Below are 288,358 nucleotides of genomic sequence, written 5' to 3'. Positions count from 1 at the left end.
AATGCAACAGTAAGGAACACGGCAGCAAATTTGCTCACGACTGGGTTTCACAAAGAGCAATGTGATATGCAACAATAAAAATTATCCGTGACATCAGGACTATGTTTGCATATCTGTTGTGCTGCTGCAAGTAAGAATTTAATTGTTCTGTTTTGGGACGTATGGCAATAAAACACTCTTGACTTGACTCTTGACTCTTGAATGCCTTTATTCTCTTCTCCAAAATGCTGCCTTGATTGATTTTAAACTATCTGGGGGAGCAAATGGACTTCTCAAACAGGAAACATCATCCCCTCCTCAGCAGCACTACCTTAATACAGTCCTAGAAAATCAGCCTGGATTTTTGTGCTTAAGTCCCTGGAATGGAAGTCGGACCATAATCGGCAGGGCAGGTCAAAAGACAAACAGCAAGAGGAACTCAGTGGGCTCAGTAGCATTTGTGGAGGCAAAGGGATGGTGGCCATTTTGGCTCAGGACCCTTCATCAGGACTGATAGCCAGTATAAAGAAGGGTGTGTCAGGGGCTGGTAGGTGGGAGGTGGAACCCGGTTGCATGGAGGGCAATTGGCAAAAAGGAAGCAGGGGAGGGAGAGGGAGAGGGAGGATTTTTGAGACAGAGGCTGGTATGTAATATGGAAGCAGACTGGGGAAGGTTGGTGAGAAGATGGAACCAGAAGGAGGAAAGGATTGCAATGAGGGATTATGGATTTGGACAAGACTAAAGAAACCCAAATGGGAACATGGATGGGTGATGGGCAAACAAAATCAGCTGGGGAAGGGTAAAGAGTCGAGATAACAGATGGGGCAATGGAAAAGGAGAACAAAGTTAGAGAGAACCTAAGTGAAACCATTAAAGTGGAGAACCATTTAAGTGGGCCATTGAATAAACCTTTGAACCTAAGAACCATTCAAGTGCGCAATGAACACAGGGAGTATGGATTACATAATATTGGAAAATTGAATTTCATAGCGTAGGGTTGTAGGCTATCCAAGTGGAATATGAGGGATTGTTCTTCTAATTTGCATTTGGCCTCACCAAGGCAGTGGAGAAAGTCAAGGACAGCCAAGTCAGTGTGGGAATGAGAAGGGAAGTTGAATGATATGCAACCAAAAGCTCAAGTTGTGGACAAAGTGCAGAAGTTCGTCCAACAGTTTGTTCTTTGCTCCAGATTCCAACAGCTACAGTCTTTTGTGCCCCTTTAGGGCTAGAGTAATAGTAATTGGTCCACAGCTGACATTCAGAGCTGTGTCATTGCACTTAGGATGTTATCTACACCCTCCATCCCTGAACTGAAGACAGCAAGCAAAATAATTGTCTGGTAGAAACTATTCATAAATGGGCACAGAGCAAGATAAAGATTAGCTTTACAGCATGGAAACAGGCCCTTCGGCCCATCTTACCCACAACGGCCAACATGTCCCAGCTACACTAGTCCCACCTGCCTGCATTTGGACCATATTCCTTCAAAACTGTGCTATCCATGTACCTGTCTAACCGTTTCTTAAACATTGGGATAGTCCCAGCCTCAACTACCTCTGCTGGCAGCTCATTCCATACACCCACCCCCCTTTGTGTGAAAAAGATAACAATTTGATTGTGATGATAAGGCTAGTCAAACAGCCTCCAAAATTCTGGCATCCTGTCCAAGCTCATACATACTGAATAACTATTTGGACAATGGAATGGAAATGGTAACAAGACTTAGGGGTAATGTTCCATGGAACAATAATGCAGTTGGTCAGGAAGCGGAGAAAAATTGACAAAACAACTCATATTATGCTCTGAACAAAGCATATTATCCTTGACTAAATCCAGCAATGAAATAAATCTGCAACTACGTCATCTAACATATTTTAAAATCCTTTAAAAATCATTCTGTTTCTTTATTTGTACACATGAAAGTGATAGTTCTTTTAGAAGAGAAAGCTAATAATTTCCTGACTGACAATATAAACCTCAAAAACAACCACTACCCAAAGGGTAAAGTCAGTGATTTGCAAGGAATCAACAATCTATCACGTCTTCTCTCACTAATTAGATTCTAATTCACTTAACTCTACGATAGTCAATAATTCAGTTATATATGTGTCCACCAATACATTAAGTATCTTACCGAACAGTATGAACATTAAATTCACCAATTTATGGTTTAGTTTAGTTTAGAGATACAGTGCAGAAACAGGCCCTTTGGCCCACTGCGCTGACCAGCGATCTCCGCACATTAACACTATCCTACACATACTAGGGACAATTACCCATACGTCAAGCCTATTAACCTACATACTTGTACGTCTTTGGAGAGTGAGAGGAAACCGAAGATCTCGGAGAAAACCCACGCGGTCACATACAAACTCCGTACAGACAACACCCGTAGTCGGGGTCGAACAAGGGTCTCTGGTGCTGCAAGTGCTGTAAGGCAGCAACTCTACCGCTGCCCCACCGTATCTAACCAACCACCTACTTCTTCCACCCCCTTTTAGTTTTCCCTCTCTCTTCCCTACGTCCCACCTGGACATGCACATATTTCTCCTCTCCCCCTCCCCTTCCACCTACATTCTTTCCTCTGGCTTCACAATTCACAACTCTGTAATCCTTATCTTTTCACCTCTGGATTTTATCCAACCATGTGCCTATCAAAAATGCCTCCTCATCTGCATCTAACTTATCACTTGCCAGGCTTTGTCCTGCCCCCATCTCTTTTCCATCTTTCTTCCCCTTCGGTATGAAGAAGGGTCCCGACACGAAACGTCACCTAACTATGTTTTCCAGAAATGCTGCCTGACCCGCTGTATTACTCCAGCACTTTTTGTCCTTTTTTTGTAAACCAGCATCTGCAGTTCCTTGTATACGTCTCAGTGAGGTTCAAAGAAAGTAAATGTTGCCACAGCACTCCATATGTATCCTCTGCTGCATTTTCAGCCCCAGGGGCATCATTTTCACTGTAAAGTGCAGTGAAATCGAATCTGGAATCACTGCACAACTGGTTTTAAATCAGCAGATTTTAACATGATGCTGCAGAATCTGAATAATGTGGGGCAAAAAAACACACACAATGATATAAGCTGTTGCTTTGACATGATATGAAAAGCAAGCAGGGAAGTGATTTTTATAAAGATTTAACATCAATTAAGTGGAGTTTCTGACAATTTTCAGCATCAGATTAATCCCTTGAGGTTTTTTGCCCCCTAATAAGCTGCAGCTTGTGTGTAATGCTGTGTAAAATACTTCTTCCTCGCTGTTAGGGCATGATACATTCCACACTGTACAATGCTTCTTATGTACAGCCCCAGCCATACCCTTTCTTATGTATAACATAAATTAAACTGTGTGCTATTTTGGTCTAACACATGCCAACCAGCATGTTATCATTTTGCTTGATTTACTCAGGCCTGCATATAATATTGTCTTTTGTACAATATTCTCCAATTTAGACACATAAAGCCAGAGTAACTCAGCGGGTCAGACAGCATCTCAGGAGAAAACAAATTGGTGAAGTTTTGGGTCGAGACCCTTCTCAGACTCCAACTTATTTTTCCCCTAAAGTTTTCGTAAAAGGTGTGTTCCTCTTATCTGTAAACCCAGGACAGAAACTATTATCAACCTTTCAGTTATGAAAAAATATGTGATGGTGGGTGTTGGAGATTCATCGGCAGTGTTAGGAAAATAGAATGATAAGGAACAATAAATTGTTCTAAGCTTAATAAACGAAACAGTGATTAACACAGAGAGCAACCATGTTTAACATTACAACTCACAATCAAATCAAATGGTTGGAATGCATTCATAAGATAGATGTTGAACAGCTCCTCTACTCTCCCTTTCAAATAGTAACTGGAATCTATCAACAGTGAAAGGATTCTTGGTATAAGAAAAGTCAAATTCTTTTGAAAAGTTGTCAAAGAATATTTGAAAATTCCCAAACATATTAACTGTAGGGATAGAAACATAGAAACATAGAAAATAGGTGCAGGAGTAGGCCATTCGGCCCTTCGAGCCTGCACCGCCATTCAATATGATCATGGCTGATCATCCAGCTCAGTAACCTATACCTGCCTTCTCTCCACACCCCCTGATCCCTTTAGCCACAAGGGCCACATCTAACTCCCTCTTAAATATAGCCAATGAACTGGCCTCAACTACCTTCTGTGGCAGAGAATTCCACAGACTCACCACTCTCTGTGTGAAGAAATGTTTTCTCATTTCGGTCCTAAAAGACTTCCCCCTTATCCTTAAGCTGTGACCCCTGGTTCTGGACTCCAACATCGGGAACAATCTTCCCGCATCTAGCCTCTCCAATCCCTTAAGAATTTTATATGTTTCTATAAGATCCCCCCTCAGTCTTCTAAATTCCAGTGAGTACAAGCCTAGTCTATCCAGTCTTTCTTCATATGAAAGTACCGCCATCCCAAGATATGGGACAACACCTCATGGGGGGTGATTTTAGATTATCTTAGTTTAGTTTTGTTTAATTTAGTTTTGTTTATTGTCACGTGTACTGAGGTACAGTGAAAAGCTTGCAGTTGTGTGCTCACTCACCAATCAGCGGAAAGACAACATGTGATTATAACCGAGCCACCCACCGTGTACGGATATAAAGGGAGTAATGTTCAGGGCAAGATAAAGTCCTGTAATGTCCGATTAAAGATAGTCCGAGTGTCTCCAATGAGGTAGATAGTAGTGCAGGACCGCGCTCTCGTTGTTAGTAGGATGGAGATTAGATTTTGATGCCAATAAATTCTTACACTACAAGTATATTCCTACACTGCACTGCTTTGTGTTACACCAGGCTGGCCAGTGGAAGATCTAAGTCTAGACCTTTGGGCAGAGAATGTACACTGTGCACATACATTAAATTCCTTCTTTGCTCTCGGAAGAATTCAAACTTCTCTGATCTCTCTGCACAATTGATCCCTGATCCCGGGAACATGTCCTTGTTACCCTCTCCGAACTGTTGGCGTCCTTTCACGTTGGTACTGCACAGCAACATGCATAAAACTCCAGCCAAGGTTTTATTAGTCATTCTTAAAAGTTTGACGTGAGGTCCTTTTTTCTGTATTCAATGTTTGATGCTTTCAATGCCAAGAAACTTTGGTTCTTTACTGATGGAAGAAATTAAAACACTACACGATTGTTACACTTAAGTATTTTGAGCTTACTCTGTTAAAATGATACTAATTTGGTGGAACTGTATCCTGGAACTCCCTGCTAAACAGTATTATAGGAGTGCAAAGCACAACGTGTTGGAGCAACTCAGTGAATTAGGAAGTATCTGTAGAGGGAATGGACAGGTGGTGCTTCGGGTCGGGATCCTTCTTCTGAATCAGGAGGACATTTACCAGGAATACTGACAAAGGTAGTCCACGAAGATGATTCACTGCCAAGCAGAGACAGCCTTGCCAGCCACACCTACATCCAATAAATTATTTTTTAAATGGACAACACATAGGTTTTGTTAATGAATTTCTCAACTTATCCTCTTACTTTCAAAGAATTACTTGGAGATATCTCCTAATGTGTCCTCTTTTCATTTCACCTCTTCATTTTCCTCTATTCCTTGCTTTTTTCCACTCAGCCACACAAGGATATCATCTTCATCTGCTGGCCATGGTAGGCCAAATGTACCAAAACCTAATCCTTTCCACTTTAACAATAATTCTAATGCGCACCTACTGATTTTAGATGATCAGCCATAGGCCTGTTAAACTGCTGCAAATAAAATTAAGACACAAGGGACAGATTACAGTGGCCAACTAACTTTCCAACTGGCACGTCTTGGGAGGTGGGAGGAAAGAGGAACACCCAGAGACGAAACATTTTCAGTCACGGGCAACTTTGGAGGTCGGGATTGAACTGCCAGTGAGGCATCTGCACTACCTGCAGCATCACCAAAACATCCAATAAACCCCCATCAGTATGTTATATTCAAACGCACAGATCATCTTGGACGTTTCCTGACAAAAGAATTTTGTAAGTTTATACAAGACCCTTGCTTTAGTTTCCAAAACAATAAGGAAAAATCCATTCCAGTGAATGTCTTACTCAGCTGATTTGCATTCGTTCAAAACAAAATTATTTCTTCGTCTCACTCCTGCTCGAACTACAATCGGCCGGCGCGGCTCGGCCGCGGGACTCTCCATCGCCCTGCGCGGCTCGGCCGCGGGACTTTTCATCGCCTGGCACGGCTCAGTCACAGGACCTTCCATCTCCTTGCGGGGGATGCGCGAATCGGGAGCCTCGGTCGCCTCGGCAGAAGTCGAACTATCTGTCCGTGGGAGAAGCATGGGGGAAGAGAGAAGAAATTTTCTTGCCTTCCATCACAGTGAGAGGGTGTCTGGAGGAGTCACTGTGATGGATGTTTGTGTTAAAATTGTGTGTCTTGTGTCTTTTACTCTGTACTGTTGTGGCTGCGTGGCAAATGATTTTCGTTCAATTCATTTTGAATGACAATAAAGATAATTCAGATTCAGATTCAGAAAATGAGAATCCAGACCATATATTCACCTTTGGTGGTGGGTATATGGAACAAGCTGCCTGGGGAGGTACTTGAAGCAAGTGCAATAACAACATTTTAGAGACACTTTGACAAGTACATGGACAGCAGAGGTTTGGAGAGATGTGGAGCAAATGTGGGCAAATGGGACAAGCTGAGATGGGGCATCTTGATCGGCAAGGAGAAGTTGGGCTGAGGGGCCTGGTCCAATTCTGTATGACCCTAAGGCTCTATCTGTTGTTATTTTTTTGTTTGTAATGAGTTTCTTGGCACAAAGGTAGAAAAGAGGATGATGCCTCCCATTCTTTACCACCAGTTCAGGGCTGCACAACCACCTATATGATTCTGCAAGCTCCCTCACCTGCTGCTGAGGGGTGTGCTGCATGTTCAACAATTCATTTCTAATTCCACATCATTTCAATTTCCTAAATGGCCAACGGAGCCGGCCCTTCCCCTTGTTCTGATGCACATGACTGGATAATTCGTCATTCTACCCCTTGGGATTTTTGAATTGGTTGGTGAACCCAAGAGCCTTTAACTTGAAATGATAAATATTTGATCAGAATTCTTTCCATCGAACCGAATGGATTCCAAAAAAATGTGGAATGTGGGAGCGGTCCAAAGTCGTGAGTTAAGTTATTGCCCGTCTCAAGTATTGGAGTTTGTTCAGCCCAGCGCTCTGCACACATGCCGGAGTTAGATTTAAGACCCGGGTTATGTCAGTGTTGACAGTTTTTTTTCCAGCCAAGGCCCCCACTGTGCACACTGGCAGTAACTCTTGGAGGGCAGAGGAACTGAGACCTTGCATAAAGCCGTGTGAAATCAAACCATTTGGCGAAGGTCGAGAGGTTGAACCTGACATTCGAGCTTGGCCTTCCGAAGGCCTGGCTGATGGAAAGAAGGGGAGGAGGGTGGCAGTGGTGGTAGTGGTGGATGAGAAGTGGGGAACAGGCTTCAGAAAGTCAGGTGTTAACGGCAGGGGAAAAATCAATATGATTATATTGTGTGTGCGGTAACAAGAGTCAAGAGTCTTTAATTATCGTATGTACCGACAACAGAACAATGAAATAAGTTGAAGATGGGTCTCGACCCTAAACGTCACCTATCCATGTCGTCCTGGGATGCAGCCTAACTGACTGACTTAGTCCAGCACTTTGTGTTTTATTTGTAAACCAGCATAATCAGTTCCTTGTGTCTTAATTTTATTTGCAGCAGTTTAACAGGCCTATAAACACATTACACACAATAATATATAAACAAAAAATCGATAAGTCAATTACCCCAACACATGTGCAAAATCGTGATTGCATTGGCCTAGATTTATCATTGTGTTTAATATTTTATATTGAAAGAGTGAAACAGTGGTACTTCACAGTATCAAACCAAGGTGCCAGAAACATAGAAACATAGGAAATAGGTGCAGGAGTCGGTCATTCGGCCCTTCGAGCCAGCACTGTCATTCAATATGATCATGGCTGATCATCTAAAATCAGTACCTCGTTCCTGCTTTTCCCCCATATCCCTTGATTTCTTTAGCCCTAAGAGCTAAATCTAACTCTCTCTTGAAAACATCCAGTGGATTGACCTCCACTGCCTTCTGTGGCAGAGAATTCCACAAATTCACAACTCTCTGGGTGTAAAAGTTTTTCCTCATCTCAGTCCTAAATGGCCTACCCCTTATTCTTAAACTGTGAACCCTGGTTCTGGACTCCCCCAATATCGGGAACATTTATCCTACATCTAACCTGTCCAATCCTTGAAGAATTTTTAATGTTTCTATAAGATTCCCTCTCATCCTTCTAAATTCCAGTGACTATATTCCAGTCGACCCATTCTTTCATCATATGTCAGTCCCACCATCCCGGGAATTAACCTGGTGAACCTGCGCTGCACTCCCTCAATAGCAATAATGTCTTTCCTCAAATTAGAAGAACAAAAATGCACACAATACTCCAGGTGTGGTCTCACCAGGGCCCTGCACAACTGCAGTAGGACCTCTTTGCTCCTAAACTCAAATCCTCTCGCAATGAAGGCCAACATGCCATTAGCTTTCTTCACTGCCTGCTGTACCTGCATGCTTACTTTCAGTGACTGATGTACAAGCACACCCAGAAGACATTCTCAAGTCAGCTACATCGGATTAGAGGTCTAAAATGTATTGGGGAAATAAAATCATGAACTGCAGTGCACTTTTGTATCAGTATTGATACAAAATCTTTAGAAGTCGCTATTTTTATGCCTTGCTAATGCTCGCTGTCAAATATTTTAGTAGCTGCCCAGGTCCCCTCCCTGCTTTGTATTGAATGGCCATGAATAAGAGTGTGGTGGGATTCAGACCTCTGTGGAGTGACTCAGAGAGACAACCACCTTGAAGTGAAGGCCCATTTATAAGACATTTGGATAGGAAGCATTTTGAGGGATATGGGACAAACACGACAAGGTGAATTAGATTAGGGTATCTTGATTGGCATGGGCAAGGTAGGCTAAAGGGCCTGTTTCTGTGCATGATCCCTCATCCATGATCTCTCTGGGAACCAATGCAGCTCTGGTGGATGAAGGAAGGTCATGAGCTGTTTCCAAGAAAAAGGTTGAATGGACCAATAAATGATCTGAATGGGAGTAAGACTGGAAGGATTTAAGTGGTAACCCAAACCATGCAGTATATCTCTGCAAAATGGTGTAAATGCAAAGGCCACATAATTTAAGATTATGACATCGGTATTTTATTACTTATAGACCAAGTGGACCCGTTGGGCCCAAACCTGCATAGGTGCAGCACCCTCTCCTACCCCCTCCCCCACCCCCGCCCTCCCCCTCCGTCCAACCCCTCTTCCTCCCCCCTCCGTCCACCCCCTCTTCCTCCCCTCCCCCTTCCCCTCATCCCCACTCCATCCCCCTCAACCCCCTTATCCTCCCTCCTCCTCCCTCCCCCCTCCTTCCACCTCCTCACTCCTTCCCCCCCCCCCCTCCCTGCACTCCCTCTCTCCCCCTTCCCTCCCTCGTAGAGAGATTTAATCTCTAAAATGTGAATAACTTTTTCCATTAGCACCAAAGGGACGACGGTGTGTAAGGTGGGCCTAAAATTGTCGCGCTATTGTGTACCGTTTTGGCTGTAGTTCAAGAACAAGCAAACAAACAAACAAACAAACGAGAGTTTTAATATATAGATTTTCATTATACTAGAATTCTGCCAAACTTAAGTGGTTTCAGTTGAAGGATTGACAGGAAAAGCTGGAGTTCTTTTTTCTTGGGTAGATAGGAGCAGCGCTGATTTACTATCTACCTCATTGGTGACCCTTGGACTATCCTTGATCGGACCTTGCACTAAACGTTATTCCCTTATCATTTATCTATACACTGTAATAGCTGGATTGGAATCATGTATTGTCTTCCTGCGGACTGGTTAACACGTGACAAAAGCTTTTCGCTGTACCTCGGTGCACGTGACAATAAACTAAACTGAAACTGAGGTGGACAGAAAAGTGAAGCAAAGGCGATCATGGCCACTATAGGCAGAATGAATAGACAGAAGCTGCGTCAAGACCAGGAGGTATAGATTTAAAGCAATGGACAACAAAAGTGTGTGTGTGTGTGGGGGGGGGGGGGGGGGGGGGGAGAGGGTCAATGTGTAAATTAAGACTTACATGAAGAATGGTAATGACCAGGAATTCATTGCTGATAGGGGCCGTGGAAACCCGGGATACAAAGAGAGGAGAGGGATTTATTTCATAAAATGCTGGAGTAACTCAGCGGGTCAGGCAGCATCTCAGGAGAGAAGGAATGGGTGCCGTTTCGGGTCGAGACCCTTCTTCAGACTGATCAGAGAGGAGAGGAGAGGAGAGGGACATCGGTTCGCGGAAACTACCCCAATACATCGAATACACGGGCTTTGGACTTTGAATAATGGCGCCAAAACCCCCGCATTGTGTAATATGTGCAGAATGGAATTTTACTGTGCAGTTGCAAATGTAACAAATTATAGCACCATTGAACTATTGAACAAAGTTAATCATGCCTTTTTTTAAGTGCGTTGAATAGCTGAACCCGGGGGGAGGGAGTTTTGGGAGAGATATAAGAAAATAACTGCAGATGCTGGTACAAATCGATTTATTCACAAAATGCTGGAGTAACTCCGCAGATCAGGCAGCATCTTGGGAGAGAAGGAATGGGTGACGTTTCGGGTCGAGACCCTGGAGAGATAATTGGAAAGGTGACGGAAAGAGCTGGAGAATGGGACTGAGAGGATTGTTCAAATAGGAAATGGTACGCTTTGAATGGGCCGAATGGCCTAATTATGTGATCCTAGGATTCCAAATGGCAGCTTATCCGGTCGCAATGTTTCTTTAAAATAGATTCTTGCCTGGTTCATGTTGCAAGAACGGTCTCAGCGGCCCACCCATTCGTGAACTTTAAAAGTGAATAAGATACTTCCGAATTACCATTGCCTACTGTGATGTGCTTAAAATCAGGCGAGAGCTTATATTGGAAGGGTACCGAATTGAAACGTCAGGCTTCCCTCTCGATCGTTGCTATCTAAAAACTGCCAAGTGCCTTCGTCGCTTTAATATTAAGACACTAATATAATATTAGGGTGTTTCTATCGTGCATTCTTGAGGAATTTCATCACTTTGTATTGGTATTGGTGCTAACATTGGAAGAGGAGACAACATTTTTTCTCTATCCTACTGAGCTAAACTTTCAGCATCTGCATCAGAAATTAATTGAGAGAACGCGGAGAGATGTTGACCTGAGATTCCTGTTTATTCAATCGGAAGATTTTTATTGACTTCAACTAAATGACTTCAAATTTCCCCAGAACAGTGTTTGTGTGTCGGGGAGAGTAGGTCGGGAGGGGGTGGGGGGGTGCTTTGTTTCTATAATATTCTGCATAATTATTCGGTTTGCCATTTTGTTGCATGCAACACAAAATAACATCTCTCCCACTGACGGGAAGTGGCGACGCACTGGGTGGTCGTGGATGGTGTGGGGGTTCGTTTTAACGTTGCCAACATGGATTTGATCTGACTCGGATCATGCTTTGAGCAGAGCTGAGGTAATATTTATGTGAAGGTATCCAGTTTCTGCCAAGAGACCAAGTTATTCCTGAAGAATAACTCTTAATAATAACTCCGAAGAAAGGTCCAGACCAGAAACGTCACCTATCCATGTCAATAGACAATAGGTATAGGCCATTCGGCCCTTCGAGCCAGCACCGCCATTCAATGTGATCATGGCTGATCATTCTCAATCAGTACCCCGTTCCTGCCTTCTCCCCATACCCCCTGACTCCGCTATCCTTAACAGCTCTATCCAGCTCTCTCTTGAATGCATTCAGAGAATTGTCCTCCACTGCCTTCTGAGGCAGAGAATTCCACAGATTCACAACTCTCTGACTGAAAAAATGTCCCGCAGAGATGCTGCCTGACCCGCCGAATTACTCCAACATGTGCCCTTTTTTTAAATAAACCAGCATCTGCAGCCTTTTGTGTTTAAAAGTTATCCCTCCCCTCGGCTAACTCAGATGTTCACTGCTGTGTGTATGCACGGGTTTATCGATTGTTTCTACCTGAAATTATATTTCAGTCGGAAGGGTCCCGACTCGAAACGTCACCGATCCATGTGCTCCAGAGATAAGCTCGTAAAATCATGTCATAGGAGCAGAAGTAGGCTATTCGCTTCATTCCAGTCTACTCCGCCACCCAATCATGGCTGGTCTACCTTTCCCTCCCAACCCCCATTCTCCTGCCTTCTCGCCACAACCCTTGACATCTTTACCAATCAAGTCACTGTTATCTGCTTTAAAAATACCCAATGATTTAGCCAATGACTCGACGCTGCCTGACCCCTTGAGTTACTCCAGAACTTCGAGTCCCTTTTATTATATACATTAATTTAAGACCCGTTGAGTTACTCTAGAACTTTTAGTCACTTTATTATATTTCATTAATTTAACAATCGAGTTTTTCTTAATGAACCTCGTGGGACTAGGGGCAAGACTTACTTCTGACACCGATTTAACTCTTTCGCAGTCTCAACATTTAGAAACATAGAAAATAGGTGCAGGAGTAGGCCATTCGGCCCTTCGAGCCTGCACCGCCATTCAATATGATCATGGCTGATCATCCAACTCAGTATCCCGTACCTGCCTTCTCTCCATACCCCCTGATCCCTTTAGCCACAAGGGTCACATCTAACTCCGTCTTAAATATAGCCAATGAACTGGCCTCAACTACCTTCTGTGGCAGAGAATTCTACAGATTCACCACTCTCTGTGTGAAGAAATGTTTTCTCATCTCGGTCCTAAAAGACTTCCCCCTTATCCTTAAGCTGTGACCCCTGGTTCTGGACTTCCCCAACATCGGAAACAATCTTCCCGCATCTAGCCTCTCCAACCCCTTAAGAATTTTATATGTTTCTATAAGATCCCCCCTCAGTCTTCTAAATTCCAGCGAGTATAAGCCTAGTCTATCCAGTCTTTCTTCATATGAAAGTCCTGCCATCCCAGGGATCAATCTGGCGAACCTTCTCTGTACTCCCTCTAAGGCTAGAATGTCTTTCCTCAGATTAGGAGACCAAAACTTTAAGAGGAAAAGATGGAGCTTCCTTCCTTATTGAGTACCCCACCCCATCTCTGCCCTCTGTCCCCGCCGCCCCCGATCCCTTTCTTATACTGACAAGTGTAAAAAATTGTTAAATTCTCTGGTTGTAAAAAAGTACCAGAATCCATCAGCGAGATTAAAAATCCAGTTTACCGGGATTGGGTCTTCAGAAACAATTACAAGCCACATTCTCAAGGTTACTGCGGGTCAAATGAGACTTGGGATATATCCCAAGACAAAAATCGCCTTCACTCCCTCTCGAAAATGACCGGGACCTGGAAACCACCAAATTAGCCGCCGTCTGTGCCCCTGAGTGAAGCTTTGTGAGGCCTGCATTTGAAGTTCCTAAGGAGAGAGTAAAACCTGCCAGACTCCGTCAAAAATTATATGCTCAGTTCCAGATATTTCTCCCGCCTCTGTTTTAGTTAGGAAACTGTGGCTTCCGCGAGAGTAAATATAACTTTAATCAGCACTCCTATTCCAATGACTCAGAAACTAATTTCTCCTATTCGCTTTGCATACATGTTTCGACATAACCAGTCAATTGCATGGAGATATTCAAAGTGCAACAATTATATTGATTCGCCTTTTTTATTTCCAATCCGCACTATTTCGGTAAAATGTGTAGGAAGGAAGTGCAGATGCTGGATTAAACCGAAGATAGACATAAAATACTGGAGTAACTCGGCGGGTCAGACAGCATCTCTGAAGAAAAGGAATAGGTGACATTTCGGGTCGAGACCCTTCCTCGGTCAGACTAAGGTGCAGCTCCCTCGTCTTGCACTGTTTATTTAGAAATAAAGATAGGTGCGCATTTCGAAGAAACGATTAAACAAAGAATTGCAAATGCTGAAGATAGACACAAAATTCTGGAGTAGCTCAGCGGGACGGGCAGCATCTCTGGAGAGAAGCAATGGGTGACGTTTCGGGTCGAGACCCTTCTTCAGACAGAAAATCACGGGAAGGGGAAACGAGGGAAATAGCTGGTTTAGACCAGAGATAGACGCAAAGTCCTGGAGTAACTCAGTGGGTCAGTCAGCAGCCTGAAGAAGGGTCCCGGCCCGAAAAGCCACCCATCATTTTTTTCCAGAGATGCTACCTAACCCGTTGATTTACTCCAGCACTTCGATCGATTGGCAGATGTATCCCGCCTTCGCAGTATTCTATATTGGCGGATTGACTTCTACCCATTCTGATTTAGATCATTCCCCTTCGTGTGGGAAACGTGCAGTTTTTACACCGCCCTTACGAGTGAAGGCCATCAGCAAGAAATGTATCGTAGCTCTTGGTCACGAGACCTTCGGCATTGACATGAGACAACTTCATCAGTCTCATTAATATTAATGCCGCTGCTCTCTTTATACAACAAATATGACTTGAAAATGAAAGGCGGCTAGTAATTTATGCTCGATTCCCATATTAGGAAACACGATGCAGTTCAAAGTTATTTTTCAATAACGTAGAGAGAGCCAATTGACAGATGCAATATATGCAAATCCGGGTCTGGAAGCGCAAATTATCATCTGCAAACATTGAACAGTAATTCCATCTGCCCTAGCGCTCCCCTCTTGCCTCCGAGTCCCATAATGAGTTTTCCGAATTGCGAACTGACAGATATCTTAATCAAGTCAAATCCCCAAAATTAATTCGCGATGCGCCATGCAAATGTCTCTTCCAGTCCCCACCCCGCTCAGACCAAAAAAAAATAGTCCAATCATCTGGTAAATATCCAGGGTATTACATTGTAATAATCGAGCCGTTTTCAATAGCAAATGTGACTTTAATAATTGATACGAGTCCAAAAAATAATAATAATTTTACTTTGATGTCACATTATAATTTTTTTTAAATCAGCGTATAAATTGAGTTGAGAGTCAGATTCGGGTAGATGTTCTACATTATGTGTATTGTTACGGGATATACTGAACCCGGATATTCCACACGAATAGAGTCTGAACATCAGACTTTAAAGAAGGTGTTTATTCACAAAATGCTGGAGTAACTCAGCAGGCCAGGCACCATCTCAGGAGAGAAGGAATGGGTGACGTTTCGGGTCGAGACCCTTCTTCAGACTGACTTTAAAGAAAGTCGGCAGTATTTCTATCCCGAAGGCTGCAATTATTTGCCGATGTTTCAGTGACAATAGTGCTGAAGTGGTCCTTGACTCCGTCTTTCTTGCAAGGCGTTTCTCCTATCAAAGTAGTCATACATCCACCGTGCATGGATACTTCCAGAGAGGACAACCCATCAAGAATGCCGAATGCGATCTCGCCTCACCCTTCTTCCTGTTCACTTGTAAACTCGCCAAACCACTTGGGAGTCCAGGAGATAGTTATTAATCCCAAACTCTCCCCCCCCCCCCCCCCCCCCCCCCCCAGGATCACGCTCGTGTTCATTCCGTTCTTAACACTTTGACAGTCTTAAATGCCCCCCCCCCCCCCCCCCCCATATCCTGGCTGGTAATCTACCTTCAGCGACGACATCGCCATTCACATGTTTAAACAAAAAATGTATCTGGTAAATTGCCCAAAATTGCTCAAGCAGAAGGTTATTTGTAATCGCAGTAGCGGGTTGATTCTGAAGGCAGACCTCAAAGCCAGTCTCGCTCTTTGAGTTTTGGTTAGATTGCGGATCTGAAATCAGCAGCGTGGAATGTTGATCTTGGACAGAACTAGATATGATACACGTCAAGGCAACAATCCGATGCATCGACGTTGGTTATTATCTTGTACGGTGTATTCCACTCAACACCTGGGGTAGGCCCTTGCTTCTGTACAGTAGACGTGCCTGTACACAGATTTACACAATAGCGAAGGAGATGCTGTTCCGCTGACGACTGACAAGACTGTCAAGTATTTTACTGGCCTTGCAGGAAAGAAGCTGTTTGGTTTTGCGAAGACTTTCACCAGATTCGAAACCATAGAAACGCGTCTTGTATGTGTCGTATTACCGTTTTCAATATTAAAGTTGAAGAATATTTCAACACAAAAACATAAAGTAACTGCCATACAAATCCAAACACGCTGTCAGCATCTTCTGACGGTACCTGGGTGACGTGAGAATTATTTCCAAGTTTGCGATTACCTCTTGAAACGTTTCTGAAACATCAGTCGTTTTCAACACTGGATAAACTCAGCTTCCAGGAAAATAAAGGAAACCGTTCAAGAGAAACCAATCGGCTGTGTTATTTGGAGGAAGAGACACAAAATGCTGGAGTAACTCAGCGGGACAGGCAGCATCTCTGGGTAAAAGGAATGGGTGACGTTTCGGGTCGAGACCCTTCCTCGGACTGTATTATTTGGTCAAGTGTCTTTAAAAAATGTAAATTGGGGTTAAAAAAAAAAGATCTGAACGCACGTGAAAATGTCAATGGGTGTCTGAGAAAGATTGCACAGCGACCTGAGACTCCTTTTTCGACTCCCGTTTCGTTGGGCATTAGGACCGGCCAGTGATGTTCTCTCTCTCTCTCTCTCTCACTCTCTCTCCAGCTTCTAAACCTCGCTTTTCGCCGTTTGTAGGATTAAATTCTTCGAATGGAAATCCCCACACTTGAGATTGCCGACCTGGACTGCCCACATCAGAAGCTGCGCCTTTCGCGAGAGGCAACGCGTTTGGAATCAGAGAACGGTTCCAGTCAGCAGGAAAAGTACGGTAAAGAAACAGTGGCAGTGGGAAAAGACCAATAAACAGGATACAGTAGAGACTGGGAATCTTGCAGTTGTAACCCCCCCCCAACCTCTCCCCGGACCCTATCGCAAATCATGTTTCATTTTCAAAACAGGGGGCACCTGGTGAAACGATAAATAAACCGGAGCTCTTTCTTGTGCTAAGCTTCAGAAAAAGGCCAACGGAAGTGCAGCGAGTTCAGTATAAAACCGGGATAATTAATGCAAGCTTTGTAAATGTAAAATGCATTGGGTCTTTAATACGTAACACACTTTGAATGGAATTACATCTGGTCGGCTGGGCTCAATAATCTGCTTCTATATTCTTAATATCATTTAACGTATTTTGACCCAAGGTGCGAATTTATTTATTTTCAGATTGAAATGTTGCTGCTCCGTTTAACTTTGTAGACCCCCACCCCCACCCACCCAATGTAATGATTGAACTAGATTTAAAAAAATCGAACGGCCAGTTGGGGTCTGAAGAAGGATCTCGATTTCGGGTCTGAAGAAGGATCTCGACCCGAAACGTCACCCATTCCTTCCACCCAGAGATGCAGCCTGTCCCGCTGAGTTACTCCAGCACTTTGTGTCTACATTTAAGGGGAAACTCCACAGACAGAGGGGAATAAAGGATTGTCAGTCAGGATCCGATTGGCGCCGGGAATTTATGTGAATCATAGACGAGTTGAACTAATGTAAACAATGTACAGTATTCACGAATATTCGCTCTATGAATTCGCTCACTGAGTACACAGTATTTTAAAAGGTCGTTGAACACACTCTCTCTACCCTATAAATCAATGGAGCGGATGGGGTGACACCTCGTATTATTTTTACGAGATATTACGAAGGACCTTTATTTATAGTGGACATCGTGCTAACCTGCAGTAATCATCATTACGGCAGCGTCGGGTTACTAATGTGATTGAATTTACTGGCTGCTGATTTTCGCAAGCCTGTAATAAATTAACCGGGCGGATCTCAGCCCTTTGCTCGGTACCCAGTGCCTGCAAAATCCTTCTCCCTCAACTGGTGTCAGATGAGCGATCCATTAAAGACTCCGCGGCGCCCACATGTAACACAATACACTGTACCAACAAGTTAACCTGTCGGTCATGCGAGGATTGCATGTCAGAATTTATATTATATCGTTAAGTTAGCAATGAATGAAAACATTTAACGCCTCGGTCATAAGACGTTAATGGACCCGCATTGTCATTTTCACATATTACACGCTGTCCGAAAATAATTGGGACAACTTCACTTCGTAAAATAAAGCGTCCGATTAAACTGGCCTATTTTTAATATTCATGTTGAGTTCTGGTTATTTCAAGTGAAATTGGAAGACAAAGTACACTTATTTTTCACATTAATTGTCGAAGATGGACACAAAATGCTGCACTAACAGCGGGTCAAGCAGCATCTCTGGTGAACAGGAATAGGCAACATTCAGGGTTGAGACCCTTCTTCAGACTGTTAATTATTAATTGTCGAGATGATTCGCCACTTATGTTTTATATATGTATGTGTGTGTGTGTATATATATATATATATATATATATATATATAAATGCTGGAGTAACTCAGCAGGTCAGACAACATCTCAGGAGAGAAGGATTTGTACCAGCATATGCAGCTATTTTCTTATATTTTATATATATATATATATAAAATATAAGAAAATAACTGCATATGCTGGTACAAATCCTTCTCTCCTGAGATGCTGCCTGACCTGCTGAGTTACTGCAGCATTTTGTGTGTATATATATATATATAAACACACACGTGTACATATATATACATACATGTGCACATAAACATACACACAAACACACACACACACACATTCACATATATGTCATGATTTTCCAGGTGCTTTCCCTTGATTATGTTCCTATGGAATATACAGTGAATTAATAAATGGAATAATGGTACAACGTAGTTCATAATAACAGGTCGCCCATTAAACAAACGCTTTGCCACTGCCGTGACTCCAACGCCACGACAATAAATCAGCCCGCTTGAATAACATTTAAAAATAAATAAAAAGAAGGAAAATGTTGGTTCATGTCCTGTAAGTAATCACTGTAAAGGGAACAGGATATGCCATCTTGGGGGTGAAGGGGATTAAACCAAAACCGACTGCTTGAAATCAGAGAGAGATTTGTATTCGCTGTTTCTATTCAGCGAATACACAAAATGCTGCAGTAACAGCGGGTCAAGCAGCATCTCTGGTGAACAGGAATAGGTAACGTTCAGGGTTGAGACCCTTCTTCAGACTGTTCATTATTAATTGTCCAGTTGATTCGCCACTTATGTTTTATATATCTGTGTGTATACGTGTACATATATATGCATACATGTACACAAACACACACACACATTCACATATATATATGATTTTCCAGGTGCTTTCACGGCGAGGAAGAACAGTTCGTCGGAAGGATTAAAGTCATTTTTAATGTATACTAGACTGTTGGGCCCAAACCTCTCCTGCATTGGTGCAGCACCCTCTCCTTCCCCTTCCTCTCTCTCCTCAACCACCCCCCCCCCCCCCCTCTCCCTTCTCCCCCACTCTCCCCTTCCCCCCTCCCCCCCTCCTTTTAAACTTTAAAATGTGAATAACTTAAAAAATATAAGACCGATTTCAATAAAACGACTTGCATTATCACTAAAGTGACAATGGCCAGTAAGGTGGGCCTAAAATTGTCGCGCTATCGTGTACCGTTTTGGCTGAAGTTCAGTCACAAACAAGATAACAAACGAGAGTTTTAGTTATATAGATTTCACGTTTCAAATGGCAACGATGGAGATCAAGGCGAATGATACTTCCCAATCGTGCTACTGGGAGGTAGAGGCGGACCTGCTGTTTAATTCATATTAAAACCCGTGAACGCGAGTCGGCGTTCGCACTGCTCGTAGTATCTCTTGGCGTGAGTGATCTGTGAGCTTCATCGAACACAAATGAACTGATATCACATGACTTCATTGACCGCATCCGTGTAACCTTGTGCAGACTGCATCATTTGTACGCTTGTGAACATCGGGGCCGCTTACCGCCGGGGATACACTGGCCTCATTCAACTGGTACTTGACTTTTGAACTGTGCCACTGGAGAGCACAAACCTCATGCCGAGGTGGTCAGCTCCTGAGTCAATCTATTGCAAAGAGCCGTATTCAACTCCGAAATCTAATCAAAGCCGCAGGTACAAAGTGCACCCCGCAACAAAAAAAAACCCCACTCACCGTACACTAAACGTGTAGGAAGGATGCTGGTTTTTATAGACAGAAAATTTCACACACTTTGGACGTGAATCTATAAAACTGAAGGCTTTATTCATGGGTCACGGGTCAGGGAGAGTTTTGCGGTGGTCTCGTCAATAAATGCTCCAATAAATTGTCCTCCCTTTGGGCCTGAATGTTGAAACATGAAGGGGAAATCTTCTGACGCTGCAGTCAGAGGTGTGCATGAAACTAAACATTGCAGAAGAGCAGGGAACCAAAGCACTTTCAAAGCACCAAGGAATCATTATGTGGCGGACAGAACCGCAGTTGCTGGTTTAAACCGAAGATAGACAGAGGGGAAAAAAACGGAGTGACTCAGCGGGTCAGGCAGCATCTCTGGAGAGAAAAGAAATATTGTGAAAATGATTGGAGAATCATTATTGTATTCATTCAGTCCAGAGCGGCAGCGAGAATTATTCCCCGATCCGATGAATATTAGCAGAACAGATAGGGGTGGTAAAGGGCACTCTGGGGGAGAGAGAGAACATACAGCGTTTTCGTCCTCAATCGAACTCCTGAAACCGTAGAAACAGGGAACAGCAGACGCTGGTTTACACAAAGGGACACATAGTGCTGGAGTAACTCAGCGGGTCAGGCAGCATCTCTGTAGAACATGGATAGGTGACGTTTCGGGTCGAGAAAACGTACAACCGGAGATAAAGTACAACCGTATGTTTTAATATCTAAATTATTATTTTTTAAGTATGGAGACATTCCTGGCAAGATCAGGGGTTCAACTCTCCTAAATACTGTTTACGCAAGGAATGTGGCTGCATTATGAAACCCAGTGACAGGCGAACTATCTCGCCCCGAGTTGCGGTAAGACATATAATGAGATCTCCCGTCTGCTTTATTTACCGCGCTGACTTCTGTTCATGTACAATAGCGATTCTCCGTCAAGCCGGTTTTATATCACTGGAACACACAAAAAGAGATATGCCGAGACCATTTGGTCCGTCGAGACTGATCCACCATTCAACGCGATAATGACTGGTCTGTGAACTAGCACTGAACACTGCTTATAGCTCTTCAAAGCCAGATTTAAAATTAGCAACTAACCACCTTCAATTTTGTGGCTCGATTTCCCCGTTGCAATCCCGTATCCCTTGATTCTCATCATCAGTCTGAAGAAGGGTCTCGACCCGAAACGTCACCCATTCCTTCTCTCCTGAGATGCTGCCTGACCTGCTGAGTTACTCCAGCATTTTGTGAATAAATACCTTCGATTTGTACCAGCATCTGCAGTTATTTTCTTATACTACACAGTGGACATCTCGATTGCAATCATCTATCGTCTTCCCGCTGATCGACACAAAATGCTGGAGTAACTCAGCAACATCTCCGGATAGAGGTAATGGGTGACGTTTCGGGTCGAGACCCTTCTTCAGACCCTTCTTCAGTGTCTCGATCCGAACCGTCTCTCCAGAGATGCTGCCTGTCCCGCTGAGTTACTCCAGCAATTTGCGTCAATCTTCGGTTTAAACCAGCATCTGCAGTTCCTTCCTACACGTATAGCCTTTCGGCTGACACGACAATAGCTCTTCACTGTACCTCGGTACACGTGACAATAAACAAAACCAAACAATTTCAGTCTGAAACGTCTGAAGAAGGGTCTCGACCCGAACCCTTACCCATTCCTTGTCTCCAGACATGCTGCCTGTCCCGCTGAGTTGCTCCGGCAATTTGTGTCTGTCTTAAACTAAACAATTGTCTGTTGATCATCTCTCTGACCATCAGCGTGTGGAAGGAAGTGTTTTCTAACTTCACCCTAGCTTTGTTTTTTTTGACCAGTCCGCCTCGTCTTAGTCTCCCCAACCAGCGGGGACAATTTCCCTCTATTTACCATATCAATCGATAAAGTAAATCAAATCATTCTGAATTGAAGAGGCCTCCAGTTTGTGCCATCTCTCCGAGTAATTGAATCTTGGGGATCCGAATACCATTCTGGAAATCTGTACTGAAGTCCTTCAAAGGACAATATATCATTCCCAACTCTGCTCTCTGCGCCAAGATCTGCTCTTTGTTCCACAGGTGTGGTCCAACCAGGGCTTTGTCTACCTGCAGTTCCTTAGATATAAAGGCCGGATTCCTGGCAGCCTTTTTGATTATTTTCTGCGCCCTCTTGTAATATTTGATCGTACAAATAAATTAAAGTATCTGGATATCATCCCTTTAACATTTCACCGTTTACGAATATCTGGCACGGGCGGGGGTGGGTGAGGGGGCTGGGGAAGGGGAACGTGTACGAAGGAACTGCAGATGCTGGTTTAAACCGATGATAAGACACAAAAAGCTGGAGTAACTCAGGGATAAGGCAGCATCTCTGGAGAGAAGGAATGGGTGACGTTACGGACTGGTTAGGGATAAGGGAAATGAGAGATATGGACGGTGATGTGATCATTCATTGTTCTTTATCTCTCCACATCACCGTCTATATTTCTCGTTTCCCTTATCCCTAACAAGTCTGAAGAAGGGTCTCGACCCGAAGCGTCACCCTTTCCTTCTCTCCAGAGATGCTGCCTGTCCCGCTGAGTTACTCCGGCTTTCTGTGTCTATCTTGAGGAAGAGGATTGATGGAAAGATTGTTTTTAGATTAGAAGTATTAAGAGAATCAACGTATCACTAAATGTTGGAGTAACTCAGCGGGTCAGGCAGCATCTCAGGAGAGAAGGAATGGGTGACGTTTCGGGTCGAGACCATTCTTCAGACTGATGAAGAGAATCAAGGGGATAAGGGATTGCAACGGGGAAATGGCGCGGAGGTGCAATGGAATCTACCACCATGTTATTGAAAGGTGGAGGAGAAACGAAGACTGGAGGAGCTTGTTCCTGCCTCTACTTTGGATGTAATTATGTGCTGACTCCACTTCTTGTTTTCGAAGATCCGTAGCGTGAAGAGAAAAGCTGGAAACGTTAATCGTCGGCATGGAAAAGGTTTCGAGCAACAACAAAAAAACGAAGTGCAGGAGGAGAGACACGAAAAGCCGGAGTAACTCAGCCAGTCAGATAGCATATTTGGAGAAAACGAATAGGTGACATTTCGGGTCGAGACCCTTCTTCATACTCCAGAGATGCTGCCTGACCCGCTGAGTTACTCCAGCTTTTTGTGTCTGTCTTCGGTTTAAACCAGCATCTGCAGTTCCTTCCAACACAAAGAGCTGGATGATCTCGGCAGGTCAGACAGCATCTGTGGAGGGAAATGGACAGGTTCGCCTTTAAACGGTGGAGTGTTTAGTTTTGTTTTAGTGACTGAGTTTTGTTTAGAGGGATATGGGTCAAACGCGGACAAATGTGACCAATATGCCCCTTTAAGCTAGACCTATTTGCCCGCGCTTGCCCCATATTCCCTCGAAACCTCGTATTGGAGGGAACCGCAGTTTACACCGAAGATAGACACAAAATGCTGGAGTAACTCAGCGGGTCAGGCAGAATCTCTGGAGAGAAGGAATAGGTGACGTTTCGGGTCGAGACCCTTCCTCAGACTAAAACCTGGATCCCTCTAAACCTTCCTTTAATATGAACATGGTTATATAGAGATGTTGAACACTGATTATTATCGGTAAAGCAAAAGGGTACGGATATATTTAGGATTTGTACCAGCATCTGCAGCTATTTTCTTACAATATATTTAGGAAACGTATTCAACGCTTCGGAGGGGGGGTTCTTTTCAACAAATAAAGCGGAACGCTTCCACCGGCAGGACAATGACAGAGACCACAGGTTCAGGGTGTTTGGTAACACAAGGCCCAGAGTGACTGAGGAGGTTTTTCCATTTACCTCACATTTTGTTATGATTGTAAGGGGGATAGAAACAAATACAATCGGGGTTTTTTTCGTCAGAAAGAAAACGGATAAATACTTAAAAAGAAGAAAATAACTGTTCTCTGGAATAAAAAAAAGATCAGGGTAGTAGGTCTCCTGAATGGGGCGTTCCTTGGAAGAGCCAGTCCACAGTCGATGGGCCAAATGGTCCTCAGCGCCGCACGGTTCACTTATCACGTTTTAGTTATCAATCGCTCAAAAGTACTGAAGGTGATCTTGAAGCGTAGGGTTTGTCATGAAGATTCGAAGGGTAATAATTCAGTCTTGTCCACAAAATTATTCTTTCTTGAAACAAATTACGTTGAAATAGTTCACTGGTGGCTGCAGCAACACGCCGCCCTTGGCATGTAGCACAGTAAGTGAGCCATCTTTCTGCTATTAGCTGCTTCACAGCGGCCATTTGGTGAGCAGTGATTCACACTTGGCAGGTCTCACTCCATAATAACCGAGAGGGCCAATTTAATGCGAATGTGCAAAAAGGAACTGCAGATGCAGTTTAATCTTGGCTATGGGTCAGGTCACCAGCGGGTCGTTTCATTCACTCGCCCATGCAACTAGCTACCCCATTTGTACTAATCCACACCGACGTGAAGCCATTAACTTCAAAGGCTGGCATCTTGCCTTGGCACCATTCCCTTCTCCCAGTCGCCACACAGAGCTAGCGAGGGCTTCTTGTTTGCGGAGAGATGACCTGGCAGCCTGACAAGACTAACAAACAGATTCCTTCCAAAACAATGGTGCGTTGAAGTCCAAAGATCCAACAGAGCTTATTAAGTACTTCAATCATTCCAAAGGTTGAGGGGGCATGACATCACGTTTGAAACTATTCTCAACGTCGCCCCTCCCCAGCCCCCCATAAGAAACGTTAACAACAGCTGTACACTGTTGACGTCTGTTCAATAGCCGAGTCGGGAGTAGGTATCTTTGTGATTTTGGACATCTTTTGTGCGTTTACAAATGCCTGTGCACTGTTGAATACAACTGTGTGGTTTAGTATAACGCAGCCAACTCTCTCAGTCTACGTGAGATCAAACTGTAACAGTCAGGGGCCACAGTTTAAGAATAAGGGGTAGGCCATTTAGAACGGAGATGAGGAAAAACTTTTTCAGTCAGAGAGTTGAAAATTTGTGGAATTCTCTGCCTCAGAAGGCAGTGGAGGCCAATTCTCTGCATGCATTCAAGAGAGAGCTAGATCGAGCTCTTAAGGATAGCGGAGTCATGGGGAATGGGGAGAAGGCAGGAACGGGGTACTGATTGAGAATGATCAGCCATGATCAGATTGAATGGCGGTGCTGGCTCGAAGGGCCGAATGGCCTCCTCCTGCACCTATTGTCTGTTGTCAAATGCAAATTCGATGGAATTAACAAATTATGAAATGAAACGCTGGCACATTTAAACACAAAATGTCATCTAAATTCTCAGCTCCTAAAACCAGCGGGTACGTCGCTCACTTCCCACATTTTGTCCAGTGCAGAATTTCAACCCACATATTGCAGCAACCTTACACGATGCAGAAAGTATAGGGCGACAATACAATAGACAATAGGTGCAGGAGGAGGCCATTCGGCCCTTCGAGCCAGCACCGCCATTCAACGTGATCATTCATGGCTGATCATTCTCAATCAGTACCCCGTTCCTGCCTTCTCCCCATACCCCCCTGACTCCGCTATCCTTAAGAGCTCTATCTAGCTCTCTCTTGAATGCATTCAGAGAATTTGCCTCCACTGCCTTCTGAGGCAGAGAATTCCACAGATTCACAACTCTCTGACTGAAAAAGTTCTTCCTCATCTCAGTTCTAATACTTTGCAAGTTCAAATTGAACTGAAACGTGAAGGGTCTGGGCTTGAGGAGAATTCAAAGGAGTTTTTTAAAAATATATATGTGAGACGCAAGAGTAGTGGCGGCTGGAACTTTCCTGGCGGATTCACTCCGACAGCTGCTCCCTCGTGGACACCCATCTGCACCAAAGCATCACGAGTCAATTATTACTGGCAGACTGTGGAGCCAATGCCGGGCCGCGCAGCCTTGCGATGTTTCATCCAACGACCACCAGTTACCAATCCGTGGAATGCGTGGCCGGCATTTCCTCCCGCTGGCTGCCATCAACCGTCCCCTTGTCTCCACCCACCTGCCTCCACCTCGCCCGCTCCCCACCCCCCCCTCCCCGCAACCAACCCAACGCGCTTTCGTCCAATCCCACTACTCTCTGTCCAAATGGACAGCAAAGGGGAACAGCCGTCTCGACGAATAGGCCGGGAAAAAGACTGAGCTTTGGAATTAGCAGCTGAGATTAAGGGGGGGACCGAGGGACAAAAACACATATCAGGGATAAGGGGGTAAAAAAAAGAGAGGTCTATTCTTTCTGACAATCTGCATGGAACATCTGAAGGCTCGTTTTTGTTCATAAAAAAAACCTTGCCCTGGTTCAACTTGGAGTAGGTACAGCATGGCAGCAACTTCTCTCAAGTCACTGCAGAGCTCAGCTGGGAATAATAGTTCTTTCGGGATCAGGCATTTGGCTGGGACGCCGAACAGCGAAAGTGGAGGTAAGAAGGATGAGTTTTTTAAAAATCTGTGCTTAGCCAAAACTGACGAGCAGAACGGTGCTCAAACTTCAACCACGCTTCGCAGAATTACAGACAATTATCTTAATTACAGCGCACGTACTTTATGTTTTATGTAATGGTACACGATTTTTTTTTGTAAAAATTATTACGAGGTGAAAGCGATTAAAGTTGTGCTGACTGCTATTTAATTGAACGGCTTGTTTCGCCTGTTCGAGTTTGCGATTATCAAGGAGATATGTGGCTGGTATTCGGCCTGATTTGGTGAAGTCAACAACTCCAAAATGGAAGTAAATACGAACATACATTTAGATCTCAATGCGTGAATTACACACCTTGACAAGAATCATAAGGCCGTCACATTTTGGGAAGAAAAAGTAATTAAGAGGAAATGGTTTGTCTGACTGCAGTCGGGGAAATGTTCTGCGATTACTCCGTCTTTAATATCTACACACTGATCTATGATATATATATTGTCATAACCCTCAGCTGTATATTATGATCAGCTTTGGTACATTCGGTGTTCATACACACTCTACTAGTCATGTTACAAGAGACTAATCCTGGACATCATGTACCAAGGCCGATCACAACGCACAAGGCACTTATATAACGTAATATCCCTGGTATATTAAATCTGATCACCGGGTATTAACCGCGGTACGGACACACTAACCTTGAGCACAATCGCCCTGCAAAAACCATAGTTGTACGAAACGGACTCTAGTCATAATATATCAAATTCAATCAAAGGTTTTAGCTATGATTGCGATAGATTACTATGGAGCACAATGCATTAAAACGATATCGGATCACAATAGTTTGTAACAATTTTCGAGAAGCAGCATTATGTAGGAAACATCTCACAAAAGAACATTTTACAAACCATAAATGCATATTTTCAGTAATATGCTGGGGTGTAAATGAGATAATTTGTGAACCATTTCACTTCAAATAAACACTCAAACGACCAGTTCCATAAACTCCCAAATTACAATCCAATAATAACTGAATGTTATTGCAGAGAAATATATTCAGATATTCCCAAAGCGAATTTTTCAATTTAATAATTAACTGCAAATACCGCAAATCAGAGAACTCGCTTGTCCTAAACGGCATTGTTACATACGTAGAAGAAATAGCACGGTTTGCATTGCATGCAAGGAAAAAAACAAACAGTATCTGTGGCAGCATTCTGCGTATTTGAAGATAACGAAGCTATAATATTTCGATTACTGCTTGTACTCACCGAAGTACCCGCATTGCAATGGTTCAACGCGCCTGTAAATTAAACGGACCAAATCAAGAGAAAGCATCTCAAATTCGAAAGAAAAACTGCTTCCAACAACAAAATAATCACCTTAAACTTCAATTTTAATTTTTATCCCTTTTAATCTTTCTTGGTTTAGACTAAAAGATCCTGGGATGCAGTGACAAGATGGGCTACTCCTGGGCGGTCTGAGACCGTCACGTTTCCAATCTCCTGGTCATTTGAAAGAAAACGAAATATCTTTTTTATTCCCAAATCGAAATAACTCCAGGAAGCTACCTGGGAAACGCTACAAATCCCGTGCAGCCGGTGTTTACCTGAAATTATATTCGTTTAAATTATCCAGCCGAAGCGGTATAAATTTAGATCGACGATCTTGGCCAATTTTAATGCCTGGTTTGTGAGAAAGGTTGAACAAATCAATGGCGCTCGTAGGTCTGTTTGTTTGAACGATTTAATGTCCCAAACCGAACCATAACGCTTAAGCGTTTGCCATTTAATGGGCTGCCTTTAAATACTGAGTATAAACAGCGTGTAATCGGATTTTCAAAATATAGATCATGAAATGTTAACACTAAGGTGAGGAGATTCTTAATGCATTGTGACTGGAGTCGTATTTTCGATAACAAAGGATGTGCCACAACACTTGCCCACTGGTATTTCTTTTATTTTAATTCCCGCCAGGAGAGAGCGGGCAGCTCCGCCGGTGTAAATCAGATGACTCGGGCTCGGAGGACAACTCCGCCAAAAAGAAGCAGCGAAGGCAGAGAACACACTTCACAAGCCAACAGCTGCAAGAACTGGAGGCGACTTTCCAGAGGAATCGCTATCCAGACATGTCCACCCGAGAGGAAATAGCGGTGTGGACAAACCTCACCGAGGCCAGGATCAGGGTAAATATCACACGCTTTTTTAAAAAGTTTTATTTCGGGTTGTTGATTACTTCAAAAGCAATTTGAACTTTATAACTGCAATTTAAATGTTAAGGAATTTTCAGCACAAGCAGGTTGAGTTAAATGCAAAATCTCTCCGTGTTATTCTGGTGACAAATACGAACGGAGTCAATGATTCAAACTACCCATCTTTGCAATCATCCGAAGACAGACGCAAAGCGTTGGAGTAACTCAGTGGGTTGGTCAGGCAGCATCTCTGGAGAAATGGAATAGTTGACGTTTCGGGTCGAGACCTTTCTTCCCACTAGTTCAACTGATCGAAATCAACTAGTTCAATCGGCTGGTTGCAAAACCCTGCGATGGCTCCTTAGCTCAGTTTTATTACCCCGACGTTAAGATATTCAATAAGAGGCATCACGAATCTAAAACCTATCAAGCCCGAATCTCGCAGTTCCTCAAGCAGTATTACTGATTTTTCTACGTAATTTCAGTCGAATAAAAGGTGTCGCGATTACATCCCGGTAAACAGTTTGAATGCACTAGGGTTTTAATTTTTTGGTTAAGGCGCCGCGATTGTAGATACAAGAGACTGCAGATGCTGCAATATTGAGCAAAACGAAATGAGCGAAGTGCTGGAGGAACTCAGCGGGCCAGGCAGCAACTGGGGAGGGAATGGATAGGCGACGTTTCGGGTCGGGACCCTTCTTCAGGCACCCTGAATGTGCATGAACGTGCAAAATTGTGTCAGCAATGAATAATTCTGTTAAATGGATCTGCAGTTTTGTGTCACAAAATCCGGCTGCAATACTTTATCGAGGGGGACGATGGTGCAAAATCTACTGTCTATTAAAACACTGTCTATTAAAATGTCTGAAGAAGGGTCTCGACCCGAAACGTCACCTATTCATTTCCCCCAGAGATGCTGCCTGACCACACTGAGTTACTCCAGCATTTTGTGTCTACCTACGATTTAGAGTTTATTGTCTCTCTTTTCATCTCCAACTATTTGTGCATTGTGAATGAACCTTTGTTTTTGTTTTTATTTGCTTTGGTCTGGACAGGTGTGGTTTAAAAATCGTAGAGCGAAGTGGAGGAAGCGGGAGCGCCACCAACAAACTGAACTGTGCAAGACTGGGTTTGGAGCTCCGTTCAACGGGCTGGTCCAACCCTACGAGGACATGTACTCCGGGTATTCATACAATAATTGGGCCACCAAAGGACTCGGCACCAATCCCATCTCCGCCAAAGGTTTTTCCTTCTTCAATTCCATGAATGTGAACTCGTTGTCATCGCAAGCCATGTTTTCCGCCCCCAACTCCATCCCTTCCATGGCTATGGTCCCTTCCGCTTTACCTGGCACAAGCTTGAACAACTTGAACAGCCTTGGCGGCCCTTCGTTGAACACAGCGGTCGCTGCCTCTCCTTGCCCCTACGGATCTAGCTCGAGTCCATACGTGTACCGGGACAACTGCAACACCAGCCTGGCCAGCCTGAGACTCCGAGCCAAGCATCACTCCTCGACATTCAGCTACGGGCCGGTGCAAAACCCTGCTCCCAACCTCAGCCCCTGTCAGTATGCAGTGGATCGACCAGTATAAAACGGACTTCGTGTTTTGCACGCCGCATTCTTGGGGCGACCGCATTTGTGGGGGGGGGGGGGGGGCGCGATTGGGGAAATGGGGAGGGGTGGGGGAGGTAATGATCAGTGCTGACTTCTCGAGCGAGACTATAATTAGATAATACCAAAACACTCGGTTATAGACTGCAGAATGACCCGAGAGAGAGTGTCCAGCGCGTTTAAGATATGGCCAGCCATTGGCCTCATCGTGTACAGCCGCTGGATAACCTGATCTCCAATCTTTGTGTGTTTGGCCAATGCAGGAAAAAAAGTAATTTTAACTGCTTAGAAATTGCGAGGAAATGCGAAATAACCCCGCTCCACTAAATTCCACAACTTTGAAGAAAATTAATAATTGCGGGTCGCTCAAAAGAGTACTCTCCAAATGTCGTATTAGAAGTTGGAAACCAGTTGCCCGTTGACCTGTCCTGCCCAATTTCCTCTTATCCATACCTCATAACACGGAGGCAACCACTACCTCTCTCCTTCCCCCCCTCCCCCCCCCCCCCCAAATCATAGGGGGTTCTCTGTGCTGGAAGGGAAGGCAAATGTCTAAATGACCCAGTTATTGATTACCTGTCATATCGCTGATAGACAACGATCAGTGAACGAAACCCCCTAGCTTCTCCAACAGTCCCAGGTATATCGCACTGAAGTGGTTGGTGGTTTTGATGCAAACTCTAGTCATAGGCTGAAAGGTTTCCTCAAGATCCCGTATTACTGGAAACGTGGAAATAAAAATTTAGGAGGAATCTCTTGATAATCTGGGATATATTTTGAAATATTAATAATCTCCTTGTAGCGTTTGATTGTTTTCCTATCAATAGGGCAGTCCGAAAATGAAATGGATCTTTTTTTTTTAGTTTGTTTATACATTATTATTTTATCGGAATTCCTTTTTTGACTTGCTTTTGAAGAATTTCATCGCAGTTATGCTGTCTTATTCGAGTTATTTAAGCATTGTAGCACGTGTTCGCCTGTTGCTTGGAGAATTCCTGGTTTAATAAATTGATAAGACACAGACACGAGTAGGAAATGCCAACCTCTGGTCACTGTGCGTTCAAGACTAGGCCTTACCATTGACCTGAAACCTTTGCTCCCAGGTCAATTCAAACTGATTAGGTTGAATTTCCTGCTTTAGCAAAACGCCGGGGCGTCAGGGTTTGCTTTCGAATCCCCAAATATATTAAACACCGTCTTGTAAGAAAGATGCTGGTTTAAATCGAAGGTAGATACAAAATGCTGGAGTAACTCAGCGGGACAGGCAGCATCTCTGGGGAGAAGAAATTGATGACGTTTCGGGTCGAGACCCTTCTTCAGACTGCAGTTTGTTATTAAACATTTGCTATTAAACACCGCCGTTTGTTGAGTCGTGGAGGCAGAACTAAATGCAGATTCCCTTTAATTGCTGTTATCTAATGGGGAATTGAATAGTGGGGGGACTAGTGACATTAAAATATGACTTGGAAGTTTTAGACTTTCAAACGACAGCAGTTTTATGTTTCGGGGACCTTTGCGTCGGATCTACCCACTAGGGAGGAGAATGACTCATTTTTGCCTTATTTGACCCGTTGAGTTACTCCTGCTTTTTGCCTTATTTGAAAATGGGTTTACAAGATATAGTCGCCCGAGTTTTACTTTTATTTTCACCATTTCGCTCCGAGCTCCGCATTTACTTAGTTCCAAGAGGGAGTGGGATTCGGAGCAAATCTGAAACGGGAGAGGGGCTCGGTCGGATTCATGCACCAACAGGAAAATGGCAAATCTACTCTTTCTATGTGTTTTTTTTAAAAACATCAAATGCAAACGCTTCTGTCGTGATAGAACGAGTCCAACCTGTGCGATTGTGGCGCCTTCTCCGAGTAGGAGATGTTTGGGGCCCGGGAACCGCCATAAATTCGTTTGCAGGTTGGAATAAACCGAAGATTTGACTCGCGTTTTGAATGATTAGTTCTTCGCCTCCACTCACATTCCCGTTGCCTCAATTAACCCCCCACTCTTTGTTTTCATATTGGTACTTACTTTTTAAAATTACCTGAAAAAAACACGTCGATTAATAAGATGGCAGTATGATTTGAGGCTTCGCAACTAAACGATAAACACGGCGCTGATATTACAGACGAGTCCATTTTACCTCCCAAAAAAAAGTAGATCTGATTTATCACTTGCAAAACGGTAGGTTATAATTATTATCAAGGGCATTAAATAGATTGGTTTTTTTTAATTTGCAGAATCCGCACCTCCCGTATCCCACCCTCTCGTCACTTCCCGCGAATTATCGAAACATTTGCACAAAGGGTTTCTGGGCTAAATCAGTCCGGGTAGAAAATTATTAAAGTCGCGCAACCCCGAGGTTCTGATTCAAATATTTCGTTTGAAAATTAGATATTTAATTTGAACAATATTTGTTTTTTTGCAGTGAACCAATATGTAGACGATGAGGATAGGATAGATATGATTGGATAGATATGATTGGATAGAACAGGATAGATATGATTGGTATTTTAATGGCAAATCCAGAGAAAACGTTTGTTTAATAATGTTCGAAACCCGCTAGCGCATTTCTTTGCCGTTTACTCCACTCGGTACGAAGGTTTATTGAACAAACCTTAAGTTTCAGTGAAACCCTACCTTTGAACTGTGATCCCAGTGTGTGGTGAAAGCGAAGACTGGGAGGCCAGGAATCCGACTGACCATTGCCCTGATCTCGTCGCCGTACCTCTGGGATCTGGGCTGGTATCTAAACCCACAATAAGAGACGGAAAGTAAACACTGATCTACTTATATGAACGCTGTATCTCTGGTTTTTTTTTAAACCTCAAATCAAGTTTTGATGTATTTTGCTGCAGTTAGCTCAGTGCCACATAGTGTTAGCTCCCGCCCTTGAGAAGCGCACAGGCGTTAAAAACGATGTAAACCTTCATCAAAAACAACTTTGCATTCGCCAAAGAAAATGCACAATTATTTCAAGAGATAATGATTGCCCGTGTGCGATTGCAAAACACCGTTATCGCAACGCTGTGTTAGCGAATATCGAATGGAGGAGATGAAGTAAACCAAGTCTTGAGAGCGAACATGAGGCAGGGCCGACCAATCTAATCGCTTGATCGGTGACTGAATATCTGGCACCGTTGACCTTTTTGCGATTAGCTACGCCATTTACATGCGTCTAAAGCAACCTCTGTCCTTCGCAATTGATAACAGACCAGGCATTAGTCGCTCTTTTGAAGGAGGCAGAATTGGTCATTCGCGTTCCAGGAGATGTTGAAAATACACGGGGCAAAGGTACAAGGGTAAAGGTAGCGAACACTTCCTTCAAATAAAAAACACTACTTAAAAAAAACCCCCACATCTCTTCTCTCCCACCGCACTCCCAATTTATCAAACATCCCACTGCACTAAATGTAAAGTCAGAGCGCATCGGTGGCCAGCTAGGAATCCATGTTCCGTGTCCATTCTCCACCGATGCTGCCTTACTGTCTTCGTTCCAGCTCCCACTATATTTCGCTTCCTAACCCCATTCTAATCAGGAGAAAGATGCAAGCAGCGAGCTGGTCGGTTTTTTTTTTGTTGCAAAACACCTGGGGTTACTGTACAGAGGTCGGTGCTAGATTGACTTGGGGCGGGTGGTCGTGTCTGGGAATGGGGGGGGGGGACTCCCTGGTGAATTATCCACAATTTGAGGACGGTTTTTTAAAAACAAGAATCACAAACCCTGGTGGTCGCCGGAGAGAATGGTGGTGACAGTCGCAGAACATGGAACAGCACAGGAGAGATCTCCAGGAGAGATGCTGCCTGACCCGCCGAGTTACTCCAGCATTTTGCGTCCTTTCATGTAAACCAGCATCTGCCGTTCCTTGTTTCTACCTAGAACAGTTCTGCACAGGAACCGGCCCTTTGGCCCAGAATGTTTGTGTCGAATACGATGCCAGATTAAACTGATCTCAACTTAAATTAAGCATTAAAAATTAAACATCCCAAATTAAACATGACCCACAACGCTCCCATTCCCTTCATATGCATGTGCTTACTATCTAAACGCCAACCGCCACTTAAAAGCCAACCAGTCTATTTCGCAACAATTCTAAATAAACAGCGCACAATGGCCAAATAAATATACCAACACCCTCAACAAAAATGCTCAAAAGCCTGTTTGTTTTTCATGAAGATAGACGCAAAATACTGGTTGTAACTCAGCGGGTCAAAAGGAGACATGAACGTCACCCATCCTTTTTTTGCCCAGAGATGCTGCCTGGCCCGCTGAGTTGCTCCAGCACTTTTGCGTCTATCTATGGTAAATTCCAGCACCTGCAGTTCCTTTCTACATATTTTATATTGCATCACTAACATGGAAAGGCAGTGGGAGTGGGAAAATATTTACGGGTGGAATTCTGAAGCTCGGAGTCTTGGCAACTGAAAACACGCTGCAGTGGTGGGACGATTAAAGTGGTGGGATCAAGAGGGCACAATTAAATGGTTGAAACATTGGCCGACAGGAATAGGCAACAACACGGAGGGATTTGAAAACAGCGATGAGAACTTTAAAACCGAGGCATTCTGCAATACTGTGGTTTCCGATTACAGACCGGTACTCGGTTCATCTCTGGAATCTCACTTGACCCTCCTTGTTAGTAAATGCACGTCCCAATTTCCCAGACGCGAAATCCCAAACCAGCAAGGCGGTACAGGGTTACACTGCCGCCCGCTGCTAAAAATAATCTGGAGAAAAGGAATGGGCGTCGCCTGGGGTCGAGACCCTTCTTCAATCTCGACCCTCTAGAGTTGCTGCCTGCCCCGCTGAATTGCTCCAGCATTTTGTGTCTATCTTCGGTGAAACCAGCATCTGCAGTTCCTTCCCACACTAAAAAGAAACTGACGCCCTTCCCTTCGCACGTGGTCCCACACAAGAAGTTTACATATTTCAGTGTTGCATTACTAAACGATCCCAACTGATTACATGTAATTCGGATTGCATTTCAATGCGATCTCCGGTTAGTTTGCAAGCAAGTAGGCGCCGTGGTCACTTAAAGATGGAACAATGTGCTTTCAAAACATTTCAGCGCCCGGAAAAGTGGTCATGAGCAGAACATTGCCAGTTAGTGTTTCGAGAATCGCAAATATATCCTTTTTGTTTCTGGAACTCACAACCCAGTGGCCTTGTCAATTCAGACAGCCTTGGTCCAGACTCTGCGCATCGGCTTTGTTTGGGATGGATTCGATAATAAAGTGGGATTCATTTTGAATAGGGCATGATTTGGACCCCACATATTGCAACTCTGCAGTTGGCCATTCACCCTTCGGATCCCGTCTAACTGAACACCAGTTCACGGTCGGTTGATACGATGCGACACGATACGATAGAACTTTATTTATCCCAGGACCTGCCAACAGTCATTAAAAAAAAACCTACAAAATACACGAAACATGAAATTAAAGTGAGGAGTGGAAAGGATTAGGGATGAGCAAAAATTGGTGAAGGGGTGGGGGAGTCAGTCTACTCCACGACAGAAGAGGGAGGAGTTGAACATTGATAGCCACGTGGGGGGGGGGGGGGGATCTCCTGTGCATCTTGGTGGAACTGGCCTGTTGCTAAAGGTGCTCCTCAGGTTGACCAGAGTGACAACCTTGCAGGCAGCTACATTACCTTCACTGGCCTTTCAATGCAGTCAACGCAACTGAACGGCGAACCACACCGAGAAAATGGCAAGGATTTGGGGTTGAATGCAGAGTTTAGTATTCTGAACAAGGGTTACCCACCCGAAACGTCACCTATTCCTTCTCTCCAGAGATGCTGCCTGACCCGTTGAGTTACCCCAGCATTTTGTGTCTATGTTCGGTATAAACCAGCGTCTGCAGTTCCTTCGTACACAGTTTGAGTTTAGTGATTGGCAGGTCCGTTCGATTAATTTTATGAAGTATTTACTGTCAGCGAACTTGTATCGGAAGGAACTGGTTTAAACCGAAGACAGACGCAAAATGCTGGAGTAACTCAGCGGGACAGGCAGCATCTCTGGAGAGAAGGATTGGGTGACGTTTCGGGTCAAACTTGCTCCCTTCCTTCCCCCCATCAAAGTAAGGCAAAACAGGGAGGGCTCACATTTCACCAGCACAAGTGTCACAGTTTTTTACTTTCAAAAAACACGAATCCCTCCCTTGATAAAGCTATCGCTGGTCGGCGCGGACCCGGTGGACCGAGGGGCCTTTTTTTCGGCTGTATCTCTAAACTATACTAAAGTAAACTATGGTTTCATGTTAGGACGTCATGAGATGAAATGATGGCAGAAAAATCTGTATTCACTAATTGGGCAACTGAACAATTTCAACTCCTTCGATAGAATAATGCAGAGCACGAGGCTTTGTGGAACACAAAGATACCGCCATACAAAATAAGTTATCATCACAGCAACATGGATCAGGATATCAGGATAGAATGACAAGCCTCTATCTTATTCCTTTTTCCTCTTATTCCTTATTCCTCTTATTCCTTTTCCTGCAAAATAATTTGTTCGGTATTTTTTTTTACAGGATCATGCTGGTTCTTTAAACATTAAAAAAATAGGGAAGTAAAACATATTGTGCTTTAAGGCGGCAGCTCTTGAGCTACTGCCTTCCACCGCCAAAGACGTGGGTTCGATCTTGACGACGGCTGCTTGTCTTTACGGAGTTTGTACGTTCTCCCCGTGACCTGCGTGGGCTTTCTCCGAGATCTTCGGTTTCTTCCAACACTCCAAAGACCCTGTAGGTTAATTGGCTTGGTATCAATGTTTTAAAAAAATGACCCCAGTGTGTGCAGGATAGTATTAATGTGCGGGGATCGCTGGTTGATGGGTCGAAGGGCCTGTCTCCGCGCTGTATATCAAACCTAAACTCATGATTCATTTCATATTCTGGTGGGCTGCAATATCAGAAGGACAGACAGTAAGTCGCACAAAGGCAAAGCTTAGTGGAATCTTGTGGTAATTTTCCACCTCCTTAGGAACCTGTTTTTCTGGCCACACATTCAGTCACCTCCCATTATTATATTGCATCGAGCAAAGCCACCTATTGGTCTCCACTTTAAGGTAATTGTATCAACTCCCAAGTTGATACAACCAGCACCCAATCATCTTCTGCTGATTCACCATTCTTTCATCACAAGCCAGGGAGTGGGGAGGTGTGGCAATGATTGCAGAATGTTCATTTCCATTGCAACTGCACAGAAATTATGATTCTTCTCAATCCATGCACAAACGCAGTAAGACCTTTCAGACATGTCCATTCAGGCATAGTCTGAGAAGAACCCTCTAACACACTCATTTTCCAAAAAGAGAGTTCTTCTACTGGCCCTTGACATTACCATTGCTAGACACAAAATGCTGGAGCAACTCAGCGGGACAGGCAGCATCTCTGGAGAGAAGGAATGGGTGACATTTCAGGTCGAGACCCTTCTTCACACTCACCGGTCTCGACCCAAAATATCACCCATTTTTGCTCTCCAGAGATGCTGCCTGTCCCGCTGAGTTACTCCAGCATCTTTGGTTTAAACCAGCATCTGCATTTCCTTCCTACTCATTACCATTGATGTGTGGTTTATTTGGTCACTTAGAGAGCAGTTGTGTGTCAGAAAGCTGCAGAAATTACTATCTTGAATCATGTGTGGACCAGAATAAGCAGGTAGAGCAAACGTAATTCATTAAAGGACTTAAGCAAAATAGACACGGTTTTATAACAATCTAGTAGCTACTTGGTCAATGATACTGTTTATTTTCTATATTATTTAACAATTTACAATTTATAGATTTATAAGAAAGTTGCCAGGACTTGAGGGTCTGGGCGATGGGGAGATGGAGAGCAGGCTAGGACTTTATTCCTTAGAGTGCAGGAAACTAAGTGGTGATTTTATAGAGGTGTATAGGATCATGACAGGAATAGATAGGGTGAATGCACAAAATCTTTTACCCAGAGTAGGGGAAACAGGAAACAGAGGACATAGCTTTAAGATGAGAGGGGAAAGATTTAATGGGAACCTGATGGGCATTTTCTTCCACAGAGTAGGTGGTGGGTATATTGAATGATCTGCCAGAGTAGTCTGAAGAAGGGTCTCGACCCGAAACGTTGGATCAGTCTGAAGAAGGGTCTCGACCCGAAACGTCGCCCATTCCTTCTCTCCTGAGATGCTGCCTGACCTGTTGAGTTACTCCAGCATTTTGTGAATAAATACCTTCGATCTGCCAGAGTAGGTATTTGAGCCAGGTACATATGGACAGGTACATGGATAGAAAAGATTTAGAGAGCTATGGGTCAAACATGCATAGGTCGGACTTGTGTAGATGGGGCATCTTTAGTCAGCATGGGCAAGTTGGGCTTGAAGGGCTTGTTACCGTACCGTATGACTCTATGACTCTAAGTTATATTCCCCAGTCACCATTGTGGGATTTGAATCTTTGGCACTGAATCAGTTATCAGACTTCTGGAGTAACCATGTTCTACTTTACCTTTAAATACTAGATGTATTTAAATACTACTTGTCAAACTTCTTATTGCTACATCCCATTTTACACATACATTTTCACAAAAAAAAAGCAAAGGAATGCCTACATTATTTTTGCCACATTTTAAAAATAGGGTTGCATGTGTAATTGAGGAATATCACAATCTGTGGGCTGAGATAAATGGGGACAGAAGAGGGATGGGGTGTGGGGAAACAAGTATAAAAGAGGGAGATTCAACCATTTGTAAACACCTACAGTCTCTTGCCATTGTGAAATTTTTCTGAATGACTCCAGACTACTTGTCTCCATTACCCTACCCTAAACATAATTCTAAGTATTAGTCATTCATTCAGAAAAGTATCTCCACGAGTCCTCAATTTGCCTTTTGCTAGTTTACGTTCTCTTGCCGCATTTTTGTACTTTTACTTGAAACAGAGCTCAAGGTTAAGCTCTCCTCTGCCAAATAACATTTTAAAAGATTATTCCTTTGAAAGCAAATGCCCACACTTTTTCTTAAGACAGACAGACAGCAAACAGTAAGTTCCTTGAAACGCAAGGAGTGAAACAGAAGCCTGGTTTTGTTCTCCAGCTCTTAAAGCGGAGTTATATTGTACGCTTCAGGCTCTTACATGTGCCATTGTGACGCTTTAAGTCAAGGTGCTGAATGACAAAATGCCCTTCACACAGTGAATTATATCCTTAAACCAAATCTTGGCTTCAGTTGAAAAAAAAGTGTTGTCAATGGAAAGCAGGGTAATTGCCAATAGTGAAAGCATTGCATGGGTACCACAGGGAAATCTTAATTTTTCCACATAGATTTGAAACAAAGTGCTTTTCAACTGCATTTCATAACAAATCACTGTTCACAGTTCAAGTTCAAAATAAACACTGGAAAAACAGATCGGAAAACAGACTTTTAAATTATTCGCCTGTAAAACATAAACCATCACAGATAAACTTTCCTCCTGATGTCTAACATAAGTAATGTTCGTCTGCCACTCTGATGATATATTTGTTTGGTTGCAGAGTTTTTAAATATTGCTAAGTTTTATAGCTCAATTCAATGGTTCAGTTTAACAAAAGCAACCGGGATCAGGGTAAAATGATGTAAAGCAGAAATTAACAGATGATTTTTTTAAAAACAAATAACAGAATCACAGTTTTGAAAAAAAAATGTCATTTAGATAAGCCCAATTGAAATTGTCAGAAATAAAATTACTTTCAAAAATGAGTATGTACTTCCAGCAAGTAGAACTAGTTTATTGGACATTTTTGTTGGCATGGGCGAGTTAGGCCGCAGGGCTTGTTTTTGTGCTGTCTGACTATATGACTCTAACTTAGTGCTATCGTGCAGCATGGTAAGTGAGAAGCGGAGCATGTTTTCTTTTCATTACTGTTGCAGGCATAGACTGGGACTCACTTGTTTACATTGTACAGTACTGTTACTTAACGCAAAATTAAAGAATTACACTTCTTCATTTAAAAAAAAATGAAAAGATCAAAAGGTGACCACTATTATTGCATACAAAATGCAGTACTGTCCACCCTTGTTATTGTGGACCTGTTTATAGCGGATTTCAGTTATAGCCGACAAAATCAGTTGTAACCAAGGCGTCCATACCTATCGGGAACAAAGGACTGAGTTTGTTGTTTCCCGGAGTAACCGCTAGGTGGCTGGAGCGAACCTTGTCTCAATCTGTCTTTTCCTTCCCTGCTTATTGTGTATCTTGTTTAGTGTATGTTTTTCGGGTGCTTTTCCAATAACTGCAAACATTTACCCCACTTACATGGTTATAGCGGACAATTAGCAATAACGGACACCCCCCTCCCCCCACCCCCCTTGGTCCATTATAACGAGGGTTATCTGTATTTCCTCATAACCTGGTAAACTGCATGTGTTGTGTCGGAGATGTCTGAAGCTTTTGTGCTGCATGCATGCAAACTTTTACAAGGTTGTTTTTAAAAGTGCAGTCCCTTTGTGGGCTACTGCTGCATCCTGAAGTTGTTGGACGACATGTTTGTATCACAATTGGAATGTGACATTCAATAATCTAAAGAATTCCGTGGAACAGGAGTGTGATGGGCACAAGTTTATTGATGGTATTCTTGACATCTATAATGCAAGAATAATTCTAAAGTTAGCCTAAAAAACTATCATTAGTTCAGGCCTGAAGTGAGTCTACAAATTTTTCACAAATGGGATATACTTTGTGTTGAGTTTCTTGGTGTCCTTCTAAATATTCTTAAATATTTATAAGGTTTACCTTTTCTTTCTTTGGATTGCATTGTTCCAGTTACCAGATCTAGATATATTAAGGAGCCAGCCCAGACAACCCTGCAATCTTTATCACTTGGATTGTGGTGATTTAGTCAAAAGGAGACAATCTGATACACTGACAAGCAAAAGGCAACAAAGTCTAACGAGCTGAATCATCTGCGTTTTGAGATGCAGCTTGGAAACAGATCCATCGGTCCACTGAGTTCAAGCTGACCATCAATCACCCCATTCACAAAAAGCTGGAGTAACTCAGCGGGACAGGCAGCATCTCCGAAGAGAAGGAATGGGTGATATTTCCAGTTGTGACCCTTCTTCAGATTTTTTGTGTCTATCTTCGGTTTAAACCAGCATCTGCAGTTCCTTCCTACACAATCACCTATTCGTACTATTTCTATGTAATCCCACTTTCTCATCCACTCCCCACACGTTTGAGGCAACATACAGCAGCCAATTAATCTTCAAACCTGCACATCTTTAGAATGTGGGAGGAACCGGAGAAAGCACAGCCTTCACAGGGAAAACGTGCAAACTCCACACAGACAAAACCAGAGGTCGGGCTCGAGCCTGGATTTCAAGCGCAGTGAGGCAGCAGCTCTACCAGCTGGGCCACTGCGCTGCCCCATCTATGTCTGCAAACATCCCAGAACCTTCCACATCATCTCATAGCATATGTATCCTATCCCACTACCACTGACACACCAGCGGTGCACAATTGAAAGATGCACAACCTCTGGGTGCCTTAAACTATGACTCGAGATCTCACAAAGTCTCATGATTTTGGGTGAAATATGGGAAAGAAAAATCTCCTATGAACTGGTTATCACCTACTTCCCTCCCTCACATTATCAATCAGAATTTCTGCAAGTTGAGTATTAAAGACGTACTGAAGGGCCTCTCTTTAGACTTTAGAGATATTAGAGACTTTAGAGATACAACATGGAAACAGGCCCTTTGGCCCACCGAGTCCATGCCAACCCAGCGATCACACTACACACTAGGGACAATTTACACAAGCCAATTAATCTACAAATCTGTTCATCTTGGAGTGTGGGAGGAAGCCTGAGCACCTGGAAAAAAACCCATGCGTACAAACTGTACAGACAGCACCTATAATCAGGATCGAAGCCGGGTGTCTGGTGCTGGAAGGCAGCAACTCTACCGCTGCGCCACTGTGCTGCCCCTACTTCCTAGGTGGGTCAAGAATGACTTGCTTCCACTAATGTTCTCTGGTGGCTAAAAAGGCCTATGTAGAATCCAGAGATTCTGCTACAGGTGGGTCTAACTTGAGGAGGCAAGCAGGTCAGGGAATAATTTTTGAAAATTACTTATTTTCAAAATAAGCAATTTATTACCTATGCCAGTTCTCAATGCCATCCTAAATGCTCATTGCCTACTTTGTGATTTCCATAAGTTAGTACAAACATTACACCTTTTCCAGGTGTTTTTAGACAATAGACAATAGGTGCAGGAGTAGGTCATTTGGCCCTTCGAGCCAGCACCACCATTCAATGTGATCATGGCTGATCATTCTCAATCAGTACCCCATTTCTGCCTTCTCCCCATACCCCCTGACTCCGCTAACCTTAAGAGCTCTATCTAGCTCTCTTGAATGCATTCAGAGAATTGGCCTCCACTGCCTTCTGAGGCAGTCAATTCCACAGATTTACAACTCTCTGACTGAAAAGGTTTTTCCTCATCTCCGTTCTAAATGGCCTACCACTTATTCTTAAACTGTGGCCCCTGGTTCTGGACTCCCCCAACATTGGGAACATGTTTCCTGCCTCTAACGTGTCCAACCCCTTAATAATCTTACATGTTTCGATAAGATCCCCTCTCATCCTTCTAAATTCCAGGGTATACAAGCCTTTTTAGTTCAGTTTAGGCCCACCGAGCTCGTGCTGACCAGCGAACCCTGCACCAATATCTGGAACCATCCACAAGCTCACAGCCTCATCTTCCGTGTCTGGGAAGAGGAGGACATGTTGGGGGATCTCGGAAAGGAGAGAAATTTGATTGGACTAAGGTCAGAATGGTCTACTGTTGTCAGCCACTGAGAAACTTTTCACCCATCAATAACACATCCTAGCAGCCGCAGAGCTGCTTCCTGGATCATTATGTGGATTCTGTCAGTTTTCATGCATAATGTGCATGGTCACCTTTTGAGCCAACTCCAAGAGAAATGTGGGGAGCACCATCCATTGCTACACATGACCTCCTGACTTTGGCTTTCAATTGAGGCATTCTTCTCCAATTTGGCTGCCAACAAAAAAATCATCTCCACTGCATATTTTGGTGAGTATGGCATGATTTTATCCCAGAGTTGTGCCATCACACCCAACAGTCTTTGTCAATCTTTCTTGCTGCACCTTGCCTCCAATAAACTTCCGGCTGGAGGGCAATTAATGTGAAGATAGACTACCACCACCCCCCCCCCCCCACCACCAACCCCCCCCCCCCCACCAACCCTCTCTATTCCAGAGTCAAGGACAACCAATTCCAGTCATCCTACTGCAGTGTGAGAAGCTGTGTGACATGTTGAGTTACCGTGTCCTTTTGTGTATTAACCAGTTTCCACAGTTCTTTGTTTCTACATTTTGACTGCTCCACTGTGAATTCTCTTCAATGTATGCCTACATTGAAGAAGTTTTCCAGAGGTGCTACCTGACCTGCTGAGTTACTCCAGCACTTTATGTCTTTTTGTGCACGAACACCAATGATGAATTGGGACCAAATAAACAACCCTGGAATTTAAGGCATCCCAATTTCAAGTTATGGTCTCTGTGCCAAATTAATTCTCTCTGCCTATTGTACATGCTTTTTAAGCACAGGTATACATAGTTTTTATTATTTACTTACTTTAGTTCATTTCTAGTACATGGCCCCATGTACAATTACTTTTTTCTGCTATTTTATGAAATAAAATTAATTGAACAGGCTCAACCTGCAGATAATACAGAAATTAAGTAATGTAGCATCAGTTCATTATCAATTATTTATTAAATATAGTTAACTTTAAGCACCATCATACTTGGGTTTTTGCATCATGACCATATGTTGAATCCACGAGGCATTTGAGGTTCGCAGAGCATGCAGGTGTATGTGCATATTCAGAAGCCAGTAACATTGTCATTCACGTAATATCTGAATAAACCACACTCTGCCAGTAAAGGTCAAGAATGACGTCCCTTATCTCAGGTGTCACGTTTAGTTCAGTTTAGAGATGCAGCCCGGAAACAAGCTCTTCGGCCCACCGAGTCCGCACCGACTTGACTTGACTTGAAAAAATAATAATAATAAACTTGACTTGACTTAACCAGTGATCCACGCACATTAACACTATGTCCTACACACACTAGAGACAATTTACATTTATACCAAGCCAATTAACCTGCAAACCTTTGGAGTGTGGGAGGAAACTGAAGATCTTGGGGAAAAAAAACCCACACGATCACGGGGAGAACATACGAACTCCGTACAGACAGCACCCCGTAGTCGGGATCAAACCTGGGACTCCGGCGCTGCAAGCACTGTAAGGCAGCAACTCTACCGCTGCACCACCCTGCCGCCCTCAGTCTCAATAAAGACAGGAATTAATAAAGAAATTTGCCGTCTGAGGAAAACACTAAAGCCAAGAGCTTGCTTCCTTTTGATCTTTCTCCACGGATCGAGCTGCACGGATCCCTGGCTTTTTGTCTGCTTCTGAGTTGAGGACTACCTGCAGCAGGCACCACAAAACACTGCAAAGCACTCAAAACATCAATGCTGCCTGTGTTCAATTCTACATGAGCCATATCACCGTCCTCTCCCAGGCCCACCACCAGCATTGAGTCCTCAATCATACCACGTCAGCTTTAATGGGTAAGGCACGTTGTTCATAAGCTCACACTTAGACTCTTGGGAAAAAAACACTCTTGGCTGAGCTCCTTCAAGGCTGCCAGGTAGACAGAGGAATTTTTTTCAAAGGAGTCACAAAAATCATCTATTGACTGGTTACTACCTACTTCCTTCCCTCACATTATCAATCCAAATATCGATTAAAGAAGTACTGAAGAGACACTTTTTAGACCTTAGGGATGTTAGAGACTTTAGCAGTACAGCGTGGAAATGGGCCCTTTGGCCCACTGAGTCCTGGATCACTCAGTATATTAGCACTATCCTACACACTATTTACAGAAGCCAATTAACCTACAAACCTGTATGTCTTTGGAGTGTGGATAGAAACTGGAGTACCTGGCGAAAAACCAAGCGGTCACAGGGAGAATGGATAAACTCCATTCAGACATCATCTGTAGTCAGGATCAAAACCGGGTCTCTGGCGCTATGAGGCAGCAACTCTACACTGCACCACCGTGCCACCCCACTACTTGGCACATTTGCAGAGTTGTTGCCTCACAGTGCCAGAGACCCGGTTTTGATTCTCACTACAGTAGATGATCCTGACTATGGGTGCTGTCTGTACAGAGTTTGTACATTCTCCCTGCGACGACATGGGTTTTCTCCAGATTGTCTACCAGAAATGAAACAGCACCATCCAGAGTCCACCATGCTCAGCATCTATGAATAGACTCTTGGACAACACCATGATTGATGGGACTTAAAGTCGGGACAAGGATTTAAAAGTTACTAAGACAGAATTGGCAATGCCATTATTAAGTGGTTATGTTGAATTCAGAAGGATACAGCTGACAAACTAGGTTTGCAGAAGATGGTTGGAAATTGATATCTAACCATCTTCAGGAGTGAAAAAAGGTCAGATTGGGTGATGTAATGCAATTGGAAATAGACTGGCTTCGCGATGGTACTGCTGTATGTTCCAAACACGAGCTGTGGATCAAATGTGGCACTCAGTTTGAGAATCGTCTGATTCAGTATTGGAGTCCATAGCTGTGGAACAACATAGCGACAAAGGATAATGATATCTATTTTCCTAATATTCAGATGTAGAAAAATTCTGTTCGTTTAGTGCTGGACGTGAGGTAGACAATCTAATGATTTACAGACAATGGAAGAGCCCGTATGTTGGAAGTCATCAATGTTAACTTAGATAATCTTATTATCATTGTGCGACTACAATCATGGATATGTGGCTCCAAGCCTCATTATAATTTTATCTAAACATTTGAGAAATGAACTGAGTTCCAGTGGTGAGGTAAGTGTCTGTCGTTAATATCAAAGTACTTTAATAATACTTAAATCATGTTTTATCAATCAGATGCCAGTAGCACTGTCATTCACTTAATATCTGAATAAACCACACTCTGCCAGTAAAGGCCAAGAATGACGCCCCATATCTCAGGCATCAAGTTTAGTTTAGTTTGGTTTAGAGATACAGCATGGAAACAGGCCCTTCGGCCCACCGAGTCTGCGCCGACCAGCAATCCCTGCACATTTACACTATCCTACACACACTAAGGACAATTTACACATACACCAAGCCAATTAACCTACATGCCTGTATATCTTTGGAGCATTGGGAGGAAACCGAAGATCTCAGAGAAAACGCACGTGGTCACGGGGAGAACATACAAACTCCATACAGACAGCACCCGTAGTCAGGATAGAACCCGGGTCTCTGGCGTTGCAAGTGCTGTAAGGCAGCAACTCTCCTGCTGCACCACTGTGCCAAGGGCATTAAATTCATAGGAAACCAGCAATTCCAAGTTCCCTACAATTTGTGCTGATCTATCAACATACATCACTGCCAATCTTTTAGTTTAGTTTAGTTTATTGTCACGTGTTCTGAGGCACAATGAAAAGCTTTTGTTGCAAGTTAACCAGTCAGCGGAGACTATTCAGGATTACAATCGAACCATCCACAGTGTACAGATACATGATAGAGTGAATGACATTTACTGCAAGATAAAGTCCAGTAAAGTCCAACTAAATATAGTCCGAGGGTCTCCAGTGAGGAAGATAGTAGCTTTCACTGCGGCTGAGTTATAATCCTGGAACTCCATAAACAACAGCAATAGGGAAGTATATTCTTTGCACCTCTTGTAGTCGTGGAATAGCTCCATTATCACAAAAAAATATTCTGTTGAGAACAAATACTAGCAATGCCTACATAAAATGGAATGAAATGTTTAGAAGAACATATTGTATACTTTTCTCAAAGTTCGGTGGGATTGTGACCCATGACTGGCCTGGGTGGATTTGATTGTCAGAATGTGATTATTGTACACAGTAATCTGAGGATTTGTTCAAGGATATTAACACTAATTAGCAGTCAGGAAGTAAACATGACTCTAATTCTGTTTTATGTTACTGTGTAATCCAGACTGCTCCATGTGATACAAAATTTACTAAAAGTATCTGGTAGTTCAAAATTTGGCATTTATGAGACATTGTGCACCATTGGAAGCAGCATGAACAGACATTGGCACAATCTCCAACATCATGCCTGGCATGTCCCAAAGTTTGGCATTACTAACAAGAGATGTGGGATGAAGCAGGAGCAGCCATAGAAGACCTACAGGGTCACTGGAAAAATACAAATTTAACACAGGCACAGACAGTAATTGAGGAGTGAGGCAGTGATTCTACAAGCTGTGCCACTATGTTTCAAGTCCCCATTGGAAGCCCCTGTTGTAGATGCAGAGGTTTTCTCAGTTGCTCTCTGCATTGTATTTGCAATAAAAGCTTATATAGAAGTTCAACGGTTTGTGGAAATCTACACTTCTTACACCTGTCACCTCCTCACCCCATTATCCAAAATACTTTTAAATAATGAGAATATGTTTTACAGAAGAAGAAGAATGTGGGTCACTTGAAAATAAATGTACCAGAAACACCCTCAGGAATTTATTTTTATTTTTCTAGTATTGTAGAAAATAATCCCAGACAAGAGTGAAGAAATAGTTTAGAAATAGTTTAGAAATAGTTTAGAAATGCAGCTTGAAAACAGGCCCTTCGGCCCACTGAGTCCGTGCCGACCATCGATCACCCGTTCACATTAGTTCTACGTTATCCCACTCACTCCCAACACTAGACGCAATTTACAGAGGCCAATTAACCGATAATCACGCACATCTTTGGGATGTGGGAGGAAACCGTAGCACCCAGAGGAAACCCATGCGGTCATAGGGAGAACGTGCAAACTTCGCAAAGACACCTGCAACTCTGTGCCACCCCAAGATCCAGTTGCAATACAGCTTACTCACTCTTGGCACTGAGCAGATATCTCCCTTAAAAAAAAAACTTGCTTTTACATAATGCCACTTTCGAAACAGAATCTGCAAATATTAAAAAATAGAAGCAGGAGTTGACCATTCAGCCACTCTTGCCTCTCCCACCCGCCAATACCGCAATAAATTGTGGATGTAACTCACTCCATCACTCAGACCAGCCTCCCCACCATCGACTCCATCTTCACTTCATGCTGCCCCGGGAATGCAGCCAATTCCATCACCTTCACCCCCCTCCACTCTCCTCTCCCATCAGGCCAAACATACTAAAGTTTGAAACCACGAACCACCAAATTCAGGAACAGCTCCTTCCACTCTTTCGTCAGATTTCTGAGCAGTCCTCCCATAAGCTAGGGTTTGGTCCGATCTTCCAACCTACCTCATTGCAGACTCTGGAGTTTTTTTCTGTAACTTCAACACTATAATGCCTTAAAAACTGTAGTTTACATTCTAATCTTTTTTTCTTTGTCCTACTGGCTGTACTTGTGTATAGGTTGATTGTGCATACGTATAATATGATTTGATTTGACTGGATAGCATGCAAAGAAAAGCTTTCCATGGTATCTCAATGCACATGAAAATAATGAACAATAACATTTAAGGTCATAGCTGATCTCTTAGCTCAGTGCTACTTTCCTGCATTGACCCCAGATCCTTCATTTCATTTCATATTTTTAAATCTATCCATCTTGAACATACACAAACCCTCGAGGGAAGTAGATTCCAAACATTCACCACCCACAGGATATTACTTCTCATCTCAACTCTAGATGGTCAACACGTCATTCTGAGACCGTGACACCAGATTCTAAACATCCCAGCCAAGAGAAACATCATCCTACATCTAACCACTTCAGCCTCGTAAGAATTTTGTACATTTCAATGAGATCACCCGTCATTCATCTAAACTCAAGAGAGTTCACTTAATCCCTCCTGCAACAAACCATCTCGGGAATCAATTTGGTATCAAGGAGCTCGCAGTCTCGAGTTGACACCGGTCGGGAGCTCCAAAGCTGCACGAGGTTCGACAAGCCTCGACCCGGAGTAGATCACTGGCAGGGGGGGGGGGCTGAGATTCCCCCTCCCCGATACAGGAGCTTAATCGCCCCGATGAGGGAGGCCCGCCGCCGGCTACGGGAGTCAAGATCTAACCTTCCCGTCAACGGAAGGTTAGAGGCCCACGACCGCTGGAGGACAAAGAAGGGAGAGATTGAACTTTTTTTCGCCTTCCATCACAGTGAGGAATGCGGAGGAGTCACTGTGGTGGATGTTCATGTTAAAATGTATTTTGTGTCATGTTACTTTTGATTGTTATGACTGTATGGCAAATGAAGTTCCTCGTATATTGCAAAACATATTTGGCTAATAAAGTATTATTGTGATTGTGATTGTATATCCTTGTTGCACTCCGCTACCACAAATATATCCTTCCTTAGGTAGGAAGACCAGATTTAGATTTTTTTTTAGATTTAGATTTAGAGATACAGCGCGGAAACAGGCCCTTCGGCCCACCGAGTCCGCGCCGCCCAGCGATCCCCGCATATTAACACTATCCTACACACACTAGGGACAATTTTTACATTTACCCAGTCAATTAACCTACATACCTGTACGTCTTTGGAGTGTGGGAGGAAACCGAAGATCTCGGAGAAAACCCACGCAGGTCATGGGGAGAACGTACAAACTCCGTACAGACGGCTCCCGTAGTCAGGATCGAACCTGAGTCTCCGGCGCTGCATTCGCTATAAGGCAGCAACTCTACCGCTGCCCCACTGTGCCGCCGGATATATACACTTGTTGTAGGGTAAACTACAGTGAGGGCTAATAATTAGTAAATAGGGATGTGGATCATGCTAATGTGGTGACAGGAAACTGCGGACAAAGCCCAACAAGAATTTCATTGATTATGCGTGCACCCATCATTGTAACAGAAATTTGGATCTACTGTTAATGAATTTAGACTTGTGGATAATCATCTCATTCTGTTTGTCACTTAATTAAGTTTTTCTGAGTTCCATTCTGTATTTAATACTTCGTTTTTATTGTTAATCAAGTCTCTGTGCAAAACCTCATTTTACTGTTAATCAAGTTTCTGAGTAACCTTGTCAAATGAGAATATAAAAAAGTACCAACGTCACACATGATAGATTAGGTTTGGCTGGCCTTCTGGTGCGCACCAGTTTAATAAATCGCCCGTTCTTTGAACACTAACTCCGCATGGCCTTTCCATGTTGTTCCTACAATGCTACATTGTAAATTGGTATCATTAGTGCCTTATATAATTAGAATGGGTACACAATTCCTCTTCCAATGAAGGCCAACATGTCTGCCTTACTGCTTGTTATACCCGCGCGTTAATTTTCTGTGTTTTTGTAATTTTCTGTACATAGCCATCCAGGCCCCTATGAACATAAATAATATTTAACACAAAAACACTCACCCTTATTTTTTTCCAAGAAGTGCATGACTTCAATGATCCCAATCAGCTTACGCTAAGGAGGTTCGGCATGTAATCAACTTCTGCAGCATTTTATCGGGAAGCATCATAGCATGGTTTGGGAACAGCTCCATCCAAGACTGCAAGAAAATGCAGAGAATTGTGGTCGCACCCCAGGCCATCACACAAACCAACCTCCCTTCCATTGACTCCAACTGCACTTCACACTGCCTCAGTAAAGGCACCAGCACAATCAAGGACGAGTCTCACCCTGCTCACTCCCTCTTCTCCCCTCTCCTGTCAGGTACAGAAAAGGTACAGAAGTACAAGAGGTACAGAAGCATACTTCCAGATTCAGGGACAGTTTCTTCCCAGCTGTCATCAGGCAACTAAACCATACTACCAACAACTAGAGAGTGGTCCTGAGCTACTATCAACCTCATTGGAGACTTTCTGACTATCTTTAATCGGACTTTACTGGACTTTATCTTGCACTATATGCTATTCCCTTTATCCTGTATCTTTATACTGTGGACGGCTCGATTGTATTCATGTATAGTCTTTCCGCTGACTGGATAGCACGCAAGAAAAAGCTTTCCACCGGATAGCTCACAACAAAAAGCTTTTCACTGTACCTTGGTCCATGTGACAATAAACTAAACTAAACTTCACATAGCTACTATCTTCCAAAAAAAATCAAGTCAAGCCAAAGGGATCTCCATTAGGTTCTGAATCCTGGAAAAATTTATTAATTTTAAAGGTACACAAGGAAACAATGCAAAGTGTGTATGTGAGATGAACAAAGGCATGGACATCAGTGATGGGCAAAGGTCGCACATGTGACAAGAATCAAAAGTTCTGGGGTTAACGTGGTATCAAAGGTAGGTCGAAAAAGATGGAAGTGGAAGGAAAATGATAGGCCCCCACAAAGATCAATTACACTGGTGTCATTTTTAATTGAAGGCATTCTGGAAATTAAGAACCACGGGAGGTCAGCAAACAGAGGAGTAACGGGGCCAGGAGATTTAGAAGACAGAAGTTGCCAATAGAAATTACAAAAGAAAATTATAGCATTACTCAGCAGGTTAACCAGTGTCGGTGAAGAAAGAAACCGAGTTAACATTTCAGTTGATGACTTTTGAGGCAGGAAAATTCAGTGTAGGGTATTATAGATGCGGTCACAGGGAGAACGGAGGGGGAGGGGGAAAGGGGAGGGGGGGAGGGGAAGGGGGAGGGGAAGGGGAAGGGAGGGAGGGGAGAAGAGGGGAGGGGAGGGAAGGGGGAGGAGGGAGGGGAGGGAAGGGGGAGGAGGGAGGGGGGAAGGGGAGGAGGAGGGGAGGGGGTAGGAGGGAGAGGGTGCTGCACCAATGCAGGAGAGGTTTGGGCCCTACACTTTGTCTAGTAAGATAATAATTTTGGTCTTTGGAATAATTCAAACTGAATATATGTCAATGCCATTTGAAACTTTACAACCACAGATTCATTTGGCATTTTTATGCTCTATCTCATTTTACGGTTATAAGGACATGTGATAGGAATAGAATTAGGCTACTCAGCCCATCAAGTCTACTCCACCATTCAATCATCGCTGATCGATCTCTCCCTCCTAACCCCATTCTCCTGCCTTCCCCCCATAACCTCTGACACCTGTACTAATCAAGAATTTATCTGTCTCTGCCATAAAACTATCCACTGACTTCACCTCCACAGCCTTTTGAGGCAAAAAAATCCACAGATTCACCACCCTCTGACTAAAGAAATTCCTCCTCATCTCCTTCCTAAAAGAACATCCTTTAATTCAGAGGCTTGGATAGCGTGGATGGAGAGTTTCTAGTCCTAGTTTCTCCCACGAGTAGAAACTCCGCATCCACTCTATCCAAGCCTTTCACTATTCTGTATATTTCAATGAGGTCCCCTCTCATTCTTCTAAACTCCAGCGAGTACAGGCCTGGTGCCGACAAGCGCTCATCATAGGTTAACCTACTCATTCCTGGGATCATTCTTGTAAACCTCCTCTGGACCCTCCAGAGCCGACACATCCTTCATATTTTTAACCTTTTATCCCTTGTCTGCTGCTTTCTGACCACACTCATCCCTCCTTGAATGACTCTCTTTCATTGTCCAGCTCACTTACAATGCCTATGAATGGTCCACATGTTCAATCACATATTGATTGAGGGAATTGGAGGAGCACTTCAGTAAATGGGGTTATTGGTGGAGTACACCATTAAATGGGGGAATTGAGAGAGCGCACTAGCTCATGGGGGAATTGGTGAGCTAAATCGTGCGCACTTCACTCTATCTATTGTACTGAAGTTCGGCTTGTTTGCATCTATGTGTAATATTATCTGATTTGAATGGATAGCAAGCAAAACAAAGCTTTTCACTGCACCTCAGTACACTTGTCAAAATAAACCTAACCCTAAGGTGGAATTTATTCCCGTGTTGAAGGAAACCTAAATTAAGAACATAAGGGAAGCAACATTGATTGGATGAGATAAAATACAGAAGAAGATTCATGTGCAATGTAAACACATACAGCAGACCAGTTGGGCTGAACAATGTGCTTTCGTGCAACAATTCGGGGGTTTAGATTTATTGAGAAAATACTTGAGCAAAATGCTTGTAATGAGAGCCCCCTTCTGGCAGAACTGCTCAACAGCAATGATCCTCTGATGAAAACTAAATAAGTAAAACTTCAAATGACACTGTAATCTAAACTGAAAGGTTACGCCCAGAGGGAGATGGCATTACTCTCCTGCCACAAGTCATCCGTGCACACTTAGAATACCTCATGATGAGAAAATACTCCACGACTATATTTGTTCCAAAATAAAACCGGCAGTCTCGATGAGGTATTGCTAGAAAGAGCAGCACAGACACGACGCTCAACAGTATGAGCATTCCTCCTGTTATTTGTGGATTATGTCAAATGGCATGGCATGCAAAATTACATGACAAAACTTCTGCAGGTTCAGACCTTTCCTGGAAGATGATGAATTTACCAGTTACAACATCCCAGTACTCGGGAGATATTACACTTAAAGACTGATATATTGTGGAGCCCTTCGTGAAGCTACAGAGATAAGATAAAGAAAAATGACTGAGATACAGAGACTTTGCAGATTAGACGGCTGCAGTCTCATTACAAGGTCTGGCTACTGTTTATCACGGTAGACAGAATCAAAGCTGCCATTTTGTCAAAATTATGTCTGAATTGTTTGTTTCTTCAGTTACATTGAAACATAGAAAATAGGTGCAGGAGTAGACCATTCGGCCTTTCGAGCCAGCACCGCCATTCAATATGATCATGGCTGATCATCCAGTACCCTGGTCCTGTTTTCTACATTGGAGACACTGGTTTGTAGCCATTAAATAATGTGGAAAATGCTAGCCTGATGCTTTGATCAGGTGTATCCCTTGCTGGAAGTTCAATGAGGTCCCCTTTCATTCTTCTAAACTCCAGCAAGTACAGGCCCAGTGCCGGCAAACGCTCATCATAGGTTAACCTACTCATTCCTGGGATCATTCTTGTAAACCTCCTCTGGACCCTCTCCAGAGCCGGCACATCCTTCATATTTTTAACCTTTTATCCCTTGTCTGCTGCTTTCTGACCACATTCATCCCTCCTTGAATGACTGGAAGTTCATCTATTTAGTTCTCAGATACTGATACAGGAAGAACATTTGATTCAACACAGAAAACAGAAATTACCCATAATTTAATGCACATAAGTGTGAGGTGTTGCAATTCAGGATGTCAAACCAGGGCAGGACCTTCACAGTGAATGGTAGGGCCCTATGGAGTGATGCAGAGCAGAGGGATCCCGGAGTACAGGTACACAGTTTCCTGAAAGTGACATCACAGGTAGATTTTAGATTTTTGTTAGATTTAGAGATACAGCGCAGAAACAGGCCCTTCGGTCCACCGGGTCTGCGCCGCCCAGGGATCCCCGCACATTAACACTATCCTACACACACTAGGGACAATTTTAAAAAAAACATTTGCCCAGCCAATTAACCTACATACCTGTACGTCTTTGGAGTGTGGGAGGAAACCGAAGGCCTCGGAGAAAACCCACGCAGGTCACGGGGAGAACGTACAAACTCCGTACAGACGCCGCCCGTAGTCAGGATCGAACCTGAGTCTCCGGCGCTGCATTCGCTGTAAGGCAGCAACTCTACCGCTGCGCCACCGTGCAGATAGGGTGGTAAAGAAAGCATTTGGTATATAGGCCTTCATCAGTCAGCAGACTGAGTACAGGAGTTCAGATGTTATGTTATGGTTGCACAATATGTTTGTAAAGGTGCATTTGGAGTATTGCATTCAGTTTTAGTCACCCTGCTATGGGAAGGATGTCCTTAAGCTGGAAAGGGTGCAGGGAAGATTTACGAGAATGTTGTCAGGACTTGTGGGCCTGGGCTGCAGGGCAAGGTTGGGTGTGTAGGACTTTGAGGGGCATTTTTTTCCCACAGAGAAGGTGCTGGGTATATGGAACAAGTTGGCAGAAGAGGTCGTTGAGCCAGGTACTATAACAGCATTTGAAAGACAGTTGGACAGATACGTGGATAGGAAAGGTTTTGAGGAATATCAGCCAAACTCGGGCAAATGTGACTAGCTGAGATGGGGCACATTGGTTAGCTTTGATGAATTGGGTTGAAGGGCCTGTTGCCGTGCTATATGACTCATGGCACTATTTCACATTTGTGGATTACCACAGAAATAAAAGCAGTGAACTATTCAGGATGTTTTCACTGCAACAATTAAAGTAAATTATTTTGCAAATTACTCTTGAATCATAACCTGCGTAGACAGAGATTCCTGACTAATGGATGCCAGCAGACGTGGGAAAACAGTTTTTGAGCCCTGTCATATATTCAGCAGAAGAAAATATTCCGTCTTTTTTTAGTTTAGAGATACAGCACGGAAACAGGGCCTTCTGCCCACCGAGTCCACACCGACCAGCGATCCTCGCACATTAACACTATCCTAGACACACTAGGGACAATTTACAATTATATCAAGCCAATTAACCTACAAACCTGTACGTGGGAGGAAACCTGAGCACCCGGAGAAAACCCACGCAGGTCAAGGGGATTACGTACAAACTCCGTACAGACAAGCACCCATATGCAGGATCGAATCTTGGACTCTGACATTGTAAGGCAGCAACTCTACCGCTGCGTCACCATGCCATTATGTTTACATCCTTGCTAGACCTAAAAATATACAGAATGGATGGGACATTAGCAACAGAATTGCTGGTCTGAAAAGAAGATGATTTGTTATACCAGCAGGAGGGAATGAAGTCAAAACTAATTTGTTTTTTTAATATTATAATAAAACAAAGCACTTTTGCCAAGCATTTCTTTGCTTTCAGCTTCTTTCAAATTTAAGAGATAAAAGCCAAACTCGCATAGAGAAGTTGACCAGTTTTAATGAATATATCAGCCAAGTTGTTGATTGTCAAATTCCAGAGGATGTCAGCAATTACATTCAAACATGTGAGTTGTGTTTGACAGCAGTTGTGTTTTGATGGCACCCAGAAATGCAAAGTTGTCCAGTGCTCTTTGTCACGAATAGACACATAGAGAGGCAGAAATAAGAGCAGGGACGGACTCTCATTTAAATTCACTGGCTGTAAAACTGTCGATGCAGCAGCTTTTGTTTTACAGAGAATAAATTGATCTGACAATTCTCTTTAAACATAGTTATCAACGGTCATAATGGCAGCAAACCGAGCTTTCACTGACACTGTCGGCCTTTCATTTGTGCTAGAATGGAAGGTGCAAACATTGAACATCAGAGGTTGCATGGTTATGTTCTTTGGAAGTGTGCCCTCTGGAAAAGATGAGGTTCGCACTCTGCACAAAGTCACGTGTAGTATTTACGCTGCACCCCTCTGCATTCCTTGGCAATGTACACAAGCTTTCTGGAAGGCTTTCCAATGGACCAAGCATTTCCTTAATGCACATCCAAGCAGCATTCACCATCTGCTCCCCTCACAAATGTCCTTATCGGCAGGCAGTGTCAAGCTCTGGAAATCGGGCTACTATCACTGCCATCCCTGTCCTGGCCAAATGCATTGGCAGAATCTGGCATGACTTTTACACTGCGCAAAATGTCATTCTCTGAGATGATCAGCCAAAAGTGTGAAACCAAGCAATGGCGAGGTTTAGGCGTTGCTCTTTTCCCCTTCTTTCACCACCACCTCATCAAGTTGATCTTCTTGATGATCTGAGAGGGCTGACAAAGGGAGGAATATTTTGCATCAAACATAACTTGTAAGCAAAAGAAAGTGTGGACCAATGGAAGACAATAGACGATAGGTGCAGGAATAGGCCATTCGGCCCTTCGCGCCAGCACCAGAAGGTGGATTAGATACGAGAATACCATCATTCTCAAATGTTAGGGGCAGCGCAGCGATAGAGTTGCTGCCTTACAGCACCAGAGACCCAGGTTCGATCCTCACTACAGGTGCTGCTATACAGAGTTCGTACATTCTCCATGTGACTGCATAGGTTTTCTCTGGGTGCTCCAGTTTCCTACCACACTTCAAAGACTTACAGGTTTGTACGTTAATTGGCTTTGAAAAAATTGTAAATAGTTCCCAGTGTGTAGGATAGTGTTAGTACACAGGGTGATCGCTGGTCAGCATGGACTCAGGGAGCCGAAGGGCCTGTTTCCGTTCTGTATCTCTAAATTCTAAAAGTATAAAGTCTCTGCCTGGCTGCGTATTGTGGAAGTTGTCTTTTCCGCACTATCCAATGGCCAACACATAATACCCAGTTTGGGCTTCACCACCTCTCAGCTCCAGAACACACCACAACCATGGTACAAACATGGACAAAACAGCCACATTCCAGTAGGGAGGTGAGGGTGACAGCCCTGTTTTCGCTCTGTTCATGTTATTTCGAATGGGGACTTTCATGAGGTGCTTAGAATTATGTGCCAACTAGACCAGTAAACAGAAATAATCTTCTTCCCTTTGCTGAGAGTACAATACTGAGATTCAAAAATTCGTTATTTGGTAGGAGGATGAGAGAGAAAAAGATTTATTTCATTGAATGAGCAGTTGTGATATTAAGCATGAAGGGGGTTGGAAGTCAGAAACATTCACAAGTAAAAAGTACCTTTATAAACACAAGCAAGGGACCAAGTCAGAAGCATTAACTTATTAGTCCACTTTTGGCCAGTCGGGTAAAGATCCAAATGGTTTTCTTCAATGCTGCAACATGTCTCTGGTTCTGTGAGTTCTGTGCAATCCTTGTGGAGCTGTACATCATTGGTTTTAAGGAGTGAGGCATATCCCAAGAAGCTGATAAAGAAATTATACACATGTATTTAGCATGTAACAGACGAGGAGGACGATTGAATAAAAAATACACATGTCGAAAATCTGAAATAAAAACAAAAAATGTTGGAGACAGCAGGTTAGGCTGTCTCTGTGGACAGAGAAAAAGAGTTAACATCTCAGGCCTGATACCTTTTGTTAGAGGAACAATATTCCAATTGCATTTGATTTAATTTTCTCTTGTTTTCACCTCTCATTTGCACCTCAGTATTCTTTTGGGCTTCCACTTCCAAAAGGGAAGTTAATGTGGCCTTTTCCCAATTCACTGAGACTATTTCTGTGATTATATCAACTTACACATCAGTCCTACAGAGGCCAACCCCCGTCAATAATTTAATTCCCATCTTCAAGGCCACAGCGCAGCCCACAAATTCACGCATTAAAATAAGGAAGATCAAACCGATAAACAGCTCATATTTTTCAGTCATTGCAAAAGTATCCCCTTTAGTATTTTTAACGTCCTCACTGAACCTGTTGGCATTTTTGCATTTACAACTTCTGATCGTTTTTTAAAAATAAGCTAGTTCTGGTAGGTATTCTTGTACATTCATGGCTGCTGGGCATCCGTTCAATATTAAACGCGTTATCACTTCTACCTTGGGGCGTTCACATCATGGCCCTGTTTCCACCAATCTTTCCACCCCTACGCACAAGAAGCGCAAGACGACATTGTGTGCCAATGCCGAAAAGTGTGTTCAGCTCTGGCTGAACAATTCTAATCTTGTGATGTGGACTCGATAAGAAGACTTCTACCTTGAGAATAATAGCTTCGTCACAGTATAAAACACTCAGGAATTGCTGTACTTTGCCCACCTTATCTCAGTCGTGTACCAGGAATTGGTTGTAACATGCTCATGTCAGCATCACAGTATCCAGTTTTTAAAGGCTATGTGCTTTCAGAACCTCACTACCACTTATAAACCATGCGAGGAAACAAGGAGCTACCACTTGTGGGGTACAGTAAAACCCGATTCCATCAGTATCAAATTAATCTTATAGAGATAGACACAAATGCTGGAGTAACTCAGCAGGTCAAGCAGCATCTCTGGCGAAAAGGAATAGGTGACGTTTTTGGTCAAGACCTTTCCTCAGACTGAGGACTAATCTCATGTTCAGAGAGTTCAAAACAAACCCCAGGAAAATAAGCTGGGTTGCTGGAGATCAGAATCAGAATCAGAATCAGAATCAGAATTACCTTTATTGTCATCCATAAAAAACAAGTCTTTTGGACGAGATTTTGTCACCCACAGTCCAACAATAAGAGCAATAAAATAAGCAATTACACACACAGCCACAAACCAACACAAAACAAAAAAAAGAAACATCCATCACAGTGAGTCTCCTCCAGTCCCCTCCTCACTGTGATGGAAGGCCAGAATGTCTTTCCTCTTCCCCTGCCGTAAAGGGGATAGATGCATTAAGGGATGCTGGATTAACAAATGAGTGAGAAAGGCTGGTCATGCTTTGTTCAAAAGAATGAAAGCAGAAAGATGAATTGATTGGATGATATCAAACAGCTAGTGGCGCTGAATATTGTCTGTAATTATACGTGAAGCTTAATTTCGTATAGTTTAGAGATACAGCATAGAAACAGGCACTTTTGCCCACAGTCCATGGCGAACATCGCTTACCCGTTCTGTTATCCAACTTTCTCATCAACTCCCTACACAGTCGGGGCAATTTACAGAGACCAATTAACTGACAAACCTGCACCGTCTTTGGGATGTGGGAGGAAACCGGAGCACCCGGAGGAAAGCCACATGGTCACAAGGAGAACGTGCAAACTCCACACAAACAGCGCCCAGTGATGTCAGGATCGAAGTCTCGACTCTGGTGCTGTGAGGCAGCGGCTCTGCCATCTTCGTCACTGTGTCGCCCCATCAAGTATTGAGATTGTAATTCAAATCGTGGAAATTGAATGAATTTTAAAAAAATAATGAAGAGGTTTGCATGCATTGAATAAAATCTGGACATAGCAGAATTATCAACAGGATACATGCAGTGGAAGGAAAACTGACACCATCAAATACTATCCTGTTCTAATGGTACATTGCCATAAAATAACAAGATACAATTAAAAATGACACATGTGCTGGAGTAGCTCAGCTGGTCAGACAGCTACTACGGAGAACGCAGATGGATGACCTTTCAGTTCAGGACCTTTCTTCAGAGTCCGATCCTATCCATATTCTCCAGAGAATCTGCCTGACCAGCTGAATTACTCCAGCACTTTGTGTCTTTTTTTGTAAGGCCAGCATCTGCAGTTCCCTGTATATCAAAGGTACATTTTGATATATTTTAGGTAATATGTCAGTCTTAGTTTAGTTTAGTTTAGTTTAGAGATACAGCGCAGAAACAGGCCCATCAAGTCCGCGCCGACCAGCAATCACCCCATCTTGAAGGAACAGATGTGTTTGCTAGCATGTTTGGAACTAATTGGATATAATTCTCTAACAATGTGTTTTGGAATAGTAATAACACGTGGAAAAGGATATGCCAGACATGGAAGGATGTTGACCACATCATGGGTTTTTATGAGAATGTATTGAAAGGCTTGTGCAGTGTTCTCATGAGATCATCCTCAAGAAAGAAACATTATAAGGTAGACAGAGATCATGAAGGACTAATTGGAGGATCTGGAAGAACCAAAAATATGATTCAAACTGGTAAATCATGGAGTCTATAGAAAGACAGTTGTGTGAGTGATGGGATTGCAGGAGTGAAGGGGAGGGTGGGTGAAAAGGAAAAGCAGGTTTATAAGCAAGAATATTTCAACAAGACCATATACAAACCAAATTGGGATGTGCCAAACAAACAATTGGAGTATGCACAAAATGCTGGATTAACTCAGCGGGACAGGCAGCATCTCTGGAGAGAAGGAATGGGTGACGTTTCGGGTCGAGACGCTTCTTCAGACTGATCAGACGGAGTATGCACTATTGTTCTGGTTGCTACCTCCTGAAATATGTTCTTCAATCTCAGGAGACCAGTTTTTTTCTGCTTTGATTTCTTCAGTGTAGTGTCATTTATTGCATGTATATATTTATGTTCAGACATGCAACAATTTACTGGGCACAAGTAATCCTCATGCTAAATTCTTCCAGAAAAATATTGTGGGCGGACATTCAGTCTCAACAATATTACTCAGTTCTTAAAATACTCTTTCGGCAGTGTAATTTTGCAGTTGTATTCCCTTCAAAGTCTAGAGCTCAAATTAACTGAAAGAAACTGAGTCAGTTTCTCAATGTGCTGGAAGATAACAGAATGAAAGAGGTTTTATGGAGATATGTGGGCTATGTCAGGTGGCTATTAATACATGTTATTTTTATTACCATTGAATACTTTAGCCAGACCAACAGTCTTATCAACCACAGATAGACACAAAAAGCTGGAGTAACTCAGCGGGTCAGGCAGCATCACTGGGGAAAAGGAATAGGTGACGTTACAGATTGAGACACATTTTCAGTGTTATCAATCACCTTTGGAATACTTTTAAGATGTTTCTTAAAATGGATCTTTGCAGTTAAGTTGTTAAGTCATCTGTAATTGCATCATCTTTGGTTACCTTGAAGCATAATATTTTTAGCTGAGAAGCCTCTTTTGCTACCCCAGTCTAGAATGAATGGGCACAGTCTCACAAATAAGGGGTAAACCATTTAGAATTGAGATGAGACTCAATCCATATCCTATATTGAGATGACACTCAATCCTTACTCTTCCATATCACTTGTCTCCCTGTCCCCTGACTCTCAGTCTGAAGATGGTCTCGACCCGAAACGTCACCCATTCCTTCTCTCCAGAGAATAGACAATAGACAATAGGTGCAGGAGTAGGCCATTCGGCCCTTCGAGCCAGCACCGCCAATCAATGTGATCATGGCTGATCATTCTCAATCAGTACCCCGTTCCTGCTTTCTCCCCATACCCCCTGACTCCGCTATCCTTAAGAGCTCTATCTAGCTCTCTCTTGAATGCATTCAGAGAATTGGCCTCCACTGCCTTCTGAGGCAGAGAATTCCACAGATTCACAACTCTCTGACTAAAAAAGTTTTTCCTCATCTCTGTTCTAAATGGCCTACCCCTTATTCTTAAACTGTGGCCCCTGGTTCTGGACTCCCCTAACATTGGGAACATGTTTCCTGCCTCTAACATGTCCAACCCCTTAATAATCTTATACGTTTCGATAAGATCCCCTCTCGTCCTTCTAAATTCCAGTGTATACAAAACCCTAGTCGCTCCAGTCTTTCAACATATGACAGTCCCGCCATTCCGGGAATTAACCTAGTAAACCTACGTCGCTGAGTCACGCCAGCATTTTGTGTCTGCCTTCGGTGTAAACCAGCATCTGCAGTTCCTTCCGACACATGTCTCAACATATTGGTGTCTAAATGCACTAAAAGTGTAATGTTTATACCAGTCTGTAGTGACAAGACTACGCCACCCGGCACCGCTCTTGTCCGTCTGAAGCAAATGCATTCACAGAGGGGCCACTTGGTCCATGTGTTGGAAAGGACTGCAGATGCTGGTTTACACCGAAGATAGACACAAAACGCTGGGGGTAACTCAGCGGGTCAGGCAGCATCTCTGGAGAGAAGGAATGGGGTCCATACTATGATTTCAACGCCAAACATCAGACATTTAAATCCTTGATCACCACAACAAAAAATATATACTTGTAAACCATTAATTTAAAAAAAACATTGGATGTGAAGAAAACTCCAGACCTTCTTCGGAAGAGAAGACGCAAGGCTCAGCAAGGCACGCTGGGACATGTAGTCCATGAGGGCGTTCCTCTCATTGCACATGCGCACAGCCCTATAGGATTTGTAGTCCGTTCAATGACAGGATACGTTGGTTTCCACGATAACGCGCAGAAACGGAAACTACAACACCCAAGATGCACCGGTCCAGGAGTCTGACAACGCTTGGCAAGGTAGACCGACCACTTGTAAGGTATTATAAATCGTCTCGAAGCAAGAAAGAAGCTGGAATTGGTGAGAGATCATGGCATTTGGCTGTGTTTTTTTTAAATAATAAAGACTAGCAGCAGTAATTGGAGGTTGGAAGGAGGGTGACTTCCGGTACGCTGCGTATCCGGGTCGCGGCGCGCTGATGTCCCGCTCTTTGGGTCCCGTCGGCGCTGCTGTTATTTATTTAATGTCGGGATTAACGGCGCGCAGCCCGGCCTGGTCCGCAACTCAGCCCCGGAGCGCCGTCGCTTCTCTCCCCGCCGCGGCTGGGCCCGGCTAGGCGGCGATCGGGGAGGGTTGTTCTGTGTGGTGTTTTTTATTTATTTTACATTTTGTGTGTGTTCTTTTTTTTTAAATTTTAAAATCCGTCGGTCGATAAGCATCGAGAGAGGCGGTTGGGGATGAAGAAATTCTTCGACTCGCGGCGGGAGGCGGTGGGCTCGGGGGGCGGCGGCGGAGGCGGCGGCGGCGGCGGCGGCAGCAGCAGCGGAGGCGGCGGCGGCTCCTGCCCCGGCAACGGCTTCATCGGCCGCGTCTTCTGCGTGGGCCGGCAGCATGTCACGGTGGAGGAGGTGGTGGCTGAAGGTGAGGAGAGGGGAGGGGAGGGGAGGGGAGGAGGGCCGGCGTTATCATCGAGTTCTCTCGGTGCGGCGAGGAACTCGGGGCTGTGGGGCAGATGGTTCACCGCTGCTGCCCGATCGTATCTCCACCATCAATCACTGTGATGGTCTCTCACCTCCCCTCAACCCAGTCTCGCTGTCAGATCATCCTCTCTCCACTTACCACTAACCTCACTGAAAGATCATGCATGCCCTCCCTATGATGGTCTCTCACCTCCCCTCAACCCAGTCTCGCTGTCAGATCATCCTCTCCACTTACCACTAACCTCACTGAAAGATCATGCATGCCCTCCCTATGATGGTCTCTCACCTCCCCTCAACCCAGTCTCGCTGTCAGATCATCCTCTCCACTTACCACTAACCTCACTGAAAGATCATGTATGCCCTCCCTATGATGGTCTCTCACCTCCCCTCAACCCAGTCTCGCTGTCAGATCATCCTCTCCACTTACCACTAACCTCACTGAAAGATCATGTATGCCCTCCCTCCCTCCCTCCCTCTGATGGTCAATCGACTCCCCTCAAACCAATCTAGCTGTCAGATCATCCTCCCCACTAACCTCACTGAAAGATCATGCATGCCCTCCCTCTCCAACCTCACTCATGGTCAATCGCCTCCCCTCAAACCAATCTCGCTGACAGATCGTCCCTTCTCCTTACCCCTAATCTCAACCTCACTGAACGATTATGCCCTCCTTCTCCAACCGCACTCACAGATCAATGTCTTTCTTCATCCCCTATATCATTGGCATCATCCCCTCTCTTTACCCCTAACCTCATTGACAAATCCTGCCCTCCCTCTACAACTTCACTCACGGATCAATCCCTTTCCTCATTCCCAATATCACTGCCATGTCATCCCCTCTCCTTACCCCCAACCTCACTGAAAGATCATGCCCTCTCTCTCCAACCTCACTCAGATCAATCCCTCTTTTCATCTCCAATATCAATAACGTGTCATCCCTTCTGCTCATCCCCGATATCACTGACAGATCATCGCCTCTCCTTACCCCTATCCTCACTGACAGATCATGGCCTCTCTCCCATCTCACTCACAGATTAACCTCTTGCCGCTAATATCGCTGGCAGACCATCCCCTCTCCTCATCGTCAATATCACTGACAGATCAGCCCCTCACCTGTCTCCAATATCATAGATAAACCACCCTGTCTCCTCATCACCGATATCATTGACAAATCATCCCCTCTCCTCAAACCAATATCACTGACAAACCATTCCCTTTCCCATCGCCTATATCACTGTTAGATCATCCCCTCTCCTCACACTAACATTACTGGCATATTATCCCCTTCCCTCCCCAACGTCACTCACAGATCATTCCCTGTCCTTGCCTCCGATCTCACTCATTTCCAATGATATATGGGATGATCTATCAGTGACTCTGTCACTCCCGGAATCATCCCTCTTCCACCCCCATTATCACTGACTGACTACCCTCCTCATCATCACTGACATACTGTCCTCACTTCACCCCCCCCCCCCCCCCCATAACTTTACTCACAGATCATTCTTTCCTCTCACCTGCAACCTAATTGAGAGATAATTTCCTCCTCTCGCCCCTGACCTCTGACAAATCATTCCTTCATTCCTCTTTCTCACAATACAATTGATTAATTATCCCCTTTCTTTTTCTTCAACGGCATTTTTCACTCGCTCCAACTTTTCCCTCCACATGGTGCAGTCAGCAGCCCCCAGTAGAGCCAGCGACCACCCCAACATATCTCTCCCGCTGCTGGACACAAGGTGCTGGAGTAACTCAGCGGAGCAGGCAGCATCTCTGGAGAGAAGGAATGGGTGACATTTCGGGTCGAGACCCTTCTTCAGACTGAAGAAGGGTCCCAACCCAAAATGTTCTCCAGAGATGCTGCCTGTCCCGTTGAGTTACTCTGGCACATTGTGCCTATCTTTTGTTGTATGAACCAGCATCTGCAGTGCTTTGTTTCTACCTTTCCCATTGCGCTTGCCGACTCCCTGATCCTTCCCATCTTGCCATGAGCCCCTACCCGCAGCCTCCACAAGAGTACTGTTGGAAGGCCCCTATAACCCCTACCTCCACCTCTCCACTTTCCTCACATTCCCTGTACAGCTTGGCCAGACATCCTCGGTCTCTTAAACTCATCAGTTGAACTACCCATCCCTGCCAACCCCACGCATCAACATCACTTCTCCATCCTCCATGCACTAACTTCCCCGTCTCCTCAGATGTCTTGGCTAACCCCTTACCCCTCCCCCCAATCACCCGAGTGCAAATGCATGGATAGACATTGCCTCCCTGCCCACTACTCTTACTGAAGAACTCAACAATACACTGATGCCCCTTCAGGCACACCAGCACTGCACACCATGTTACAGTGGCCCTCGGCAACACTCCAATACCGTATTCATAGAAACATAAATTAAACTAATTAACAATGATGACAGCATCCCAGCAGAGTATGCCCATGATGTGGCTGATTACTCCAAACCTAGACTAGTGATTTAGAGTACTAACTAAAACATCCCAGATCCTGTGGTGGGATTTGAGATACTGGATCTGGACCTCCACACCCCGTTGGGCATTTAAGATTAGTAATGACCAAGCAAGCCACTCATTTGATGACACCCAGGATTGGACATTGCATGGTTACATTGAATCTTGTGAATGAGTTTTAAAACAAAAATTAACTGAGAATTGAAGCAATACAGCTGGTAAACCCTACAACAATCCTGCCTCCGGAGACACAAGGAACTGCAGATGCTGGAATCTTGAGCAAAACTCAAATTCAGGAACTGGAGGAATTCAGCACGTCAGGCAGCATCTGTGGAGGAAATGGGCAGGCGGCATTTCGGCTCGGGACCCATCTTCAGAATTATCTGAAGAAGGGTCCTAACTCGAAATCTTACCTGTCCATTTTGCTCCACAGATGACTGCTTAGTTCTTCCAGCACTTTGTTTCCTGGCTCTGTCTTGTCACAATCGATCCTCCGATTTTACTGATCCACCTGTCCTTGGTCTATTATCGAGTGTCAGCCAACTAAGTAATACCAATATAACCAGAACTCTAATACGTTTGTAGTCAACAGACCCGGTTTTGATTCTGCAGCATTCATTAACATTTACGATGCACCTGCAATCATCACATGAGTATAACTGTGATGTGCTATGTTTATTTCTGGTGTCCAATTATAAACGCAGTAGCATTATTTTAACCCGTAGGATGTATATTTGTGCTGATTGCCTTTCAGCAGTTTCAATAATTTTCTGGATCATTGGAATATTCTGAATTATATTACTGAAAAGATTGGACTTTTTCCTTTCGGTTTGCAGCGTTGTCCTTAATATTAATATTAATAGATCTTTGGAAATTATATTACAAAAAAATGATATTCCTGATAGACCGGGGGCAAACTTGAGGGTAATCTTATTGGCCGATTTACAGCAATTCAAGCCATAAAACTGATAAATCTGCAGGCCATGTTGCAATAGTAATGAAATTTCAGCATCCTTTGACTCATTACAGATGGAAGATGTAGAATTATTGTATTATATTGATCGGCTTAAATTACTGAAGAAAAATCTTTTAAAAAAATCTTTGCGATCTGTAAAAAAAAACCGTGGCATTTATTAAAAGTATCAACTGCAGCTGCATCAATTACTGTCGGCAGACGGCTGCATGTTGCATTTATCCCGTAAAGAATGTAAGAAATAGAATCGGGAGTAGGCCGCTCAACAAGATTGTGGCTGATCTTTTGCCTTGTTTCCCTGTCTTATCCCCTAATTCCTCCAATATACCAAAATCTATCAATCACTATTTTGAATGCAGTCAATGACTGAAACTTCATAGGCCTCTTGGGTGGAGAATTCTAAAGACTCATCACTCTCTGAGTGAAGAAATGTCTCAGCATTTCAGTCCTGAATAGCCTAGCCCTTATTTTGAGACATTGTCCCATAATTCTAGACTCTTAACCAGGGAAACATCATCCCAGCAATTATCCCATGTACTCTGTCTGTTTTTAAAAGGTCATGTCTCACTCTTTCCAGGTCTAGAGAGTAGAACCTTATCCTGCCCCATTTATCCTCAAATATAAAGCCAGTCATGTCAGAAATCCACCTGGTGAATCGAACGTGCACTCTGTATCAAGTATTTCCTTTATTAGTGCAATTAGCAAATTGCAGCACTTTTTTTTTTAAAGTCCTCAATGGGAATTACTTTGTGAAGAATCCACAATTTGCATTTTTGAATCCATTTCATTTTGAAAAGTTCATACCAAATTTTAGATCACTCGAGCTGATTCCTCGCTGAAAGGATCATTATGGTGATCATTCTGGTGAGCATAGATAGTGTTTGTTGGTGGATTAATTCAGGGACTTGATAGTTATCTTTTGCATTTATTTCCCTCCCCCATAAAAGCTCTGGAGAGAAAATAACCGAGAGAGCAGCACCACCAGTTAATTGTCCCCAAAGTGGTCCTGATTTTCCCTCATCCTGAAGCTGGCAGGAGCCAAGCAGCTTAGAGCTAGTTTAGAGATACAGCGTGGAAACAGGCCTTTCGGCCTAATGACTCTGCGCCGACTAGTGATCCCTACACACTATCCTACACACTGGGGACAATTTCTAATTCTTACCAAAGCCAATTAGCCTACAAATCTGTACGTCTTTGAAATGTGGGAGGAAACCGGAGCATGCAGAGAAAACCCACGCAGTACACGGAAAGAACGTACAAACTCCGTACAGACAGCACCCGTAGTCAGGATCCAACCCAGGTCTCTGGCGCTGTAAGGCTGCAACTCTACTGCTGTGCTACCATGCAGCCCAGTTGTATAGATCCTTGAAAACAAAAGCTTGCATTTATGATAGCAATAATTTTTTTTAACTTTCTGAAATGCCTCATTGCCCTTTAGGTTGGGCGGCCTCCAAATTGCCTACTGCAGTTCTCTCCGCTCCCTTCCGTTCACAAGAAGAGCACAAAATGTCATAGAGTCATACAGTATGGGTTGAGCTCCTTTGGCCCAGCCCGCTCACGCCAATCAACATACCCCATCTGATCTAGTTCCACCTGCCAAAGGGCCTACATTTGGCCCAAATCCCTTTAAACGTATCCTACCATGTACTTGTCCAAATGTTTTTTAAACATTGTGATAGTACATGCCTCAACTACCCCCTCTGGGAGTTCCACATACTGACCACCCTTTATGTTAAAAAAAAAAGGCAGTCTCTGGCTTAAGGTTGGCTTGATTCGGTTCCATTTCTGAAGAGTGGAAGATGACTTCAATTCCTTAAATGTGGGATTGTATTATAATGTCAGCTATCACATTAGCCAACTCGAGTCATGGTCTGTTAGCAGGTCCAAGATGATTGGAGGCCAGGCTCTGCTGCACAGACACATTAGACTTGGCATCAACATATTCTGACCACGCACAGTCACGCAAGCTCGTCCACACTCATTTCTTTTGCTGTCCTCCCTCCCGTCCCTACCCTTATCACCCTATTTTTGTTTCCATTCCCTTAACTGGTACATTCATGATAAGCCCTCTCAACTCCCTAACCCCTTCGCAGATCCTGCCTTCTTATTCTATTACCTCTCAGTTCTCCTGCTTTCCCTGCATGTTCCAGCTGCCATCTACTCTCCTTCACACATTGAGGTTACCCACTGATCGCTGCCGCTCACCCTCTTCAGAGCCTGATTGCTGATCCCGATACCCAGAGCATGCCAATATTGGCAGGCAGTGGTCTCTGTGTGCTTGGCAGGTGGATTCATGGGTCATGACACACAACATCCAAGGCACCAAAGGATCTTGCTTCACCGTCATTATCAACCCCTATACGATTACCTGATTTTAAAACTCTGCAACCACTGCATTTTGTGCTCTTCTTGTGAACGGAAGGGAGCGGAGAAGAAGTAGTGGGAGACAGGTATATGGACAGGGTAGGTTTAGAGGGATATGGTCCAAAACCAGGCAGGTGGAACTAGTGTAGATGGGGCATATTGGTCGGTGTGGGTAAGTTGGGCCGAAGGGCGTGTTTCCACACTGTATGACTCCACAGGAACGGCAGTTAAGAGAAGGGATCAAAGTGTGGACATGAGGAAGGGCAGTCAAGGAAAAGGGTCTGGCCCTCTTGTTTCTCCTCAACAGAAATATACCACAAGCAGCAATGACAATTTATGTATCTTTTATTTATAATGAATGCTCTCTTGCTATCCACTTTGCTGCTAACACTGTAAATTTCCCCGGTGTGGGACGAATAAAGGAATATATTATTATTATTATTATTATTAATGTGGCAACCGCTTGATCCCATCTTTCACCAATAGAAATTGGGAAGAGCATCCCTGCTCTTTGAAATAGTCCATGGGATATTTTACATCTCTCCAAGAGAGCAGTCAATGCCTTAAATTAAGATCCCATCTTAAAATATTATCAGCGCTTGTCATGACAGGTCAGATTGACTATTTATCCCTGGTGATATCTTTAACCTTCTGACCTTGAGATCTGACTGAGATCCACCATGGCAAGACTGACACTTCCCTTCAACCATGCAAAACATTGTGCAGTCTGCAGAAGGAGTTGCTTGTAGAAGAATTCTTCTTTTCTTTGCCTTCCTTAAATGTTCCCAAACTGGTTCTGTGGCCCCTTCCAGTCCCTGGCGCGGGGGAGGGGGTGGGGATTGATAAAGCTCTGTCTACCAACGTCCAAACAACGTTAAAAACATGATTTGTAGCTATTACGTTAAAAACATGATTTGTAGCTATTACAAATTGTTTCTCTGTGAAGCAGTACTTTAGATTCCTGAACAAGTTTGTGAGATACGATTGTGTTGGAAGGAGCTGCCGAAGATAGACAGAAAATGCTGGAGTAACTCAGCAGGAAAAGGCAGCATATCTGGAAAGAAAGAATGGGTGACGTTTTGGGTCTATACACTTCAGACTGAGAAGGGTCTCGGCCCAAAACATCACCCATTCTTTCTCTCCAGAGATGCTGCCTATCCCGTTGAGTTACTCCAACATTTGGGCCTATATATTCTGTGACATATTTTTGATCAGTGAACAGATACTTGATTAGCTGAAGCTTTTGTGTGAAGGCTAGAGCAGAAAGTGAGGCCCTGTTTCCAAGGGCAAGTTGCCCAATGGGGCAATCAGTCTTGTGTTTTAGAGGTGGTGAATAGGTAGGAATATGCCAGGAGCAATGTTTTATCAGAACCTACAATTCTTTTCCTGAAAATGCTGTCCATGTTTCTGATTGAAGTCAAATGCAGACCATAATTTTTGGAATTGGTGCAGTTATTTGTTTCTCATCATTAATTGTGGAGCATTTTTCTTAGAGCCATTTTGATTGTAGAAGCGATTGTGAGTATTGAACGTGAACAATTATGTTTATAGCTTCAATAAATAGAATAGGATTTTTATTTCACGCAGTTATCTTTTGGACGACAGTATCATTGAAAGAGTCAGTCTCTACCAGATAGTTTACATTGGTTTTTCTGACATCAGGTTTACAGCTTGCAATAGATCGGCCAGGAACCGTTGTCTGGTCAGTGAATTTGGTCCTGGGTCTCCATTTGCTTAATAGGTTTGGATGCATGCGAGTGGATTTGATTTCTGAAGAACTCTTCAAGATTGTTCTGACATTCAATCTTTTATTAAATCATGAGATTGATCAGTGCTTTTAATCTAAGCTCCTCTAGCAGTTTGCGATTTTGACGAGAATGGAGAGGAATTAGATTTTATGTGATCAAAATCAGTTGCATATTTGCACAGGATATAATAGCGTTCTGAGAGAACATTGAAAGCCTGAAAAGATTGTCATTGGGAGATCAGTTGAAAAGTTGAGGTGTTTACATCATGAAGGATGAATAGGATACTCTCAGCATGATATTGTACACCATTCTTTTGTGTTATATTGGGGGTACCTTAAATCAACTGTGGAAGGCAAGACTCGAGGAAAGCTGTGAATGCTCAAATTCTGAGATCTAAACTTTCCCTAAGAGCAATTGGAAACCAAGGTTCAAGATATGGGCCAACCGCAGGCAGTTGGGACGAGTGTAGATGGGACATATTGGTCGGTGTGGGCAAGTTGGGTCAATGAGTCTTTCCAAGTTGTGTAACTCTATGACTCTGTGACCAAGGTTCAAGCCTTCAGAGCAAATGACTGGAACAAATTCCAAGGACTGTTTGCTAAGCATGTGTCAGTATCAGTCTTATTCAGAGGCTGCAAATTTTTTAGAAAACATAGCAAGACACAAAGGTAAAGAATCTCACCTACACGGATGGTATTTAGGTGTGCTTGATGTCCTTGTTGGCATTATGGAGGAGTTGTGCTACCTTCTCTAGTCTACAGACTGAGTTTAGGCCTTCGGCACTTAATCTAGCCTTGAGCACTGCAAGAACACGTGTCCCATTCAAAAATTTTTAACCAGGTCTGTATTCAATCCTTTAGGTTATATTAACCTAAAAGTTAAGGAAAGGCAGGGAATCAGAAGTCTGAGAAATGTTCCTCTGTCATTCACACAACCAAAAACAGTTTTTGTTTAATTCTGTTTTTTTTTTCATCTCACTGCTGTCTACAAGTTGACAAATCAGTCTTTTTTTTCAGTTTAGGCGACTACAGGCGACTAGGCTGTCGCCGGGGTGTCGCCTGTACGGTCGTGAGTAGTCTCCAAAGAGTCGTAGCATTTTTCTGGTCGCCACTGGATTTTGAGATGTTTAAACATTTTCGGCGACTGTTGGTTTGACACCAATGATCGTAGCTTGACGTCTCCTGACGTAGGTACTGTCGTAGGTTGTTGCCAGGTGACGTAGGTTGTCGCCGGTGCTGACTTTGTTGAATTCCATTGGCGACTACCTACGTCAACCGGTGACAGGTACCGGCATCAAAACCAGAGGCCAAAATGATGTGAACTGTCTTCAGTTGTCGCCGACAGGGTCGTAGCTTGTCGCGGGTGGACGTAGGTTGACTTTGGTTGTCGTAGGTTGTCACCTGCGTGGTTGTAGGGTGTCGTAGGTGCGGTCATGGGTGGACGTCCTAAGCCGCGACGATTGGGTCGATGATTGTCAGTAGCTTGCCATAGCTTGACATCGACTGGGTGGTAGGTTGTTGTAGCTTGTCGTAGACATTGTCATAGGGGGGATCCAGCCGCCCATTTTTCGGCGACCTTCTACGACTTTGACAGTCGCCGGCAGTCGCCTAAAAACTCGCCTGAGTGGGACAGGCCCTTCAGCATCAATATAAAGGGCTTAACGATGTTGTAATTTTCACTGAGGCATGTTGAGAGTCGTGAAGCTTTGAAAGGTGCTGCATAAGCGAAACATGGTTAATTAATTTGCCTTAAAACTTGCTTGGAATTTAGCTGCAATTACATAGCTATGAAGGAATAGATAATCACAATTGAGTATTGAGTCATACCGGACTTTGTACCATCAAGTCGAGAGCCATTACAGGTGTTCACTTCTTTCATTTTCCTTCCTGAAATACTAACATTTTAGGGTTTAGAAACAAGGAACTGCTGATACTGGTTTACAAAATAAAGACACAAAGTGCTGGAGTAACTCCGGTTCAGGCAGCACCTGGAGAACATGGATGGGTGCTGTTTCAGACTGATTCAGCATTTTGGGATAGTTGTTGTATAACTTCCCTCTCTCCACCACAAAATAAAAACACTGAATGGCAAGACAGCGGCCTAATTTGAGCCACTGCTTTCCATAGGCCAAATCCCAAGCTTCACTGTTATTATACAGCTAAGTATGTCAATAAAGAGTGCTGTATTTTGTCCTTCCTTTTGGAAAGAAAAACTGCTGTGTCAGCAATTAAAAATGTGAATAGGACTTGTCAGCATTCTGATTCTTGCCACTCGCATAGATGGAACAAAGCCTGGTACGACAAAATTCTCAATTAGAGTCATAGAGTCATACAGCGTGGAAATAGGCCCTTTGGCCCAACTTGCCCACATCGACTAACATGTCCCATCTACACTAGTCCCACCTGCATGCGTTTACCCCATATCCCTCTAAACCTATTCTATCCAAGTACCTTTCTAAATGTTTCTTAAAAGTTGCGATAGTACCTACCTCAACTGCCTCGTGTAGAGTTCTGTCTTGGTGATGTGACTGTCATTATTCTTCAGCCAACAGCACGTCAACAGATTCAGACACGAGGTACTGCAGATGCTGGTTTACAAAAAAAGTCACAAAGTTCTGGAGTAACTCAGCGGGTCAGGAAGCATCTCTGGGGAACATGAATAGGTGACGTTTCAGTTTGCAATCCTTCTTCGACTAATTGTGGTGAGGGGCGGGAGGAGCAAACTGGAAGAGAAGTGGGAGTAGGACAAATCCTGGCAGGTAATAGGTGGATAAAGGTGAGGGGGTTTTGATAGGCAGATGGTTGGACAAAGACCAGAAATGAAAAGACACAAAAAGATTCATGTTGTACCAGAGATGCAGCCTGACCTGCTGAGTTACTCGAGCACTTTGTCTTTTACTGCAATCAAATTGTTAGATCACTATCTCGCTGATCTTTGTGGGAGTTTGCTACATGCAGATTTGCTGACACATTTCCTACAATACAAAAAAATGTTTATTTCAATAATATTTTATTGGCAGTAAAGTGTTTTGGGATGTAATATCAAGAAGGTAGTTTTGTTTTAAATGTAGCTCTGCTGTAACCCATGTTCTCATTATAACCCATAATAATTTTGATTTTCGAATTTACTTGGAAATTGACAAACAGAAAAAAAGCTGTCTTGGATTTAAGCAATATACGGAAGGAAAACCTGTTTTCATAAAACCTCCCTGCAGTAATTAGAAACCATTGTCTTAAGTAAGCAGCTGCTACTTTAATTGTGTGTGGCCGTAAGCAAACACTTCTTTAGACACATACAGAAATACTCTATTAAACAATGTAACTTTACAGCTTTTAGTATTTTTAGCTTGTAGTCGAAAATAAATTAGTAGCTTAAAAATACATTGACTTTTGAACATCTTGTAAGGGGAAAAAAACGTTGTTATTGCGAGTCTGAATCTCTCTAGCCTCCAAGTCCCTTTCCCCCACTGACACAATTACAAGGTTTCTTAGCAACTGTCACGTTATAGCAAAACTACCTGTACTCAACTTCACTTCTAATCAATTGCCCGATTTTGAAAGGAAATAAGCACTTCATATGACCTTTTAGATCTGAGCAGTGCCAATAACGGTTTGTCCACAGATTGCCACACTGACATTCAAACAAAAACTGTGAGCTAGTTTGTGGTATAGAGCCATGTAACTTATTTTAACAGAACAGAAATATTGAGTCATGCACAACCTATCTGGACCAGCAGTCTGTCTTTCACTGGTGCTAAATAATATAGAAGGTATTTGCAATTAATTTGTTTGTCTTATCTTTTTACATCAAGCTTTATATTCCAATTCCTTGATAATTTCCTCCTTTCCTTTCTTCAAGACATCAAATAGCAATTTTTGAAAAATACTTCATTGCCATTTTCAATAAAGTGGTAAACATTTCAATGACTTCTGAAATTTATGAGGTTAAACTTAACTCTTGCTCTTGTTTACTGCATAATGTAATTGATAAGATGGTTCGTCATTCCAGCGGAATATTGGGAAACAGGAGGATGAGAGTATCTTAACAGTTACTGGAGATAATGGAAGAGTGGGGCAATAAATAGAATGGAGTAACCTAACAGATTAAGCTACTGTGCATAGGAAGGGATGGGCTTGATATTATGCTTTGCATATTATTTTTGTGGATGAAAGGGCACTCTTTTCCTAATACTCCAGTTAATCAATGTAGATCATACAAGGGAAATATGGTATATATCATACTTGATCAATAGAGCAGCATATCAAAATTCTATATTTAACAGTATTGTTTGGCTGAGCAAGTTATTTCATTCAGGCTGTGTCACATTACACTACTGATCCTTTGGGTGTTTACTGGCAAACAATGCGGCATTTCCAGTTGTGCATCCAAACCAGGAAACGCCCTGAATTTGACCGCCACCCACTGGCAATGCTCGATTTCCAGTTGTAAACTGTTTCTGCAGGGTCTTGCTGAAGGTATTCAAAGGTATACATGTTTTTCCTTGGGGAGAGGAAAAGATAAAGCAAAATTGGTGAAATGGATAACATCAATAAAATTTTCCTGCTAATTTCTTCTAATAGCATTGTAATGTAAGAAAATAACTGCAGATGCTGGTACAAATCGAAGGTATTTATTTACAAAATGCTGGAGTAACTCAGCAGGTCAGGCAGCATCTGAGGAGAGAAGGAATGGGTGACGTTTCGGGTCGAGATCCAATTCTAATAGCATTGATCACTACTGTAAGTTTGCATAGTCATCGAACTTAAGTTGTACTCTCAAAAATGGGTTACGTGGGATGTTTGCTTTAACTCGCTTGGGTGGTCCAGCAAATTAAGTAGTAAGGAACAGAATGCGAACAGCACCTATTGACATTTTATTTGCAAAAAGTGTAGATTTTCAGAAAAGTGTAGAAATACAGAATAAAATGCAGCACCCTCTATGTGGAACTTGAGATTTGGTTAATGAAAAGCGACGTGTTGTTGCCATTCCTTGTCTTATCTTGTAATGGAGTGGCGGGCGGGGGGGGGGGGCACAGAAAAGCCATGCTAAAATTTTATAATTCCATGTAATCATAAATAAAAGTTAACTTCTCTTACTGCGAACCAGTGGTCCTGCTTTAGCTGGCTGGAATAAATCTTAACTACTTCTGAGCAGTGATACTGCTTTACTCTCTCCGATTCCTGGAATGTAACCTTGTAAGATGATGTTCCATCTGAGGGAGAGACTAACATCCAGGAGTGGAGGGGTTGGAGTAGATTTTCTCAATGTTAACATTCTGGAATTTAAAATATTGAAAGGTTAGAATTTTTGGTGTAACAAAGAAACAAAATGTTCCATTTAATGTTCCATCAAATGCCTTGCAATAAAGCTAATTTAGAGCCATTTAATCTCTGCTATTTCATTGTGACTGCAAAGTAACAAGCAGCTTGATTTATTTGAATTTCACCGTACCTTAATGAATGAATGAATAAGTTTATTGGCCAAGTATGTGCATATACAGGGAATGTGCCTTGGTGCTCCGCTCACAAATGACAACACAAACATACAGTTAACAATTAAGAATAAAGCATAACCACATCAAAACAATAAGGATACAATGTTCTGGTCTAAACATGTGGGTGAAAATAAACCAGAGCAGAAAAGGGACTACAGACTTTGGTTATTGAGTAGAACTACTACTCATGGAAAAAATTGGTACATGTGACAATAAACTGATGATGAAACCTTGACCTTGATTGATTGGAATGCCTTCATTCAAATTCAAATATTTTAATTATACCCATGTCGTAGCTTTGTTGACATAGGATAGCAGATAGTATATGCAGCCGAAATATGAGATGCAGAAGCTAGCTTTTATCGAATACTGAATGTAGACACAAAGTGCTAGTGTAACTGGTCTGGGGAAAAAGAATGGGTAACGTTTCTAAATGTCATCCGTCCTTTTTCTCCAGAAATGCTGCCTGACCTGCTGAGTTACTCCAGCACTTTGTGTCTCTCTCGCCCATGCATTAAGTTTATGATTTGTGTCAAACTGTAGTTATGTTTGTTCTGTTCCAGGGATTTTCAATAATTAAAAGCAATTACTTTATGCCCATATGCAGTAATGAAAGAGACTTATTTATATAGCCCCTTTTTAATGATACCATGTTTCGAAGTTTCAAAATAACAATCCTGACCTTGGTGCCCATACACTCATGTGTAGAATGTAACTGCAGATGTGTAGGAAGAAACTGCAGAAGCTGGTTTAAACCGATGACAGACACAAAATGCTGGAGTAACTGAGCAGGTCAGACAGCATCTCTGGAGAAAATTAATAGGTGACGTTTCGAGTCGAAGCCCTTCTTCAGACTGAGAATCAGAGGAAAGGGAAATGAGAGATATAGGCGGTGATGTGGAGAGATATTGAACAAATGAATGAAAGATATGCAGAAAAGTAACAATGAGAAAGGAAACCGGCCATTGTTAGCTGTTTGCTAGGTGAAAAAGAGAAGCTGGTGTGACTTGGATGGGGGAGGGATGGAGAGAAAGGGAATGCAGGGGTTACTTGAATTTAACGAAATCAAATTCATACCACTGGGTTGTAAGCTGCTCAAGCGAAATACGAGATGCAGATGCTGGAGGAACTCAGCTGGTCTGGAGAAAAAGGACGGGTGATGTTTCGAAATGTCACCCATCCTTTTTCCTCCAGAAATGCTGCCTAACCTGCTGAGTTACTCCAGTACTTTGTGTCTATCATGCCCATGCTCTGTTTATGATTTGTGTCAAACTGTAGTTGTGTTTATTCTGTTCCAGGGATTACCAATAATTAAAAACAATTACTTTATGCCCATGCCCATGCAGTAATGAAATAGACTTATTTATATAGCCTCTTTTTAATGATACCCATGTCTCAAAGTTTCAAAGTAACAATTATAACGTGCAAAACAAGGCATCCAAATTGTGAAGAGCAAGGAGTTACAAACAGCAAAGTGGAAATGACCAGATGACTTCTTTGTGTATATTAAGGGAGAAAGATTGGCCACTAAACTGGCAATAGATCCCCCATTTTTCTCCAGGATATGGATTGTTATACCCATCTGAGCGAGGAGAAAGATCTAATCAGATGGACGTTCTCTCACTAATGCACGAGAATGGCAGCCTCCATGTTTTACCATGCATCCCTAAAATGGCCTTCAACACACAACTTTGTTTTTCATAAGGTGAATGGGCTATCCATTCATCCACATTTGACTCAGAAGATGATCTGAAAGAAATCTAGGCAATTTGTTCACAAATTCATCCACCAAAGTGCATGTAACCACTCAAGGGAGTCAGCAGCTCAAAAGAGTTTGGCCTCAGCAGATGGAAAAGCCAGTTGACTTCATGAGCACCATGTCCTTCATGAACTTTCTGCATGGCCCTCACTTGTGGATATAACTGGGTCTGGCATGTTCTTGATTTTCTGTATGCACCCATCCCTTTGTGTTCCTGAAATAGAGTGGATGGACATGGTCAGGAAATTAAGGTTCAAATGTTGGCAAAATCATTAGTACAACCCTTAATCTGTTCACAAAATTGTGTATCCAGGGCCAATGGCTTGAGTATTTGATTCCTGGTGGAAGCCTATGAAGCCTGCGATGTTTTTCTCTCCATGTGATGCTACATTTCTTTTCTTTGTATTGCCACGTGTTTATTATTGGCACGTGTTCCCAAGTACAATGAAACACTTACCCATGTGATCTCATTTGATGGCTGATTGAGGTGGTATGAGAAATTGATGTGATTAGAAAGCAAATACCTGCAGATGTTTAGTTTAGTTTGGAGATACAGCACGGAAACAGGCCCTTCCGCACCGACCAGTAATCCCTGTGCACTAGCACTATCCTATACACAAGGGACAATTTACAATCTTTACCGAATCCAATTAACCTACAAACCTGTCCATCTTTTGAAGTGTGGGAGAAAACCGGAGCACCCGGAGAAACCCCATGCAGTCATGGGCAGAAGGTACAAACTCCAAACAGAGAGTACCCATAGTCAGGATCAAACCCGGGTCTCTGGCGCTGTAAGGCAGCAACTCTACCTTTGCGCCACCATGCATGTTTGAATTTTAAAATATAAACCGGAAATGCTCGGGAGGTCAGGCACCATCTTTGGGGAGGAAAACAGTTAAAGTGTCAAATTCAACATTATGAATCTTTGCAACACTTTTTAATTTTTATTTTGAATTCAAAATTTGTTTTCCTGGCACAACATTTTCCGCAGCTCTCAATTGAATCCATGCAACAAATGTCACCTGATCCACTGGTCTCTTATTTCTGAACTGAGTCTAGTCAAATGAGTAATTAAGCTCTCTGTTTGCAACCTTCCGCACACGGTGTTGAATTTTTGCTTCAGCCTGTTGGCAAACATTGATTGACCTTGCCCATTTATTTTATGTCATCACGAAATGCATCATCGAACAAAGTGGCTCTGCCGCCCTGCATTGCAGCATTGCTAACAGAAATCAAGGAACACTAGCAGTTGCAGGACAATGAAAGACATATGTTGTTAAGGATAAGGCTGTGAGTCTGAATGGAGAAGGAAAAGGTATTAACACTTATATTTGTCTTGCTGGCCCACAGTTTGATGTGAGGCAGACACAAGAAACTGCAGATGCTGGAAACTGTGTGCTTGAGGAACACAGACAATGGGCAAGTGATGTTTTGACCTAGAGTCTGAAGAAGGGTTCCGACCTGAAACATTGCCTGCCCACTCACTCTCTTTACAGATTCTGCCGGACCTGCTGAGTTCCTCCAGTACTTTAAGATTTAATGTGAGGCAGCATGTTTTCATACATTTAATTATTTTAATTGAGCAAGTTGAGGAAGAGAAAAGGCTGAAGATTTTTTATCTGTGCTGATCTTTCCCCACATGAATCAGATTTTATTCCTAAATAAAGGACTGCTTTCCAAATAGCTATTTGAAATGAACTTGACCTAAAACTTTGATGTCATCTTTGGTCATGCTTATTTCGCTAAATACGAGTAATATTCACAATTACCTTACTTGTCCTAATTAGAAGCTGGTCAAGGTTCCTTAACACTTTTTCTTCAGGTGTACTAACTGGGTTTAATTGGTGTTTGTAGGTGTAAATTTGGATTTGGTTTTTTATATGTTTCTTTTGTATGGGTGTTGTGAATCTAACACTGCTCTGCCAAAAAATCATTTGACGGTAAAAGCCAGTATATAGTCTCCAGATACTTGGGATTATAGATTGGACTCAATCGTATACACCAAAAGAGTAACATTGAAGCAGGTGTGTTGGGTTGGTTAGTCGAAAAGAAATTCAGAAATGGTGTACAGTACCCAGCAACTATAAATCTATTGCTTTATCAAATTCAGCCAAGGACTTTGGTGTCATGTTTCAGACTGATTTGCTTCTGAGCGTAGCCGGGTTTTTTTAAACTCCAGGAGGTCATCTAATGATTTGTTTCATCTCTTCTTTTTATTAATTTATGAACATAGAACAGTACAGCAGAAGAGCATTCCCTTCAGCCCACAATGTCTGAGTGAATATGACCATCACTTATCTACCTGCACCCTTATCACTCCACTCTCTGCATATCCAAATACAATACAATACAATATATCTTTATTGTCATTGTACAGGGGTACAACGAGATTGGGAATGCGCCTCCCATACGATGCAATAATTTAATTAGCTAGTCAGTATTAATTTAAACAGCAACAACCCAACGAAACAAGTTGTAACAGTTTTAAGACAGAATAAAGTGCAAGTAGATCTGTGCCGGATCACTGTGCGTTGTGACCATCCGGCTCAGCAGGACCGGTTCATAGCAGCTATGGCCCTAGGGATGAAGCTGTTCCTGAGTCTGGAGGTGCGGGCGTAGAAGGCCTTGTATCGTCTGCCCGAAGGAAGGAGTTCGAACAGACTGTTGCAGGGGTGTGAAGAGTCTTTGTGGATGCTGGTGGCTTTTCTGAGGCATCGTGTGTTGTAGATGCCCTCCAAGGCTGGTAGCTGTGTTCCGAGTCCCAAATCCTCAAATCCCAAATGCCAATCCAAAAGTCTTTTAAATGCCACTAATGTACCTGCTTCAACCACCATCCTGGCAGCGTGCTCTAGTCAGTGCCTAGAACTCACCACACTTTGTGTTAAAAAAAATAACACTTGCCCCACGAGTCTCCTTTGAACATTGTCCCTCTCACTTTAAAGCTATGCCTTCTACTATTGATTTTTCCATCCTGGGAAAAAGATTTTGACTGCCTACCCTATTGTTGCCTCTGATAATTTTATATACTTCTATCAGGTCTCCCCCCAACCTTGGACGTTCCAGAGAAAAGAGTCCAAGACTGTCCAATCTCTACCTGCACCAAATACATCCTAATCCATGCACGATTCTGTTAAACCTCCTGCACCCTTTCCAAAGCCTCCACGTCTGTCCTGTGGCCACCACAACAGCACACAATACTCCAAATAATGTTTTTGTTAACCTCTAAAGCACTTCTGCCCAAACTTGCATCGTAAACCTTCAAGAAATTAATCAAATCTAAAACTTGTCATTTCCATTGCCTTGTTCATTCGGTGTCATGTTTTACAGATCGACGTTGACAGACCAGTGGCCAGATTTTATCTTGAATTCTTTGCCTTGTTTTCAAATCCCTGCACATCCTTGTCTTTCCCTTTTGGTATAAAAATTCCAGATCAACAGCTCTGCAAGGTATCCCAGCATTCACAGTTCTGAATTTTGTGCATGTCCCCTGAAGTGAACCATTTCCCAATTTGCAACTGTTAAATCAAAAGTTCTGAAACACCTCCTTTGAATTTTACCACTTTCCTTTCGTCCCTTCTCATATTCGTTAACAACTGCAATGCAAACCAAGTTTGAGTTCACTTGTTCAATGAAGTGGTTGACATTTTATTTGTTAATACCCTGTGGAGTGCGTTGCGAAGCAATGCTTTGATCATTGCACCATTTTTATTTTGTGCATTTTGCTTGAAAGGATTTCATCAGTACTTTGCACATTCTCAGCAGACTACAGATTATCTGGTGAACTAACATATGCCACATTCCCGAATATGGTATTTCCTATTTAAAATCATTTGTGTTAACATTGTGACTTGGCTTTAATGAAGTCCCTTGATTCATTTCCAAAACTGTGGAGATTATGATTAATTGTGTTCCAGCATTCTTAAGAACTGTTTTCCTTATATAATTTGCAAATAAGGCATTAAACATTAATTTATACCGACATTCGTTCATAATTAGTTAGTTCTCAATTCCTAATTATGAAACACACCTTTAAAGATAACGTTCAGTTTTACAATAGAATGTAGAAAATTTATATCTTAAATAAGCCATACAGAGGTGGAGGAGTGAGGTACTTCTGAATTCTGAAGTACAGTATTCCCCCCCCCCCCCCGCCCCATCAAAAGTGTTACAGACATTTTTGCATAGGGGCGGCACGGTGGCACAGTGGTAGAGTTGCTGCCTTACAGCGAATGTAGCGCCGGAGACTCAGGTTCGATCCTGACTACGGGCGCCGTCTGTACGGAGTTTATACGTTCTCCCCGTGACCTGCGTGGGTTTTCTCCGAGATCATCGGTTTCCTCCCACACTCCAAAGATGTACAGGTATGTAGGGTAATTGAGTGGGTAAATGTAAAAAAATTGTCCCTAGTGTGTGTAGTGTTAATGTGCGGGGATCGCTGGGCGGCGCGGACTCGGTGGGCCGAAGGGCCTGTTTCCGCGCTGTGTCTCTAAATCTAAAAAAAATAACAGAGAACATTCACTCCATTGTGCTTGTACCAGTCCTAAATCAGCAACTATCTACTTTACGCTCATTTATTGCCCTGTCTCCATGTAATCCAACATTTGGTTAGCAACACTCAAGCCTCTGTCAAAAGGTTCTGGATTTAGGCCCTTGCTCCAAAGCCTGGAGTGCAACAGGTTAGCTAACTGAGGCAGATTTGTGTGTTATATTTTGTTTCATCTGTTGCCTGAGGCATCGGAAATGGATGCTTCATCACCAATCTCAGGTGGGTATAAAAGTTCCCAAGGGACTATTTTGAAGCTGAGTCGGGAATACTTTCACTACAAGGCTGAACTCTTTATCAACAAAGGCTAATTATCTGGTTATTTTCAGCCCACTGCTCCTGAAGCCTTGTACGCAAACGTACATTACAAGTAGTTAATTTGTCACAAAACATTTTGGATGCTGTGAGAAAAGTAATAATCACAAGTTTGTGTTGGTATTCCTGCTTTTAAGATGCTAAACAAATGACCCATTCCTTCCAACCAGAGATGTTGCCTGTCCCGCTGAGTTACTCCAGCATTTTGTGTCTATATTCGGTGTAAATCAGCAGTTGCAATTCCTTCCTAAACAGATTCCATGTTTCTTTTACCCTCTCTGTGGCTATTTACAAGTACATGGAAGATTCTACAATTACATTTGAATAGCAAACATTTTGTTATCTGAGCTTAGCTAAACCTGACTGAGTTTGTCATTCCTATAGAAGACCTCAAGTTGCCATTTATCCATTGGTCTGTTCGTAATATTAACTTTAGAGGTGCTGGATCAGTTCAAAATGGACAGTATTATTTAGGAAAACAAAATGTTGAATTTGACCTGTTTACTCCTTGTTTAGTTTTATACCTGTGTAGATGTCCTCCAGTTGAAACGTGAGATTGAGGATCTGATATAACAACATTAGCCATTACCTTTTATAATGTGTTCTCCTTCATTTTCCTGTTAAGTAAATAGTTTAATGTCAGGACCTTTTTCTCGAGGATTAACGCTATATTTTGTTTAGTTTAGAGATACTGTGTAGAAACAGGCTCTACAGCCCACCAAGTCCTTGCCGACCAGCTATCCCCACACACTAACACTCTCCTATACACACTTGGGCCAATCTACAAGTATACCAAGCCAATTGACCTACAAACCTGTATGTCTTTAGAGTGTGGAAGGAAACCAGAGATCCCAGAGAAAACCCTCGTTGGTCACAGGGAGAACATACAAACTCTGTACAGACAAGCACCCATTGTCAGGATCGAACCCGGATCTCTGGGGATGTAAGGCTGCCACTCTACCGCTGTGCTACCATGCCACCCTCTATATCCTATTTAATTCATAACTTTCTGCCTGCAGTGACTTTAATAGTTTTTGCCTCCAGATTAGGATGATGTTTTGAGTTGTATGAATATGAAGAGGCATATATTGTTCAATGGGCTCAAAAAATGTCAGGCTGTGCATGCCATGTTTCAGCATGCAATCAGTATATGAGCACCATTGGGGAGCCAAGTTCCATTCTGACATGAATTTTCCTGAAGTAGTGAATCAATTTTATTAAAAAAACAGTAATACTGACTGCACATAGTGTGTTGTTTGAGCCCATTTGTGGTTAACAGCCTCTGTTGTATCTGGGTAGCTTTATTCATTCTGCCATGTGAAATATAGCTGATCTGGGGTGAAGGATAAACAGTAGGAAGACAAATTGTTGCTGAAGTCCAAGAAAAGAATGAACCAAAAGCCAATGCACTCCTTTACATCCTATTTGCTAGATATGTGCCTTGATGCTCCATCAAGGATTTTGGCTGTGTTACCAACCTTGCAAATGCATTAAGAATTCTACACATGTAACTGATACTGATGCAGTCTTGATATCGTTTTGGTTTCGGTTTAATGTCACATGCATTGAGATGCATTTTAAAAACGTTGTTTTTTCATGCAATCCAGCCACATCACACCACACATAAGTACAATCAAGCCATGCACAAGGACAACAAGTAATGCAAATAGAAAAATAACCAGAGTGCAAAATATAGTGCTATAACATTAAAGTGTTATAGCTCCAGAAAGGTTCAGATTTAAATAAGTGCAAAGGCCATAATAAGGTAGATTCCCTGAATACAGACACTAGCAAATGTCAAATTATTTGAAAAGGGACTCACTGTCCTTTAAAAAAATAAATCATACTAGCATCCTGTTTATGTATAGAAATTCAATGTATTATAGTTAACATTCAAGCACACTTAACGTTTCTTGACCAGTGCAGGAGCTGCCAACCAGCATAAATAAACCTCACCTCATTCAATATAATACTTCTGACAAAAGGCCTTCGACCTGAAACAATAGCTCTACTTCTCTTTCCATCACCTTGCCTCGCAAGTCAACGAGCTTTCATAAGCAGTGGAAGATTGAGGAGACAAGCATATGCTTTAAATTGGAAGGGAAAGGGTGGATAGTGTTTGTGATCGGAGACCACACTCTTTAGGCAAGACTAATGCCATGGTTGCTGACAGCAGATCATGTAGATCATGTTGGGTGAGACAAACTTTCCAGATGGATGATCAGTTAATGTTACCTGATCTGCTAATTTTTCACTGCATTAACTTTGATTTCAGATTTCTGGTAATTGCTGTGCATTTCACAATTTTCAACATTGTTTTTTCTCCCTCTTCTGCACTCACTAAACTCCTCTTTATACTCAACCAGACAAGCATTAATCATCCTGTGTTTGACACACCTACAGCATTTGTGCCACCAGAACAATCTTAGCGTAAGAAAATAACTGCAGATGCTGGTACAAATCAAAGGTATTTATTTCACTAAATGCTGGAGTAACTCAGCGGGTCAGGCAGCATCTCTGGAGAGAAGGAATGGGTGACGTTTCGGGTCGAGACCCTTCAGACAATCTTGATCTTCACCTAGAAAAGACATTCCAATTGCTGTCTCCACCCTCCTCCTCCTCAAAGAATTACGCAGTATGGAAACGTGGGCTTGCACCCTCACCTCATATGTGCCAATTATGAATCCCATTTTCCTGTTAATCCTATTGCCTGCATTAGGCCCTTAACCCTCTGCCGTTCATATTCAAATACCTATCCAAATGCTTCTTAAACCAATATAATGGGTATCTGCCAGTTCAACCTCTTCTGGCAGTCTGTTCCACAGTGGCACAGCAGTAGAGTTGCTGCCTTACAGCGCCACAGATCCATGTTAGATCCTGACTACGGGTGCTGTCTGTACGGAGTTTGGACGTTCTCTCTGTGACCCTGTGGGTTTTCTCCAGGTGCTCCAGTTTCCTCCCACCTCCAGACATGTACAGGTTTATAGGTTAATTGGCTTTGGTAAAATTGTAAATCGCTCCTAGTGTGTAGAATACTGCTAGTGTAGATCACTGGTTGGCACGGACTCAATGGACCAAATGGCATGTTTCCGCGCTGTATCGCTAAAGCCTAAAGTAAAGTCTAAATAACCACCACCCTCTGTGTGGAAAAACATACCTTCAGAGCTCCTTTTAAATTTCTCTCCTCTCACTTTAAACCTTGCCATCTCGTTATAGATTCCCTGCCCTGGGAAAAAGATCCTAACTATCTATTTCATCTACATCTCGCACAATTTTATAAACCTCTATAAGTTTACCCTCCACCTCCTACCTTCCAGGGAGAATAAACCTGGCCTATCCAATGTCTTCTCATAACTACAGCCCTCCATTCCAAGTAATATCCTTTCTGCACTCTCTCTATTGCTACCGCTTCTCTCCTGCAGAGTGCCAAGGAGAATTGTACACAGTCTAACTAATATTTTGTACAGCTGCAAAATGACTTCCCAGTTCTTATGGGTAGGAAAATAACTGCAGATGCTCGTCCAAATCGAGGGTATCACAAAATGCTGGAGTACCTGTTAATACCTTGGCCTATGACGGCATAAATGCTCCCTTCCCTGCCCAATTTACCCGTGTCAACACTTCAAGCTATGATTTTGCATAGCAAGGTCCCTCGGTACATCATCACCTCTAAGGTCCTGCAATTTGTTCTATATACTCTACCTGAATCTGACTCTGCAATTTAAACTGCAGTTTGGTTTTACATGTATTTAGTTCTGATGAAAGGTCATTGATCTAAATGTTGACTGTTTTCCTCCATATCTAACCTGCCTAACCTGCTATCTGCAGCATTTTCTGCTTTATTTTTGGCCGCAAGTATTAGAAACCCATCTCTAAGAAACAGCATCATGAGGAGAGGAAGAATTGAAATCCAATTTTCTGTTGATTTTTAATTCTCTTTTGAAAACCTTTTATCAATGCATAAGCAATGAACTTCAGAAATAGGAGCTGCAGCTGATTATGTGACTGTCAAGCTTTCCTACTCAAGAGAGAGTCAAGTGTTTAATTGTCATATGTACCAGCAAAGGCACAATTGAAAATCTGACAGAATCATGTTTGCTCTATCTCCACATCCTTGATTCCTGGAGAACCTAAGTATCTATCAGTCAATCTCAGCTTTGAATATTATCCATGAACAACACATCTGGCAGTCTTCTGGGACAGAGATTTTAAATTATCATAGTCCAGCAAGAAAAATTCTCTTCAAGTAAAGGGCTGACCTTTTATCATGCATCTGTAACACCTTTGAGTCTATTTTCCAGTCAAGCAAAGGTAGACATAAAATTCTGGAGTAACTCAATGGATCAGGCAGCATTTCTGGAGAAACAGAATAGGTAATGTTTCGGGTCAGAAGCCTTCAGACTGAAAGTAGAGATGGGTGGGGTGGGGGGGGGGGGTGGTGCTGGGGGGGGAGAATAAACGAGGTGGGAAAAGGCCGGAACAAATCAGGGCCTCCAAAAGATGACCTCAGGAAGGGTGGAGTCCATAATGGCCGATTGTTGGCTGGGGAAGGTGTGATAACAAGAGGGATACAAGGATGCGTCTAGTGGAACTGGTCAAGTCAAGTCAAGTCAATTTTATTTGTATAGCACATTTAAAAACAACCCACGTTGACCAAAGTGCTGTACATTTGATTAGGTTCCAATAGAAAAAAAAATGAAAACATACAGTAGCACGCAAACAGTTCACAGCGCCTCCTCAATGAGCCTCAAACGCTAGGGAGTAGAAATATGTTTTGAGCCTGGACTTAAAGGAGTCGATGGAGGGGGCAGTTCTGATCGGGAGAGGGATGCTGTTCCACAGTCTAGGAGCTGCAACCGCAAAAGCGCGGTCACCCCTGAGTTTAAGCCTAGACCGTGGGATAGTGAATAGCCCCAAGTCGGCCGATCTGAGGGACCTGGAGTTAGAGAGGGGGGTTAGAAGATTTTTGATGTAGGGGGGGGAGTGTCCATTTAGGGCTTTATACGTGAATAGGAGGAGCTTGAAGTTGATTCTGTACCGTACAGGGAGCCAGTGGAGAGAGGCCAGAATCGGGGTGATGTGGTCCCTTTTACGGGTACCCGTCAGGAGTCTCGCTGCGGCGTTTTGGACCAGTTGCAGGCGGGACAGGGAAGATTGGCTGATCCCAGTGTATAGGGAGTTGCAGTAGTCTAGGCGGGAGGAAATGAAAGCGTGAATGATTTTTTCTGTGTCGTCGAATTAGGACGATTAGAGTGTGGGAGGGGGGAGGGAGGGGAGGCAATGCAGGCGTTACTTGAAATTAAGGAAATCTACATACATACTGCTGGGTTATAAACTGCCCAAGCGAAATATGAAGTGCTCTTCCTCCAGTTTACATGAGGCTGAACACTTACGCTCAGTCTGTCTAGGTTTACGCGATCTCTGGGGTTGCCAAACATTTTAACTCCCCTTCCCATTTCCATACTGACCTTACTGGCCTGGGTCTACTCCACTATTAGCCACACGCAAAGTCCACCCCCAAACATCGCCTATTCTTTTTCTCCAGAGACGCTACCTGATCCATTGAGTTGCTCCAGCATTTTGCGTCCATCTTCAGGATAAACCAGCATCTGCAGTTCCTTCCGACACTTCCAGTCAAGGGACGCAGTTTCTCTTCACCTACCATGTCAAGTCCTTGAATAAGTAGGATTGGAGGAGGAGGGATGCAAGGGGGCTGTTCACCTTGCTGCACTGCCCAATTTAACCATCATTACGAAGTAAAGCTGAGCTTGAACTTAATTTTGTGTGACCTTTATCTGTTGAGGATTTAGGCGTGTTCATTGTGGAGTTCCAGCATCCTATGTCCTCCTGCCTTTGTCCTTTCATGACACTCTGCTGTTGCCTCCCAGCAGGGAGCTGTGTGTGGTTATTCAGAGCAGCTTGTTGTGTGCCAGAGCAAATTGCTGCCTGCTGTCAGTGCTGTCCTTGTGATTAATTTTGCTGCTCTGAATATTGCATCTGTGCCACTCCTGCCACTGATCCAGGCTACTGTTGCAAGCAGCATCTGTGTCCACTGATTTTAATCGAGGATCAGTGCTGCCTATTGTAGTAGATCAAAATTCTCTCAACAATTTCAAGCGAGTGAAAAGCCTGTAGTTTTGCTGCTTTTCAATTGCTATTCAATATAGAAAAATATCATAAAGTATCTAAAGTGTTTCGAACAAAACGGCTTGGTTGTTCAAGAAGATTTAATTTGCAGAAGTGAGAAGTAGAAAATGAGAGGTAATTCAAGCATATAATCACCATCTTTTTTTGTCTTGAGCCATCGTCCCCTTTGATAACTGCTTCTGTTTCTGTTTTCTATCTTATGCTCCTTTTAGACTTTCCACCCTGTCTCCTTCCCAGTTCTCTAGTTATTACAGGAGCTGATCTGTCAATGTTCATTCCAATTTCTCTGTCTCCAAAAGCCAGATTTTTTTTCCACCTGATCTTTGGTTTTAATTATTTTTTAATTTGCATTATTGTGGTTTTAGATAACGGAAAAATCTGATAATTCAGACTTCTACCATCCCTGTAACTAATTTTGGTCTATTTTGGATGCAGAGACCAATTGCCAAGGAAACGCAGATTTTTTTTTAAATGGTCTCCGGGATTGTTGAGTGTAAGATACTCAGTATTTTATTCCTGAAAGTGTTTAACCCAAAGCACTGCATGGTTGGTAAATTTTACCAGTTTCTAGACATCGAAGAGAATGATTTGCTGACATTATGATAGAGTCATACAGCATGGAAACAGTGCCTTCGGCTCAACTTGCCCACACCGGCCAACATGTCCCAGCTACACTAGTCCCACCTGCCTGCACTTGGTCCATATCCCTCCAAACCCATCCCATCCTTGTACCTGTCTAACTGTTTCTTAAATGTTGGGATAGTCCCTGCCTCAACTGCCTCCTGTGGCAGCACATTCCATGCACCCACCACCCTTTGTATGAAAATGTTACCCCTCAGATTCCAATTAAATCTATTCCCCTTCACCTTAAACCTATGTCATCTGGTCCACGATTTCCCCTACTCTGGGCAAGAGACTCTGTGCATCTACCCAATCTATTCTCATGATTATATGCATCTCTATAAGATCACCCCTCATCCTCCCGTGCTCCAAGGAATAGAGTCCCAGCCTACTCAACCTCTCGCTATAGTAAATCTTCTCTGTACCCCTTCCAGCTTAATATCTTTTCCTGTTGTCCCAAAAGCACCATTAATCATATCCGGGTGCAGATTATTATTCTAATGACCACAGTTGACAACTCAGGAAATGAAAGTTCATAAACACAGCAAGGTAGAGAGTAAGATTTTAATCTCCTATTGTTTATATTTGATGAGCGATGTTTACTCAGAGCAAGGACGGATAACAGATTTCGAAAGGGCCGATAAATTAAATGTATTTAGAACAGTACATCAGTAAGATAGTGGTCCTCTCTGGAGATACTCTCTGGAGGCAAGAGGGTTGGTGGTGTCACAAATACAGCGATAGTTTGGTGATTTTTTGCTTCAGATGGTAGCCACATAAATGTTATCCCTGCCTAATGTTTCATCCTTATTTCTGTTCCCAGGTGGTTTTGCCATAGTATTCCTGGTGAAGACTCACAATGGTGTTAAAAGTGCACTGAAAAGAATGTATGTTAACAATGAACATGACCTGCAGGTGTGCAAGAGAGAAATCCAGATAATGGTAGGTAGCAAATGTTTGCAGGCAGTATATATATATTTTTTAAGAAATTGCCAAGTGTTGCGTATAATGTAAGAATTGGTAATGTGCACAGTAAACTGGCACATGATCATAGATGTGATTCCCGCCTCCCCCTCTGTCTCTCTCCTTGACACGTCCTGCTTGACTAGCTAAGTGGTACAAGGATTTTTGATTTGTATTTCAGATTTACAGCATATTTACAGCTGTTCCTTTATGCTGCTTTTGGAACACGCAATACAAGTATTTGTGAGTGAGCATGCAAGTTGTCAATATACATTTTGCAGTACCAGCAGCTATTATGTTTTTGTTTATTTACTCTTCCTGTTCATTTCCTTACTGCTGCACATAACGTTAGCCCTTTACCTAGGCTGAGAACACGAGCATGCTGAAATATCCTGGGGTGTATGGCGGCCAAGTCTAGTGTAGTTAATAATAAAGCCTCCAGAATCATACTTATTGCAGGCACATCGCTTCATATTGTTAGAAACTGGAGTCATGGATCATGCCCACTTGCCCCCACTCATGGCCCTAGCCCTAAGATGCCGCAGCCTGTTGTACCACTGCTTTTGTTGCCCTGAGGTGATTTAGTAAAATGCACCAGTGAACTATTGAATTAATTTTTGAATGATCGTTTTGGTAGCAATGTTGTGACAATAGGAACAAGTGTCGATCCAGTGACCAAATTGTTCTCTTTGTTGCAGAGGGACCTGGCGGGGCATAAGAACATCGTTGGGTATATCGATTCCAGCACAACAGCTGTAGGCTCTGGAGAAGTCTGGGAAGTGCTGATCCTCATGGATTTTTGTCGAGGTGAGGAGTTTGCTTTCACTACCCATTGGAATCTGCAATGGATTAAGTGTGATGTGATTTGTTGTACAACTGGGAACTAAAATTACAGTCCTCTTCACTTAAATTTCTCCTTTATCGACTAATGTGTTGTGGAGAACAATGCTACCATTCCAAAAAAAGATAGTGACAGCAACTGCAAGGCTTAACTTGATTAATCCCTTTGCAGTTTTATTCAGATGGCGAACAACTGTTGTTCTTTCGGTAAAAAAAATTGTTTCCTTAATTTTTCCACGGATTTATGGAACAAGTTCTCAATACTGAATCAAAGGCTAATCCTTGAAATTGATTACGTCCTTATGTTGAATCTGACTCCGTGGTACCTTCAGCAAACTGAATCTGTACTGGATGCGATCATAAAATGGCTCTTGAGGAAAATAACAATTTAATTTGGAAATATTATGATGTTTATTTGGACAATTGCAGATCACCTTTAAATCAAAGAGAAGGATGTGGTCGTGGATGTGGTAGAACCAGGGTATTCTTGAAGTTAGACACAAAATTCTGGAGTAACTCAGCGAGACAGGCAGAATCTCTGGAGAGAAGGAATGGGTGATGTTTCAGGTCGAGACACTTTTTCAGAAGTTACCACTGTATAAAACCCTGTTTTTTGCCCCCTTTTTAGTTCAGCAATTCAGCACACAAACAGGCCTTACGGCCCACCAACACCATGCTGACCAGCGATCCCTGTAAACTGGCACTATCCTATACATCAGGGACAACTTAGAATTTTACCAAAGCCAAATAACCTACAAACATGTACGTCTTTGGAGTGTGGGAGGAAACCGGAGCACCCTGTGAAAACCCACGCAGTCACGGGAAGAACATACAAACTCCGTACAGACAGCACCGGTAGTCTGGATCGAACCCGGGCCGCTGGTGCTGTACACTGCGCCACCATGCTGCACAATACTTTTTATCAATGCTGACCATTGGGAGATGCGTGGGCTTCCCTCCTCTCGCTGTGCTCCATTGCTTAAACGCTCTTGCTCACATGGAGTGGAAGAAATTAATTTGTTTGGGCAATTGAATGCACCATTGGATATAACATTTTTGGGAGTAGGATGAGGAGTATAACATGTTTTTCCTGGTGTACTCTGAATCAGATAAGTGAAGTAGAATGTGTCAGCTTCCATTAGTCATACACATTTTATTATATCTTTACTTGACAAGCATGTACTGAGTACTCTAATCCAGTAGTACATAGAAAGTCTTTGACAGCAGAAAATACATTATTGCTAGTAAACCACTGAGCCCTCCGCTTTTTCATTCTCATCATGAGGTTGAGAAGTGGGAGGACAAATTGGCTTATGATTATATTGGGTAACATTGTGACTAAGATGGCTGAAAAAGGGCTAAGTTGCCCTTTGTCAAACCAAACAGGTTTTGAACGTTTACATTTGAAACTGCTTTGCCAAGTTGCGTAACAGACCTGAAAAACTTTCAAATATAGCGGGTGAATTAATATTACTGTTCCAAAAGCAGACAAAGAAAATTCACGTGATCAAATTAAGCGTTCATTCCAGTATTTTTCCACACTTGGGGATGAAGGATGGTATAACTTTGGGGAACAAGTGCAGTATTGTTTAATATAGAAAAGTACAGCACAGGACCAAGTCCTTCAGCCTATGATGTGTCATGATACCAATTTAAACTTAGCATGGAACATGAAACAGTATAGCACAGAAACGGGCAATTCGGTCCACAGTGTCTACACTGAACATATGCCAAGTTAAACTAATCTCCTCTGCCTGCACATGATCGATGTCCTTCCATTCCCTGGTTGCCTGCACAATCACCGCCTGGCAGCGTGTTCCAGTCACCCACCATTCTCAGTACTTTTCCAAAAAAAATTGATCGCATATTTCTTTTAAACTTTGCCCATCTCACCTTAAAGCATACACCTTCTTTAGCACTTCATCTTCCATGTTGGAATTTTCAGGGAGCTGTGGACTTGAACCCCAATATTTCTCTGTACATCAAGGTTATTAAGGGTCTTGCCATTAACGGCATATTTTCCCCTTGCATTTGACCTCCCAAGTGTAATACCTCACACTTGCTTGGATTAAACTCTTAATCTGCTATTTCCCTGCCAATTTCTGTTGCTGATCTATATCCCACTGCACACTTTGACAACCTTCCTCCCTCTTCGCAAACTTATTGACCAGGCTATCTACATTTACATCCAAGTCATTTATACATATCTCAAACATCCAGGTTGCGCAGCAGTAGAGTTGCTGCCTTACAGTGCTTGCAGTGTCGGAGACCCGGTTTCGAACCCGACTATGGGTGCTGACTGTAGGGAGTTTGTACGTTCTCCTCATGACCGCATGGGTTTTCTCCGAGATCTTCGGTTTCCTCCCACACTCCAAAGACGTATAGGTCTGTAGGTTAATTGTATAAGAAAATAACTGCAGATGCTGGTACAAATCGATTTATTCACAAAATGCTGGAGTAACTCAGCAGGTCAGGCAGCATCTCGGGAGAGAAGGAATGGGTGATGTGTAAAAATTGTTCCTAATGAGTGTAGGATAGTGTTAATGAGTGGGGATTGCTGGTCGGTGCAGACTCAATAGACAATAGGTGCAGGAGGAGGCCATTCGGCCCTTCGAGCCAGCGCCGCCATTCAATGTGATCATGGCTGATCATTCTCAATCAGTACCCCGTTCCTGCCTTCTCCTCATACCCACTGACTCCGCTATCCTTAAGAACTCTATCTAGCTCTCTCTTGAATGCATTCAGAGAATTGGCCTCTACTGCCTTCTGAGGCAGAGAATCCTACAGATTCACAACTCTCTGACTGAAAAAGTTTTTCCTCATCTCAGTTCTAAATGGCCTACCCCTTATTCTTAAACTGTGGCCCCTTGTTCTGGACTCCCCCAACATTGGGAATATGTTTCCTGCCTCTAACGTGTCCAACCCCTTAATAATCTTATACGTTTCGATAAGATCTTCTCTCATCCTTCTAAATTCCAGTGTATACAAGCCTAGTCGCTCCAGTCTTTCAACATATGACAGTCCCGCCATTCCGGGAATTAACCTAGTGGGCCGAAGGACCTGTTTCCATGCTGTATCTCTAAACTAAAAAAACTAAAACTGTGATCCCAATACAAATCCCTGCGGAACTCCACTGGTCACAGACCTTGGGCCAGAATAACACCCTTCCACTACAACTCTCTGTCTTGTATAGGTAAGCCAGTTCTGAATCCAAAAGACCAAATTACCATGGATGCTATGCATCTTAATCTTCCAGATCAGCTTACCACTATTCTAGAAAAATGTGGAATATTATCTGTCAGTAAGTGATATAAAATGTTCACTCCCCAACTCTGAAATGTTCCTGATCCGAGTTACATTTATGAATGGCCTTTCCTGCCTGGTCATGCTCTGAATGACGTAATTATTAATACTCCATTTGAATTTTTAAAATATTTTCCTACTTGATGAAAGATCACCCCAGAATATTGTTGTTCCCACTTTTTATTGACCAGTGCAATCCTTTTAGATTTTCCTGTGTCAGGATGAGACTACAATTACTAAATTAATGGAAATGAAAGATTTGGGCTTCCTTGCACTTCTGAAATTAGCCATTTATTTAATAGAAGTAGAATGTTTTTTGTCAATTTGTCTCGTCTGTTGCCATGAAGAAATAAGAGTAATCATACTCTATAATATAATTAGTGAAGAAAATAAATTGGGGGGGTTTTCACGAGAATACCTTACTTTATGTTTGGTTTAGTTTACAGTGCCGCAACTGGCCCTTCGGCCAACCAGCGGACTCCACGCTGACCAGCAATGCCCGTACACTAGCATTGTCCTAAAGACAAGGGACAATTTACAATTTTTACCAAAGCCAAATTATCCTGCAAACCTGTACATCTAGGGAGTGTGGGAGGAAACGAAGCACCCAGGGAAAACCCATGCGGTCACGGGGAAAACGTACAAACTCTGTACAGACAGCACCAGTTGTCAGGATCGAACCAGGGCGCTGTAAGGCAGCAACTCTATCACTGCGCTACCATGCTGTCTTTTGTGCACCTGAAAGTCTGCGACAAAGCTGGAGCGCCTGTTCAGCAAACAAATAATAGATTTTCTCGAGCGTGAAACACTGCACTTTATCACAGTGAAGAAACCATCAGTCTGCTAATGCCTGTAGCTGATGGAGAGCAGATTTGGCAACATGCCCACATTTGTGATGATATAAATTTGCACATTCAGTTCCTTTGGCACACATTCAGCTCACACTTTGCAGCACCCGGACATTGGAAACTGCAAAATTGTAGGCACTGATATTCCACTTGGGAGTGCAATGTGTGTGCGCATTCCTTTCAAGCGATGGATAGTGATTGCCAGTTTCCATGGCTACAACTGTTGGTTCTGTGAAGATCGCAAAAACAAAATAACACCAGAAATTCATTTGTTCTCCTGGCATTACATATACAATTAAATCAGCATTCTTTGATTTCTGGAACTTTTTCTTCCTTTTCACTTATTTTGATTTTCCTCTTTATCACCGAAGGAAGAGAAATGGGGGCAGTTTCAACATTCTCTCTTCGTGCTGTTTTCAATGCATTTGTGAGAAATCTATAATGATGCGTCTTAATGAACCTATCCACTGAAATAGCTGACTGAGCTCAATTTGTGGAAAACTAAGGGCACTGTTCTGTCAGTTCCTGGAACTTGATGCAATCGAAGTATGATGGAATCACTATCTTCTGCAAGGATCTTTCTTAGCTGCGAAGAAGGTTCCTGACCCGAAACATCTTGTGTCCATTCCCTTCACAGATGCTGCCTGACCCGCTGAGTTCCTCCTGCATTTTGTTTCTATGTTACACATGAGTTCTGTCTTGGAAATGTACTCTATGGCTTCAGCCCTTCAGCCCACCGAGTCCGTGCCAACCAGCGATCCCCGAACATTAACACACATTAGGGACATTACAATTTTACTGAAGCTAATTAACCTACACGTCTTTGGAGTGTGGCAAGAAACCGGAGATCCCGGAGAAAACCCACACAAGTCATGGGGAGAATGTACAAACTCCGTATAGACAGCACCCATAGCCAGGATTGAACCCGGGTCTCTGGCAATGTAAACCAGTAACTCTACCGCTACGCTACGGGCCTTGGTGAGACCGCACCTGGAGTATTGTGTGCAGTTTTGGTCTCCTAACCTGAGGAAAGACGTTCTTGCCTTAGAGGGAGTACAGAGAAGGTTCACCAGATTGATCCCTGGGATGGCGGGACTTTCATATGAGGAAAGACTGGATAGACTGGGCTTGTACTCGCTGGAATTTAGAAGACTGAGGGGGGATCTTATAGAAACATATAAAATTCTTAAGGGGTTGGAGAGGCTAGATGCGGGAAGATTGTTCCCGATGTTGGGGGAGTCCAGAACCAGGGGTCACAGCTTAAGGATAAGGGGGAAGTCTTTTAGGACCGAGATGAGAAAACATTTCTTCACACAGAGAGTGGTGAGTCTGTGGAATTCTCTGCCACAGAAGGTAGTTGAGGCCAGTTCATTGGCTATATTTAAGAGGGAGTTAGATGTGGCCCTTTTTGCTAAAGGGATCAGGGGGTATGGAGAGAAGGCAGGTACAGGCTACTGAGCTGGATGATCAGCCATGATCATATTGAATGGCGGTGCAGGCTCGAAGGGCCGAAGGGCCGAATGGCCTACTCCTGCACCTATTTTCTATGTTTCTATGCCACCATGCCGCCCTAGCACTTAGCCGATATTCCAAAGAACAGGACCACTAATGGAATCGTAATTATGGCATTGAATATATAGAGATGCAGGACCATCTGTGCTGCTGTGCTGGGAACCTGGCACGAGCCACTTCTCCTGCACACTTGACCAATTGTTCATCAGTGCGGAAAGGTGAAGTCTGGTGTTGGGCAGGCTGAAGTGGGCAGCATAGCTACTCAGGACTGAGATGTAGGACTTGGAGATGAGTGTGGCGAGCAAGGTGAGTGTGGTCCATTGCTGGGGAATGCCGGCAACTGCTCCGTGTGTTGACAGACGTGAACTGGGCAACCTACAGCCCTGAGTGCATCTTCCAGCACTGAGTGCACACACACCACTTGCCTTGGACTACTTTACTCCAACCTTCGCAAGCAATATCTGCACACCAAACTGCGGGTGATTCTTTGTCAGGAAAATGTCAGTTTAAGATAGAGGCTTGCACCGTTTTAGTTTAGGTTAGAAATACAGCATGGAAAAAGGGTTTTTGGCACACCGAGTCCATGCCGACCATTGATCACCTGATCACATCAGTTCAATGTTATTCCACTTTCTTATCCGCACCTTACACATTGGGGACAATTTACAAAGCCCAATTAATCTACAAACCCATACATCATTGGGTATGGAAGTTAACCAGAGCAATCGGATCAATTTTCAATAGATTAATGCTCTCTGTTATAATTTCAGAATGCTTATTTATCATCTTGTTTAACACTTGCATGCAAGCCAGCAATCTTTAGAAATGGTTTCCTTCTCTGATCAACTTTCCGAAAGGCATGAAATGGATCTGGTGGAGGAACACTAAAATCTCTGAATTGAGGATAATATCTCTCACGCATATGAATAATTAACAAAAATGTTGAAATGCCTATTCCAACCCCCTGATTGGCTGAGGATTCGGGGGTGGGCTTTGCAACAACCTAATGCTGCAGCAATTTGATTGAGGGTGTTGTCAATTACACAATCTTGTCTCCTCTTTCACTTTGTGCATTTTCCACCATTATCCTATCACCCCCATATCCTCTAACGCCTTGGTGTTTCTAAAGCTAGCCAATGTGGTGCAATCTTGTGAATGCAAACATAGAAAGGGAAAACCAGTCAGTGCATCAAAGCACGCCCATGACAATTTTCATTTCTATTCTCCAAGTTGCACTTTGTGGGTTAAGAAATTATTTGTAACTTTTGACAAATTTAACAGCTCGCCAGTTGAATGACTGCATTGAAACACATCACCTACCTTGCAGATGTGCGACGGAGTTATCCTTTTTCATTATGCAATCTTGCATGTCTCTATTAGGTCTCTCATAGTTCCTTTCAAGGTTAAGTAGCTCTCTTGCTTCAGCTCGCATTTGTTGCTTTGAAAGGCTGTGTTGAACTATTGTACCCCTCTTCTTGTTGCAGGAGGTCAAGTGGTGAACCTGATGAACCAGCGGCTTCAAACAGGATTCACTGAGAATGAAGTGTTGCAGATATTTTGCGATACATGTGAAGCAGTAGCAAGGTTGCATCAGTGCAAGACCCCCATCATTCACCGAGATCTAAAGGTGACTGTCTGCTCTTCCGGAGGAAGATTCAGTACAATATGCAATTTGGAAACTGTCAGCCTGTCTTGTCAATATGTTTTGTTTGTGATTTAAGAAGGGTTGTGTCAGCGGGTAGAATTCTCAAAGAAGGGAAAGATTGCTTTGGATGTACAGTGTGCAACAGCATTTTAAACAAGATTTTTTGTAGCTCAGGAAACTTAAGAAATGCATTGGCAGCAATACTAAACACAGTGATATGCAACACTTAAGTTACTATCCTCTACTACAATGAATCATGACAACCAAGCATTGGTCTGCCACAATGTTTTTCCATTTTTAGTTACTATAAATTTAAAGATGAACATGAAGCAATCTTCTGTCATACATGTGATAAGAGTTTCTTTTCATTGCATCGTGAATCTTAACAATTCACGAGTGAAGACACTGCACTGGAAAAGTGCTTCTCTTTCTTTTCCTTCCCAAACCTCCTCCCCATGATAATCACAGCGCACTGAAATCTGAATTCAAGGCCACTCTGCTTTCTGTATGAGGAGACCGTATGACCTCCTTTCTCCCCAGAGTAATAAACTTAGAGTAGAAAGCAGTGCCTCTCTACATAAGGCCTTGGTTCTTTTCCGCTCCTTATTTATTGCGAACGCAAAGCAGAGGTTGTGTAATAGACAAGTTTGCTCTTATGTTAATTGTCTGCATTGATTTTATATTTGAGTGTATGTATTTTTGGAAAAGCAACAATTTTTAATGATTGAATTGCTAAGTGCAGTGATTGATGTAGACTTGGGCAGATACAGGCTGGGAAGATTACTGATTACTGGTCTTGGGGAGGTTAGTTGATCTCACTAAATGGGTCAGATTCATAAAATGGCTTCTGTAGGTTATGGAGTTTAGGAAAGGCGCTTTTTTGTCTTGATTTTTGTTTTGTGGCTAAACTGGCCCACAGGTTGCCCCATAGTTGCCCCACAGGTTTGCCAAACTGATTCCTTCCAACCAAGACCGGTTCCATGGTACTTGGGAGCACTACCACCATCTACACGCTCCCCTCCAAGTCGCATAACATCTTGGCTTGGCAATTTGTTGCTGTACTTCAATTTCTGGGTTTAATACCTATAATTCACAGCCCAACAGCAATGAGTGCATAGCATCACCAGACGGATAGCAATACATCAAGAAGGAGGTTCACCAGTCCGTGCTTGAGGGGAAAGGGAATAGGCAATAAATTCTGACCTTGTCATGCATGTGTATTTTTTATAAACTATTTAAAACCAAAGTGTTGCATCTGACATCAGAAATTCACGCAGTGACAAAGTGAATTGCATTGAGAAAATAAATTCAGAAGTGTAGGGTATGTCAGAAGTGGGAAGTTTGAAAATGTTTAATACATTAAAAATGTTTATGCTAGGGAGTTATGTATTTTAAAATCCTTTTTTTTTTGTACAGTGGATTGAGGTCCATCAGTGAATGATTCTCATTGTTGGGTTTTGGTGATTTTCTTTAGGTTGAAAATATATTGCTTCATGACAAAGGGCACTATGTTCTCTGTGATTTTGGAAGTGCAACCAATAAATTCCAGAATCCACAGGTTGAAGGAGTCAACACTGTAGAAGATGAAATTAAAAAGTACGTGTCTTTATTTTTTCTATGTTTCTTAATAAATTGGTTATCTGTAATTAATATCATGAAACTGTCTGGAAATAGTTGTTATTCATTCCAGGGATGTAGGCTTCACAGGCTTAAGTACCCATCCCTAATTGCCCTTGATATGTTGGTGATGAACTGCCTTCTTGAACCGCTGTAGTCCTTGAGGTGTGCGTTTTCCCACATCACCATTAAGTGCAGTAATATTGCGGTTATTGTGCTGAATGTGTAATCGAGAGAAGGTTGTAATTTAGTTGTGGTAAGCTGCCCAGTTTCATTGAATAAATATTCCTGGGCTTCTCGATTGTTGTAAAAAAAAACAACAGTGTGATGAAGGGAAGGGAACTTAATGTTTTACTCTGAACCAGTATGCATGGTATCCCACTGAACTACTTACACCCTCTTGTGAGTTACTATGAAGCAGGGAAAATTCTGGCCGCCACCTTAGTGTGACTACAGATGTTTATTTATTTATTTTTTTAGACAATAGGTGCAGGAGTAGGCCATTCAGCCCTTCGAGCCAGCACCGCCATTCAATGCGATCATGGCTGATCACTCTCAGCTTAAATATGTGGAAGCAAATTACTCCATATCAGAGAGAGAAAGGTATTTTGTGTTATGTAGCGTAGTATTGTTTAGGTTTTGTTGCCAACAATAGCCATTTTGGGGCATTTGTAGCGGATTGTGCACGTAACATGATCTTGTATCTACAATAATGGCAGTCACGTGATCCCAACGCTTGGTTTGTGATGAACAAAGATTTTTAGGTTACGGTCTTTCTCCAGTCTTCATTAAAGACTTTATGTCATTATAGGCCAGTTAGTAGATTTTGGTGTACTTTGCTCACATTGTTTCAAATTTTCGACTTGCCTCTGGAGGTTTTGTCCTAACTTAAAGGCTGCCCTGTTGTTTCTGGTGAAATAATTCTAGCTATGAAATTTTCAGAGTCTGCAGCTTTATAAAGGATTATAAATGGTTACAGAGTGATGAATAGTGAAAGTGATTATTAGACGAATAGTGAAAGGCCTGGATAGAATGGATGTGGAGAGGATGTTTCCACTAGTGACAGAGTCTTGGACCAAAGGTTAGAGCCTCAGAATTAAAGGATGTTCCTTTTGGAACGACAATAGACGATAGACAATAGGTGCAGGAGTAGGCCATTCGGCCCTTTGAGCCAGCACTGCCCTTCAATGTGATCATGGCTGATCATTCTCAATCAGTACCCCGTTCCTGCCTTATCATATCATATCATATCATATATATACAGCCGGAAACAGGCCTTTTCGGCCCTCCAAGTCCCCATACTCCGCTATCCTTAAGAGCTCTATCTAGCTCTCTCTTGAATGCGTTCAGAATTGGCCTCCACTGCCTCCTGAGGCAGAGAATTCCACAGAATCACAACTCTCTGACTGAAAAAGTTTCTCCTCATCTCCGTTCTAAATGGCCTGCCCCTTATTCTTAAACTGTGGCCCCTGGTTCTGGACTCCCCAACATGGGGAACATGTTTCCTGCCTCTAACGTGTGAAACCCCTTAACAATCTTATACGTTTCGATAAGATCCCCCCTCATCCTTCTAAATTCCAGTGTATACAAGCCTAGTCGTTCCAGTCTTTCAACATATGACAGTCCCACCATTCCGGAAATCAACCTAGTAAACCTACGCTGCATGCCCTCAATAGCAAGAATATCCTTCCACAAATTCGGAGACCAAAACTGCACACAGTACTCCAGGTGCGGTCTCACTAGAGCCCTATACAACTGCAGAAGGACATCTTTGCTCCTATACTCAAATCCTCTTGTTATGAAGGCCAACATTCCATTGGTTTTCTTCACTGCCTGCTGTACCTGCATGCTTCCTTTCAGTGACTGATGCACTAGGACACCCAGATGTCGTTGTACGTCCCCTTTTCCTAAAAAGGAGGAATTTATTTAGTCAGAGGATGGTGAATCTGTGGAATTCATTGCCATAGAACGCTGTGGAGGCCGTCAATAGATATTTTTAAGGCAGAGATACATAGATTCTTGATTAGCATGGGTGTCAGGGGTTATGGGGAGACAGTAGGAGAATGGGGAGAGATAGATCAGCCATGATTGAATGGCGGAGTAGACTTCATGGGCCAAATGGCCTAATTCTGTTCCCACCACTTATGAGCCTCTGACAAAATTGGCATGACTATTAATTATTCTTGTTTTACGTGGAATCAGCATAAAATACCACAATAGATTCAATTAAGTTGGATAAACTATTTGCTCAAGGATGCAAGCACTGCTGAAAACTTGCATTTATTTCCCGTTCCTAATTGTAATTGGGACAGTTCTAGAACAGAGTTCTGGTAACCACCAAACATTCTTTTGGATTATCAACAACCTCCAGCTCTGGTAGTTCTGTGACTGGAAGCAATCAGGCAAGAATTGCCATACATGTGTATTGTTACTTCTGCTGAAACATTTTCTTCAAAAGAAAATCCCCTGTGTAGCATTGATTGATGCTCTCATTTCCAGTTATTGATTCTTTTTTATGAATTCCCAAACACTGTTCAATAACATCCACAGAAATACAAAAGTTGCAGAAAGATTTTGTTGTGGATATTTTTGTGGTAATCTTTCCTGATGTCTTTTCGAAGGTAATTATTTTTCCTGACCAGCAACTTGCTCAATTTTTACACAAGCAAAAGTGACAGGCTAACTTGCCAATTGCATGCACCGCCAACTATACTTTTTCTCTGCAAAATATTGATTCAACTTTCCAACACGATCTCTGCACCACAAGATATATCATCACTTCAGTAAACTGTACCAAAATGCTGCTCTTGCAGACACACTTATCTTTCATGTTCATCTGGTTTGGTGATGTTGTGGGTGGTGCTGGTTTGGGACTAACTGCCTGACATTACAGAATCTGAAAGGAAATAAAAATAAGTCTTGTAGGAAAATAACTGCAGATGCTGGTCCAAATCGAAGGTATCACAAAATGATGGAGTAACTCAGCGGGTCAGGCAGCATCTCTGGAGAGAAGGAATTGATATATTATGAGGGGCAGAACAAAACTCATATTCATATTTAATGTTGATTGGATCATGAGTATTTTGAGCCATTATCAATTGTATATTCTTAAAATAAAAATGTTAGCAAATTGGAGCAACACAGTGGCGCAGTGGTATTGTTGCTGCCTTACAGATCCAGAGACCCGGGTTTGATCTTGTCCACGGGTGTTGTCTACGGAGTTTGTACATTCTCTCCGTGATTGCGTAGGGTTTCTCCAGGTGCTCCCCGTTTCCACCCACGTTCCAAAGACATACAGATTTGTAGGTTAATTGGCTTCGGTAAAAATTGTAAATTGTCTGCAGTGTGTAGAATAGTTCTAGCATATGGATTGATCGATGGTCAGCGGGGACTCAGTGGGCTGAAGGTCTGTTTATCTCTCGTCTCAAATAAACAGGTGTGTGATGCTAATATCAAAGCTAGCCAGCAAGACATAGAGAACCAGATGGAGCCCTTATCCCACGAAAAGAGCACAGTGAAAGGTGGCTAAGGGAAGACAAAAGTTGACAGGGTTAAATGCAGAACTGAGTGAGAAGGTTCCCATAGGTCCAATTATCTGTTTCTGTGCTGTTAGCATCACGTAGTTCCATTTAGTTTAAGGGAACGGCATATATTGCAGACAAGGCAAGTTTTTCACCATTTTGTCAAAAACAATTGCAGGATACTATTTCCCAAAACACTGGCAGGAATCCCAAGCAATTAGCCATAGTTCAACTCCAATTATTCCTTAACCATAAAGACAACGAGCCACAAAAATGTATATAACACTCTTCATGACCCTGAACCGTTCAAAAAAAACCTTGGAGGCAATCAAGATCTTTTGAAAAGAAACTAACATCAAAATTTAGGAAATGTGGCACAGCGTAGCACGTTCCCACAGAGAGCAGGGCATGACTAACCAGTCATTCTGATTAAGCAATGTTGATTGTTCGTTATTTCTTTGGCTTTAGAATAGTGTCATGTGCAACCTTGGTTTAGTTTGGTTTAGTTTGAAGACGCAGTGTGGAAGCAGGTCCTTTGCCCCACCGAGTCCATGCCAACCATTCATCACCCATTCACACTAGTTCTATGTTATCCCACTTTCGCATCCACTCTCTCCACACTAGGGGCAACTTACAGAGTGCAATTAACCTACAAACCCGCACACCATTGGGATGTGGGAGGAAGCCGGAGCACCCGGAGGAAACCCAGGTGGTCACAAGAAGAACATGCAAACTCCACACAGACAGCATCCGAGGTCATGATTGAACCAGGGTCTCTCGGACTACGAGACGGCAGCTCTACCAGCTGCGCCACTATGCCGCCCCTCTTAACAATAGCAGAACAAACATAGGGTCTCGACCAGAAACGTCGCCCATTCCTTCTCTCCTGAGATGCTGCCTGACCTGCTGAGTTACTCCAGCATTTTGTGAATAAATACTTTCGATTTGTACCAGCATCTGCGGTTATTTTCTTACACCAACTTTGTCTGTGCAGTCTTCCCTCAGCACTCCAGGGGCAGTTTCCCCCAGCACTGTACTAAATGTTCATCTTTGGAAGTAGATATAATCTGTGACCTTCCGTCTCAGAGGTTAGAGTGTGACAACTGAGCCAGTTCAAAAAGGGATGCTTCTCTTTTGTTTAGTTAAAATCACCAACACTCTGGGGGCACATCAGCTTGGTTTGAAAAGACTCACTTGGATTATGTTGAGGTTGAACCTGTCTGATCCATAATTATTACACCAAGTAGAAACTGGCATCTTTCCCAGATGTGGATAGCAATCCTGATGCAGCAATGCGTTGATAAGAATCAGTTGTGGCTCAGACTCCCCTTGAGTATTGTTTCCCATATTTAATTTATTGTTCTGTATTTAATTTTGGTAACATTCAATGAGAGCAATAAGGAGCTTGACGAGTTAATTTTTCCATTGTCTTGTGCTGTGTCTCTTGACAGAACTAATGAGCATCTTAAATATTTCTTCAAGTGAAATCATACTTCAATATATTGCTAAGTAGTTTGTTTCTCCTACTGAGTTCAGTTGGATGAAGTTTAACTATCAATCTGCGTCATTAGAATGTTTAATTGTGTTAATGGCTGGCACTCCTAATCTTCCAATTATATCCACTGGAAGTCTGTATTTATAGGTTTCTTCTTCCTAAATGCAAGTCGCGTCTTTTGAAGACTGAAACAATAGGGTTATGTACTGATGATTAATTGTCACACTATTGGGTACATTCTTATGATATGAGTCAAATGGTGTAATGAAGCAATCCATAATAATTAGATGTGATTTCCTCCTCCACAACATCCCCCACCCTCAGTACACACCTCCCACTTGAAGAACATTTGTGTTAGTTTACTTATTGAACTAAAAGACCGTGATGTGATTCTACTTATTTCCGTTCTGTACAAGCATATAAAATGTAAGAAAACCTGGTAGCCTGATGAACAAAGTGTCTTCATTCAAATTAGAGTCATGCAGTGTGGAAACAGGCCCTTTGGCCCAACTTGCCCACACTGGCCAACATGTCCCATCTGCACTAGTCTCATCTGCCTGCGTTTGGCCCATAGCTCTCTAAATCAGTTCTATCCATGTGCCTGTCTAAATGTTTCTAAAACACTGCTGTTGCTGTTTTCTTATAGTCAACAAGCATTCTAAGTTCACAGACAACTGTGAACAAAAGATGGTGTAACAGACTTGCTTTTTGTGAATTTCTGCCGAGCTCTTCTCAAATCAAGAATCTTCTCCCGTGTTGTGTGAAAATCAGTGAGCTGGTTTAATAATGTGTATCTTGATGCAAATGGCGTGACTCACAAGGCTGGCTCCATGTCTTTCCTGATATATGCAGGAATGGTTTTAGCTCTGTTCCATCCTCATCATCCAGCATTCTATGATTATTGGCTGGGGTGGGGCCAGAGTATGAATCTTGCTTTGTTATTTGCCTTTATCGCCCAGTAAGTTCATTGTAAACTAAGACAAAGCTAATTGCTTTTCTTCCTGATTTGTGTTTAACGTTAATTCATGTTGACAGCAATGCATCAAATAGAGGTTGAATGAGGTACCCATGACCCTCAGCAGCTAATATATTGATTATTTGACAATCAGTTTATTCGGGAAATATAGTTTATGTAATGAGCCTAGAAATCAGAAACTGCAGCAACTTTTACAATAGGAAAATGGTAATTGTGCCAGGAAGATGCAGAGAGTGAAGGGTAGTTGGTGCAAATTATCTTGATTCGCAACGTTTAAGAAACATTTAGACAGGTACATGGATAGAATAGAATTAGAGGGATATGGGCCAAAGGCAGGCAGGTGGGACTAGTATAGATAGGGCCTGTTGGTCGGCGTGGGCAAGTTGGGCCGAAGGGCCTGTTTCCACGCTGTATGACTCAATAATACACAACAGTATGCGAAGCAGGATTATTGGAATTACCCAATAACATCCAGTCTGTCTGGCTCGAGCTGTCACAATATGCAGCTTTGGTTTAAATAAATGTAGAAAGATTTATTTTGCAATCGTATCCAACAAAATATTGAGATTAAAGCAGACGGCAATGTCATGCTGATCCAAAGTAGGTTTCTTAAGAAACATTTTTCAAAATTGTTCACAATTGAGGTGGAGAAGTGAAGACAAAAACCAACAAAGGATAGGTTGGTTTGTTGTTCCACTGCCAAAACTCACATGAAACAAAAAAGCATGTTAATAAAACAGAAGGACCCAGATCCTTCAGCCAATTATGATCTCATAGGTGTAGAGGTACAAAAATATCTACAGACTTGTTAAACTGCAGATTTGTTATAAATAGTAATTCTTAGCATGTTTCTCTTAGCTCCTTCAAACAGAAAATATTTTTGGTTGAAGATTTTAAAGTACTTAGATAAATTCTCTGAATTACAAATTCCCGTGGATAGGTTTAGATTTTTAAAATTTAAAAATGGTATTACTTATTACCATACATCATTTACAGGAACATGTCTTTAATACACCAGAACAGAATTAAAAAAAGTAGCAGGAATAGGCCACCTTGCTCTTCAAGCCTGTCTTGCCATTCAATATGATCATGAGTAATCTGCCTCAATCCTCTTCTGTGTCAGTCCCTCAAAATCCTCAATTCCCTGATCTTTAAAACAAAATCAACTTCCCACCTCCATAAGTAATCTCAACTTGATAACTCTCCAGGGTAGAGATTTCGCATTCGTCACCATCTATGAAAAGAAATTCCTCAGCTCCTTGGTTATAAATGTATTTTTCCTTTCCTTGTAAATGTTTCCATGTTTGATCCTGTCTCACAAGTGGAATCATCTCAATGTCTACCCTGCCTTGCCTCCTCAGTGTCTTGTATGTTTCAACAAGATCCCTCATGCTTCTAAACTCCAAAGCATACAGATCTTACTTTTTAAACGGTTGGTAATAGAACATCCCTCTCATCACAGAAACGAACCTGTTGAATCTCTTCTGGACTACCTCCAATAAACAGTCTTAAATACATGTGAATGTTTCCTCCACCCCCACCCTCCAATGTTGTATGTTCTAATCTTGTACACCAGGTTTTTATTTGACACATAATCTTAATGCCTTCTGGAATCTAAATATACTACATCTGTAGGCTCCTTATCTTCTTATACCCTAAAAAAAAAAAGGAGCAAATTTGTCAGACATGATTTTTCTTCCATTTAAAATATGTTGACTCAGTTTGATTGCTTTAGGTCTCTTTCTTTACTTCTTCCTTGCTTATAGACACAAACTACTTGTAATGGCAAATGTTTAGATTGGTGACCAAAAGTTTCCGGCTTTCTGTCTTTCTCGACTTGAGCAAGTAAGTCACATTTGGGCCTTTTCAGAGAGTTGTGGGCCGAGCCCAGACCATTACGCAAACCAACCTGCCGTCCATGAACTCCATGTGCACCACGCTGCCTTGGCAAGGCCACCAGCATAATCAAGGACTGGTTTGATTTAGATTTAGAGATACAGCACGGAAACAGGCCCTTCGGCCCACCGAGTCCGCGCCGCCCAGCGATCCCCGCACATTAACACTATCCTACACACACTAGGGACAATTTTTACATTTACCCAGTCAATTAACCTACATACCTGTACGTCTTTGGAGTGTGGGAGGAAACCGAAGATCTCGGAGAAAACCCACGCAGGTCACGGGGAGAACGTACAAACTCCGTACAGATGGCGCCCATAGTCAGGATCGAACCTGAGTCTCCGGCGCTGCATTCGCTGTAAGGCAGCAACTCTACCGCTGTGCCACCGTGCCGCCCCTTTGTTAACCTTTGTTTCACCTTGGCCACTCCCTCTTTTTCCCTCTCCCATCAGGCAAGAGGTACAGAAGTTTGAAAACGCATGCCTCCAGGTTCAGCTGAAATCGGGCAACTGAACTGTCCTCTCACCAACTAGGGTGTGGTCCTGGCCTCCCATCTACCTCATCGGAGGCCTTTGAACGATCTTTAATTGGACCTTTTTATCTAAATGACTCCAAAAAATGACATACCATACCCTTTATCCTGGACGGCTTGAGTATAATCATGTATAGTCTTTGACTGGATAGCAAGCTGTGGGAAAGCTCTTCACTGTACCTCAGTACACATAACAATAATAAACTAGACTAAACTTCAATCCACTGGTACCCTTCCAGAATCTGTGTAAATGGAGTATTAATATAGAAATAACATTCAAGTGGTGGGAAAATCTACTAGGTCCATCGCACCAAAATCCTGAGAGTGCTGAATGAACAGAGTTTTACAGTACCTTGGTGCTCTTGATAATAAATCAGATTTGGTTCCCAATAGCCAAAGTAATAATCTATGTATGTGTGTCATCCACATGATGACATCAAGCAACATAATTTAAAAATGTATCAAGTTTCACATTTGTGGCATCACCAATTGTGATCCTGGGACCCTTCTTCAAATTAAGAGATTAGGGTGTTGATTATGTTAATCTCTTGATTTTATTGTTAACCTTTATAACACAGGGTGGTGAGTGCCTGGAATGCACTGCCGGACGATAGTGGCATTTACGACACCTTTGGATAAGCGTATGGATATGCAGGGAATGGAGAGATATGGATTATGAGCAGTTAGATACGAAATGGTCTTGGTATCATGTTCACCATTGTGGGCTGAAAGGCCTATTCTTGTGTTGCGCTACTCTATGTAATAATAACATTTGCCCATTTGGTTCCGAAGATCCAAAGACTTGCTTGTTTTAGATTTTCTGATTTGTCTCTCCCTTTTAGAGTGGTACTGAAAGGAAAATCTTGAATTTATATAACACGTTATATATCAGTGGCTGCGGTTTATTAATTAAATTACTTTTGAATTGAACTCATGAACCCGAGAAAAAATGCATGACTAATTGTCCTGCTAATTTTTTTTCTTCCTGGAATTGATTGATAAGGAGAATTGAGAGAATTATTTTTCCTTTAATCAAGTAATGCATTGGGTCTCCACAAAATTGAGTAGGATAGCACCTTACTTAACAGATCGTGGAGCCAGCTGTTATCTTTTGCCAGCTGATTCCATGCTGTTCCATCCAAATGTCGGGAGTTATGGGGAGCATGCAGGAGAATGGGATTAGAAGGGAAAGATAGATCGGCCATGATTGAATGGCGGAGTAGACTTGATGGGCCGATTGGCCTAATTCTGCTATCACATGAACTTATGAACTTATGAATCAGGTTGTGTAATTGGGGAAAAAAACAACCATACTTATTTAGATAGAGGTATTTTTAAATGCACCATGCGAACCTAACAAGGTTAATAAAAGCAAGTTGTTTTCCCTCGTGGTGAACCAAATGCAGAAATGAAACTCAAATTAGAAGTTGCAGACGTCATGCATCAATGTGTAGGAAAAAACTGCAGGTGCTGGTTTAAATTAAAGGTAGACACAAAATGCTGGAGCAACTCAGCGGGACAGGCAGCATCTCTGGAGAGAAGGAATGGTTGACGTTTCGGGTCAAGACTGAAGAAGGGTCTCGACCCGAAACGTCACCCATTCCTCTCCAGAGATGCTGCCTGTTCCGCTGAGTTACTCCAGCATTTTGTGTCTACCTTCATGCATCAATGTATTAAGTATGTGTTAATACAAAGCCTCTTTGTATTATTCAGGTACACAACTCTGTCCTACCGAGCTCCTGAAATGGTAAACCTTTACTGTGGCAAAGCTATCACCACAAAAGCTGATGTATGGGTGAGTAGAGGAAAACCAATTAGTGTCTCGTGTTATAAATGGGAGTGACTGCTTAAAAGGTTATACTTGCTGAGGCATTTCCTGATTCTGCACTGCTGATGTCATGGGAATAACTAGACAAGCAAGTACTTTCAATTGATAGGATTGCACAACATTAGCAACAATGCAAGCTTGCATTTGTTGTGCAGTTTTCAGTGTCAGGTAACTCAGTGTTCTGGATGACCAGTGAAGTCTTTTTTTTCAACATTGAGCCTCTGTTGTAGAGTAGAAAAAATGTAGCAAATGGTTTATTTACAGCAAATAACCTCAACAGCATTGTGTTCAAGTGATCACAGAATCATAATGTTTACAGCATGGAAAAAGGCCAATCTAGCTCAACATAAGAGCAGTGCAGCAAGTCTCAGTCCCCTGGTGGATAATAAATAAAATGCTGGGCAGAACACCTTCGTGGTAATCTTCAAATATTTCTCTACAATCTTTTACATCCCATTAAGTAGGCAGATATATTAATTGAAAGTTAACACCTCTGAAAATATGGAAATCAATTTAACAGTTGGGGAGAAAAAAAAAGTATCAGGAGTGAAGGATGTTAAATTTCACTGCGTTGGGGCAGTTCACATTTATCTACATCTTTTCCTTTTTGATTGTCTTAGTTGTTATAAAATGTGACTGAATAATGTAATATTTCTAATTTAACTAAATGCCTTGGCATGGAAGGGATTTATGTCTGGTGGCATAGTCTGTTGAGTTTATATACAAGTGCGGTGAAGATATGTTGTGGGGAGGAAACTGAAAAAGTGCAGAAACAAAATGCTTAAACTTCACAACTGGCAAAGTTGATCGAGTTTTTCATTCCATTATACTAATGATCCAGCTGTACAGAGTTTGACATGTCTACTCATGTTATGATAATTAAATGTAATTATCAATTGGAATACAGGTCCTCCACCGATTTTCCGACAACTGGTGGTCCAGCTCCTCCTTTAATCCGGACAAAATCACTGGAGCGCACTTGAAATTCCACCACCCATACATCTCTCCCCACCCCCCCAGATATCCCCCCGAAAATGTAGCGGCGAGACTGGGTGAGACGCCGATCTTGACCTCATCGGGACTTCCATGCCGATCAGCAGTCGAATTTGCAGAGCTCTTGAACTCTGGCCCGGGCCGGAGCCGGCAGATCCGTTTCCCCGAGCCGACTTTGCGGGCCGGTATCTCGGCAGGCAACAGCCGAGACGGAGCTTCCAGTGCCGTTCGACTCCTCTCGTAGGCCCGCATCAGAGAGCCGGGGACGGCGAGCACGCCCATCTATCACATTTGGAAATCTCGGGTCGGCCCGATAGTCCTGCTGGGAAAGCAGCTTCTCGATCCTGTGGGCGGCCACCGATCTGACCCGCATCGAGACTTCCGAGGGAACTCGTTAACCGGCAGAAGAAAGTTTTGCTGTAAAATTAATATTTATTTTATTTAAGTTTCTAGCAGTCCATGGTGCTTTAGAGACACAGGAGGAGTATAATTAGTGCTTCAGAGGTATATTGTATCATTATTACTTAACCTCTGTTAGTCCATGAAAATGGCTAATACGGGAAAGCTCTACAACCAAGGGTGCCGGAAAATCGGTGTTCAACCTGTAGTTAATTTTACATCAAGATTATTCAAATATGATCCCAGAATTTATGACCTCAATGATGCTCTGTATTTTCATGCCCCCTTTAGAATTATACAGTGAAGTTAACCTAGTGAAAGTCAACTTATTTGATGCATCTAAAGTATCCTTGTCAGAAAGTACCAGGTGAACGACATTATACAGGAGGAATAAAAAACTTCACTTTGATTAAGGATGAACACTGCAGTTAAATAATTGATTATTTTTTTTGGAGTAAATCTACAGATAATTTGACATTCATACATTGTATTAGTTTGGAGGATTTTCCATCTGAATGTTGCACTGATTGCTTTACGATACTGCAGTGGCACAGTAGTCACAGGACAGTTATTAACGCTTGATAAAATGGGACTCACTGTTGGTGCAATTAAAGTTCATCTGATTGTCAATGTCAAATCTAGATGAGTTGTATGTACAGAAATGTATAGAGATTCCTACTGTATGTTTAAACCATAGTGCATGTACCTATTTGCATGAGCGTACCTGTGAACAGAATGGCTTAGCTGCCAACTTTCTCAGTTAGTTTCTCAGGAGGACCATTATTCCTTGGTCTGAAGAAGGGTCCCAACCCGAAATGTCTCCTCTCCATTTTCTCCGGATCCTCACCCTGATCCGTTTAGTTATTCCATATTTTGTGTGTCTTTTAAAAAAATTCTTGAGATGCTATTTGCAGAGCCTCTGACTGCTTTAATTGTTTTGTGCGATAAGAAAAAGGAAAAAGGATATGCTTGGGATTTAGTCCGCTCTAATTCCAAAACATTATTGATGTCAGAACATTTGTTGAAAGCAAAGCAGATTGTTGAGTTAAGTTTGAAGAACTAAACGTTTTAATTGCTGTTCAGCATCTGGTAATTATGTTACTTTCTTTTTCAGGCACTTGGATGTTTACTGTACAAACTCTGCTTTTTTACACTACCATTTGGAGAAAGCCAGGTGGCAATCTGCGATGGGAACTTCACAATCCCAGATAACTCCAAGTACTCCAGCGACATGCACTGCCTAATAAGTACATGCTACTAAATGTTTCAGTTTGTTTCCTCTTCAGTTTCTGGTCAATTCCTTTTGAGCATTGCGGTAACACTTGAACACTGAAATTAATAATAAATTAGGATAGGTTTCCAAAATGTTTTGTTTGATCAAATTCACTTTAAAGTAACCGATAATCAGAAGCAGACCTACTACTGGCAAGGTAAATGTTGTGTTAAAGTTGAGGGACAGGATGATTGGAAAGGTAGAAAAGGCAGTCCATATGCAGCTGAAGACATTGAATTTTCAGTATCATGAGAATCTAACATATTTAATGTTGTTGTTATTCTTGTTTAAGCTTTCTGACCTGATCTTTCCTTGACAACTGACTGGTTTTGCCTGGTTTGATGTTCCACGTATGTTTTGCCTCTATTTGTGACTGCTTTGGTATTAAGGATAGTAGAGACACATTTCAGTGCTGGTCACTTTCATAGAACATAGAACAATACAGCACAGGAACAGGCCCTTCAGCCCACAATGTCAAAGTTTAATTAATCTCCTTAATCTGTACATGATCCTTATTCCTCCATTCCTTGTATATCCATGTGCCTATCTAAAAGCCTCTTCAATGCCACTCTTGTATCTGCTTCCACCACTCCTGTCAATGCTTTCTGGACACCTACCATGCTCTATGTGTAAAAACAAATTGCCCCACAGATCTCCTGTAAACGTTGCTCCTCACCTTAAAGCTATGCCCTCCAGTATAAGCATTTCTACCCTGGGAAAAGATTCTGACTGTCTCCTCCTATCTATGCCTCTCATAATTTTATATAGATCCGGTCTCCCCTCAGCCTCCAATGCTTCAGAGAAAACCTTTCCTTTTATTGGTCACACGGTTACTGATTGGTTTCAAAGCGAACTGTTTTTAAAACGGCTTTTGATCTTAGTATTTATCATTCTGGGTACAATCTTGCCTTGGTAGTTTTCTGTGTCTGTGTGGCATGATTAAAGTCTGAAGATAAGTAGGCTGGACACACATTCGATCATCTGTGCTGCATCCTTGAGAACAGCTCTCAGGCAAGAGATGAGATGGAATTGTGACTGCTGACAAAACAATAAGGATCTGCCACTGGAGAAGAGAATACAGTAGAAAACAAGATTTTAATGTGAGGCAGGTCTTTTCCAGGGGTAGTCAGAATATTGTGGAATTCAGCAATTACTTAATTGAATTGAAATTAATGCATCCATTAACATTGAGAGCTATTTTTCCTAAAAGAGTAAAACATTGTTGGAAAATTATTTTGATAATCTTACCGTTTGATATTCCTTTGTTTCATTTATGCAGAATTTACTTTATCACAAATCAAGTGAACAGGAATTAAAACTTGAATAAAAGTTAGCCTTTGTAGGTGAAGGAATTGAATGTATTCCATCCATATTAATCATAGGTAGTTGTGGTCACTTTGCAATGTCTACATACTGTGTCGCAGTGATTAGATGTGAATTTAGACCTATGCTTCACAACATCCTTCCCAATTACTTATCTATACTTTCAGGAGGAGGCTCCAAGTATAGCCTTACCTGATCGTAAAATCCAGAGGCTCTCATTTTCCTCTCACAATGGAATATTCAAATAGTATTATTGTTCAAGGCCTGAAATCTGGGTAGAATAATGCCAGGTCCAGAGGGAAACTAGAATGGTGAAATGTAGACATGCTTCAGGTTTTGATTGCATCTGCAATACATTTCGTTTCAGTTAATGTACAAGAATAGACCCGTCATAAAGGGAGGTTGAAAATGGAAGTGCAGGAGGAAACGTTATAGAATTTTAAATGAAATTTGTTTCTAAACATGCATGGTTAAAATAATGTTATTGCGGTATGGAAATTTGATATATATTTTCTTAAAAGCAAAACCGCTTTAACGCTAATGTGGAATTGTCTACTCACATTGGTTTCACTTTGCAGGATTCATGCTTGAACCAGACCCTGACAAGAGGCCAGATATTTATCAGGTGTCCCACTTTGCTTTTAAACAAATTAGGAAGGAATGCCCTGTCCAGAACACTGGTGTAAGTTTAGAAATAATTTGAATTCTAGTGCATGTGAAATATCAATGTTTATCAATGTTAAGCCAATCTATGTCTAATTGAGATTTACTATCAGCATGTAACCAGAAGTTTGGTGGGATGGCACAGTGTGTTTGGGCTCCATGAAATTAAGTGAGCCCATCTTGTGCCTGTGTCTTAACAATATCAGAGATTGATCTTCTCCATGAAAGGAAGTGCCAAGCACACTTTTAAAATTGGAGAAATCAGAGTGAAATTATACATTCTTTGTTTAAAACAAATTACTGACCTGTCATTAGTGCCAAGTTCCAAATAACATTTTTATATGGCATTATAGGTTCTATCAGTGAGTGGAGTTCTGTGTACTGACAATCCAGCCTGTGTTCATTGAATATTTGTACGAAAAAGACACAAAGTACTGGTGTAACTTAGCAGGTCAGGCAACATCTCTGGAGAACATGGATGGGAAATGTTTCGGGTCGAGACCCGCTGAGTTACTCCAGTACTTTATGTCTTTTTTGTTTGTAAACCAGTATCTGCAGTTCCTTGTTCCTGAATATTTCCACATCTAGCTAAATTAAGTGGGAAATTATCGTTGAAGTGCAGTGGTTTATCAATGCACAGTACGTGTCAAAAACCTTTTGAGTTTTTAGTGGGTGGAGGAAATAAAATTAACCTGTGCACATGCATGCACATCTTATTTATCTCATTTGTGGATTTTATAGCAAATGCAATATAGGCCCATGAACTTTCTTTGATCAGGATAAGATAAAAATTTGAGCAAATGGTGTATATTATTGAGCTGCGATTAAAATAGTGAACTCACCAATAATTTTATAATAACTTTGTTCTGCAGAACTCACCCATTCCAGCAAAGCTTGTTGAGCCATTAAAAGCCAGTGATGCTGCTGCTAAGAAGACACAGCCCAAGGCGAGGTTAGCATCACTTTCATATAATTAAATGGAGCAGGTGCTTTCCTTTTTAGGAAAAGCTGTAATAGATTTTTGGGATGAATATTTCACCTACCATTTTCATCTTCCGAATCATGAGTGACATTGTGGTTAAATAGTCGTGGAGCTGGTTGGGAGTGAGAGGTAGGCTGAGGTCGATCAGTTGTCACATTTGAGTCATGAAATGAACTTGTTTCAACATCATATGAATGCCTTATAGCTGGAACTCGTCATAAGTCTTTGAATGGAAACTGATGGTGACTGAAAATGACATTGTTTTCAGTACATTTTAGTTGTGAGGAAAACCTCTCACTAAACATAGAAATGAAGCAAATATTTTCTATTGAATTGTTCGGCAACACTATAAAAATTGTGCAATGTAGATTTATTGAAATGTTACATTTAAAGAGGGTTTGATGGATATGAAGGGAGATCAGCTATCATGGATTATAATGGAAGGTGGAAGTTACATTCTCTCACAATTTGAGGAATTGTGGCTAGCACTTTATTCCTTGGAGTACAGAAGGTGTAGAGGTGATCCTATGGAGGTGTATAAGATCATGAGGGTAATAGCTAGGGTGAATTAACAGAATATGTTACCAAGAGGAGAGGAATCAAGAATCAAGGTACATGGGTTTAAGGTGAGAGGGGAAATATTTAATAGGAACCTGAGATGAACTTTGTCACTGGTGGAGCTTCGTGGGCCGGAGCCTCGGCCTGGTGGGCCAGCGGTGGAGCCTTGTGGTCCGTGCCTCAAGGGCCGGAACCTCGCGAGTCGATGAAGCCTCGTGGGTCGGAAACCAGTCCAGAGCCCCTCGGGTCGGAGGTGGAGATGGAGCCTCACGGGCCGACGCAGCCCGCGGCCATCAGTTGACTGGGTCTGTGGATCCCGCGGTTGGGGCCTGGGTCGGCGCCACGGAGGCGTCTGGAGAAGGCCCGGCAGCGTTAGTGGAGAGGTTGGCGCCGTGGTCGATGATGGCATCGACCGACGGATGAGGACGGACATGCAGAAGTGAGGACGCCGCTGCCGAGGGAAGGAACAAAGGAGGACCCGGTGGGGGGGGGGGGAAATAATGGGGACCCGGCGTGGGGGGACCGCCGTGAGGGAGGGGGAAGAACAATGACCCGGCGTGGGGGGACCGCCGTGCGGGAGGGGGAAGAACAATGATCCGGCGTGAGGGAACTGCCATGAGGGAGGGGGAAAAACAATGGGGACCCGGCATGAGGGGACTGCCTTGAGGGAGGGGGGGAGTACAAAGAGGGACCTGGTGGGGGGGGGGGGGGCACTTAACTTTGTAAGCGCCCTTTATGGGCGACTATTTGCACACCTTGGGTATGCAAGCAAAGAATTTCACTTTGACTTGTCACATGTGACAATAAAGTATTCAATTCAATTCACTCAGAGGGTGGTGGGTGTATGGAACAGGCTGCCAGGGGAGGTAGTTGAGACAGGTGCCATAGCAATATTTGGAGAACATTTGGATCGGAACATGGATAGGAGAGGTTTGAGGGATATGGGGCAAATGCAGGCAGGTGGGACTGGTACAGATGGGGCATCTTGGTCAGCATGGACAAGGTGGGCCGAAGGATGTCTGTGCTGTATGTATCGGATTATGACTCTAATTATGATTGAGTTAAATAATCTATTTTGAATTTATTTATTTGAATTAAGTAATATTACACTTATCACCAAGATGATAAAAGTGAAAAGCACAAAAGTTTTGAGAACTCCATGGACAGATAAAAATGGTTCATGCTATTCAGTAATTTTCATTCTGCTGAATATTTGTTCTTCTGATCTTGATTGGATTCGAAGAAAGAAACATTGAAACGGTTGAAGAAAGATGCATGTTATGATCAATTGGGTTTTGGTATCTTTCACACACACTAAGTGTACTTAATTTTCTCAGGCTTACAGATCCAACTCCTCCCACTGAGACCTCAATAGCTCCTCGCCAAAGGCCCAAAGCTGGGCAGGCTCCAGCCAACCCAGGGATGCTACCGATTCAGCCCTCGCTGACACCACGAAAGAGACCGTCTGCTCAGGCAGTTGTACCACCAGCAGGTCTGATGAATTGCATCCATGTTCTCTGTAGTTTGTTGAAATGCCTCTCTGACGTTGGCCTGCAAGAACTGTAATCGACATTTAAATGTTTCATGTACGCCCGTCAGTTTTCTGTTACACTAATGAGCAGAGAGTGAGCACTTAAAATGTTAATGCCACCTACTTTTTTGGGCATACAAGCTAGTCAAAATTTTTTAACAAACTTCAATCTTGTAGTTTTCCATCTTAGAAGAAGTATTCACGGTAACACTGAGAATTCGATTGTTTCAATAGAATAATCCAGAGATATCTGTTGGATCTTTTTGTGAGTCCGTGAGCAAGAGAACCCCAAGATGATTTTCCCTGCAAGGAAGTATCTATTCCCCTCATGATCTTAGACAAGATCACCCCTCATCATTTAAGGAATAAAGTCCTAGCCTGCCCAACCTCTCCTTACAGCTCAGGCCCTCGTCTGGGCAACATCCTCGTAATCCTCTCTGTTATTAACAGCACCTTTCCTATAATAGGGCGACCCAAACTGAACACAATACTCAAAATGTGGCCTCATCAACATTTTGTCCAACTGTAACATAACATCCTAACTTCTATACTAAATACCCTGACTGATGTGCCGAAAGCCTTCTTGACCACCCTATCTATCTGTGATGCCACTTTCAAGCAACTGTGTACCTGCACTCCTGGATCCCCCTCACCCCATCTCTGGATGACGTGGGGAAGGCTGTCTTTGTATTGGTTTTAGAGCTGTACATTCAAAATAATAGAGACTGCTGCGATGGCATGCTCTGTTCCATCTTAACATTTCTCTGAATGAACCTTTCTGGGCATTTTTATGATTTATCAAAATTTATCCAGGAAACACATTTGTTGCCATTCTCATGAAATAAGCAATTTCTCCCCGATACTTTTCCTATGTGTTAATTTTATTGTATGAAGGTGACATAATTTTTGGGCTTGTTTTTCATTATATGCTGTTTAGTGTCTGGTGCACTGTTTAGAAAACTACCTTGCTTCCTTCAAGACACAAATTCAAGTTTCTACCAATGCCAAAGCATTTTGTTGCAGTCAATTTACAGTTCAACATTGCACTCTCGAATTTGAACTTCCATGGTGCACATAAAATCAGACACGAAAGGTGTGGTCTGATCAGACCACTTTGCGGTTTGGCTTTCTTCGCTATTTTGGGCCACGTTGCTTGGCATTCCATTGGCTTCATTGATTGTTACATGGAAAAGGTAGACCTGTTGAGCATGAAATCAACAAGAACTATAGATTTACCCTTAGCTCCTGCAGCAATATAAATTATAAATTGCACCTGTTATTCTAACCGGTTGACATATATTTTATTTCCAAAGCTACCTTAGAATTATTACCTCAGAATTGCCACGGCCAGAAGATTTGGACAACTTGCCTTGTGCTCTGGATTCAAATCACTATAGTTAATGACAATAGACAATAGGTGCAGGATTAGGCCATTCGGCCCTTCGAGCCAGCACCGCCATTCAATGTGATCATGGCTGATCATTCTCAATCAGTACCCCGTTCCTGCCTTCTCCCCATACCCCCTGACTCCGCTATCCTTACGAGCTCTATCTAGCTCTCTCTTGAATGCATTCAGAGAATTGGCCTCCACTGCCTTCTGAGGCAGAGAATTCCACAGATTCACAACTCTCTGACTGAAAAAGTTTTTCCTCATCTCAGTTCTAAATGGCCTACCCCTTATTCTTAAACTGTGGCCCCTTGTTCTGGACTCCCCCAACATTGGGAACATGTTTCCTGCCTCTAACGTGCCCACCCCTTAATAATCTTATACGTTTCGATAAGATCTCCTCTCATCCTTCTAAATTCCAGTGTATACAAGCCTAGTCGCTCCAGTCTTTCAACATATGACAGTCCCGCCATTCCGGGAATTAACCAAGTAATTCCAGTTGAATTCCAGTTGAATCTGCCTTAACTACTCTCTCAGGCAGTTAGTTCCAGGTCAGAAATTACTCTTGGGGTTCTTGGGTATCTATCCAGTTCCCCTCTGTAAGACATCCAGTTGAATCTGCCTTAACTACTCGCTCAGGCAGTTAATTCCAGGTCAGAAATTAGCGCGGCACGGTGGCGCAGCGGTAGAGTTGCTGCCTTACAGCGAATGCAGCGCCGGAGACTCAGGTTCGATCCTGACTACCGGCACCGTCTGTATGGAGTTTGTACGTTCTCCCCGTGACCTGCGTGGGTTTTCTTCGAGATCTTCGGTTTCCTCTCATACTCCAAAGACGTACAGGTATGTAAGTTAATTGGCTGGGCAAATGTAAAAATTGTCCCTAGTGGGTGTAGGATAGTGTTGGTGAGCGGGGATCGCTGGGCGGCTCGGACCCGGTGTGCCGAAGAGCCTGTTTCTGCGCTGTATCTCTAAATCTAAAATCGAAATCTACTCCCAGCCTGACATGTTTTTCCTCAATTCAGTCCCTAGTTCTTTGTCAGCCCCACATCCTCTATTTCTTGGGTCTATTGTTATCAATTGCTTTTGTTCACCGCCTTTGGAAATGAATGTTGCATGAACTAGTCTAAGATTGCTGATAATTGAGTCTTAGCTGATATACAGTAAGGATAGGGAAATGGAATAAAGTACTTATTTTATTTCGGTTTTTATGTGTGCTCAGAGAGCACGTGTTGCCTGCAAACATGTGAAGGAATTAATCATTCAGGGTGTTAATTATTTAACAATCATCCTCCATTACAGCATTGTGTCTCTTATGGGATATTGTTTCTTTGGAATCTGAATTTAAACATTTCAAAATGTAAACAACCATTTTATAGTTTTATAAATCCCCTTCTGTCATTAAAAATTGGACGTAATCCAATCTTTGTATGCCAGTTAATTTGGGGCTATTCTCTGGCTTCATCTTTTCTGACACAATTGGCATCAGTTCAAATTGAAATACAGAAAAAAATCTGTCTTGGGGGGAAAAAAAGTCTGTGTTTCCATGTAACCTCCATGCAGTAATAAGACAATATTATTTCTTAAGAACACAGTCTGTCAGTTGCACTGCAGTTGGCTATTGAAATTGACAAGAATCACTTCTATTGTCACTCGTGCAAGGATACTCTTTTAAACAATGTGACTTACAGCCTTTCTTATTTTTGACTTGCAGTAAGAAAAATAAACTTGTAGCTACTAAAAAGACCTACATTTTTGAGAATCCCGTGGGAGAAATAACTTCACTGTTATGAGTCTGAAACTCAACCCTTTTCTCCCCATTGACAAATGTTTTTACAACATGATTTTCCATCACACATAGTTTCTTAGAAAGGTAAACCATTACATTATAACAGAACTACCGTACTTAAATGTTGCAAAGCCACTGTTGTACAAAAGATTCAGGGCATTATTTCAATTTTCTTTTGAGTTACTTACTTGGAATTCTTTTGGGTTGCACGGTGGGGCAGCGGCAGAGTTGCTACTTTACAGCGCCAGGGACCTGGGTTCGATCCTGACTAATGGTGCTGTCTGTACGGAGTTTGTACGTTCTCCCCGTGTCCGCATGGGTTTTATCCGGGTGTTCCAGTTTGCTCCTACATTCCAAGAAGTCCAGGATGGTAGATTATTTGGCTTTGGTAAAAATTGTAAATTGTCACTAGTGTGTAAGATAGTGCTTGTATGCGGGGATCGGCAGTTGGTGCGGACACGGTGGGCCGATGGGCCTGTTTCCGAGCTGTATCTCTAAACCAAACTAAACTAATAGCTGGAGCTGGAACTAGACACAAAAAGCTGGAGCAACACAGCGGGACAGGCAGCATCTCTGGAGAGAAGGAATGGGTGATGTTTCGGGTCGAGAACCTTCATCTTGAATAAGAGAAAGAGTTCAATAGCATCCCTTGTAGGATGTACTTTTTCCAAATATTTATCTTCTTACAGGTATTGTTCTTGGCACCGCTCATAATAACCAAACCCCTGGCCTGCAACCAGCCCTGCAACAATCAAAACCTCAGCTACAACAACCACAACTGTTGCTGCAGCAGAAGCAGACCCAGGCCGTGGCACAGCAGAAACAGGCGCAGGCACAACCTCAGCCGCAAGCAACCGCGCAGCAGAAGCTGCCTCAAGCAGCATTGCAGCCTCCCGCAGTCACGCAACAAACTCCTGTGCAACCGCAGCTCTTCCTCCAGCAATCACCGCTTCTGCAGCAGCAGCAGCAGCAGCACTACCAGCAGCAACAGCAGCAGCAGCAGCAGCAGATAGTGGCACAGCAGGTAAAAGTTACACGCAATTTAATGTGGTGATAACATTCTCATGGTAAGTCTCCTGCTCTATGTTTTCCAACTTCATGCTCACCTTGGTGAGGATATTTCAAAATGACAGCTCATGAAATGCGTACATTCCTATTTGTAGACCATATCTGGAGATTGGTTGGAGCTTGAGTTGGAAAACAACATTGGTGCAATAATTCTGCCCATTTTAAACACTGAATATCAACAGATAACATCAGAGAACATTTGTTTCAAATGAATGTGGCTTACAATGAAATGCATCTGAAAATTTCAGGCTTATGTAATCACTGAACATTTGCTAAATTCTTTGATTTGGTTATGGATTGCTCTGTTTCTGAATGTTGAGAATGGATAAAGATGCTGGTTTAGATTATGCTATTGTGGAGATGCTTATGGGGTTGACTGTCGGCTAAGATCTGAAAATCACGGATAAACAACAAAGAAGAAGTTGTTCAGCATTTAGAAACATAGAAACATAGAAAATAGGTGCAGGAGTAGGCCATTCGGCCCTTCGAGCCTGCACCGCCATTCAATATGATCATGGCTGATAGTTCGCTCAGTAACCTGTACCTGCCTTCTCTCCATACCCCCTGATCCCTTTAGCCACAAGGGCCACTTCTAACTCCCTCTTAAATATAGCCAATGAACTGGCCTCAACTACCTTCTGTGGCAGAGAATTCCACAGAGTCACCACTCTCTGTGTGAAGAAATGTTTTCTCATCTCGGTCCTAAAAGACTTCCCCCTTATCCTTAAGCTGTGACCCCTAGTTCTGGACTTCCCCAACATCGGGAACAATCTTCCCGCATCTAGCCTCTCCAATCCCTTAAGAATTTTATATGTTTCTATAAGATCCCCCCTCAGTCTTCTAAATTCCAGCGAGTATAAGCGTAGTCTATCCAGTCTTTCTTCATATGAAAGTCCTGCCATCCCAGGGATCAATCTGGCGAACCTTCTCTGTACTCCCTCTAAGGCTAGAATGTCTTAATGCTTGATGTTTGAAAGACCATTCATACCTACCCCAATATCCTTGGTAACTATTTAAGTTCTTCATCCTCAACAATTGCCCAACTCTTTCTTTAATGGAGCCAACTATCACTCTTTCATTTAGGTGAAACAATATCATAGTGATGTAAGATAGACTCAAAATGCTGGAGTAAATGCAGGCAGCATCTCTGGAGAGAAAGAATGGATAACGTTTCGGGTCGAGGCCCTTCTTCAGATTGATGTCAGGGGAGTGGGCGGGACAGAGATAGAAGGTAGTCGGAGACAGTAAGGCTGGTGGGAGAACTGGGATGGGGGAGGGGATGAAGAGAGGGAAAGCAATGGCTATTTGATGTTAGAGAAGTCAATGTTCATACCGTGGGGGTGTAAGCTACCCAAGAAAAATATAAGGTGCTGTTCCTCCAGTTTGCGCTGAGCCTCACCACTCCGACAATGGAGGAGGCCCAGGATAAAAAGCTCAGATTGGGAATGGGAGGGGGAGTTAAAGTGCTGAGCAACCGGGAGATCAGGTAGGTTAAGGCGGACTGTGCGGAGATGTTCAGCAAAACGATCGCCGAGCCTACACTTGGTCCTTCCGATGTACAGAAGTGTATCAGTGATATAATACCTCCTCAATGTGTTTCTATATTTTTGCCACTTAATTTTAAATTATAAAATCTGGCTCCACCCACTCACTGAAATGTGAATCTTTGTACTATCAAAATCCTTTCTCATCTTCCCCTACTCCCTCTCTCTTCCCTCTGGGTCAAGGGTGTTTTATTGTCAAATGTCCCAGATAGAATCATGAAATTCTTACTTGCAGCAGCACAACAGAATATGTAAACATAGTACACTGTAAACTATATAATAAATAAGACAAAAACTGTTCAGTGTGGTGTGTATATATATACACATACTCACATATACACATATATACAGATCATATACAGTGGTGATGCTAAATCTTGAAACACCATTGTTAACTTCCATGATCAGGCTTTGCTTCACTGAGTTCATGTTGTATCCAGACTATCACTTACCCCTTAATTTCTTAATTCCACCATTCCCCAGACCTTTGAATGCCTTCCCAAAGCCCGTGTGCACCATTCTCTGGTATCTTTAATTAAAACAGTTGAGGGGCATGATGGAACTTGCTTCTCTACAGATAGGAACAGGGAAATGGTACCGGAGGTGATAACAATTTAAATGGAAACATTTTGGCATTTGAAAGGAAGTCATGCACTTTTAGTGCTGCATCTGTGCATCAGGAGGTCATGCAAAGTTTTGCATTGCAATTATTTTTAAGGTATTCTGCAGTGCTTTTTTTTTGTTTTGAATTCTGGAGACCCTTTATATATTTTGGAATTTTACAAATGGAACTATGCAGCTTGCATGTATATCGCTAGCCTGTGACTAGCCCAAGATTATATATTTTATTAATTCAAGGTTTTTGTGTTGGTGTACCAATGTGGAAATTTATTGATCATGCACAAAATGCGCAATGATAGGTGGAATAAGATGCCTTGGCAATCAACTTTTATATTTGAAACAAAGTCATTTTTCTAAATATCCCCTTTGTGTATTCATGCAAAGTAATGTACAGCAACTTCAATAGTTATTTATATTAAAAAGGAAGACAAGTGTAGAGAAACTACATCCTCTTTGTCATTTTTTATGATTTATTTTCTTCATATTAACTGGTCTACTTCTTATTCTGTTTGATTATGTTTTCTATTTTACAGAATGCTTACAATTTCACCATCTATTTATTAACTCATTGATCATGACTGCCCAGTATATATAGAAGTCATGCACCAGTGTATAAATAACATTATTTTGCCAACTCATTTATTTACCTCTGCTAGTAGTTGGCTAGTCTTAAGATTATATTTGTTAGTATTCCTGCTCCTGAGTTAGAAGATTAGGTTTAGGTTGTAGGTTTGAACAACTATAATTTAATTTAGTTTAGTTTACAGATAAAGCATGGAAACAGGCCCTTCGGCCCACCAAGTTGATGCCAACCATCGATCACACACACACTATCCCACTTTTGCATCCTACACACTAGGGGCAATTTGCAGAAGCCAATTAACCTCAAAACCTGCACGTCTTTGGAATGTGGGAGGAAACCGGAGCATCCGGAGAAAGCCCATGCGGTCACAGGGAGAACGTACAAACTTCACACAGACAGCAGCCGCGGTTAGGATTGAACCCGAGTTGCTGGAGATGTGAGATAGCAGCTCTGTTCTCTGTTCAGATCGAACATATAATTTGGACTGCCAAAGTGTACAACTGGAATAAATGCTGCTTTTGAAAAAAAGCCAGCATTCCAAGGCCAAGACTGCATGCCTTGGCCACAAACCCTCTCGCAACATGATATTAAAACCAAAAAGTCATCTTGTTCCTGTCCACAAACCTCTGGCCCACTGTCTTTATGTAAAAATGTCACAACACGGCAAACTATTTTATGTTGTTTAAATCATTTCAAGATTTTTTTGTTGCAATTATGCACTGAACAAACAAGTCTCTTTCCCTTTACCCCAATCTACTTGCTGCAGATTTATGTTTATTCTACTGCAGCCAAGCATAAGGGACATTATGTGATCAAGCAGACCTGTGGTGCCTGTATTTATACTGGTCAGTCATCGTTTGGCATTGGTGAAATCCAAGTTGTCAACTTTGTTATTCCTTTTCTTTTTTCATTATTTTATGCTTTATATTATTGGTTTCTTTTAATTGATTTTGAGTGTTTTATTTGCATGTGTTTGTGCGCCAGTACCACGCGATACAGCAAGCCCAGCAACAAGTAATGCAACATCAGATGATGCAGAATCTCTATCTCCAGCAACACCAGCTTTCCACAGCCATGCAGCAGATGCTGTTTGCAAGCCAGCACGCTGCTAATGTCCAGCCGCAGCTGACTGCAGCACACCCGCAACACACACATTTGCCACTTCCGCAGCAACATGCTGCAGGTGTACAAGCAGCCTCTCAGGAACAGGGAATGGTAAGAGTTTGCAAATTAAGCGTTTAAACCCTTATAATACAAACATTTGCAAATACGAGAGATGTGCCTTTTATGGGCAGACGAGTGGGAAGCATTGACCAAGTGACCAATACACCTCCCAAATCAGCAACACCAGGGCACAGCAGGTAGAACTGCTTCCCCACAGCTCCTGTAACCTAGGTTCAACCCTGACCTCCATCTTGCCTGTGTGGAGTTTGCCCATTCTGCCCGTGACCATGTGGGTTTCCTCCAGTTGCTCTGGTTTCCTCCCATATTCCAAAAACATACAGTTTGGTTAGTTAGTTGAGCACCATATATTGCTCCAGGTATGAAGTAGATAATCTGGTAGACGCTTTGGGTGATTGATGGATTAGTAGAGAGAATGGGTTACAGGGAAAATTAGCGGGGAATGGGATTCTTCATTGAGCAAGCATAAAATTGATGTGCCAAAATGCCCTTCTCCTATGTCATAAGGAAATAAGAGAATATATTGTTACCCCAACATTTATACAAATATGAAATTTACGCCAAATTAAAGTTTTCATTAATAAAAAATGTATTGCTTCTAATTAATTGTGCAGTCTGTCATACTTATGTTGCTGTTTGGAATGAAGCAATTTTGTCCACTCCTTCCCCCTGTGGTCACCTTTCTAATACAGGCTATGTCTAATCATTTCCATTTTCATACAGTCAGCCTTCATGCCTAAAAAAATAAATAAAAAAGAGGTATTTCTCTGATTTCAATCCCTAGTCCACACAAGCCACAAAATTGGCCAAATCTGATTTTTCCAAGTGGTAATGTTACATGGAAATTATAGGCACTAAAATGAATGAGCTTCGCAACTGCTTAGACAAAGCTGTGTGGACTAATTTGTGATTTAGTTTAGTTTGGTTTATTATCACATGCATTGAGGTACAGCAAAAAGCTTTTGTTTCGTGCTAACCAGTCATCGGAAAGACTATGCATGATTGCAATCAAGCCATCCACAGTGTACACATACAGGATAAAGGGAATAACATGAATAACATTCAGTGCAATGTAAAGTCCGATCAAGGATAGTCCGAGGGTCTCCAATGAAGTAGATTGCAGCTCAGGACTGTTCTCTAGTTGTTGGTAGGATGGTTCAGTACCTGATAACTGCTGGGCAACTGAACCATCCTACCAACAACAAGAGAACAGTCCTGAGCTACCAGAAATCACGTGCTCCATGAAAACTTTCATGGCGTTTTTGTTTCCTTAATCCTGGAAACAAAAGCAGAAATCATAATAAGAGTGCTCAGATCTGGTTTGCATTTGGATACTGTGTCATTATAGGTAAGTATGTGTTTAACAGTTGCAGTTCATTTGGTGAAACTGATTTGGGCAGCACGTTTGCACGGCGGTAGAGTTGCTGCCTTACAGTGATTACAGAGCCAGAGACGCGGGTTCGATCCTGGCTATGGGTGCTTGTCTGTATGGAGTTTGTATGCTCTCCCCATGACCTGCATGGGTTTTCTCCGAGATCTTCGGTTTCCTCCCACACTCCAAAGACTTACAGGTTTGTAGGTTAATCGGTTTGGTATAAATGTAAAAAATGTCCCGAGTGTAGGATAGTGTTAATGCGCGGGGATCGCTGGTCGGTGCGGACTCGGTGGGCCGAAGAGCCTGCTTCAGCGCTGTATCTATTTCTAAGCTCAACTAAACAATAACTCAAGCACTCCAAAAGCCACATTTTGACCTCTATTTGTGATTGTAGGTATATGTTGTGTAATGCACTGATTTCTGCTGATTGGTTTCCCTTGCAGACGCAGGTTCCACTGCCTCAGCAGCCGCAGCCACCGCCTCCACCGCCACCGCCAGAGGTGGCACCAAACCAGTCTCCAAAACTGGTGCCAATGTCCGTGACTCCTCCGTTGTCCCCCAAGACTCAGCGTGCAGGGCACAGGAGGATTCTGAGCGATGTCACTTACAGTGCAGTATTTGGAGTTCCAGTCAGTAAATCAACCCAGCTCCTGGCTGCTGCAGCTGCAGAAGCTGGTTTAAACAAATCCAAGTAGGTTTAATTTATTTTGATAATGAACACTCATTTCCTTGCCTGTCGTAATTATAATAATTTGTCTTGAAGGAATTGCAATACATTTTATGGGACCAGCAGACAATATAATCTATTATGATTTCTTAAAGTCTCTTCCTATCTTTCTTTTTAGAACATAGAACAGTATAGCACAACAATAGGCCCTTTGGCACACAATTTCCGTACCGAACATGATGCCAAGACCATTTCTATCTGCCTGCACATCATGCATATCCCTCCATTCCCTGCATATCCACATGCCCATCCAAAAGTTTCAAATGCCTCTATTATTTGCGCCTCAATCACCACCCCCAGTATCATACTTTATTTGTTACCCTCAAGTGTCGTTATTCAGCTGGCTGATTAAATGCACCGTGCAGACTGTCTATTCCATTCCATTCGGCAACGAATTACAAATTCACACCTCTTTACGAGCAAATGGTAATCCTAGACACCAAGTGATGTTACTGTTTAGGAATGGAGCACTCAATATTACATCTGTCAGTACTTTAACGAATAATCACTGGCACTTTTGTTTAACCCCAATCTCACTCTAATATACAATCCCTCCATCCCTCATGTTCAATAGTGCTTTATTGTCACATGTACAAAATACAGTGAATTTCTTGTGTAGGAAGGAACTGCAGGTGCTGATTTAAACCAAAGATAGACACAAAATGCTGGAGTTACTGTATTTCCAAAGTCCGATCCACGTGCTAGGTCTTATGGAGCGGAGCCTGATCCAGTCTTACCAACTCTACCTAGTCCAGGTATTTATTCACAAAATGCTGGAGTAACTCAGCAGGTCAGGCAGCATCTCAGGAGAGAAGGAATGGGTGACGTTTCGGGTCGAGACCCTTCTTCAGACTGAAGATGGGTCTCGACCCGAAACGTCACCCATTCCTTCTCTCCTGAGATGCTGCCTGATCTGCTGAGTTACTCCAGCATTTTGTGAATAAATACCTTCGATTTGTACCAGCATCTGCAGTTATTTTCTTATACTACCTAGTCCAGGAATACTTGGGTGAATTCCTAGTCCAATCTAAGGCATTCAGCTCTGCGTAGACCTGAAATTGAATCTGGACCACTCTGACTGCAATACACGGGGAATACATTTATCTACAAAACCATTGGGTTGTTCTTAACTGAATTCAGTAACATATGAAGGGAGCGTTTAATACGTCGAAACCAACCATAGTAAGGTATTCACCATAAGACCTTTTTTCCAATCAGGTCAGCAACCACCACTCCCTCAGGCTCTCCAAGGACCTCCCAACAAAATGTGTACAATCCTCCTGATGTTTCTACATGGAACCCATTTGCTGATGACAATTTCTCCAAACTTACTGCAGAGGAACTACTCAACAAGGACTTTGAAAAGCTCAAAGATAGTAAGTATAAAATTGAAGAATACTTCACAAGAGCAGTGGGCAGCACGGTGGCGCAGCGGTAAAGTCGCTGACTTACAGAGACCCGGGTTCAATCCTGACTACGGATGCTTGTTTGAATGGAGTTTGATGCTCTCCCCATGACCTGCGTGGGTTTTCTCCAAGTGCTCCGGTTTCCTCCCACACTCTAAAGATGTACAGGTCTATTGGCTAACTGGCTTGGTAAAATTGTAATTGTAATTGTCATCAGGGACTCAGTGGGCCGAACGGCCTATTTCCACGCTTTATCTCCAAACCAAAGTAATCCAGTCAGTGTAACTCCCTCCACCTTTCATTGTATTACTGAAGTTTATTCTCCAAGTATCAAATTCTCTTTTGAAGGTTAGATCTGTCTCCCCACTTATGAATTGTCATGAATCAGTAATTTTGAACGTCCTGAAAATCTTTCAAATGAAGCAGATGAATTAATTCCGAAAGCAGACAAAAAAAAATCAGTGACCAAATTAAGCGTTCAATCCGGCATTATTTTAGCACTTGGGGATGAATGATGGTGTAACTTTGATCTTTCGTAGAACAAAGGGAAAATGTAGTGGTCATTAGCATGATTGAGAATGAGTGTGGCTGCTTCTGTATGGATAACCATATTTTTATTCCTGTTTACTTCACAAAGACTCTGCACTTTTTGAGAGGTTCTGAGTGTGTACATCTGAATTCCAAGCATGCTGTCTATAAACACAAACAATTTAAATCCTGTGTTTTTCCGAGTGTACCTGGGCTCTTGGCATCATTACAAGAAGTGTTTGAGCAATGCAGCAACTATTGATTCTTAACTATTCCCAGTTGCACTGTTGAAACGAATTGGAACCGTGGAACTGAGCAGATTGATGTTCTTTAATGCAAGTCTCACGGTGCTTTTGTTAAAGGGCAGAGCTACATTTGAATAAAAGCACATTTTTGTAAGTTGCCTAGCAGATCCACATTACTCCCCTTGGAGATCCTTATGCTGGTTGTGAACTGAGGCATGTGTTATTTACATTTCGTACCATGTGAGGGCAGCCATCAGAGAGATTAGCTTTGGAAACTACACTAACATAGGCAGAAAGTAACGAATCATAAAAGATTGCCTATTTGCTTTTTAGTTCATTTGAACAGAAGTTTTGTTTCAATTGGAAAATAGATTTGGGAGGCATTTGGAGGATGCATTATTTTGAGGTCAAGTGAAGTGAGAGAGATATAGATGTATGAAGAATGTTAGGAAGACGTTGCTATAATGGTTGAGTATTATGCCTTTCCAGTGAAGCAATGCAAAACCCAATTAATCGATTGTTATTGTGTACTACAATGTACTGGAAGAGCATGAAGAGACTAGGACAGAATTATCTGTGACCTTGTTAACTAATTTAATTCCTTTTTTATTTGTCTTTGATTTTTCTGAGTGTCTGTTTTTGCTTTCCCCTCTTCACTTTGTGAACATTCATTGAATCATTATTGTTTCTCATTTAATTCTATTTTTCTACTTACAGACAATGAAAACAAATTTTTTGATTTAAATTGCACTCTGTGTCCCAAAATACTTAAATGATGAAACAAATGTTCAATGAAACCACAAATCATTAACATTCTGTCAACATACATGATAATCCATCAGTTATTAAAATGGGACTATTAAATTAAAGCTAAAAAATAGTTATTAATCTGAGTTCTATTGGGGAAAAAAAGGTACATTCTTTATTACAGCCTTTCGATACCTTGAGTACCTATGTATTTTTGACTTGTTTAAATTAGTTTAGTTTATTGTCATGTGTATCGAGGTACAGTGAAAAGCTTTTGTTACGTGCTAACCAGTCAGCAGAAAGACAATACATGATTGCAATCGAGCCATTCACAGTGTATAGATACATGATAAATGGAATAACGCGAATACCGTTTAGTGCAAGATAAAGCCAGATAGATTAAATTAACCACAGTCTAGCATCTTCAATATAGATGTGCTGTGATTAATTGGTGAGCAAATGTTTTTCATTCTAGTGATTTTTTCTTTTTTTTCTTTTGTGCAAAACATTTATTTAAATTGGGCAACATTTTTATTTAATTGTTTCTGAATTTCACAGGCAAGGTTGAGAAGACCGATGCAGCCACAGAGAGTCTAATGCCAGGGCTTCCAGCAACGCCAGTCCAGGTGCAGGCAGACGCTTTTGGAATAGATCCCTTTTCCTCTGGGACAGGTTAGTATGCAAACCAATCTTAACCATAGCAGTTTTACATTCTAAAATGGTGCTGCTGCGTTCTATGTTGAAAATGCCGCCAGTGCACTGGAGGTCAGGCGCCACGATAATAAAAGCAGGTATATGTTGGTTCGAGTAACAACCTTCCTTGGGGAAGTGACTTGAAACACAAGAAAATAAAGGGAGTTTCTCAACTTACACATTATGTCATGTGTTCAACATTTAGTTCATTCATAGAACTTGCATTTTGGCGTAATTTCTCAAGTGAAAAAACATTGGTATGGGCCTGTTGGGCCTAATGAATCTGTATCGGCTGTAAAATTGAAGTCAGTGACCGAAGATAGATGGATCATTTTTATGATGTGTAATTGTTCTCTGCTTCTTTCCTCCCTCTTTGCTGCTCCTTGTTGCCTTCTTCTCTTCTACCTGCTCTCATCTACTACATTGGCTCAGCTGAAAAGTCTTCAGAACTTCTGGTTCCAGACGCTGCCATTCCGCCAATTAACGTACCCGATCCATTCACTCCTGTACCATCATCTGATCCGCCAGGTAAATAATTACTGAGTGTACCTTTGGATCCCATCCAGAGCTGAAGCTGGGATAGTTGAGGCCTTTCAGATTGTAGCTAACAACTTTTGTTTATCAGGTTGAGCAAGTCTATTATTAACAGTTTTCTGGGGATCAAGATAGTGAGGGGTTGTTTTAAATTGACCAGTTGGTCAGAGTTATGAGTTGGTTAGAGTTATGAGCCCCCTACTCCCAAAGATGAAGACATTTGTCCGTCACCTCACTTAAAGCCTGCTGCTCTCTTGTTATTGAGCATTTAAATATATATACTTCACCGAGAGGTTGTGTAGCAGATGAATCAAACATGGACTTTATAACATAAACCTAAGCTTCTGTCAATCCAAAGTGTCCCAACAAGCCGCAGAAACATTTAACCATACCCTAAATGCAAATCAAATTTAGCTCTGGCTCTTGAGAAATTTTCCTGAGTTGAAAAATCTGCACAATACTGTCTGACTACCAGTGATGTGGAGAGGTTAAACTGGCTTTTGGATTGTTAACTTTCTGCGGGAGAGAGTTACTCAATGCTGCAAAGTACTGGAAAGAGAATAGCTGAACCTTCCCATGGTAACACATTGCACTATTACATACCAAGCTGGGGGAAAAAAACACTGCTGAGAACAAAGATGTAAGGTTTCAATCCTCTGGTCATTTCTGTGTCTTTAAGTGAGAGTGTACAAGTCTTTCTGCCTCACTTCTTTTTATTCCTGCTTGCATTTTCGGAGGCAGTGATTATACCTGCTGTTATGGCCACATTGCAGAGTGCTAAAAACACCATACTTCCCATCAAATAGCAATCGGCTTTAGAAGTCGATTAACGCTGAGAACAGCATGTAACACAAGCTTGAAGCATTTGGAACATCAGAGAAGGCCAAGCTTTGTTGCCTTGCCTGTAGTTCAATGTAATGTTCCTGTAACATATCAGTGAAGGCTCAGTATTGTACAAAGCTTAAGAGACGCCTTGTTCTAACATGGGACTTGATCTACCCTGCAGAGAGTTCACATTGGGAATGGTAATCAGTAAATGCTACAGGGGTAGAGCGACCCTCTGTTTCTATTGAAGGAACAACGTTGGGTCAGAGTTTTGCTGTGTAAGGGACACTTCATTGCTGACAAAAAGCATAATGAATTTGCAACATTCCCCTAGGTTCACACTCAAGCCATCTTCACCATCTGTGTTGCTGGCTTTTTTGTGCGGGAGAGAAAACATAAAAATGTACCAAAGTGTCAGTTGGTGACAGAATCCAAGGTTTTAAATATCTATCAAATGACGCATCTTAAACTATTTTAAATGGACTCTGCTTTTTAGATTCTGTAATCCAATAATGCCTCTGATTTATTTTTTTTGCCCTGGAATTTGGCTGTTGATTAAATTCTCAATCAGGTTAGTACAAAATCAATCATGGAAGATCAATATGAGACTTTTCCCTTGGGCTCAAATTAATATTGTCATCTGCAATGTTGGAAGTTAATGGCTGATATGTGGGACATTCACCAGTGTTTTATTCTGAGGCTTTGCATCCTATTCCGTCTCAGTTTTTACATTGAGACCATCTGCCTTGGAAGCTTTCATTCCCATTCTACTTCTACACTCCTTACTATTAAAGTGATTTTTTTTATAAAGCAAAAGTGATGCTCTGCAGCTTTGTGCTGAAATCCATAAAACTGTGTATTAGAAGTAACTTGCATTCCCTTTGACATGCCTATGACACTGTTCCAATTCTTTGACATATTGAACATAATGAACAGTGCCTGCCTGGGTTGACACTTGATTTTGATCCCACCAAATGAAAGCATCCGAAGTTTACTGATTTCCTAAGTACATCACAAAACACAAGTAATAAGAAAATAGTAAATCCATGATTTCATCCTATAGGCGTGCTTTAGTATTGTCTCAAACCCTACTCCTTCATCCAGAATGTTACCAGCTGATTAAAGTGTGTTACAAAAAATTGAATCCTGAACAAGCTTTGCCATTTGGACACACAAGAGACTGCAGATGTTAGAATCTTGAGCAAAAACAAATTGCTGAGGGAACTCAGTGGGTCAGGCAGCATCTGTGGAGGAAATGGATAGACGACTATTCGGTCGGACTTCTTTTCTTCAGTCTTGAAAAAAAATGGTCCAAACCTGAAACATCGGCTGTCCACTTCCTCCATAGATCCTGCTGACCCGCTGATTTCCTCAAGCAGTTTGCTTTTTTATTCAGAATTTACCATTTGTGATTTCACTTACCAAATTGCATTTATTTGGTTTCACTCAGTACCTTTGAACCATCGGAAGATTGTTTCAAAAGAGTCGTTTTCAGCACATTATTAAACTTTGTTAGTTGTAATGATTTCTGAGAAGAATAAGGGAACAAGTTATTTCTGAAAAAGGATGTTAGAAATGTAATTGTTTAAATCTATTTCAGAAATACTTTGGGCCCTTGTAATGGATGGGTGCTTTCAGAACTTGTCTATGGGTTCCAGTGCCTACAATATGTGCAATGGTAGTCCTTCACTCATTTTCTGTATAGTATTTCAGTTGGCATCCATAGTTAGAATAGCGGTTGACCAATGTGATGGAAGATCAACAAGGATTCCTGCTCCTTGTTGCAAGACAATAATGGGAAGCGATTGTAATATCACATTTGGAGACTATAATCTCCCATCATCTATTGTGGAGTAGTCAAATGACTGGTCATCAAAGCAGGGCAGGTTGCACTGAGGAGTTTCTTTAATAGATCTATGCATTAAGTGTTAACAATATCAGAACAAAGCCGTTTACAGCAGAAGTCACTGGATGGTGATCTCCTATAAAGATTGCACCCGCTGCACATGGATATATGATTGTCACCATCTGTCTCCTCTGAATTAAAACCTGAAAGATTGTGGTACATCACTATTACATGGAGGTTGAATTAATGAAAATAAAATGGCAGGAACCCATTTATTTCTCCCTTCCCCTCCCTGTATGCCTTTCCTTCCCAAGCTGTTAGTTTCAGAACCCTTTAAAGATCCTGTGAAATTCAGTGTTTTATAAATCACTATTATAAAATGTTGTACACAAGGTTGACATCCTGGGTGAAGGTCAAAATTCTTTAATATGCCACTATCCTGGTGCTTTGCATTTTAATAAGAGCTCAATGCCAAAGCCAGCGGTTTTATAAGTGAAATTTATATTTGTAGAACTGGAGGATTTTCATGCTGGGACTGTTTTCCTTAACATTACTGGATTTTCAGTGCAAAATAAAAACCTGTGATTTTATTGTCAAATTATTCAACTAAATATTATCTCTTGATAGGGTTTTATAACATTCACATCTTTTCATGCATATCCATTGTGAAACTAGCAGAGTACATCTGGAGGAGTTGTGCCTGAAACTATTTGAATCATAATTGCAACATACACTTTGGGAATTAGTGACTTCCAGATTGCTCAGAATTTTACGGCTTGTGAGCTGGTGCGGATCAGTCAATTAACCTGTGTTATGTAACTTTATTTTTTGCTGAACTAAAGTAATTTTCTACTCTATGCTTGCATTTCATATTATATCTGTTTTTCATTGTTCTCTCCTTCATTCTTGATGCAGAAAAGCTCATAGAGGGTCTGAAGTCCCCTGAGACTTCCTTTCTGCTTCCTGACCTTCTATCTCTTGCTAACCCCTTTGGGAGTAATGAAGATAATATCAATGGTAAAATAAAAATATCTGGGTGCATTTTTTTCAGTGTGCATGCCCATCTTATAGGAATCTGGAGTATTTTCAACTGTTAGTTTCGGACCCCTTTTGCAATTCTGTGAAAATCAATGTTTTATAAATCACGATTATAAAGCGTTGTACACAAGGTTGGCATCCTGGGTGACTATTTGTTCTAAGTCCCCCACTACGTTTAAAAAAATAGTCTATTTAAGGGCCCCTTTATTTGGCATTTCACTGTGAAAATTTGGTGCATTCTCACCAGTACATTACACATATTAAATGCAAAAGAGGGGGTGATGGTAGCAAAATGATACGAACCCTGTCGCTTAGGTAAGGCATTGTGGCACTGTCATGTGGCAATGACTTTGGTCTATGCATCCAGTCATCAGTAATTGGTCCCCAATCAGTTGTGTAAAATGTCTAGCATTTGTTTTTAGGGGTTGGAGTTGAAAATTCTCTTGTTCCTCTTCTTGACACTTCCATTGACTCTGCTTGTGTTTCTGTCTGTCACAATACATTGTGAGTTGTTTATCGTGTCAGCTTCTTGCCCTGTTCCATCGTGTAGCATTTTTCTGTAGTGGATGGTGATTGTGGTGTGACAGTCTGTGCCTTTCTCTAATATGTCTGTAACTGTCTCAAGAAACATCCAGCTGCCACAGTGCTTGTACTGTATATACTTCAGGGTATGCCTGTGTTACATAGGCACTTTGATGGATCTCCGAGTTGACAGACCCATGACTGCAACTTCTCATTTGCCCGAGTCCTGTTTGTGACAAGAAAAAATTGTCCATTACTGAACAGTTGATTTGTTCAAGCAGTGATACCAATTATCCAACAGGAAAAACAAATTATTTTGGCAAAGCTCTGGGGGAAAAAAAGACTGAACAATGCATTCAAGTGTCAGTTCTATGACACCTACATTATTTGCCATTAATATTTGTTTGGCAACATTTTGCTTGTCACATCATAATTGTGTTCATTCTGCATCCTGTTAAAATCTGCCACTGAGTCATGGCACATTGCAGAATCCTAATTCTCTACCAGCTTTAATGTGAATTATTGTGAATAGCTCGGTATTCTATTTATAGAATGAAACATAATTCTGATGTACAGTTCTAATGAAATTAAGTCATTTTAGTTTTAATTTATTTCGAAGTACTTCAGTTAAACTTTCTTTGAGAATAATCTGAAGGAATTTATTTGCCATGTCTAAGTCTCTATCAATACTACAAAGAGTTCAGGGCTTAATATTGTAGATTATAATATGGACGGGTAGAATTATCTAAAGCTTTGCCCATTTCCCTTCAGGCTCTGTGGCAGCTTGGCTGTTTTCTTGATGCATCTTAACATTACTTCAATTGTCTGCTTGCATTTAATTCTTTGTTTGTGCCCTGAATCAAAAGGAAATGCTGAGGTAGTAGTGGGAAATCTCATACCTGGATTTGAGTCTTCACAGACTCAACAACTGGCACCAATGCAGGTGGAATCTTTGGGTGCTGTGGCCGTTATAAACCCGTCAGGTTGGTATGCTCATTGCATTTAACATCAGCACCTAACATTGTTAGGCTCTCAAATAATTTGCACATTGTTGGATTTGAATCGGCAAATTATTCTAGTTTAAAAAAATTGAATTGGGATATAATCCACAGATCTACCACCCTCTTCCCGTTTCCTGCTAATGTGCACTTTACTGCAATTTGCCTCCTTCTTCATCCTCCCCTTTGTTTTGGTTCATGATTTTTTCCCGTGAAGCCAGAAGACGGTCTTTATGGCATATTTACGTTGTAAAGTTTTTATTCTTGAATCAATGGTGGAGATATCAATAAATAACATCATGAATAAAGGTGCTGAAAATCTGAAATAAATACTGAAGCACTGATGAAATTTCAACCTGAATGTGTAGGAAAGAACTGCAGATGCTGGTTTCAATCGAAGGTAGACACAAAATGCTGGAGTAACTCAGCGGGCCAGGCAGCATCTCTAGAGAGAAGGAATGGGTGTCATTTCAGATAGAAGGGTCTCGACCCAAAACGTCACCCATTCTTTCCCTCCAGAGATGCCGCCTGACCCGCTGAGTTACTCCAGCATTTTGTGTCTACCTTCACCCTGAAACTTTGTTTTTCTCAGCTGCCTTAAGTTTCCACCTTTTTCTGTTTTATATGTTGGGTTAATAGTTTAGCATCCGATATCTGGATGGTCTTTATTCAAGGAATGCATTCAGGCTAATCGTAGATTAAGACACGGGAAAGAGCACTTGATAACTGATTGAACAGGAGGATATTGACATGATATTGAACAGGAGGATATTGACATTATATTGAACAGGAGGATATTGACATGATATTGAATAGGAGGATATTGACAATGATAACACTGTGGCCAATACGAGTCTTGGTTGGAAAGTTCTGCTGCCAACGTTTTTTGATGGCACTGCGAAGTGACAGATTTATATACAACTGCTCTACACTCATTCTTGATATGTTCTTGCTTTTATTGGGAGAAGTTAAAGACATGTCTGTTTCCCCTGCTCTTTAAATAGACTTTACTGAGTAATCCATGTATTTGATATATATTTTTATGTATATACATAGACTGCTGTAATTCATTAATTCCTCATCCATTTCATTAGTTGATGCAAAGTTGTCAATAAACGCTGTTTAAGAAGCTAGATGGCAAGGTGAGGTAATTTCCTCAGATATGTGAGGAAAAAGTTATTTTTCCATTAGAATGATTGGAATTTGGAATACATTACCCAATAGGGCAATTCGTATAGATTTGATTGTGGGCTTAAGAAGGGAGTTGCATAAATATTTGAGGTAAAAGTAATTGCAAGGATACGAAGAATAAGCTGGGGAGTGTAACTAATGAAGATTGTTCTTTGAAGAGAGACAATGCTTAATGTCCTAATTCTGTAGCATAGCTCTGCAGTGATCACAACTTTTCAGGATGTAAATGTGTTAAAGTGTTGGTGGTGGGAGAAAAACGGAAATGTTTTAAAGAATACGTCAGGTTGTGGAGGCCATAAAATGGTTCAAACATTACAATTGTAGCGAGTTCTTCAAATGATGTCTTCAGTTATTACATATCTGTCTTTTGTGTGACAAAGGAAAATAAAAGTCCCCTTGCTTTGTAACAGGCTTGGTTCCGCCATTTTGAGTTTCCACGCTCCACACAATGCAGAGCTTACTTTGTGTTGCTGAACAGCACCACGTAAAATGAACCTGCAAAATTAATCTCACACATGCGTGTAGATTTACAGTAAATTTATACTGCAGCTTGATGTCCAAGCTGAGAAGCTGTAATACGAGACATGGGGTTATTATGTATTTACATCAGCAGCAGATAAGTTTATCAACAGCAAGGTACCGGTCCCCTCTTCCCCTCCGCAACATCCCCCCAGTGTTTAACTAAAGCATATATTCCCCCTCAAACTTGGAATTATAGTGGCATTCCAAAAGTGGTGTGAGAAAAATCTGCTTGAAATTGAGTCCTTTCCAGTGAAACTACAATTGTGGTTGTGCAAACCTTCTGGGAAATTGAACTGATATAATACATGTAATATGACAGTGAATCAATTTAAAAATGAGCTTTAGTCAGGGGATATGTGAAAGGAACAATGCACTAGCATTATGTCACTGCCATGTCAAGCACTGCATCTGCTATGTTTAATTATAATTGAATTCTCCAGACTGCTGAGTATCATATTTCTGAAACTCATGAAGTCCATTTTCAAAAATGTTCAATAGTGGAACGTGTTTAGATGAAGAAAATCAGAGGTAAAAACAGTCACATTTTACAGTTTTTAAGTTTTTTTTGTTACCTTGAAAGAATCTTTTCATAGAGTCATGCAGCAAGGATGTTACCTTGAAAGAATCTTTCAAGTTTCTTTTTTTGTTACCTTGAAAGGTAAGGAAGGAAACGGGCCCTTCGGCCCAACTTGCCCATGCCGACCAAAATGCCCCATCTTCACTCATCCCACCTGCCTGCATTTGGCCCATATCTCTCTAAACCATTCCTATCCTTTTGCCCTGAGGTTAAAGTGTTTTAAGGGGGTAATTAAATATGATGATTTTAAATATGGGGGAGACTTGCATGGAGAAATTAGTTTTTATAAGCATCATGTAAGATTTTATAATGTTTTACTAATCATTTGCTGTATATCCTCTTTCTGCTTCCCTGCCTTGTACTTGTCACCACTGAACCTTGCTCAGATTCTCTCACTGGAGAGGACTCCATTCTTGACTACTCTCTCCTCTCTAACCCGGTGACTGAAATTATTGATGAATTTTCTCCTGTAGTTCCATCTGGGCAGGTTAAGCAAGGTAAGTGTCCAGTGTCCAATCCTAATTGTTTCCTTTTAGTGGTAATTCTCAGCATTGATTATTTTTCTTTTTCTTGCGAATATTCTTTTCCCTTCTCTGCTTGCCTTCCACTCCATGGTTTTGTTTTACTCTCAACACATTTATATATTTTTTAATGTTTCCAAATATAGTCTTCTAATTTAGTATTGAAAAGTAATTTTAATTTTAAAAGACATTGGGACAAAATGCTTAAATTTCCACTATAGAAACTTAAAACAAAATTAAAACTAATGTTCGTCTATTGGTTTGTGAGGGAAGAGCAAGGTGCTTCTAAGGTTACCAGGTTATTGATTTAAAATGAGAGTTGTGTTTTTGCCATAGTTTTGTAAGTTTTAGTGATTTTTATTTGGCGCTCACAGCTGTCAAAGAAAGGCTGCATTGAATTTGTTAGTGGGCGGGCTTTTATTCATTATTATTTGAATCAATTAAATTGACTGGTCTGTCGTGCCTTACATTAAAGTTTGAATTGAAAGGAGCAGTTTTCACAAGATAGATTTATTTCCTATTGGTGCATTCTCTGTGGACCTGTGTGCAAATGGATTTTTGGATTTTCTGCACTGAATTCCTTAATTGAATCGTGTAGCCCATAATAGTTGATCGCTAAAGTCAGATGTTGTTCTATCGATTCTACATTTCTCATCCATGCAAAATGATCAATTTCATTCCAGACACTTTGATTTTAAATCTTGCTGAAAATGGTTGAATAAAATTGACTTAAAATTCAACTGGACCTGTTCACCACATCACACTAGTGGAAATTTCTGTCGTTTAGTTTATTATTGTTACATGTACCGAGGTGGAGTTCAAAGCTTTTTGTTGCGTGCTATCCAGCCAGCAAAAAGACTACACATGAATACAATCAAGCCATTCACTGTGTACAGATACAGGATAAAGGGTATAACGTTTAGATTTTTAGATTTAGAGATACAGTGCAAGCTTTAGTGCAAGGTAGTCCAATAAAATCCGATTCAAGATAGTTTGAACGTCTCCAATGCAGTCGATGGAAGGTAAGGATCTCTCCCTAGCTAGTGAGAGGTCGATTCATTTGCCTTATAACAGCTGGGAAGAAATCTGGAGGTATGTGTTTTCAAGTTTCAGTACCTCTTGCCTGATGGGAGAGGGGAGAAGAGGGAATGACTAGGGTGAGACTGGTCCTATTATTGTCAGCTGTACCAATTAAGGTATAATGATATGCAAATTACCATACAGCCATACGGGAAAAAAAAGCAACAAGACACACAACTACATTAAAGTTAACATAAACATCCACCACAGCTGATTCCCCACATTCCTCACCGTGATGGACAGCAAAAAAGTAGAATCTTCCTTTTTATTCTCCCGCGGTCGGGACGATAGAAGCTCCCGCAGCCGGCTGTCGAATGTGTGCCTGAATGTGTCGATCCTGAAGTCAATCACAATATCCTTTATCTTCCTGACATTGAGGGAGAGGTGGTTGTCTTGGCACCAGGGTATGAGGTTCTCAATCTCCTTCCTGTTCGACGTCTCATCATTATTTGATATCCAATGCAAATTTGTTAAATTTGCCCCAATAGCTTTATAAGATTTGGATATATATTTTTAAACAGAGAAAATGGCAAGGATGACAATGCATGGGTTAGCAATTTACAGAGGCAGAAAGGCGCAGTGACCAAAGTTAGAAAGCAATGGTTGGAGTTACTCAGCAGGTCAGGCAGCATCTCTGGAGAAAATGGAAAATAATTGACGATGACAAGGCAGTGTGATTATTAATTGGATGCACAGTGGCTAGTCAGCCTGTGTAAAAAGGTTTACACCAAAGATAGACCCAAAATGCTGGAGTAAGGTCAACGGGTCATACAGCATCTCTGGAGAAAAGGAATAGGTGACGTTTCCGGTCGACAGTCTGATGAAGGGTCTTGACCCGAAACATCCCCTATTCCTTTTTTCCAGAATGGCTAGACAGTAGTTTGCTGATTTCCAACGCATCTTAATTTAGTTGGGCTCTGCTGTTCACAGCTTGTTAATTCTGTATGTGTAATGTTCTGTGTTGGTTTTGTTTTAAGTCCATTTATATTGGTATCTTTAAAGATGTATTATTCACAAATATATGAAGAAAAGTGTTCCCAAATTCGTGGAGCATTATTGGTTATATATAATGTCTGGCACATCATCGGTTTCAAAGCCTGAGGTTTTATCAAGATTAAGGGAATAAAAGCAGGAATTCAATTACAGAAAGAAAATAGATAATTAATTATTCAGTACCATGAAAATATAGGTGGTCTTCATAATGGAAATATTGATCAGACTGAAGATAGACACAAAAAGCTGGAGTAACAAAAAGCTGGATCGGACAAAAGTAGTTGGGGAGTAATGAACGGTTAGTTAGAGCATGCTCTGAGAATTTAGGCTATCCTAATTACTCGTACAAAATGCTCGTGTTATTCCTCATTCATTGAAGGAATTTTAAGATCTCACAATGTCAGTCACTCATCGGTTTAAAAGCATTTCTGTGGTGGAGTCTTGGTTAATGGGTCAGAACTTTCTGGGAAATGCAGAGAAATGAAAAAGAGGAACAGCTGCAGGGGAAAAGAGCAAGTACATTTTTGATTAAGTGATTTATATCAGTAAGGGCATCAGGGGGAAGGCAGGAAAATGGGGTTGAGCGAGAAATTTAAATCTGCCATGGTGGAATGGCAGAGCAGATGATGGGCCAAGTGGCCTAATTCTGCTCCTATGTAATATGGTCTTATAATGATTGTTATGATTTGCTTTCATTTACATTTTTAATAATTTTAAAACAAGTGTTTAATTTATTTTTGATAATTTTAATTATTTCTGGAGATCAGGAGCAATGAAATCCGTGTCTGGGTTAACAGCTGGAAAAGCCTGGATGGTCATGGCTTTGCCAGCTCTCGATTTCTTTCAACTGCCCTGGATGGGGTTTGGTCTGGCATCCCATTTCCCCTAACACTCCCTCCCCACATGTGACACCATTTCATCACACGAGGTCCTGCCATTGCACAGGACATTACCATTTTAGATTGTGAGGACAATTGCCAGCAAATAGATGTTGGGGATCAACAAATGGTCATTCCATAGTTGGTTCACATTTTTGGGTTGAGCATGGGGGCGGCATGGTGGCGCAGCGGTAGAGTTGCTGCCTTACAGCGCCAGAGACCCGGGATCAATTCTGACTACGGATGTACGGAGTTTGTACATTCTCCTCGTGATCTGCATGGATTTTCTCCGGGATCTCCGGTTTCCTCCCACACACCAAAGACCTACAGGTTTATAGGTTAATTGGCTTGGTATAATTGTAAATTGTCCCTTGTGTGTGTAGGATAATGTTGATGTGCGGGGATCGCTGGACGGAGTGGACTCGGTGGCCCGAAGGGCCTGTTTCCACACTCTATCTCTAAACTAAACTAAAATGTTGGCAACAAGTTCTGGTCCAGTATTTTAATAAATTATTTTCCTTCCCCCACATTGGTATACTACAGTGTGTTGGTGAAAAAACATGCAGGATGTTGTATGCTCGTGTTACAAGAGCTAAAGAGATTTTTGGGAAACTGCAGTATTCAACGGGTTAAATAGCAGTCTAGTTTGAGAGAAGGTTGTTCCTGATATTCACCCATATTGTATCTTGAAGTCAGACATTTTTAAAAGAAAGGTGGAGAATAAAGTTGAAGTGTTCATTAAAGTGAAGTTGTTTGTTGCTCGTTGCATGAGTGGAGGCATGAGAGAGAGAGAGAGAAAGAGAGAGAGAGAGAGAGAGAGAGAGAGAGAGAGAGAAAGAAAGGTAAACAAATAAAACTGTCATGCAAATTGGGTACTTGTCAAGAAATTAGTTATCAAATCATTGACCTTCAACGTTCTGAAAAATAGATAAGCATATAACATAGAAATGAAACTTTTGGTTGGTGCTTTGTTTTTGGCATATTCTACACTGTCCTGTTCATTGTCTCATGGTTGGCTCAATTTGATGGAAGGTTTATATATAAATGGTAAAATATCCTTTTTGCATGAACTAACTTTGCTCAACTTAATCCTGCATTCTGTTTATATTTAACTTTTTTTTCCAAAAACCTTGCTTCTTATTATACATGCTTCCCTTTTACATGCTGCAGAGGATACTAACCTCATCTCAGACTTTGATCTTTCTATTAAAAATGACAAAGTGGAAGATGATGATTTTGACCCCATTCCTGTGTTGTCAAAAAATTCACAAGGTAAGGATTTGAATGAAACATTTGCTGTTGTCTTATCGTTCCCCCTTTATTGATATTTCGTGCACTTTCCACAAAACCATCATTGGAAGAAAATAATGCAAGCTTCGCTTTAGTAATTCTAATCTTCATAAATTCACATATTAATCACACAATCCTCTTCCACAGCTATACTACACGAATGTTTAAGTCTTAATCTTGCAACTTTGCCATTTTATGGTCATACAGCTGCGAAACAGGCCCTTCGTCCCACTTTAGTTCTAACTGGGCATCAAGCACTCAAACTAATCTTGTCCTAATAACTTCCTCAAAATTTGTACTAATCCCATTTTTATTCGCCACATGTTCCCCTCAACTGGCTCCAGATTCTGCTCATCACACCAGGGATTGATATAGCGTATTTTTCAGCCTTGGAATGTCCCAAAATTCGATGCAGTCTGCGTTTTCAAACTGAGAGTTGACTTTGTCTCTTCTTCCCATCGAAAGGTATACAATCATACAAAATGTTTTAATTAACACAAAGAGAATATGTATTTGCGACAGGGTGGTTGGGAAGATGTTACAAAAATTGCACTGAAGTGGGGCATAGCAAAAGAAGTTTGGATATTTCTGGCTACAGCCATTGAATTAAATTCAGAGTAATTTTAACGGTAGAGAGGAAGACCGGGCAGCTGCTTTGAGTCCATGGCAACTATTAGAAAGATGACCGCAGTTGGTCACATTGCCCTGATTTTCAAAGGTGCAAGTTATGAAGTAAAGTATAGCCCACAAACAGGTAGTTCAGTAGATCTTTTGTTTTTTGTTATGATCATTGAGGAATATTTGTTTGGGTATTTTAAGAACTTGCCTGCTGTTTGAATGGCCAAAAAGATACTTTAATGCCTTGGCAAATAGAAAAATATGGTCTCAGTTTTACCTCAGAGTCAAATAAAAGTATACCCACAGTGCTGCACTTGTTCAGTATTGTATTGGAGTATTTGTCAAGGTAATGCACTAGGCTGTAAGATTAGGGTTATAGCATAGAACAGTACAGCACAGGAACGGGTCCTTTGGCCCACAATGTTTGTGCCAAACATGATGTCTAGTTAAACTAATCTCATGTGCCTGTACATGATCCATAACCCTTTATTCCCTGCACTTCCATGCGCCTATCCAAATGTCTCTTAAATGCCACTATCGTATTTGTAAACACCACAGTGCATTCCTGACTCCCACCACTCTTTGTGTTTAAAAAAAACCCAATTCAATTAAACTTTCCCCCTCTCGCCTTCCAGCTATGCCCTCTACTGTTGGACATTTCCACCATGGGGAAAAAGGTTCTGACTATCTACCCTATCTCTGCCTCTCATAATTTTATATTCTTCTATCAAGTCTTATAATGCACAATTTTCTAATGGTTGGGAATGCTACGTAATTCATTTTTTCCATATTCAGAACCTTGTCTTATTTAAAATTGTTATAAAGAACATATAATTTTAAAGGATAATTTGCCACATTAACATTGAGTTTGTCCACCTCTCCAGTTGGCTCCCTTTCCCACATTCGCTGTTGTTGTTTCTAAGCTGATTATAATGTCGTTGTACCAACACATCCACGACCATCAATCCATCATTTTGTTGATGTATTATGATCTTTAACTCTACAAGAACAAATATTTTTAAGGTCAAGGTGACCCAAAAGGACCTACACTTCCGAAACAAGAATATTGAGTCTCTTGGGTGAGAAAATTAAGCTAAATGCAAACAAAGCCAGCTGGCTTCGGAAACTGGCTCTTCCACAGATACGCCCGAGCTGTTGAAAGTAAATGCTGTAGCTTTAGAAAGGAGATGACGCACCTTTAGAAAGGAGGTGAGGAGGAAGTTCTTTATCTGGAGACTGGTGAATCTGTGGCATTCATTGCCACATACGTTTGTGGAGGCCGAGTCTTTGGGTATTTTTAAAGCAGAGATTAACATGCTCTTGATTAGTAAGGGTGTCAGGATTACGGGGAGAAGGCAGGAGAATGGAGTTGAGAGGGAAAGATGCCATAATTGAATGGCGGTGCACTCGATGGGTCGAATGGCCTCATTCTGCACCTATAACATGAACGTGATACAGTTATAGTCTGAGCTTGAATGTGGAATACGTTGCTCTAACTAAACATTCTTGATGCCCGCGGTGTCAAAACAAAGCAAAGGCACATAGGTGCTGGTTTCTTCTTTGAACAGCACCGAGAAACAGTAAAACTTCCCTTTTTATTATAAGCAAAAAATTCATTTCATTGGACTTTGAATGAGTGAATAATCTACCAATATTTTATGCAGAGCAGGCAGACAAGGGTGTAAATAAATCAGCCTTATTATTGAAACTTGTTTGTATTAGGGCAGGTACTTAAATAGGAAAGGCACAGAGAGATACAGGCATAATGCATTCAAATGAGATTAGCATAGAAAGGCATCACAGTTGGCACGAGCAAGGTGGGCCAATAGGGCCTATTCCTGTACTGTACAATTCTATGATTTTAAACTGTTAGCCATTTTGTTGGCGACAAAACCCCTTGGGACATTTTAAGGTTGTTTAACATGCCATATGAACATATTTCCTTTTGGAAATACAGAATTAGAGGAGGCAGCATGAACCAGGTGTTCTTCTTGCATCCTCTCAAACCGAATAGGAATGATAATATCTTCACGCATTTGAAGATATTTGAGTTCAGTACAATTATATTTTTTCAATCTTTGTAGTGAGAGTGCTGCAATTAAGTTTGATGTCACAGCGTTACACATTTCCAGTCTGTTCTAAGCTAGCATTGTTTATCTAGCAGTATAAATTTACTCAGCAGTCAAATCTACTTTGAAATAATCCATGCATAAAATTATTTTCCAAAAATTTGCTTTTCGAAAGCCTTCCCCATGCTCGTGGCCATTTTTTAATCTTCCAGAGCAGGTGTCTTAAATTTATGTGCAGTTTGAAAATAATTACTGTGCACATTTGGAAAAATAAATAATTTGCGTCAGAGACTATGTCAGATACAGTCGGCCCAAATGCATAATTGAAAATACTCTGAATGCTTATACTCAGAACATAGCTTCCAGTGGAGCTGCTATTTAATACCACAGGCGGATGTGACTGTATCACATTTCGAATTACAAAGCAAAGCTTGCATTGTAAAAATAAGTCTATAGTACTTAGCACAATAAGGAAGGATAAAATCTGTGATTTTTTTTTAAAAGACTGAGTTATTTTTGCAAATATTATTGCCCCCCGCCCCGTTGTCTAACCCAGAATCCAAACAAATGCCCTTGAATAATGGCATAGAAGGCCAAATAAAATCTCTAGAAATTTATACCGCCTTTTTCACTCATGTACTGTCTTACACCTGTGATTATGTAACCCCGTGCTTCTTGACATAAATTAATTTGTGTTACCCTTCCAGGTGGCCATTCTAGAAACAACAGTGGGAACTCTGAATCCAGTCTTCCCAACTTAGCTAGGTCTTTACTGCTTGTGGATCAACTGATAGACCTGTAGGATGGCCCAGCAAGCACGTTAAATTCAGCAGCCCTCTGCACCGGCATTTTCATCTCCCTCTGGATTTTCCATGCAATCTGTGACAAGGTTTCACTGACTGAGGAAATAGGTTACATTTTCATTTTGCTATCTCGCCATTGTGTCCTGTCTAATAAGCATGACCTTTCTGACATTTTCTTTCATCTTTGAAATTGATATAATTTTGCCATTTTAGCAAAAGTACGGTCATATTGATTATTAAGATTGTGCCCTTTTCAAAGTAAATTCTGAAAAATCCTAGAAAGGGTAGATAGGCACTGATTAATTTAACGGAATTCAGTGTACAAAACGGAAACAACAATAGTGCATTATGTCCTGATCTCAACTTTTAAACAAAATTGGTTTTGCTTTTTCATATCGTTAAATTATTTATTTTTGTGGAAATATTAGTGGGGTATTTACTGGCAAGATTATTAGATCTTTTTGGAATGCTTTCTCATAACAGGTCAAGTCAATGAAGGTATTGACTTCAGGTATTGTTGGATACAAGAATATCACTTGTATGGCTTCTGTATTGAACTGCAAGTTTTGAAGAATACATGTCAAAAACTAACAGTGTTAGAATGAGTGATTGATGTACAATTACTAATTTCAGTGTATTGGTGACTGGGTCCCTGCTTTGATAAAATTATTAGGCACTTGACATTATTAGTCCTTCCACAGACAAAATCTGTGGATTTAGTTAGGTCAAAAAAACTCTGAAATATTTTCACCCAATTAAAGTGGAAGTAGCTGAGATATGGGCAAATCTGGATTTGATGTATGTTGAAATTCTCTGATAGTCCAATCTACCCATCCTTGTATTACATGGAAAGATTACAATCAACACCGCCTCACTGAGGAAGTTGAAAACTCATTTTGATGCAATTAAAACAAAATTATAACAAAGAGCTGCCAAATGAGAATTGTTGATGGAGGTTGATATCTGCAGAATGTAGTGGCACATTGTGAAATTTGGATCTAAATAACTACCCAGTGGTTATTTCTTAACACAAATTGGAATCTTATGAAGAAATAGAGTTTAAATAATAATCAAGAATTTTGGTTGCTGCATTCCTTGCATTCTTATCTCAAATGTCATGTAGTGTTTTGTGATATGCAGGGAGTACTCCAAAACTCTGTGCCCTTTGTCCTCCCTGTTATCGAATGCAGGTGAGACTTTTGGCCTTCAGTGAAGTTCCATTAAATCAAATTTAGCCAGCTCTATATAAAAATAAGTTATTGAGTCATTCTGTAAATTAAGTGGTTTAAAATGAAGCAGTGTCAGCATATAGCTAACTGTGTTGAGGCAAACTGTGCCTTGTGATGTAATCTTGTAAATGGTGACACTATTCAAAATGTGACTGATTATGATAATTCATTGATCAAATTCACTATCACACAGTGCCTCTACAGATCTGTGGAGTTCAAAGGTTCAAAGGCCTTTTATTGTCACGTGTACCAATTAAGGTACAGTTTTATCTCTCATCAGTGTTATTGTGTTTTCGGAGGACCAGGATTTCTGTTAGAAGTAATATTGGGTTCTTTCCTTGATGTGTAGAATGAAAAGTTTTGTTCCGATAAATTGCCCAATTTTCCTTCCTGAACGCCTAGTTACCTCGTAGAACTGTATGATCCCTCTTTAATTCTGGTGGCTCTTTTGTGACCGATTGGTGCAGTAACTCCAGAGTTTTGACGTGCCAGGCACCAGAGCAGTAAGACTAGATTTCTACCTTTCGCCTGCTTCTATAGCCCGGGCACAGATTGGAGATTCGGTGTTAACGGTGCCTTTTACGTTAGTCGTTGTCAAAGTCTCTCTTGATGAACTCTTCTCCAGCTCTGATTTTATAAACTGGAAGGATTGATGTTAAAACAGTTTGAATTGGTCCTGTATTGGTTTACTATTGTCATGTACACCGAGATACAGTGAAAAACTTTGCGCACAGTCCAAGCAAATCAAACGGCACATGAGTACATCAGGTAGAACAAATGAGAACATAAACAAGATTTCAGAATAGAGTATTGCAGCTATAGACAAAGTGCACATCTTTTTGAAAAGTGCAAGGGCCGTAATGAGGTAGATTGAAACGTTGGGAATTCAGCCCTAAGAAATGCGAGGTCTATTCAAGAGTTTGATAACAGCAAAAGAAGCTGTTCTTGAATATGGCATTTTCAAGCTTTAGTATCTTCTGCTTGATGGGAGAGGGAATAAGAGGGAATGACGGGGGTTTGAGTGGTCCTATCTATGAGTACAGTGTTTACAGACCTATTATGCTGCTGCAAGTAAGAATTTAGTTGTTCTGTTTTTGGTACATATGTCAAATTAAACCAACTCTTGGCTCTCTCACGGCAAAAGCAGGAAGTAATGAAAGATGTGAGACAGAACACATAACAAACTCAGTTGTCAAAGTCAACTAAGGCCATTGAAGGTAGTTGGTATTGAAGGGTTTAAGATGTGGCCATCTTGAGAGAAAAATTGTGATTTTACTGGATGAAAATGGAACTGATCATCAAGATTGGATGAAATGAAAACTAACAAAATTATTTTAAAAGAAATACGAGGGATGAAATATAATTTTGGGCATAACCTACAGATTATTCATTCATGTACAGAAATGCTCTTATTATTTCTTGCACTGTGACTTCTATCAAACATTACAGTGTCATAGAATGGTCACAATATGGAAGGAAACTATTTGACATGCCATTCAGGTTCTATGCAAGAACAGCTCCACAAGTCTCATTTCCACATCCTCTCCCAACAGCCCTCCAAAATCTTTTGTTTTTGGATACTCATCCAGTCTCTTTGACTCTACGTAGTAGTGGCAGTAGTTTCAAATGTAATGTATTCCAAATCTAAACTACGTGCTATATTTTTTTAAATCCTCATGTCACTGTTCGTTTCTTTGACAATCAGCTTCTTTCGTTGTTCCCCAGTTTTTTTACCCCTTTGCCAATGAGAACGGTTTCTTTTCCTTGATTCAGTCTTTCGCTTTCATGGTAGAAATTACCTGGACCACATCTCTTAAGTATCCTCCCCTTTTTCATGTAGACTGCTCTATCTTTAACATAAGCTAAACACAGCATACTGGAGGAACTCAGAGGGTCTTCTAGCACCTTGTGTTTTGCTCAGAATACCAGCATCTGCAGTTTCTTGAGTCCCCATCTTTATTATGTCCATATAGTTAAAGGTCTTTCATGCCTAAAATCATTTTGGTTCATCTGTCCTCCATCCTCTCTCTGAAACTTTCTCATCTGACACCAGGAATTCAATGTAGTACTCCAATTGTAGCCACGCATATGTTTCTAATGGTTCATTATGTCTTTCTTGTTCTTTGACTCCATTGCTGATTTTTATAAAGCTCAGGATAGACATAGAACATAGATCAGTTAAAAAATATCCACTGGATCTGTAAAATTACAATATAACATCGAACAGTTCAGCACAAGAACAGTCCCTTCGACCCACAATGTCTGTTCTGAACACGATGCCGACCAGCACTTATTTATCTGTACATAACTCATATCTTTCCATTCTCTGCATATCCATATGCCTCTCCAAAAATCTTTTAAATGCCACTAATGTATCTGCTTCAGTCTACACCCTGTCAGCACATTCCAGCCACCTGTGTGTAAAAAAAAACTTATCCTTTAAATGTTGCCCCTCTCATCCTAAAGCTATGCCCTTTAGAGTTTTATTTTTCCATACTTGGAAAAAGGTTCTGACTGTCTACTTTATCTATGCCTCTCATAATTTTATATATCTTGTATAATTTTGACCACCTTTTTAATGTGATTTTTCATTTTCAGTGAAAGATGCACACAGTTTCCCCTGATCCCCCCTCAGATGGCTCTGTTCTTGTACCCTTTTAAAATTGTATACACTCTCTTTCCTACCTAAATATAACTTCATATTTCTCGCCATTTGATTTCATTTGTCTCCTGTTTGCACATTCTTCCAGCTGTCTTATCTCCTTGGTCTTCCTTGAAGTAGTGTCGGTGAAATTACGTTGAAAGCAAAAGATGAATGGAAAAGCTTGAAGGGAGGTTTCATTGCTGTAGTTGGCGGTGTTTGGAAGATTGAATAGGCGATCATGTTGAGACATCCAATGTAATAATGGAATCTAATAGTCAGTAGTCAAAGCGATAGAGTTCCCAATGTCCTTGTGTTCCACTTCACTAGCTTCCACTTTCAAAAGATCATGCTTCACGATATTGTCACCTCCAGTCTAATACATTGCAAAGTGCACTTTCATTTGGACGACTGAAGAGCTAAAACCTTTTCTCTCGCCGTTTTTCCCATTTTCTTTTTCAGTGTGAGGTTTGGAAGGCTGTGATTTTCTTATTCCTAATGTCTGTCCTTTACCCTATTATTACTTTACCTGCCCATCCACCCTGGTTCAAACCTAAAAGGGATATGGCTTCAGACATCTAGATCCATAGTAATGACCCTGATGGTTGGACAATCAGCCACTTACAAGAAAAATCAAACACAATAGACAGTTGAAGTAAAAGAATGCTGTTGTGGTCCATTACCAGTTTAATGCCTCAGTTTTGTCCTTGGAATCTTGGCTCCCCCAGTGCGATTATGATCAAGACCTCTAATTTGAAAAGATGGATCATATTGCATCCCAATAAACCAACTTGAATTTCTGTCGGGAATTTAGTGCAACAGAGGTGACATGTTGAAATGGAAATCTGTCCAGAAATGAATACAATTGTAACAGCAAATAAGTGTTCAGAGAAAAAAAAAATCTCTTTATATTCTAAACTATTTATGTTCTGAAGTGTCTCAACCCGTGATGTCGCCTATTCCTTTTCTCCAGAGATGATGTCTAACCGGCTGAGTTACTCTGTTTTTTTGTGTCTATGTTCTTTATCTTGAGGAAAAAAGGTCCGGATTCTGGGTTTATTTTGGCTTCTTATGTCACCACCAACACTAACATTGTGTTCAAGATTGGAAATGGCAGAAAAGGTCCAATCAGATATGTTCCAATGATTTTTCTTTCTCCAAGAGGGATATTTATCATTGATAACCTATATAAATCATTTTTTGACATGGGTAAATCACAATCTCCCTAAAAAATAAAGGGATCACTGATGATTATCAATAGCAATCCACTTCTCATTAAACAGGTGAGGAAATAAAGTATGTGGCTGTTCAGTTTAACCACTGAGGAGCCTTGTTGATGATAATTGGGCTATTTTGTTGACATTTGTATTGTCATCTGGGAATTCAGAAATTTAAATGCCTGACTTTAGTGTTAGTCTCTGGTTCATACAAGTCTGTAGTTGTGGATTTCATGACACTTCCGGTAGCCGCTTAAACGTGAAAATGTGGCAGGAACTTTGTTTTGAGAACACTATTCTTTATGCTTTTTCATGCAACCTTAAGTAGAAGTGCCTATCTGTGAAAGTTGATGTTTTTTTACGTCAATTCTCATATTCCTCCGATTGTTATTGTCAACTAAAAATTATTTTAAGCACAATTTTCTTCATTAAAGTGGGGCCAGCAATTTTTAATTTATGCCCCCCCCTGTTTTTTCCCCAATTCTAGCTGGTTCAGAATTGTCCGCATGGCTTTAATAGCTGTTATTGTATGAAATGTGTTTGAAGCACTGAAAAATGGGTTCTGAAAGAATGGCCTGGTGTAAGTTTATGTTGACACCGTTTTGTAATCCTGCACACAGTAACTATTCTCCAGAGGATACCATTAATGTTAAAAGAAGTAGATGTGATAGAAACACAAGGACTGCAGATGCTGGTTATTAAAGAAGGACACAAAGTGCTGGGGTAATTCAGTGGGTTAGGCAGCATCGCTGAAGAATTTGGATTGGTAACATTTTGCGATCACCTATCCATGTTTGCAAAGTATTACTGGTAATCCGGGAAGACACACAGGAATCCACTAGTACGAAGGAGAGCTTTCATTGATGGCTTTCTGTAATAGCACATACAAATTGCCAGCTGAGCCAGACCATTGTATAAACCTAATAGAATAAACCTATCCTGCCCATACCCACTTTTCCTGACACCCTCGAGTGATAACAATTGTTTTAAGAGATAATATGTACTTGAATATTTACTCATCTACAACCGGGCACAACACTGGTTCCAGTCACAACCTTTAAAGGGAACTGAGTTGTCCATTACTAAATTTGCACACTTTGTGTGTTTACTTTCCACTCTCCTCTCCAGTCTTTCAAACTGGAATCCTCTATAAATTGGCACAAAACCTATCCCTTTCACGACTGACTAAACATCTTATTAGTTGATGTTAAGCCTTTGCTTGAAAAGAAGTAGATCCAGTTCTTTTAATCCGTTTATGCAAGGAATCATTTCCTCAGTCTGTATTATGAACTTTTAGCCAGCTCCTTGATGTGAGGGGACCAGAGCTGTATTAGATGCACATTGTATTTGATGCATTTAACCAAAGATCTGCACAATGACAAAATGGTGTTCTTCATCTGTAAAAAATATTGCTGTTGCATTGTTTGCATTTGCCGCCGATTCAGTGCTCTGTGCCAATAACACAGGCATCATTTCCTCTGAAACACCCTGGTCAACTCGTCCCTTCCCACCCAACCGCCCCCTCCCCAGGTACTTTCCCCTGCAACCGTAGGAGATGGAACACTGTCTCTTTACCTCCCACCTTGACTCCATCCAAGGACCCAAACAGTCTTTCCAGGTGAGGCAGAGATCCACTTGCACCTCCTCCAACCTCATCTACTATATCCGCTGTTCCAGGTGTCAGCTTCTCTACATCGGCGAGACCAAGCGCAGGCTCGGCGATCGTTTCACTGAACACCTCCGCTCAGTCCGTCTTAACCTATCTGATCTCCCAGTGGCTCAGCACTTCAACTCCCCCTCCCATTCCCAATCTGACCTTTCTGTCCTGGGCCTCCTCCATTGTCAGAATGAGGCCAGCGCAAATTGGAGGAACAACATCTCATATTTCGCTTGGGTAGTTTACACCCCAGCGGTATGAACATTGACTTCTCTAACTTCAGGTGGCTCTTGCTTTATCTCTCCATTCCCTCCCCCTTCCCAGTTCTCCCACTAGTCTTACTGTCTCCAACTATATTCTATCTTTGTCCCACTCCCTCCCCTGACATCAGTCTGAAGAAGTGTCTCGACCCGAAATGTCACCCGTTCCTTCTCTCCAGAGATGCTGCCTGACGTGCTGAGTTATTCCAGCATTTTGTGACTACCTTTCATTTCCTCTTAACTCCTTTCAGGATGATTTCATATTGTGGCAATGTTCTGAGGTGATCTGACCACACTCGACCTACATTTACCTAGGCCAAATCTCATTTACCTTTCTGTGACCTAATAAAGTGGTGAGCTTAATTTGTTTGGTTTAGATTTTGCTCTTCTTTTATCTAAAACTTATCAAATATACCAATCGTACTGGGACCAAACCTTGGGGACATCCCCTTTAACATTTTGGCGATTGCCTAAACTAGTTATACTAGTTTCATCCAGCAAGGCTCCAGTTAATTAAATAACCTGATGTGAGGCTTCATGAAAGTCTCAGTGCTTAATGTGTCACAAGATTTTACTCGTGAATTAACAAACCAATTTCTTTAAAATATGTATTTTATGTTCATAAGACAAAACCTTCTTTTCCAGAATAGTCTCCAATGCGTTCCTCTCTTTCCAAATAATGCACAAGGGCATCTCGTGGCGTTGCACATTGGTCATGTAGTATAAGACTATTTGTATGTATTATTTGAGGATGATGACGGGGGTGTGGCCTGATGTTCTCGTATATTTATAAAATGACCAAGGTAGCCAATTGCATAGCAAGACGTCCTGCTAACCATCCCCATTTACCTATGTATTGTACATTGCATATAATATACACAGTGTATTATCTACCACTAGGGAAGAATAGATAAGTGGTGTGTTCATCAATAGTATACTCTACGTGTGTGTTGTTTGTGCCGATTTGAAATTCAAAATAAATTTAGCGATGAATGCTCCATCTGGCAGATGTATGACTTCCTCTCCAGTATTGGTTCCCTTTGTTTTGTATGGGATTTTAATGATTTCACTCGTAGCATTTGCTTCCTTCAACTGTCTTTCCCACCCACCTCTTTACTCTGCCTTGGCCAACCCACAGGGATGACTCTGAGATATGTGTAAACTTATATAATACGTGGATATATTTTCAGCATTTGCAAGCAGTGAAATAAATGTTATCAAGATCTATAAATAGATTACATTAGATTAATTTATTGTCTCGTACACCAAGGTGCAATATAATTCCTTGTTTGCATGAAGCTCATAAGAGTAAAAAGTATACGGTAACGATATAACAGTAAATAAAATGACAAATGCAAAACAGCAGAATAGTGCAAAGGTTGTTGTGCAATCTGAAATAATGCAAAAAAACACTAAAGTGCAATAATGGAATAACGCAATCTAGGTGGATTTAAGAGTAATAGTATGTGAGCAGCACCTCTGGGAAGCGGGTGTATAATATTTAATTGGTGCAGGAGTCTGATAGCGGTGGAGAAAGAAGATGTTCTTAAGCCTAGGTGTCTGTGCTCTCAAGCTCCTATATTTTCTCCCAGGTAGTTGAGAGAAAAGGTAGTGAGCAGGGTAATAGGCATCCTCTATGCTATAAATTTAAATCCTAAATGCATTATGTTACAGCCCGGAATTAACTTCTCCACCACTTCCTTCATACCAATTGTAATATATGGTGTTTTCTGTCTGCCAAAATGTAATTAGTTGATTTCAAAAAATAAGTAGCTTGGAAAACAAGTATTCCCAACAGTAAGGTCAAAGCGGCATTCCACAAGCAAGATGTAAGTTGAATATAACAGTGGCTTATGTAATTTGAACTATGCTTTGACAGGGGAGGCGATGTAGCTGAAGTCATGTATGAAAATGACTTCTATACTTTCACACTTCATACAGTCAGTATCTTCAAAGCTTGCTTGCCCTTGCAATGCACCAAATGACGCATTCGTCAGGTCATGCCGATAATGCCAACACACGTTGGTATACAGCACTGCTCCACGCAATGCATGCTGACCTACGTAGTAGCACTGTTAAAATAGGTGATAGTGGATTAGATCCACAATGCGTTATGTGGAACAAAGTCTTGCATTGGTCCTGACACAGATAGATTTTCCTCCTGGCCTCATTGATATGAACAGCAGCCAAATCACTGGCCACTCAACTCCCATGTGCCAATCTCTGCCACTGCAAGTGTAAATTTGTTCAAATTCTCGACCGTGAACCATATTTCTGTTTTCTCCTATGCAATGCATTACATCTCATCAGCTCCCTTATCCATCTGTAAGGAACGAGCTGCAAAGGAAGCAGGGTGTTGCTCAAAGTCTCACTGTTGGCCGGTCCACAGAGCAATGCTGATATTGGCACACCACTGAGTTCCTACCAGCTGGCACACTAAATTCCAAAACAGCCCACCACATTAAAATGACAGGAACTTGGAGATCAAAATATGTATCCGTGGAAAGTATGTTGCACATTTGGTCTCTCTTAATTTGAAAAGCCTCGTGAGACAGAGCTTTCCTGTACTGAAAAATTCCTGAAGTATGAGTTTCTTATGTAACAGTATCCAGATAGCTTTATTCTATAGCTATAATGCTTTTTTTTTTCAGTTCAGAATACATTAATGCCATTTGATGTTTGCATTATTTTGTTTTAACGAATAATGACATTTCCTGCTCTGATTATTTACATTCCTTCAAACCCTGCACTAAGCTGCATTTATCTTGTAACCAATAATGTGCATCTTGTTGTAACCTTAAGTCTTATCTTTGTAACCTGTACTTGTATCCATGTTCTTTTTGCTTCCAACAGAACTAATTTTGCTTTTCTGATTCCCAATTGAAATAATGTACATTTGAACTGCCTGTAAAAATGCTGTCTCTTCACTCTAAGGGTTGATGTGTCGCCAACCTATGCAACCTGTGTTACTGTAGTTTCTAATCATTGTGGATTAACAAGTAGGTTTCTTAAAGATCAGTCTTTTCTCCCTTTTTGGTTTTATATTCATACGAGTAAAAATATACAATTGTGAGTTGTTATTCCAGCTGCAATATTGTGCAATTCTAGTGTAATGTGTTGTCTGTTGTTACATGCACCTTTCAGAACCAAGGGAGGTGCTGTGGTTTAATTAAATTTTAAAAAAAGGTTTCATTTAAAGGATCTACTGAGATCAGTGCAAGTACCAAACTCTACACTGGTTTTGTAACAAAACTAGGACAGCAATTATATAACTGCTTCAAGAGGCTTTGATTTGCTTTGATTTTACTGTGATTTTCAAAGCTTCAGTATCTCTCTTGCTCTCTCTCATTCTCTCCTGCTCATTCTCATTCTTTCTCTTGTTCTCTCGTTGTCTCTCTCGCTCTCATGCTCTCTCTCTCACTCTCTCTCTCTCTTGTTCTCTCTCTCTCGCTACTGCTCTCTTTCTCTCGTGCTCTCCCACTCGCTCACCCTCTCGCTCACCCTCTCACTCTCACACATAACGTGCACACTTGTTCACAGGGACTCTGTTTTATTTCCCTTTCACCATATGGAACGCTGCTTCCATTTCAGACATTTAGAGTGCACCTGCTTTATTTTGTTATTTTTTCCCTCTGAGGGTTAGTTTCTGTTTTAATGCTTCCTAAGTGTGTAAGCTATCACACATGGCGCGACACTACCAGGCAAAATCCCCGTCCTTTGTTAAGTATATTTCCAGAAGTCGCGGAGGCGCAATTGTGTAACATGCGATTTCATGCCCCCCCCTCTCCCAACTTCCCAGATTTCATCGTGGCCTTCTGGCTAAAACTCAATTTCGCTGTTAAAAACTCACGACTTGTGTAAACCCCCCTGAAGGAGAGATACTCCAGCTTCTAGTTTCTGCAATCAGAACACATATTGGCATGCTTGTCGGTAGTTTGCATTAAATGGTGCAGAAGAGTGAATGTTTGCAGCATTATTGAGCAGAGTAAAGCTACAAATCAGAGTATTTTTGTACAGATTCTAGTGTCTAAAGGGGGGTCTTGCTGATGACGACGTTGTATCTATACTTCACATTGTAATGTATCCAAGTGATTCATTTTCCCAATAAATAATGTTTGATGCATATATCTTAAAATAAATCTTGTATGTGTTTTAATCTCCTTTGGTTTTGTTGCTGCTGCCCCCTGCTGCTGAAGTTCCTGATATGCCTTTGCTTGCATGTTCAATTTATGGGATAAGCTTGCAATAATGAGATTTGAAATATTGACACTGTCGTAAGAAACGATAGACTAGTTTAGTTTACTGTCACATGTACTGAGGTACAGTGGAAAGCTTTTTATTGCCTGCTAACTAGTCAGCGGAAAGACTAGGCACAATTACAATTGAGCCGTCCACACTGTACAGATACATGATAAAGGGAATAAAGTCCAGACTATTTGGTTTCAGTCACTTGGGTTGAGAAAGATAAAACCCCAGTACTTGGTGGTACAGAGTTGAAGGGTGCATGTGCATTAGCACGATCTAGTTAACAACAAATAGTTTAATTTACAATTGTAGCTTACTCCTTACTTGGTTTATGAGTAGAGCAGAGCTAGGTTCTTAGTACCTAATGAACTGCAATCACTGTCAAAGTATCCTTTAAAGTAATCGTAAGCACACAAAGATTTGGAAGACCGGGACACAGTTCTGAGAACCAGCTTTCAATCTGGATAGATAAGTTAAATACTCCCCCATTAGCTTGCAGTTAAGACTCAAAAGAAAAAGATCTGGCATCTCACTCTGTTTCCTCATGACCTTGCATCATGGTACAAAACTTAGTGATAGACAATCCCAGTCAAAGAGGCTGGGAAGAAACTGCTGGAAATGTCACAGTAGAACAGTTCTTGGTATATTATCGATGGTTGAGTTAAACGTCACTGGGGATCAAAAGAGACAGCTTTATTTTAAATCTCTGCAGAGTTGATTGAGAGTGGCTGACACAGAGTAAACGCGGACGAGGAGGTGTGGTGACAGGTGGGGAACTTGAAGCTAATAAATCACACATTATTAACATCGGATTTGTATAGAAATATAATAGATGGAATCATTTTTATTGTTAGAAAAGAAAAAGTGTGTTTTAAATTTGATGGAATTTGAGGCACAAATGATATTGGGGGGAATCCTTGTACAAAATCAGAAAGAGAAATTAAGCTAAGAACTAACTAATTTGTTTCTAAACTGTACTAAACTCTATCTGAACTTTTCTGCAAATGCAACTGGAGGTTGGCAGAAATGGCATTTTAAAACATAATGGTACTTCTGCTAAGGTAAGAATTTTTTTAATGTTTCTCTAGAGCCTTAATATATAAAAATTGTTCCCATTTGTTTCATGTTAGATTGACAATTCCAGTTCCAGTAAGGCTAGTTATTATTGTGGCATGTTCCCTTACCTTGTAGACATTTTTTGCTGTTTATATCTGCTGTCGCTGATGCAATGAATCAGTAATTGGTGAGATTTATGTTTTAAAAGTTCAATGCGTGGATTACGTCGAAAAGCTTGAATTTTAATTTAAATCTACAAGGGTTTTTACACTGAGACTTTGCACTGCCAGTAATATTATTTGGGATTTAAAGTGTTCTATTTACTGAAATGTGAAATTCATAAGCCGGAACTTTAAGGAGCAATGAGCTTGCTTATAATGCTATAGACCTTCTTCAATATCTTGTTGGATGATTCAGCACTCATCACCTCATCACACAGTGGACATGAATCTGCATGCTATATGAACTGTCTCTCAATTCATGTGTTGTGAACTACATTCATTTATATTTTTTCATAGATTATAGCCACTTCCACAGTAACATAATCAATGCATAAAATTGCATCCCTTTGGGAACAATTTTCTATTGACCTGGTTTGTTAGCTGAGTAATGGATTGCTTGTAAAGTTTAAAAGCTACAGGACCGATGAGTCAAATTTTATTCCCCCAAAAAAGTGCGAAGTGTAATTGGTAAAATTAGGTGCACTGATTTCATGTTGTAAATCAGCTAAATTTAAAGCATTTTCACCACATGTCAGCATTAACTGGATGCAACGAGAATAGCAAATACTGGAAGTGCAGAGCAGACCTGCCAGCATCGAAGAGAAAAGGGAATAATTTCCTGTTTCAAATGTCAGCATTGCTACACAGTCTGCAGCCAGTCTGGTTAGCCAGTCTGGTTAGCCAGTTTTGACATCAGCTCACCCATCCCCACCCCATTCCCACCTCCAAAACTTGCCAAGTTCAATATTAGGTGATGAACTACTTGTGCATTTCAAACATTTTCTTTCAGACCCAGCATTCATTTTCTTTTTCATGTGGATTTGACTATCTCCTGGGATGATATTCTCCAGAGTGACAGGTTAATATCAATAAAATATGCCCAGTAGCTTGGCTAACTCCTACTATCACAAGTGGGGAGGCAAAGTGTAGTTGCTGTCTTGCGGCACCAGTGGCACAGGTTCGATCCTGAGTATGGGTGCTGTCAGCAAGGAGTTTGTACCTTCTCCCGGTGACCGTGTGGGTCTTCTGTGGGTGCTCCGGTTTTGTCCGAGATTCTAAAGATGCACAGGTTTGTAGGTTAATTAGCTTTGGTAAAATTGTAAATTGTCCCTAGTGTGTAGGACAGTGGTAGAGTACGGGATGATCGCTGGTCTGTGTGGACTCGGGTGGGCCGAAGGACCTGTTTCCACGCTGTATCTCTAATGTCTAAAGTCTAATAGTCTAAAGATAACAGGGTTATGCCTGAGGTGGGAAACATGCTCCACCACGGCAGGGATTGCCACGCACAGCCCCTTTGATAATACACCAACTTTGCAAAAAAGAAACGAGGAACTGCAGAGGCTGCTTTTCAAAAAAAAGGACAAAAAAAGTGTTGGAGTAACTCAGCAGGTCAGGCAGCACACCTGAAGAATGTAGATAGGTGACTTTTCAGGTCTGGACCCTTCTTCAGACTGATTCAGACAAAAAAAATCTACTCAGCCATTCTCATTCCCAATTGTCACTTAATGGATGTTAAATTTAGGCAGAGAAGATTAGTGTAACCTGTCATGTTCAGTACGGAGTGTGGGCGGAAAGGCCTGTTCCTGTGGTATACTGTTCTATGTTCCACGTAATTTGTTTGTGACCACTTCCAACTAGCTGCTGTTGGTAACCAAAAATGGAAGTGACTCGAGGAAAGAGCAGAGGAATGGGACAGGTTCAACTGCTCAGTTGTAAGCTGACACTGACCTGTTGGTTGCATTGCCCTCCTGTGCTTGAAATTTCCCTTGAAATCTTGTCATTTGTTGCAAAATACCAGCTGACCCTTTAGTTCCCAGTGTTTTAACAGTAGTGGGCAATGGCTTGTTGACAGAAGGGTAGAGCAGCATTTGCAGTGGATCGCGGCTGGGAAGTCATGGAGTCATACAGCATAAAGCAGGGCCTTTGGCTCACCAAGTCCTCACTGACCATCAAGAACAGAATTGCACTAATCCCATTACTCTCTCTGACTCCAACGAGACTCTGCGATTAATTGACTTTAGCATTTAATTGTCGGACTATCTCTTGGTTGTTCTTTATTTCCATGTGTATGATCTGCTAACCAACATCCTATTTTAATGCTGGAAATTAATTCAGTTTATGGCAATTCCGCAGCGATCATGTTTACAGAATCGGATAATCAGCGAAACAAACTTCAGATGCTGTGAAGTTAAAATCATGAAATAAATGTGGGAAAGGATTGAAACTATCCCCAAAAAAAAGTGCTGGACCAATTCAGCGGGTCAGGCAGCAATCCTGGTGGGCATGGATATGTGACATTTCGAGTCAGGACCCTTCTTCAGACTCTGAAATTATTCCGCTGGCTTTTGGTCCTCATTGATCAGTGTTTTGGTCTTCCCTGCTGTTGGGTCGTCTCCATTGTTTAGTTGATCTGGCATTGCCTTTTGTAGACAGCAGGCAATCTGTTTCCCTGATGGTGAGTCTGAAGAAGGGTTGCGATCCGAAACGTCACCTATTCCGTTTCTCCAGAGATGCTGCCTGACCCGTTGAGTTACTCTTGCATTTTGTGTCTATGGTATAAACCAGCATCTGCAGTTCTTTCCTACACAACAGTTTCCCTCATTGTTCAATTACCTAGAATCCCAATTCAGTTTTCACGGGTCTTTAATTCGCACTGAAATGCTTGTTGGGGATTCCGTCATCATTCATTTACCCTACAATCAGTGTAAAGATGCTATGCTCTCTGATTTTAATTAACAGGAGCTTCTGAAGCATACATCTAAAGAGTCCTGCAGCTACTAGATTTTACATGCAGTACTTAGATTGCACACTAAGCTTTTGATGTTGTACACACTAGACACCCTACCTTTGAAATGCTTAATTCCTTGTTCCTGCTGAGGTCTTTGCTGTGCATTGGTTACTGTGGCTGTTTACGTGTAGCATGACAATCTCCATGTTTCAACATGTGCTCTGACAACATGCTATTGCAATATGGCTGCACCTTGGAATCTTTTTACGTTGCTCCTTATCTTCTGAACCCTTTCCGGGCCATATTTTGAAAAGCAAAGAGCCAAAGCAAAACAAAACAAGCCCTCAAATATTTGAAAATTTAAAATAGTGCGATTGATATATTCCATTAAAACCCTTTTGTATTTAACCAGCATTGCTTTTACAGCAAAGCTTGTTCAATATTTATGTGTAAAAGAAGAGAACTGTTGAGTACGGAGCAAAAGTGGCCCAATTAATTAAGGAGGCAAAGTTTGAAATAAATCGCTTTGGTGAGCTTCTATGGAAATGCTTTGAGGTGGGAGTTCTGAGACCAATTGCAATGGAAAAGGAGCAACACTGAGACACCCTTGGCTTTCAAAGTACAACAGACTATTTTGGTCTGTCTGTGATTGCTTCTGCCTATCTCAATTTCTGTGTTCATCATGCAGATTGTGAGAGAACATTTGGGTGAAATAGTTAAGTTTCAAGTGGACTTCCTTTGGACATCCACAAAGTTGTTAAGACTTGCCTTTTCACGTCCTACCATTCGAAGCACGTGTCCCTTAAGGAAACCGGCCTTTCACTGGACTGAAAGGAATATTGGGAGTGGGTGAAAGTCAAATGTGCATTGTAGTGGCAGGGTCCAGAGTCTTGCTAAAAATCATAGGATTTAATCGGGGTCTTATGCAAACTCACTGCACCACTAAATCAATGTATGGTACCAGCGGAGTTCGGGGAGTGCAGCATCATTGACGGAGAATATTAATTAGGCTTTTATTTTATTCCAGGTTTCCCAATGGATACATCTGGCCATTCTGTGGAGCAGTTCCGATCGTCTGCCAATAATGTTCCTCTTTTCTTGGAGTCTGGTGAGTCAAAGGGGCCCGATGCCGAGAGAGTGAATTGGCCGAACCGTTCGTGTTCTTCCAGCTGTGGTTCAATGCACAGCAGCGACGAAGATTGCATTGAGGATGGTAGCGATCTCCTGGACAGCAGCGGCCACCGACCTCTACTGTTGGATTCCGAAGATGACGAGGATCCCAATAAGCCCTCGAGTTCAGTGTGCCGTTTGGGACAGGCGGCCGAAGCACAACCTAGCCTTGACGGTTCAGTTGGAGCAGACCTGTCAGCACAGACATCCCAGCTCCACGTGGAGAAGAGTGAAGAGATCACCCACGAGGCAGATGTCTTCTCTGCCGCCCCCTTCAGGAACGCAAGGGGCACTGAAACGGCGCAGGGTGCCGTGAATGTCTTTACCAAGGCTCCGTTTAAAATGAAAGCAAATGCTGCCAGAAATCTAACCGAGGAGACGGATGTCTTCACAAGGGCACCGTTTTCAAAAAAGAAAACGCTGGCAACATTGGAAGAGACGGCTCTGTACCCTCCTGTCACGGAAGCCCCAGAAAACGTAACTACTCAATCCCAGTTTGGAGGCGTTGGAGCAGACAATCAGATTCTTCAAAGTAGGTTCCCAGGTCTTCAAGACTCGAATGTTGGGTCATCTCACGGAGTCCAGCACAGAGCTGCACCTTTCCTAGCTGCCGGCCAGCAAGACCCGATAAAAAGCTTCAATAATTCTCATAACCACCAAATGCAAACTCCCAGCACTTTGCGATCTCATGAGTCATTGCTGCCTTCAGGGAACCCCCAAGCCTTTCATCCTCAAGCATTATCCAAGTACTCTCGCCACTTCAAAGAGGAGGAGTGGCAGGGTCAGCTGCCCAATGCCTATGCAGTTACTCCCGATATGCTGCAGGGGGCACGAGGAGCCACAAACACTGCCACTCTGCACTCAAGGACTTCCCAAGTGCAAGGAGCCGATCCATTTGCCGCAGCTCCTTTTCCCACTAAATCCCGAAATCAGAAACCTTGACTTCCAACCACAGTGGGAGTTGGGAGAGGAGTTCCACATGGGAGCAGAATGGACAGGGGCAGGGAGCGATGAAGCATCAATTAAAATTGCAGTATCTCACTTTAATGCCTGGCCAGTCAAGGACAGTGGGTCTTTTCCTTGTCTTCAGCAATATAGTATCAGCCTGTTAAATTGTCTGACGTCAGCCCTCGACTGTGCAAATAACCCCTGGCATTCGGGTCTGCATGAAGCATTGTCCAAAGCAGTGACCACCTTGGAAATGAGGCCAGGGCTGTTGACTTGCAAATTGGTTTGGGATTGTGTTACGCATTCTGCCGAAGTGGTTCAGCTTTGCCCAACCTCACAGACGCACAAGAAGATAGGAAGTGCAGCACCAGAGCCGGGAACGTTTCTCCTCCTGCTCAGCAGGGATCTGTAAGGACTCTAGTCTCAGCTACGTTGAATGCCAGAACATACCTCAAGTTGGTAGTAACAGTCAGAAACCAGGATGACCAAAAATCCACCAGAGAAGTGTTGTCCATTGCAGTGTTCAATGATCCCATCGATTGTTGGTGTGTTTTTTTTAAAACTGCATTAAATGTGTAAATTTGAAACATGACCAGGCAACACAATTTAATTAAGCTGCCTAATTTGTAAATTGTAAGATAAATGCAATTTAGCAGTGCCTTTTTAAAACTCTTTTTCTTTCCAAGGACTGAAAGTGTGCATTGAATTGGGATACTGCAATGTCCGGAGTGGCACTGTTCAACTACTGCTGCCCTCCAGAGGTGTGGAGTGTGGTTTATACTGTGTGCAGTGTAGCCCTATTTTAATGCACAATGGGCACAAATGAGTGCTGCAATGAGAGAATCCTTTGATTACTGAATAGTTTCAGACAATGATATTCAAGTTGACTCGAGCTTACATGACGCCTTCATCTGAGTTTTTGAATTATTCCACTGAAGATCCCCCACTTTTGCAGTTGACAAAAATAACTCTTGTGGAGGTCTGAATGGATTCATTTGCACCGTGAGTTTATATCACGCATGATTAGCAAGATTTACCAGAATTGGTAGATCATAATGTATTTAATGAAAGAAACACATGACCACTCCATTCAATTGTCAGTTTACAGTACTGTACACCAATCACTCCATTGTTGTCAGTGCGGAACGCTGTACATTGAGAGCAATCTTGAGTTGCACACTTTATTAAAGTGATTTAAACTGCATTTGATGTTAGTTTTATTTTTCAATTAATCGTTATTATGTAAGCCTGCTTGCAATTCGGTGGTGAACATCCCATTGTGCCGAGCAACAATGTCTTCCATCTCAGCACTTGTTTTGGGGCAGGAGCAGAGAGGGGAGAGCGCGCTTGTTCATGGGAGGAAAGAAACTAATGCGAGCTGGCTCAGAAAGGGGAGGGCAGGGCATGGTGCGGGCAAGGGATGATTTTTGCAAACTCCCGGACAATTGCTGAATAACAGCTGCTGCCACAGCGCCAGAGACCCAGGTTTGATTCTAACCTCGGGTGCTGTCTGTGTGGAGTTTGCATCTTCTCTGACTGTGTGGGTTTCCTCCCGGGTGCTCCGTTTTCCTCCCACATCTCAAAGTCACGTGGGTGTGCAGGTCAATTGGCCTCTGTAAATTGCCCCTAGTGTTTAGGGAGTGGAACTAATGTGAGTGATTCATCGGAATTGAAAGGCTCAGAGGCCTGTTACCTGTCAAGTGAGTCAGCGATGTTTCTGTCTGCTTGTAACCTAGTGGTGAACAATGTGGTATAAGAAAATAACTGCAGATGCTGGTACAAATCAAAGGTATTTATTCACAAAGTGCTGGAGTAACTCAGCAGGTCGGGCAGCATCTCGGGAGAGAAGGAATGGGTGACGTTTCGGGTCGAGACCCTTCTTCAGACCCTTCTTCTCGACCCGAAACATCACCTATTCCTTCTCTCCCGAGATGCTGCCCGACCTGCTTAGTTACTCCAGCACTTTGTGAATAAATACCTTCGGTGAACAATGTGGTCTCTTCAACTAGGTTTCAATCTCCAAATATCTGCAGAATACTATAAAAGGAAAATGAAAATACTTGAAATAACACCAGAAAATGTTTAAATACTCGGCAGGTCATGCAGCGCCCGAAGAGAGAAAAAAGAGATTTGTTATTGTTCCAGGTGAATTTAAACAGAAGTTGGAAAAAGTTAGAGAGCATGTTTTAAGATGCAGGGGAAAAGGGAGGACAGACCAAAGGAAAAGTCAACTACAGCAGAAGGTAGGATGACAAAATCACAAAAGGGATGCTCATGCAAGGCAATGGGGTAGCAATAGAATTAATAAAGAAACCATTATCTAAACACTAGAACTTCTAACTTTTGAATTGATCTGAAGAACATGATTGCCTCGTGTGTTGTGGCTCATCGGATGACTTGAACTTTACGTCAACAAGATATGCCATGTGATTTACCACTCTTTGTATTAAAATGAAAACTATTGATGTTGAATATATCTTTATTGACTGCTCATAAGGATGTTTTAAACTTTAAATCTGGGCAATGCATGTCGCTTGAATTATTTCTTTTAAGTGTGGATAACCTCTGCTTTTAAATGATTCCTCCAATTATGATGAACTGGGCATTATTTGATGTCAGGCAATTCCAAAATATGTATGATAGTCTATTAAAAGGCCCTCGGCTTACTCAATGGATCTAATTAAAGAGTGCAATATTTTCATTGTGCATTGTGAATATGAATGATTTGAAGTATTATTGCACAAAACGAGATGATTGGAAAATATAATGCCACGATATTTGTCGCAGCGAAGAAAGAAAAAGGAGAATTGACAATTACCTGGAGAGGGAAAAGGCACTGGATATTCCCACAGTTATTCTGACAATAGCTGACCATTTACGCCACCATTTAACTGGATTTTGGCTGATCTGTATTTTAATTATACATACTCACCTTGGTTCCATAACCCTTAACACTGCCCAATTAAAATCTACTGTGGTTTTGAAATTTTAAATTGATCCCATAATTTCAGCAAGATTTCTAGAGGTGCGGGTTTGATGTGGATTATCAAAACGCCTTGCACACAATGTCGCTTGCTGACACCAACACTAGATGGATGGTTGTAATTATCTGTTTCGGTGCTCTTCTCCATAGGAAATAGTTTGTCTTGTTTGCTTCCATCAATTCTTCAGTCATAAACACTGTGGTGTAATTGACCTTTCATCTTCCACATTTGAGAGAATACAACCTTCATCCTGAATCCTTCATAATTTAACTGGAGATGCAAGAGACTGCAGATGCTGGAATCTTGAGCAATAACAAACTGCTGAAGGGTATAGGGAGTTTCAGAGTTTCAAGACCTTTCTTCAGACTGTTGGAATGTCCTGGCACAAAACATTGTTCAACTTTCCCTCCACAGATGCTACCTGACCTGCTGAGTTCCTCCAGCAGTTTGTTTCTTGTTTATATTTCAACGTTTATGTATTGCATGCATTACTCTTATTCCAATGCTCCCCACAGATGCTGAGCATTTTCATTGCTGGCTTAAAATGTAACGGGAAAGGTTCTAATATTTAATGGATTCTTCACTATTTTAATGAAGATTACTTACAAAAAAGATGCTAACCTCTTAGTTTTCCATAATAGGGTTTATGTTTCTGCTTGCTTCTTGTATTTGCAGTTTCTACGAAGTTCCATATTTATTGTAAAACAGTGTCCGATCGATACAACATTTTCCCAATCGTTCCTCCTTCTCTCATCACCCACCCTTTCAGAAATGTTTTCACACACCATTCATGAGTGTTTGGAAAGAATAGTCTAAACTGGGCGGCACAGTGGTGCAGCTGATAGAGCTGCTGCCTCACAATGTCAGAGACCCGGTTTTAATCCTCACCTCGAGTGCTGTCTGTGTGGAGTTTGCACACTCTGACCATGTGGATTTCGTGCTGGTGCTCCAGTTTCCTCCCACGTGCCAAAGGCGTATTGGTTTGTAGGTTAATATGCCTCTGTAAATTGCCCCAGTGTGCAGGGAGTGGATTAGAAAGTGGGATAACATAGAACTAGTGTGAACAGGTGATTGATGGTTAGTGTAGACTCAGTGAGCTGAAGGCCTTGTTCTATCTTGAAACTAAACAAAACAAAATGCAGAACTACCAACAAGGGGTGGCAAACGGGGTGTTCTTTTGTCAGAGAACCCGAGACAACCATTCAGCACAATGTATTTGCCCTAATTTGTATTAATGCATTTCCCCTAAAGTATTTGAGGAATCATTTTTTCACCATTTGCCTTAAAAAATTGTTCCCACATTCATATTTTAATCCAATGGAAAAAAATTGCTTTGTTGCCACATCTTTCCTTTTGTCAAAGACTGCAGAGGTTTGCATGTTGCATTAAAACAATTTCCGTAACATCAAGCTTTAGATTGATGTAGAAATCTTTCCTTTCCTCAAGACTATTCCAATATGCAGAATTTCTGGAAGCACATTCTCTTTCGGCGAGATATTGTGAATGGTTTTAGTTAACGTGCAGCATTGCTCTGCAAATAGAGTTTTTACTGGACAGATTTATGATTATTAAATTTGAAGTCAGTTCAAACGAGCAACACTAATCTGTTATACTGCAGCATGTCAAGAGATTTTTTGCACAAACACTGCCCTAATTTAAATGGAATGCTTAATGAAACCTCTACATTTTTGCAGACTATTTAAACTGATTGATTTGTCAATGGAAGCTCATTCAGAACTGGAGAAAGAGTTGTGGCATGATTGCAATGATGAAACCTTAATTTCTGAATGGCTTTCATTTATTATCTTCGGCAAATTAGCTTTTTGTAGCAAAATAAAGGAGAGCAGTTAGAGAAACTCAGTGGGTCAGGCAGCATCTGTGATGGGAAATGGACAGTCAATGTTTCGGGTTTAGAATAAGGGTCTCAACTCAAAATATTGACTGTCCATCTCCCTCCATGGATGCTGTCTGATCTGTCAAGTTCTTACTACTGTTCTCCTTTTGCTGCAGATTCCAGCATCTGCAGTCTCTTGTGCCTCCCTGCCTTTTGTAGCCTAGACTCATTGATAATGAGAATCTGCCTGTTTTCTTTACCTCACTTAACTTTTACAACATGATTTGACTCATTGGATTCATGCCAAAACTGCATAATTTACAATAGGCAGTTAACCTGCTAACATGTCTTTTTTTTGGTGGGGGGGTAACCTGGAGAAACCCACACAGTCTTGGGAAGCACACACAAACACGGGAGGTTTTCAAACTTGTGCAGTGGGTGTGGGTACCAGAGCATCAGGCCAGCAAGTGGATGGATTGATGGGAAGATAAAGGTGACGACAGGCAAGTCTGAAAGGAAAGACAGGCAGGGAGAGGTTGATGAATATGGCGAGACTGACGGGCTGAAGTGTGATTATTACAATGCAAAGAGTATTATGAGAAAAGCAGATGAACTTGACTGGGTCGGTGGTTGGGACTATGATGTAGTGGCCATTGCAGAAACATGGTTGCGAGAGGGACAGCTCAATGTTCCAGGTTTTTGATGTTTCAGGCGTGATGGAGGAGGTAAAAGAGGCGGAGGAATTTCCGTTACTAATCGGAGAGAATGTCTCACTGTTCTCAGAGAGGACACACTGAGGCAACAACGTGCAATCAGTTTGATGAAATTACACTATAGGACTCCCAAAGGCCAGCGGGAGATGGAATCGATATATAAGCGGATTACAGAAAAATGTAAAAGAATAAAGTTAAGTTGTGAGTGACTTTAACTTGCCCGATATTCACTGGGACTTCCTTAGCGCAAGAGACTTGGATGGGGCAGCATTTGAAGTGTGCATTCTAGAGGGTTCCTTGAAGCAGGATGTAGATAATCCATCTGCAGGAGGGATTACACTGGAGTTTGTATTGGAAACTTTGCCCAGCAGAAAGATTGGTGTTTCAGTGGGTGAATTTTTGGGGGAACAGTGATCACCTCTCCATAGGTTTGAAGAGAGTTCTGAAATAAGGATAAGTCTGGACCTTGGGGAAAGGTAGTAAATTGGAGTAGGGCAAATTAAATCATTAGGCAGCAGTTGGGGAGAGTAAATTGGAAGCAGCTGGAATTGGACAAGTCCATATCTGACATGTGGGAGATGCCCAAAGAAAAGCTGATCAGAGTTCATGACCAACATATTTCAGTCAGGAGAAGAGGCTAGGATGGAAAATGGAATGGTAAGAGAACTTTAGATAACAGGAGATACTCCAGCATTTTGTAGGTAGACAGAAAATGCTGGAGCAACTCATCGGGTCAGGCAGCATCTCTGGAGAGAAGGAATGGGTGACGAGAGGTTGTAAAATTGATCAAAAAGAAAACAGAAGCCTATTTAAGGTACAGGAAGATGAAATCAGAAGGGGCATTTGAGGAATATAAAGACCGCAGGAGAGAACTCAAGCAGGGAATTAGGAAGGCCAAATGGAGCCATGGAATTCCTTGGCAAATAGAATTGGAGAACCCCAAAGCATTTTAAACATACATTAAAAACAAGAACGTGACTTGGGAGAGGGTAAGACCACTCAATGATAAATAAGGGAATTTCTGCTTGGAGTCGGTGGGTGCAAGTCTGTAGAGGTTTATTGGACTGCTGCCCAGATCAGAGGTAATTAGCTATCTTGTGAATTCCAAAGTTCTGCCGCCTCAGAGGCACTGCCATTCCTTTCCAAATCAATCATAAGACTACAAGTTCTAGGAGCAGAATTAGGCCATTTAGCCCCTCGAGTCTACTCCCCCATTCAATCATGGCCAGTCTATTTTTCCCTCCTAACCTCATTCTTCTGCCTTCTCCCCGTAACCTTTGACGTCCTCACTATCATATCTCATCTATCCCCATCCCTAGCAGCATGTTCCAGAGTGTAAGCAGAAGGGATTTGTTTAATTTGGAGTCATGCTCGGCACAGACATCATGGCCTGTTCCTGTGCTGTGCTGCCCCATGTTCTGTGACTGCACTTCATTGCCTTATTGTGAACTTGACTTATTGTGAACCATGGAATATTATGTTTAAAACTCTGCCCCAAACATGTGGGATTCTCTTTATTTTTAATGAAAAAAAGTGAATCATTTTAGAACATTGAGATCTTATTACAAAATGTCATCCAAATGTTGGAAATATTTCATATGCGTTTAATTTACTAGACTGCAAAAGAACAGAATGATCAGCCATGAAATATTTAAGATCTGTTTATGATCTATGGTCCCATTTAATAACTCAAATATCGAAACATAATGTTTCTTCCAAGGGTTTCTGTTTTATTTTCCCAGGTCAGCTTCTGGTTTCTAATCTCAATGGACTCCATTTCTTAAAAGGCCATTGTTGTCGCTGGCAATATTTCTGTCACCACCTCCGTCCTTCAAAGCACTAATCCTTCATCTGCTTACCACGGGATCGAAGTATTGCTTGCATTTACTGTTGACGTTTCTCCTTCCCGATCCCAGGCTGGGACTTTAGTAGGTTGAGTTTTGGCATGTATTGGCAAACCTGTCACAAATGAGCTGAAGTGTGGATGGCACGACGCTGGACCACAGGATAGATTGCTTCCGTCACCTCCAAACATGCTGGAATATGTCACTGCAAGTGCAAGTGCAAGTGCTTCTCCCGCCACACTTGCATTCCTGAGGTCCATCCAAGTTGGAGGCCAGTCTTAGCTTTACCGCCTCTGTCCAAGGCTAAAATGAACATCTGGTTTTAAACTGAGCAAAAATACTATCTGATCAGGACCTTTCCAAGCAGCGCCCTTCATTGAGCCTTCTGGAGAAATTCTACAAAGGTACTTTACTTTAAAGATACTTTAGAGATACAGTGCGGAAATAGGCCCGTTGAGTCCACACCGACCAGCTATTACCCCGTTCACTAACACTATCCTGCACACCAGGGACAATTTACAACTTTTTTTTAACCAAAGCCAATTAACCTACATATTTATACGTCTATGGAGTGTGGGAGGAAACCGGGGCACCTGGAGAAAACCCACGCAGTCACAGGGAGAATGTACAACTCCGTACAAACAGCACCCGTAGTCAGGATTGAACTCGGTCTCTGGCACTGTAAGGCAGCAGCTCGACCACCGAGCTGCCCTATTTCTAAAAAAGGTGCTTCGAAATAAGCAAGAAGAAATAAGCAATGATGATGGTGACAAAATGGGGCAATTTATTTGAAATGACTAGTAATTCCATTACATTGTGCAGTGATAAATTTATCAGATTCCTCTGCCCTGGATGAGGTTTTCCAGACTATGTAATTTTCCCTTTTTAACCCCCTGTTTATACTGACGGATGAATCCTTTATACAAAAGCATTTAGCTCTCTTTTCCAGTTTTCACCCTCGCGAGTACAATCAGTCTAAAGAAGTGTCCTGACCCGAAACATCACCCCAACATTTCCTCCACAGGTTCTGCCTGATCCACTGAGTTCCTTCAGCACTTGGTGGTTTGGGTCAATTTTTTGTTCTGTCCAAAGAAAATCTTTATTTGAGTTTAAAGATAGTATAGTTTATTAGTCTTTGTTTTATTTGAACTGTGGTTTGACTAATTTTTTTTTAACGTGTTTGTGAAGAGATGATTGAAATCTTTATTTCAATGTTGTTCATCTTGATTGTACTTTGGTGTTAAGCAGTACTGTATACACATCTAGTTTTCATGAAGAGAACCTTAAAACCTCCATTAAAATGGTCTTGTTGAGAATGTCGTGTTTATTTAAATGATTGAGGCGGAAAGTTGTTCCATTTCATGCCAACATAAGCAAGGTCTATGAGAGGCGCCAGTAGGTCTTACACTTTGTCCTACTCCTCTTCCCACCCACCTTGCCCTCAAGATGGTTACTCCTGAAGATACCGTTTCATGGAGATTCAGCATGTTTGCTTGATGTCTTTTGTACAGCTTGTGCTTTTTATTCCTCATCATGTGCTGTGTACGAATATTATTGATCTTTTGGACGTACAAACATTCCATTGTTTGGATGTGCATCCTAACAATGGAAGATTGGCGTTAGTTTAGTTTTGAGATACAGCGCCCCTCGGCCCACCGAGTCCACACCGACCAGCAATCCCTGCACATTAACACTATCCTGCACACTATGGACAATTTACACTTGTTACAAGCCAATTAACCTACCAACCTGTACGTCTTTGGAGTGTGGGAGGAAACAGAAGATCTCGGAGAAAACCCATGCGGTCACGGGGAGAACGTACAAACTCCGTACAGACATCACCCGTAGTCGGGATCGAACCAAGGTCTCCGGCACTGCAATGCAGCAACTCTAACGCTGTGCCACCGTGCCACAAACATAATGATAACGTCGCAGTTGATAAACATAGCAAGCTTCACTCTCTGTATTTGGGTATATTGGATATAAGACTCAAACAGGGCATGAAATATACCACCTTCTAAATGTGGGACAACTGGAGCCTTTTCTCAAATGCATCTACTCAATGATAATTCATGCATGCATAATTCCATTGATGAGAGTTGTCTCCAAAGTGAAGGTTGTGGGTTCAAATGTCCTGGGCATTTCATCACATTGTCGTTTCACTGTCACAGTACAGCACATTTAAACTTCTTTCAGATGACTAGGCTGAAATGAACTAGAGTCAGCTCCTTCCTATGCCTTAGGACTCTGTCATAATTCCTCAGGCATAACTTGAAGAGCAAATATTGTCCCTGTCGCCTCAACTGCTTTTGGGATCGTAAGATTGACTGCAGTTAAAAGCAACTAATTTTGTGTGTCATGATAAAATGCTTGTAAGCCTCTTACAGTGATGCCCTGGTAAGGATTTTCCATGTGCGGCCATGTCTGTGTCATTTTGACAGATTATAATGCCAGAGCTTAGTTTATATTAGGATGGAACTTTTGATTTGATATTCTCTTCGTTAAGTACATTTCTGCTTCTTAAAGAGCTTTTCAGTGGGCTACACCTGTTTTTAAAATGGCATCCAAGCTATAGATGGGAAAATCCTTATTGTGCCATCTACATGTAATGGAAATAGTGTGACTTTGAAATATATAGGAAACAAAAAATATTTGTACTCAGCAGGCTAGGTAACATCTGTGGAGCAAGAAATATGATTAATATATAGATCAGTGACTTGTAGAATAAATGAGAAACAGCAGGTTTTAAGCAAATAGAGAGGAGGAAATGGGATCCAGGGCAAGCTGGTGAATTGTATACAAAAGTGTCTTGAAGGGGGGAGTCAGATGTTGGTAGAGGATTGTTTCTTGGACTGAAAGCCTGTAACAAGTGATGTACCACAGGAATCAGTGCTGTGTTTACTGTTGTCCGGTAATTATATTAATGCTCTGGATGACATTATAAGTGATATAGTTAGTAAATTTGCAGCAGGCACTAAAATTGGTGGTATAGTTCTACAGTGATGAAGGTTACCCAAGATTACAATTGATCAACTGGGCCAATGGACCCAGGGAAATATGGATGGAATTTAGAGAAATACGAGGCATTTTGCAAAGATAAACCAGGCCAGCACTTGCACAGTAAATGATAGAGTTCTGGGGAGTGTTGTAGAACAAAGAACACCCCCCCCCCTTTCAGTCTGAAGAAGGGTCCCAACCCTAAACGTCATCTATATCTTTTCTCCGGAGATGCTGCCTGACCTGCTGAATTATTTCAGCACTTTGTGTTTTTCTTTATTATAAACCAGCATCTGCAGTTTCTCTATGGTGAAGGTGTTTGAAATGCTTGCTTTCATCAGTCAGGGTATTGAATACTAAGTTGGGACAGGCTGTTCCAACTGCTCAAGATGTTAGTAAAGCCACAGTTGGTGTACTGAATATAGTTCTGGCCTCTCTGCTATAGGAAGGATGTCATTAAATTGGAAAGGGTGCAAAAAAGATTTACGAGGATGTTATGAGGACTGGAAGGTTTGATTTATAAGGAGAGGCTGGAGAAGCAAGGGCAATTTTCCCTGGAGCATAGGAGGCTGGGAGGTGTCCTTGAAGAGGGATATAAAAATGAGTACCATAGACAAAGTGAGTAACCACAGCCTTTCCCCCTAGGGTAGGGAAGTCTAAAACTAGAGGGTGAAGGTGGGAGAGGAAAGATTTGAAAGTGACCCGAGAGCCAACTTTTTCACACAGTGGGTGGTGCGTAAATGGAAGGAGCTGCCAGAGGAAATGGTAGAAGTGGGTACCATTATGGCATTTAAAAGACACAGTTTATGGATACAAAAGGTTTGGGGGGGGGATATGTACCAGGCACAGTAAAGTAGGACCAGCTCTCTGAGGCAACTTGGTCAGCATGTTGGGCCTTAAGGCCTGTTTCCCTGCTGCAAATCACAATGCCTTGATGAAAGGAAAGAAGCAGAAAGTTCAAAAAATATATAGGAGGAGAGATTAGGTTTAGGTTTAGGTTTATAATTGTCACGTGTATTGAGGTACAGTGAAAAGCTTTGTTTTGCATTATATCCAAGCACATCAGAGGCAGCATAGTGGTGCAGGGGTGGAGTTGCTGCATTACAGCACCAAAGGCCCAGGTTCGATCCTGACTAAGGGTGCCTTCTGTGCGGAGTTTGTACATTTTTGCTGTGACTGCATGGGTTTTCTCTGGGTGCTTTGGTTTCCTCCCACAGTCCAAAGACATACAGGCTTGTAAGTTAATTAGCCTGTGTAAATAGTCCCTAGTGTATAGCATAGTGCTCGTGTACAGGGTGATTGCTGGTCGGCGCGGAGTTGGTGGGCCGAGATGCCTGTTTCCATGCTGTATCTCTACAAAGTTTAAAGATACACAAATCAAATTTACAAAGGGGAATAATGATACATAGAACACTATAACACAGGAACAGAAGCTTTGGCCCCTCCTATCTGCCATGACCATTATGACAGCCCAACTAATCCCAAAAGTCTACACATAGTCTGTATCCGTCTATTCCCTTCTTGTTCATGTGCCTCTTAAATGTTGCTGGTAGGGTCTGCTTCTACCATCTCCCCGGAAGCATTTTCCAATCACACACTGTTTAAAAGAAAATTGCCTCGCATATATCTTTAAAACATTCTCCCCGTGCATGAAACCTATGCCCTCTAATATTTGACATTTCCACCCTGGGGAAAGAGTTCTACTGTCTACCCTATCTCTGCCTCTCATAATTTTATATACTTCTATTAAGTTGTCCCTGAGAATCACAAAAGGTTTTTTTATTTCATGTTCCAACATCTGCGGCATTTTGCTTTTGATTTACAAAAGATTGGCGATGGTTGGACAAGGAAAGGAACAAGTGGGCCTTCAGTAGTTGTAAATGGAAATGATAGGATTATTGAAAATTTCTGTCTGAAATAATGGGCTCATTCATGAAGACCGGAAAAGTTGAATCGAGAGGCTGCAAAGTGCGAGGTGTCTTCCCAACAGGCAACTTCTAAAAAGGGCAAAAGTTACTTACAGCTAGTCCAAGGAACTTCGGATGTTGAAGGATATCAAGAGTTGAATAAAAAATTATTGTCAAAGATGCCTGTCATTCTCTTTTTCATTTTGACCTTCTGGGAGAAGATATAGGAGCTTGAAAGCTCGGATATTGAGACTCAAGAACAACTCTTCCTCATAATTATCGACTCCTGAAACAATCACCTCTTTCACTCCCAAGTGCTGCCCAACACTCTTACCCTTTACTCTAGGTATCTGAAGTAGGGTCTTGACCCGAAACGTCATCCATTCCTTCTCTCCTGAGATGCTGCCTGACACGCTGAGTTACTCCAGCATTTTGTGATACCTTCGATTTGTACCAGCATCTGCAGTAATTTTCCTACCCTTTACTCTACTTCATTCAGCCATTCCATTATTGTTCTTTAATAATCTTAAGTACTAATTGGATTTTGCACTAGCATCATTCTGCTGTGTCCTTATATATAATGTTTTATTTATCATTTCTGTAAGAGTACTGTTTACTCTGTGAACTTCAAGTGATCAAGGAATTTCATTACAAACTAAACTAATTAAAACACGGTTTATTAATTTTTTCAACTCTGGTGTTAGGTTTTTAGTTTGAAATGTTAATTATTGGTTCTGTCTGCATGGGTCAATGATTTCTGATTCCAGGACTTGTAGTATATTAGGGTGGTGCAGCGGTAGAGTTGCTGCCTTGCAGCGCCAGAGACCCGGGTTCAATCCTGACCACGGGTGCTGTCTGTACGGTGTTCGTCCATTCCCGTGTGGGTTTTCTCCGGGTGCTCTGGTTTCCTCCCACACTCCAAAGACGTACAGGTTTGTAGGTTAATTGGCTTCAGTAAAATTGTAAATTTTCCCTAGTTTGTGTAGGATAGTGTACGGGGTCGGTATGGACTTGGTGGGCCGAAGGGCCTCTTTCCGCGTTGCATCTCTAAACTAATCTGTAGTCTGAAGACCAGGGGCTAACGGAATCAAGGGATATGGGGAGAAGGCAGGCACAGGTCACCGATTGTTAATGATCACCCATGATCACAATGAATCGCAGGACCAAATGGCCTCCTCCTGCACCTATTTTCTATGTTTCTAAGAAGGGTCTCTGCCCGAAACGTCACCCTATTCCTTCTCTGCAGAGATGCCGCCTGTCCCCGCTGAGTTACTCCAGCATTTTGTGTCTAAACTACATTTAAACCTAATTTCTTCTGGGTCTTTTTATCCTCTGCGCGCACAATCTACGTCTCCAGAAACCGCTCTATCTGCGCTGTGGGTGTCAGCGTCTCCTACTTTGCCGCGGTAATTTTGCACACATATTTAGAATAAACCAGGCGCTTTAAAATCATTATTATTTTTATTTTTTTTATTTGTGAGAACTTTCTATCGAAAGGAGCCCCCTCCCCTCTCCTCCCGCTCTCCAGCTGAAGTAGGAGCAATAACGATGGTCACCCTGGAGAGACGGCACAGAGGAAGGACCCAGGTTGCCTTTATCAACGATGGCGGCGGCGAAGTTGCGGCAGGTCGTCTGGTTGTTGTCTTCAAGGTGAGTCTGTGGCTCTTCACTTGGGGTTTACAGCCCAGCTAATCATCTGTAGGACTAAGTATCCCCGCCTGCAACATCAGGGAGTAAGCACACACTTGTCAGAGTCGAAGCACTGCGTGTATTTTAAAGGCTTTGCAGAAATAACATTGCAACAAACACACCAGTCTCATGAGATAGACACAAAGTGCTGCAGTAACTCAGTGGGACAGGCCGCATCTCTGGAGAGAAGGGATGGGTGATGTTTCGAGCAACATCTGCAGTTCCTTCCTACACACTCCAGTCTCTTGTGTTTGCAAGGATAAGGCAGGATAAATCTATTATGTAGAATGTAGTTCCTTCCTACACACTCCAGTCTCTTGTGTTTACAAGGATAAGGGGTTGGACAGGCTAGATGCAGGAAGATTGTTCCCGATGTTGGGGAAGTCCAGAACAAGGGGTCACAGTTTAAGGATAAGGGGGAAGTCTTTTAGGACCGAGATGAGAACGTTTTTTTTCACACAGAGAGTGGTGAATCTGTGAAATTCTCTGCCACAGAAGGTAGTTGAGGCCAGTTCATTGGCTATATTTAAGAGGGAGTTAGATGTGGCCCTTGTGGCTAAAGGGATCAGGGGGTATGGAGAGAAGGCAGGTATGGGATACTGAGTTGGATGATCAGCCATGATTGTATTGAATGGCGGTGCAGGCTCGAAGGGCCGAATGGCCTACTCCTGCACCTATTTTCTATGTTTCATATCATATCATATATATACAGCCGGAAACAGGCCTTTTCGGCCCTCCAAGTCCGTGCCGCCCAGTGATCCCCGTACATTAACACTATCCTACACCCACTAGGGACAATTTTTTACATCTACCCAGCCAATTAACCTACATACCTGTACGTCTATGATAAGGCAGGAGGAGAAACTTTTGTCCTCAGTGAAAATAATTCCAGAGTTTCCACTGAAATTTACCTACGAAATTATAATTCTCATAACTACACACGTATCTTTATATTTGAATTAGTGTGCATTAGTGCTCTGATCAGTGCTGGTAGTCTAGAATAATGGGTCCTGCAGCAAAGAGATGTCTTTGATAGACACAAATTGCTGGAGTAACTCAGTGGGACAGGCAGCATCTCTGGAGAGAAGGAATGGGTGATGTTTCGAGCAGCATCTGCAGTTCCTTCCTACACACTCCAGTCTCTTGTGTTTACAAGGATAAGGCAGGAGGAGAAACTTTTGTCCTTGGTGAAAATAATTCCAGAGTTTCCATTGAAATCTACCTACGAAATTATAATTCTCATAACTACACACTTTTATTTTTATATTTGAATTAGTTTGCATTAGTGCTCTGATCAGTGCTGGTAGTCTAGAATAATGGGTTCTGCAGCAAAGAGATGTCTTTGATAGACACAAAATGCTGGAGTAACTCAGCGGATCAAGCTGCATCTTTGGAGAAAAAGAATAGGCGACGTTTCACTTCTCCAGACAGGAGATGTCCTTGTCGTTGATTATGGAACAAGTCAAAAGAAATCTTAGCACTAATTGCCCACCCCAAAGACAATCAAGAAAATGTTTTCTAACCCATAATGTACGAACAAAGTGCTGGTTGCGAATGTTAGAATTCAGAGAATGGGACAGCCAAGCTAACAGTAGACCCTCTCAAACAGCAGAGAAAGAGTGAATAGATAACAATAAGTAAGGAAAAAGATTAGCTAGAAATCCATAGATAAATTTATTATTCTTCAAAATATGGAAGGGGATCTTTTTATATGCCCCTGGAAAAGCAGATATACTTTGTGTGTGTGTGTATATGACAGGTGGAAATGGTGATGGGATGGTGAGCAAAGTGGAGGTGCAGACAGTGAACAAGGCTGTCAAAGAATACAGCAGGACATAAAAGATAGACACAAAATGCTGGAGTAACTCAGCAGGACAGGCAGCATTTCTGGAGAGAAGGAACTGGTGAGACCCTTCCTCAGACCATAGATAATATAATACCACAGATAATACAGGACATAGATCAGTTACAGACGTGGGTGGAGAAATGCCAAATGTGAGGTGTTGTACTTTGGAAGATCAAATGTAAGGGGAAAGTACACAGTTAATTGCAGGATCCTTGGCAGCATTGATGTACAGAGGGATCTTGGGATCCAACTGCATAGTTCCCTGTAACTGGCAACGCAAGTAGATAGAGTGTTAAAGAAGATGTATGGTATGCTTGCCATCATCGGCCGGGACATTGAGTATAAGAGTCAGGAAGTCATGGTGCAGCATTATTAAACTTTGGGGGCTGAGGGGAGACCCGATAGAAGTATAAAAAATTAGGAGAATAATAGGTAGGGTACATAATCGGAATCTTTTTCCTACGGTGAAAATGTCAAATACCAAGGGGCATTGCTTTAACGTGAAAGGGGGTAAATTTAAAGGAGATATGCGGGGTAAGTTTTTTTACACAGAGATGCTAAGTACCTGGAATGCTTTGCCAGGGGTGATAGTGGAAGCAAATATAACAGTGATATTTGAGAGGCTTTTAGATAGGCACATGAATATGCAGCGAATGGAACGATTTGGATCATGTGCAGGCAGAATGGATGAGTTTAATTTACCAATATGTTTGGCGTGGACATCATCAGATAAAAGGCCTGTTTCTGAACTGTACTTTTGATGTGAACTAACTGCAAGATTACAACAAATCTTGAATAAAAATATATCCTCCACTGGTCCAAAAATACACAATAATTGCATTGGTTTCCTTTTAAGCATGTTGACTTTTTTCCCCACTGCTGAGAGCTGGAATTTTGGATGCATTACTGCTCTGAATTTATTATTTCATATTTTTCAGGATACACTCGCGGCAACAAGTGAAACATTTGTATTGCACCAAGCAATGGAGTGGCATGCGACATCGAAAAATTCCACTGTCGTCACCTTCATCTTTTGTTTCCTGTAAGCTATTTAATACACCGGAGATGGCATAGGAATTCCATGCTTCTGTTAATTGTCGAGTAATAATCAAGAACTGGAATCAACAATTTGGGGACAAGAGTCAAATTTAAATTTGGTTAATTGTTTAAATTAATCTGGGGTTTAGAAAATAATCTCGGTAATCTGAGCAAAGCTACTGGATTATTATAGAAACCCTTCTGGGATTTGTCCCCCTCTTAGAGCGCAAACTGCCAAACGTAATTGAGTGCACTACGCGACTGGAAGAATAGAGGGGAGAGGGAATTAAACATGGGTGGAGAATCACATAACATTTTTCACCACAGAAACAGGCCATTCAGGCAAGTGTTTTAAGATCCATATACATGTGTCTTCCCTAGGGTTGCCAACTGTTCCGTATTAGCTGGGACATCCCGTATTTTGGGCTAAATAGGTTTGTCCCGTACAGGACCGCTCTTGCCCTCTATTAGGCCCAGGTGGCGCTGTGGGTCCGGACATTGGAGGCACGGGCGCCGCCTAACAGAGGTTGCATAGCAGCCCGCCTCCCGCCCCGGGTGGCCGCCATTGGTGGAGCGGGAGCACGTGGTTGCTGGCTGGGTGAGGTCACTTTGTCCCTTATTTGGTAGTGAGATAATTGGCACCCCTAGCCTTCCCCCTCCCCCCCCAACCCGCCATTTTATCTTCCCCATCAGCAACTCTTTATTTGACTGTTAACGTGACATATTTATTTAGCTGTGCCTTGAATATATCCTTACGTTGCCATTCTCAGATCTCACTCTTGCAGACACTCAACTACTTTAAATTAGCAGAGATGAAGCAGGGCAAGGTTGAGTAAAAGAAGGAGACACAAGTCATCTTGAGGTGTAGTCATTGTTGCTTGCCGATTTCAATTTGGACTTGTGTCCCCTTAGAAGAGTCATCTTTGACTGGTTATTTCAATATCAAGCCACCATTCCTCCTAAATTTGAATTTGGTTCCAGCTCCTTGCTAAAAATTACAATTTAACCAAAGGACAAGATAATTTGAGGGAATGGAAGGCCAAAAGACAAAGTCATCCATTAGTCTACACCACCTTCTCAACAGACCCAATTGTCCATAAAAATACATTGAATTTACTTCCTTGAAATGCACAACATTCTTGGAGAGTAGGAGCAGGGAAGATGGTTCCCTTGACTTCAGAGTCTAGAACTAGGAGTCATCACCTCAAAATAAAAGGAAGACCATTTTGAATTCAAATGAAAATAAATTTCTTCATTCAAAGGATGGTGAGTCTTTAGAATTCACTACCCAAGAGAGCTGTGAAGAACCAGTTATTGGTTTTATTCAAAATAATCATGAGGCTACACAGCATGGAAAAAGGCCCTTTGGCCCAACTTGTCCTTGCTGATCAAGTTGGCCTTCTGGGCTAGAAATCTGCCTGCATTTGGCTCACTGCCCTCTGAACCCTTCCTCTGTATATATCTGTCCAAATGTATTTTAATAGTCATTGTAAAAGAGATAAATTTTTGCATGTTAAAAGAATCATGGAGAATGGGCAGGAAAATGTTGAGGTCATGAATAAAGTCAGAGCAGGATCGAAAGGCTGAATGGACCACTCTAATTATTAGTTATTTCTTCAGAATTGCCTTTTGAGGTGGTGTCTTCCCGAGTAACTAATTTTGTCTGCTTCAATTTTCAAGGAAAGAAATGTCTTTTTTTAGTGTATTGGTTTGGAAATGACCCAAGAGATGTTCAAGTGATGAATGGCTTTGATGTACCCCTCTGATGAGTCAGTCAGTCTTCAAAGATAAAGATTTATTGATAAAGGATCAAGAGGGGAGATAGTGAAATGTTTCTATTGAGGGCGCTAGAACAGTCTATCTGAGAACCAGAAGATTAATCCATATTTAATGTGATAGGTGGTTAGTCAGATACTACAAAGGAGAGAGTCACAGGATACCAGTAATAAAGGCCATAAGTGATAGGTGTAGAATTAGGCCATTCTGCCCATCAAGTCTACTCCGCCATTCAAATCATGGCCGATCTGTCTCTCCTAACCCCATTCTCCTGGCTTCTCCCCATCTGTTCATCACCTCTGACACCCGTACTAATCAAAAATGTATCTATCTCTGCCTTAAAAATGTCCACTGACTTAGCCTCCACAGCCTTCTGTGGCAAAGAATTCCACGGATATACCACCCTCTGACTAAAGAAATTTCTCCTCATCTCCTTCCTAAAAGAACGTCCTTTAATTCTGAGGCTATAACCTCTAGTCCTAAACCCTCCCACTAGTGGAAACATCTTCTCCACATCCACTCTTCCAAGCCTTTCACTATTCTGCATGTTTCAATGAGGTCCCCCCCTCATTCTTCTAAATTCCATAAAATGGCTGTCCTTTCAAAGAACCAGCAGGCATGAATGGCCTTGGGTTTTTTTCATGATTCTGTGAAACGTTTTAATTCTGTTGATGACATCCAATGGTCCCACCTCCCATGGGTATCTCAGTCTGGTTGAGGAAACTTAATTACTGTGTGCATTTAATGCTGAGTCACGCTCCAAGTTCTTGCGTCTTAAAACTGTCGATCCAGTTCTGTTTCTGTCAGGCTCCCCATCTCTCTCAAGTGGTGTCATCAGCACTTGCTTTAAAAACACGTCGACTTGGAAACGTTCATTGTCATTTCAGAACACGTAGCTGGCATGTGAAACTTCCTCTGCAGATGCAACCTGGGTTTAATCTCTCTTGGTCTGCATAGTTGGCACCTGCCCAGAGTGTTGGCAGACCTGCAACTCCAGTGGTGCATTTGTCTTCACTGCTACTAAGATGATGAAACATGAGGAAATAATTAAATGCTGCCACGTCAGCCACAGGAGAGCTTGTAACATCCTCTAACCCTAGTATAAGAAAATAACTGCAGATGCTGGTACAAATCAAAGGTATTTATTCACAAAATGCTGGAGTAACTCAGCAGGTCAGGCAGCATCTCAGGAGAGAAGGAATGGGTGATGTTTCGGGTCAAGACCCTTCCTCTAACCCTAAGTAGCATCATGTCAGTGTAGAGTTTAGAGAAAGTGCATAGAAACAGGCCCTCAGCGCACTGAGTCTATGGCGACCAATGATTCCCCCGTTCACACGGGTTCTATGTTATCCTATGTTAGTTCAATGTTAAAGAGTTTCAAGTCAGGTCTAGTTTATTGTCAAATGCACAAATACTATGAGGTGGAGGCACAATGAAACTCTTGCGGCCAGCAGCATCAGAGGCACGTCAACTCAGACATCACACAAAAACATTGCACGCGAATTATACAAGACAATGAAAAGGAAAGACTGTGCAAAAACAAAACAGGTTATTGGTGCAAAAATACCCATTGAGAAAACAAGTTCATGGTAGTGCAAGAACAGCAGTGTTCTGTTGCCAAGGTTGGATTAGGGGTGTGCTATTGATTCTCCCAGTCATCTATGAACTTTCAGATTTTTAGTTTCTACTAGACCAAGTGGACCCATTGGGCCCAAACCTATCCTGCATTGGTGCAGCACCCTCAGCTTCCCCTCTCCCCCCCTTCCCCCTCCCCTCTCCCCCCCTTCCCCCTCCCCTCTCCCCCCTTCCCCCTCCCCTCTCCCCCCTTCCCCCTCCCCTCTCCCCCCTTCCCCTCCCCTCTCCCCCCCTTCCCCCTTCCCTCCCCTCCCCTCCCCCCTCTCTCTCCCTCCAGCCCCTCCCCCCCCTCTCCCTTCCTCTCCCCTACACCCTCCCTGCCAGTGCAGATCAATGGAAAGATCATTGCAATGGAGATTTGTTCGGCTGCAGAGAGCTTGCTGCAGGAACTGCTCATTGTTTATATGCTTTCTTCTTTAACACTGGCATCTCTGCCACTAGTATATTGAGCTTTCTTGCGCAGCTCATTTGATCGACAAACAGCTTGAAAACTTAGGCAGGAAGATATCTTCAATGAATTATATAACCCTACTTAAGGAATGCTCACCTGCAAAATGTCTGAGCAGTTTATGCAGCCTTCCAGGAATGTGATTTTAAAATCATTTGCATTAAAGACATCAGCTAGGAGAAGAAACTAACAAATTTAACTGGTTGTGATTTTGGGAAAGGGTTGTAACTCTTTAGTGAAGGTTTGTGTGGCACACCCCTCTTTTTAATTAACTTTACATCTTAATTCACTGCTTACTTCTTATCTGTTTTATGAATTGACTAGACCAAGTGGTCCCGTTGGGCACGTCACTACCCCCCACCCCCACCCGTCCTTCAACCCCCCCTCCCCTCTCCTACTTCCCCCTCACCCCCACTCGCCCCCCCCACCCATCCCTACTCCCCCCTCTCCTTCCTCCCACCTCCCGTCAATCCCCCCACTCCCCCTCCCCCTCCCCCCCAACCCCACCCCCACTCTTCCCCTCCCACCCCTCACTCCCACTCTTCCCCTCCCACCCCCCCTCCCCTCCCCCACCCCCACTCTCCCCCTCCCCTCCCCCACCCCCACTCTCCCCCTCCCCACCCCCCCCCCCCCACTCCCCCCCCCCACCCCACTCTACTCCCTCAACCCGGGCATCAGTCAGACCCCCCACATCCCCCTCCCCTGCAAGAGATTAAAATATATTGAAAGATATAGAATATTACATTTTATATTCTTACATTATTATACTTTAAGTATTATTAGTAGATTATATTATTATTATTACCCTGTTTGTATGTGTGTGAGCTTAATTCACTGCTTACATCTTATCTGTTTTATGAATTAATGTTAGTCTCTGCAGCCGTGATGTTACATGGAGTTAGTAAAGTAAGCAAAGTCCCGTGTTTGTTGTTATTAATAAGGTAAAATCCTGGATAGCCACATTCTCACAGACACCACTTCTCACCAGTCCTCGGCCAATCTTAGCCACTAGGGGGTGCACGGGAGTCACCAGCTCGGCAGGTCAGGCAGCACTCTAACTGGTTAGACGGGATTCTTTGCATATTCTTTGCAAACAAAGAATTTCACTGTCCCTAGGTACATGTGACATTAAAGTATCATCACATCATCGATAGACACAAAATGCTGGAGTAACTCAGCGGGTCAGACAGCATCTCTGGAGAAAAGGAATAGGTGACGTTTCGGGTCGAGACCCTTCTTCAGACTGAGAGTCAGGGGAAAGAGAAACAAAGGATACAGATGGTGATATAGAGAGCGAAAGAACAAATGAATAAAAGATATGCAAAAAAAGTAACGACGCTAAAGGAAACAGGCCATTGTTAGCTGTGAAAATGAGTCACAGACAATGAGATGCCACAAGACGACTTGAAAGTACAACGACTTTGGTGGGGGAGGGATGGAGAAGGGAAGGCAAGAGTTATTTGAAGTTAGAGAAATTAAAATTTATACCGACGGTAGACACACAATGCTGGAGTAACTCAGCGGGCAGGCAGCATCTCTGGAGAGAAGGGATGGGTGACGTTTCGGGTCGAGATCCTTCTTCCGACTGATGGCCTGAAGAAGGGTCTTGACCCGATATGATCGGGTATGCAGCCGAATTCCTGAGTCGGAGTCATGTAAGACTGCAGCATCTAAATTCATCCCAATCCACCTCGCTGGTCTCCGAAAATTCTCCTTGACAGTATGGAGTGTCATAAGTGGGGCATTCATAACCCGGCGTGACCCTATATTATTGTATAGTTATAGTATGCTGTGTTTTTATTTTACAATGTTGACGAAATTTCAAAGTGCAGGAATAACTCAGCAGGTCAGGCAGCATTTGTGGAGGGAATAGATAGGCGACATTTTGGGTTGATACCTTTTTTCAGCTGAGAGGGATGCAGAGAACAATTAATAGATTTTTTTTTGTCTATATTCTATACATAGAAACATAGAAACATAGAAAATAGGTGCAGGAGTAGGCCATTCGGCCCTTCGAGCCTGCACCGCCATTCAATATGATCATGGCTGATCATTCAGCTCAGTAGCCTGTACCTGCCTTCTCTCCATACCCCCTGATCCCTTTAGCAAAAAGGGCCACATCTAACTCCCTCTTAAATATAGCCAATGAACTGGCCTCAACTACCTTCTGTGGCAGAGAATTCCACAGACTCACCACTCTCTGTGTGAAGAAATGTTTTCTCATCTCGGTCCTAAAAGACTTCCCCCTTATCCTTAAGCTGTGACCCCTGGTTCTGGACTCCCCCAACATCGGGAACAATTTTCCCGCATCTAGCCTCTCCAACCCCTTAAGAATTTTATATGTTTCTATAAGATCCCCCCTCAGTCTTCTAAATTCCAGCGAGTACAAGCCCAGTCTATCTAGTCTTTCCTCATATGTAAGTCCCGCCATCCCAGGGATCAATCTGGTGAACCTTCTCTGTACTCCCTCTAAGGCAAGAACGTCTTTCCTCAGGTTAGGAGACCAAAACTGCACACAATACTCCAGGTGCGGTCTCACCAAGGCCCTGTACAACTGCAGCAGAACCTCCCTGCTCCTAAACTCAAATCCTCTTGCTATGAATGCCAACATACCATTCGCTTTCTTCACTGCCTGCTGCACCTGCATGCTTGCTTTCAATGACTGGTGCACCATGACACCCAGGTCACGTTGCATCTCCCCTTCTCGCAATCGGTCACCATTCAGGTAATACTCTGCTTTCCTGTTCTTGCCGCCAAAGTGGATAACCTCACATTTATCCACATTATATTGCATCTGCCATGCATTTGCCCACTCGCCTAATCTATCCAAGTCACTCTGCAGCCTCCTAGCATCCTCCTCGCAGCTAACACTGCCACCCAGCTTCGTGTCATCCGCAAACTTAGAGATGTTGCATTCAATTCCCTCGTCCAAATCATTAATATACACTGTAAATAACTGGGGTCCCAGCACTGAGCTTTGCGGTACTCCACTAGTCACTGCCTGCCATTCCGAAAAGGACCCGTTTATTCCTACTCTTTGCTTCCTGTCCGCCAACCAATTTTCTATCCACCTCAACACTGAACCCTCAATACCGTGTGCTTTAAGTTTGTACACCAATCTCCTATGTGGGACCTTGTCGAAGGCCTTCTGAAAGTCCAGATATAACACATCGACTGGTTCTCCCTTATCCACTCTACTAGTTACATCCTCGAAAAATTCTATAAGATTCGTCAGACATGATTTGCCTTTGGTAAATCCATGCTGACTTTGTCCGATGATTTCTCCACTTTCCAAATGTAATGCTATCACATCTTTAATAACTGACTCTAGCATTTTCCCCACTACCGATGTTAGGCTAACTGGTCTATAATTCCCCGTTTTCTCTCTCCCTCCCTTTTTAAAAAGTGGGATTACATTAGCTACCCTCCAGTCCTCAGGAACTACTCCAGAATCTAAAGAGTTTTGAAAAATTATCACTAATGCATCCACTATTTCTGAGGCTACTTCCTTAAGCACTCTGGGATGCAGCCTATCTGGCCCTGGGGATTTATCTGCCTTTAATCCATTTAATTTACCTAACACCACTTCCCGACTAACCTGGATTTCCCTCAGTTCCTCCATCTCTTTAGACCCCCGGTCCCCCGCTATTTCCGGCAGACGGTTTATGTCTTCCTTAGTGAAGACAGAACCAAAGTATTTGTTCAATTGGTCTGCCATCTCCTTGTTCCCTATGATCAATTCACCTGTTTCCGACTGCAAGGGACCTACATTTGCCTTAACTAATCTTTTTCTCTTGACATATTTATAAAAGCTTTTGCAGTCTGTTTTTATGTTCCTTGCCAGTTTTCCCTCATAATCTATTTTCCCTTTCCTAATTAAGCCCTTTGTCCTCCTCTGCTGGACTCTGAATTTCTTCCAGTGCTCTGGTATGCTACTTTTTCTGGCTAATCTGTATGCTTCATCTTTTGTTTTAATACTATCCTTGATTTCCCTTGTTAGCCACGGATGCACTACCTTTCCTGGTTTGTTCTTTTGCCAAACTGGGATGAACACTTGTTGTAGTTCATCCATGCGACCTTTAAATGCCTTCCATTGCATGTCCACCGTCAACCCTTTCAGCATCAATCGCCAGTCTATCTTGGACAATTCACGCCTCATACCCTCAAAGTTACCTTTCTTTAAGTTCAGAACACTTGTTTCTGTATCGACTTTGTCACTCTCCATCCTAATGAAGAACTCTACCATATTATGATCACTCTTGCCCAAGGGGCCTCGCACAACAAGACTGCTAACTAACCCTTCCTCATTACTCAATACCCAGTCTAGAATGGCCTGTTCTCTCGTTGGTTCCTCGACATGTTGGTTTAGAAAACCATCTCTCAAGCATTCCAAGAAATCCTCTTCCTCAGCACCCCTGCCAGTTTGGTTCACCCAATCTATATGTAGATTGAAGTCACCCATTATAACTGCTGCGCCTTTAGTGCATGCATTTCTAATTTCCTGCTTGATGCCATCCCCAACCTCCCTACTGCTGTTAGGTGGCCTGTACACAACTCCCACTAGCGTTTTCTGCCCCTTAGTGTTTCGTAGCTCTACCCATATCGATTCTACTTCCTCCAAGCTAATGTCCTTCCTTTCCACTGCTTTAATCTCCTCTCTAACCAGTATCGCTACCCCACCTCCTTTTCCTTTCTGTCTATCCCGCCTGAATATAGAATATCCCTGGATGTTGAGCTCCCAGCCTTGGTCACCCTGGAGCCATGTCTCCGTAATCCCAACTATATCATAATCATTAATAACTATCTCCACATTTAATTCATCCACCTTATTACGTATACTCCTTGCATTGAGACACAAAGCCTTCAGGCTTGTTTTTACAACTCTCTTACCCCTTGTACGATTATGTTGAAAAGTGGCCCTTTTTGATTTTTGCCCTGGATTTGTCTGCCTGCCACTTTTACTTTTCACCTTGCTACCTTTTGCTTCTACCCTCATTTTACACCCCTCTGTCTCTCTGCTCCAGCTCCCATCCCCCTGCCACATTAGTTTAAATCCTCCCCGACAGCACTAGCAAACACTCCCCCTAGGACATTGGTTCCATTCCAGCTCAGGTGCAGACCGTCCTGTTTGTACTGGTCCCACCTCTCCCAGAACTGGTTCCAATGTCCTAAAAATTTGAATCCCTCCCCCTTGCACCATTTTTCAAGCCACGTATTCATATGAAATATCCTCCTATTCCTACTCTGACTAGCACGTGGCACTGGTAGTAATCCAGAGATTATTACCTTTGAGGTCCTACTTTTTAGTTTATTTCCTAGCTCTCTAAATTCACCTTGTAGGACCTCATCCCGTTTTTTACCTAAATCGTTGGTGCCAACGTGCACCACGACAACATGATCTTGCACAATTCATGCCATTACACTCCCTGGCCATGGTGAAAAAGAATATCATGGTCAAAGTGAATAAATCAGTAGATCTTCCTGATGGTAATCATTTGTCTTGTTGCCTTTTTTACAGCAAGAAGTATGTTTATTCAAATTCAGGACACGCCTAACCCGAACAGCTTGAAGTTTATCCCTGGCTGCTCAGTGTTGGAAACAGGAACCATGGACTTCTCGGCAGCCCGCAATGCCTTCTGCTCCCCACTGGCCAGGTACTGTTTAGATTAGTTTAGTTTAGAGACACATCACGGAAACGGGCTCTTCAGCCCACCTTGTCCGCACCGACCAGTGATCCCCGCAACTTAACATTACCCTACGCACACTAGGGACAATTCGTACATTTACATGGAAGGCGGCACGGTGGTGCAGCGGTAGAGTTGCTGCCTTACAGCGAATGCAGTGCCGGAGACTCGTGTTCGATCCTGACTACGGGTGCCGTCTGTACGGAGTTTGTACGTTCTCCCCGTGACCTGCGTGGGTTTTCTCCGAAATCTTCGGTTTCCTCCCACACTCCAAAGACGTACAGGTATGTAGGTTAATTGGCTGGGCAAATGTAAAAATTGTGCCAAGAGGGGTGTAGGATAGTGTTAGTGCGCGGGGATCGCTGGGCGGCGTGGACCCGGTGGGCCGAAGGGCCTGTTTGCGCTGTATCTCTAAAAAATCTCAATCTAAATTTACACCAAGCCAATTATCCTACAAACCTGTACGTCTTTGGAGTGTGGGAGGAAACCGAAGATCTCGGAGAAAACCCACACAGGTTACAGGGAGAACGTACAAACTCCGTACAGACAAGCACCCGTAGTCGGGATCGAACCCGGGTCTCTGGCGCTGTAGAACAGTAGCTCTCCCTCTACGCCACCGTGCCGTCTTCATTCATCGAAGGACGACTCTTGAAGGGGGCATGGTACAGATAGTTCAGGAGAGAATGGAGGCATTCGCATTTGCCGGGCAAGTTAAACTGGATACGGGGACACCCTTGAGTGAAAAGAGTAGTAATGAGAGACTGGCTTTCAAGATGGTCGGTTGTGGGTGAGATTAATGCTATAACGTAAGGATGTGTGTATATGCCTACTGAATACATGGAGTGGCACATTAATAGGTGGTTATGATACCCTCTGCCACTTAGGATCATACAGCATAGATTCAGGTCCGTCAGCCCAACATGAGCACACCGGCCAACATGCCCCATCTGCTCTAGCCCCACTTGCCTGCATTTGGCCCATATCCTTCTAAACCTATCCTATCCATGAACCTATCTTATCCATTGTAATTCGAATTTCACTGTACCTTAATTGGTACATGTGACAATAAACTGATCTTGAAACCTGTCCAAATGTGTTTTAAACATTTTGATAGTACCTGTCTTAACTACCTACTTTGGCAGCCCGTTCAATATACCTACCACCCTTTGTGTAAGTTTTTTTTAAAAAGTTGTCCCTCAGGTTCTTATTAAATCTTTCGCCCCTCCCCCTCCCCCCCAGCTCACCGTAAACCTACGTTCACTATTTCTCAATTCCCAGCTCTAGATTTACCATATCTATTCTTTCATGATCTTATACGCTATAAGATTACCCCCACATCCTCCTGCGCTCCAAGGAAATAAGTCCTAGCCTGACCAACCTCTCCCTATATCTCAGGTCCTCGAGTCATGGCAACTTCCTCATAAATCTTCTCCGCACCCTCTCCAGCTTAACTGCATCTTTCCTTTAAAAGGGTGACCAAAACTGAATGCATTACTCTAAATGTGACCTCACCAATATCTTGTACAACTGTTTTCAGAGTGGAGCAAAGGTATTTCAGAGTGGGGAAAGGTAAAGAGACTGAAGGGGGGAGTTTTCGGAGAGTGATTGCAATGGGCTAGGGGTTTCTGGAGAAGATGAGGAAGAGACCAGAAATGGAGAAACACGGAATTCTTGCAGAGCTGGTTACAGGAAATCACAAGCCAATAAGCTCAATCAGTAGCAGCAATTCTTCCATCTTGACTAAAGGTTTTTAATTTTATTTGTCAGACAGCTGTTCAGAATTGATGGCGTGAAGGGTGTTTTCTTTGGGCCTGACTTCATCACCATTACTAAGGTAAGGACAAAGTGTGCTGTTCCCTTCCAGTGTTGTAAGAACAGAAAAGCCTGAGTAAATTTGATGAAAAACCCTCGGGTGTGTTGAGCGATTACAAAAGGTAAATTTTCCAATGGACAATAAGAAATAAAGGATCAAGATTGACGATAAGGGCAGGCATGGGCAGCATGATAACGTGGATGGAAAAGTGCTGTCTGACACCTCCAGCATTGCAGGTTGAATCCAGATCTCCAGTGCTGTCTGTGTAGAGTTTGCACGTTCTCTCTGTCACTGTGTGTGTTTCCTCTGGTTTCACTATGATTCACACCCACATCCCAAAGACGTGCAGGTTGGTAAATTAAATTGCCTCTGGTATGTTGGTGAGTGGTCAAATGTGGGAGAGTAAAGTGGGATTTCTGTACGTGGGTACACGAAGGTGGGTGCAGTCTCAGGAAACTGCTTCTGTGCTGTTTACTCTTTGACTCTATGAAGACAAGTTACAGTTTAGAATGCATGAAAGGGTCAGTGGGAAGCGGATCCAACAGTATATTTGTTGAAAAAAGGATTGGGTAAGCACTCTACCAGGTCTCCATGCATGGCCATCTGATTAGTGAGGTCACCAATCACTAGGGTGGTGCTGCTTTTAGCGCTGCTGCCTCACAGCACCAGAGACCTGGGTTCCATCCTGGCCTCATGTGCTCTCTGTGAGTTTGCATGTTCTCCTTGCAAGTACGTGGGCTTCCTCCGTTTGCTCCGGGTTCCTCCCACATCCCAAAGATGTGCAGGTTTCTGGGTTAATCAGCCTTGGTAAAATGCCCCCGGTGTGTAGGGAGTGGAGGGGACAGTGGGATAATGTGGAACGAGTGTGAACGGGTGATCGATGGTCGGCCTGGACTCGGTGGGCCGAAGGGCCTGCTTCCCCACGCAGTACCTTTCAACCAGTTAATGATTCAAGGAGGGAGGAAAGGACAAGGAGCCAGCGATGCTGTGGAGCCACCACATTCTCTCCAAGATTCTATTCTGTGCATCTCCAGACAGATGATGAGGTGCAGTGGAAGCTCCTGAAACCAGATGTGTACGCCACCATCATGGACTTCTTTGCATCAGGCCTTCCTGTGGTGACAGATGAAGCTCCCTCTTCCGATACAGGTGGGTGCATGTGTCGATCAACTAGGAAGCATCACCCAGGCATCAAGACGTCTCAAGGGACCGCTGGGAGAGAGGGAGAAGAACAATGGACAATGGGGAGGATGAGGGGGAAGAACAATGGACCATGGGGAGGATGAGGGGGGAGAACAATGGGCAATGGGGACCCGGCATTGGGGGAACAGCTGTGGGGGAGAGGGGAAGAACAAAGGAGGAGCCGGCATACTTTGTATCGTTGTCAGCGCCGTACGAAGGTGGCCGCTATTTGTATACCTTGGGTATGCAAGCAAAGAATTTCACTGTGCCTTGTCACATGGGACAATAAAGTATTCCATTCCATTCCTTCGGGTGGCACAGTGGCTCAGCGGTAGAGTTTATTTTATTGTCACGTGTGCAGAGGTACCAAGTTCAATCCTGACAACAGGTGCTGTTTGTACGGAGTTTGTACTTTTCCCTGTGCCCGCATGGGTTTTCTCCGGGTGCTCCGGTTTCTTTCCACATCCCAAAGACGTGCGGGTTTGTAGGTTAATTGGCTTCTGCAAATTGTCCCGAGAGTCTAGGATAGAACTGGTGTATGGGTGATACACCAGTTGGTCGTTGTGGACTCTGTGGGGCAAAGGGCCTCTTTCCATGCTCTTTGTCTGACCTAATCCTCTGACATCAGAACAGTGAAAGGCTTGGATAGAGTGGATGTGGAGAGGATGTTTCCACTAGTGGGAGAGTCGGACTAGAGGTCAGAGCCTCAGAATTAAAGGACGTTCGTTTAGGAGGGAGATGAGGAGAAATTTATTTGGTCAGAGGTTGGTGATTCTGTGGAATTCCTTACCACAGAAGGCTGTGGAGGCAAAGTCAGTGGATATATTTAAGGCAGAGATAGATAGATTCTTGATTAGTACGGGTGCCAGAGGTTATGGGGAGAAGGCAGGAGAATGGGGTTGGGAGGGAGAGATAGATCAGCCATGATTGAATGGCGGAGTAGACTAGATGGGCTGAATGGCCCATTTCTACTCCTAAGTCGACTTAGCCACTGTATACTCGTATGACCTTATGATCTAAACTAAAAAAGTACCAATTCCTTGAAGTGTTCGTATCTTTGTTTCAATTAGTGTCCTCCAACCATTGCTGATGTGTTCCACTTTACTTCTTCAAGTCCTCCACTGCTACTTCAAGTCTTTTTTGAAGGTGCATGTCACGGTGGCACAGCGGTAGAGTTGCTGCCTTACAGTGAATGCAGCGCCGGAGTCCCGGGTTCGACCCCGACTACGGGCGCCGTCTGTACGGAGTTTGTACGTTCTCCCCATGACCTGCGTGGTTTTTCTCCGACATCTTCGGGTTCCTCCCACACCCGAAAGACGTACAGGTTTGTAGGTTAATTGGCTTGGTAAATGTAAAAATTGTCCCTAGTGGGTGTTGGATGGTGTTAATGTGCGGGGATCGCTGGTCGGCGCGGACCCGGTGGGCCGAAGGGCGTGTTTCCGCGCTGTATCTCTAAACTAAACTAAAACAAATAACAATTAGCACAAGAAGTTCAAAGTTTGGATGAGGTCCTTGGATCCTCATCAGCATTTCTCCCTAAAGTAATCCATTTGATCAATTCTTTTCACTTTTTGATGGTTTTTATTTTCTTGAAAAGAGAGTTCAATTTCCATGTATGGCAGAGAGGTCGGGCTTTTCGATGTGTGGGAGGGGTTCTTACTTGTTTCAGTCTTATCTTTGGATCCCTCGCTTGCCCCACGGCTCGTGAGATAAATCAGCACAATCATAGTGTTGGAGAAGGTGGTCTCTTGCAGTTTGAAATAAAAGCTGGTAATGTCTGGTTTCAGTATCGCATGATCCACCTTGGATTCTGAGTCTGAGAGTTAATACCTGTGACTAACATGATCAAGATAAACACGATGTCCTCTGCATTATGGAACAGGACACTTCCCAGTCGAATTGGCTCTGACTCAGGAACTCGGCTGCATACCCGATCATATCACATTTAAAATATGCAATTTACCCCACTAAATATTATTTAAAATATATTGCACAAAATGTATGAACACACGTGATTTTCCTTGTGGTTTTAGCTCCTTCAGAGGATGATGATGAAGTTGTAGCCATGATTAAAGAATTGCTGGACACCAGAATTCGGTGAGTACCGGTAGGATTGTGCCAAAAGAGTTTCTGTATTAATGTACACGTTAGTCACCCTGTGTTTACCTGTTTCCGATATGAAGGGCTGTCAAGTGGGTCGCACGGGGGGCCATCATTAGAGTTGCTCCCTCACAGTGCCAGAGGGCTGGGTTTGATCTTGACTACAGGTGCTGTATGTGTGGAGTTTGTACGTTCTCCCTGTGACTTTTCTACCGGTGCTCCTGTTTCTTCCCACATTCCGAAGACGTGCAGTTTTTAAAAATGAATTGGCTTCTGTAAATTGTTCCTAGTGTGTAGCATGCGAAACTGGGATAACATAGAACTAGTTTGTGGGTGATCGATCGTTGGCCGGCGCGGATTCAGTGGGCCGAAAAGCCTGTTTCCATTCTGCATCTCTAACCTAAATGAAGTACTGGACATGGTCTTAGCCACTGAATAGTGGCCTTTTTTCTCGTATGAAATTCAAATAGCTTATTTTTTCTTTGGGTGGGGTGTGAATCACCCTATTTTAGTGGTCACCTCCCGTGGGAAATAGTTCATAGAAACATAGAAAATAGGTGCAGGAGTAGGCCATTCGGTCCTTCGAGCTTGCACCGCCATTCAATATGATCATGGTTGATCATCCAACTCAGTATCCCGTACCTGCCTTCTCTCCATACCCCCTGATCCCTTTAGCAACAAGGGCCACATCTAACTCCCTCTTAAATATAGCCAATGAACTGGCCTCAACTACCTTCTGTGGCAGAGAATTCCACAGATTCACCACTCTCTGTGTGAAAAAAAACTTTCTCATCTCGGTCCTAAAAGACTTCCCCCTTATCCTTAAACTGTGACTTCTTGTTCTGGACTTCCCCAACATCGGGAACAATCTTCCTGCATCTAGCCTGTCCAACCCCTTAAGAATTTTGTAAGTTTCTGTAAGATCCCCCCTCAATCTTCTAAATTCCAGCGAGTACAAGCCGAGTCTATCCAGCCTTTTTTCATATAAAAGTCCTGCCATCCCAGGAATCAATTTCAATAGGTGAGTTGGTCAACAATCATTTTACATATCGAGAATTTTCTTTAAAAAAAACTCTTCTGCACAAGAGTTTGTGACCTAAAGATCATTCTGTGACTATTCTGAGGTATGTCTTCTCAGTCAAGGTGCATTGGTGGGATTCTCTTTACTGCCACTGCTTTCCAAGATTTTTTTTCTTTGATTTTGTAAAGATAAGATAGGCTGATTATATTCCTCCAGAGACGCATGAGAAACTTGAGCACCTGAATGAAGTCTGATCTTTTAGTGCAATGCTGAAGGAGTTACAGTTTGACATGCTCCCATTCAAATGCAATGTTAAGCTTGCTTGCTAATTTGAGTGCTAAAATCCATAGCATTCTTAATCAACATCATCAGACAGGTTTCTGAAGAAGTCAAGTCAATTTTATTTGTATAGCACATTTAAAAACAACCCACGTTGACCAAAGTGCTGTACATCAGTTCAGGTACTAAGAACGAACATACAATGGCACACAAACATAACAGCACATACATAAACAATTCACAGCGCCCCCTCAGAGGGCCTCAAATGCTAGGGAGTAGAAATAGGTTTTGAGCCTGGACTTAAAGGAGTCGATGGAGGGGGCAGTTCTGATGGGGAGAGGGATGCTGTTCCACAGTCTAGGAGCTGCAACCGCAAAAGTGCGGTCACCCCTGAGCTTAAGCCTAGACCGCGGGATAGTCAGTAGCCCCAAGTCGGCCGACCTGAGGGACCTGGAGATAGAGAGGTGGATTGGAAGATTTTTGATAAAGGGGGGGGGGGAAGCCCGTTTAGGGCTTTGTATGTGAATAGGAGGAGCTTGAAGTTGATTCTGTACTGTACTGGGAGCCAGTGGGTCTCGACCCGAAATGTCACCTGCTCCTTTTCTCCGGAGATGCCTTCTGACCCGCTGAGTTACTCCACCATTTTGGGTCTATCTTCAACCTAAGGGATACAAGCAGTGCACATAAATTCCATATACATTTTGCAAGGCAGTGAGAAGAAAGATTATGTAAACAAGACATTAGTGCAAAACACAGTTGAAAAACAAGTGCATGGCTGTGCAAGAAGTGGCCCATAGTGTTCTGTCGCCGTTAGGATGAGGGTTATGAAGGCCGATTCATTGTCTAAATGTTGATCATTACTTAGGTTTTCAAAGACCTTTGTTGTTGCATCAAACAAGCAAATTCACCAGGATGTAACATGCAAACTGGGGGTTTATACCTTGGTATAAAGTGGATGAGCTTGAGGCTCAGTTAGACATTGGCAAGTATGAATGTGTGGGAATCACTGAGACATGGCTACAAGAGGACCAGGGCTGGGAACTGAATATTCAGGGGTACACAACGTATAGAAAAGACATAAGAAAATAACTGCAGATACTGGTACAAATCGATTTATTCACAAAATGCTGGAGTAACTCAGCAGGTCAGGCAGTATAGAAAAGACAGACAGGTGGGCAGAGGGGGTGGGGTCGCTCTGTTGGTAAGGAATGATATTCACTCCTTTGCAAGACGTGACATAGAATCAGGAGATGTAGAATCAGTATGGATAGAAATTAGGAATTGTAAGGGTAAAAAGACCCTAATGGGAGTTATCTACAGGCCCCCAAACAGTAGCCTCGACATAGGGTGCAAGTTGAATCAAGAGCTAAAATTGCCATGTCGCAAATGTAATGCTACGGTGGTTATGGGAGATTTCAACATGCAGGTAGACTGGGAAAATCAGGTTGGTAATGGACCCCAGGAAAGAGAGTTTGTGGAGTGCCTCCGAGATGGATTCTTAGAACAGCTTGTACTGGAGCCTACCAGGGAGAAGGCAATTCTGGATTTAGTGTTGTGTAATGAACCTTACCTGATAAGGGGACTCAAGGTAAAAGAGCCATTAGGAGGCAGTGATTACAATATGATAAGTTTTACTCTACAAATTGAGAGGGAGAAGGTAAAATCGGAAGTGTCAGTATTACAGTATAGCAAAGGGGATTACAGAGGCATGAGGCAGGAGCTGGCCAGATTTGACTGGAAGGAGGCCCTAGCAGGGAAGACGGTGGAACAGCAATGGCAGGTATTCCTGGGAATAATGCAGAAGTTGCAGGATCAATTTATCCCAAAGAGGAGGAAAGATTCTAAGGGGAGTAAGAGGCACCCGTGGCTGACAAGGGCAGTCAAGGACTGCATAAAAATAAAAGAGAAGAAGTATATCATAGCAAAGAAGAGTGGGAAGCCAGAGGATTGGGACTCTTTTAAAGAGCAACAGAAGATAACTAAAAAGGCAATACAGGGAGAAAAGATGAGGTATGAGGGTAAGCTAGCCAATAATATAAAGGAGGATAGTAAAAGCTTTTTTAGGTATGTGAAGAGGAAAAAAATAGTCAAGGCAAATGTGGGTCCCTTGAAGTCAGAAGCAGGGGAATTTATTATGGGGAACAAGGAAATGGCAGACGAGTTGAACCGATACGTTGGATCTGTCTTCACTAAGGAAGATACAAACAATCTCCCAGATGTTCTAGTGGCCAGAGATCCTAGGGTGACGGAGGAACTGAAGGAAATCCACATTAGGCAGGAAATGGTGTCTGGTAGACTGATGGGACTGAAGGCTGATAACTCCCCAGAGCCTGGTGGTCTGCATCCCAGGGTACTTAAGGAGGTGGTTCTAGAAATTGTGGACGCATTGGTGATCATTTTCCAATGTTCTATAGATTCAGGATCAGTTCCTGTGGATTGGTGGGTAGCTATTGTTATCCCACTTTTTAAGAAAGGAGGGAGAGAGAAAACGGGAAATTATAGACCAGTTAGTCTGACATCAGTGGTGGGGAAGATGCTGGAGTCAATTATAAAAGACCAAATTGCGGAGCATTTGGATAGCAGTAACAGAATCGTTCCCAGTCAGCATGGATTTACGAAGGGGAAATCATGTTTGACTAATCTAATGGATTTTTTTGAGGATGTGACTAGGAAAATTGACGGGGGAGAGCCGGTGGATGTGGTGTACCTTGACTTTCAGAAAGCCTTCGACAAGGTCCCACATAGGAGATTAGTGGGCAAAATTAGAGCACATGGTATTGGAGGTAAGGTACTGACATGGATAGAAAATTGGTTGACAGACAGAAAGCAAAGAGTGAGGATAAATGAATCCCTTTCAGAATGGCAGGCAGTGACTAGTGGGGTACCGCAAGGCTCGGTGCTGGGACCGCAGCCATTTACAATATACATTAATGACTTGGATGAAGAGATTAAAAGTACCATTAGCAAATTTGCAGATGATACAAAGCTGGGTGGTAGTGTGAGCTGTGAGGAAGATGCTATGAGGTTGCAGGGTGACTTGGGCAGGGTGTGTGAGTGGGCGGATGTATGGCAGATGCAGTTTAATGTGGATAAGTGTGAGGTTATCCACTTTGGTGGTAAGAATAAGAAGGCAGATTATTATCTGAATGTTGTCAAGTTAGGAAAAGGGGATGTACAACGAGATCTGGGTGTCCTAGTGCATCAGTCATTGAAAGGAAGCATGCAGGTACAGCAGGCAGTGAAGAAAGCCAAAGGAATGTTGGCCTTCATAACAAGAGGAGTTGAGTATAGGAGCAAAGAGGTCCTTCTGCAGTTGTATAGGGCCCTAGTGAGACCACACCTGGAGTACTGTGTGCAGCTTTGGTCTCCAAATTTGAGGAAGGATATTCTTGCTATTGAGGGCGTGCAGCATAGGTTTACTAGGTTAATTACCGGAATGGCGGGACTGTCATAGGTTAAAAGACTGGAGCGGCTAGGCTTGTATACACTGGAATTTAGAAGGATCTTATCGAAACATATAAGATTATTAAGGGGTTGGACACATTAGAGGCAGGAAACATGTTCCCAATGTTGGGGGAGTCCAGAACCAGGAGCCACAGTTTAAGAATAAGGGGTAGGCCATTTAGAACAGAGATGAGGAAAAACATTTTCAGTCAGAGTTGTAAATCTGTGGAATTCACTGCCTCAGAAGGCAGTGGGGGCCAATTCTCTGAATGCATTCAAGAGAGAGCTAGATAGAGCTCTTAAAGGATAGCGGAGTTAGGGAATATGGGGAGAAGGCAGGAACGAGGTACTGATTGAGAATGATCAGCCATGATCACATTGAATGGCGGTGCTGGCTCGAAGCGCCGAATGGCCTACTCCTGCACCTATTGTCTATTGTCTGAGAAACCTTTGCTTTTCTCAGGGTTTTAATGTAACTGTTTATCTTTTGATCACAGAGTTGTCAATAGAACAGGATGTTTAAACTAATGTCCCAGCATGTTTAAACTAATGGTGTGTTCTTTGTCCTTAAGTTGTAAATGTATGTTTGTTTTAGGTATTTGTAGTATGCATTTGTTTTAGGTATTTGTAGTATGCATTTGTTCTTAATTGGTGTGGTTTGTGTGCTGTTGCTGGAGGCAAGCATGAAGTCAGTTATAAATTTCCCATCTGCTAATAATGGTATGTTTGATTATCACATAGCAATATCAATAGAGGAAGTCTGATATCCCAGCACCATTCTAGTGAAACTATCACTGCAATGCTCAGCATATCAACTTTCTTTGAAAAGATTTGGACCATTTGCATCATAAATGGAACAGGAAGTGAACTTCAGATGTCTTGGGGGTCAGACTTAAGGGGGCTTTGAAATAAAGGCCTAAAAATATGTGAAGGGTTTGATACAGTAGACCTGTGGAAGATGGCTCTTTCCACTTGCGTGTGGAGACCAGAGCTCGGAACCAAAAATATGTTAGGATCAAATAAACAAAATGTGGAATTCTGGTGAATCTTCTTTACCAAGAAAGTGGTGAGAATCTGGAAGAATGTAGAAATGAGGAACTGCAGATGCTGGTTAATACACACAAGGACATACAGGCAGCTAATCAGGCAGCATCTCTGGAGAACATAGATAGGTGATGTTTCGGGTCGAGACTCTTCTGGAAAGGTCCCGACCCGAAATGTCCCCGATCCATTTTCTCCAGAGATGCTACCTGACCTGCTGAGTTACTCCAGAACTTTGTGTCCATTTCTGAGAATATGGAAGAAGGTGCCACAAGTTCAAAAGCAAAGGTGTGTTTGAGAAGAATACACCTGAGGAAAACAGGATGTATGGGTGACAGGTTGCAAATGTTTTTGTGGAGCATAAACACCAACGCCAACTGCTGGCATTTATCTCGAGAGACTAGAATAAAAAAACAGGGATGTAATGCTGGGGGTTTGTAGGGCACTGGTCAGACTGCATTTGAAGTATTGTGAGCAGTTTTGGGCCCCTTATCTGAGGAAGGATGTGCTGGCCTTGGAGAGGGTCCAGATGAGGTTAACAGGAATGATCCCAGGAATGATTGGGTTAACATATGATGAGCATTTGACAGCACTGAGCCTGTCCTCGCTGGAGTTTAGAAGGATGAGGGGGGGACCTCATTGAAAATTACGGAACAGTGAAAGGCCTGGATACAGAGGATGTGGAGAGGATGTTTTCATGTGGGAGAGTCTAGGATCAGAGGCCATAGCCTTAGAATAAAAGGTTGATTCCCGGAATGGCGGGACTGTCGTATGTTGAAAGGCTGGAGCAATTAGGCTTGTATACACTGGAATTTAGAAGGATGAGGGGGGATCTTATTGAAACGTATAAGATAATTAGGGGATTGGACACATTAGAGGCAGGAAACATGTTCCCAATGTTGGGGGAGTCCAGAACAAGGGGCCACAGTGTAAGAATAAGAGGTAGGCCATTTAGAACGGAGATGAGGAAGAACTTTTTCAGTCAGAGAGTGGTGAAGGTGTGGAATTCTCTGCCTCAGAAGGCAGTGGAGGCCAGTTCGTTGGATGCTTTCAAGAGAGAGCTGGATAGAGCTCTTAAGGATAGCGGAGTGAGGGGGTATGGGGAGAAGGCAGGAACGGGGTACTGATTGAGAGTGATCAGCCATGATCGCATTGAATGGCGGTGCTGGCTCGAAGGGCTGAATGGCCTACTCCTGCACCTATTGTCTATTGTCTATTGTCTATTGACATACCTTTAGAAAGGAGATGAGGAGGAATTTCTTTAGTCAGATGGTGAATCTGTGGAATTCATTGCCACAGAAGGCTGTGGAGGCTGTCAATTGATATTTTTAAGGTGCAGATTGACAGATTCTTGATTAGTAAGAATGTCAGGGGTTATGGGGAGAAGGCAGGAGAATTAAGTTGAGAGGGAAAGATAGATCAGCCATGATTGAATGGCAGACTTGATGGGCCGAATGGCCTAATTCTGCTCTCAAAACTTATGAATTGATGAACATGTAACAGTTGTGCTGAATGACCTCTTTCCGTTCTGTAAGTACTTTGCACTGGATCTATTTATGTTTATTTGTGATTTTAGTTTAGAGACACGGCGCGGAAACAGGCCCTTCGGCCCACCAGGTCCACACCGACCAGCGATCCCTGTTTTATTAACACTATCCTACACCCACTAGGGAGGAAACCGAAGATCTCGGAGAAAATCCACGCAGGTCATAGGGATAATGTACAAACTCCGTACAGACAGCATCCGTAGTCAGGATCGAACCCGGGTCTCCGGCGCTGCATTCGCAGTAAGGCAGCAACTCTACCGCTGCGCCACCGTGCCGCCCAGATCTCTTATCTGTGCTTTGCTATCAAGAAACCAGCAAACACGAGATAGCAACCACGGACTCAGTTTCATTCTCACTGATCACAGAATGAACTACCCAAAGGGTACATGGATTGGCACTTCAAACTCCAAGTTTCTGGACTCTAGACAGACCACTGGTGTTTAATATTCAGCTGATGCTTGTTTTAAAATCAACTATTGGAAAGATTTGGAAAATAGTTTGGTTCATTTTAATGGAAGACTCGGGAGAAGTAGCGGTTTAAATTGACTGAAGTGTATTAACTGTTTATATTTCTCATCCGTACAACTGCCAGGCCCACAGTTCAAGAGGACGGGGGTGATGTGATTTACAAAGGGTTTGAAGATGGTATCGTGAAGTTGATGTTGCAGGGTTCCTGCACAACTTGCCCCAGCTCCATCGTGACATTGAAGAGTGGAATTCAGAACATGCTGCAGTTCTATGTCCCAGAGGTGGAAGGTGTCATACAGGTAAATGAGTAGCTACGGCGTGGATCTGACTATTCTGAACATTAGGTTATCTGAGGGATGGACATCTGGACATGGAAAACAACAGATGTACAAAATCAGAGAAGAATAGATCGGGTAAACGCAGATAGACACAAAAAACTGGAGTAACTCAGCGGGACAGACAGCATCTCTGGAGAGAAGGAAAGGGTGACGTTTCGGGTCGAGACCCTTCTTCAGATTGTAAACGCAGTGTCTCTGGCCCAGAATAGGGTAATTGAGAACCAGAGGACATAGGTTTAAGGTGATGGGTGAAAGATTTAATAGGAACCTGAGGGGTAACTATTTTACACGAGCTGCCGGAGCAAATAGATGAGACAGGTACTATCGAAAAGTTTAAGAAACATTTAGACAGGTACATGGATAGGATAAGTTTAGAGTGGCATGGGACAAATGCAGGCAGGTGGGATTAGTGTAGATGGGACATGTTGGCCAGTGTGGTCAAGTCGTGCTGAAGGGCCTGTATTCTCACGCTGTATGACTCTAACCTAAATGTATGAATAACTTGAGTGGTAGGGATACTTGAAACTGCTCTACTGTTTGGAAAGTTCAGAATCGATTTTCTACCTCAACTCCACAATGCAATACTACTCAGCAATCTTCTGTTCTCTCAGTTGCAAATATCTATCAATCACGCTCTTCAATATAATCTGACTGAGATCCCAGAACTTCTGGACTAACGATTCCAAAGCTTCCTTGTCTAATCTCAGTCCTCAATGGCAGAATTTGAGATTGTAGTCTCCTGATTTAAGTCTTTCCAGACAGGAGGGACACTTTCTTGGCATCGGCCTTTCAAGCTCCGACAAGATTAAATGGGATCATCTCTTGGTTTTCTAAATTTTAAAGATCTAGCTCTAGTCTATATGAATAATTGCCCTATCCTCAGAATCAACCTACTGAGTATGTTACTCTTACTTTGAGAGACACATACTTTGGTAAGAGACCAAAGCAATCAAGAGACAAGAAGCAACTAATCAACAATTTGACTCTCCCAGCTAAACGCTCGGCTCTTTCACGGTTCTGTCCTAAAGGAAGTGGACAACATGAAAGAATTCCAAAAGGAGAAAATTTTGTGCAAAACAAAATGTACATAAATGTGTGATTTTTAAAAATTATCCTTCCAATTTTTAAACGTTTTGCATCTGATAGATGCTTTACGTGTTGAGAGAAATTCACACTCACGACTTCTCAAATTTTTCTTCAGATGCCAAACGTTCAACACACCAATGCTTTGTAAATTGACATGTTGAAATGGGTTGTGTTGCTGAACTACAGTTGTATCTTGGGCATGAATTTGGACCTGATAATTGGAACGTTAGGACTTGGTTCACAATGTTTTAACGTAGCCATTGTGGCCGTAGCAGGAGTGACATCCTAGACACAGTAGGTAGCACTCATCGGAGTCATTTGGTTGCCCTACACTAGAAACCTGAGCACAAAAATGGTGCTTTATATTATTGAGAGATTGCTGCATCGCTGGAGGGGCTATTATTTAAATAAAACATTATATCGTAGTAATTCAAGTGACTGTACATATACCTTTAAATGTCATTACGTTAGGTGCTAAGGTATAACAGGCCTTAACTCAGTTTCTTTCATTTGGTACTAAAAAGTACATCGTAGCTGTTTCTGAGACCATAGTCTGTGCAAATATTTGGCCATATTTTACTGTTACTATAGTGACTATAGTTTAGTTTAATTTAGAGGTACAGCATATAAACGGGTGGTTCAGCTCACAGAAGCCACTCAGACCTTTGAACACCTGTTCACTATGTAATCACACTTCTTACACTTGGCACAGTTTACAGAGGCCAATTAACCTACTTTGGAAAACATTTTAGGGCATTGGGAGAGTGTGGGAGCAAACAAAAAGCATGTTAAAATGGTAAAAATTGGAGAAATGTTGTGAGTCATAACTATGTGATGGGAAACAATGATTGTTTCAGGTAAAATGACCTTTTATCAGAACTGCAAGCTGCAGCGGCAGCATAGTGGCTCAGCGGTGGAGCTGCTGCCTGACAGTGCCAGAAACCCAGGTTCAATCCTGACCTCGATTACTGTCTGTGTGGAGTTTGCATGTTCGCCGTGCGACCACATAGGTTTCCGAATAGAGCTCTAGTTTTCTCCCACTTTCCAAAGATGTGGTGGTTTGCACGTTAACTGGCCTTTGTACATTGCCTCGTGTGTGTCGGAAGTGAATGAGAAAGTTGGATAACACTAACGTGTCGCGAGTGGATATAAAATGTCGGCTAACATAGAGCCAGTGTGAACATGTGATAAATGGTCAGCATAGGCTCAGTGGGCTGGAGGTGCCGCTACCATGCTGTATCTCAAAACTAAAACTCTTCCACCCTGCGAGAGGCGTGTAAGCTCATATATGCGTGATGGAAATAGTGTTGCTTTGTTTATCAATTATAGGTCAGGTTTAATACCTGTGCCTTATTCCCCCGAGGTGGTCTTGGCCCGCTGCCACCCTGAACAACTGCAGCATTGCCACTGTGTTTAGGGATGGCAGTTCCAGGATTTAGACCCGAGGATGATGAAGGAATGGAGATATATTTTTTAAGTTGGAATACTTATTCACTTGGAAGGGTGAACAGTTCTCGAGTGTCTACTGCCCTGCTAGATGATGGAGATTGCAAAGTAGGGAGATACTGTTTATGAATAACTGCAGAAGATGAACACTGCAGTCACCTGAAAGGTAGACACAAAATGCTGGAGTAACTCTGCGGCACAGGCAGCATCTCGGGAGAGAAGGAACGGGTAACGTTTCGGGTCGAGACCCTTATTCAGACTGATGTCTGGGAAGGGGGTTGGACCCGTCCCCCTCCCCTGACATCAGTCTGAAGAAGGCTCGACCCGAAACGTCACCCATTCCTTCTCTCCCGAGATGCTGCCTGACCCGCTGAGTTACATTCTATCTTTGTCCCGCCCCCTCCCCTGACATCAGTCTGAAGAAGGGTCTCGATCCGAAACGTCACCCATTCCTTCTCTCCCGAGATGCTGCCTGATCTGCTGAGTTACTCCAGCATTTTGTGTCTACCTTCGATTTTAACCGGCATCTGCAGTTTTTTGCCGACACTGCAGTCACCTCAGCGGCGGTGGAAGAATAGAATATTTATGTTTGTGGATGGACTGAAAACTTAATATAATTGCATTTTACTAATTCTAGACCTTTTGGCCGTCACTCTGATCAGTGTTAAGTCTCACTCAATAGGCACAAGAAATGTAATTGGGAAAGAAAAGAAGCAATGTGTGATTATTGATCACTTTTTTAACAGGTTGTCGATGAAGAAAGAGAAAAAGACCTTTTGTGAACTGCTTCTAACTAAGTCCAAACATCGACCTGATTACCTGGTCGGAGCACTCCGGTAAATTGACTGACTGTTTTCTTCCTTGTGCACCTTAACAAATGATGAAACCTATGTGTTACAAAACTGTTTGGTAATATATTTTGCAATAAAGAATATTAAGCTCTGAGGTGGGGTTTGATCCTGATCTTTTGATTTCAAACGGATAGGATATGCAACCTTTTGTCATGCAGTTTTCAGGCTTCCATTTTCTACCCTCCATTCCTGCCTTTCAGGAGTAAGCTATGTGGATCTTGTGTCTGCTCCGCTGTTGAATAAGGTCACAGCTAAACCTGGGAAATTTCCCCCTACCCCTGCATCCTCTTGTGTTCAGAAATCTGCTGTTCCCATGGTATCTTAGATGTTGGGATGATATGTCTGAGGAGCTAAGCAACAATTTACCTTATACAAAGCTCCTGGCAAAAGCAGGAAGGGATTATTAAATGACAAAAGAGATGGGCGTGGAAAAAAAGACCAATCACAAGGTCGGAAACATAAATTAGATGTTTAACATAGGTGAAGTAAATTAAATTTAAATTTAGATTTGTCAATGAAGCAGGAGTCATCGTGTAGGAAGGAACTGCAGATGCTGGTTTATACCGAAGATAGACACAAAATGCTAGAGTAACTCAGCAGGACAGGCAGCATCTCTGGAGAGAAGGAATGGATGACGATTTGGGTCGAGACCCTTCTTCAGTCTACAGAAGGGCCTCGGCCCGAAACGTTACCCATTCCTTCTCTCCAGAGATACTGCCTGTCCTGCTGAGTTACTCCAGCATTTTGTGTCTATCTTAAGCATGAATCATTTATTGATAGTTGCTGCTAGACACGGTGTTGGAATATTTTGTGTGCTTCTGATGCCGATCTGTAGGAAGAATGACATTAAGCTGTAAAAGGTGCAGAAAAGATCCACAAGGATGTTACTGGGACTGGAGGGAGTTACAAGGAAAGGCAGGATAGGCTGGGGCTTTTTTCACTGGAGTGTAGAAGGTTTAGGGGTGACTTTATAGAAATATATAAATTCAAGAGCAGTGTGGATAAGTTGGATGGCCCAGTCTTTTTCCCCAGGGTAGGGTAGTCTTAAACTAGGGGGCTTAGATTTAAGATGAGATGGGAAAGATGTGAAAGGGATCTGAGCAGCAACTTTTCTACACTCTCACAGTTGTCGGTATGTGGAACAAGTTGGCAGGGAAAGCTGCAGAAGTGGATAGATGCAATAGAAAATGTTTGGAGAGAGATAGAAACATAGAAACATAGAAAATAGGTGCAGGAGTAGGCCATTCGGCCCTTCGAGCCTGCACCGCCATTCAATATGATCATGGCTGATCATCCAGCTCAGTAGCCTGTACCTGCCTTCTCTCCATACCCCCTGATCCCTTTAGCAAAAAGGGCCACATCTAACTCCCTCTTAAATATAGCCAATGAACTGGCCTCAACTACCTTCTGTGGCAGAGAATTCCACAGACTCACCACTCTCTGTGTGAAGAAATGTTTTCTCATCTCGGTCCTAAAAGACTTGCCCCTTATCCTTAAGCTGTGACCCCTGGTTCTGGACTCCCCCAACATCGGGAACAATCTTCCCGCATCTAGCCTCCAACCCCTTAAGAATTTTATATGTTTCTATAAGATCCCCCCTCAGTCTTCTAAATTCCAGCGAGTACAAGCCCAGTCTATCCAGTCTTTCCTCATATGCAAGTCCCGCCATCCCAGGGATTAATCTGGTGAACCTTCTCTGTACTCCCTCTAAGGCAAGAACGACTTTCCTCAGGTTAGGAGACCAAAACTGCACACAATACTCCAGGTGCGGTCTCACCAAGGCCCTGTACAACTGCAGCAGAACCTCCCTGCTCCTAAACTCAAATCCTCTTGCTATGAATGCCAACATACCATTTGCTTTCAAGATTCAAGATTCAAGATTCAAGATAGCTTTATTTGTCATCCAATATTGGACGAAATTCAGTCACCCACAGTCCAACAATAAAAGCATTAAATAAGCATTAAAATTACACAACCCCAAAAACCCCCCACAACACAGTCCAACAATAAAAGCATTAAATAGGCATTCAAATTACACAACCCCAAAAACACACAAAAAAAAGAAACATCCATCAAAGAAACATCCATCACAGTGAGTCTCCTCCAGTCCTCTCCTCACTGTGATGGAAGGCCACAATGTCTTTCCCTTCTCCTGCTGTCCTCGCCCGCAGTCAGGTTGTTGTGGTTGCAGGCCGCACCGGACGGTCCACAGCGGGCCAAGCCCAAGGCGCGTCGCGTCGCAGCCGCTCCCGCAGCCTCCGAAGACGGCCGGCTCCGCCGATGATAAGTCCGATCCGGGGCGGGCGAACACGCTGCTGCTGCCACTGTTGCTGCACGTCGGGGCGGTCGTGGCTCCCGACATTGAAGCCCCCGCCCAGCAGAGAAATATCCCGCGGCATATCTTAGGCCGCGCCGGACGGTGAAATGTCCTCGTCCCAAGCCCCGCGATCCGGGGCGGGCGAACCCGCTGCCGCTGCCGGAGCTCCCGATGTCGGCATCCACGCGGCCCGAGCCTAAGGCGAGTCGCAGCCGCTCCCGCAGCCTCCGAAGACGGCCGGCTCCGGTGATGGTAAGTCCGATCCGCGGGCTCTGCGAACCGGAGCCCTGGAGGCCGACAGCTCCAGGAGTTGGGCCGATGGTAGGCCGCAGCAGGAACGGAGACACGGCCCAGAAAACAAAGGTCGGGTCTCCGTTCGGAAGGGACACATATTTACAATGTTACAGTTCCCCCCCTCCCCCCCACATACACACACAGTACACAAACACAAAAACACCACATCACAACTACAATTAAGACAAAAAAACAACAAAAACACAAAGACAAATGGACCGCAGGTGAGCCGCAGCTGCTAGGGCAGCGCCGCCATTTTGGGCTTCACTGCCTGCTGCACCTGCATGCTTGCTTTCAATGACTGGTGCACCATGACACCCAGGTCACGTTGCACCTCCCCTTCTCCCAATCGGTCACCATTCAGGTAATACTCTGCTTTCCTGTTCTTGCCGCCAAAGTGGATAACCTCACATTTATCCACATTATATTGCATCTGCCATGCATTTGCCCACTCGCCTAATCTATCCAAGTCACTCTGCAGCCTCCTAGCATCCTCCTCGCAGCTAACACTGCCACCCAGCTTCGTGTCATCCGCAAACTTAGAGATGTTGCATTCAATTCCCTCGTCCAAATCATTAATATACACTGTAAATAACTGGGGTCCCAGCACTGAGCCTTGCGGTACCCCACTAGTCACTGCCTGCCATTCCGAAAAGGACCCGTTTATTCCTACTCTTTGCTTCCTGTCCGCCAACCAATTTTCTATCCATCTCAAAACTGAACCCTCAATACCGTGTGCTTTAAGTTTATACACCAATCTCCTATGTGGGACCTTGTCGAAGGCCTTCTGAAAGTCCAGATATAACACATCGACTGGTTCTCCCTTATCCACTCTACTAGTTACATCCTCGAAAAATTCTATAAGATTCGTCAGACATGATTTGCCTTTGGTTAAATCCATGCTGACTTTGTCCGATGATTTCACCACTTTCCAAATGTGATGCTATCACATCTTTAATAACTGACTCTAGCATTTTCCCCACTACCGATGTTAGGCTAACTGGTCTATAATTCCCCGTTTTCTCTCTTCCCTCCCTCAGGAACTACTCCAGAATCTAAAGAGTTTTGAAAAATTATCACTAATGCATCCACTATTTCTGAGGCTACTTCCTTAAGCACTCTGGGATGCAGCGTATCTGGCCCTGGGGATTTATCTGCCTTTAATCCATTTAATTTACCTAACACCACTTCCCGACTAACCTGGATTTCCCTCAGTTCCTGCATCTCATTAGACCACCGGTCCCCCGCTATTTCCGGCAGACGGTTTATGTCTTCCTTAGTGAAGACAGAACCAAAGTATTTGTTCATTGGTCTGCCATCTCCTTGTTTCCGATGATCAATTCACCTGTTTCCGACTGCAAGGGACCTACATTTGCCTTAACTAATCTTTTTCTCTTGACATATCTATAAAAGCTTTTGCAGTCTGTTTTTATGTTCCTTGCCAGATGGGCCAAACACAAGCAAATGAGACAAGCACAGATAGACATCTTGGATGATTTGGGCCAAAATGGTTGTTTCCATGCTCTATAACTGTTACGAATCTGATATCAAAATTTTGCATAAATTGCTTGATTTTCTGATCACTGATTATGAATTTTGCCATGCAATTTTTTTATCAAATCCATGATCGCTAGTCTGATTTATTTTTACTACATTGCAAAAAAAAATTGTATTTAAATCTGTGTTAGCATCACAATAAATCGGTGCAAATACATGCAACGTCCTTTCGTTCCATATGCCCTGCTCGTGATTTTAACCCTACTTGGGCTGATCCCGGGCATTGAAATGGCATTGCGTACCAAGTCTGTAAGATTCAAATTGAAATATCAGTTGGGAAGCAATAGCAGTGTTGAAGGTCAGTAATCGGCAACAATCAATCGTTGTTTCATTGAAATTTGGGTCACAGTTGTCTGGTTTAGAGAAATTATCTGAACACTTAATGATGTTGGTATCCTGCTGACTTAATGTACATTTCAATTGTTGCAGTCTGAGGCATTAGAGACAACTTGCTTTTGTCTGCCAATGAACTTAATACCTGGGTGTATCTTGATCGAAGCCTCCTTGGGCTAGCTCCACATGGATCCAAACGTAAATGTGACTGCACCACACCCTGCACTGGAATGATACGACTCCATTATCGCACATCAGAATAATCCTAGGACCCTGGAGTAAAAAGGAGTTGAAACATGTTTAAAAAAAAAAAGAATTGTCAGATATTAACAAATAATTGGTTGACTTTTTCAAATTTGCAGATGTTAAACTCTTAAAACAGCAAATCTTTGGGTCAGAACGGAGATGGGACAAACATTTAAGAAGCTGGTATAGCAGTGGAAAATAAATGCTTCTAAAAATTAATAGTACCAAGGGAAATCCCCTGGGCCTCTTTGGTCTTCATTTCAAGTCATATTGATCTACAACCATGAATTTCAAGGCAGTAGCTCTTTACAGATAGAGTCCTCAACAGAATCTTGAACTTTTGCATTCGTAGACTTGTTTGACAGAAACATCTTGACATATATATCTAACTGCCCAACCCAGAATGGAAACTTTGCTGTGAATGTGTTGGAATGGCACTCCTGTGCCTGAAGAAGGGTCCGGACCCAAAACATCACCTATCCATGTTCTCCTGAAATGCTGCCTGACCCGCTGAGTTACTCCAGCACTCTGTATCTTTTCTAGACCAGCATCTACAATTCATTGTTTCCACTTCTCTAGAACAGAAACCTCTGGTTCTCTGTCAAGGTGAAAGTTCTATGTCAAAGATCTGCCAACTTGGCTTTTATATCTGTACAGATAGACTAAGGTGACTGAATCTGCAGATTGCATGTGTTGGAATGGCACCCTTTTGGATTGTTGTGATTTTTTTCCCCCTCACTTTCCCTCCATGTCAGATTCAAGAGCAGAAGCAGAGACACTGATAGTAAAAGAAGCCGAATTAAACCCGAGAGATTTAAAGGAGCAGAGAAATATCGGCCCAGTCTGGATTTAATTATTGTTATCTAGCAATTCTTAGATGTACCAACAGTCTGCTGCCAGCTATCAGGGTCTGATTACATCTCCACTCTCCCTGACACTCCTGTCTGTCCCAAGCTCCTGCTCTCAGTCTGCCTGCCACCTGCTTTTTAAGCCTCTGTTCCTATTCATTTTAAACCATAAGGTCTGCTGCTCCCTCTTTGTTTAAACTCTTTTGATATCGCAGGGCATCTGATTGTTGGGTATTTATTCCCAGTAAAAATATTTAAATCGGCATCGAAACACAAAGTGTTGGAGGAACTCAGCAAGTCAGGAAGCATCTGTGAACGGAATGGACAGATGTTTTGGTTTGGGACACTTCAGACTGATCTGAAACTTCGTCTCTCCACCATTCCCTCTACAAATGCTGCCTGACCTGTTGTATTTGTTCCTTCAGCATTTTGTGTTTTGTTCAAGATTCCAGTATCTGCAGTTTCTTGTGTCTCCATTTAAATCTGGATGTTAGTAACTTGCATTACTAAAATAATTAAATCCAGCCTAATTATGTAGAACAGCAAAGTAATGTAAAAGGTGGGTGATGTTGTTTGGCCTCAACATTGGGGAACGAGTGGACCCCACTAGCCATATCCACAGTAAGTATTGGCTGCTTGACGGGCTTTCGCTCAGCATTGATGATTCCTTATTGCATTATGTTTATTTTCTTATACATTAAGAACCAAACAGAAATGAGAGAGCACTGGCACAGTGTAGCAAAGGGATGACTGATCGACAGATCAAAGCAGACGATGAATCGGGAGGACAGTGAAACCCTTACCCTACCATATCACTATTCTCCCCCTCCCGACTCTCAGTGTGAAGAAAGGTCTCGACAAGAAATGGCACCCATTCCTCTCTCCAGAGATGCTGCCCGGCCTACCTAGTTCCTCCAGCATTTTGTGTCCATCTTTGGTGTAAACCAGCATCTGTAGTTCCTTCCTACACATTAAACTTATGCCTTCTGGATTCTCCTACCCTGGACAAGAGCCTTCACTTCCTAATGTATTGGTTTTTTCATTGTGTAGGAAAGAACTGCAGATGCTGGTCATACAACGAAGATATACACAAAATGCAAGAGTAACTGAGAGGGAGAGATTGAGTAGATGCACAGAGTCTTGTGCCCAGATAAGGGGAATCGAGAACCAGAGGACATAGGTTTAAGATGAAGGGGAAAAGATTTAATTGGAATCTGAGGGGAACATTTTCACACAAAGGGTGGTGGGTGTATGGAACAAGCTGCCAGAGGAGGTAGTTGAGGCAGGACTATCACAACGTGCAGCGGCAGCGTCTTCGCCCGCCACGGATTGCGGGGCTTGGGTCGGCCCGCCGCGGACCTTTCACCATCCGGCGCGGCCTGGAACGTGGCAACCTCAACGGCCTGACCGCGGGAGAAGACGGCAGGGGAAGAGAAATGACATTCTGGCTTTCCATCACAGTGAGGAGGGGACTGGAGGAGACTCACTGTGATGGATGTTTCTTTTTTTTGTGTTGGTTGGGGTTGTGTAATTTGCTTATTTTATTGCTCTTATTGTTGGACTGTGGGTGACGAAATCTCGTCAAAAAAACTTGTTTTTTGGATGACAAATAAAGATATCCTGAATCCTGAATTTAAGAAACAGCCAGACAGGTACATGGAAAGGACTGGTTTGGAGGGATATGGACCAAATGAGGGCAGGTGACAATAAGTGCAGGAGTAGGCCCTTCGAGCCAGCACCACCATTCAATGTGATCATGGCTGATCATTCTCGATCAGTACCCCGTTCCTGCCTTCTCCCCATACCCCCTGACTCCGTATCCTTAAGAGCTCTATCGAGCTCTCTCTTGAATGCATTCAGAGAATTGGCTTCTGAGGCAGTGAATTCCACAGATTTACAACTCTCTGACTGAAAAAGGTTTTCCTCATCTCCGCTCTAAATGGCCTACCCCTTATTCTTAAACTGAGGCCCCTGGTTCTGGACTCCCCCAACATTGGGAACATGTTTCCTGCCTCTAACGAGTCCAACCCCTTAATAATCTTATATGTTTCGATAAGGCGGGATTAGTGTAGCTGGGACATGTTAGCTGGTGTGGGCAAGTTGGGCCGAAGGGGTTGTTTCCACACTGTATCACTCTATAAACTCAGAGGGACAGGCAGTATCTCTGGAGAGAAGGAATGGGTGGCTGGCTGGCTGGCTTTTGTTTTCCACATGGAGTGTTTGCATGCTTGATGTCGCCAGTGCAGTGCTGGTTGTGCAGTGCATCCCCGTCACCCAGGACATCCTGGTGCCACGTCTCCAGCCGAGACGTCAATCAAAGGGAAGCACCGCCCACCGAGGGGGGGGGGGGGGTTGTAGCCCCACCTCCCGGGTTGGAGCGACGGCGGCGAGGACCAATGTGCCGTCGCGCTGAGGCGGGCGACGGTGACGTCGTTTGAGGGGCGCGGCCAATGGGAGCGGGGGAAGGGGGCGGGATAAAGGGGAGGAGGCGGTTGCGGCGGCGGCGGCGGCGGCGGCGTCGTCGAGTGTGCGTTGAGGAGAGAGAGAGAGCAGCGAGAATGTGTGGTGAGTGGCGCGGCCCTTCCTACCGGCCGACTGACGAACTTACTGACTAATTAACCGTCTGACATAGACCGACCGATTGCGATCCTGAGCTGGTGTCAGTCAGGGGGTGTCAGTGAGGGGAGAAGGCAGGAGAATGGGGTTAGGAGGGAGGGAGGGAGAGAGAGATCAGCCATGATGTGAATGGCGGAGAGTAGTAGATGGGCCGAATTACCTCATTCTGCTCCTATCACGTATGATCCCCCATGGCTGCGGCCTCGGCTATGAGGGGGAGACGGTCTCTAGAGCGGCCATGGCATGGTCAGAGCCAGCAACTCGACCGCCTGACAGGGGACAGTGGAGAGGGTGGGCGAGGGGTAGAAGGGGAGGAGGGGTAGGGGAAGGAGGGGTAGTAGGGAAGGAGGGGTGGTAGGGAAGGAGGGGTAGTAGGGAGTTAGGAGGGGTAGTAGGGAGTTAGGAGGGATGGGGGGAGGGGTAGTAGGGAAGGAGGGATGAGGTGGAAGGAGGGATGGGGAAGGATGGGTAGTAGGGAGTTAGGAGGGATGGGGAAGGAGGGGTAGTAGGGAAGGAGGGATAGGGGAAGGAGGGGTGGTAGGGAAGGAGGGGTGGGGTGGAAGGAGGGGTGGTAGGGAAGGAGGGATAGGGGAAGGAGGGGTGGTAGGGAAGGAGGGGTGGTAGGGAAGGAGGGATGGGGGGAAGGAGGGGTGGTAGGGAAGGAGGGATGGAGTGGAAGGAGGGATGGGTGGAAGGAGGGATGGAGTGGAAGGAGGGGTGGTAGGGAAGGAGGGATGGGGTGGAAGGAGGGGTGGTAGGGAAGGAGGGGTAGTAGGGAAGGAGGGATAGGGGAAGGATGGGTGGTAGGGAGGAAGGAGGGCGAGGGAGCATGCAGGACGATTGTATTCCTTATTGCATGCAGAATTTTACTAAGATCGGGCTCTAGGTACCGATGGTCCAGCTCCCGGGATGGGCTATGTATGAGGGGGGGGGGGGGGGGGGGGGGGCGGTCACTGGACCGGCCATGGTCACAGTCAGCATCTCAGCCCCTTTACAGGGGACAGCAGAGGGAGGGCGAGGAGGGGTTCAGCAGGACAACTGTATTCCTTATTGCACGCAGAATTTTACTTAATGCACTCATATCAAGTGCTGCAGTTGGTTCTTTCCAGATATGTGTCTCATTTAGAACTGCCTGCAACACGAGTCAGGCCACACAAGCATGTGGGCCGGGTTCAGTTCTGATCACCACGGTACAGGAAAGATGTGATTGCACTGGATTGGAGAAGGGATTTATCATGATGTGTCTAGGATTGGAGATGCTGAATGATGAGGAAATACAGGATGGGCTGAAGAGTAAAGGCTGAAGAAGGGTCTCGACCCAAAAGGTCACCTATTCTTTTTCTCCAGAGATGATGCCTGACCCGTGGAGTTACTTCACCATTTTGTCTCTATCTTTGGTATAATAGTATATAGTCAATTTATTTGTCACATAATGTGCAGTGAAATGAAAGAATGAAAACCAGCATCTGCAGTTTCTTCCTACACAAGCAGTTATGCAGAAGCTTTCTACACGTACCAGAGACCAATGAAGTACCTTTGCAATGTAGTCACTGCAATAAAGAAAATATTGCAACTTGTACACTCCTGCATTCAGCAAATAGATATTGACATAATTGTTTTTGGTTTAAATGATGACAGTTCAGACACAAATATTTGTCAGGTGACTTAGGTTATGTAGAAACAAGGAACTACAGATGCTAGTTTGCACAAAAATAAACTGCTGGGTAACTGCGGGTCAGGTTGCAACTCTGGAGAAAGTGGATAGGTGATGTTTCGGTTTGGGACCCTTCGTCAGACTGACGGGGGGGAAAGCTGGAAGAGAGGTGGGTAGGACAAAGCCTGGCAAGTAATAGGTGAATATAGGTGAGAGGTTTATTTGGTAGGCAGATGGTTGGCCATAAGGCAAAGATGAAAAGACAAGGTGTGAGACAAAAGGATTGAAGACTTGCATATTGTGAAACTAGAGGAGGTGGAGGTGGAAACTGGAGGTGGAGCAGTAGGGGAGAAATAGGTGTGAGTCCAGCTGCGAAACAGGGGAGAGGGGTGGAAAGGGAGAGGGTGGTGTAGTAATAAGGCGGGTTTCCTTAAAAACCGGACAGTAAAATTACTTACAGAGCCATGGCTGAAACTAAGGTGGTGATGGAAGGACAGCTTTGCCTTTCTGGCAAAGGAATACCCTGTCTTCCCAGTTTTTTTTCTTCTTTGAGGTTAGGGTTCTTTTCCCACACCCCTCCCCTGTGCCCCATCTGGACGCACCTATTTCTCTCTGCCTCTCCCAATCTCCCCACCTCACTCTGGACTTGCAACTATTTTTCTCCCCCTTCCCTTTTTTGCTTCTTTTGGATTATCTGCTGTGCTTCTGAAAGTAAGAATTTTATTGTTCAATTTCAGGACATATGACAATAAAGTACTCTTGACTCGATTCTGCAACTATTATTGAGTTGATGGTATGCTTGATTTTGAGTAATTTAGTCTTAGAGAAGAGTACAAAATATATAAGCTGACTTGTTCAAGCAATCCAGAAAGGACATTGCACTGTTGAAAGTGCTGCCTTTTGAATGAAATGTTGAACTCAATAGAAACCTCGGGTCCGACCCAAAACATCACTTATCCGTGTTCTCCAGGATTGGTGCCTGACCCACTGAGTTACTCCAGCATTTTGTGTCTATATTTCTTGTTTGTGTTAGTTTGCAGATTTCATAGTGGAGATTATATTGTGGGTCCTGATTATTGCCAGGTTTTGTGCACACAGGTCTGGATATTTTTCAATTGAAACATTATAATTCATGGATGCCATAATAGCCATTTCAATTTCAAGGTTTTTCTCAAAAGCTACTTTCATTCTAAGAAACCATATTCCCAGAATCTAGATTTTTCCCAGTCAGAAAAGTAACATGGAAATTTGAATACGCAGAGATTTTGCTTGAAAATAAATGTTAATGGAATGGATATTGGTACCAAGCTTGGTATTTATTGTCCATCTCTAAACATACTTTTACTACCCATTTAAGAATTAAGCACATAGGTATTCCCGGAGTTGTGTTTGATCCACACTGAGTAAGGATAGCGTATTTCTTTCCACATGACATTTCTGAATTGCATAGGCTTTTACATAATCCACTAGTTTCAAGCTGGTCATTATTAACACAAGGGCCTTAATTCTTTCTGATCTGCCTCACTGAGCCACCCATGGTATCAGTTCTCTAAACCCCAAAAGTGTTGCATCCGACTTGTCTCCAGTTATATTTTGATAGAATCCTTTTCCCATGGTAGGGGTGTCAAAAACAAAAGTTGCATAGGTTTAAGGAGACTAGTGTACCCATCAGAGTACAGTTGAATGATAGCATCCAGGACCTCGCGGGAAGCTCAGAACTATCGCATTCACACAAACGGCCCTGCAAAGGAATTTGTGTTAATCTGGCTCACCCGCAAAACATTGTGCACCACTGGCCTGTAAATATTTTCACTGAGGATATCTCCATTTCTTCTAGTTTTTAAGGTACAAGTTTCAACACACATTATTTTATTTTATTCTTTGAATCCTTTTTCCATACATGTCAAAACGATGCCTGGATTAGAGGGTATTAGCTAAGAGGTAAGGTTGGACAGACAAGGATTGGTTTCTCTTGAATGCCGGTTGAGCGGAGATATGATAGAAGTGTATAACACTAGCCCAAACCCCTCCTGCATTGGTGCAGCACCCTCTCCTCCCCTACCCCCTTCCCCGCCCTCCCTCCCCTTCCCCTCCCCCCTTCCCCGCCCTCCCTCCCCTTCCCCTCCCCCCTTCCCCTACCTCCCCCTCTCCCTCCCTTCCCCCTCCCTCCCTAGGAGATAGATTTAAACTTTAAAATGTGAATAACTTTAAAAATATAAAAACGATTTCAATGAAACCTTCCATTAGCACCAAAGGGATGACGATGAGTATGGTGGGCTTAATATTGTCGCGCTATCGTGTACCGTTTTGGCTGTAGTTCAGGAACAAACAAACAAATGAGAGTTTTAGTATATAGATTATGAGGGCCTAGATACAGTAAACAGGCAGAACCTTTTTTCTAGGGTTGAAATCTCAAAAAGATGGGTAAAGTTTAAAGATCTTTAGTTTTGTTTTTTAGTGTAGAAACACTGTGCGGAAACAGGCCCTTCGTCCCACTGAGTCCGCACCGAGCAGCGAACTATGCACGCGAACATTGTCCTACACACACTAGGAACAATTTAACAATTTTACCAAGCCAATTAACCTACACACCTGCATGTCTTTGGAGTGTGGGAGGAAACTGGAGCTCCCAGGGAGACACAGGTCACGGGGAGAACGTACAATCTCCATACAGACAGCACCCATAGTCAAGATCAAACCTGGGTCTCTGGCGCTGTTGGGCAGCAACTCTACCGCAGCATCACTGTGTGAGGCAGATTTTTTACACAGATTGGTGGGTGCCTGGAAAACGCTGCCAGGGTTGGTGGTGGAGGCAGATGCGATAGTGGCATTTAAGAGGCTTTCAGATTAGCACCTGTATAGATGGGGAATAGAGGAAAACAGATCACATGCAGGCAGATGACATTAGTTTATCTTGGCATCATGTTTGGCTCAGACATTGTGGGCTGAAGGGCTGTACTACTCTTACTATGTATTTGTTGCTTCAATAACACCCGGATGATTGCAATCGATGCTTTAGATCCATGAATGTGCAAATCTTTGTGTTTCTATTTCATTGAAGCATTATTGACCAGCGGAAACTTTCATTGTTTTCTCAGACTGATAATTTAGCCATTTTTTAAATTCAGTAGAAGTGTTGGCTCGGAGAGATTATTGGTATTGGTCATGAATCAAGTGCCAATCTAGTAAGCTTGCAATTAGTGTTGCAAATTCTTCCAATTCTAGGTATTAATCTGAAATTTGTAAAGAATAAGTCTTCGTTTATTGCTCCGCTTTAGTCTCAGCCAGGACCATCCTAGTGACGTGAAAGTGAATTACGAGCATGCGCAGATTTAAACTTTGTGTACTAAATTGGGTTTAATAATAAAATCAGCGGTGATTGACTATAGCATGGATCTCTTTGTATGCAGAACATATCTTCATCTGAGTAAGATATGATATCTGAGTATATGTGCGTTATTTCTATAATAATGGGAGCATAAAAATTCCGTCAGTAACAGATGTTGTGGCTGGAAGTCACCACCCAGCCTCATTGAAACTGGTATGAACAGTTTCATTTACTTCACCCCAATCCCCTCTTCAATAACCTCCATTCCTAGTCTAGATATTGATCTTTGCTTCTCGCCATGTCGTTATGATAATTGAAATATTTTTACATTTTGCATTAATATTGAAGTGCTGCGCCTGAGGTGTTCTTTTGATAATCACAGTCAAGGAATCCATTGTTTGCAGATAATAACATTGGATGTCAAACCAAACTAAGCAGTCAATTCTCCACCCCCCCCCCCCAAAAAAATGCGTAAGATACTCAGCAGGTCAGACAGCATCTGAGAAGGAAACAGTTAATATTTTAGATTAAAAAAGTCACATAAGAATTGGGCGAAGTTGGAAAGGAACTAAGTCGTTAAAAGGTGAAAAGTTTTGTTCCTAACTTTGCCTGGTACAAATGAAAAGGCAATTGACATGAAATGTTAACTCTTTTTTTCTCTCTCCACCGATTCTAGATATTCTGAGTTTTTCCAGCATTTTGCTTTTTTTCAGATTTCTAGCATCTGCAACATTTTTGAGTACTCCTCTGCAGAATTGCTCATCAGCTCCTTGAGGCATGAACAACCCTTTTTGGCATCCGCTTGGATGATAACTTGAAGCCAATTCTGTACAGTTGACCCATATCCATAAGGATATTTAGTCAATACTGCCCAGTTCTACCAGTCAGAGGAAGCCTTTGTCTCATTTGTGTGGCATGTGTTCAACTCTGTCCCAGAGGTGAAAGCATAGCGTGCTAATCCACCATATGATACAGTCGTCTCCAGCAGTTTAATTTGGTACCAATATTCCTGGTCCTCAATAGTCCTGGTCTCCCTCCCACTGACTCTCTAAGTGACGATAACTAGTCAAGTCAGTTCGGTTTAGCATACTGTTTTCATTATAAAGCTTCTCAGAATTTATTTTCCTCGGTGCTGCACTTAAATATCAGCCTCAACTTATCTTATAGAAACGTACAAAATTCTTAAGGGGTTGGACAGGCTAGATGCAGGAAGATTGTTCCCGATGTTGGGGAAGTCCAGAACAAGGGGTCACAGTTTAAGGATAAGGGGGAAGTCTTTTAGGACCGAGATGAGAAAGTTTTTTTTCACACAGAGAGTGGTGAATCTGTGGAATTCTCTGCCACAGAAGGTAGTTGAGGCCAGTTCATTGGCTATATTTAAGAGGGAGTTAGATGTGGCCCTTGTGGCTAAAGGGATCAGGGGGTATGGAGAGAAGGCAGGTACAGGATACTGAGTTGGATGATCAGCCATGATCATATTGAATGGCGGTGCAGGCTCGAAGGGCCGAATGGCCTACTCCTGCACCTATTTTCTATGTTTCTAACTTACGGGCTTAAGTGGCTGTATTTAGACCAACAATTAACTGACTACATTGTAAGACGGCTACTCAATGTTTCACAGCTTATGATCCATTCATTTATGCAAAAATTATGTATGAATTATGAGCTAGGAAACCTCTCGGCCTTTTGAGCAAGATCAACGTCATTACCACATTTCTGTCTGATCCTGGTAATTTTCATGCACTTGTTTATCGAGAGTCTCCCTGGCTCTACCGTAACAATAATCAGTATTTTGAGAGAAAACTTTGCCTGATCTGTATTTTAAGTGGGTTACCTCTTACTTTTAAAGTGTTTTTCTCCCGGAAGAGAACCATACTCTCCACATTCACCCTGTTAAGGCCCCTAGAATGTGTAGGAAGGAATTGCAAATGCTCGTTTACACCGAAGATAGACACAAAATGCTGCAGTAACTCGGCAGGACAGGCAGCATCTCTGGAGAGAAGGAATGGGTGAAGTTTCGTGTTGAGACCCTTCTTCAGACCTCTAGATTAGGACCCTAGAATCTTTGTTTCAGTCAAGTTGTCCTTCATTCCAAATGCCAGCAGATCCAAACCTACTCTGTCCAAAGTGTCCTTAGTGATCGACTACTTATTCCAGGTATTGTCTAGTCAAACTTCTTCAAACTACTTCCTAGAGACTGTTACATCCTTCCTTAAGTAAGGAGACTATAACTGTTTGCAGTTATCCAGATATGGTGTCCTGAACCCCTGCATAACATCTACTGTCCACTTCTCTCCAGAAATGCTGCTTGACCTGTTGAGTTCCTCCAGCACTTTGTATTTTGTTCAAGATTCCAGTATTTACAGTCTCTTGTGTTTCCTTCCAACTTTTGTCTTCAATTGCTCCAGCAAGAAACAATTATGTTCTGTTATTTTTCGTAATTACCTGCTGCTTTACCTGCACGTTAGTCTTTTGTGAATAAAGCCTGAGAACATGAACTTGTTGCATCTCTTATTGTTTTAATTTTTATTGCCAAAATGTAGAAATTCCCACATTATACTCCATGTGCTAGATGCCTTATTATGCCCACTCAGTTAATCCCTTTGTCATTAAAGCATAAACTATTGGAAATACTCATTAGGCAAGGCAGCATTTGTGGAAGGAGAAGCAGAGGCAATGTTCAATCAGAGATCCTTTATCAAAACCGTAAAAATTAGAATAAGTTAGAAGATACATAGAAACATCGAAAATAGGTGCAGGAGTAGGCCCTTCGAGCCAGCACCACCATTCAATATGATCATGGCTGATCATCCAAAATCAGTACCCCTGAGTCTTAGCCTCGTGTAATCGTGTCAGTACACAAATATATTTTTAAATTTTCTATTTCCATGTGGTTCCGCTTTACATTTTTGTAAAGGCGAAACACAACTTGGTATTCCCTTTTTATGCCACTTAAAAGAGAAAACAATTAAACCAAACACAAGTACAAAAGGTAAAGTGAAGAGAAAGATACCAGTGTTTATAACATTACTAGACCAAGTGGACCCGTCGGGCCCAAACTTCTCCTGCACCCTCTCCTCCCCCCTGCAGCACCCTCTCCTCCCCTCTTGTTTTGGGTATTTCGACGTTTTGGTGAATTGTGTATTTTGATATCCTTAAGCTTTCCTCCTCTTACCATAAAGCTCTGCTCTCTAGACATTTCAACCCTGGAAAAATTATTTTTACTGTCAATATTTAATCTATATATTAAAACTCTCGTTTTTTTGTTTGTTTGTTCCTGAACTACAACCAAAACGGTACACGTTAGCGCGACAATTTTAGGCCCGCCTTACTCATCGTCGTCCCTTTCTTGCTAATGAAAGAAGTTTCATCGAAATCGGTTATATTTTTTAAGTTATTCACATTTTAAAGTTTAAATCTATCTCCTAGGGAGGGTGGGAGGAGGGAGGGAGGGGGGTGGAGGGAGAATAACGAGGTTTTGGGGGATGGAGTGGGGGGAGGGGGGAAACAAAACAACAGGACAAAGGGAATATCTGTAATATGGTGTTACACGAGTTACATGGATAATTCTTGTACATGTAGACCATATTTATAGATTGCTGAGAGTATTTTGCTAGAAAGAAAAGAACAGCTACATTAACGCTGTGCAATGTCGGTCAACTGTTGCTGAAACCTAAACACAAAAGAAACATGGAAATGTCCAGCAGATCAGGAAGTATCTGGAGGGAAAACAAAGGTGCTATGACAGATGTATTATATTACAGGAAAGCAGGCCAATAGGTTATCTGAAAATTTTGAGCTCAATATTGAGTGCTAAAGGCCACAACATGCTGACAAGATGGCATGCTGCTCTTCAAGTTTCTGTTGAGGGAGTGTCAGAGGCACAGGTAGATCAGTGGGGGAGTGGATGGAAAATCAGTGATAGGTAATTAGAAACTCAAGGTCTCCCTTGTGGACTGAGAGGTATTCTACGAAGTGATTACCCAGTCTGAGTTTGGTTTCTCCAGTCCAGAGGAGTCCACATCATGAGTACAGAATGCAATATTCGGTAAAACTCGTCCAAATTGGTCTTGTGGACAGATGAGATGAAGATTAACTTATATCAGAGTAATGGCAACAGCAAAGTATGGAGGAGAGAAGGAACTGTCTAAGATCCAAAGCATACCACCTCATCTGAAACACGGTGGTGGGGGTGTTATGGCCTGGGCATGTATGGCTGATGAAGGTACTGACTCACTTATCTTCATTGATGATACAACTGTTGGTGGTAGAAGCATAATGAATTCTGAAGTGTATAGCCACATCCTATCTGCTCAAGTTCAAACAAATGCCTCAAAACTAATTGGCCGACGGTTCATTCTACAGCAAGACAATGATCCCAAACATACTGCTAAAGCAACAAAGCAGTTTTTCAAAGCTAAAAACGGGTCAATTCTTGAGTGACCAAGTCAATCACCCGATCTGAACCCAATTGAGCATGCCTTTCATAAGCTGAAGAGAAAACAGAAGGGGATTAGACCCCAAAAGAAGCATAAGCTAAAGATGGCTGCAATACAGGCCTGGCAGAGCATAACCAGAGAAGACACCCAGCAACTGGTGATGTCCAATAATCGCAGACTTCAAGCAGTCATTGCATGCAAAGGAAAAGCAAATACTAAACATGACTACTTTCATTTACATGACATTGCTGTGACCCAAACATCATGGTACCCTGAAATGGGGGGACTATGTGTAAACACTGCTGTAATTTCGACATATTGAAACCAAAATGTATAAAAATGGCCTTTATTAATGTGCACTTTAACCACACGTGATTTTTTTCTATTACAAATCTCAAATTGTGGAGTACAGAGGTAAATAAATAACTGATAGGGTCTTTGTCCTAAACATTATCGAGGGCACTGTAGATTCCATCTGTGGTTTCATTTGGCAAATTTCCCTTTTTGTTGCAGGTTGATGAATGGAAGGGTTGTGAAATTAAATACAAATCATGCTTGTGGGTAGATGGGTAACTAGTTGATGCTATCATTGACGCACATCTGAGATTCAAGATCTCTTGGGTAGCAAAGACGAGCATTAAAAAGTTTTTGTCTGTGGACTTGCCAAGGAAGACATCAGCAACTTCTGGAGGAATGACACACTTTGAGAAATAATGAACTCGGCACAACATTTTTCTGTACTTGTACCATTCGAGATAAGTAAACATCTCGATTTTTCTGCAGTTTCTCTGCGATTGAAGGTCAACAATGGTTAAAAAGAATTCCCTTTTCGATATGCTAATATGTGGCTGTCATAACTGAAATGCAAGCTGACGTCAATCAACTTTTAGAAAGAGTTGTTCTACTTTCTAGCCACAATGATGCTTTTTTTCTAATTTGAAAGTGTATTTGCCTTTTGAAAGGTATGGAATCTGCTTCCATCATTCTGTCAACATGTTAATTGTTCTTTGAGGGGTGTGGTGTGAGAAAAAAATCCCGGTCTCACCAAAAAGACACAATTAATTTAAACCTGTGACATCAGAAGAACTAGTTTTTCTCCCTCTAGCCATTCCCTTGTTAAATCAAAATCTCTTGTGATAATTAACGCCTATTCTGACAAAATGCTCTAAGGAGATCAATTCTATCTTTTTTTAATCTTTTCTATCTTTTTGTATATTTACAAATATATAAAGGTGAGGTTAATTGTTTGAGAGCATGATCTTCCTTTCCCTTTTCTGCTGATTACTGATCTCCACGTTCCTCAAATTACTAACTTTTTCAGCCTGTTATTTTATAACTGCACCTTGGATACAAAGTATTAGTTGGTAAAAACAAAGCTGCAAGTGGAAAGTTTTGTTTTATTTAGTTTAAAGTAAATAATGGTCAATTGCAACTGAGAATCAAACAAAGCTTTTAATGTTATTGCCCTAGCAAGCACTTGATATGATTCAAATCCCATAATGGCACTAGCTAATTTAAATTCAAGCAGTAAAATTAAACTGGAATTAAATGAAAACTAGGTTCAATGTTGTCAACCATTAATTTTTCAGAATTTCTTGAAAACCATCCGTGAAGTACTGATTTAATTGTGACTCCAAACCTATCACACATGCATCTCTTAATTGAATTCTAAGTTCTGTAGCAAACATAAATGGATGATAAATGCCAGCAATATTCACGTCCTTCAAATGAATAAATAAAAAACCTGAAGAGATCGTTTCAGGAAATGTTTACAAACTATAGAATTATGTGCCTGTAAGTATTAGAGGCCACATGCTCATTTATGGAATGGTAGGATTAATAATCCCTGCCTAGTTCTCTTCCTTGTGAGTGATATTCATGGTCATGTTGTGATTGGAATTACTGTTTTGAAGTAGTTATTGAGCAAGCTGAATTAACATAATTGGTGAAGCATTTCTGAATAATTGCTGCATCTCCCTAGAAGTTCAGTTCCCTGAAGCGCAGGGTCAATCACATGGGTGAAATAGAACACGCATTATAATTGAAATATAGGGGGAAAGAAATGGCACCATTGTAGTTATTTATTTCTCTCTCACGTTAAGGAGTGAAAATCAGGTAGTGACCGTCTCAGGTGGACATCAGATTGGACTCAACTGTTCCACACAGTATAGTTGAATAGCCTTAATACACGGCATGCATTGAGTACTCATACCTGGAGTCTAATCTTAATGCATGAAGAAGCCAAGGGCATCTGTTACTGTCTAAAGAGGCAAGACCTTCATGTAGGAAGAGAACCCTTCTTTCAAAACTTTTTTTTTGTAAAGCATCTTTATGCAGAAGTGCATAGAGGTGTCATTGTGTCCTGTGCAATAACATGGTCTATAAATACATTTAATCAGCTGAGTCTTCTGCAGCACAATTCGGGTCATTGTCGACAAGCAATAAAACTGCTTTCTGTGAAATTTTTGAATCCGGAATAAACAGACAGATCGCAATGTCATCAATACAGAATCCTCCTTGTGCCTTGTAACTGGTTTGGAATCCTTCCCAATTTGCCATACCTAACTACCATACGTGGCAAGCTTCTAGTGAATACCATTGGCTATATTCAAAGCAATCACATCCTAGTTGGTTCACTGGTGAATTCCTTTTGCATGATCCAAGTTGCCTGGTTGCATTTTAAGTCTTAAATTAATTCAAATGTGTGTGTGGAAATACATACACTAATGTGAAATTTGGAGTATAAGTCAGGCGTCTCTTGAGGAAGCCACGTAATGTCTTGCAGCTTCATTGTGGCTTCGAATCAGGTCAGGAGTTGATACTGTAACTATTGGTACTGGTTTGAAGTAACACTGTTTAAAATCAATACCACAGTTAACTTAACAGACTTTTATACTGAAAAATGTGAAGTCAGTTTGCGTTAGTGTTAAACCAAGTGGCTACTTTGACAAGAGGTTGAAGATGAAAGTGGTGGTTATCAATATGTGGCAGCTTCAAACCACCTGTGAAATTGGCTTGCTTCTGTTGGTTTTGTGTGGATGTAAGAAAATGAACTGGCATATTATTCATTCAGGCGTAGATTTAAATTAACTTTGCTTGAGTCCCTCTCCAGCTGGCATTCTGAACATCATTTTAATAGTTCCCAAGAAGAGTTAAAATGTTTGTGAGATGCAAAAAATGTGTTGCTCGGGTGCATGTTTTTCAACCCATTGTCATATAACTAGAAATTGGCAGAACAATAGACAATAGGTGCAGGAGGAGGCCATTCGCCCCTTCGAGCCAGCACCACCATTCAGTGTGATCATGGCTGATCATTCTCAATCAGTACCCCATTCCTGCCTTCTCCCCGTACCCCCTGACTCCGCTATCCTTAAGAGCTCTATCTAGCTCTCTCTTGAATGCATTCAGAGAATTGGCCTCCACTGCCTTCTGAGGTAGAGAATTCCACAGATTCACAACTCTCTGACTGAAAAAGTTTTTCCTCTTGGCATAATGACAAGAAAGTCAACTTCATGAACAATGCAAGGCGTTCTAATAGTTTGATATTTCTTCCAAGACCTTCTCCTGGATTCATCGCAATGCTTTTGCTTCAGAATCACACGTACGTGGTTGTGAAATGAAGCTTACCTGTTGTACTTGCTTTGTACACGTACTTTATTTTGTCAGTAATTGGGAAGACAGAATTGTGAAATATTTCCTTGTGCTTTTATTTCAAAGGAATCTTTGCTTACCTGAATTATCATGTACCTCGCACAAGAAGGGAGATCCTGGAAACTCTCATCAAGGGACTTCAGCGCCTTGAATACAGAGGATACGACTCTGCTGGTAAACACAGATATTGATTGCACTCTTTGGGAGGAGCGTAAATCGTGAACTCATCCCTGATCGCTTGTCCTTTTGATAATGAGGGCACCATTTGATGATGGAGGACCTATCTGAGCTATAGGGAGAGATTGAGTAGGCGGGGACTCTTATAGAGGTGTATAAAATCATGAGAGGAATAGATTGGGCAGATGCCCAGAGTCGGTGAATCGAGGACCAGAGGATATAGGTGCAAGGTGAAGGGGAAAAGATTTAATAGGAATCTGAGGGGTAACCTTTTCATACAAAGGGTGGTGGGTGTATGGAACAAGCTGCCAAAGGAGGTAGTTGAGGCTAGGACTGTCCCAACGTTTAAGAAACAGTTAGACAGGTACATGGATAGGAAGGGTTGAATTGAATTGAATGGAATACATTTTATTAGCCACGTGTGTATACATACAAGGAATTTGCCTTGGTGCTTTGCTCGCAAGTAACAACACAATATACAGTAGACAGTTAAAAATAAAATATTGTAATTTAAACATGTGAAGAATGAAATAAAATATCAGAGCAAAAGGAAGAGACAAGTGTTTGGGTGTTGAATAGAGCTACTGCACGTGGAAAAAGCTGTTTTTATGTCTGGCTAGGGCAGCTTTGACAGTCCGGAGTCGCCTTCCAGAGGAAAGTGCTTCAAAGAGTTTGTGGGCAGGGTGAGAGGGGTCAGAGATGATCTTACCCACTCGCATCCTGGCCCTTGCAGTTCGTCGATGGGGGGAGGGGGGGTAAAGGTTGCAGCCAACAACCTTCTCGGATGATCGAACGATGCGCTACAGCCTCCGGATGTCATGCTTGGTGGCTGAGCCAAACCAGACCATCAAGGAGAAGGTGAGGACAAACTATGATGGCAATATAAAACTGGACCATCATTGCCTGTGGCAGATTGTTTTTTCCGCTGCCGCAGGAAGTACATCCTCTGTTGGGCCTTTTTGACTGTGGAGTCGATGGTGGCCTCGCATTTAAGGTCCCTGGAGATGATGGTTCCAAGGAACTTAAATGACTCCACAGATGTGACTGGTGTTGTTGATGGTAAGTGGGGGGAGGGAGAGGGAGCTCTCCTAAAATCTACAATCAATTCCACTTTCTTAAGAGCATTGAGCTCCAGGTTGTTGCGATGGTATTCCTGTTTGAAGGGATATGGACCAAACGCAGGCAGGTGGCACTAGTGTAGCTGGGATATGTTGGCTGGTGATAGCAAGTTGGGCCGAAGGGCCTGTTTCCACACTGTAACATTCTATGACTAAAACTATTGCTGGTTTTGGCATGACCCACATTCACCCTGCCCTTTTAACTCATCATTTTGATTAATGATCAGAAGAGTAAATGGATGACAAATTTTTGAATCATTAGATGAGAGAAAATTATATTTTCGATCCAGAACATTCCAGTAATCTTGCAACTTTGACAGGAAAGTTGGAACTGAGGAAGTGGAGAAGAGGGATATCGAAGTGTAGTGTTAAATCAGTTGGAGAGATTCACTAGAGTGTAGAAATGCGGATCAATAGCAGACTAGGAAGGGTGCAAATAATTGGTGAGGGGAAGGAGGGCAAAGTGCTCATGATTGTACAAATCTCAATCATCATTTGTCTCTTGATGGGTCTGGAAATATTTTCACATTGAGATGAAATTTTCTTTTCCTGCCAGGTGTTGGAATCGATGGCGGAAATGACAAGAACTGGGAAAACAATGCGCGTCAGATCCACTTGATCAAGAAGAGTGGGAAAGTCAAAATGCTGGAAGATGTAATTAACAGTAGGTATTTTTTGTCCATCAAGTGTTTGATTGCCTCATAATGCAGTAATTTGATCTGCAAGAAATGGGTAATGGTAATGAAGGTGTTTGTTTTTTTTAACTAGGGAATACTATGCAAAATCCATGTGGAAATTACATGTTAAGGGCCACTACAGGCGACTAGGCTGTCCCCACATGGTGTCGCCTGTATGGTCGTGAGTAGTCTCCAAAGTGTCGTAGCGTCTTTCTGGTCGCCACTGGATTTTCAAAACGTTGAAAAGTTTTCTGCGACAGCGGGTTTGATGCCAATGAGCGTAGCTTGACGTCTCCTGACGTAGGTGCTGTCATAGGTTGTCGCCAGGTGACGTAGGTTGACGCCGGTGCTGACTTCCGTGAATTCCATTGGCGACAACCTACGTCAACCGGCGCCAAAACGGGGGCAAAAATGACATGAATTGTCTTCAGTTGTCGCCAACAGGGTCGTAGCTTATCGCAGGTGGACGTAGGTTGACTTCAGTTGTCTTAGGTTGTCGTCTGTGTGGTCCTAGGTGTGGTCGTAGGTGGATGTCCTAATCGCGACGATTGGGTCTGCGGTTGTCGGCAGCTTGCCGTAGCTCGACGTCGACTAGGTGGTGGTTTGTTGTAGCTTGTCGTAGACATTTTCGTAGGGGGGTCCAGTCGTCTGTTTTTCGGCAACCTGCTATGACTATGACAGTTGCCTAAAAAATCGCCTAAGTGGGACAGGCCCTTTAGACAACTAAGTTGACATTATTTACAACTCTTAACTGAATGCTGAGTTTATGTTTTAGTTTTAAAGTTATTTTGGATTGATTTTCTTTTCCATTTTTCAGCCGAGTCTCATTGCAATATCAACAAGAAGGCAGACAGGCAGAAGATTGGTTCCAAGCCTTTCTGTAGAAACTGTCAAGATGCTTAATTATTGATCAGATAGTGCCCTACGAAAACTCTAATCTTCTGCTCAACCTTCAGTTTTAGTTTGTTCCATATGTTCTTAATTAAAACAATAAAGCCAATATGTTGCATTAATTAAATAAGATACAAACACAGGGAGCGATGGAACTATTTTGTCACAAAAGAAGGGTTGTTGCAGCTCTGTGCACTTGTAGAAAAGTACGGGTAACTTTGAGTACTAGTTCAGGATAAGGTCCAGTATGAGAACAAGGGGAGGAAGGTTTAGATGCGTGCAACATTCATAGAATTGTGCATTTGGCCTTCGAGTCTGCCTGAACATTTTTCTGAAAATAATTGAATTTGTCCCACTCTTTCCCTATGTCCCAGTAATCTTCCTTGCTTTTCAGGTATTTGGACAGTTGTCACATTGACCATCTGCAGCCAAACTGCTGTCAATATTTGTGTAGGTTGTCCAGGCAGTCTAGTGGAAACCATAGCCTCAGGCATTCTAGAGACACTACAGATTGCAAAATTTATTCTGGTTGGATGAGCTAAATAACATACCTTGCATGCTTGAATGAATTATGTGAATGGAGTTTTAACATTAACTTTTTAGAGGGGAATCCCACAGCTGGGCTATGGTTATGTAGAAGAGCCCAAAACATGATTGGTAAACCTTCCCCTGATATACTTTTCAGGTGATGGGTGAATCACTCTTTGCTTCCTGGCTCAATCTGGGCCTTGTTTTGAGTTCTCTGAGGGAAATACACCAGCCCTAATCCAGATAATCAGGTCACTTTTGGGCATAGCTTTTTTTCACTTTTTAGTGGAAATGGTGAATTTCTTGAGACCTTGCTTGATCTGGTTAGTGCTTTGGACTTTGTTCGGATTGTGGATGGTTTTTTGACCTTGAGCAGACAATCTTGAGGCATGTACTGCATGCATCCCAGAAAAGGCGTCCTGTGAATGCCCATGTCAGTTTTCCTGTAGATTTTGTGGATGTTCCATTGGACATCCTGTTCCACAAGTATGTGGTAGGTTCAATGACTTTTTCAATTCTGCGCTTACTTACTTGGATGGATACGAGGGCAGTTTTGCAATGCCTTCAAAAAAACATGATTAGACCACCATTGAACCTAAAGCACCATTGAACCATCCTTCTCCAGTCTAGGGAAATAGCAGTAAAGTTCCTGCTCTTGGATCTCCAGGTATGTCTCTGCATCTTTACAATACTACTGATTTTTATTTTAAATTAAAAAAAAATCATAATTAAGGTTAGATAATGCTGGGCAAGGTCAGTAAAGATTACATATCTGAAATGCTGGCTGTCAAATAGTAACAGCATATGGAGTTGCAAATGATCCCATACTGAGAATCAGTATAAAATCTGAAACTCAGAAGTGCTGTGAAACTTGCATAGTTCCCTCTTTGCAGAGAAGTAGCCATGGCTGGGATAGCTTGTGATACAATCTAACTACTCAAGGCAGAAAGCATTGAAAGCTTTGCTTAGAATGAATCTACACTAGTCGCATTTACTTTAAACCTCAAAGCAGAACATTTGGAATTGGTGCCCAGGGCTTGAATTCATGAATCATTGCACTGTGATGAAAATAAATGAAAGCTATTCATTTCAAGGTGTTCAACAAAATTTGTCTGTCAGTTTTTTCTCAACTTTATGTATCAGTGTTAATTATTTATCTCAGTTCCAATCTCAAGTCCTTCGCATTGATTAGATGAGAAACTTTTTTTTAAAATCGCTTGGTTTAATGCAATGTGGAGGACCCCGGCGTGGGGGGACAGCCTGGAGGAAGGGGGGGGGGGGGAGAACAAAGGTGGGCCTGGCACGGGATACTTTGTAACTTTGTCGGCGCCCTTTATTGACTATTGCATACCATAGGTATACAAGCAAAGAATTTCACTGTGATTTGTCACTTGTGGCAATAAAGTATTCATTCATTCAATAGTCTGTTCTTGCAAATGGAATATCTCAGATCGTGATTGTCACAATGGCGGTTCCTTTTCAGAGCAAGACACCGTAGATTTGGACATTGAATTTGAGGTACATCTTGGAATTGCGCACACACGCTGGGCAACTCACGGTGTCCCCAGCTCACTCAACAGTCATCCACATCGCTCCGACAAGAACAATGGTACGTTTTGACCCCAACTGGTTACTGAACCTCTTGAGTATATTGGAAGCTTGTAGCTTTGACTCCTTACAGATTTGACCTTTATTCGCTACCCTAAAACCTCTGACAAAAGACTAAACTCTTAATAATATGCTTGGACCTGAAGTCACTGAGACCAAATACAGCGATACAAAATCAAAATACTGCAAACGATCAGAGATACTTATTAAAGTTAATTGACCTGAAACATTAACTCTGTTTTTCTCTTTTCAAATATTGCCTGTTTTATATACACTGATGAGCCAAAACATTATGACCACCTGCCTAATATGCTGTTGGTCCTCCGTGTGCTGTCAAAACAGTGCTGACCCGCCGAGGCATGGACTACAAGACCCCTGTAGGTGTCCTGTGGTATCTGGCACCAAAACATTAGCAGCAGATCCTTGAAGTCCTGTAAGATGCGAGGTGGAGCTGCCGTGGATCAGACTTGTCGATCCAGCACATCCCACAGATACTCAATCAGATTGAGATCTGGAGAATTTGGATGCCAGGGCAAAACTGTGAACACTTTATCATGTTCCTCAAACCATTCCCGAACAATGTGTGCATTGTGGCAGGGTGCATTATACTGCTGAAAGAGGCCACTGCCATCAGGGAATACCAATGCCATGAAGGGGTGTACCTGGTCTGCAAAGATGTTTAGGTAGGTGACACGAGTCAAACTGACGTCCATATGAATGGCCAGACCCAGGGTTTCCCAGCAGAACATTGCCCAGAGCATCACACTCCCTCCACCGGCTTGTCATCTTCCCACAGTGCATCCTGGTGCCATCACTTCCCCAGGTAAACGGCGCACACGTACACGGCCATCCACGTGGTCTAAAGGAAATCGGGACTCGTCGGACCAGGCGACCATCTTCCACTGCTCTAAGATCCAATTCCGACGCTCACGTGTCCTATATAGGCGCTTTTGACGGTGGACAACACTCTGACCGGTCTGCGGCTACGCAGCCCCATACGCAGCAGGATGCGATGCACTGTGTATTGTGACACATTCCTCCCGTGACCACCATTAACATTTTCTGTGATGTGCCACAGTAGACCTTCAGTTGGTTCGAACCAGATGGGATAGCCTTCATTGCCCTCACGCATCAATGAGCCTTGGGCACACAACATCCTGTCGCATGTTTGTGGTTTCTCCCTCCTCGGACCAGTGCCAGTAGGTACTCACCACTGCTGACCGGGAGCACCCCACAAGCCTTGCCGTTTCAGAGATGCTCTGACCCATCGTCTGGCCATAAGAATTTGGCCCTTGTCAAAGTCGCTCAGGTCTTTACTCCTGCCCATTTCTCCTGCATCCAACACATCAACTTCAAGAACTGACTTCACTTGCTGCCTAATATATCCCGCCTCTTGACAGGTGCCATTGTAACAAGATAATCAATGTTATTCACTTCACCTGTCAGTGGTCATAATGTTTTGACTCATCGATTTGGACTTATTCATTGATTATGGTTAATGGAAGCAATATTCTGTTCCCTTAACTATCCTTTATTCTTTTGTCACGAGTAGTATTGTAACGTCTTGGCAGCCATCTTGGTATTCATGTACAGTCCTTGTTATTGAAAATACTCATTGAAGATGTGTAAAGGAATGTTAGAGTTGGGGAGAAATCTGGAACCGTGTGTTTTTGTCATTTCACACAATTCTTGACATAAAGTCAGTTATTCTTAATTTAGTTTTCTCTGCTTAATATTTTGGGCCATTAAAAAATCAGTGTCTCTCGGATCGTTGTTAAATGGCAGATGTATCAACCATATCAATATATATTTTTAATATTCCTGATTGCAGTGAATTTTCTTCCCTTTATGCTCAGCCAATGAAGAGTCATAACTTTGTATGTAATTGGTTCAAGATGCAGGTAATTGTGGATCGCCATTGTTAGCACCCAGAAAAAGCTCTGGAGCTCGCTGTCTTCCTGAAGCATTGCAACATTGTGATGCTGTTCCTTTCAATCATAATCGGAGACCCTATAATTTCTCTTCAATATGCTAATAATGAAAGCAATTTAGCTGATTGTTCGCATATTTGGACGGAATCCCTTAAAGAGAAGGCTGGTGGGCAAGATTATCATGCATTCTGATTCATACAAAGATGTCTCTTTTAAGAACCTAATTGGAAAATTGCACAGAACATTTAACCAGGCATTTGGTGTTAAAATAAAAAAAGTTCATGAAACAATGCTGCCAAGTCGGATTGGGGCCAACAGAAGTCTGCAACCGTTAGAGCAATGGAGCAGGGAGCAGATCATTCAACCCCTTTAGCCTGTTCCGCCATTTTGTAAGACAGTGGCTAATCTGTATCCATGAGCCTTGTTTCCATATCTTAATGAGCATATAAAGTGATTATTTCAGCTAGAATCGACAGCTTCGTTTGGGAGAGAGCTCCAACCTATTTGCATTCAACAAAGTTCCCTAAATTCTTTGTTTTGTTTTTATATTGATGTTATTTCCTTATGCTTGGACCAATGGAAATATTTTTTCTCTTAATACTCTATTAAAAGATATTTGCACAGGTACTTTGATAGAAAAGATTTAGAGTGATATGGGCCAAACACAGGCAGGAGGGAGTAGTGTAAATGTGGTTGGTGTGGGTAAGTTGGGCTGAGGAGCCTGTTTCTGTGCTGTATAATTCTGACAATGACTATTGCTTGACTGCAAAATTGTGTTGACCCTCAATTTTCCAAGCCTATTTTTTAATGCAATTTCTATTTAAAATGTATCATTTGTACCTTGGTAACATTCTAAATGGATCTCTGTACAACTAGTATTTTTAAGTTGCAATTGTCAGAACTATATAAATATGCTCCAGGCTTGATTTATTAAATATTTGAATACTGCAGCAAAACTTACTCAAGTTTGAGATCTATATTTCAGGTTAAAGAATAAATATTCAATTAGCTCTGAAATTTTTGAATCTGACCGCTACCTTTTAGTGCGCTGCATATATGGATAATTAAATCACTTTGGACCTCCACTGTTACTTTTACGTTAAATTGCTAACACAGATTCAAAATGGGTGGCCTCTGGTGCAGATTCACCTGAGTGCTTGAGTCCCTTTTAAAATGTTGCACTCTGGATTTGACTTGGCATGGATTTAAGAGATGAAAAATGCTAATCATTTTGGATTTCCATTTGAATAGATATTCACTGTTCCTGCTGTCTCATTTTTTTGACATAACAAAGCCAAAGTTTACCATTGATTCCATGTCCAATGATTTTAGGTATCATTCTGTAATGTGGAAACTTTCCACATACATTCTGGAAGTCAAAATAAATCATATCCACAATAATATGCAGTGTAAGAAAATAACAGCAGATGCTGGTACAAATTGAAGGTTTTTATTTACAAAATGCTGGAGTAACTCAGCAGGTCAGGCAGCATCTCAGGAGCGAAGGAATGGGTGGCGTTTCGGGTCGAGACTGCATCACAGTCTGCGTTTGTCGCACTTGTATTTTAACACTGCACTGCCAGCTTATTTAAATATGAGGGTTGTTTCCTCTGTCTAGTGGCTAGTCTGAAGAAGGGTCTCGACCTGAAACATCACCCATTCCTTCTCTCCTGAGATGCTGCCTGATCTGCTGAGTTACTCCAGCATTTTGTGAATAAATATCCACAATAATATGCAATGATTTGCACCCTCAATATAATTAAGTAGGTTTTCTAACTGACCTTCACTTTGCAGGTTCTCCCAAGGTGCTCAAAATTCTCAAAAGTGATCAGTCGCTATTTAATTAAAGACTCCCTGCAACATTTGTTAGTTCTGTAATTCCTGCCATTCTTAGAATTGGAAGAGTTGCTCAAATAATAACGCCAAGACAAATGGCCATGTGTTTTGTTTTTATTTTCAGAGTTCATTGTTATTCACAATGGTATAATTACAAACTACAAAGACCTGAAGAAGTTTCTGGTGAGTACATAAAGAATACATAAAACATTGTTTTAAGTGTATTAATAATACGGAAGGGTTAGAGAAAAATATATAAATAAGTATGGTTCCATACCACCTGGTCCATAGCTATTTAGTCTGGATTGCTGCCCTTATCAGTCAGTATTAACCATTTGTATTGCTATAACTTCTTTAACGATGTAAGGGGTTTCTGCGCCGAGCTTTCGCCCGACCTAAGGTCCCCGTGCCTTGCTCTGATCCCTTGACCAGGCCGTGCACACTGGTTCCCCGTGAGTGGTTCGACCCACTCACCCCTTACGGTTCTAGACACTGGGCTTAGATGCAGGAGCTCTTATAGTGCAGAAAAAATTCAACCAGACCAGATTTCAAAACCAGTGTTTAAATGAAAAGGCTTTTATTCAGCACTTGGGACTATTGTCCATGAATATATTTATACAGTTCTATAAGACATATCTATAATACACATACCGAATGCATGAATACCTTTGATTTATTAATCACAAAACGCACAGTTCACAAGACATATACCCGAATACCCTTTTCGCTGAAAACTTAAAAACACACAGTTCCACGAGACATATATCCGAATACCTTCTTTGCTGAATTCTTGAAACACACAGTTCCACAAAACATATACACGAATACCCTTTTACTTATGAATTCTTAAACACAGTTCTGCAAGACACATACACGACTGTAAGATGGGGAACGTACGACGCATCGCAACCTTGACCAACACATATTTTAATACACACCCAACGTTTATTCACAACCACCCTCCCCTCTACACTAAACTATGTCCAGGATATGTAGGATTTGGAGTGCATGCTCACCATGGGGCTATTACTGGGGTTACTGGCTGTTCGTTTTGCAGTATTTCTTCTCGAGTTGCGTGCCTGTTCCTCTCTCTTGCATCCGTTCTTCTTTCCGACTTTCTTCTTGACTTCAGTTGACTTCGAACCCGGTTTTCTCTGCGCATCTTGACTGTGTCCGTCTTAACTTTTTTTTTTTTTTTATATCAAAAAATACTTTATTCAAGTAATAAATATCATTTACAAAACATCTTTTTTAAACAAACCCATCCGACATTTCCGGAGGTTACATATTCAATACAGGCATTTACTTAGACATTTACATACATTTACATACATATCCCTTATTTGGAGGGGCGTCTCTCTCCACCACACCCTGCCACCCCCCCCCAATGTCCAGCAGCGGAAGGACCCTAGACTGTGGTCCTCCCCCACAGGGCCTTGGCGTTGGCTGCACCGAGCTTCAGAGCGTCCCTCAGCACGTACTCCTGCAGTCTGCAGTGGGCCAGTCGGCAACATTCCTTGACGGACAGCTCGCTCCGCTGGGAGGTCAACAAGGATCGGGCAGACCAAAGAGCGTCTTTCACCGAGTTGATGACCTTCCAGCAGCACTCGATGTCAGTCTCGGAATGCGTCCCTGGGAACAGTCCGTAGAGCACAGAGTCCTCTGTGACGGAGCTGCTCGGAATGAATCGTGACAGGGACCCCTGCAGACCTCTCCAGACTCTCCTGGCAAATCCACACTCTTTGAAGAGGTGGGCCACCGTTTCCTCTCCGTAGCAGCCGTCCCGAGGGCAGCGTGCGCTGGTAGTGAGGTTCCGGCGGTGCAGGAAGGATCTGACTGGGAGGGCTCCCCTCACCGCCAGCCAAGCCAGGTCTTGGTGCTTGTTGGTGAGTACTGGCGATGAGGCATTTTGCCAGACAAGCTGGGCTGTCTGTTCTGGGAACCACGCCACAGGATCCATGGAGTCATTCCCCTGCAGTGCCTGCAGGACGTTCCGTGCTGACCACTGCCCGATGGACTTGTGGTCAAAGGTGTTGGTCCGGAAGAACCTGTCCACAAACGACAGATGGTTCGGCAATGTCCAGCTGACTGGCACATTGCGTGGCATCTGCGCCAGGCCCATCCTTCGTAACACCGGGGACAGGTAGAACCTCAGCAGGTAGTGGCATTTGGTGCCCACGTGCCTTGGCTCTATGCTCCGCCTGATGCAGCCACACACGAAAGTGGCCATCAGAATGAGGGCGACGTTGGGCACGTCTTTACCCCCGTTGTCTGCCGACTTGTGCATTGTGGCTCGTCGCACCCGGTCCATCGCCGACCCCCAGATGAAACGGAAGACGGCCCGGGTGATCCCCGTGGCGTAGGAGGGAGGGACGGGCCACACTTGCGCCAAGTACAGCAGCCCCGAGAGCACCTCACACCTGATGACCAGGTTTTTCCCCGTGATGGAGAGGGAGCGCTGCTTCCACAGCTCCAGCTTCTTCCCCACCTTGGCTATCCACTCCAGCCAATTTTTGTTACATGCCTCAGCCTTCCCGAACCAGATCCCTGCTTGCGTTCCCTGCAGGTTTTCTTCTCGAGTTGACTTAACTTTTTCACCCAAAAGTAGTGGCCAGTTATACTGTTTCTGACCCGTCCTATCTCCCGCCAGATCTTGGAATCTCTTTGTTCAAAAAGATATGTATGAGGTTTTCTTCTGATCTGCGCTTATGTTCGGGGATACTGGGGATGGCCAGACGGTGTTAATTGGGATTTCGTTGTGAGGTGATGGGTGTTAACTGGTTTCCCATCACCTACCAGGTAGTTTTCTATGGGCTATTGTGCCCCCTCACTGAGATGAACTGTTTAGGTCGGCTTGGGGCATTGTGAGTATGCTGATGTCAGCGCCCCAGTGTCTGGACTCCGACCTGGTTTCGTAGGTTTCTGCATGGCCAATACCCATCCTTTGTTCTGGCCGTGGCTTTGCAGAAACCTAGAGACTGGGTTGTAAGGTTTTTTACCTTTTGTGGCTGGTCACGAGGTCCTGCAGCCATTTTAGGACCCACAGATTGTGACATCCTTTGGTAAACTGACTCCAGCCTTTCTCCGCTATCAGCCCCAGTCTCCCGTTTAAAATGTCCAAACTGCAGCTCTTTGGTTTTGTGTTGATTTCAGAATGAGGGAAAACTTCTCAAATCTTACAACGACAAGGTATTAACTATTTTTGAAAAGTAAGATACATTGGATCGTTCATAGTCCTTGTTAAAAGTGCTGACATTTGCCATAAAAATCTTTTATTCCTCTGATCTAACCGAGTGGCAGGTAATAGGTGAACACAGGTGTTAGGGGGAAGGGGAGGGAGGGGGAGGGAGGGAGGGGGAGGGAGGGGGAGGGAGGGAGGGCAGTAGTCCACCCAGTGGTCTAATTTCAGTTCCTCAGATCTTTGTTGCAACAGTAGTTCCCATTTGTGCATCTAATTAATTGCCATTTGTCTTCCAATTCTGTCATTTGTGCAGCACAGTTCAGAAAATGGATTGCCTTGCCATCTTTTAGTACGATTTCAGTCTGCTGCATTGTATTACACAGTCTAACCAGCTGTGTTTGTCGCACTTGTATTTTAACACTCTGCCCTGCCAGCTTATTTAAATATGAGGTTTGTTTCCTCTGTCTAGTGGCAGAAGCTAAGTTGCTATTTAGAATTTAGATTTTAGAGATATATCATGGAAACAGGCTCTTTGGCCCACTGAGTCCACGCCGACTAGCGATCACCCCGTACGCTAGCACTATCCTGCACACTAATGCCAATTTACAATTTTACTGAAGCCAATTAACCTACAACCTGTACATCTTGGGAGTGTGGGAGGAAACAGGAGCAGCCAGAGCAAACCCACGCAGTCACAAGGAGAACGTGCAAACTCTGTGCAGTGAGCACCCGTAGTCTCTAGTGCCTAAAGGCAGCTATGCTGCTGCTGCGCCACTGTGCCATCCTTGAGCATTTCTAAGCATTTGTATCAATTTCTTCAAGACATATCTCTCTCATTGCAGGAAAGCAAAGGTTATCTGTTTGAATCTGACACTGACACAGAATCTATTGCAAAGCTGGTCAAATACATGTACGACAACCGTGAGGATGACATCAGCTTTGCCACCCTGGTGGAGAGGGTTATTCAGCAACTGGTAACATTTGATATAGATTTTTTAAACCCTTTTTACATGTTTTACATACCTTGTTTTATATTCTAAATTTAGATCACCCCAAACTTAGACCATTCATAAAGGGATTTAGATCGCCATTTAACCTTTTGAACTTCCAAACAGGTTATTTAATAGCTTGTAGAATTAATAACATTGCATTGCCATGGGAATTTATCTAGGTCTAGAAACCTTTTATAATTTTCTTTTATCACAATTTTGCAAGTAAGGTTTTTTCCCTTTTTACTTAAAAGATCTACTTATTTTCAGCATATTATCGCCATAAAAATCAATGAAATTTTGTTGGAAATTCCAGCATTTATTTTTCTTCTTGCAAAAAGAAGTGACCTTGTCTGCAGTTGTTTCCAAATTATCCAGGTAATACAGTGGGAGATTTTACCCACCACTTTGATGTTGCGCATTGAATTGGAAAATTCATGAGGACTTTGTTATTCTCTCATGTGATTGCAATTTCTAGTTGGTGTTGGAAACCAAGTCCTAGTCATATAGCATGGAAACAGGCTCTTTGGCCCAATTTTACCACGCCGACCAAGGTCCCATCTGCACAAGTCTAGCCTGCCTATGTTTGGCATATATCCCTCTAAACCTTTCCTATCCATATCCACCTGTCCAAATGCCTTTTAAATGTTGTTATAGTATGCCTCAACTACCTCCTCTGGCAGCTCGTTCCATGTCCCCACCAATCTTTGTATGACAAAGTTGCCCCTCTGGTTCCTATTAGATCATTCCCCTCTCTTCTTAAACTTATGCCCTCTGGTTCTTGATTTCCCTACTCTGGCTAAAATACTGTGCATTTATCCTAGCTGTTCCCCTCATGATCTGGTACCCCTCATCATCCTATGCCAAAAGCCTCCTTGACCATCTTATCTACCTGTTTTTCAAAAAACTATTCGCTTGATCTCCTATATCCCTCTGCTCTACAACATTCCCCAGAGATTTGCCATTGACTGTGAATGTCTTGCCCTGGTTTGATTTCCCAAAATGCAACATCTCATGCTTATCTACATTAAACTCCATTAACCACTCCACAGCCCACCTGCCCAAGATCTTGCTGCAATTGCTGATAACGATCTTGATTATCTAGGATGCCACCCACTTTTGTGTCATCTGCAAACTTACATTCCCATACAATTGTTGGTACATTCCCATACAAAATGAATATTTAAAACTGCACTAGCATTAAAAAGAAATCATCATTGGAAGTAAATTGTAAGCGTGAAGCAACATTACTGATTGATAACCTAGCCCTTATTGAATAGCTGATATTTGTGAACAATCCCAATGCGGTTTGTAATGAAATCAAAGCCCTTTCTGTGTAATCGTGTTTTATGAGTATTTCAGTGTGCTCCGTTGATTTGAATATTATGTCATATGCACTGAGAACATATTCTTCGAATGCAGCACCGGCCAAAATTTCTTGGCAATTCCGACAATATTATCATAATTTAGATCATATTTTCATTGGTTTCACCCTTTGGGTGTAACCTTTATCAAACCTATAACGAAGGAAAAGTGTAGAATTCAAGTTGCTGTTTAGTTTTGATTAGATAAGAAGCATTTTTTTATACTCCAGTTTAAGATTGCATTTTGTTCTATAGGAAGGTGCTTTTGCTCTTGTACTGAAGAGTATCCATTACCCGGGTGAAGCTGTCTGCACTAGGTATGTAGATTTGTTGTGTTGCTACTTCTGGCTTGACAATGCAAAATTTTTATGACATTGTATGTTAGCAGTCAATTTCTTGGGGAAAAGGCACCATTGGGACTTGCTGCTCATTTTATAGCTTCCTCACTGAACGGAGGATCTGTTTATATCGTGTTTAATATGTTTATTATAATATGTTTGTTTTATAATATAAATGTGCCGTAGCAGGTTTGATTCCTGAGGTGATAAAGTTATGGATACTTGGATTTTACATGATGTAGCTAACAGCACTGTAGGACAAGTTAAAGAATAGAAAGATGTTTGAAAGTAACTAGAGGAAATGAATCGTGGGGATCGGATCTAATGGAGACATCAAAGAAGTCAATGGTTCAATGGTCCTTTATTGTCACGTGTACTGAGCTACAGTGAAATTTGTTTTACCATACAGTCATACCAAAAAAGCAACAAGATACAAAACTACATAAAGATTAAAGATAAACAGTCACCACAGCGGTGTGTGAGAATCCCTAGGGCACACAGCATAAGCGGAGACTCACAGCCATCAGTTCAATGTCCGGGCCACACACACGCTCCTTCACCGTGATGTGACCAGAGTTGTACCGACCGCTGTCACTCTCTCTGCAGTCCCTGTCCGCCTGAACAGCCAGAAAGCCGTCCACACTCGCACCAGACTCCGGGATGTCCTCATTGCGCGATGTGCCCGCAAACACCGAGATCACTACACTCACGGCACTCCCTCCGAGCCCCACCAGCACAGGCAGCGTGTCCATCTTGTTTTTCGGCGACTTCGCATTCCCCACTGATGGAAGGGAAATAACTTTAATCCTCTTCCTCCTTTTCTCCCGCGGTCGCGGCGATCAATACATCCACAGTCGGGGCGATCGAAGCTCCCGCGATCAGGGCGGTCGAAGCCCCTGCGGTTGGAGTTCCCAAAGTCGATCCCTAACGATGTTAAGGCCACAGTGCAGATACGATACGGAAAAGGTCGCATCTCCCTCGATGGAAGAGATAAAAAAGTTTCCCCCACACCCCCACATAATATAAAAATTAAAGATGCACTAAAACATACAATTAAAACAGACTAAAAACAACAAAAGAAGAAAGGGACGAGATAGGCTGCTGCGAGGCCACCACATGCCACACCAGGCATGTGAATTTTCCGCGGATTTCCGTGTTTTTTAAATACATTTTCCGCGCTTTTTGCAAGATTTCCACGTTTTTCACTTTGCCAAAATCGGGTTTACCAACGAAGAAATCGGATCGAAAAAAATAAATTAAAAAAAATTAAATAAACAATGTATAGCAGCGTTTCTCAACCGGGGTTCCGGTACTAGGGTTCCGCTGGGGGTTCAGCGAGAAATACCCGCTAATCATTGAAATCCGGACAAAACTACGAGAGCCCACTTGAAATCCCCCCGCCCTGGAAGTCCCCCCGAATATGTGACACCTAGGCAGGGCAACGCAGCCAATCTCGACCTCATCGGGACATCCACGGCCGATCGGTGGGTTGAATTTGCAACCTGTGGCCAGGGCTCTGGAACTCCAACCCAGCTGGAGCCAGCACATCTATCCCCATAGCCGACTTCCTAGGCCGGCTGGATAATTCAGCAAAGCACTGGAACCAAGAGTGCCAGAAAATCAGTGGTGGAACTGTAATGAGTAAATATTAAATTTAAGTGTAAGATTATATAACTAGATTAATTAAAATAATAAAAAAATTATTTATATACAGTGACATTCACATTATTTTGTAATGTCCGTTTTTACTTTGAAATGCACTAAAAGAGGCTTGAAACTGGTAATTTTGTGTGTACATTTTCAAACATTTTCCAATGTTTTGACCCCAGCTGTACATGCTCGGCTCCTTTCCTTTTTTTTTTAAACCTCACCCACATGCCTGGCAGAGAAGTCAATGTAACAGTTACATTTCTGAGATCAGTTATGGGAAAAAGTTTCCTGTGAAACTCCTTGTTGAAAACCATGGTTTGAGTATGTTCATGTTTCACTGGAGTTTGGAATTTATCCTGTAAGAAAATGATTTGGCTTATTCATGTATGCAACTTTATCATGAGTTAATCTGGCTCTTGGGTTGTATTGCTTGTGTCTGATTTAACTTAAAGGAGACATACTGCAGTTTGGCCAGCAAGAGTGCAACATCAGGACTATTCACTCAGTGGGGAATGCAGTGCACTACACTTAGTTCAGAAGGCTGGATTATCGAGGGAAAAGGCCTAGAATAACATCAGCTCACTAAAACAACCAAGGACTAAACATGGCACAGTTTGATGTAAAATATTAACAACAGCCACTTAATTTAAAGATCAGCTAATTTACCAATATAATTATCTCAACACTAAGTAAACTATTTGGTTTCGGCACTACAGCAGATGTCATGGCTTGGTTCAGCTTTAGTAGTAGAAGCAAGGAACTGCAATTGCTGGTTTACAATAAAAAGAGAATGTGCTGGAGTAACCGCGGTTCAGGCAGTGTCTCTGGAGAACATGGATAGATGACGTTTTGGGTCGGGACCCTTCTTCCTCCTGAAGAAAGTTCCTGATCTGAAACAACACCTATTTATGTTCTCCAGGGATGCTGCCTGACCCGCTGAGTTACTCCAGCAATTTGGGTCTTTTTATTCAACTTAATGTGGTTCAAGATTGTTTACTGACAGAGTGTAAAATCAGTCTTGTATTTTTTTGCTTTGGAAATGTTTTCATGTCATTATTAATTTGTATGTGAATTGACTTAAATTATTGTTCCAAGGTTCAATGTACTACGTGCTTTCCATATTTTCCCTTGCTTTCCTTCTATTTTATAATTTAGGTCTCTTTTTGATATCTCAGAATAAAACCTTTTTCAGACCTTGCATTCATCAAATTAAGATCTTTACTTGAGGCAGTCCAACCAGTCACAATTTTCTATCAAAGTCAATTTTCTAATTAAAGCTTGACAAATATATCTGGACTTAATTATCAAGGCAACAATAAAGGAGACTTTGTTTGAACGACCCCTTTGCTTTGAATATCTCCTCTATCTCCTCAGAGTTAAAAGGTCAGCTGTAAGATTCCAGTTAGCTATCCCTATTAAACTAACTTTTCTCTGCACTTAATTAAAAGTTAACAAAATACATTTTAAGTTTGTTTAAATTATTTGAAGTCCCAAACTCTCTCTATTGAGAGGCTAGGGGATCTCCCTAGTTGATTATGCCACTTGGGTTTTCTCTATCCAGCACAAATTAAGTTCACATGCTATTCTGCCTCAGATGTACCAAAATAATACGTGACAGTTAACCCAAGAATACCAGAAATATAACTCTTTTGTATCGTTTCTTTTCAGCAATCATTATCATTGTTCGTAAATTTTCTGATTAATGGTGATCACATTTATCCTCTCTGTTTCAGCACAAAAACGGGCTCTTTGGCCCAACTGGTCCATGCCAACAATAAGGCGTATTTCTGCTAGTCCCATTTTTCTACATTGGGCCAGTATCCCTCCACTCCCTTCTGATCCAAGTACCTGCACAAAAGTCTTTTAAACGCTGTAATTTTTGTCTTCCTTTGCACCTCCACTGGCAGTTCATTCCATATATCCAACACCTTCTATGTGGAAAAACATTTGCCCGTCTGATTTCCTTTAAATTTCTCTCCTCTTAACCTAAACCTAGTTTTAGACTACCCTATCCTCGGAAAAAAACCCAATCTATCTACTCAATCTGTGCTCTAATCTTACAAACCTCTGTAAAGTCACCCCTCAGCCTCCCACGCTCCAATGAGAATAAACATAGCCCATCCAATCTTCTTTAAATTAAAACCTCCATTCGAGGCAACACCCTAGGGCCCTTCGGTTTGAGACCCTATACCAGGACCTGGCCTGAAATGTCCACAATTATTTTCCCCTCACGGATGCTGCTTGGCCAATTAAATTCCTCCAGCAATTTTGTTCCAGATTCCAGCAGCTGCAGTCTCATGTGTCGCCTTCCTAGTGAATCCCAATTGTACTCTTTCTAACGTTACCACATTCTTCCAGTAATGTGGCAGGCAGTACTGTACACAAAGTAATCTTGAATGCTTTGAATTCCCTATGTTATACACTTAATGTATTTTATATGTGTATATGGGTTAATTATAGGTAGGAAGGTTGGTTCCACAGTTATTGGAGATAGGACATTTGCTCTTGAAGTTAATGATATTTATTACAGAGGGGAAAACCCAGCCAAGGATCGAGGTTGCAATTTTGTCAGTGTGGGCCATCTTGGATGCATAGTCGTGAATGGCAACCCAAAAGGGTGTAGCATCAGTTTTCTGCAGCTTACAATAGACAATAGGTGCAGGAGTAGGCCATTCAGCCCTTCGAGCCAGCACCGCCATTCAATGCGATCATGGCTGATCACTCTCAATCAGTACCCCGTTCCTGCCTTCTCCCCATACCCCCTCACTCCGCTATCCTTAAGAGCTCTATCCAGCTTTCTCTTGAAAGCATCCAACGAACTGGCCTCCACTGCCTTCTGAGGCAGAGAATTCCACACCTTCACCACTCTCTGACTGAAAAAGTTCTTCCTCATCTCCGTTCTAAATGGCCTACCCTTTATTCTTAAACTGTGGCCCCTTGTTCTGGACTCCCCCAACATTGGGAACATGTTTCCTGCCTCTACTGTGTCCAATCCCCTAATTATCTTATATGTTTCAATAAGATCCCCCCTCATCCTTCTAAATTCCAGTGTATACAAGCCTAATTGCTCCAGCCTTTCAACATACGACAGTCCCGTCATTCCGGGAATTAACCTAGTGAACCTACGCTGCACGCCCTCAATAGCAAGAATATCCTTCCTCAAATTTGGAGACCAAAACTGCACACAGTACTCCAGGTGCGGTCTCACCAGGGCCCGGTACAACTGTAGAAGGACCTCTTTGCTCCTATACTCAACTCCTCTTGTTATGAAGGCCAACATTCCATTGGCTTTCTTCACTGCCTGCTGTACCTGCATGCTTCCTTTCAGTGACTGATGCACTAGGACACCCAGATCTCGTTGAACATCCCCTCTTCCTAACTTGACACCATTCAGATAATAATCTGCCTTTCTATTCTTACTTCCAAAGTGAATAACCTCACACTTATCTACATTAAACTGCATCTGCCATGTATCCGCCCACTCACACAACCTGTCCAAGTCACCCTGCAGCCTTATTGCATCTTCCTCACAATTCACACTACCCCCCAGCTTAGTATCATCTGCAAATTTGCTAATGGTACTTTTAATCCCTTCATCTAAGTCATTAATGTATATCGTAAATAGCTGGGGTCCCAGCACCGAACCTTGCGGTACCCCACTGGTCACTGCCTGCCATTCCGAAAGGGACCCATTTATCCCCACTCTTTGCTTTCTGTGTCAACCAATTTTCTATCCATGTCAGTACCCTACCCCCAATACCATGTGCTCTAATTTTGCCCACTAATCACCTATGTGGGACCTTGTCGAAGGCTTTCTGAAAGTCGAGGTACACCATATCCACTGACTCTCCCCTGTCAATTTTCCTAGTTACATCCTCAAAAAATTCCAGTAGATTTGTCAAGCATGATTTCCCCTTCGTAAATCCATGCTGACTCGGAATGATCCTGTTACTGCTATCCAAATGCTCAGCAATTTTGTCTTTTATAATTGACTCCAGCATCTTCCCCACCACTGATGTCAGACTAACTGGTCTATAATTACCCGTTTTCTCTCTCCCTCCTTTCTTAAAAAGTGGGATAACATTTGCTATCCTCCAATCCACACTGTTGCCTTGCCACAGATTGTTTTACTTGCATCAAAAACTTGTTGCGCAAGGATTAGCTTCAAATATCAGCCATGAATGTCAGCAGGCTTGAGGGTTAAATGATTAGGTTGGTAAGTTTAATTTTCTTAATATTTTTGAATAAGACAATAATGCTAATTTGTTTCCTTTCTCCAGGCGTGGGGGGCCTCTACTGATAGGGGTGCGGAGTGAGCATAGACTTTCAACCGACCACATCCCTGTGCTGTACCGTTCAGGTAAGAAACTTCCATCACCTCGTTCTGGAGAAGACACAGAGTGCTGAGTGGCTCAGCAACTCAAGCAGCATATCAGGAGAACATGGTTAGGTGACGTTTTGGGTCGGGGCACTTCTTCACACTGGGAAGAGGGTGGGGAAGAAAGCTGGATTAGAGATGGGGCAGGACAAATCCTGGCAGGTAATGGGCCGACACAGGTGAGGAGGGTGGTTGGACCGAAACCAGAGATTTAAAAAAAACATAGGGTGTGAGGCAAAAGTATTCAAGAGTTGTGTATTGTGAAGCTAGAGGAAGGAATGTAAGTGGAAGGGGAGGGGAGAAATAAGTGAGTCAGCACTCTGTGTCTTCTTGTGTAGACCAGCATCTGCAGTTCTTTGTTTCTGTTCGTCATCTTGTTCTGCATGTATTTTTATTATGAGGTCCTGTCGAATCATCCCTTCAACAAAACTGCAACGGTCTAGTGAGATCTCCTTCTCACTTTATATTTATGTTATTCAAAGTTGTTCAATTTTCTTGGTCTCTCACTAGCTTTAACTTGTTCCATGTAACTGGCTTGAGTCATTTCCTCCCTGTACAGAATAATCCCAGGAAACTAATAGGTTCTATTTTTACAGACGACCTTAAGTCAATTTTGTAAAAGTTTCCAAAGGTGATGGAAAGACTGGAGGAAAGACTAGGTGCTGAGAGCTCTCTTATACCTGCATTAAGGAGGCATTTAAACACACCTGAGCAATTACAAACACCTGGGAAGCCATGTGTCCCACACATTATGGTGCCCTAAATGGGTGGATTGGTGATTGCTTTCCTGTATGTCTTTTAAGATGAAACTATGCAGTAAATGGTAAAACAAAGAAGGTGGTGGAAACACTGCACAAATCAAGCTGTCCTGATATTACCGGAGTGTTTCCAGTAATTTCTGCATTTACTTCGGATTCCTGGCATTTGCTTTTCGCTTCACTGGATGATTAAGTTCCTTAGCACACAATAGTTAAATGTTACACAACATAGTTCAGCATGGTTTATGCTGAGACTTCAAGCTCCAGGAAAGTAAACAATTGGAATTGCATGTTCCGAAACATTCAGTAATTGATATCGCTGCCCTGTAAGTAGAGGCTACTTTTTATATTTCCGTCTAAAGTTATCGATTTACAATTGTTAATCAAACTTGCGTGTTGAACCACTAAATAGAACTGTGATCTGTATGTATAATCCTTGCATGAGCCTAATTGTAAAAGCATTGTTTTGTGCGAGTTTTTTTCTGTGGTACTTCAGTGTAGTTTATGTGGTGGAAAGCAGCACCAACCTCCGTTGATAAACAATTAGGAATGAAGTATCAGGTGCGTCTTTGGTGCACAGAATTTTGCATGTCTTTTTTTGTTCTTATCGCACTTTGGGGCAGTCTTGTTATGGTTGAAATACTTGGAGAGAGTGGTATTTTCCTTTGAGCCCCATTCTGTTGTGATATTTACTCTGATGACCAGTTTCTCTCTGTACCTGTAATGGGTACCATGGAAAATCAATATAAGCAATGAATGGTACATGCACTTGACTTTTTTTTTTATAAGACCTGTGCATCATCTAAGTGTTTGTTTATTAAAATTATTTTTCCACTTGGCCAAACATGAGGAAGATATTCCTTGGTGCTTCAAGTTGAGAACTTGACATCTCTCCTGATTCAATATAGTCTGTTAAAACTGCTTTTATCATCTTTACAAATTTTGCAAACTGTATGGCATGCCTACAATCCTGAGAAATATTCATTTTGATTGAGAGAAAAATATGGACAAAGACAGGAGGATTTGCTATTCTTAAATAGCTGTACTTTTCATGATCTTGCTATTGTACCATCATCCATCTAAACAGGGACTTTGTATCTTTTGAAGTTAGGTGTTAAGAGGTAGGTCAAAAAAAGGTGATTCTCTCAACTTGGTACACATGTTTCTGAGTCAGATGTAATTAGTTCATACCTTACAGTGGACCGGAATCTAACCTGTGTCAAAAATATAGTGAAGTCCTGCGATATTACTTCTCCAACTATGTACTGCATCACCATCCAAAAGACCAGACCTCGGGTGATACAATAATTTCTGAAGGCTCTAATGAAGTGGTTCTTTATTGCTTCAACTAGTGAGGTCAGCTTGTTTTCTGCTTTCGTTAGTTGATAGCTCACAGCGGCAGACCACTTTTCTGCTGTCCCCACCCGAGTGCAGCGCCCATTTGTCTCTCTGCATCTTATTCACAATTGTTTTCACTTTTCCTGTTCCAGTGAACTATCAACTTTCCCTGTTCCGTTGAAATAACATTGACCTGAAACGTTGATGCTGCCTGTCCTGCTAAATATTTCTAACATTTTCTGTTTCTATTTGAAACTTTCCAAGCGTCTGCAGTTTCTTGATTTTTTTAAATCCCAAATTTTTATTTTGGCTCTAACTCTTTACATGAAAAATTGTGAATCTACATTAAAATGTTTCAGGGGATTGTTGCATGGATCTTGTTTCCTGTAAGATGGCAGGCTTTGATCATTTATTCTGTACACACGCATTGACAAGGGTATTCTGCATCCTACAGCCAAGGATAAGAATAGCTGCAGCCTACCTCGTGCAGACAGCACCACCTGCCTGTTTCCAGTGGAGGAAAAAGCTGTTGAGTACTATTTTGCATCAGATGCCAGGTAACTCAGTTGTTATATCTATTAGATCAGATCTCGAGCTCTTGCATTGTGTATCATATGATGTACAATGTTGGTTCTTAGTGACCCCACCATTGATTCCATCTAAACCGCGCTGCCTCGGCTGCCAACATAATCAAGGACGTCTCACTCCCCCTTCTACCCTCTCCCATTAGGCAAGAGGTACAAAAGTTTGAAAATACACACCTCCACATTCAGGGACAGTTCCCAGCCATTATCTGGCATCTGAACCATCCTATCACCAACTAGTGAGCAGTCCCGATCTACTATCTACCTCTTTGGAGATACTCGGACTATCTTTAATCGGACTTTACTGACTGGATGGCATGCAATAAAAAAGTTTTTTTCTGTGCCTTGGTACACATGACAATAAATTAAACTAAACTGAATTAGTATGCAATTCTGTGATTCAGATATGTCCAATGGATCAAAATGACTGAGACAATTGTGATTGTCTATCCCCAACCTGCCCCCCAAATCTGGTCAACCACATTACAGGAACGATGCCATCATGCTGGAGAGTTTTAGAAAGATTTATAATTGCTGGAGCTTTCATCATGAGTAAAGGCTGGGATTGTTTTCAATGGAAGAGGCTGAAGTGCATAATTTAGTTAATAATTTATACATTGAAAATTGAGAAAATATATATTCCCAAAGAGTGGGACAGCTCGGAAGCTCACTATTTCAAAGGCTAGTGGAGGACAAAACCTTGGTTATGTATAAAAGGCTCCCGAATGAGTCCTTGATGTGCCCTAATCCACAAGGCCATGGATGGAGAGTTGGAATTGAGTTGATCTCAGTAGCTCTTCTTCAGAATGGCGTGAGCAAGATGGGCTGCTATGAGTTTGATTAAAATCTGACGGTGCCTGGAGAGGAACACAAAGCTCTGGACAAAGTGCATCGCCTACTGAGATCGTAAGATTCGACTGATATTTGTAGTGTCGTTTGTTGTCATGTCTCATGCTTGTGTCCAACAGCGCTGTGATTGAACACACCAACCGAGTGATCTTCCTGGAGGATGACGACGTGGCAGCTGTAGTGGATGGAAAACTCTCCATTCACAGGATCAATCGCAGAGCAGGGGACCACCCAGCTCGAGCCATCCAGACCCTGCAGCTGGAGCTGCAACAGATCATGAAAGGTAAAGTTGGGCTGGTTGCCAACTTGCATTTTCGGGAGTTAATTTCAAAAAATAATTCCTTTACTAAGAACCAAAGCACTCACTAGACCCTCTTAATCTTAATTCTGTTATCTGTGTGTAAATTACGTTGAATGTTGAATTGCACAAATCTAGAGCATTCAATCCGACCAGTGCTTAGACTCAATATATCTTTTCCTATTACATTTATTTGGGGCAAGCCATTTACCTTGCAAGCTGGCAGGTGTAGAAGGCTCTGATCATGGTTGGCTGGATTGACAGAGTCGCTCTGCGATTGCCGAGCAGCTTCCACTCACTGGTGAATTACCACACAGCATGTAGTTATCTGCCCAATCCTTGGCGGGCAGGCTTCAGGTGCACTGAGACCTTGAGGCACAGCGGAATCGCTGAATGGAAAGGAATGCTTGAGTGAAGCTCTATGGGCTTTTCCCTCAGTCTGGATTCAAGGGGATGAGGAAAGATCGAATGGGATGGGGTGGCAAGGTGAGAATTGATGGGTAGGGTTGTCAGGAGAAAGACAGGACAAAATCTTGCTCTGGTGATGCAAGGGCATTGAAGCATTTTAAAGGGGGTAAAGCAAGCTCCAGGTTTTGTTAAAAATATTTTTTAAACATTATTTTCCTTCCAGGTGATTGACATGGAAAACCTGGGTAGAATGTTTGAGGTGAGGGTGGGGATAAGATCATGTCCCACTCCAAAATAGGACATAGCCGAAATATGTTTGTCAAACCCATCTGCTTTTTCTTGCTGCGCTCCCATTTTCTTCCTTGCCCGTCCCTCCCGTCTGCAGTCTGAAGAAGGGTCTCAACCTGAAACGTCACCCATTCCTTCTCTCCAGTCATGCTGCCTGTCCCGCTAAGTTACTCCAGCATTTTTTGTCGATCTTCAGCATATCTTTAAGATGTGGAAAGATATACAAAAGCATTGTTCAAAAAAATTATGTCCTGTTTACTGGGGATAAAATACTATGAAGGGGGGGGGGGGGGATTAAAATAAAACACCCCATTGTTCATCAGGAGTAACTGAATTAATAGAAGCCAAATTTTTGTAACCAAAGCATTTTTACGACCAGTGGCAATTTGCTTTGAAAACCCATATCACATGCCACACATATTATGTTAAAATAATGCCTGAAGAAATGTCCCGACCTGAAACATCATCTATCCATGTTCTTCGGAGATGCTGCACGACCCTCTGGGTTACTCCAGCACTATGTGTCTTTTATTTAAGGTAAATAATATTGAATTTAAAAATTCCAATTCGCCCAGTGCAAAAATCGCTATTCTCCTTTCATATCGAAGCTGGGTTCTCTGTATTGGTATTACTCTCCAGGAGCTGTTGATGTCGGCACGATATAAATCAATACATCACACAACCCCTCTAAGTACATTAACGATGTCACATCATAATTTGTGTCTCACCTTCTCTCTGATTTAACTTGCAGGCAATTTCGGCTCATTTATGCAGAAGGAAATCTTTGAACAGCCTGAGTCCGTTCTGAACACAATGAGAGGAAGAATCAACTTTGATGAGTATACAGGTAATAAGGGAAGATTAGTTATTTCATACTCTTCGCTATCCCTGTTTGATGTTGTTTCAGAGACTAAAAAAGAACCTAGAATCTTTCGGTTTTACTCAATTTCAACTCACTAATTATAGCTGTTCTTACTTTCAAGATTCAAATTTAATTATCTCGAGACTTGCTTGTGACTGATAAATCAATCATGGCACAGGCATATTATTTATAAGCATTCCATATTTATTAATTTACATGTGGCACAAAAATGAAATTCTTAATATAGATGACAGTCACAGTATGATGTCCAGAGTTTCTCATCCATACTACTCTGGTGTGATATTTTTTCATCATCTTGTGTCCTGTTGACTACGAGGTTTTGTCATCTGGTTGTGCTTGCTCTCTCACTGATTCTGTGCTTCTCTTTGCTTTTACTATTTCAATATTATTACACAACGACTAGTAGCCTCCTGGGCTATTTTATACCATTTCAATAATGCTGCTTGAACTGTAGCTTGTTTGCTTTCTTGCATTCTGACTTGTCTAGGTTCCTTGCACTTGTTACAAATGTTCTTTCCTTCAATGCAACTGTCCTTTTTGGTGTTTCAATCGCTCCTTTGTTCTCTCTGCCTCTTAATCGTTCTGCCCTTAAAAACAGTCCCATTTTTAATGAACACATTGTTGGTGTATTTAATATATATGTTCTCTCTCTTTCAAACATAACACTAGTATTCTGATTTTCACAGCCTGTATTTTTTTAATATAGTTGTGCATCAGAACATTCTTCACAGTTAATATTGTTTGACTTAACTGTTGACCTTCCAGAATGTTAATCCAGTTAATTCGTAGAAACAAAAAACTGTAGACGCTGGTTTACAAAGAAAGGCACAAAGTGTACGGGTAACTGAAGGGGTCAGACATCATTTCTGGACAACATAATTCTGGTCAGGATCAGTTTGAAGAAGGATACTGACCCAAAATGACACCATTTCACGTTTCCCAGAGTTGCTGCATGACCCACAGAGTCATCCCAGCACTTTGCGCCTTTTTAAAAGTTATATCATGTTTGTAATTGTTTTAACAACCTTTAAAACACTGCAACACAACAGAAAAGCGTTCAAGTAAGCGTATTTAAAACATTTAAATTGCCTCTTGTATTTGGGTGGGTCCAGACCTGGAGTCAGATATGAATCCAGAATATTGATTTCACTCAGATTAGTAGAGAATAGTCATTTGAAATGCTGGTGTGTAAATGTAAAATGCATCGTGGAGAAGTATTCTTTGCTCCATTGATGAATATTTGTAATGTTCTATCATCAACAAGATCAAATTACATATCTGGCTGGTGTGTTCAACAAGAAGGAACAAACACTATGGCCCAAGTGACTTGTTTATATTATTGATCAACAACATTTATTTTTGTTGTGGTACCTGATGTTCATTTAAAAGTGAGTGATGAATGACTATCTGTCCTTTCACAGTAATACTTGGCGGCTTACAAGATCATATCAAGGAGATTCTGCGATGTCGGCGCTTGATTCTCATTGCCTGTGGGACGAGTTTCCACGCTGGTGTTGCTGTAGGTATATCTTTGTGATACATGAGTTTAAATTATAGTTTGCACTCCTCATTGTTAGAAGCCATGATACCATGACTTGACACCAAGACACCAAAGCAATTTGGTGTTAATGGTTTAGGTTTAGTTTACAGACAATTAAATGTTTGATTGCTACAGATTGCAGCATATAAAGCAATAATGGTTGCACGGGCAATTAAATCAGCATGTGCATTGCTGAGGAGCAAGACCATTAGTGTTTCTGCGGTTTTTCTGCAATGGGTTTGGTTCTCCCCAACAGAGTTTGAGAAAGAAGGTGCAGTTTTATAAATGGTATGTTACCAAATGATATGTTACCAAACTTCAGAATCAATCCAAAGTAAACTACATAATGGGGAATGCAATTTTTAAAAAGTAATATTGCATTTAACATTAATATGCTTTTATTTTATTTGTCTTTCATCTTGAAAATGAATTCCGCGAGGTCTGATTATTCTCTACAATGACTAATTAAAATAAGCTTTCCAAATCAAATTTATGTTGCGTAAAATTCCTGCATACCAATCATTTTCTCTTTTTGCAAGACTGTTGGTCTGCGCTCTAATCAAAGCAAATTCCTTCTTAGATCTTTTAAGTCTTATCCAATACTAATGATGCTCTTCACTGCATAAAATCGTAGAAAATGTATGCTGATACAAAAAGGCCATTTGGCCCACAAAATTTGTGCTCAGCCAAATCCCAACTTCAACGGCTCATCCAGAGCAAGCACATCATGGCTCTTGGTACACATCCAGGTACTCTTTAAGAGTGATGAGCTTTTCTGTCTTTACCATGCTTTCAGTGAGCCAGTTGCAGATTCCGATGCAGCTTGGCCTCCTCCACTTCTTCTGCAGCTTACACCATTTCAAAGAGTTTTTAGACTTAAGAGATACAATGCAGAAACCTTCGGCCTACCGAGTCTGCGCCAACCAGCGATACACTAACACTATCCTACATTCTAGGGACAAATTACAATTTTACCAAAGCCAATTAACCTACAGATCTGTACGTTTTGGAGTGTGGGAGGAAACCCACGCAGTCACAGGGAGAACATAAAAACTACGTACAAACAGCACCCATAGTCAGGATCAGCTCTACCGATGTGCCACTGTCCTGCCCTGGAAGAGAAATGCATTTCCTGTATCCAAGTCCCTCATAAATCTATCCAAATGAATTAAGTCTCCCCTTGGCCTATGATGCAAAGAAAACAACCGTGACTTATCCAATCCTTTCTCACAGCTACAATTGTTCAACATCTCTATAAATCTCTTCTACACCCCTTCCAGTGCAATTACGCATTTCTGAAATGCAGTGACTATAACTGTATACAGCACTTGAACTGTGTCCCAACTAGTGTTGTATATAATAGCACGATATCCCAGCTCTGTGCCCCTCTATCCCGTGGGCCTTTTTAACCACTTTGTTGACGTAATGCAAACCTTCAGACCCCTCTGTTGATCCTTATCACTCAATCTCCTCACATTTATTTTATGTTCTCTTGGTTTGCCATCTGTCCTGAATGCTTTACTTCACAGTTTTGATTGCTATCATGCCATTTTCTTTTTGATGGAAATCACTTTCATCTATTACAAAATAAATGGAGATAAATACTGAACAACATGAAAGTGTCTGTAATAGTTTAGCAGTCACCAAACCACCTATCGGCCATTACATTCTTTACCCCTGAGCTAACTTGGTGTCCAATTTTCTACTCTCTTTAAATCCCAATGGCTCTTAGTTTCTTTTGACAAACCTGCCTTTGACGTAGCTTGTTCCGCCTTTGCCAAGATCCATGTCGAACGTGCTGCCCAGATTGACTAATTTTGGTAACTCATCAAATAATTCATTTGAGTTCGTGAAGCATCAACTTCTCTTAACATGTTCCAGATTGAGCTTCATGCTCACCTCCGATTCACCTATTGGACTTTGGTTCTTGTTCAGCGACATCTTTGCCAACACCGTTCCAAATGGCTGCCTCTTTTAAAAGGATTTCACCATTGGCGGGAGGGATGAATTCTCTCCAACCTGACAATTCAGTCCTCTGCGGTAATCTGAATAAGAGGTTTTGCCCAAGTGGAAATTGTTAACAACTATGGTGGCGGTGAGCACCCTGCTGGTGTCAGCCCTTTTTTTTGCTCATTGCTAAGATTTCCTGCTCCTTAAGGCATATTTTGTGCCTGGGCTTGGATTTTGCTTGGTCACGCATCTGTGCTGTGCTCAGCAGTTCCGTCCCTATTCATGGCAACATCGGAGGAAAATATGTACCAGAAATTATAATTCTGAAAGAACGCTGCACATCCATTAAAATCTAATCTGATCGGGTCCAGGCCAACACCTACCTGCTTCGAGCTATTCCAACCTTTTGAGTACACACAGGCTGACAAAAGCATGCCTGGAAACAAACAGTTGTGCTTCCCTGGTATGGTTGACTGAAAAGCAATCTCTCTTTAAGCTTGACTCAATTAAACAACATCGGCTTATGGCCTTCAAGAGGGTTGGTAACTGAAAATGCTCTTGCATTATTCATTTCTAAGTAGAACCATGATGGGTCAGTTTGACCTTGTGGTTGTGCTGAGTCAGTAAGCTGTTGCCTGTAGCTCCCCACCTCACATTTGAGTAGGCACCCCAGTGCAACATTGATGAATTCTTTGCCAGATGAGGCATGAATTTATTATTCTACCGGCTTACTAAGGTAATACTTGAAATGCAAATGTATTGCATTCAAAATTATTAGTGTTGGGTGGTGCAGCTGGTAGAGCTGCTGCCTCACAGCGCCAGAGACCTGGGTTTCGTTCCTGATCTCGGGTGTTCTTTGTGTGGAGTTTGCGTGTGTCCGCGTAGATTACCTCCGGTTTGCTCCCTCATCCCAAAGATGTGTGTAATCGCAGGTTGATTGGCTGTTGCAAATTTGCCCCTAAGGTGTAGGGAGTGGATGAGAAAGAGGGATAACATAGAACCAGTGCGAATGGGTGACCGATTGTCGGCGTGGACTCGGTGGATCCAAGGGCCTGTTTCCATGCTGTATCTTTCAATCAATCAGCATTCAAAAGCTGATCATCCAGTCCTGTTTGTATTATTTGCAAATTGTATAAATTGCTGATATAAAAGTGGCTGATTCATAAAAGCAAAGTAAATATGTCCAGGATCTGATGAGTTGCTGTACAAACATAAAATTAATTGGTGATTTTTATTGGTCTGACAGCACATCATTATTTTGTGATGATTTACTATTCCCAACAACAGGGTCATTGGCTAATGGAGATTTACAGTTCCTGCTGTGTTCTAATGAGAGCAGATTTTTTGAGGGATTGTTTTTTGAGTATCCAATCCAGACCTATCTGTAAAGTGCTGTACAAAGCTTGGATATGCCTTGCATTGTAAATCTTGATCATTTACTTAGTTTATTACAGTGGCATTGTCTACTGGAAATGATGTCTGCAAACTTGTTGGATGTCTAACACCTCACAAATCTTGGGCTCAATATCTCGGGTCCATTCCTAAACACCCCGTTTTGCACCTCAAAAATCTGCTCTCATTAGAACACAGTAATAACTGTATGACACGCAGCAGGAACCATAAATCCCCAATAGCCAATGACCCTAGTGATGGGAATAATATATCATCACAAAATAATGATGTGCTCTTAGACCAATAAAAATCACCAATTAATTTTATGTTTGTACAGCAACTCATCAGATCCTGGAGGACATGACATTTACTTTGCTTTTATGAATCTGCCACTTTTATATCAGCAATTTATACAAATTGCAAATGATACAAACAGGACTGGATGATCAGCTTTTGAATGCTGATTGATTGAAAGATACAGCATGGAAACAGGCCCTTCGATCCACCGAGTCCACACCGACAATCGATCACCCATTTGCACTAGTTCTCTGTTATCCCTCTTTCTCATCCACATGGCTAGCCTTCTGTTTCCTCCCACATCCCAAAGATGTGTGGTGTTGGTAAGTTAATTGGCCGCTGTAAATTGTCCCAAGTATGTGAGTGAGTGAGTGGTAGAATCTGGAGAGTTGATGGTAATATGGGTAGAATAAAAAGTGGGATTAAATTTAAAAAATAAATAATGTAGGATTACACAAATGGGTGGTTGATAATTGGCTTGGAATCATTGGCCCAGACGACCTGCTTTGTGATGTGTGACTCTGATTCTGTGTCGTGAAAATGCATATTCTTCATATCTACACTGTCGGACCCTTACATAATATTAAAAAGTTCTGATTAAGTCACCCTTAATCAGTATTTTTTTTTAAGGAAATTGCAAAACAATGAGAATTTATAGGCGAGTTCTGTTTTTTTTTGTGCTCTGCTCATATAGACTGATTGAGAGCTAAGGGAATTGCGCAGAGCTCTGGGTTTGTTTGTCTAAGTTCTTAGAATTGCACTTTGCCTGATTCAGCTCCCGGAACATAGCAGGAAGTATTAATTTACGACCGAAACCTGAGTGTGTACTTTGTTTTTCTGTGGGTTTTAAGACTCGACAGGTGCTGGAAGAACTTACAGAACTGCCTGTCATGGTTGAGCTTGCCAGCGACTTCCTGGACCGAAACACTCCCGTCTTTAGAGATGATGTCTGTTTTTTCGTCAGTCAATCAGGTACTTAATTAAAATATAAATACCATTTAGGATTCTCGCCATAAATTTTTTGCAGATGAATATTCTTGTTCTATATTTTTTTTGTAGTTCTGTGCAGGTGTGAATGGCGTTAACTCCTATCAAATAAAAAAGAGCTCTGAACTCATCCATTCCAACCCCCTTGCCCCCAACTCTAATTGTCCTGCAGGTTCCACTGTTTGCACCCATATATCCCTTCATTATCACCTCTTCCACAACCAACAATGAACCATTGCGGGCTCCACCTTTCCTTCGTCTTTGGTGCCAGTTCTGATTTGTTCTGAATCTCTTCATACCTCTAGTTTCCCTCTCCCCTGACTCTCAGTCACCTACTCCTTTTCTCGAGAGATGCTGCCTGTCCCGCTGAGTTACTCCAGCATTTCGTGTCTGTCTTCAGTGTAAACCAGCATCTGCAAGTTGTAAAATCTCTGCCAAGATAAATTTAAAGTGTAAACGGATACAATTTGGATTCATGTCTGTATGGTTTCTTGGTCTGCTTAATTCCCATTTGATTTGTGAAGTCTTGAAGTGATAAGGGATGGGGATTTCCCGAAGGAAGCGTGGAAGAATCAGATAGGCAAAATGGTAGCATTTAGCCTCCCTAGTAACAGGTTTGGGAGTATTTAATGGTTTTTATGCAATCCTCGAGCATAGTGCTATTTGGTGGTGCATGTAGTGTTTGATCATGCTATTATACAGCATGAAAACAGGCCCTTTGTCCCAACCTGTCCATACCGCCGTGATGCCCCATCTAAGCTCGTTCCCTTTGCCCGCATTTGGTCCATATCCTTCTAAACCTTTCCTATCCATATCTCTGTCCAAGTGTCTTTTAAATGTTGTTATTGTACCTTCCTCAACTACCTCCTTTGACAGCTCATTCCATATACCCACCACCCTTTCAAGTGAAAAAGTTGCCCCTCGGGTTCATATTAAATCTTTCCCCTTCCAACTTAAACTTTTGTCCTCTGGTTCTTGGCTCCCTTACCCTGGGTGAAAGACTCTTCATTCACTATTATTTCCCCTCATGATTCTAAACACCTCTATAAGGTAAGACAACGTTCTAGAGTAACTCAGCGGGTCCATGTGCTTATGTCTAGTGATACTTGTACTGAACTGCATACAAATATGAATTTCACTCTTCCTCGGTACATGTGACAATGAAGTGCCATTAAATCATTGGGTCAGGCAACATCCCAGGAGAACATGGATAGGTGTCTTTTTGGTTCTGGGCCTTTCCTCAGATTCAAAACATCACCGATCCATATTCTCTGGGAAGCTTCCTGACTGGCTGAATCACTCCAGCACTTTGTGTCTTTTTTTTGTAAACTAGCATCTGCAGTTCCTTGTTTCTACCTCTATAAAATAACCTCTTAGCTTCCTGCACTCCAAGGAGTAAAGTCTGAGCTTGCCCAATCTCTCATTACAACTCAGGCCCATGAGTCATGGCAACATCCTTGTTGATATTGAAGCATTTTGTGTGTGCGCAGTACTTTGCACCTAAATTTTAACAAACTTGCTTTTGTGCAAAAAATAAACTTATTGCAACCATCTGTTCCATTCAGTCACTTGGCTGAATCTCAGGCATTTTTAGCTTCATTGCAAAGCTTTAAGCTTAAAGGTGAGATGACTGGGAGTTGTAGAATCCGACAATTGTGGAAGGTGCCATTGATGGGGAAACAGCCATTTAAAGTGATAAAGTAATATATCACAGTAACAGGCTTTTTGGTCAGACTTGCCCATGTGGACCAAAATGCCCCATCAAACCTAGTCAGCTCGTTCCATTTGCCTGTATCTGACTAATATACCTCAAACCTTTCCTATCCACGTACCTGTCCAAATGTCTTTTAGATGTTCAAAGGGATGTTAAAACTCAGTAGTGGCACTAGAAGAGTTGTTACCTCACTGGTCCAATGACCCAGGTTCAAACCTGACTTCTGGTGCGCCTGTTTGGAGTTTGCTCTTTCTCCCTGTGACTGCTTGAGTACTCTGATTTTCCCCTAGAGTCCCGAAGGTATGGAGATCGGTAGATTAATTGGCCACTGTAGGTGGTGAATGTAGGCAAGTGGTAGAATCTGGGGATAGTTTATGAAAGTATGGGGAGAATAAAAAGGAATTAAGTGAAGGATTGGTGTAATTAGGTGCTTGATGGCTTGCAGTTACTTTGAGTTGAAGGGCCTATTCTGTGCTGCGTAACCCATGGTCTTAAGTCATTATAGATGTTGGAAATCTGAAATAAAAAGATAAATTGCTGAAGATATTTAATAGGTCAAGAAGCCCTGTGAAGAGAAAAACAGAATGAATGGTTTAGATTGATGACCTCTGTGGAGCTGGTAAATGTTATTTGAAGCTATAGATAAATGGGTAAGCTGTGTGAAGACCAGGTGAGATTGAATAATTAATTAATTTGAGAAGATTCTACAATTCAGAATCGAATGATATCTGAAAATACAGGGAGAGGGGAAAGAAATCCTGGAAATGTCAAATGCAAGACTGGAATTCAACAATTGCAAATAATCAGATATTCCGGTCTGATGGAAGATTATTGATCTGAAACGTGAACTCATTTTCTCTCTCCTCATATGCCAACCGACTTGCAGAATATTTTCAGAATTTTCTATTTTTAATTGCACCACATACTGTTTCATATATATTGTGTCTTAGAATTGTACTGTGTGAAGGTGAAAATGCAACTGTGAAATATATTACTTTTAAGTCTCAGTCATATTCTTGAAAAATATTCCTGAGGAGACTCAAAACCTCCTTTGTCCCGCCCCCCTGACATCAGTCTGAAGAAGAGTCTCGACCTGAAACGTCACCCATTCCTTCTCTCCTGAGATGCTGCCTGACCTGCTGAGTTACTCCAGCATTTTGTGAATAAAGACTTAAAAGTAATATATTTCACAGTGGCATTTTCACCTTCGCACGGTACAATTCTAAAAACACAATATAAATGAATCCTTTGGAGCTAATGTCTAATTTCCAAGGCGCACAGGAGAAGGAGTGGGGTCTTCAGCTTATCAATGCTGTTTAACTTTTCCGATAGATCACAGTACCTTAACTTCATCTACGTTCCTTGGTACCATGCCTAAAACAATTACTCAGATTTTCAGATTTTATATTTTGACGTGAACCCCAATTTTTTTCAGTAGAAATCCCCCCCATTTCTGACCATTGTTGGCTTAAGTGCAATTTAATATTACTCTAAGTAGCACAACTCTATCTTTAACATTGTACTTGCTATTCCATATTCCATCAGAAGAAATAGATACCTAATTTATCTCAGTTTCCGGACATTTTAATGCTATCAATAAGATCACCTTTAATGTTAAAGCTTAAGCAAATACAAACCTGACCTTAAGAATGTACCATTTCTTTCCACCCAGAAATGCTGTTTGACCCAATGAGTTCCTCCAAAAGATTGTTTGTTGCTCCAGATTACAGCATCTGCACTCTCTTGTGTCTCCAATAATAGATGCACATTGTCTTTACCTGATTGATTTTGTTTATTTCCAGGGGAAACAGCTGACACTTTGATGGCACTGAGGTACTGTAAGGAGCGGGGAGCCCTGACTGTGGGTATTACAAACACAGTTGGCAGCTCTATCTCTCGTGAAACCGATTGTGGTGTCCATATCAACGCTGGGCCTGAAATTGGAGTTGCCAGCACAAAGGCAAGTTTTAAGAATTAATATTCTGAAAATCTTGCCTACAATAGCATCACAGATGCATAGGCTCTGACAGCAAACAAAATGTAAATTATACAGGACAGTGAAAAAGAAAAGAAAAATAAAAAACACAAAAACAAGACATTAGTTCAATAACACAATTGGATAATGTCCATGGTAGTGCAATCGACAGTCCATAGCATTCTGTTGGTGAGGTAGGATTAGGATTGTGCAGGTTGGTTCAAGAACCTAATGGTTGTAGGAAAGTAGCTGTTCCTGAACCTGGTGGTGTGGGACTTCAGGCATTTGTACCTGTTGCCTGATGGTAACACTAAGAAGAGGGCATGAACCGGATGGTGGAGATCGTTGATGATAAATGCTGCTTTCTTGAGGCAGCGCTTTGTATTGAAGCTATCAATGGTGGGGAGAGTTGTGCCAGTGATGCATCGGCCTGAGTCCACCAGTCTCTGCAACTTCTTCTGTTCCTATGCGTTTGAGTTGTCATACCAAGCCTTGTTGCAGCCAGTCGGGGTACTTTCTATAGTCCTTCTGTAGAAGTTTTAGATTATTCAAGGACATGCTGCATATCCTCAAAGTTCCAAGAAAGTAGGCACCCTGGCATGCCTTCTTCATGATTAGGTCTATGTGCTGGGACCTGGACAGATCATCCAAGATGTTCACCCCAGAAATTTGAAGTTGCTAAGCCAGAAAGATTGAGTACAATATACACAAGGATTCATGTGCGTACATCTTGTGCATTTTTATAAAACTTACTCCTTTTCCACAGCCACTAATCAGCATCGTAGATTTTAGTGGGCCCCATTTTGAAGAGTTGTCCTTTACTTCAAAACTGAATAAATATGAGTGAGAGTAAGGTTTCATAAAATTATACAATTGCAGGCACTGTACTGGAAGTTCTGGCTTGCTTTCCTGTTTCCGACACTAACAGTCTGTAAATATGGGTAAAGGAAATACCATTTATATAATCCCTAAAATTGATAAAGTATTTGTGCTAGAAATCTGTTTCTGTTTATAAGGCATAGAATGATGTCAGTTAGCTACATTTTTCTCCGTTAAAAGCACTCTGGTCACTGCTCTTTCCCTTGGAGAACGATCGTGGAAAATAACTGGAGTCTGTCAGGAGGATACGAGTAGGGTTTGTTTGGGATTTTTTTTCCCCACTGTGTTTCTGCATTAGCAATAGTCCACCCTTGTGCTTTGTGTGGGATATAAATCTGGTACATATCACTCACTACTTTCAAATTGGCCCAGAAAGCAGCAATTAGAGAATGTGTACAGAGAATGGAACAATTCAACCCTCCCCCGTGGCTGAAGTTAAACTCCGGTTGTGACGCTGATCTTACTGATAGTTTTTAATTTAAAAGTAACATCCTATCTTTAACATTCAACTTTCCTCTTAGACACACAATGTTAAGGCTTTTCATTCCAACTCAAGCAAGGCAGCAATATATATTACAATATCTTGCAAAGCAATCCCTTTATTTTGGCTTTAAAACAATGAACAAGCCTATGCAAATCTCTTTTATTAATATTGAATCAGTTCCTTTGCTTTTGCTAAAAATTAGTGTACCAATTGAGACAAATCTTGTAGTGAAGTTCCAGTGTGCCCTGGGTTATTATCCTTCATCTTTGTTATTACTTGGATGTCCATCTGTTATTTTTAATATAAGATTTACTTCAGCAGTGAATACAAGTTTAGCAGTGGAGCTAAGTATGATAAAGTTACAGAGTGATTTAGTTGCCATGGGTTTCAAGACCTCTGTATTTCTTTCATATTTCCAATCGGGAGTCAAGTAACTGATTGTGTGCATTAGAATGACCTGTGCTCTTAGTATTATTGAAATTGAGTGAAAGTGGAACTCGCTATCTTTGTGTCCTCCAATATGTTGGAACTTAACCAACAATAACTAGCACTGTCTGTTTTTCATCCAGGCTTACACCAGCCAATTTATCTCACTGGTGATGTTTGCACTGCTGATGTGTGAAGACAGAATTTCGATTCAGGAGAGGAGAAAGGAGATTATTCGGGGTCTGAAGGAACTACCAGGTAAACAAGTGGACCATTCAATGTCTAAAGTTAAATGCAAGCACCTCTGGGAACCACATCAGAAAAATAATAGCAAACACCGTCAAACAAGGCAGATTACAGAAACAGTAATTATATCAATTTCAACTTTTTCTTTTCAATTTCATCCCCTTTGCCATCATTTGACTTTCTGTGTCAACAATGGGTACATTTCCAGGATTTGCACATATTTAAAGTTTTATCTCAAATATTAAATGAGCTTTTGTAGATTTAGTAAAAGGTTTCAATTTTCAACCCTGTTGCAGAAGTCTCCTGCATCAAAGACGACAATGTCAGAAGTAAATAATAGATTGCAATTTTAAAAGCAGTTGATAGTGCAATTCCCAGCATTGTACGAACCTGTTGTGTATGATCGTAGGACTATATTAAATGAAGTATGAAACACTGGCTAAAGTGCACATTGTCGGATTGGTTTCCCCGTGTAGAAATTACAGCAGCGTTTATACATGTGCACTTTAACCACATGTGATTTTTTTCTATTACAAATCTTAAATTGTGGAGTACAGAGGCAAATAAATAAATGATGGATCTTTGTCCCAAACATTATGGAGAGCACTGTAAATATTACAACTTGGACCAGGCTAATAGTCCTCCTTTTGTGCTTTTCTGTTCTTGGCACACGCATCCAACAGCATATCCACTGATTCCTTTCAGTCCGTAGTCTATTGACATTGAATTGATTATACTTGAAAGAAGTTCCCTGCTTCATAATCCTCAGAGAAATTAAATTTATTTTCTGCTCAAATCCAAAATGGCTAACCCTATTCATGTTATTCCAGGCAGAGAAACAGTAGCTCAGAATTTATTTTGTAATTCTCTCTTAAAAGATTTAAATTAGATCAAGTTATCAGGGAGGTTGTTCATTTCATTATCTTAGATGAATTGAGCCCTCCCAACTGCAGTAAGTGAAGAAAATTTTAGATGGTATCTTACGCACGAACTGCACATGAATCTTGCTCCATTCTGTTCTTTGTGGTTTAAATATCTGGAATCAGTCACTATGAAAGCACTTGTGTGATGTAGAAACATTGGGCTAAAAAAATAGGAGATATGTAATGGTTATGAAACCGTAATCTTACCAAAAGCAACAGTGTTGAGAAGTGAACAAAAATGGAAAACTTGAACACAAGTAGCAAGTAAGCATCTTCAAGATCTCCACAAGTCAAATGATGTTCGCTTTTCATGAGAAACCTTTAATAGTTTAGTTTGGTGTATTATTGTCACTTGTACCAAGCTACAGTGAAAAGCTTTTTTTGTTGCCTGCTATCGAGTCTGTGAAAGGACTATTCATGATTACAATCAAGCTGTCCACAGTACACAGGTACAACATAAAGGGAATAATGTTTAGCGCAAGGTAAAGCTGGAAAGAAACTCTCTGAATCTGAAGGTATGTGTTTCAAACTTCAGTAGTTCGTGCTTGATGGGACAGGGGAGAAGAGGGAGTGACCAGGGAGAGAGTGATCAGAATTGGGCAAAGAGGACAAGAAAATGCCTTTGTAAAATGTTATTTACATTTGAAACAGGGATATCTCCAAAGCACTTGCTCTTTCTCTGCCTTATTTTTGATGATGTAGTTCTCTGTTCATGAGTAAATAAGGTGAAATAAATCCTACAGCACTGTCAGTAGGGCTGATGCACTGTTAACACATTACACTCTTTACACTCCTGTCTGACTGAGTATCTAATTTTATTTCTTTCCCAGCCACTATATTTTTGACCGGATTGGAATGAATGATATTGATTTCTGATAATATTGAGGCATGTTACCCAGGGACCTGTGAGATACAACTTATAGGTTGTAAAGGCAAATTCAGGATTAATCCATGATTTTGTTTGAAACCTTTTCATTGCTCTCTTTCTCTTTGTTTCTTGCTGTTTTCTGTTTTCACTCTTTTCCTGTCACTCATTATTTCTCTCTCACTTTCTTGTTCTTACCTATTTCCCTTTTTAATATTCTCCCTTTACATCTTTTAGATCTTATTAAAGAGGTCCTGGCCCTCGATGAGGAGATACAGAACTTGGCAACAGAACTGTACCAACAGAAATCTGTTCTCATCATGGGCCGTGGTTATCACTATGCCACTTGTCTGGAAGGCGCATTGGTAAGTTGGTTGATGGATTAGGGCTCGAAACAGACGAAATGAAATGATTGAAAGGGCGGCACAATGGCACAACTGGTCAAGCTGCTGTCTTTCAGCGCCAGAGACCTGCGATCAATTCTGACCTTGGGTGCTGTCAGTGTGAAGTTTGCACGTTCTTCCTGTGACCATGTGGGTTTCCTCCGGGAGCTCCGGTTTCCTCCCACACCCCAAAGTCTGCGGGCTTGAAGGTTAATTGGCCTCTGTAAGTTGTCCTCAGTGTGCAGGAAGTGGATGACAGACTTCAGTGACAGACTCCTTCACCCCAAGTGCGTGAAGGAGAGATATAGGAGGTCCTTCCTTCCCGCTGCTGTGAGACTGTACAACCAGCACTGCTCCCAGCAGACGAGTCAACAATAAGAGCTAAGAACACACCGAAAGCTGATGACAATTTATGTATCTTTTATTTATAATGAATGATCTGTTGCTATCCACTTTGCTGCTGCAACACTAAATTTCCCCGGTGTGGGACGAATAAAGGAATATATTATTACGAAAAGTAGGATAACATAGAACTAGTGTGAATGGGTAGAGGTATTGTCGGCTTAGACTCGGTGAACCGAAGGGCATGTTTCCCTGCTGTATCTTTCAATTAATAAGTCAAAGAATGCATCACTAGGTTCATAGTTTCACAGTTACAGAGCAGACACCTTAATTCACTGTCTCAGTTTTTAAATATTTTCGTTTATGATTTTGGCAGATGTTCATGTTTCAAAGTTTTAAAGGTGAAGAAATGTGAAAAGAAGCCAGACAACTCAAATGGCTAATAACAATCTCCTCACACTCATGCACATCTGGAGACACGTAACCAGGCCACTCCATAAAATTAATTTAAAATAATTTCACACTGTTTAGAAATTATCTATTTGAAATAACAAATGTACTTTTTGTAAATGTGTTGAATACTGTCAGCCTTTTGTCTCCAATAAACAGCCACGAGAGCACCCTGGCAATTCTGTTTGCCAGTATATCTCCAGTCTGTGTGCAGACACAGCTTGCTTTGATATCGGCAATAATGTGGAATGGGCTGTTCCGTGCCGCCGCTCAGTGTAGTCAAGAGTGTTTAATAGACAATAGACAATAGGTGCAGGAGGAGGCCATTCGGCCCTTCGAGCCAGCACCGCCATTCAATGTGATCATGGCTGATCATTCTCAATCAGTACCCTGTTCCTGCCTTCTTCCCATACCCCCTGACTCCAATATCCTTAAGAGCTCTATCCAGCTCTCTCTTGAATGCATTCAGAGAATTGGCCTCCACTGCCTTCTGAGGCAGAGAATTCCACAGATTCACAACTCTCTGACTGAAAAAAATCATAATTGTCATATGTACTGAAACAGAACAATGAAATTCTTACTTGCAACAGCACAACAGGCTTATAAACACTGTACTTCATAACTAACATAATAAACAAACAAAAAATAAGTTCAATAAATTAAAAAAACAGTAGGGTGAAAAACAAAACAAACGCCCAAAGTCACTAGTGCAACCAAGACGGTTCATAATTTGGTTTTTATAGTGTACAATAGCCTAATGGTTGTTTGGGAGAAGCTGTTGTGTAGTGTTGTAACAACCAGTTTGATAATGGAAGAACTAAAATGAACCATTATCTAGATAAGATGAGAGTCTGAAGAAAGGTCTTGACCCAAAACGTCACCTATCCATGTTCTCCAGACATGTTGCCTGACCTGCTGAGTTACCCCAGCACTTTGCGTCCTTTTGACGTGTAGATCAAACAGGTTATTTAGCCTATGTATTTGAGGCAATACTGACTGTTTAGTTGTAGCTAAGTACTTTAATTCTATTTTCTTTGCGTTTCCTCTTTTATATTCTTCCAACTTGACAAATTTACCAAGTTCCCTAAATGATGTCAGTTTTAAATGATGAATGAAGTTGTACTGGATACATGACTGATCAGTTTATATTTGGGAGTGTCAGGACTTGTTAGCATTTTTCCAAGAATATATATTGTACATGGCATTTGTGCATTGTTTCCAGACCATCTTTAGCAGTGCTCCCTCAAAACAGGGAAGAAAGAGCTTCCTATATTTGATAGCAGTTTATTCACAAATAAATAGAAATAATCCTTGCAGTTTGTGAATTATATGAAGTGTTTCAATGTGAGTGGCTTGCAATGCAAGCTTAATATTTTCTGTATTCCCCCTACCCCTCCTCCTTTACTGGGTTGTAATACAGTCTGGGTTAGGGGAGCAGATCTCTGGCAAGTTGTAGAAGCTGTAATCAAATGCAAGAGCGCATACAATGACTGCCTTGTTTGGGAACTGCCTGTGGATGTTGAAGCTGGAACAGATCTCACAACAAGGAAGGTAATGTCAAAACTCATAATAAAAAAACTAGTCTCTAGTCTTACAATGAGAACTTGTGTGGACAATAATTACTGAGCAAATAACATAGCGCTCAATGAGGCCCAGGCAGACAGCCCAACATGACTAGTGGAAGCATGCAGCAGTCCACAGTGCACCATACACACCCGTATTTAAGTAGTTCAGGCAGGAAGAGGGGTTAAATCAAGAAAATATCATTACTGTTTCATGGTGTTTTAGTTGTAAGTGATCGTAGGAAGAGCCTGTCACATACCACTTTTTTTTTGCCAGAGAGTTACAGAGAGCACACTTTCAAAAATAAACTCAACTAAGGCCCTCATACATGTGTAGGAAGGAACTGCAGATGCTGGTGTACACCAGTGATAAACACAAAATGCTGGAGTAACTCAGCGGGACATGCAGCATTTCTGGAGAGAAGGAATGGGTAACGTTTTAGGTCAAGGCTCTTCATATATTTGTGGTCATCATGGCAACAACCATGGCCTTTGTGCTTCCCCCTAGGGGCAGTGCACTAGCTCAGTATGTCGTCCAGATGTCTCAGCTCCAGCGGCCCGTGTTCAATCCTGACCTGTATGTGTGTGTGTAGAGTTGCATGTCTCCCTTTGACCGTGTAGTTTTCCTGAGTGCTCCAGTTTCCTCTTGCATCTTAAAGATAGGTTGTTTTGTAGATTAATTATTTGCTGTAAATTACCCCTGGTGTAAGTGGATCAAGGTGTGGTTGATGGACATTTGAGAGAAAGTAGCTTGCAGAAATAAATGAGGGAGTGGGATTCTTTTGAGATTGGCATAGACTTGATGGGCCTAATGGCCTTTTCCCATGCCATGAGGGTAAATAAGAAATAATGCCAGGGAAATAACAGCACTTTAAATGCATCCTCCAGGATATTGATCGGATATGTCGCACCTAACCATTTGTCCTGTGTTGGTCAATAATTAGTCAAAACTAGGGTTACAGGTGTGATCTGTTGGAGGTGGGTTTTCTTCTGATTCTTCTATTTGTGTCCGCAACAATGAATGTCACTTCACGGTCAAAATGCATTCAAACATTGTACTTATTGCTGTTTCTTTTAGAGAATTTTTTAACAAAATTTGAAGTCTTTGCTGTTACGGTAGGATTACAATGATAATAAATAATCGACCTGACAGCCACTACCTTTTAAGACAACACATTACAACAATACATTAGCAGTTATTTTTTATTTTCTAAAATTACATTGGTGAATTGGGAATGGAGAAACTTGCAGTATATGTACACATCTTTGATGTAAACATCTTTTAAAGATGTACATGTTGTTTAAAGTGGTAAACTAAGAAGGCTGCAAATAAACTATGCAGGATTCATTATCATTTTGGGACATCATATCAGTAAAGAAGTGTGATAAACCTTTGTAGTTCACTAGAAAGACGTCATTTGGATTATTAAAAATAGGTAGATTTTAGTGATCTGCATTAATTAAAAGCGTAAAGTTAAATAATATTAAGAAAACAACAGCCACTTACTTGCTTTTACTTGTTCAGTTACGCGCAATAACTCTATTTAAATACCTGGAGTCATGTTATATATAACAGACATGGTTGGCATAGGCTGAAGGAATCCTTGGTTCAGGTAATTTGTGCTCTGCTCCTGGACTCAGTGCTAAGTCAGCAGAAGAGCAGGGGTTTTTGGTGCTGTAACCTAACCTTGAGCTAATTTCTGACTTCCACACTGCAAAACAAAGTTGTGGATATCAGAGGCACAAAGAGCAACTCGCTGGTGAATTTCTTTCGAACCACTAGAATAAAATGTTTAAGGCTTTGTGTCCCAATCTGGGCATCACATGGTTGGAAGGAAGCAATCACTTTGTGATAAAGATGCAGAAGAGATTTGCTTGAAAGATAGAAATGGGAAAGTAAATGCGTGGAGAGGCTGTGGATGCTTGGGTTGTTCTCAAAGCAGCGAAGGCTAAAGAGAAATACAATAGAGAAAGAGGAGTTCAAAAGGTTTTTTGATTAATTAATTTAGAGAAATGTGTCACTTCCGGAGGAGGTCACTTGAGGGTACAGTGCCCAACAGCTATTCAAGAGACAGGAAACTGCAGATGCTGAAATGAGTAAAATCAAAATACTGGAGGAACTCAGAGGGTCAGACAGCATCTGTGGAGGGAATGGACAGTTGAGGTTTTGTGTTAGGACCCATCTTCAGAACTATTAATCAACCCCTTAATAAGGACCAGCACAAAGATAGTTAACCAAAGATCCAGTAGAAATAAATATATTTTAATCGATACGTTGTTAGGTTTTGGACTGCAATGTTGTAAAAGGCAGTGGCAATCAGGTCGCGTTTATTGTCATAGGTCCAAGGATGGTGAGCTAAAACGTCGATAATAATCTGGCTTGCTTCTGCATTTTGGACCCAAAAACATAAATTAAACAAGACTGAAAAATAATTTATTTTTGTGTCCACGATGTGGCAGCTGCAGTCCAAGATGCAACACTGCAAAGAAAAAAGGACATTAGTACAAAACATAGTTCGGAATAAACACAAACTTGTCCATGATGGTCCAAGGGATCTATAATGTTCCGTTGCTGCAGTAGGATTGGGGTTGTGTGGTTAATCAATTAATAGGGAATTAGATAAATACCAGAAGGGGGTAACTAGAGCTGTGAGCAGTCACTCGGTAAAAATGATCAAATAATCAGAGAGCATTGCCAAGGAATTGACGAAAAACAATGGGTTGCAAGCCCGATTTCTATGATTTTAACGGTAACAATTTCATGCATAGCAATGCTACAAGTAAGAGCACATTAAATCTAAAATGGGCGATTCAGCTGAGGTTAATTTGCAGGTGTGTGCAGGCCACGTCCATGCAGAAGTGTATTTTGGCTCAAGAAAGCTATTACTGAAGTGTGATTTGTAAGCATTATGTCTTGGCCCTTACTGAGATTCACACATATGTAAACAAAGATGATCTGTTCAATTCATCCTAATAGATGTTTCCTGACTGTGCAAATGGAATAAAAACACATGCGATTTGGGAAAAAAAGAAAGAAATGCCAAGAAAATGGGATTTGTAAACCAAATTGTAATGGAAAATGGCATTGCACAATGGGAAGTGCAAATTAATAACAAGTTGTTGAGGATGGTATTGTTTCTTAGTGATGGCACAGACCTTATCATTTGTTCGGTAAAGTTAAACCTGGCCTAAAAAAAAATCAAATTATACATTCTTCTAAGTATCAGGTTGTTTGCATTTTGTACAGTACTTATTAAGAGGTTCATTAATAGCTGATGTGTGCTTTGGCCTGAAATGGATATTTCGATTCAATGGAAGTAAAAATTTGTAATAACATTGTGTCCTCAATATTACTAAAAATCTGTTTTTTATTGCATGTAGATTATTAAACAATATTTGAGATGAGTCGTACAAAGAAATCGTTCAAAGAGCCAGCACAAGCATTGTGGTCCAAGTGGACACCTGTGTAGTATTATTCTGCTGTGGTTCTTGAAGTTAAGAATGTAAGAGATGCACATGCTGTAACCCGTTTGTATATCAAAGGTTAGAAACAAAGAACTGTAGATGCTGGTTAATACACAAAAGGACACAAAGTGCTGGAGTAACTCAGCAGGTCAGTCAACATCTTTGGAGAACATGGATAGGTGACTTTTGGGTCGAGACCCTTCTTCAGACCTGCTGAGTTACTCCAGCACTTTGTGTCCTTTTGAATATTTGAAAGGTTAATCATTCACGTGGCGTGGACATTACTGGCGTTGCCCTTTCCTGTTTGCCCCTGAACTTAGGAGGCAGTGAAGAGTACATTGGTCTGGAGTCATATATCGCCGAGAATTTGTTTTCTGAAGGACATTAATGAACTAATTGTGTTTGTGACAGTTTGTTTACAAAGATTAACATTTTTTCTTTTTCATAATTATTTAATTAGAGTTCTGGGATTCAGTAACATCTCTCTAGATTAATGGTGTAGAAATATGGCTTTTAGTCTTGTAACAAGCATTATCTGCGCCACACAATTATAATGTTTGGATGAACTGTTTAGATTTTCTTTGCAGTGCCAAGTTTTCATTAATCCTTACTGTTCCAATCTCACGTCATACAATCATGATTTAGCATTAGTTGGTTTTGTGCCATAATAGAAGCCTTGTATCATGCGTACAGTTAATCTGCTGGAGTAAATTATCTGCATGGAAGAAAATGTTATGTGATCTAGGTTGTAAAGCTATAAATTTCAAGAAGCTATTGGAACATTTTCCATTCTAGACAGAACTGGAATAATTTTTATCTGAACTAAAGTTCATGCATAATAACAAATTTTGTACAAAAAAAGCAGAAAACATTGCAGGACATTTTACTAAAAATTAAAATGAGGCAGCATTTGCTTTTGCTGGATACCTAAATACTTGCTATCCACGCTGTCATTTGTAAGGGCAGCATGGTGAGTGACACAGCTCGTAGAGGTGCTGCCTCGTAGTGCCAGAGACCCACGTTCAATCATGACCTCGGGTGCTGTCTGTGCGTCGGTTTCCTCCAGGTGTTTTAGGTTCCTCCCACATCCCAAAGACTTGCGGGGTTTGTTAGTTAATCGGTCTCTAAAAATTGCCCTAATGTGAATGGTGTGGATGAGAAAGTCGGATAATATAGAACTAATGTGAATGGGTGATTGATGGTCAGCATGGACTTGGTGGTCAGCATGGACTTGCCCTATTTCAATGCTAGATCCTTAAACTAAACTAAAATCCTGATTGACCGCAGATTAACATATTCAACCCCACATTTTATTTCTTTTGGAAGTTCATTTGTTGGTTCAAATTGAGCTATTTGAAATCCACATAGAAACAGGCCTTTGGCCCATCAGTCCGTGCCGACTAACAATCACCTGTTCACATTCGTTCTATCTTACACACTAGGGCCAATTTACAAAGCTATTAACCTACAAACCTACATGTCTTTGGAGTGTGGGAGGAAACCGGTGCACCCAGAGGAAATCCAGGAGGTCACAGGGAGAATAATAATAATAATATTCATTTATTGTCGTTGCAACAAGTACAACGAAATTTAAAAAAAAATAGCAATCCTGACGGTGCGTAAAAACATATATGCAATAAATGTAAACAAGTAAATACCAATATATTAAATACAAAAGTTTTAACAGTGTGACCTATTGCAGAAAGTAGTGTTCAGTTCTCGTATGGCCCTGGGGTAAAAACTGTTCTTGAGTCTGTTTGTTCGGGATTTGATCGACCTGAAACGTCGACCAGAGGGCAGAAGAACAAACAGACGGTGGCTGGGGTGGGATGGGTCTTTTATTATTTTTCCTGCTCTACTGAGGCAGCGCAGGCTGAACAGGTGCTCCAGGGAGGGCAGTGAGCAGCCGATGATCTTCTGGGCCGTCGTGATGACCCTCTGAAGGGCCTTCCTGTCCTTTTCTGAGCAGCTGGCATACCATGTGGTTATACAGTATGCCAGCACACTCTCGATGGAGCAGCGATAGAAGGACATCATGAGCTTCTCCTGCAGGTTGGGCTTCCTGAGGATCCTCAGGAAGTGGAGTCTCTGCTGTGCCTTCTTCACTGTGGTAATGGTGTTGGTAGACCAGGTAAGATCCTCTGCGATGTGCGTACCCAGGAACGTGAAAGCGGGTACCCTTTCCACACAGACCCCATTGATGTAGAGTGGGTCGTGTTCTGCACTGGTTTTCCTGTAGTCTATTATAACGTACAAACTCCGTACAGATAGCACCCATATTCAGGATTGAACCTGTGTCTCTGGTGCTATAAAGCAGCAACTCTACTGCTGTGCCACCCTTGTGCAAATGACCCCCACTCTTCATTTTGAGTATCCAACTGATGCTGGAAAAGCTTATTTGGGTGTGACTGAAGGGCTAGTTGGGAACAGTGTGCAAGAAAGCCATCGTCTTCAGAGAGGAGATAAAGCTCGATGCAAAATAAAATTACTATTTAGATATAAATAGCAATACTTTTGATAGTTTCATCAAACGTGTTAACTGAAACTACAATTACACCAGATGAATACATTCTAAAACTGTTGGCAACAGCAGTCATCTTTCATGGCCAGACAGTCTCTGACAGCTGAAGGCATTTTAATTCCCTTGGGTGAGGAAATTATTATTTACAAAGCTGTAGTTCTGCTTTACAGGCCATTCCTCAAAAATTAAGTGGGGAAAATTAAAAGCAAAATGTTACTTCCGCAGACGATAATTAACCTACTTGCTGCTTGTATGCTGCATGATCCCACTTGAGTGGCCTCCGCTGCCATCAATTAGACAAAGCACCATCTGAAATGAATCATTATTGTGGCACCAGAGGTCATGAATTCTGACTGCATGCAGAGAAAGTCAATTGGAGCCATGTGTGAAGGAAGTGAAGAGTTTGAACCTTGCATTTTGTGTTCAAAATGTAAAATTTTAATGCCCATATCTATCCATGCATAACCAAACGTTCAACCAGCAAAATCTCTGAAAACAATAGCATCGATTTGACCAGAAATTGAATCCTATCTCTAAATTTTCCTGCAAATAAGTTGCTGTGATCCAGACTTGCAACAAGAGTGGGAATAGCATTCAAGTTGGCTTTTGAGGTGGTTGGTGATAGACGTCAGCTCTCGATAACTGGCTGCCGCTCACTAAATGCTCGATGAAGCATTTGTATCTCAGTTGTGATTTCCCAAAATCTGGGTTACATCAGTAGGGTTTGAGCCTTAAAGATAGGATTTATCATTCAAGAAAATAAAACTTGAAAATAGCAACCTTTCAGACTGAAAACTAAATTGTAGCCTTGCGAGATTATCGCATGGGCCCTAAAGGAGAAAGGATTTTGTTTAGAGGAAGCTGCAATTATTTCCTTTGAGGTACTATCAGATGCACAGCTAGGTTACTGACCTAAAACGCACTCCCTTATTTGATCAAGGTTCAGATCTGCGATAGTCTCAGTGAAAGCAAACTTCCCTGTCCTGAGGTTGTTCAGATGATATGAAGATTGGTTTACCTATTGATGGGCCGCGAAGGGGATTCCTCCTGTGAGATTTGGCGGACAAGTATTTTCACTCTGGCAACAAACCAACTGACAAGAGAATTGCAGGAAAGATTATGTTTAAAATATTTTAGTTTGTAGTAGCAGATTTCATCCAGAGGTGCAACAGCTAATGTGGGGATGGACATGATAAACTTATCGTTTGCCCTGGTTAACCAAAACTCTGCTGGGGAAATGGTTTCAGTGAGATGAAAGAAGTGGCTTGCCGTACAAGTGGAAGCAAATGAGTTAGAACAACAAACTTAAAGGCTCCATGATTTAAAGCAAATAATTGAAAGTTGGAAAGTTTGAGGTAGGTGAACGCCTTGATTTGTATACAAAATAGAATCATATCATTGTTTAGCTTAGTTTTGAGATACAGTGTGGAACCAGGCCCTTCGGCCCACCGAGTGTGCCGACCAACAATTCCTGTGTACTAGCACTATCCTACGCACAAGGGACTATTTACAATTTTTACCGAAGCCAAAGTAACCTACAAATCGGTATGTCTTTGAAGCGTGTGGGGAAACTGGAGCACCCGGGTAAAATCCACGCGGTCATGGGGAGAACGTACAAACTGTACAGACAGCACCCATTGTCAGGATCGAACCCAAGGCTCCGGCCCTTTAAGGCAGAAACTCTACCGTCGCGCCTCCGTGCTGCCCGTTGTTATAGCACAAGCTATTTGCCCCATGAAGTCACTGCGGGCTTTTAGAGTAATCTGGTTTGTTGCTCTCTTTGGCTTTTTGCCAGAATATCTGCAAATTTTAAATTTAAGGTAATTGTATCTAAAATTATTTTCACAGAAAATCAAAGAGATCACATACATGCATTCAGAAGGTATCCTGGCTGGAGAGCTGAAGCATGGACCTTTGGCCCTGGTGGACAAATTAATGCCAGTGATCATGGTGATTATGAGGGACCACACCTACACCAAGTGCCAAAACGCTCTGCAACAAGTCGTGGCACGGCAGGTACAGTGTTAATTGAGTTGTCTCAATTTAGTTTGCAAGATCTTTTCACAATGCAGGATACCACTAAGTTGAGTTTGTTCCATTTGTGACTATGTTACTCTTTCAGGGTCGACCAGTGGTTATCTGCGACAGGGATGATTATGAGACCATAAAGAGCGTTAACCGGGTAATTAGAGTGCCTCACACAGTGGATTGTCTGCAGGGGATCCTCAGTGTCATCCCACTTCAGCTGCTCTCCTTCCATCTTGCTGTGCTGCGAGGATTTGATGTGAGTACATGATTATGGTGTTTGAAATCCAATTCCCTTGCACTTGTGATGTAACCGCAACGTGTACGGGGTGGCATTGTGGCACAATGCCTTACAGGATCAGGGACCCGGGTTCGATCCTGACTACAGTCGAGCGACCCGAAACGTCACCCACTCCTTCTCTCCTGAGATGCTGCCTTACCCGCTCCAGCATTTTGTGATACCTTCTCTTAGTGTACAGGGTGATCGCTGGTCAGCGTGGACTCAGTACGCTAAAGGGCCTGTTTTTGCACTGTATCTATAAAGTCTAAAGTAAAGTCTAAACCTTCCTAAAGCATGTGAAATTCAAATGCTGGAAGGGAAGACACAAATGTCTGGGCCCTGAAATAATGTTGTAACATACTTAAAGAGCATACTAAGTAGCTCCACCACTAACCACCATTAGTTCCGCAGTAGCACCAGTATGATCGTGAAGATGATAATCTAGTTATTCTCAATGGATTATTTAAATTGGTTACTACATTCACTGAAATAACAGAGGAGTCAAACATATTGAGTTATCACCCCCAGCTCGCCCACTTGAAATGTCAGCTCCATAAAGGGGAAAGAATAATCTAACATAAAAGTCAAGTGTGACGATCTTAAATAATAACTGAAAATGCTGTGAATACACAGCATGTCGGTCAGCATCTAATAGAAGAGTAATTTCCTCATTAGAACGAAACACCTGTGAGAAGTTATGGCTGAATTGTTGAGAATCTCTTTCTATTTCGTGTGTTGCTCCTGCCTGTATAATTTTAAGTATTTTTCTATTTGATTTGTGTTTTAAAATTTTAATATTGTGTGAATTTATTTTTTTCTTCACTTGGTTGCAACCAAGGTTGTTGGTTAATGGCTGTGGGTGGGGGCATCTCTGGGGCAAAACAGCTGTCCTCCTGTCTGTATAATGATTATCAGTACCACCCATTGTGGGCTGCTCTTTGAGATGTTGAAGCAAGAATAAAGTACAGTATTTCTCAAATACAGAGGATTAAAAAGAAAAGCAGCAGCTGATTTAACAACTCTTGTATCATTTGATATCATAAATATTAATTTGCTAATCCCCAAATCCCAAATCAAAGAGATGCTTTCAAGTGAGCAGGATGTATGACAATGCAACTGTGATTAGTGATATTGCCGATAAAATGAGCAGGATTCCCACCCTAATTGCTGCCCAACATTCTTTACATCAAGGTGTTGTTATGTGCAGTCACCTGACATCAGGCCATCAGGTAGGTCTGAAGAAGGGTCCCGATCTGAAATGTCACCTGCCCTTTTTCTCCAGAGACGCTGCCTGTTCCGCCAACATGGCACTTTATGTCTATCTTTGACGTCAGGCCTTGTTTGTTCAGTACCATGCGATGGAAAACATGTAGATTATTTAGATTTTTACTTTAGACTTTAGAGATGTAGCACAGATTCAAGCTGTTCATCTCACCGAGTCCACGCCGGCCAGCAATCATCCCGTACACTAACACTACCTCACACGGTAGGGACAATTTACAATTTTTACCAAAGCCAATTAACCTACAAACCTGTACATCTTTGGAGTGTGGGAGAAAACTGGAGCACTGGAGAAAACCCATGTGATCACAGGGAGAACGTACAAACTCCATACAGACAGCACCAGTAGTCAGGATCGAACCCGGGTCTCTGGCACTGTAAGGCAGCAGCTTTATCCCTGCGCCAGTGTGCAGCCTCTGTTGGGTCTAAAGTTGTTTCTTGGGTGTGGATTAGAACGGTTCCAGAGAATGTGAAACAGCATCAGAGCCAGTGATGACAAAAACTGTCAGTGTGAGGTGGGGAGGGAGAGGAAATGTAGACTATGGTAAGAGGGCCCTCCAATGGAACAAATCACTAATCACATTTTATTCTTTCCTAAAGGTTGACTGTCCCCGAAACCTGGCCAAGTCGGTGACAGTGGAGTGACACAAAGCTGCGGAATCCATGTGAAAGGCAGAAGGCCAAAACATTTTATAACGGGAACATACTTAACTTTTTTTTAAATATATATTTTAAGAAGTACATTCACCCACTGGGATAGATCTTTCTATTTTATATTTAGTGTAGTACAATTACAGTGGGCTAGGTCCATTCCTCCATTATTAGATCTAGAGGGAAAACTTTCGCAGTAGGGCTTTTTTCTATATTTTATTTTGTGCATTTTGTTTTATCTATATTGATTAGTCTGTGTTGAGATTGGGTCTAAAATCAAGATTTAATTTGGTCCTTGTCATTTTTTAGTCTACTGGGCACTGAACACTGATCTCTATTTGCCGAAACTGTTCCACATGAGTGTTGCAACTTTTCCTTTGGACCAATTATTCACTGAGATCACAAAAGGAAGCATGTGTCTGTGAACTGAAGTATGGATTCTGGGGGTGATTGGGACTCAGTTTGCTTCGCACGTTGGGATGGGAGGTGAACCCTTGCATTACCATGTGCTGTTGCAACTCAGCAGGTCAGTCAGCATCTGTGGAAGGAATGCAGAGGCAACATTTCGGATCGGGGCCCTTCTTCAGATGGCTGCCTGACCCACTGAGATCCTCCGGCACCTTGTGCTTTATGCAAGAGTCAAGCATCTGCAGTTCCTTGAGCCTCTTGTCTTTTCTTCCCTGGCCTGTGCACAGACTAATGGAGCAAGAATGGAGAGGAGCTTATTTTGAAAATTTAATGTTGAAAATCATGTCACACAGTCTGGATTGAGAGAACCATGGGATGTCACAAATTCCTTATTTTGCAAATCAGTATCTCTTTAATTGAAAATTGTAATTTGTTTTTTTCTTTCTTTCCCTTGCTGTCCATTTTGTTGCTCTCTTGAGAACCTTAAAACACATGTCACCAAAAAAGATATCCTAGATCCTAAATTACTCGTTTCCTTCAAGTCAATGTGATGGCTAGTTCCTATAGCTTTGCAGGTATTTAAAAGGGTTTTGCTTCAATGATTCGCAATGATTCCAATTGCAACTAATGTGGAACATTCAAAGAGGAAATTGTCCATCTGAAAGAACAGGAAATAGGGATTTTGTAGTTAACAGACCTCACTCTTGAAAATGACAGGAGCTGTTTTGAGGTATTTAGGCAGCTCACTCACTTGCACTTTTCCCAACCATACTTTAATATTTTCCTTCAAAATGTCGAGAGAAACACAAATGTTTAAAAAAACTGACCAATGATTGTTTAGGCTAAGCTGGGACCCCATTGTATGAATGCTACAATATTTATGATGGCTTAATACTTTATACTGTGATTTTGTTTATTTAATGCTATCTTCAATGAATTTAAAGCTTGTGGGACAGAGTGTGTCGTAGTCTATGGAGGCCCATGGCCTCCCTTTGGAAATGTGAGTCAGTAAAAATACAAATAGTTGAAAATCAGATGATGGCAAGCTTTTACAATCACTTTAATATTAAACTTTGTCCAAGGATGTTCTTGCCTGTCTCCTTGGATAAGTGATGCTTTTATAATTATGTGTATTATGAACACATGGAGTCAGTTTATTCTGAAACATGCTTGTCTTCTGACCGTAGCCGCTTAATTACAGTATGATTGAAATGCATGGAGAATTTCAGAGTCCAGTATGGAGCATTCTGACATGATGCAAACAGGCATTGCTTCTGGACCTGCCCTTTCCAATCAATGCTTTGTAATGGCTTTATAACATATCACTTAAAACTGGAAAAAATGAAGGAAAATATAGTAGTATTGTACTTTAATGTAAATATGCAAACCCAAGTTTTTGACCTCTGAATCAGTTGTGGACCTGACACCACTGGATCTACTGCACATTTGTACAAGAGCTGTAAAACTTGTCCACACCCCACACATTGTTTGATTTGTCGTGACTCATCTGAATGATGGGGGGACAATGGAAAGGAATCTAAGAATAATTTTCCTATCGCCTTGTCCAGCTCATCACCGCCCCTACCCAGCATTCGCCTGTATATTTTAGGCTGTGTGTTCACCTCTTTGTGAGTTTATTCATCCTCAGTGTAGCATGGAGTAAATCTGGGGCCCTGGTCTGGGAATGGATTGTGGGCAAGCATTGTAATAACTGGATCATTTCAAGTGTTTACTAAGCTAGCCTACAATCCAAAATGTTGTAATGTTACCTGTGCACTTGATCGTGTTTAACAGTCCCCCCATCTCCATACCCTGTTACACTTTCCTAGTTGAGAAACAGAGTGGAGACAGATGCTCCTTCACATTCAGCTTGAATGACATTGAATTCCAGCTGCAAAGATAATGGGGATTCAATAGACACTGGGGTCTGATGCAGTTCAACCATCTTTTAAGAAATCAGCTTGTCTGGTGTTGGAACTTTGATTGTAGAGCACAGTGACTGCGGTGATGTTAGGAGCAACATCATCCTCCCAGAATGTATGGTGGATTGTAAAATGCAGAATAAACATAAGCATTGAACCAAAATGAATCATATTAACCACAACAATCACAATTTCTAATAGAATAACAAAAGACATTCGCAAAGTTTTATATATAGATAACTTTCAAGATTGGCATTGTTTATAGTCAGAGAAATTATGAGAAGCCTTATTAGCACAATACATACAGCAGTAGTTTGGGACAAATAGACGATGCAAAAACAATTGGTTAATCCACAGGCTCCCCCATTTCCAGTCCCCAAGCAATGTCAAGGTGATGAAGGAGATTGATTAAGTTTGAATATCAATGCATAGTCTGGGGGGTTGTGTGTGTGTATTCTGATTACTATGTATAAACGTTCTAAATCTAAACACATAAAATAATATGAGAATAATATTTACACTTTGTTTTAATTATTTAAGAAACGTAGTTCCTCTTTTTTATGCTGTGTTGTCAGTGTTAAGAAAGCAGTGGTACTGTTATGAAGGCAGGCAGCCACAGCACTGATGGTCAGTGGTTGACAGGTTGTTTCGAGAATACATGGCTGTGAAAATAATGAGTATGGCAATGTACCGTCAAGGATTTGTGTGTGTCTACGTGCAACTTATTTTCTGGGTTCAATTCCCCTGCTGCATCATGATGTAATTAACCTGAAAGGTCAGTGTGCATTGTCAGCCATGGCAAGTTGATTTTTCATTGTCTGCTACCTCCGTTTCCACTGTACAGTAAGACGTCAGACCAGGATGGTGTAAATGAAGCACATTTCAATCAGCAGCCCCACCCAATTCCACAACTCCTTCAGGACAAAAGCCAAATTATGACCTTTTATTTGACTACTCCTTCAATCTTTCAAATTGCAATGGTATTCTTCAGAACAATGAAAGTATTTCTACCGACTCTGCATCATTAAGCAAATATCACCAAAGGCTGCTATTTAAGGCATTGTTGGGAAATTGAATGGTTGTGTAGATTTCGGTCATTGTAGAGCATTTAACACATAGCTGTCATTTGTTCTGCTCTTGTCTAAGAGAATAGGCTAGGCAATCATGTTCTGCACTGATGATTATTACCAAAAATATGTTGAATGTTCAAACACTGCATTTTAGTAAATTGTCAGCATATTTTTACAGGTAAATTCCTGAGGTTTATACATTCCTACTTTACCATGGAAATCTTATTAAATGCAGCTTGTGAGGTCTGAGTTGGTGTGTCTCTAACATTACTGCACATACTTGGCCAATAAACTTATTCATTCATTCATTCATTCATTATAAAACTGCCCCTAATTTGCACTGGAGCTCCTGTGCATTTTAGATAGCAGGATCTTTAGTATGGGAAATGTCATACAAACGCACTAGACACATGAGTACTCATGAGATTTAAATGGTTCATGCCATTGGGAAAGAGTGAAGAGGGCCCTTCTCTGCATTCTGTTATAATGCCTTGCATAGGAGTACTTAACACTAGTTGACGTGGAGGGATTGCCAATCACCAATAACAATATTACTCATATTGATAAGTTCCAAGAGTCTTATAAATCCCTTGTTTTTGCCACAGGTTTAAAACGCCTTGTCGAATTGTCTACAGAAAGCAACTCAATGAGTTCACTGCACAATGCGTCCATTGGGGCAGAATCTATAATGCCTGTCTATTTTTCATGAATGCTGTTTCTCAACAGCCTTTTTACTCTTCTACTTTCGAGGTGGAATTAGAAGTCAGAATCCTGGGACCGGGGGCTGTATTCCTAAGGAAATCAAGGCACAAATATTCATAAACTTCTCACTTAATGCACCCCAGCAGATGAAAAAAACATATCAGTGAAGGAATTAATAAAACTTTAAATGAAAATGACTCCATCAGTATTGGTACACCTTATCAATTAGCTTTTGTGCCAACCTGCCCAAAAATCTGTGTATTGCACATTAACAAATGATTAAGAATGGAGTACCTTTTGACTCTAGCTTTGTGTAGCTGCTCTGTAAGAAGGTACCCTGCTTGTTTTAAACTGAATGGAATGATAGAATCCTGTTTGCTAATCTGGTTCGTCTCAGTCAACTGTCTTGGTGATCAGCTCCTGCAGAAACTGCTTATGCCAACTAAGATCTTTTCAGTGTGCACCATTGACTGTTTGTATGATTTTCAATAAAAGTACATGTAGATATTTTCAAGAGTACCTTTAAGCAGCTCTGTGCCATTTTCTTTACAACTACAAACATGATCCAGTTGAGCCAGAGATTGTTTAAGGAGACGTCAAAGATCTGTCTCGTCATCTAGGGGTTGTATTGATCTTTTTTTTTACAGTGCCTTTGCTGGCCTGCTGTCTACATCTTGTGTCAACTCAATTTAATTTTTCACCCATACTGATTGTGTTAACAGTTTGAGCACATTTGATTCCCCTCTGAAGCACAATGTAAAGATGCCAATGATCTGGCACATAATAGCTGTTAGATCGAAATAGGAATATATCAAGGGTAAATTATTTAACACAACTAGCAGCCAGCATCAGCAGGGTGTTTTGGTACAAGAGAAGGTGGTTTAAATGTTTGGTTCCACTTTTAATTTTTTGACTTGCAATTTCAACTAAAATCCATAATGCAAAGGTTGGGAGTAGATGTTAATTTTTAATGCACTAGATACTCCCATTAATGTAAGCCAGTATTT

General features: G+C 42.1%; 4 protein-coding genes across 12 annotated transcripts; all 4 read left to right on the top strand.

Annotated features, from left to right (window-relative positions):
• The first annotated feature begins 16,296 nt into the window (after positions 1-16,296).
• Positions 16,297-30,237, top strand: LOC144610336 (pituitary homeobox 3-like). Of its 2 annotated transcripts, none has more exons than XM_078428952.1 (3): positions 16,297-16,740; positions 28,382-28,590; positions 29,652-30,237. In XM_078428952.1, the coding sequence occupies exons 1-3, from the start codon at positions 16,623-16,625 to the stop codon at positions 30,186-30,188; spliced, it is 864 nt and encodes a 287-aa protein (XP_078285078.1). In that variant the 5' UTR covers positions 16,297-16,622; the 3' UTR covers positions 30,189-30,237. The 2 variants fall into 2 exon arrangements, with proteins under 2 accessions (XP_078285078.1, XP_078285077.1); XM_078428951.1 differs by lacking the exon at positions 16,297-16,740 and adding an exon at positions 26,085-26,409.
• Positions 30,238-63,040: 32,803 nt separating this feature from the next.
• Positions 63,041-167,462, top strand: aak1b (AP2 associated kinase 1b). Of its 8 annotated transcripts, none has more exons than XM_078428778.1 (20): positions 63,041-63,486; positions 90,799-90,917; positions 91,637-91,745; positions 98,926-99,068; positions 100,561-100,682; positions 110,840-110,921; positions 113,461-113,593; positions 115,521-115,624; positions 116,478-116,557; positions 118,483-118,637; positions 122,539-122,873; positions 128,666-128,913; positions 130,168-130,325; positions 132,434-132,547; positions 133,001-133,096; positions 136,689-136,790; positions 138,200-138,316; positions 141,008-141,118; positions 145,264-145,365; positions 165,155-167,462. In XM_078428778.1, exons 1-20 carry the CDS (start codon positions 63,303-63,305, stop codon positions 166,237-166,239), a joined length of 3,699 nt encoding a protein of 1,232 aa, XP_078284904.1. In that variant the 5' UTR covers positions 63,041-63,302; the 3' UTR covers positions 166,240-167,462. The 8 variants fall into 8 exon arrangements, with proteins under 8 accessions (XP_078284904.1, XP_078284910.1, XP_078284911.1 ...); XM_078428784.1 differs by lacking the exon at positions 165,155-167,462 and adding an exon at positions 148,778-165,125; XM_078428785.1 differs by lacking the exon at positions 165,155-167,462 and adding an exon at positions 145,728-145,831.
• A 12,661-nt stretch (positions 167,463-180,123) lies between these two features.
• LOC144610288 (NFU1 iron-sulfur cluster scaffold homolog, mitochondrial-like) lies at positions 180,124-209,341 on the top strand. Its single transcript, XM_078428878.1, has 8 exons — positions 180,124-180,174; positions 182,998-183,101; positions 192,475-192,610; positions 194,408-194,474; positions 195,488-195,602; positions 197,669-197,732; positions 205,660-205,834; positions 209,152-209,341. Exons 1-8 carry the CDS (start codon positions 180,128-180,130, stop codon positions 209,185-209,187), a joined length of 744 nt encoding a protein of 247 aa, XP_078285004.1. The 5' UTR covers positions 180,124-180,127; the 3' UTR covers positions 209,188-209,341.
• An 8,004-nt stretch (positions 209,342-217,345) lies between these two features.
• gfpt1 (glutamine--fructose-6-phosphate transaminase 1) lies at positions 217,346-287,850 on the top strand. Its single transcript, XM_078429115.1, has 19 exons — positions 217,346-217,416; positions 230,606-230,713; positions 232,391-232,498; positions 235,414-235,539; positions 239,430-239,488; positions 243,329-243,460; positions 245,095-245,156; positions 251,108-251,187; positions 253,756-253,858; positions 254,854-255,017; positions 256,480-256,575; positions 258,033-258,130; positions 262,642-262,762; positions 266,294-266,451; positions 268,399-268,513; positions 270,527-270,654; positions 280,861-281,028; positions 281,135-281,296; positions 283,199-287,850. The coding sequence occupies exons 1-19, from the start codon at positions 217,410-217,412 to the stop codon at positions 283,241-283,243; spliced, it is 2,040 nt and encodes a 679-aa protein (XP_078285241.1). The 5' UTR covers positions 217,346-217,409; the 3' UTR covers positions 283,244-287,850.
• Positions 287,851-288,358: the final 508 nt, after the last annotated feature.

The sequence above is a fragment of the Rhinoraja longicauda genome, chromosome 36 (genome assembly GCF_053455715.1).
Source record: "Rhinoraja longicauda isolate Sanriku21f chromosome 36, sRhiLon1.1, whole genome shotgun sequence".
Taxonomy (NCBI): domain Eukaryota; kingdom Metazoa; phylum Chordata; class Chondrichthyes; order Rajiformes; family Arhynchobatidae; genus Rhinoraja; species Rhinoraja longicauda.
This window is presented reverse-complemented; position numbering and strand designations above follow the sequence as displayed.

Coding starts and splice junctions, on each gene's coding strand:
- LOC144610336 (XM_078428952.1), top strand. CDS start 16,623: ATGGAAATCCCCACACTTGAGATTGCCGACCTGGACTGCCCACATCAG. Junction 16,741..28,381: donor CAGTCAGCAGGAAAAGTACG/GTAAAGAAACAG, acceptor AATTCCCGCCAG/GAGAGAGCGGGCAGCTCCGC. Junction 28,591..29,651: donor TCACCGAGGCCAGGATCAGG/GTAAATATCACA, acceptor TGGTCTGGACAG/GTGTGGTTTAAAAATCGTAG.
- aak1b (XM_078428778.1), top strand. CDS start 63,303: ATGAAGAAATTCTTCGACTCGCGGCGGGAGGCGGTGGGCTCGGGGGGC. Junction 63,487..90,798: donor GGAGGAGGTGGTGGCTGAAG/GTGAGGAGAGGG, acceptor TTCTGTTCCCAG/GTGGTTTTGCCATAGTATTC. Junction 100,683..110,839: donor GTAGAAGATGAAATTAAAAA/GTACGTGTCTTT, acceptor TGTATTATTCAG/GTACACAACTCTGTCCTACC.
- LOC144610288 (XM_078428878.1), top strand. CDS start 180,128: ATGGCGGCGGCGAAGTTGCGGCAGGTCGTCTGGTTGTTGTCTTCAAG. Junction 183,102..192,474: donor ACCTTCATCTTTTGTTTCCT/GTAAGCTATTTA, acceptor CCTTTTTTACAG/CAAGAAGTATGTTTATTCAA. Junction 194,475..195,487: donor ACTTCATCACCATTACTAAG/GTAAGGACAAAG, acceptor GTGCATCTCCAG/ACAGATGATGAGGTGCAGTG.
- gfpt1 (XM_078429115.1), top strand. Junction 243,461..245,094: donor AGAGGGTTATTCAGCAACTG/GTAACATTTGAT, acceptor TTTGTTCTATAG/GAAGGTGCTTTTGCTCTTGT. Junction 262,763..266,293: donor TTTTTTCGTCAGTCAATCAG/GTACTTAATTAA, acceptor GTTTATTTCCAG/GGGAAACAGCTGACACTTTG.